Source organism: Pan troglodytes, chromosome 14 (assembly GCF_028858775.2).
Source record: "Pan troglodytes isolate AG18354 chromosome 14, NHGRI_mPanTro3-v2.0_pri, whole genome shotgun sequence".
Classification (NCBI taxonomy): Eukaryota; Metazoa; Chordata; class Mammalia; order Primates; family Hominidae; genus Pan; species Pan troglodytes.
Window position 1 is genome coordinate 36,748,520 of NC_072412.2, and position 244,721 is coordinate 36,993,240.

The following is a 244,721-nucleotide window of genomic DNA, read 5'->3' on the forward strand; positions in this document are numbered from 1 at the left end:
ATTTAAGAAAATTTGATATACAAATATTCAATTCATGAAACAGATACATTTTGAGGATGTTTAGCACTTTGAAAAATTACTCATGATTTTATAAAATAATTCACCCCATTTTAAAAAATATAGCCAGTTTCCTTACTGAAGTTAATATAGATTTATTTGCACAGAAATTTTAAGGAAAACCTTTATTACGCATAATGAGGTACATCTTTATAGCATACTTTCTTATAAATGGGACTTCCAAAATATAATTGTGATAAAGTGTTTTAAACTTACCTGCTAGTCTATTAAACTGAATTTTCAACACACTCCTTCACCTAACTCAGACACAAAATTTAAGAAAAACAGATTTTTTAAGATTAAGAGAGTACGAAAAATGAGAAACATTATTTATGTAAATGAAGGTAATTTCAAAGTTCTCTGTAGCATTTAGAAATTTCTGTGGATGGAAATATGAATAGAAACGAACACCCTGAAGTACGCACTTACAAACCTCAAAGAAACAATATTTCTTTGCTTGCTATCCTGCTGTTGTTTGACTTTTCTTATTTTATCCCTACTCCTCATCTTCATTAATGCTACATAATGTCACTACGTATTTAGAATAGCATTCAATTCTAGTGATATTAGTAACATCGGGTACTAATAATATCCAGCATTTTGTTCATACTCATAAACACATCTGTCAGCAACATCTGGGGGTTGTTAGAATCATCCTTTCTAGGACACTGAAAAGGAGGGTCTTACTTGCTCCGAATACATTCCTCTATTACCATCATGTCCCCCTATAAAATGTCAGCACCTTAACCCCTGATGTAAATAAGCTACTGGGGGAAAAAAGGTTTTGTTGCTTGTACTGTTATTGGTGTTGCTTGACGGAACAGAGAGAATTTGAAATTAAATTCTGGTAAAGTATGTAAAATGGTTATGTATAGTGTCCTTACTTTGGGAAAAAACAAAACAAAACAACAACGCACAGGAGAGGCAAAACGAAATTAATAGAAAATATCCCAAATATTAACAATAGGCCTACAATTTCTCTACTACTGTAGGTATGATTTAGAAAAAAATGAGTATTTCAGTAGCCCCAGGATTTGCTCTGAGTCCTAATATCCTTGAGATAAAGGTGTTCTTGAAACAGTAAATACATTCATTTAGGCTTGTGTTTCTCCAAATCTATCTGGCCCATTCCTAAATTCCCAAAAACCAGATTTAGGAGTGAACAGGGGCTTAGTGCTCCTGGCTTTTCTGAAAATTAAAATCTAGTATTTCAAATTGAGTTCTGAGATCACATACTAAATATGTTTTTAAAATCTACTAACTTTAATGTAATTTAGTCTAAAGAATCCAATACAGCACATTTTATATTTTGCACATTTCTCTTGCTTTAGAAGAAGGGACTCTTATGAAGCATACCAAACTCATTCTCTCTCAAGGTATAGGACCTCAGAAGTGGCAATGGTAACCCCTGTATATGCATGTTTTATAACTTGCTCTTTTTATGTTCTGAAAGGCAGTACAATGCAGTGGTGAAGGGAATGGCTCTGATGGACACATCGCAGCTCCATCACGAGCTGTATTACCTTAGCCAGTTAGTGCTGGTCTCAGTTTCATCATCTGTGAAATGGGGATAAAAACAGGAGCTACTTCAGAGGGCTGTTAAGAGCAGTACATAAATGTTAACAGGTGTATAGGAATAGAACAGAGGCTGGCATTGTTATTGCTGTTATTCCTTATTTTTGATGTTTGGTAATGAGAAACTGAGTGCCATAACATTATTCAGTTTGGGGCCAATGATAAACACATGCAATTTCTGTGGTTTGCAGAGTAATTTTTGAAATAAAATGAACTTAGCATTTTTCTATTGATTTGAAATAAATGCTAATTTTATGTGGTGAAGAAACTTCCCGTAGTGGCTTAAATAGACACAAGCAATGTAAAATTTAAGCTTTAAGTTTCTAGTATCAATTTTATGTAAGTTGCGAACACTTTCCTTGTAATAGTACAGTGAATTGTTATAAGCTAAATTACCTTGCAAACAATAGAAAGAAAAACAAGAACTAAGAATGTTTTTCCTATAGGCAAAACTATATATCTATATCTGCTGGTAAAATTAATGATGATTTTTGAGTGATTTAATTTTAAAGAAATATATAAAGATTACTGGTGAAAAGAGGAGACTGCTAGTTTTTTTTGTATTTCTTTTGAATTGATTACAATATTGCGTTGATTGAAAATACTGGAATTCAACTTTACTTAGATTTAGATTGTTAGAATAAATTCATTTTCATTTGGATATTATTAGTATGTAATCATCTTGCTTGTTTAAGATACTTACAATATTATGGTTTATTATTTTTTTATAACTGAGAAATATTGCCATATTTTTGAAATTCTGTTATTCATAAAGACTCATATTTATACTGATAAGCAGTTGAATCTGAAATAGGTAATTAAAAAAACTGGAGGGGCGAGTTTTTTTCCTGACAAAATGTCGTTAAAAATCATCAGTCATCAAAATGTATTAAGACAAACACTTCTTTTACTTACTGAAAGGAAACCCTGGAACAACCTGAAACACTACAAAGTTTTTCTGAATTTGAGGGAGTTTAGATATGACTCCATGAGAAGACTTGTTTGCTTTGTGTACAATAATTATTTACATGTCGTTAAGAAATAATTTGGTAATATTTGTGTTTTAAAGCCAAACTGTAGGACTAGGTGAAAAGTCCTTGGTGAGTAACCCTCTCTAAAGACCCTAAAAAATTATGAAAAGCTATAATATTTCAGCCACATTGGTTTTTGCATATAAAAATATCTATTTTAGGAGTCAACTACCACATGAAATAAATTGCATTTGTTTTAATTGAAAAAGATAGCTAAAATGTTTCTGTGGGTTATTGCAACAGTACAAGAATACAAGGTGCATTTATTTATTAACAAAAACAATTGTAAGACAAATTGTGAAAGCAAAAGCAGGCTACAAAACAAAAAGGTTTTTGATTGCCTTTGCCTTATTTAAACATATTACAGGTTAATATGCCACAGCTGATAAAAGCTATAAAGTGTAAGTTAGCATTTGCTAATACAATTTAAACATTTTCCCCCACCCAGAGCACTACGGAAAATACGTATGTGTATGGTAAACGCTTCCTCCTTCAAGTATCACAATCTGGTGGTCACGTAATCTTCGTGGGTGACTGTGTCTGGGAGGTTTAGATCATAGTCTATACTAGAGTCCTCTTCTTTTGCATGTTTCTCCTTTGGTATTATAGGAACCGTGTCCTCCACCACCACCTTCTCTGACTTGAATGGACACACTCTCTTTCCTACCTGTAACCCCAGTGTGTCCGTATTCCTTTCTCTATGGTCTACTAACACACATTGTTCACTGAGACCGGGAATGCTCAGGTCACCCCGTGAAGCTAATCCTCGAGATTCCAGTTGAATATTTCTCTCAAGTGGTCCTGCAGCCTGTTGACGAGCAACTTCTTCTGAAACAGAGAAGATTTGGTTTGCATTTTGCTCAGCAGCATTTTGTTTTGATCGTCTATGAAATAACCCAAAGTTTTTGATATCGGTCACAAAATTCACTTTTCTCTGCTTCTCCCTGGGCGGCTCCTGAACCACCAGGGCAGAGCCATTGCTTATGTTATGTCTTTCAGAGGCAATTGCTGCTGATCTCGGATGAATCAGGGTGGTTAAATCAAAAAGGCTGAAATTCTTTTTCTTGTCCTTGCTATTACCTTCGCTATCACTCTTTTCATCTGAGTCTGCCGAATTTGAAGACTCCTTCGAGGCATTCGCAGATTGTATTGTGGAAAGTTTGCTTCCTCTTAGTAATCCCAGGACTTCAAAGCGGAAACTAGAAATGTCTTGCTTTAGTTCCTACGTAGAATTTAAAATGAAAAATTCAGTTATGACTTAAACATTTGGAAACATCATTTTCTCGTCTCATATATGGGTCAGAAATGTTTTCACTCCTTTTTAAAAACAAGGATTCTACTCTACTGTGGTTCTATTTAGAATTCCCAGTTCTCTCACGGATACTTGATGTCATTTTGATGTCGACTAATTTCCTTATTGGAATTGGGAAGGACACTTCCTAAGGCTGTTGCAAGAAGAAACGTGAGTTATCTTTGCCACCAACGTGCAGCTGAGTATATTGGGTTTCCCTGGGACTACAGTTTCTCTCCAAATTATTCATCTGCTGCCAAGTTACCTCACTGTCTCTGGGGTGTGTTTTATAAGATTTTTAATATTGGCACATTTTTCTGTCCAAAGGGATGTCTGAAAATTAAGTGGAGACTAATTTAAGAGTTGGTAGTTACTTGCAGTTGTTTACTGTCTTAAAGAGGACCTTCCCCCTACATCTGGGTCAGCCTCTACATCCTGGGAATTTCTTCGGATCTAACAGCATTTCTTAGACTCATCCTTTTCCCTTGTCTTTTGGGACAACTGAATTCTCACTCTTATCCTGATGGCAACCTTCTTGGTGGCTTCCTGCCCCAACCTATCTCCTAAAGCAACATGAATCATTTAATATTACAATTTGAACTTTATGGCTGTGAAGAAAATCTGGGCTTCTAGCTAGTTTTCAACCTGCACTTTAAGTTTTGTAATTTCTCTATCTTCTTACCTAATTCACTACTTCATTCTCATGTTCAAACCTGCTATTTTCTATGTTAAATACCTCCTATAGATTTTTTAAAATTTGTTTGTTTGTTTTGGCCTGTAAGATCTTATTGACCTTAATCATTCTTCCAAAATCTCTAAACACTCACTCAATAATTTTAAACTAAATTATTTTAAACATGTGATTCAAGCATATAATATTTCACACATTTTACTTATTTCCTCTTACACAATTTAAAAACTATCAAGGAGAAAGTTTATAAGTGTATTAGTTACAATTAAACTCAAACCTTATATTCACTGCTATCAAAGTTTTTCAGAACACACAAAGTTTTTGTTGTGAGTGTGTTAGTAAATGTTTCAGATTTAAAAATCAGGCTGAAATTTCAGAAACAGAAGCTCACTCTGGGATCAGGTAAGTCAGAATGCCATTAAGCACTAGGCTTTTCTCTGTATGTTTGAAAACAATTTATTTTGAGAAGAAATTTCACCCTTGCTTTCCTTTTCTTTTTACAGTTCTGTAGGGTTTCAGCTGAAAAATCAGAAGGCACACAGGCTTGCAGGAACACACAGCTGCATTTCCAGCTCTGATTTTAAACGTGCTTTATCTGGATCCATATTCTGCACAATCTGCCTCTTGTGATGAAGATGAAAATGGTTACCTTAAAGTTCTCTTCGGTCAGGCCTTCTTCAGTTTTAGCATCTCTAATCATTGCAGCAACGTATCGCTTCACCAGGTTCCTCATAACTTCCTGAGGCATTTTAGAACAAGAGTATTGATACTCAATGAGTAAATAAATTTCCTCCTGAGTCAGTTCTGAAGGGGGGACTGCATTTTATTTTAATGAAAATTTCAAGACATAGTACAAGGACAACTTACTTGGTATTGGTGATGTCTTCTCAAATTATCAGCAGCTCGCCTCTGAAAAGGAAAAGGACATTCCTTTCTGGTTATACTGTTATATTACTATTCTAAAAAATAATTTATTTTTTTAATCGATAATGTTTTTATTCTCATTTCTTCAAAGTGGGAGTTTTACTAGTCAATGGACAATGGCTAAAGAGTGCTGCACATGAATCAAAAGAATGAGTGAACAAGAGTGTATAATCTATATGACATTTGAAACACAGAATAAGTTAACAATGACAGAACTGTTGTTCTCATACAGGACACAGGATGATGGAAAATTAGTTAATTAGAGTTAATATGCACTCAACATCGATGGAATGATGCTAAGAGAAAGAGATAGGACATATCAAATAAAAATTTAAAAGTTTTCATAAATATTAACATGGCAAGATTAAGAAGTCAGTTATGTTATGTACCAGGTAATCAGAAGCCTCATTAGTCACTGAACTCTCCAATCATATATATATATATATATATATATATAATTTCAATCATATGTACAGTAAGAGGAGATTCCTGTTTAAATAGATGGCAGGATTTAACGGAATAAATAAATAAAGGATTCTGTTGAAACACAGCATTTATTAACTCATTTAAAAAATTAAATGTGAGTCCCAGCTCATATTTTGAAGGCATCAGAATGGTTTGAGAGCAGAGGTGGGGTAAGCACAGGGCAGTGATTTGGGATTGTAGAATAGAGAGATGGGTTGTTTAATGATTGAAAAAAAGCCCATTATGAGTTGAGTGAAATAATAAATGACATTAAAGTTATATATTTGCAGATTCTCAAGTATTCTAAAGATATTAGAAAAAAACCCTACATAATCCCAATTTTATGTATGTTGAATAAACATCAGCACTGATTCTTCAGGAAGAATATTGGCCAAAATAATATAAAATAAAAATATCTCTATAATAAAAGAATTAATTTGGTAAATTGTGAGAAAGCAAAAGGGATGATATACCTTGGTTTTAAAATGAGGCTTTTGCTCTTGTTCCTTAATAAATAATCATAGGCTGATAAAACAGAATATTGAAAAGAGCTGTGCCTACATCACTGTGAAATGATAATTTAAATATTAAACAGTTTAAAAGAAACTCTTTTCTTCTCTTCAGAGAAAGAGAAGAAAATGCTATTTTCACTGGCCATAAGGATGCATCTGTCTTTCATGATTAGTAGTGACTTGTAGGAACAGATGAGACAATGTTTAGGTTCCTAAAGGTCACTAATTATTTTGACTATCATTCACTTTTGCATGAGAAATACATTTTGAGAAAAACATTTAAAATAGGATTAAGTTATTAATTTAAAAACTCAGAAATTTGAAACAACACAAATGTAGAGAGCAGCTTGAAAAAGTATGGCATGGGAATTTTATGGCTGGGCCACCAGATGGAGGTGTCTGACTAATATTGAGACATAGCTCAGCTGAAACCTAAGACAAACAGCACTTCTAAAAGGAAACACACAGTCTTCTAGATCTCCTTAAATTTACTTAAACTAAAATACTAAAGTGAGTCATACATCAATTTATTTAACATTCTCACCATAAATATTATAACAGAGATCTGGTTTTCATTATTTAAGTAGCTAGAAACTCTTAATTTAATATAGAAAGAATTTAGTCTACTTAATTTTTATTGTTTTGGGATTCTATAACATTTCACTACTGTGTTTTAGAATCCTATCCTTCTAAAATCCAATAAGGAAATTTTCAACAGAGAGCAATTAGAAGTCAGGATTTAACTTTAAATTTCTTTAACATCAAACTACAATTGAGGATGACAGAATCAGAAAATTAGGAGTAATAAGTGAAAATTATCATGATACATTTTAGTATTAAAATGAGTACAAACTGTCTTTCCTTCAGTAGAATCTTACTCATCCAACGTCAAAAAATTTTAATACAAATATAAAAAGGTCAAAGACTACATTTTAAATGATAATTCTAGGTTAATTTTCTTGGGAAAAAACTTAAAAAATCAAAATGGATTGTCAAAAAGAGAGAGGAACACTAAAAATGTTCACTATGGTACCTTTCAGGCGTTATTCAGTTTATATAGTCCAGGTTTAAGACTAAGTTAATGCGATTCATTGTTTTTGCTAACCAATTATATTCCACAATTATGTGGTAATACCACAAAACTATTTTTTAGTTTTATGAAATTTTATTAGGCAATGAACTTCAACATTCTAGCTAGAAAAATAGGAATAGATGAGGTTAACTGTCTTCTGAACCTAAAACTCAAAATGAATGCAGTGCGCTCACCAAATAATTAATGCTAAATTATGCGGCTGATAGAGCTCTCATCTGTTTAATCTCTGTTTCCCTGATTAGCATGACAGAATAGGCTGTTTAGTGATCATTACCATTATGCCCTTCCAGTTCCTACTTTCTAGGAGAAAGTGTGGTGTGATATTAAGAATATGGTCCCAGGGGTTACACCTGGGTTTGAAGCTGACTGCGCCTAGTCAGGGAGTTTAACTCTGACACCCTCCCTCTTCCCTGATTTTTTATTTGCAGGGTGAAGATAAACTCCATGGGTAATTCTGAAGATTAAATGAGCTAAGAGATTTATGGCATCTGTTGCTAACTAATGTTAGTTCTTGTCCTCTTTGCATTTTTTTCCTTTTTGATTAATAATGTGATTTAATAGCCTTTTAAAAATCTGATTCTCAAAGCTTGTGCATAGTAGGACACATATTACGATTACCTCTGAGAAAGTAAAATAATATACTTACATTTAACTGTGTCCCTTTGCATGATTTTGATGGTAATTCATGCTTGTGGAGCATTTCCTTCAGCTAAATCGTTAGATGCCTTCAGCTTTGGCAGTAGAGAGGTTTAGAGGTAGGAAAACGTGCATGTAAGTGATAGAGTAAGAGAATAGTTCTGGTAAATTTGGATAGATGTGACCCAGACTCTGTAGGCAGTCATCTTTGGAGGAGCCCAGAAGTTTTATGAACTTTTCGGCATGACATTGAATTTTTGCTATGACCCTAATGAGACAGCCATATGTGAGCATTGATATAGAAACTCCGAGGAAAATTCAGAGGTCATAGCAAAAGAGAAAGCTGGCTAGGGGTTCCTGCCCAGCAGAGCTGTGGAATGTACCTCCTACAACATGTCGCTACTGAGGAGCCACTCTGATTTGGCATCTCATTTGGTCGAGTTACAGAGCAGAGTCTCCAGGCCTGGGGATGGGAGTTCCATCTTTGCCTTTGTCTCTGGCTGAGCTCAGGGATATGTCTCTTCAGGGACTCAGGATGATTTTCATGGGTTGAGGCAAGGAGAAGCCTACTTCTAGGGAATGCAAGATATTGGGGAAGCTGGTTGTCTACCTCAGATCTCAGTTTTTTCAGTGTAGGAACCTTGAGTTGGGAGAAATTGTTTACACTCTTGGTGCCAGGCAGATTGAAGAGAAGGGCATCCTGTATATGGAAATACGATTCTTTCTTTTTTTTTTTTTTTTTGAGATAGAATCTCACTCTGTCACCAGTCTGGAGTGCAATGATCTCGGCACACTGCAACCTCTGTCTCCCAGATTCAAGCCATTCCCCTGCCTCAGCCTCCTGAGTAGCTAGGATTACAGGTGCATGGCACCACACCTGGCTAACTTTTGTATTTTTAATAGAGACGGGGGTTTCACCATGTTGGTCAGGCTGGTCTCGAACTCCTGACCTTGAGATCCGCCTGCCTCGATCTCCCAAAGTGCTGAGATTACAGGCGTGAGCCACAGTGCCTGGCCAGAAATACGATTCTTTTACCATGTGCTAGGAGTTTTTCATTTCTCTGTGACCCCTAGATGGGCTTTGCCTCCTATCTGAGTCCTGGGATATTTCTGGTGATAATCCTGGCACTGTATATTTGGGTTTGGTTTTCCATGGCAGGGAGTAAAGCCAGCTTGTCTCAAGGCTCCATTTTGGAATTAGAACTCTCTTAACTTGTAGGGCTAATTTAAGGTATATTTATTAAATGACTACATGTGTATGGCAGTGGAGTGCAAGAAACCAGAGATGAATAAAGCACACTTTTGCCCTTAAATGGCTTATAGTCCAAAAGGTGGATTGCCAAGATCATGAAAGACTACACATGAAGGCAAATACAAAAGAAAACACGGGAAGTGCTGTAAGTGTGTTATTTGAGTACAGGGGAGAAGGAGGTAATACTGTGTGAAGGAAAGAAGCCGTAACAGCCCTCTTATAGAGAATGCGGTATTAGATGGGTCATGAAGGAATCACAGGATTAGGACAAGGGGAGGTGCACAGGTGTTCTAGATGATTGGAGTAGGATGAGCAAATATGCTAGGGTTAGAAAGTGAGAGGCACATTATGGAGACTTCTGGCAGGATAGTTGCAAAGTCTTTGCTACTGGGAATATACAGATTAGATTGTAGTGGGAAGTTAGCGTGGACTCTTAATGTAGAATTTCAGATGGCACATGAATCCAGTGGTTACTAGGCACCTGGGGATTTTGACTAGTTGAGTGACATGTGATGAAAGTGTAATTTCATTGATAGTCATCTAGCAGCAGCACCAAGTGGGAATGAGACTTCCTAGCTTCTGGTGGTGGCTGTTAATTCTTGGAGTTCTTTGGCTTGCAGGTGCCCATCTGCAATCTCACATGGTGTTTTTCTTGGGTCTCGGTCTTCACATGGCCATGTTCTTACAAGGACCCTATTCTAGTATAATCTCGCCTTAACTAAGTATGTCTGCAATGATCCTATTTCCAAATAAGGTCACAATCTATGTATAGGGGATTAGGACTTCAACATATCTTTTTTGAAGGGGCATACAATTCAACTCATAATATATGTACTCTTTGCAATAAACATCACAATAATTTTTGGCAATTAGTGACACCATTGAATATTACACAATAGAACTACCATCAATTATATTGAGGACATTCATATCCTTTTTTGTTGGGTAAAGATCAGCTGAACTTCAAAGGGATTTGTTACCTTAAGAGAAGATTTTTTTTCTTATAATTATCACTGGAAATGACCGAGAACAGGAGAAATGAACAATTTGTGATTAAAAGTAATATAATGAAAGCCATTTCATTTAAAAATACCTAAGTGGGCATTTAGCTTTAATACCTAAGAAAATGGGTATTTAATTTTCTTTCAAGCCATTTGCATGTTAAACGTTGACAGAGTAATCTGCATTAACTGTGTTCTCTAATTTTACTAAAAATAATAACTTAGGTAGAATTATAGCATGGTAGACCTGTGTTAGGAGTAAAGGATTTCTCAGTGAATGAGCTCAAGTGTACAATATCACATAGAAATTTCTGGAACTTGTGGCCGGGCGCGGTGGTTCACGCCTGTAATTCCAGCACTTTGGGAGGCCGAAGAGGGTGGATCACGAGGTCAGGAGCTCAAGACCATCCTGGCTAACACGGTGAAACCCCGTCTCTACTAAAAATACACAAAAAAATTTGCCAGGCGTGGTGGCAAGCGCCTGTAGTCCCAGCTACTCAGGAGGCTAAGGTGGGAGAATGGTGTGAACCCGGGAGGTGGAGCCTGCGGTGAGTGCAGATCGCGCCACTGCACTCCAGCCTGGGCAACAGAGCGAGACTCCATCTCAAAAAAAAAAGAAAAAAAAAAAAAGAAAGAAATTTCTGGAACTTGCATTTTGCAGCTTTTTTTTGTTAAACTAGATTGGTTGTGAGTTGTGTTTAAGACAGAAAAAATGGATTTTATGACAAATCAAGGACTTTTCTTCCTTAACTGAGTGTCTAGGAAAAATATTTTAGAAGAAGTTCTCCTTAAGTTGGCACTTTTCTTCACAAACTACATCAGAAGTCACTAGACTGTGTGTGGAATATTCCTTGGCAAAGTAGCTTTCAAGGAGAAGATGAGGGCATACCTGTTGCCACATTAGCATAATTCACAGTTTGCAGGTTCCTCCTAATTTGTTAGGGCAAGACAATGGCAGTGTTTGGATCAGAGAACTCATGTTAAAGAGAAAGACCATCTAGTGAGAAACTGCTGCTGCTGCAAGGAAACTCTGGAATTTCAATAGAAGTTTCAGGTTTCTTTAGAGCAGGGAAGATTTTGCAGCTAGAAAAGAGAGGTCTCTGGAGAGTGAGCTGTGACATTTTGTCACTCTTATCTCCGGTTCTCTCCAGGTCCACTATGTGGAATGTCACACTCACTTCATGTAGCTAGTCCCTGCTGTCAATTTTCAATGCCATTTTCTCTCATTTCCACTCTGGTTTTGGTCTAGCAGTGAATTTTAAGCCCATGAATTATGCCTTTTAGTCTTTGCTTTGCTCCTTGAATTCCTTAAGCCATGCAGCTTGCTGTGTTCTTCTCCTTTCACGAAAACTAAAAAGGCAAGAGGGCATTCCGGGATGTGATCCCTTTACAAAAAAATTGCAGTTTGGCTTCTTTGCAGATGGATCTACATATTGTTCTCTATAAACAGTCTTTCTGCACCCTTATAGCATACATCTGCTTACTGCTTTTCATGAACACATTTTCTAAGCATATCAAAATAATTCACGTGAAATGCCTGAATGTTGTATTGTCAAACCAAATATTCAGGAACTCACTCTTGAAATACCAAGAATATCAAGCAATTAATTTCTATATATCCCCGCTGGGGAAATAAAGTTTCATCAAAAGGCCCTGCCAACAAATCTTGCAGCAGTAATTTAGGAATCCGGAGACACTCACGGATGAAAACTGTCATATCTGTAAGATTTGTCATTAGGCCTACTAAGTGTCCTAAAGATTAGGGAGCAATACATTTTGACAAATTGCCACTATAAATGAAGTCTGAGAGGCATGTACTATAAGCATTTTTTCTTTAGTGATGATAGCTGTTGCTAATCTATTCACAGTTTCTAATTTCATTTGTAGTGACTTAACTGGGCATATTTCTGGGGCAGCTAGTCAGGCTTGAATATTCCACCTGTATCTCAGGGCTGTGTGATGCTCAGAGTGATCTTCCAGAGACCATCCTGCCTCCTGTTCTTCTCACCATGTGCTTGAGAGAAAACCAAAAAGTGGAAAACATAAAACTAAGGAAGTTAAAAACATTTTTTATGATTTTATCAAAAGAACTAGTATTTTTTTTTGGTTCGGTATGGTAACATATAAATGTAAACATTTCGTTTAGAAACCTAGTCTGTGACATTAAATATGTCTCACATTAATTAAATGCTTTGGGGAAGTATTGTATTATAATAGCATCTTCGTACTTGAATTAAATGGATCGGGACTTTTTGAGCAACAGCATGAAGCCTGGCTTCGTTTTAGCTTAAAAAGCTCAGATCTACTAGGTACTCACACGAATTAAAGATTAAAAAACTTCAAAAAAATTGTGGTAGATACCAATGCTGTCTTGAATAGAAATGTCTAGTTAAAGTTGTAAACTGGAAATGCTTGTTAAAATGGAGACTCCTGACAATTCTTGTATGCTAAAATATTTGAGAACAAATGCTGTAATGATAAGAAGGGTATTTGCTGATAAAATGAGGTTAAACAAAACATTTGACAGGAAGCAATGTCAAAAACACAAGTTAAGAGTGTGTTTCTTATTTGGATAGGCTGCCTTTTTCGTGAGATTTTTATAATAGCCCAGAGAGGAAGTATCTCTCAATAATGGGTTTGCTTTCTATCACAAATGTTGTGCTCAATAATACAGCAGTTCTGCTTCATTTATGCTTTCTCCCATAAAGCAGTCAAGTGAAAGATTAATTTACCTGGAACTCCCAATCAACCATTAAATGAAGTCCAGAGTTACAAAGAAATACGAATTAATGAGTTTTCAGAGCTAGTTGTATCAGTATTACTGGGAAGCCATAAATAGCACGATAAGATCATCAATAATGGGCTCCTAGAGAGTGGCCAATGTAGCAACCCTGAAGAGTACTGGTTTCCCAGGCATTTCCTGGGAACGTGAATGGAATGAGCAGCAGAGTGACATTTACTCAAAGGCTGGGTGACGAGTGTCAGTAAGTGAACTACAAATGGGAAGGTTACAGAAAAATACTTCAAAGAATGAAGTCACTTCCAGTGTAGCTTGAATTTTCTGCTTCAAAAATGCAGCATAAAGATAAGCAAGTTGAGGATAAGGGCAGAAGGTAAACCAGCCTGGTAAACAAGGGATTCGGGACACAGGAGTCTAAGAGGCAGCTGAAAACAATGATAGGATCTGCAAAGGCTGCTGAGAACAATCAAAAGACACAACAGTGAAGGTATTGCTGCATGTTCACCAGACTTCTCAGGGAAATAAGAGAGGGTGATGGAAAGCAGTTTGAACTGGGAAACAATGGAAGACCCAGCAATTTTCCCCTGCTCTGTCTCTAAGAAAGCATGAGACAATGGGCAAAGTAAACAGGTTATCTTTTAAAAGAAATGGTTGAGCTAAATGATATCTAAGATCCCTTTGGGGTATAATGGTATATTCTAAGCCATGTGCTAGTTTCACAAAGTGACTGTCACTGTTCCTTAAATGTCACCTTTTAATTAATAGTTGTTTGTGTATCTCATTGTCTTTGTATGTCCACATAATAAACTATCAGGAGGATTAACCAAGTTGAAATAAATTCACAGAAAAATTAATTACTTTTGATATTACTTTCTCAGTTAACCCCTCTTTTAATAATACAACCATCTTAATTTATATCTCATTTATCTTATACATTTATTTATTTATTTATTGAGACGGAGTCTCACTCTGTCACCAGGCTGGAGTGCAGTGGTGCGATCTCGGCTCACTGCAACCTCTGCCTCCCGGGTTCAAGCGATTCTTCTTCCTCAGCCTCCTGAGTAGCTGGGACTACAGGCACGTGCCACCACGTGCAGCTAATTTTTGTATTTTTGGTAGAGACAGGGTTTCACCGTGTTGGCCAGGATGGTCTCTATCTCTTGACCTTGTGATCCACCCACCTAGGCCTCCCAAAGTGCTGGGATTACAGGTGTGAGCCGCCACGCCCAGCGTTTCTTATACTTTTATAAGCAAGAACTTCCTTATAAATTATACCTATCATTTATTTTCATATAAACAAAAAATGTATAAAGCTCAACTAAGAGTAGGCATCTGAAAACAATATGTCCTTTTCATTTTGGAAATGCAGTATGGAGAAAGAGTAAATTTAGACAGCATTGATATTGATTGGGCTGGTGCTTGCCCAGGGCTCTAGATTGGTGGAAAAGACAGACAAAACTCAGAATATTTTTTAGTTTGGCATAAATTCCCAAAGCATCCAAATAGCCATTGTTGAATGTTAGTAAAATATTAATGGTTAAAAAAAAAAAAAGGAATGGTTTGAGATTCTGATTAGTTTCAAATTACCTTGCTGTGCATCAGCTTGGAGCAAAAAATTCAAATATAAACACATAAAAGAAATGTGTGGGTTCCTTTTGAGACCAGTAATATATAGCAAATAAAACTGTTTAACTCTGAGAATGAATCACTACTTTAATAGAAAAGCCAATTGACTGAGAGCTCCTCTTTGCTTCTAAAAAATGATGGCAACATAATCCTACCCATGAGTCAACAGTGAGAGGATAGGAGGGAGGGTTGGAAGTCAAGTTTTTGGTCTGGTTCTCCATTCTTTTTGTTGGCAGTACAGATGGATCTCTTAAAACATCAGAGCAGGACCCTGTGTTTTGTTACAAGTTTCCTGTTATCTTAAAAACCAAGATTCTCTCTGCCATTGCCTAAAATTAAAATATGAAATACATATTTCTTTGGTGAGTAGGTATTTTTTTTTTTGGCCCAGAAGCTCTTTTTAAATCAAAATACTCTTATGAAAGGTAGTATATTATGACAGCATTAATCATCACTATCTTATCAGAGATCAATTAAAAAATGCTTATAAATTTAAGAATGAGATGGTATAAAGGATAAGTATATTTGATCTGGAAAGGAGTAAGCTGAAGTCTGGCTTCCTTGAAATCTTGTCCTGTTTACCTCAAGGGAAGCATTAATTATTTCTTTCATTTTTCCCATAACCTCTTTCATGTGACTGTATTATAATGTTAAATATACTACATAACATATCTGTTTTTATTTCTGTATCTCTCATTAAAATTGGTGCCCTCAAAGATGGAACCCATGCCTTCGTACCTCTTCCCACTCCTCAAATTCCAGTTCAGTTACGGCAAGGGGGACACATGCAGTAATTGCTTATTAAATCTAAGCTATTGGCCGGGCGCGGTGGCTCACGCCTGTAATCCCAGCACTTTGGGAGGCTGAGGTGGGCGGATTACGAGGTCAGGAGATCAAGACCATCCTGGCTAACATGATGAAACCCCGTCTCTACTAAAAATACAAAAAATTAGCCGAGAGTGGTGGCAGGCACCTGTAGTCCCAGCTACTCGGGAGGCTGAGGCAGGAGAATGGCGTGAACCCGGAAGGCGGAGCTTGCAGAGTCGAGATCGTGCCACTGCACTTCAGCCTGGGCAACTGAGCAAGACTCTGTCTCAAACAACAACAACAACAACAACAACAACAACAACAACAAAGAACTAAGCTATTACATTTATTCTAAAACTTTTAACACAAAAGTCAAATATCTGGAGTAAAATAATTTCACTCCCTTCTAAGGTCAGTGATAAAGTTCATAAATTAGTATGAGGATGGCAGGATAAGGCTTTGTTGTAATCTGACTTTGGTTTCTAAGGTCAGATACATTCTCAAACTGTAGTCCCCCAAATCTGTGGGTAATAGTTTATGGGAAAGAATAGAACTGCATCTCCTAATCACCTCTTTGTAACATTCACTTGCCAGTCAATTTCTCTTTGGAATTAGAGTTGTTACTGAGATGAGAGGAATATCAATGCCACTGCCAGTAGGAGAAAGCTCCATTTGGTGCTGATGACAATGCCTTGTGGGCAATGAAGTTAAAGAGTGGTAAGGATCTCTTAGGGCATCGCAGTCACAAACCATGTAAAATAAAATTGAAAACAAATTAATATTTTTTTATTTTTAATTAATCTCTAATACTACTTGGTAATCCTAATATGATAACATTTAAAAATACTTCCAAAGCAATTTTACTGAGAAGATCCCAGTGACTAACGAATATCAGTGTTAATTTCCAAAACATTACTATGAGAACTTTCAAAATTAGAACACAAAGTGAGGAAGGCGTGAAGAATGATTTGTCTTATGTCAATGGTATGGCTGGACCAAAAGCTTCACGTGGTGTATCTTCTGCTGGAATTGCTTGAAACCCTGATTTCCAAAATGATGAAAGGGAAATACCATCTTCCAGTTTACCAGGAGCATGGCTCTGAGCAGTCCCCGCCCCCTCACCTTTCTCTCTCTCTCTTCTGTCTCTCTCTCTCTCTCTCTATATATATATATACACACACACACACACACACATATATATATATTTAGATGCCTAAATTCTTGGCATCTAATATGATAGGGAGTAGATGCAACATGTTGAGTAATTACACATATTCTGGAATCACACTTAACAGTTGGCACAGCATATTTAAGTTATAATATTCAGTCAATCATTTAATTGAGAATTCTTATCAAGCATAAAATGCTTTGTGCAGGGACCTATGTTAGGCATGAAGAATTTGAGGTCACCAAAGCACATGCCCTGCCCTCATGGAGCATACAATCCAGAGGGGGAAACAGACAATGAGGAAGAAATGCCACAAATAACGTGCTGTCACATTCTGAAAAGACCTAGAAGTCAAGGTATTAAGACAGAGTATGCTAGTTCCCCAACCTTGACTAGCAGAACTCAAGGAGGGCTGTGTGAAGAGCGGGACTTCTATTAAAATAGTAGTGACTGCCCTCGATGCAGGAAATTCACTTGTGAAGAAATCCTAGTTAATCAGACACTGCCTTAGTCATGGGAGATGTGTTATAAATGTTCATGACATGCAATCAGTAAGAACAAAAAGGCTAAAGACCTGAACATGTACAATAAAGAATACAAATATATTCAAATACACAATTAAAAAAAAGAGTAATACTAACATGCTGTGTTCTTACCCCTATTGTTCCAAAACTTTCTGGCTTTCTTCTCATCTTTTTCTTGCACAAGTGTGTCCAGATCCATTTGATCAGGTACCAGAGAGACTTGGGGCTCGGGATGACATTGAAGGGAGTAGGCAGAGTACCTCCTTCTTCAAAATAACTCATCCAAAGCTTTGTTCGTGCAAATTTCCATTCTATATCTGCATGGTCCTGAACAGGAGAACATGACAACTGATGATAGGTTCCTTAATTAACAAGGTACCATAAATCTCACAGAGATCCTGTAACCTGACTTCAAGCGGCTCTTGGAACATTAATTAAATTGCTTCTAAAACCACCACTGACTCCCAGAGACAGTCATCTAAACATTTCAGAGGGTGGCTTAACCTAGGGTAGTCACAGCTCTCGTGTCACTTCTCATCCTTCCTTCTTCAGTGAAACAGACATCTAAAATAATTCCATGTTAAAAAGACTGCAGTAATTAGTTATGACTTGAAGATTAGCCTGCATCTTCTGCACTGTAGGCTCACGTTACTGCAGTTTCATTTGATTCAGGCCAGAAATAGACTTTCTGTCTTAACCAAAGCCTTGTACTCCTGCTTAGATTAATGCTACCTCCACAGATGCTCATGGCTTAGCCTTCAATGTTGCCAGGAAAAGTCTTATTGGATATGTTTTCATGTGAATATTATTGCCCACCTTCGGCCAATAGAGATAAACTCAGAAAGAAGTTCCATTAACAAATGTAGAATTGGGCCTCTCTGACACACCATTGAATCTTGACCTAACTTTGTACAGATTTCACCAAAGAGGAGTATGGCCAGTGGTTGCCCACAATCCTGAGGCTATCCCCTTCATCATGTATTACTCACTCCACTTTATTAACCTCCTGAGGAAACTTTGGTACATTTGTGGCAATTAGATTTGGGACAGCCAGTCTCTTCTTAATTTAGTCATAAATCTGATTTAAGCAGAAAATCTGAGAAGTAGGAGGTGGTAGAGACTGGGCATACATTCATTTTAAGAATTCAGAATAGTTCATTGTAACCAGTTAATATCATAAACACGAACTCATATTTTAGAGTAGGAGAATAATCTTCAACTAGGCTTCATTTTGATATTCCTAAATTGCTGTGTGCAGATGAATAAGTTATGCATACTTTTTTATTCTGCGCAACATGGGTTTAATCCAGATATTGGACAGACTGTGCTTTGAACAAGAATCGCCATACCTAGAGAATGCATGGCCTTATTGCTGCTAAGCAAATGTTTGGTAATATGGATTGATCCACATAAATGGGAACACAGAAGCCGCAGTTTCCCTCCCTTTTTCCCTCCTCTTCCTTTCCTTTCTTATTTCTCCCTCCTTTCCTTTCTCTTTCTTTCTAGACAAGTTTATAGGTTCTGGCTGATTATGCTGCATTGGTGAAGAGAATTGTACATATTGTTTCCTGCAGGCATGGAGAATGGGACTCAGCAGATTTGGCTCAAGGAAATAAAAAGGCAATCACTTAGATAAAGCATTGGCCTGTGAATAGCTCCTTCTGATTCTCTGACTCTCGGTGAGTCAGAAATTATGTTATCTTATTGCAATCACTAAGCAAGTGCTTTCTTTGTTCATGATTTAGGATTTTAAGAGGGTCTATAACATAGTCTATGGTGCTTAGAAAATCTGGAGATAAAAAGTTCTAAGCTGTTGATGACTAGATCCACCTTCCACTACTCACCTTCTAACTCCTAGTCAACATTTGAAACTTGGCTTAAGAATCCTCTCTCCTTAGAAGCCTGTTCTGCCTCCCATCAGTCCTGAGCTGCCTCCTATCTCCAACCCAAGTCAAGGTCCCCTCTTCCATACTTTCATGACATCCTCAAATTTCTTTTCTCAATATTGAAATTATTTATTGCTTTTTTATCTCTACTATATCATTTTTTTTTGTTGAAAACGGGGACTTTTTAATTCTTTGTATCCCGAAAATTAAGCATGTTTATGGCATATAGTAGGTGCACAATAAATATTCAATCAATTAACAAATGAGTGAATGGAAAGCAGTCTTTAGTTGGGGCCTACATAAGTGCTTCTGCCTTTCAACAGTTAAATTTTCCTCTTTTTCATGGTTTACCGATGGCTCTGAGTTACAGTTAACAAGAAAAAGAAAGAGGAAGAAAGAAAGAAAGAAAGAAAAAAGAAGAAAGAAAGAAAAAGAAAGGAAGGAAGGAAGAAAGAAAGAAAGCTAAAGAGAAAATTCTGCTATTCTGGGACAGGTGTAAGCAAATGCTTGACATGTTTGTGCCCCCAAGGAGACTTCATGCATGGAGTCCTGGGAATCACACCTGTCTCAGGTTCTCAGTGCCTCTTTGGTTCTCCATAGTCTTAGGGTTTGGGCTAAGTCTAAATAGAGAGTTGAAGATGATTCTTATCTCTGTAATGAAGTTACCTAGAAAAGCACACCTCACAAAGAAGCAATAAGAAAATGTCATAATATTCTTAAATAGTGTTTTCTCCTTGATGAAATTGGGACATTTAATGTTTTAAAAGATCCAAATTGCTGGCAGCTTCCTTGTATCTAGCTTGATAATTAAAGGCCTTCTAATTTGTTGTTGTTGCTGACGTTCTGGAAAACAGAACCCACATTTTGGAAATATGTTGATTAGGAGAATATAGAACTTCTGACACAAAAATTTAGAGTCTATTTATAAAAATTTCAGATTGTAAGATGCTTAAATGAAATTCAAAGTATCCACAAATTCGGGTATTAACCTCCAAATCCTAGGACCTACCTATTTCCAGAGGAATTTTTTATGCATTTGGAATACTTTAGTCTGTGAATCAATAAATAAAAACCATCTATTCTCATGTTCTATGCAGTTTTTCATCAGTGATGAGTGTCTTATGAGAAAAATTGCCTCCCTAAAGATGGCTGAAGTAAAATTCAGAGTTTTGCTTGATAAAAAAACAGTAATAACACTTCAGAGATTTAACCATAGATTCAAAGGTGTAATGGAATGTAATTATTTATGAAGAAAATGGGAAAACTATAATTACGTTTATAAAATGCTACTTGTCTAAGGTATAAATATGAAAGACTTAACTATATTCCATTCCACTAAGAGTTCTGTTTTGCTGCTAGTGGTCCTAGACGTATATCACTAGTATATAAGTTCAAGCAGATAAGTTCAACTTTGTCTTTCTTGTGCATTGCTGTATTTCTGGTGCCCAGAACAGTACTGGGAAACACAGTATGTACCCAGTAATTATGTATTGAATGAATAAATAAATAACTTGTTCTACGTTGTTTAGATTCCAGAGTTTCAAAAAAACATGTATTGTATCGTGTATTATCCTACAGAAGTTAATATTACTTCTCTTAATACATTGCTTTCCCTGAGCTTTAAGAAATTGAAAATCCTGTGGCTTCTCCCCTTCCCAGACTCCTCTCTGGGTTATCTTTTGTATCTTCCCCTGTAGGGATGACTTCACTTATATGAGAGTGGTGGGTTAAATGGACCGACAGGAGGCAAGACCTATTGTACACGGCACAGAGATGAGCTGCTTGTTTATCAGTCAGACCTCAGCTACTACTTCCCATAGCCAATGGCTGCCTGGCAAAATGGATTTGGTTTATCTTTGTAATCATGTGTAACATGACAAAATCAGATTAATTTATAGCTACATATAGTGTGCTACTGCTCAGAAATTTCAAATTAACCATTTATAATTCTTATCTGTCTAATCAGTAGCTAATTATAGATTTTATTTACGATGATAAGAATATGGAGTATAGCTAAGAACAACACATTCTAGAGGAAACATTGAATTAAAATAAAGCTGGTCAACTTACAGCAATCAGTTGGTAAGAATTATTCATCATAGCTATTAACATGTTGAGTAGAACAACCAGAGAGATGACATTGTATGTCCCAAACATGGTGGCACCAACAAACTCAGTAAATTCATGCTGTGCTTTGACATTGGTCACATATAAATTGATGAGCCCAAATATTGACCAAAACAGGGACTGCAGTGTCTCAAATAACCTGTAATAAAGATAAAATGATACTAATAGCTATATTAATGGAATCATTATACATAGGATAAAACAATAAAGCTTGGCATGATTATATATATATATAATTAACTTAAACATTAATATCAACAGTAAAATAACCTTTTAGGACAATTATAAAATTAAACCATAAAAAGAGTGAAATAAAACTATTTTCCTCAAACTAGTAGAAATGGTGTACTTAAATTTCCCAAGAGCTTTGAAAGCTAAATTTAGTTTCCTAGGGCAGAGAGAGGCAAATGTGGCATGGGTACTGAGTTAAGAATGGTTTTCACTTTCTAAAATGGTTGGGAAAAAAATCAAAAGAGTGATATTTTATGACATGAAAATTATGTAAAATTCACATCTCTATATCCATAAATAAAATTTTATTGAAACACATCCATTCTCATTCATTTATGCATTTTCTATAGCTTCTTTTGTGCTACAATGGCAGAAGAAAGTAGTTATAGCAGAGAACATATGGCTCAGAAAACCTAAAATATTTACTATCTGCTCCTTTTCATAGAACATTTGTCAATCTCTGTCCTAGGGCACTAAGTCATCACTAATAAATGATAGATCCCAAATTTTAGGCTTTAAAAAGTCTGCTCTTTTACTGATTTTGCTTTGGTTGTAGGAGAATTGAGAACATTATAATTACTACAGATTTCTATGTTTACAACTAAAATTGGACATAATGCATCTTGTAAGATGGTAAAGAGTCTCAGAATGCTTACGTAATAAAATTTGATGGGTTTTTGGTTTTTTTGATATTTCAAGGAACATTTTATTTATTCTAGCCAATGAATGAACTCTGGCTATTTTATTGAAAGTAATGTCCCTTTAACTTACTCCAAAAAATGAAATAAGCTGAGGAGTATCTGAACTCAAATGGAGAATTGTTTGTTTCAAAGGGACCATAATAATACATTAATATAGCGTAATAAAACGATGATAGAGCTTTCATACTTCTTGATAAATCGTTAAAATGAGACTATATTTAAATTACAAAAATAAAACGAAAATCTCTCATACCGGGCATGATGACTAAGGAGGTAGGATTTCTGTCTATGGGGAGATTAGCATTAGATTGGAATGGTGTTGCAGAACCAAGTCAATTATGGCTTCTGGCAACTCCCAGCCCCAGTGGCATTGTCCCCTGTATGCCCTTTTATGGAAAGGTAGTCCTTGTGTAAGACTCTGGAGCTTCTCACCCAATACCTCCATGGATTAAGTCAATCATGGTCAAGTGACCCAAGGAGAGAAAATTCATATAAGGCTAGTGGCCTGTGGCATGCACTAAGGCAAAAATGATCAGAATTCACCTCTAGAGAAGTTTGCCTTAAAAATATCAAGTTAATTGCCCAAAGGGGTTGAGATGACAGGGGTTATGATGTGGAGTCAGAGTCACTGGAATGACGGGATGCCAAAGGTTTGAGACAGCACAAACTAAGAAGCAGAGAATTGAGGATGAATAAGCCAGGCAATAAGTAAACTCGGAATAAGGATGAAGTAGCTGACTCATTTTAATGCTGACACACAGAGTAACAATCCCGTGGCCCAGCACTCTGTCAACTCCCGCTCTTCCCAAAGCTGAGGCTTGCTCTAGGTTCTGCCCTTGCAAAGATAAACCCTTACTCAGAAGACTGAAGGGCTATAATTCTTTGCATGTTTTTTTTATAACAAAATGCCTGTTACTTGAAATAAGCCATGAATTCTAGTGCATATAACCAGGAGATTCCAACTAAATATGCCTAATTGGCATTCAGGATGGAAATTGCTTTTTTAAAAAGGTAAAAAATTTCATATTTTTAATTGAGCAACTAATTTTAAGATAGAAAATTTAACTATTTATTTTCTAGACCTGTAAAATGATGGAACAACAGATTATTGTGAAGCAGAAAGGGCACTGATCTGATCAACTTTAGCCAGACTGTGATTCTTAAATGGAATGCTGCGCATTCTACGAGGAGGTGATCACATATTCTTAGAGGAAAACCCAGATGCCAGATTCCAACAATAATAGAGAGAATTCAATCTGACTCATTGGCCCTAGACAAAGGCCACTAAAGCTACTCTTTGAAAATTTCTCAGGAAAAAGTAAATTTGGCCCATGGCCATGAATTCTTTATTTTTAGTAACTTTAAAGACAACTTCTAAAATTAATCATAGTGTCCTTTGGATTTAATGTGAAATAATTGTATTCTTTCTTTCCAAATAGTTTATGTTCTCACTGTGAGATACACATAAAAATCGGCTGGTTTTCCTGACATGAGTAGCAATTTAAGGAAAGTTGTAAGTTAAATATTATAAGTTATACAATATATAGTGTAAAATGTTACCACATAAACCCCATTACAGGTTCTTTTTCAAATAAAAACAATGATGCAGAATAAACAGCTTATTATTTTGAATAGTACACATTTGCTCCTGTCTAAATAGTAACTACTAATTTTAGGAAACATTAATAAATACTTTTGCAAAATATTTATTGATGTTTAAAAAAATTTAAAGGGGAAAATTCTAAATAAAGTAACATTTCATGATTACTTATAGATTATTTCTTTCTTTTATTTTCCCTCTTTCAGTGGAATAAGTCAGTGGTGAGATTTAAAGACTAGTTCCACTTAACTAAAATATATTTATTTCTCAGAGGAATTAAGACCCTGGCCTTAAAGTGTTTCTCAATGAATTGTTCAGATAATAGGTGGATTTTTAAAAAATCAGTCTAAGTTAACATTTCAAAGCCATTGCTTTCAGAAATGTTTTTGTCATTAGTAATTCCCAAATCTATTGAGACCAACATTGCCCATACATTGAAGGATCATTACTTAAAGCATCACATCTCAGAATGCCTTTACGTGACTAATATTTTTCTTGTTCTGTGGTAAGATATGAACTGAAAACTCTCCAAGATAATGCTACAATTTAATTAAGTGACATTTAGTACAAAACTTGGGTTGAAGACTAAATCCTAACAGTCTGTATGGGTGGACTTAGGTCCTGCCTTCCTAATGATAGCATTTTATCTCTTGCTTTGAATATATTGCTCAACATATGCTTTATACAATTAGCTTGTTTCCCTGATTATGTATTTACAGCCAGAAAAATTGAACGTGTAAAAAAGTAATGTATTCCACTGTTGAAGTTTTCCTCTATCCCATGGGACTAAAACAATGAGCAAACATAAATTAATAAAAAATTCATCTGAATATTTTATCTTTAGTTTATAAGCAAAAATGAAATATTAAAATAATGTATGACTCCAACTGGCCAGTTACAACCATTAGGAATACAGCTCCAACAAATATAAAAGGGCTTTGCTTAATGAGACAATACCTGTCACAAAGCCTGTGCCCCTCTCTTCATAAGAAAGTAACTTACCAGGGGCTAATAGCTTAAAATTGCACATAGAATAGTTTCAACAACTAAATATTTTGTGTTTTTTGGTAACATGTAGTTCTTCTCAGGGTAATGAGAAAATAACCTGGAAAGGAGCAGGAGGAAGTATGTATTCACTGGTGGGAAACGGCATGAAGATGCATAGAAGACATGGATCACAGCCTGACACTGGGCATTCAGTCAGGGAGAAGACCAGAAAAGGCCTCCTGCAAAAGGTATATCTGAGGTAGGATTTGGAAAAAAAAAATTGCCACATGGAAGGGCAGAATAAGGCCATTCTTGAATAAGAGAAGAAAATAACGTATTTGGGGATTTATATTTATAATGCATCAGGAAATATTGAAGAGTAAAGTGTTAATGGGGGATTGAAAGATGAGACAAGAAAAGGAAGTGATACAGAGGATGTTTGTCTCTTTCAAATAGCATGTTGAAATGTAATCCCTGATGTTGAAAGTGGGGCTTAGAGGGATGTGTTTGAGTGATGAGGGTGGATTGTGGGTTGCTCACAAAAGGCTTAGTGTCATCCTAGGAGCAATTAGTGAGTTTTCACACTATCAGTTCTCACAAGAGCTGATTGTTGAAAGGACGCCTGCACCTCCCTCCCTCGCTTCCTTCCTCTTTCCCCCTGTGATGCCTGTTTCCCTTCACCCTTTTGCCATTAATGGAAGCTTCCTGAGGCCCTCACCAGAAGCAGATGTTGATGCTGTGCTTCTTATAGAGTGTGCAGAACCATGAACCAAATAAACCTCTTTTCTTTATAAATTACCTAGTCTCAGATATTTCTTCATTGCAACAAAAATGGACTAAGACAGGAGGCAGGGGACAGGCAGATCAATGAATGATCTAAAATGTCAAGCTAAAGAATGTGGCAGTATCCTGTAAGAAATGGGAAACCATTTTGGCACTTTAAACAGGGTAGCCTCAGATATTAGTTTAGAAATATAATGCAGGAAGCAAGATGGAAGACATATGAAACAAGGCAGAGACCAGGGGCAGGGGTACTTAGGTTTGGGCATTCCCATGGAGAGCAAGGGGAAGACAGTGCCAAGATAATAAGAGCAGGAACAGACATTTATTGACCGACTACACATGGAATGGATGAGAAGAAGGTAGGATCTAGAATAAGATAAATGTTTTTGATGTAAGTTTCTGGGTGGATTGTGGTGATGTTGACTAAGAAAAGGAATTAAGCAGGAGGAAGAATATGTTTTAGAGAGACTCTGATAAATTCTCTTTGATTGAATTTAAGTCTTCAGGAGGCATGTAGAGACAGGTGTCCACTAGACAGCTGAATATATTGTGCAACCCGAGGATGGAAATTAGTGCTAGTAATATAAATATGGAAGTCATGACTTAGACATATAGAGCCAATTCCAAAAGCATAGATGAGTTTTCATAGGGGTACTGTTAAAAGGGTCTCAGGTTAGCATGCTAAGACATACCACTATTTAAAAGCAGTAATGAAAATAAAAAATTATCAGAGTATACTTAAGGTTAGGGTTAGAGTAAAGTGAGAAAGGCTAAAGAAGTAAGATTTGTAGTGAAAAAGGTAATAATATAGAAGTTAAAAGGGGCAAGATTTCCAAAAATGGAAGTGTTAAACAGGGTCAAATGAAGCCGACACATTAAGTAAAATGTCAGCAGATAAATGTCCATAGTTAATGGTGATAAGAAGGCTCTAAATGATAATTTTTAGAGCAGTTTTAGTGGAATGATGGAAGCAGAAGCCAAATTATAATTGGATGAAGGCTGAGTGAGAGGTGAGAAAATAAGATATCTTGTATAGGCTTCTTTTAGGGTTACTTGGATGAAAGGAATGAAACAGGAGTGGTAGCTAATGGGAAACATTGGGTTCAAAATTTCAACAAAGTTTGAACCTGAGTGGAAGGAATAATAGAGATGAAACCTTATGAGAGATATGTGAGAGATAATCCTCTACCGTTGCCAATCATGACGATAATAAGAGTAGCTACCATTTTTGATGACATTCTATGACATGCACTGCGTTAGGTACTTTATATGAATTAGTATACTTTTAACGCTCACATAGAATAAGGTCTCAGAAATAGTGGGTAGTGAAAAAGAGCCTGAATTTATGAAATGTACAGAATTCAAAAAAAAAAAAAATTAAAGACCAAAGAAAGCACAGAAGTAAGATGTAGAGCAGGGGCCCCAAGGGTATCACTATATACCCTGTGACAATGACTGATGTCCGTTTTGCTTAAACAGAGTCATCAAGGGACAGGTGACTTATGCCTAGGACCTCCTGCTTCCTAATGCTAAGGGCTAGTGATATACATGTACTTTAGTTTTTCAATATCCTGAAGCAAAAAATAATTTGTGGCTTGCAGATTTATATTATATTATTTAGAAAAAATAATTCAAGTGCAATAACTGATTCATTTGGGTTGAATGATATAGGCCTATAGTATTTAAGATATGTAATTATATGTTGCTTTTCATGACAATAGAGGAAATCATTGGTAGAGACAAATGAAAGAAATGCATAATCCCAATAATCCAGTATATTTGATTTTGGAATAAAATTTATATTAAGCATTTTACATCATGCTTGTCTGGCCATAATCTCCTTTGATTTATGTTATAATTAGTTTGTAATATGTTATTACTTACAAAGAAACCAATATAGGGACAAAGAAATTCCTAGGAATTTTAGGGGATCATAAATCATGACAGTGTTACGTATAACCTATTGATTGCAGAGGAATCAGATAGGTGAGAAGGGTTGGGTCTGGGAACCAGAGCTTTTCCCTGAAATAAAGAGGACCTGGGAGTTAACACAGTTTTAAATGCTACGTGGAAGTTCTTTCTGGAAGGCAAAGGAGGAAGTCAGAAGGATATGGCAACAGGAACAGATGGGGTGGTCTTGGCAAGCAGTTTGCACCAGGTTATGCAGCATAAAGTAAGAAGAAAGTTGCGAAAGAGCATTCACAAGGGTTCTCCATCAGAAATCCAGGAGACCAGCTGGCAGACAGACAAAGATTGTTAGAGCAGAACTCTCATTTATGAAGGAAGAGGTTGGTGGGGTCTGACCATTGTAAATCTCTAATCCAAGTTTCCCTGGCCAAGTTGCAAGTCAAGAACCACAAATAAGACGGGAGCCAGAGGGTAGGGGGTGGGCGGGGGAGGAAGAGAAGTTCAGATATCAAAATTGAGATGCCATCCTAGGCCATGCTAGTTATGAGGATGTTTTTGCAAGGGATTTCATTGAATTCCTCCTGCCCAGGGTCAGAAGAGAGCAGTGGGAAGATGTCAAGACTGAGTGAACCGGTCAGGCCAAGAAACTGCTGCTTAGGAATACAGGATCAAGAAGGAGCTGGAAGACCGGTGAAGTGGCTCATGCCTGTAATCCCAGCACTTTGGGAGGCTGTGGTGGGTAGATCCCTTGAGGTTAGGAGTTCAAGACTCTGCCTGGCCGACATGGTGAAACCCTATCTCTACTAAAAATACAAAAATTAGCCGGGCATGGTGGTGGGTGCCTGTAGCCCCAGCTACTCGGGAGGCTGAAGCAGGAGAATCACTTGAACCCTGGAGGCAGAGGTTGCAGTGAGCCGAGATCACACCACTGCACTCCAGCCTGGGCGACTGAGCAAAACTCTGCCTTAAAAAAAAAAAAATTATGTTTTCTTTAAGATCCATGGATGTATCAAATCTATTTCTGAAAAAAATGAGGTATCAATGGCTGACATTTAAAAATTATGTGCAAATAAAAAGATGATGAATAATTAAAATGAAGTTTTAAATATTGGGGCTAAGATAAAACAGATGTAGAATTAGACCAACAAGAGCATTTTAGCTGTAAGTGATTTTGTTCACGTGATATTATTGACTTTTTTGTTACTTGAGAAATTACCATCCTCTCTTATGGTATACAAGACTCTATGATGGCTCATGAATAAGGTGTGACTTTTAAAGTCACCTACAAAATGACTGTGTATTCAAACGTGGTTACTGTATGGAGGAAAATCACTTCACTTATTAATTCAGCTACTGGTTAACCGTCTGTTTGTCACAGTGGGAAGGAAATGGGACAGATATATAGAGGAATAGCCTATGAGAGCTGTGTGACCATCAGACACAGTGCCCATGAAGCTGTGTGCTGTTAGCAAAGCCCGTTATGAGAATAACTGAGAGAGCTGACAATAGACACTGTCTATTGCTCATCCAGCCATAAGGGCACAGAGAGTTTTGTGTGCATGACAGTAATGGCTAGATTAGTCTTAGATTTCCATTTGCACTATTTTTAGATGGTTAAGTTTTTGTGTAGGAAACTAGAGAATGAAAGAGATACATAAACGGACTTTAGTACCTGGAAAACACATGAGGAAATATTAAAATCTACTTGAATTTTCCAACATGAGTGGTTTTACACATGTTCTATCTTTTAATGTACGTGTAAGCTTTTGTAGTATATAGGCTACCTTTTTAAATTCTACATCAAAAAAATAGTATCTATTGCTTTCTTTTTCATGAAGTCATTTAGAAGAAAAGATGATTTTACTAAAATTTAAAATAAATGTGTCAGGTATTCTTTTTCCTGCCGGAAGTTTTCATTTCTATTCAAAGCCATGTACAACATTACCAGTAGAAATGTCTATTAGACTTACGTTGAAAATGCATTATTCTGCTTTTCACATCTTATGCCTTTGCAGGTTAACCCTTTCGTTTCTTCATAATAGAAGTACAATTGATTTAGGCCATTTGCAAATGCTAGCAACACAAGGCAGTATATGAATAGAAACTTCAAAATGTCCAGGAGCATTCTTCCCAGAGATATTTGCAGAGGTCCCAGGTGAGAATTCGCAGTAAACAGTGAGATCAGACGCAGAGAACTGAAGATGTTTGCAATAGCAAATAACGCCTCTGCCACCAGAGTGGGATGCCACATGTCCCATGATTCTCGTGGATTAAGGGCACTGTACTGGAGAAAACAGAGAAACAAAGGGAAAGTAAAACAAACGCACGCATATAAATAGATCAAGGTCAGACCCAGAAGGAAAACTATTAAATTTTGAACAAAATAATTGATGACTTTGTTTTCGATTTTTGAACACACTTGCCAATTCTAGAGGAACACATGTAGGATACAAATTACATATAAATGAGTACAAGTAGTGGTTTGTTGCTATGGAAACAGAAATGACCAATATGGGCAAAAACCATCAGTGCTTCCTCTCTGCTATGTCCTAAATGTAAATACAACCTAACTTACAAATCGTCCCGGCAGTCGCTGAATTGCTAACTTTTTACATTTAATATGCAGGAAATATAACATTTATCTGAATGTTCCTTAAGTAGGTAAAATATATGATTTGAGAAAAAAATTGCTACTGTAAACTTTGACCAGCAATTATTTAAAAAGTAAGCAGGTTAATTAAAATGTCAGATTTGAATTATCCTGCTATTAAAACATATAAAAAGCAAAATAAAATTTAACTGTGTACTATTGAGGTAAATTTGTATCCCTTTTAAAAGAGGGTCAAGGCCTGGCGCGGTGGCTGATGCCTGTAATCCCAGCACTTTGGGAGGCTGAAGCTGGCGAATTACCTGAGGTTGGGAGTTCGCGACCAGCCTGACCAACATGGAGAAACCCCGTCTCTACTAAAAATACAAAAAATAGCCAGGTGTGGTGGCGGGCACCTGTAATCCCAGCTATTAGGGAGGCTGAGGCAGGAGAATCACTTGAACTTGGGAGACTGAGGTTGTGGTGAGCTGAGATCACGCCATTGCACTCCATCCTGGGCAATAAGAGTGAAACTCCATCTCAAAAGAAAAACAAAGGGTCAAATATGCTCTTTTAGATATTGCAGTATGAAAATCTGTAATTAAATCTGTATTAGAACTGAATAATAAATTGAATTATTTGCTTCATACACATCACTGAAAAATATATCTAGACAACCAAGATGTTTTTCCAATGAAAAGAAAGTTAGTGCTACTCTGTCTGAGTCCCACAGAATGTTTTTTATTCTTTTTATAGCACATTTTACATCAAAGAGCTTTACAAATGTGAATCAATTAATTCTCCTTGAAACTAATAGATAGTATTTTTTAATCTCTCTGGGGAGACAATGTATTATAGGCTCCTGATCTTATTCAACACTCAGACTCTTGCTTGACTGGCAGTGTAAAACAATCAAGTTTGAACTAGAAGAAAATTATTTTCTATTTTTAAATCTTGATAAATGTTCTTGAACATTCCCACACATAGCTTCCGCATAAAATAGCTAATTACTGAAGATATAAAAAAAAAAAAAGTTAAGATGTTTTTCTCTTTCATTATGACAAGTGTCGGAGTGAAATTGGTTACTAAACATTACCTAATTCTCTGCTCTTAGTCTCGCTATGTATGATGCCACCTTTTCTTTCAAAGACCAAGATCACATTGTCCTTCCTTCCCTCACTTCTCTCTTAAAAGACACACATATTTAAGTCCGTAACTATTGATAGCTGTCCCCCTAAAATTGATAGCTAATTCTATCAGTGATACAATTAGCTCATAAATATTTATACTTGAGAAATATCCCCCTATGTTGGTAGCTAATTAAATTTCTCTTCATTTAACCTAATATAGCTCAGGACTATATTTTAAAATACACAAAAAATGAAACAAGAAGTATTCTTAATAATGCAATCATTTTCTTGAACTTCTTAGAACATTTAGCACAATGCCCTGAATATCGTGGGTGCTCAAGAAATATTTTCTCCTGTCAAGTATTCATAGCCCGGTGAGGCAGACAGGCACAACTAATTACAATAAAAATGCTCTAAGAGATTAACACAAAGTGGGGTGGGAATAGGGAAGAGGAAGTGATTAATTCTGTCTGGGGCTTCTGAGGCTAGGAATGGTGAGAGATGATGTGTTGTCAAAGCTTTAAAAATCCTTCAAATCTAGGAAAGATGCTATGCATTGCTTTAGGTTTAACATCCAGGTCAGCTGGATGTGGATCCATCATCACATTATGACTAGATCAAGTTCTATTATGGACCTACTCTGAAAAGAGCCCGTCTTGGTAAATTATCTCAGCTGAGACTAAAAAAAAAAAAAAAAAAAGATACGTAAGAGGAAGGTTTTCCATATTTACAGATTCTGCCCCAGTGTGATTATTTAAGTTGATTTCAGAGTCTACCACTTCTAGTCATGGCCAGGAAAAAATGCTGCATGAATATATTCACTTTATGCAAGGTCAAGGCTTTAGGCAAAACATTGCTGGCATCTGGGTTAAAGGATGCTTGAATGGGAAACAACCATTGGAAGTTAAAGATGGAGACCTCCTGAGAAACTTAGGATCATCTTCCCAGAAGCTATGTGCTTACACTCTCAGAATAATAAACCTAGGGACCTTTGCCTCCCCAGAGACAATTTATTTACTTTAGAAAGTTGAAGTCTTTCTCTTTTCTTCTCCACGGGGAAGACAGCAGCTGGCTCAGCTGCACGGTATGAGTTCTGAGACACATATTTTCCAAGCTCCTCTCCTGTGGTACAAACTCCTGTATACACAGGGTACATCTGGCTATTAGGTCCCCCACTGGGGACTGGGGCATGGGGAACCAGTGCTAAGTTTGCTATGTAAGTAAATAATTTGTCTGTTCTCTGATCCAAAAAACCTCATTTCCTGTCACGGATTAAGAGATATAAATATGAAGTAATTATCTCTGGATTTTATTCTTCTTAAATTTTGCTTTTTGAAATTTTTATCCCATCCTTCACATAGATATTTTCTTAAGTTTTTAGCTATAGTCATCATTTAACAAAGTGATTTTTATAATTACAAATTGTAATATTCTTTGAATTTGTAGCGAATAATTGTAATTCTTCAATCAGTCGATGAATTTTCCACACCTATTCTTAGGAATTAAAATATTAATTTGAATTTTAAAAAATTTCTTTGCCTCTGCTATTTAAGAGCAATTTACAAAACCTACTTTCCCTTTTCATCTTTGCATGTTTGTCTTTGAGTGGCCTCTTCTCAGTCTCCTTGGGAAGTTCCTCAATCTCACCTGCCCCTTAAAAGTTGAGTTCATTTTTCAAGCTTCCTCTCTTCTCATTCTACCAATTCTCCCTGGGTGTTTTCCAGGATTTCAACTCTCAATGACTATTCTCAACTATACATCTCCAGCTGAGACTTCTCACCTAACAGCCCTATTCTGCATTGTACTGTCTGGTTGACTTTTCCACTGGGATATCTCACAGGCATCCCAAACTCACAGATCGAAAGTGTAACTCACCACCTTTGCATCCTGAAACTCTTTCTCCATTTACCCCTTCTGATCTTATGAATGGCAACAGGTCACCAAGTCAGAATTTGAGGTTCCTCCTAGAATCTTTTTGTCTAAAATCCCAGCATCTAAACCCAAATCTTATGTAGGTTGCTTCCTTCTCTTCATCAGTACCCTCACTGTTTTAAAATAGTACCTCTTATTTCTCAGATATAACTGCAGCACCTTCCTCACTGCTCTCCCTGCCTTAAGTCTTATGTCCTCCATCATCTATGTATCTCCTCAGGAATCTTGTTTTTTGAGACGTAGTCTTGCTCTGTCGCCCAGGCTGGAGTACAGTGCCGCAATCTCGGCTCACTGCAACCTCCATCTCTTGGGTTCAAGCACTTCTCCTACCTCAGCCTCCTGAGTAGCTGGGATTACAGGCACCCACCACCATGCCCAGCTAATTTTTACATTTTTAGTAGAGACGGGCTTTCACCACAATTGGCCAGGCTGGTCTTGAACTCCTGACCTCAGGTGGTCTGCCCGCCTGGGCCTCACAAAGTGCTGGGATTACAGGCATTAGCCACGGCACCCAGTCCTCGTCCAGAATCTTTTAAAGAACCCAACCAGCCCATGTCACATATTATTTAATGTTCTTCAATCACAACATTGTCCTTGAGACGACCTTCTGATTTTTCAACTTGCTACATAAAGCCTCTATGTTCTGACTTCTTTTAAAGATTTAACTGCCATTTGGCTCTAATTAGGCACCTAATGTTTTGGCTCAAACTTTCACTACTGGTAATTCCTCAAATTGGTCACAATTCTTACCAAAATGCTTTTCAATGAACATTGTACCATTTTTCTAGAATGAATTTAAATTCCAATTATTTTGTTATTCATTCATCAAGTATACATGAGTGTGCCTGCTCTGTGTCAGGCACTATCTTCGGGGTTCATGGTAGTGATCAAGGAAGATGCCATACGGGTTTACAACATGGTGAAGTCATACATTAATCAAGCCATGCTAATCCTTTACCCCGACGGCAGATGCATGGACACTAGGATCCTGCTGATCAGAGCTGACAGCTCCGTGTTGTAAAGTAATCCTTTAGGAAGAAATCGAGAACTACTTTAAACACACATAGGTTTTCTAGGATCATTAATTCCTGTATTCCTCCTTCTCTCATTTATTTGTTTTCAGTCTGTATGTACCCTAGTTTGGTTTTGCCCCAAGCCTTTATTTCTATTCAGATTCCTTTGAAAGAGAATTGCTTATTTTGCAGACCTATATAACAGAGAGATACTTTTGGATCACCTGTCAGATTCTTATGCAGGGAGCTTTGTCTAAGGCATTTTTAGGTGCTGGACATCTAGTAGAGTGTTTTATACATGATAGGAACTCAAAAAGCACTCTGGGGAGAAGAATTATAGACATATTCAAAAACAAAGTGGTTAGAGAATATGGATCATTTTTATAAATGTATCTTGACACAGATGTAACACAGAAGATTTGGGAACAGTGAGATGAGTATGAGAGGATGAGATGAGTTGGAACCAAGTCATGAAGAGTTTAGCAGGAGTGTTAAGAGAGAAAGATGAACTGAATCATAATATTGGATCAGAAGTTTATTGAATGTAGGAAAATATGTTAGGCTATCTTTATATCTTCTGTAGTCTCTGATGCATACTTGTGAATGTCAAGTAATAAATAGAAATGAGTAAAAATTAAATTAATATGAAATAAAAATATTGGTCAGTGAGATTAAATAAGAAACATATATTGGTTTTAATGTGTGCTTTACATGGTGAAATCTTTTCCCTTTCTAGAAATTTATCAGATAATTAAGTAGTGAAAGACCAAAAAGACCAGTGTTTATACTGGCATATTATTTTCTCTTCAAGTACATAATTCTGATTAAACAACTAAGATTCAAATCTTTATAGCTTTCTGCCATAAAACTAAAGAATACCTTAGACAATCCCACACTTTGGGGAGTAGACTAAAGTTACATCATTTATAAAATAGGAAAAACACTTGGCCCTTTTCTAGTTAATAAGAGATGGGATCTATGAGACATGCAGTTAGAACAATTTAGAAGAACGGTGCTATAAAGAAAAGCCACAATGATGGTTAAAACAAATCTTCTTATTAATAAAAATTTTGATTTTTGAAAATATTATTTAAATTACACAGCGAAAAAGGTATTAAAATCTAATCATTTCTGCCAAACTGTTGAAGATAAATATGAGAAGTGTTACATACAGAAAAGGGGCTGGATAATATTTAGAAATAAACCAGCCCTAATGAAACTGAAGTAACATTTTATAACTGTGGTCCCCAGGCATCAACAAGCTCCAGATTAACTAATACTTCATACACAGTGAAAAGAGAAAATGATTGACAAACTTTCCTCTAGAGGGTTAGGAGCAATTTTTTAAAAGTTTATAACCCATGAGCTTTAAATGCTAATAAATCAAGATACTCAAGAAAACACCACAAAACTCTGCATGTAAAATGGATAATCTTGAAGTCATACATATTTTTATGCTCTGTCTTTGCACATTATAATACTGTTGCATTGTATATAAAAATTGAGAGCAAATACTGCGTTTTTATATTAGGTTCTATTTTATGGAATTAAATGTTTATTGATTTAATCTTCAGAAACATTCTATTATGTTTGATTGTTATTATTGTTTTACAGCAGAGAAATTTGAGGCACAGGTTCAGTAACTTGCTCCAAATCACATAGGTAGGAAGTGATATAAGTCGTAGTCACAGCAATTCCATGGCCTTGGTTAGAAGGGCTGTTTTGTGTGCATTTTAAAGAAAGATCTTTCTTGCAAGTAGATGGATTGCAAAAGTATGAATGTCATGAACTGAATTGCATCTCCCCAGATTGAGCCCCCCAGTGTGATGGTATTTGGAGATGGTATTTTTGGGAGGTAATTAGGTTTATATGAGGTCATGAGGGTGGGCTTTCATGATGAGATTAGTGTCCTTATAAGGAGACACACCAAAGTTTGCATTCTGTCCCAACCCCTTATGCCCTACCCCCACCAGGTGAATGTGACCAACCTTCTACAAGTCAGTGAGAGAGACCTCACCAGAAACCAACCATGCTGGAACCTTGATCTCAGGCTTCCAGCCTCTGTAACTGCAAGAAATAAATTTCTGTTGTTTAAGCCACCCAATCTATGGTATTCTATTGTGACAAGCCGAGGTGACTAATACAATGGAGAAATTAAACAAGGCTGGCCCCCATGACAGATGTTTCTAAAAGGTTCTTTTTCTGAAAAGAACAATTATAACAAGATTTTCTTTTTTTGTAGGATGATACAGTTTTTTTTGGTCCAGTTCCATGACTTAACCAAAAGGACCTATGAATGGACTTTGTTCCTGTTCAGGAATCCTCAGATAGGAGGTAGAACCTATACAATCCTAGCAGAGGTCCTAGTCATAACACCGGTAATCCCGTCTGAAGCAAAAGAGGTGAATCTATTATTTACTGCGGAGAATTATTAGCATGATTTAATCTACCTCATATTTCATAATTACTGAATCACATATCTTCCAGATGTTACTACCTAAATTTGTTCAAGTCTAATCTTCTATCATCTTCTCCTATGTTCACTGCTCTATTTCAGGCAATCATCATCATTTGAACCATTCCCTGCATAAATGACCTAAATGGATCCTTATAATTTATAGGGTAAAATAAAAGCCCGATAGCAAGATGTGGAAAGTCCTTCTCACCTTCTCCCTGCCCACATTTTTAGGATCATCCAAAATAGATAGTGAACTCTGCTTGTTAAACACTCTGACTTTTGCATATTGTGCCTTTTCTGTCTTGAATGCTCATGCATGTTCATGATCATGATAGATATCCACTTGTACTGTCCTCTGTATAATTCCATGTCATTACAGAAAAGTTCAGTTCCTTCTCTCATGTTACAGTAGCCCCTCTTATAGACCTTATTACATTGTAAGATCCTTGTTTACATGCATTTCTCTTTCATCTACCTGACCGTGACCCACTTGAAGGCAAGAGCTACCTCTTGGGCAGATTTGCATTTTCAGCAACCAGATCAAAAGCTGTTTCTTAGTGTGCTCCAATAAATGCTTATTGATTTGATTAGCTTCTTGATTCACATAATAGCTGTTTGCTTTATCTACATCAGACTTTATTTTTTTCATGCAAATTACCTACCTGTTCTTAAAATAATAATTTATAAGTTATTACAAATTCGCCTGAAAAAAATTGAATGATAGAACAAACATAAGGTAAGGAAGGACAAATCAGAAAATCAGAGTGACATCACAGGCCCCCACAGTGAGTACTCTTTTGATTATTATCATCAACTTGCAGATAATAAAATTGAGACCTACATTCAATAACTTGCCCCATACCATACAGATTGAACATGGTGAAGGCAAGTGTGGACCTAGAGCTCAAACTCTTTTAAAACTAAAATAAAGCAAATGAGGAGACACATTAAAGATCTTACAAAAGGCAAGTCTAGTAGACTCATAGTACATGAGGAAGAAAGCAAAGACAATAGTAAAAAAAAAAAAGAAAAAACTAATTTAGTGTGCTTATTCTGTAATAGGCACTTTACATACATCAACTCATTTACTTCTCATGCCAACAGCATAAGGTAGAAATTATTATTTTTCTTATTTTATGGATGAGACAAATAGAGGTGAAGAAACAGGCTCAAGGTCACCCAACTAGTAAGTGATGGAGGAAAGGAGCACCAAAAATGTGACTCCACAGTGCATGCCAATGAATACATGAACCCAACTCAAAAACATACATTGTGCTAAATGCAAATCCTTCAGAAAGGACATGTTGTAGTTTATATTTCCAATTGTAGCTGAACTCCTATGACCATATATTAACAAACTATGTATTTTTTGAAGACTTCACATTCCTTAGGTCGTCTTCATCTGCAGTAATTACTGTGTACTGCTCCACATACCGTTTCTCCCTCTGCCCCCTCCTTTTCATCACTGGGGTGAGTGAGTTTAATTCTAAACATAAAGAACAATGTTTAGATTTTAATGGTAAAATAGATTTTGCCAGTGTAGAATTTACAACTTTTTAACTAAATTAAAATCCCACATCTAAAAGTCTTGAGGCAAAACATCCACAAATATCCATTAATCTATGTAAGCATACTCACTACATACCAGGGTTCTTATATATGAAAAAATACATGTACTATACATAAACATCACACAAATGTAACAAATACAAACATGATATAGCTTAGTTTAAATATTGTCTAAATAAATGTATAACAGCAGTTTCTTTGGGATCCAATCTCATAGTTCTCTGAGCTGTAGAACAGGTCTATACAATGCAATGTTCTTCACAGTGTCTTCCTTAGATCAACTGTATCAGTATCAACTGGGAGTTTGTTAGAAATGCAAATTTGGACTTTGTCTTAGTACATGTAACTTAAATCTGGTGATGGAGAAAATGAACCTGAGTTTTAGCAAGCCCTCCTTATGATTCCTATCCACCTAGAAATTTGAGAAGAACTGGTATTGTGATATAATCCCAGAATTTCATGACAGCACAAAACCACAAAAAACTACATATATTACTTTTAGAAGTAGGTCTAAACAATTTTATGTATACATCTAAGAATCATGACAGAAGAAGGGGACTGGAGAGCTAGGCGCTTAATCACAGACTCCCTACCTCTTACAGAAATGCATAATCTCCTTTGGTTAAAAGAGTACCTTCTGCTGTCTTAAACTTTTCAAGGTCATTAACCTCAATGCATTAATAAAATTACCAAATTATGTTTTCATTTTGAAATATACTTGCTTTCCATAAAATTGATAGAAATTGCTTTCCCCTAGTATTTCAGTGAGCACTGGTAGCATTTTAACAGAAAACTATGGCCTTTCCAACTTCAGACAATTTTTTTTATTATTATACTTTAAGTTCTAGGGTACATGTGCACAACGTGCAGGTTTGTTACATAGGTATACATGTGCTGTGTTGGTGTGCTGCACCCGTTAACTCGTCATTTACATTAGGTATATCTCCTAATGCTATCCCTCCCCCCTCCCCCAACCCCGCGACAGGCCCCAGTGTGTGATGTTCCCCACCCTGTGTCCACGTGTTCTCATTGTTCAATTCCCACCTATGAGTGAGAACATGCGGTGTTTGGTTTTCTGTCCTTGCAATAGTTTGCTCAGAATGATGGTTTCCAGCTTCATCCATGTCCCTACAAAGGACATGAACTCATCCTTTTCTATGGCTGCATCCAACTTCAGACAGTTTTGCTTCTGTCATACCTGAAGGTTGCCCACAGAAGCAGAAGGCATTATTTTAAGAACTAGGCTAAATGAATAAAAGTTTATCTACATGTTAGAATTTTCTAGTTCAGATTATTAAATTGAATGCATTATTTATGTCACACCCAATTAGATATTCTTTATTTTTTTTACCAATTAACTAGTTATTTTGAAACTTTTATTTTTTAAAGAGAAAAGGAAAGGGGGAAAAGGAAAATCAGTGAAGGAGAGAAGATAATCCTCTGGGTTGAAAGAAACCCAACAAAGTACAAAATAATCCCAATTTTCATGACAGAACAAAAATGTTTTATGCAAATTATGAGGTTGGGATAAGATTGATGGTGTAGAAAATCTGGGGGAGTAATGAGTGTGCGAGATTTCAGGCACTGTCATGTTGAATGGGATGAGGAGAAAGAAATTATATTCTGCTCTAATTATATCAAATTGTATTAGTTTATACTGAAATAATAATTTCAATGCTTTGAAAGAGTAATATTTTGATCTGTCTATGAAATTTTATCTATTAGTTATAACTGAAGAAAATAGATTTGGGTTGCCAAAATTTAAACAGTGTTTGAAGCAGAATTTCATTAGAAATAGAAAGGATTAGAAACTAGAGCAGTTACTGTGAATAATTTTGAGACATCATTCTACTTAGTAGATGCAAGGGAATTGGGTGATAACTTCTAATTATAAAAACTTGTTTTGTGATTACAGGTTATGCATTTATTTATGTATTTTTATCCCTATATATCTATCAATAAAACCATGAGCTGATGAATACGACATCCAGAAAAAGCTCTAGGTAACTTTATTAATAAAATTAATATCAGTTGAAAGTATATCATTAATAATCAGAACATATGCTTTACCAACAACATAAATAATAGTTACCTTTACAAATGCAACAATTTTCAAGGAGATTGTTGCTAAATATAAGGAGTTCATTACAAAGTCCATTAGATTCCACCAATCATGGATGTAGTCCTGAAGTCCGCCATCCCACATCTGTTTAATTTCTCCCCATATGAAGCCTGCAATTATAGAAAGATTCATTGTAAGTATGATTTCAATAGAATCACTAAAAAAGTAATATACAATTTAACAATTATAAATCTCGAAGCTACAAGAGACCACATTGTTACACTAGATGCAACATCTATGTTTTACAGGTAATAACACTGAGTCCCAGCCATACTTTAAGACTTTCAGATACTAAGCTAATTCTGGAAGATGTTGTTAGGACAGCCTCACTTTCTTTTATCCATTTGATAAATTCATAAGGATAAGTAGTTTTTGAATTATACTGTAGCTCCTTTATAACTATATATTTCCCTTGGAAAATAACATTTTCTTAAAAGCAAATGTCTTGACATATATTTTTCTCCCAAGTCAAAATTACTCAAAGATCATGAAAATCAGTGTATCTAGCAACCATAACTGGTTTCAGACAATTAGTGGAGTATCTTGTGTTTCTTTAAGCAGTTAGTGCCTTCAGAGACTGGACTTCAATCTTGAGAAATGATGGTTATAGCATTCATGATAATTCATTAAAATACTTTATATCCAGAAAAAATGTATTTTTAATTTTTAATAGGAAATGCTTTATTTTCAAGTTCTATGAAGTACTTACAAAATATTAGTGTAGGTTATTATTTTATTTCCATTATCTTATTAAAATTTTATAATTTCGTATTTAGAGCCTAATGATGAGAGAGATATCAAAATATCTAGATTCAGTAAATATTAAAAGGGTAAATATGATGTCATAACTACATTAACACAAGCAAACAGTGAGAATTTTTTAGGATAATATTCTGAAACATGAAATTTAGAGTTGAAGATCTTCCTAGGATGTAGAAAGTTGGACAAGTATTATCCCTACACTGACTCAAGAAAAAGTGAAATTAACTATAAAAATCATAATTTTCCAAGCATGCATCAGAGAGACGAGAAATCAAGGAATCTAAACTTTAAAATATGTGCACGTTCCTCTAAAGCAACCATGTTGTGAGACTTAGCTCACCTGCGGCAGAGTATGCAAGGAAGAGACACTGGCACCATCCAAGAGACTAGGCTGACTGTGAGGTAGCAGGAGAGACTAGAATCCCTGGGAGCCACAGTTACAAGGAAAATTTCTACCCTCTTGCATGCTCTTCTTCATGGACCCTATCCACAGCTCAAGAGAAATATTATAGTTCAAGCCTGGGGAGAAAAGAGGCTGCTTCTGTGGGAGAGGCACAGCGTCCTCTCCAGGCTCCTCTCACCTAAGGAGCAAAACACTTTAGCCTTGTGGAAGAGACAGAAAGCACTCCTGAGCCTCAGGTTTACAGCGATACCATTAGAGCAGGGACAGGAAAAACTTTCCTGTACATAAGCTGCCATGTTTGCCATGAAAAGGAGGGCATCGATCATGGAGAAAGTTCCATCCCTAGCAGTCAGATATAGGCCTGCCTAAGTCTGACCCTGGATGAGGACATCAGAGAGTTTTCCTGCCCTCCATCACGAGGCCAACAAACACCAGGGAACAATCAGCAATTGACAACCACTGGAGGAAGGGCCTCTGAGGCATAGATGTACAGGGAAGATCAAAAGCTGTAGGTGGAGAAGGAACACTGAGAATAATCTTCTTTTCCACCCTAAGCTGTGGCATATGATGCACTGAAACTGACGGTAGCAACAACAAAACCCAAACCCAACTCAGCTCCTGACTTATTGCCTCAAACCTCTACACTAACATAGAAGAGAAGAGGCATGTACACTTTCAGGCATAAAGGCTGTGTACGTCTGTGGCTAGTCTTCTGCATAGGTGGAATGAATAACTTTCCAAAACACACGTTCACATACGTACCCACACACACCAAACCGTGATGCATCATATTCAAACCGTCAAAAACAAAAGATAAAGAAAAAATACCGAAAGCAGCCAAGAAAAAAAAAAAAAAGGAAAAAAGAGAGACATTTTGCATACAAAGGAAGAAAAGTAAGACTGACAGCAAACTTCTGGGTGTAAAAAATATATACAAGGCAATGGAGTAACATCTTTTTTTTTTTTTTAGTTGGAGTCTCACTTTGTTGCCAGGCTGGAGTGCAGTAGCGCGATCTCCGCCCACTACAATCTCCGCCTCCTGGGTTAAAGCGATTTCCCTGCCTCAGCCTCCCTAGTAGCTGGGACTACAGGCACGCACTACCCCATCCGGCTAATTTTTTGTATTTTAGTAGAGACGGGGTGTCATCATGTTGGCCAGGATGGTCTCGATCTCCTAACCTCGTGATCCGCCCGCCTCGGCCTCCCAAAGTGCTGGGATTACAGGCAGGAGCCACCGCGCCCGGCCTGGAGTAACATCTTTAAAGTGCTGAAAGAAAAAGAATAAGAGTTAACCCAGGATTCTATATACAACACAAATAGCTCTAAGAAATACTTACTAAAGACTTTTTCTTCAATCAAAATCTGAGACAATTTATTCCTGTCAGATCTACACTAAAAGACATACTAAAAGGATATTTTTAAGGCAGAAGGTGTATAATATTGGACAGAAAGTTAGATTTATTTTTAAAAATGAAGATTTATGTCCAGAAATGTGTGTGTGTATATATATATATATGTTATACATATAAAATACATATATTTATTTTTATTTAAAAGTTTTCTAACATATAATTGACTGCCTAAGTAAAAACTGTAGCAATATATTGTAATTGTCAACATAGGTAAAAGTAAAAGGTATAATGACATTAGCACAGAAGATGAGAATGACAAGCCTCCCGTCATAAGGTTCTTATACTACACGTAAAGCAGAATAATATTTTTGAAGTTAGAATGTAATAAATTAATATTTTATATTGTAAATACTATGGCATCCTTTTAAATATTTTAAAATATATGAGTACAGAGCTATACATGTAAATAATTAGGGTTATACAAATATTTAATCCAATAACAGGCATAAAAGGAAAAACGCAACGAAGAACAGATAGCAATGGGGGTAGGTTTCCAGTTTACCCATATCATAATTATACTCAATGAAATGTATGATCTAAACACACTAATGAAAATAAAGAGATGATCATATACAAAAAAAGTACAGGCACAACTCTATCACAATTCATCCATAGAAGTAAAGGAAAAATAAAAATATAACATAAAACAATAATTAAAAGAAAGCTCCCGTGGCTACATTAATATAAAAGTAGATGTATTTCAGAAGAAGCAATGTTACTAGGTATATAGAGGGATATAACATAAAGATAAAGAGGCGAATTTGCTGAGAAGATATAAAAATTCTATGTGTGCTTGCAGTTAACAAAAGAACCCTATAATACAAGATGCCATAACTATTAAAACTGAAACAAGAAACAAAGAAAAGTAGAATTATAATTGGAGGTTTCAGCATTCCTCTCTCTGTAACCAACAGAACCAGTAGACAGAAATTTAGTAATGATATGGAAGACCTGAACAACACTATCAACAACGTGAGAACAGCAGAATACACATTTCTTTCTTGTGCACATGGAACATTCACCAAGATAGACCATAGTGTGGACCATGAAACAAACCTCAGCACATTTATTTAGGTTGAAATCATACTAAGTAAGTTCTATGACTACAACACAAATAAACAACCAATCAATAATTAAATGTACCTAGAAAATCCCCAAATATTTTTCAACTAAACAATACAGTTCTATTATCTTTCGGCTCAAATAGGAATACATGAGAAGAGTTAAAAATATTTTGAAATGATTGAAAATGAAGATACAACCAAAAACTCTTTGTGAGGCATCTAGAATAGTGCTTAGAGGAAATATATAGCTCTGAATGCTTTATCAAAAAAGAATGAGGGGTTCAACTCAGTGATTTCACCTTCAATTAAGACAGTATAAAAAGAAGAGCAAGTTTAAACCAAAACAAGCAGAAAGAAGAAAATAACAAAGGTAACAAAAATCAATAAAATCTGAAACATAAAATGAAAGATAAATCAATGAAAACAAAATCTAGTTTTCTTAAGTGGTCAATAAAATTGATAAAACGCTAGCCAGAATGATTAACAAAAAAAGATGATATAAATAATCAATATCAGAAATTAAAGAAGGAACATCAATATAGATCTTATAGATATTATAAGAATAATAAGCAACTAGAATGAATAACTGGATGCTCATACATTTCACAACTTAAATGAGCTTTTTTCCCTGAGACATAAACTTTAAAACTCACTCAAGAGGACATAAAGCAACCTGAATAGTCCTATAGTTATTAAAGGAAATGAACTGGTAGTTAATATCCTTCCAACAACAAAAAAACTCAGGTCCAGTTGATTTCATGGTGCATTCACCCAAACATTTCAAGAAAAAATAATACTAGTGCTAATCAAACTCTTGCAAAGATAACAACAGTAAGAAACATTTAAGAGGCAAGTATTACACTGATAAACAATCAGACAAAACTCTTTAAAACTACACACCAATAGCCCTTATAAATATGCACAAAAATCCTCAATAAATAGTAGTGAATAAAAGTTAGCAATATATAAAAATAATAATAAATCATGACCAAGTAATGTTTTTCCAGGTAATGAAAGGTTGTTTCAATATTTAAAAATCAATCAGCATAATTTATCCCATCAACAGCTTTTTGAAAAAATGTGATCATTTCAATAGATGCAGTATAAGCATTTGACAAAATTTAACATGCATTCATGATAAAAACTTTCAGTAAAGTATGAATAAAAGGGAAATTTATTAATTTGATCAAGGGCATTTATAAAAATTTATAACTACTTTTCTGTAAAGGGCCAGGGAACAAATAATTTAGGCTTTGCAATAAATGGGCATGAATGTGTTCCAATGAAACTATTAAAAAAACTGGCAAACAATCTGATATCAGGGCCATAGTTTGCTGCCTCCTGTGGTGGTTATTACATGACTGTATGCGTTTTAACATTTTATATCTCTGCACTCAACTCCAAAAAGTTAGTGTTATAACTTAATTTGAATGTAGCCAAAATTACAAAATTGATATTGAGGAATGAATACAGTGATAGAAAAAATAATTAAAAATATTATGGTAATACATTGATTACAGGTAATATATGAGTAACTATACATTTTTTACATTTTCTGTATGTTTGAAATTTTTCATAATAAAATGTTGAATGAAATAAAAGCATGGTAGACATGATGTCCTATCATTAATTAGTGAAAATAAACAATGACTATTTAAAATTATTGATAAAGTTTTGTTTTTATATTTTGTTATATTCAAATTTATAACTCACATGAGAGCTGATTTCAGATAAATTAATTATAGTGTATTTTTAAAGTTGGCTGTAGACAACTGCTTTATTCTAAATTCGGCATTTACATCCTAGTTTCCCCTTTTAGTCATCTTTCATAAATAAATCTCTCATGAGAGGTCAGATAGAATTGGGACATAATTGGGAAAATGATAATAATATTTACTACCTCCATATTGGAGAAAGGAGTATATCAGAACTAAGTAAGATATGATGCCTGCACTGCATTTTAGAGCTGGTGGGAAACTTAGAATTTAAAATATCCAGTGCGAAAAAATGCTTGGCACACATTTTTTTCCACACCTATGGTGCTTTCTCCTACTAACCTGGCTACAGACTCAGAATTCAATAGACAACCACAGCCTGCATGAGAAAACTAAGGCCCAAAGAGGCAGCGTAAACAAGAGTGTGATGCCACCAGTTATTGAAGAAAGCACGACTGGATCAGAATCTCCTAAATGCAGTGCACTTGGACAACATTTTCTTATTCTTGAGAGTTTACAAGGCACAGAGTTATGTGCTTCAGAGGACAGAATGAGGACTTTGGGAAGGAGGTATAAAGAAGAAGTTATGAGCTCAGTACAATGTTGCTTATTTGTTTTGTCTTGCTTGACACTGCCAATTCCCAGATATTAGATATGTGCATGCAATCATTGATTTAACAAATGCATTTCAAGTTAATTTTTCACCAGAAGGCATAGTGATAAGAGCTAGTCTACGTTAGGTGATCAAGCGGCCAGGCTCAACTCAACGAGCAATCAGCTTTAGAATCTTAGCTTAGCCTCTCTAGGTTTCCGTTCACTTCAAAAAACAGAGGTTTGGATTACATGGCTTTTACAAAGTATGATTTTATCCTAACTGCATAAATTGCCAACGATTGCTTCTTCCTATTAGGATTGTGACAATTTTACCAAAAGCAGTCATCACAATCGCTGCCATGAGAGATGAAAAACTGCCCTGTACAAGAGGGCACAGACTTGCTCTGGTCTGCCCCACAAAGCAGAAATTGGATCTTTGATAAGAAAAGCATAGAAAGGCAGCTTCTTGCCAAATGTAAGGAAGAATATTCTGGCAATTAGAGTTGCTCTAAAACTGGAATGGATTACCCTGTGACATAGAGATTCCAATCCAGAGGCTGTCTTTAAGCCAGAGAAATTCTAGCAGTGAGTGGAGACTGATGTACGTAATCTCTAAAGTTCATTCCAACTTAATGAATTTGTAATTCGGTTGCTTTCAGATTTGTATGTATCATGAAATAAGATATAGTTTAAAGTACTTGCTAACCAGAGCATTTATATTTCATTATGTCTGACAGATAAACTTTATTATCTTTATACCTGCTGCTACTAAACTAGAAAGTCAAATGTGATTATTAACAGTCATCGAAATAGCGAAATTCAAATATTTTGTGAGGATTTACATAGAGGAAGAAAGGCTTTGGGAAGGAGGTATAAAGAAGAAGTTATGAGCTCAGTACAAGTCAACATTTTATTTCGACTTCCTTCATAGCTGAGCAGACTCTGTTCTCGTCCGATGGGTTAAAGGAGATGAAACTTCAACTGTAAGTTTAGACTAGATGACCTCTAAGCAAAACTCACAATGCTGATATATTACAATTCCTCTGGAGATCAAGGAGGAGACATTAAATCTGATTTTCTTGACCACCCAAAATCTTACTTCACTTCTGACCTTTGAAAGGCACAAATGTGTGGGAAAAACAGAGATCCTGATAAAACTGGAAACTCATGCCATCATTTTGTTTAAACTTGAGCTATAGATAAGATTGCCAATCAATGTCTGTTGGGTAATGTGGTAATGTGTTGGTATCTTTTTTTTTTGTTATTGTTCCAGACTGAATATCACTTTTTATAGTTCTAGTCACCACATACCTGTCAGATGACTGTGGATTTATGTTTGTTATAAGCATGGTAGCGAAATGGCCAGTTTCATTTATTCTGGCAACATTTACTGAATTTTTGAAGAAACAAGCCTTTAGAAAAACCAGAGGGTGCTATTAACTAAATAAAAAACGAATTCAGCTAGTAAATTATCCATGGTAACTAAAAAGCCTGAAGAGAACAAAGATTAAGACAGCTTCTGTCACAAAATGTTTATCCTGTTCCCACAATGGGAACATTTCAAAATTGCTCTTCGCTGTTTATAAACAGAAGACATGATTTCTCAGAGTCGTGATGGAGGCCTAATTACAAGCATTGAAGTCAAGACTGTGGGGACCAACAAAGGAAAGATCACAGTGCAAATGAGTCAGAGAACTTCCTTTTAAAAATATTTGTAGATGTCTGGAAGTTTTTACTATTTTTTTTCTACCTTTCCCATAACAGTTTTCACTCAGGGCTATTTGAATGTTCTATTATGTCCTGCGAAGCTGGCTGTGAGGATGTGATGGGGTAGGCAATGCTCAGATGCCACATTTAACAGCACCAATTACATGTGACAAATGTGTAACTCTGCAAACAGATCTCCTGTCGTTCCCTTTCTTACTGTCAGTACTTACACCAATAGTAAACAACCCCAAACAAAAAGCAAGTCACCTTTTCACCTATGGCAACCTCCAGGGGTCTCTTATTTAAGCCGCAAAGCTGTCGGGGGCCTGACCTTGGAAGTCTCTTCACAGAACACTGAGCTTTATGTTGTGGTATCAAATCAATGAAGATAAAAGAACACAAAAATTTCCTCCCTGCTGGAGTTTTGTATTGTTTTGTTTTTTGATTTTCAAATCAGGGAATATAAAAGTAGTCTCTCATCAAAAATCTGCTTCTGTTCAAAGATAAATTTAAAGGAAGTCTTTTATTCAGTAGAAACTCACTTGTTCTGGACCTCTAAGAGACACTCAGTTAAGGGGCAGCTCCTGTTCTCAGCAGTATACTTAAAACTCAAACAAAGATGAGGACAAGGACCCCAAGCATCCATGTTCTGAAAAGAGTTTACAGAAAATTGTAGCCAAACTTTTCCTTCCAGGGCCTACTAGGAGGCATCAGGACCCTACCTGTTCCCAACCACCTAGCCCTCTACTTCCGTAATCTGTAACAGAGGTAGACCTGGGGAGACAGATAGCGAGAGAGCCATGAGGTCAGGGAGTGCAAGGTTTCTGTTTTGTTTTTGTCATTGTTGTTATTTTTTAGAGACAGAGTCTCACCCTGTTTCCCAGGCTGCAGTGTAGTGGTGCATTATATCTCACTGCATCCTCAAACTCCTGAGCTCATGCAATGCTCCCACCTCAGCCTCCTGGGTAGAGGAGCAAGGACTAGAGGTGCATGTTACCATGCCCAGCTATCTTTTTTTTTTTTTTTTTTGGTAGAAAAGAAATCTCTCTATGTTGGCCAGGCTGGTCTTGAACTCCTGGCATCAAGCAATCTCCCCACCTTGGCCTTCTAAGGAGGGAGCTTGGATTACAGGCGTCGGCAGCCCAGCCAGGACAGTGCAGTTTTTGTGCTAAAAGGGAATACCAGAAGGACAGGTAAGGGTGTTTCCTCACCAATACTACTGCCTCCCTAAGTCAAGTCTAAGGGAGACTCCAAGAAAATCCCTCATAAAGTCTGGGAGTTTCTACAAGGAGGAACTACTACCTCACCCCTGCTGGGGCGTCTGTTTGGGTAGGTGGCTTGCTCATCTCCCCCTGGGTTCAGCTCATCACAGAAAATGGAAAACAGTGAGGTTTGGCCATAGGGTAGCCCATGGCAGTCTGGCCTTCTGTCTTTTAATGTGGTAAGGTTCTGTGATGCTGTTGTGAGGTAAGTGCATATTAGAAGAAAAGGCTGGGTTTGAGCCTTCTTGCCAGGACTCAAGAGGGATTTGTTAGGGTTCCAGGACCTCGTTAGGGATTGACTGCTGGTTACAGGAGTGGAGGGACTGGAAGACTCCTGGAAGAGTTGAATCTCTGACTCAGAGAACTATGCAGTGTGGAGGCACAACAAGGCTCTCAAAGAACAGCCGTGCACCCCTCAGGAGAGTCAGCATCACACAGGTGGCTCAGTAATAGCCAGAGAGGCAGGACAACCAACCAAGAAAGAGCTCTGACCGGGGTGCCAGGTAAGTCAGGACATTTAGCTTCTCCCATCCCCATCGTCCCTAAAGCAACAGGAATGAGGAAGCATGAAGAGCCTATGTCCCACCTTGAATTCCAGTGTTGGAGTTCAAGGATGTGTAAGAGATGGACAATTCCAGATCCTTCAAGCCATGGGTCAGGCCTTTATTGGGAAGAGAAGATCTTTAAGCTTATAAAATTTGAGTTTTAAACTGAACATAGCCTACTTTTAAATAACTTGAAATTTCAGAAAATTTATGATAACCCATAGTGATATCATTCGGGAACAAGGAAAGGATATTTGATATAAGGTGGCCAAGGAGAGTGATAGAAAGAAGTAAAACCATTTCATGTCTAGATTCAAATATGTTGAAGATCCTTAATAAAACCATTATATGATTATGAAATTTGACTTCCAGAATTGTTTCTCAGTCTTTAATGTTTAAAATACTTTTGGAATTTCTAAATCAGCCAACCATAATCTGAATTTGTCATAAGAATCTACAGTAACCATAATTTTAGTCAGCAGACCATACTTCAAAAAACACTGACATAAAGAGACAGTGAATGTTAAATATTCTTAGTTGGAAGGCATCTAAAAATGCTTAAACCACTATGGGTTTTGACACCATTATTTTAACATTTTGAGAAAAAAAACTAGGAATATATAATTAAGGAAGTACACATTTTTAAGTTTACCAAGAAAGGATGCCATGTTAGTTTCAGAGTAAGAGTGAAGTGTAGAACTTTAGAATTCCAGATCATCTGATAGCTTATCACCTAAAAATAGTTACTTAAAAATCAAGTGAGACATTTTATCAGTGTAGGAGCATTCTTTTTATAGGATTCTAATTTAATTTAAAATTTTCCATGAAAACTAAGAAGTAGAATGCTTATGTAGATAGGAAGACAAGGAATAAATATTTCTCCAATTCCTTGTTCATTACCTTTTCAATAAGCAGCAGAAGTTGCCTAATATATAGTTTCGAATAAGTGAATATTAATATTTTCACTATGAAAATTACCACCTTCCACTTAATACAAACTTCTGAACATTTTAAAAATAAATATGCACAAAGAAATATATTTATTTCTTTCGATTTTCCTGAGTACCCCTTACACACACACACACACACACGCACACACAAATTTAAAAAATAATGATGTCCTTGAAGAAAATAAATTTAACTTTAGAACATAGCAACTAATACATGGAAAGCAAAAAAGGAAACATCTCTAGGTCATATCAAAGGACTTATTCTTTCTTTCTTGGAGTGGATTGCTTCTTTTAGGGCTAGAAAGTCACACATAATATGTTTTAGATTAGAAAAAAGGCAGTGATGATACTGGTGGTGATGTGAGGGTGGTGGTAGTGGTAAGTTTGGTATGTTGGTAAACATAATATTCAATAGTAAATCACATCAAATGTGCATCTTAAAGAGCATTACACCTTTAATGAAGCAGAAACATGGTCCATTCAAATTTCACCTGTGTAAAAATCTAAGCCGGCAAATAGAAGCGAAGAAGTCTTAAGTACGGACACATGTTCTGAGCTGTTTTTGCCTTTTCAAATTCTACCTCTCACACTTTTGGGTGAGTGTCTCAGAAAGGATAAAGAATCTAGATCTAGACTTACATTGACTGGAATTTGAATCTAGTATCACTTGTTAGCTCCTTGATCCCTTGATCCCTGCAAGGAATGTAAATTCTCTAATCCTGTTTCCTCTCTGTGAAATGAGACATTAACATCATTTATTATGATTAAGTGGAACAGAGTTACTGTGAAGTTCGAACAAAAGAATGCATTTAAATTACTCAGCACAGTGCCTAATTTTTTCAGTTTCTACTATTATTACTATGATTACTACTACTACTATTGTTACTCTGTGCTAATGAAGACTAATTCAAGAATCTCATTTTTTTTTTTTAACTTTGACTCTTTCTTTTTTGGTATCTACTCCTCTTTTCCTGTCTTTTCCCCTCTTCCCTTGAACCATCTAAACCATGTTTTCAAACATTCTCTGAAGGCCTGTAAATTTCAATTTTTGTGTATCAAATTTATATTGCACTGTCATGGCCTAAAAAGAGTTCATTTCCCTCCAATAAAGAAATCATGTGTTCAGCATTAATAGGAGCACACACAATAACTGAAATCTTCATTAATATCTCATTGTTTGAGATATTACTGCATTAGTCTTTATAATTCCATGAAGATGATGTTAAAATATTTTTTTCCCCACTGATAAATAGTAAAATGAGGGTCATATGTCACACTGTACTGACTATCTGATTTCCTCAAAAATTAAAATATCCATTTTAAATTAATAAATGGGTAGTCTGCAGCTTGTGTTTGAGGGTCTGTGTGTGTCTGAAGCTAGTTTGCTAAGATTATTTGAGCACCACGCCAAGGGAGGAGCTGGGGAAAGTAATAGGAATATTTCTTATAATTGTAAGAATATTGTTTGGAGCTGCTTGAGGGGATGGGAAATTCAGCGGTGAGGCTGAAAATAGGAAGCCATATGATCTTAATGACTTTAGGCAAAAGATGAAAAAATGGTCACAAGACAGGAAGAATTATATATATATGCACACACACACGTATATATACACACGTGTGTATATGTGTCTATATGTATACATACATATATATTTATGTGTATATATGTGTCTGTGTGTACCTATATACACATAACTGATTATACATATATGTGTAAAAACCATAACTGGTTATACATATACGTGTGTGTGTGTGTATATACACACACATATATATACATATATATACATCCATATAGTATTATTTGACTCTATGAATATTTATCTAGATGAAAATGTTATCACCAACTTATCATTCTATATCTTCAATTTGGTAGGCCTTGTTGAAATGTTCAGATTTGTTAATATCCACCTTTTAAAACATAAAAATGTAAAATAAATTATGGAAATGAGAAACCAATCTTGTTTAAAAATTTGCTAAATAAAGTGTTATAGGCAAGTTGTATAATCTGGCTATTATGAGCAATTCTTACTTTATGCCTAGGAATTCAATAGAAGCTATTTTTAACAGAGCTTAGACCTCCTCCTATGTTACATCTTTTCCTCAGTTCACCTTTCTCCTCATGCTCAGTGTGCATAGATTTGCATACTGTTTAATTGTGGCATAATCCGGGGCATGCTCACAATGTCACGTTGCTTCAGCAGCCATTTTGTTTTCTCATAGGAGCAAAGTATTTCCTGCTGTATTCATATGATAGCCTTCATTAAAGTTCTTTGTTTCTTTTCTTTTCTTTTTTTTTTTTTTTGAGATGGAGTCTTGCTCTGTCACCTACACTGGAGTGCAGTGGCACAATCTCGGCTCACTGCAACCTCTGCCTCCCAGGTTCAAGCGATTCTCCTGTCTCAGCCTCCCGAGTAGCTGGGACTACATGTGCCTGCCACCATGCCTGGCTGATTTTTGTATTTTTAGTAGAGACAGGGTTTCACTATGTTGGCCAGTATGGTCTCGAACCCCTGACCTCGTGATCCACCCACCTCAGCCTCCCAAAGTGCTGGGATTACAGGTGTGAGCCACCACACCCAGCCCAAAGTTCTATTTCTTTCATGAAAAGTGTTATCCATTTTATAATTTATTTTGCTAAGCTAATTACATAAGTCTACATCTGGAAATTTTACAGATATCCATACTTTTTTGTGCAAAGGGATAAGTTATAGCAAAATTTGTTTGTTACAATCGGAGTTAGAATGAATTCTGAGGGAAAATTCAAACTGGGTTTCAGGAAGGCCTGACAACTAGCATTCAAAAGTTTGTTTTTCCCATATCTTACTACGTATTATCTTCAGAAACAAATGCCTCTCTTTGAGATAAAACTCTTGCCATAATTTTGATGAATTCTCATAATGCACATTACACATATAACATGCTCTAGTTTTCATGTAATTTTTTAATAAAAATAAATTTATCATATTCTATTCATTGCATATTCCGAGTATAATATATTAAAAATCAAACCCTAAATAAGTTAAGAGCCTCAGAGTCATGGAGAACGTAAAAGTACCCAAGTCTCTGATCTTCTAGCCTCGAGCTCTTTCTAATCCATCATTCAGTCTTTCCAAGCTGAAACTTTTTCTCCAGACACCCAAAAAGTATAGCTCTGTTATCAGGCCCATAGGAATGCTTGATCAAACAACTGTTTTACTTTTTACTCTAGTTTAAGTGGGTAATTTGACAGCCTGAGAAGGATATTGGTGTCCATCTGTCTGGAATTTACTCATCTATTGAGAGTTCTAACAGAATTATCCATGATTAGTTTTCTGCATTAGTTAGAACTGTATCACAATGACAAGCATCATAAGTTTGGTCCCTGTAAAGATTTTTGGCTTTCTTTCTTATATAATAAAGTTCATCCTGACAGCAAATATGTGCAAGAAGATCTCTTGAGGCTGTTTGATGGCAGAAAGGAAAGGTCGATAACCTTCAAATACAAGCAAGTCTGAAGTAAAAATAATTCTGAAAGCTTTGTTGGGCGGTGAGTTCCAACTTATTGCTGACACCGTGGCAGAGGGATAGAAGAGCCATTATGAACTGCTTTCTAAAGATATAAAACACAATAGATTTAAATAGTCAACAATGTTGAACTTCAACAAGAAAGATACTGAAATAACAGAAACCTTATTCTGCCATTGTGCTGAAACACAAGATAACTGGTTCTATGAGGCTGAATACAGTTCTTATTGCTGAAACACTGCAAGATATATAAAATAACGGAAATTCCCAAGCAAAACCATAATTCTTAAGAAGAAAAAGAAATTGGTTTGAAAGGTTAGGCTTTAAAGTTAGAGAACTTTCCTACCTAGATAAACATGGACATTTATGATATAAATATATAAAACAAATAAGTCAAAAGTGTTTTGCTAGGATAAACAAATGAGAGGCATAAAGTGATCATTTCTCATACATCAAGAAATTATGAATGTGAGGAAGATCTTTTGAAAACGGAAGAAAAGTGAATTTAGTACAACTAAAAAAGTATTACTTTATACAACAAGTAGCTCACAGAGGTGATCTGGTTTGAAAATCTAAGTCAGTTCAAGAAGACTTGAGAAAAAACCATAAACAGAGTTCCAGTCTACCACTGAGACAATTAACATGATGAGGGGACACACTTATAAGCCACATCATTTCCGTAAGTCATTCATTCTTGATGTTATAAATCTAGAACCTTGCAAACAATGAACTATGAAATGTTCTGCTAAGGGACTCATGGCCACTTACTTTATCAGACAGCAGGACAGGACAAGAGAATAGAGGATTCATTAATATAGTCATCAAATCAGACTGTGCTTTTTTATATATATCACGCTTCTGGTTAAAGATTAACGCATTCCTACTCTGATGTCTTTAGCCTGGCTCTCCCCCTCAACACTATACCTCCCCCGAAAGGATCAGTTTTCTCTGCCTTAATAATGGTAGCTTAGCAGACAGGATGATAGGATACAGGGGGACTTTAGATGTCATTCACTCTAAATCTTTCATTTTGTAGATGAAGACACTGAAAATCCTGAGAGCTTGTGACTACCCATAATTTAATAGTCTCCTAGTGGTAGAACCTGGGCATGGATTTAAGTCCAGTGCCTTTTGCAGAACAGCCCAACAACATAGCACACACCCCTTATAATCATGGATCTGGCAAGGCACTGAGAACTCAGTCTCGGATATGAGGCACTCACAATTCACCAGACTTGGTGAACAATATAACGGTTTGACAGATCTCTTTGATATATAAACATTTTTCCTCATGCCCCATTATTTCAGCAAGATGATCATTTGCACACATTTTTTAATTCTAGGAAATCTCTTTTCATCCTAAAATTCTCAGAAAAATTAACTCCCTACAGTCAGGAAATCTTGAGACAATGTTGCCTATAGCAGATATTTTTCTAAGCTGGAATTATAATACTCACAAATAAATCTATACCTCATGTAATCATTTAGCTGTGGTTGGGTCTAGTTTCTTCCAGCCAACTTCCATGAAATATTCTGTTAGACGCTTGGTGTGTAGCAGGCAGCCACTGACTGTTTTCATTGGACAAGTAATTAGAAGGTTGGACCTCCTATTTTTTAAATATTATTTACCATTTTATGACAATATATCACAAATCTATTTGTTTATTACCCATTTATCCCAGTAAAATTTAAGCTTCATTAGCAGAAGGGCTCTTTGTTGCCTTACTTTTGTATCACTATCATCCTTCACTGTGCATTCTGCCTGGAAAGTATTTGACACATTTTCATTGATGGTATCAAGGAAAGATTAGGACTACTCTATCTGCTTACATTTTATTGTATCTATATTATTTTTCAAAATGAAATGTTCTGCATTTGGGAAACTAGAATTTTTAGACATTCAATATGAGTTAGCCATTATGGAAAATGTAACATCCTAAACTCTTCTGTAAGAATTGTTCCAAAGACATTTTCTAAGAAGAAAATTCCTTTAAAAACATTCTTAATGAGATATATTTAATTTAAATGAAACAGGCGGGGTTATTTTACCTTTAATACCAACTGCAATGTGAAAATTATTTTATTCCAAAGGACACTTCGGACACTTATAGATTATGTGAGCCTTTTTAATTTTTCTTCTTTTCTTTCACTTTTTGAGACAGAGTCTCACTTTGTCACCCAGGCTGGAGTGCAGTGGTGTAATATTGGTTCACCGCAACCTCTGCCTCCCAGGCTCAAACAATTCTCCTGCCTCAGCATCCCAGGTAGCTGGGATTACAGGCTGTGGCCACCATGCCCAGCTAATTTTCACATTTTTAGTAGAGATGGGTGATACTCCAACTCCTGATCTCAAGCGATCCGCCCGCTTTGGCTTCCCAAAGTGCTGGGATTACAGGCATGAGCCACTGTGTCCTGCCCGGCCTGACCCTTTTTTCTAATTTAAACAAGATCACATTTTACGCACTTTAGATTAATGAGAACCTACTCTATTTTAAAGTTCACCTGAGGATTTTGTTTAGTTATATAAGTAAAACATCAAATCCTGTCCCTATTAACTTTTCTTATTGACAATACTTAAAGTATGGTTTTTATAATTTTTAAAACTGAAAAACATATTTATCTCAAATAGGCTGTCTTTTTTTTTTTTCTGCCTTGATGTCATTTTAGTCTCTTCAGCAGTTTTGAGAGTTAACCCAAACTGATATTCTGAGATTTTGAATCATGAAATTTGTCACATATTTTCTAATAGCCAAATGATGAGATAGATATTATAGCAGAGAGGTTTAAAATGATGAGCTAAATTGAGAAAATGTGATTTCTCAGCAAACCATAGTATGATAGAGAAAAGGATAATTAAAATGCAAATTTTAACCATGGCTATAATAACAAGGAGAAAGGAAAACAAGGTTTTCACTAGCTACTTTTTTTTCCTTTCTTTTTTTTTGAGACAGAGTCTCGCTCTGTTGCCCAGGCTGGACTGCAGTGGCGTGATCTGGGATCACTGTAAGCTCCGCCTCCCGGGTTCACGCCATTCTTCTGCCTCACCCTCCCGAGTAGCTGGGACTACAGGCGCCCGCCACCACGCCCGGCTAATTTCTTTTTGAATTTTTAGTAGAGACGGGGTTTCACCGTGTTAGCTAGGATGGCTACGATCTCCTGACCTCGTGATCCGCCCGCCTCGGCCTCCCAAAGTGCTGGGATTACAGGCATGAGCCACTGCGCCCGGCGGGAAAACAAGATTTTCACTAGCTACTTTAAGGTTTTCTACTTCACAGTGATTTGCTTCAGACCCAATACAACTTTCTATGACAAGAACAAAAAGAGAGTGGCGGATATCCTGTTGTTTAATTTCCTGTTATTTAAAATTAATATAGATTTCAAAGATAAATTTGAATGGATTGATTTTTTCAAAAGGTTTCACTTACTTTATGTATAGAATCACTAATTCTTCAGAGTAATCTTCATGTACTTTTAGAAGACATATCTATTAGGAATATTAGAATGAGTATTTACATATAGTCAATGAGATATGTTGAAAAGTTTTAATAAAAAACTCAGAGGGTCAGTCGTGGAATATGAAGTCATTAAAATCTGTAATTCTAAAACTTAAGGTTACGTTTCTTAAGCTGATTTTGTAAGCGGGTCCACCGCAGCTTGTAAAATAGTTGTTTGGCTTTGGGGGTTAGGTTCTTGGAGCTACAATAGTCAGAACCTATTCTAAACATTCCTAGGTCCCAAACATTAATGAATATTTTCTGAGCAACAAAATTCCGTGGCAGTAACATGTTTTTATTATATTTTCTATAGTAACACATTTACCCAGGACCCACGGTAATATCATCCACTCGACGATGGTTGGTGGTGGACCTTGCCTGTTCAAGTCTGACCTGTCGATGTGCTGAGAGGCAAGCAGCAGCAGGAACAAAAAAGTCAAATAGGAGGCTGTGTGGCAGATAAACTTGATAAATGGCTTCCTGATGAACAGTCCAAGTGGGCTTTTGGGAGCTATCAGGTAGCACACAGAGAAGACAGGAAAAAGAAGTCCTATTATGAAACATGTCACCATCTTCACTGCCCAGTGTCTTCTCCTCCAGCCTGGAAACTCATCGTACCAGCGAGATGCCAGCAGCTGTTGACAATTGGGCTGGGCAACAAACTAAACAGAAGGGAAAGGAAAAGGAAAAATAAGTCACAGTTACATGGAGTGGCCTCAATTCGTCAATAAGAACACAATTGTGATCCTTAAAGACAGAAATTCTGTTTCACATAATTTTACATTTAAACAATCAAAAGGCTTTAAGTCATTCTGTGAATAAAGCCAATGTATTGAATATTTATTCTACCCAAGGCACAGTATGACATGCTTAGTGAGACATAACTGAAGTCAAAATACTGTGGCTGCACTTGAGGAAGCAAAAATAGAACTGGGGAATACGAATATGCAAAAGATACGCTGATAAGTGAACAAAGCAGTTTACAAAGATACACACCTATATACACATATATAAGAATATATAAGTGTGGCTCTTTTTTGATATAGTTGTTATCTCTTGGTTACAACATTACACTTAATTTTTATTTTTATATTTGCGTGTATTTTAACAATTTTCTATAATAGATATTTATTACTTTCATCATCAGGAAAAGCAAACGAACTTTTCTTTATGAGGTACAAGCTAAATATACTTTTAATTGGGTTGAGGCAATATGAAAAACAGATGAAAGAAAGTAGTATTCACCAGAATGTTAATCATCATAGCTTAATTCGGTATAAACAATGCAAACACCTTACCTAAGTATACCTAATTGCCTTATACAAAACATTTCACAGACATGGCATCATTCTATCCTGACAACATTTTTGAGATGTAGCATGGACACTACTTACTGTATGTTAAGGAGGTTACATATCTATCAAATTATGAGATGTTTGAATATCTGGTCCAGGATTTTTTTTCTCAATATTTCTTTTTTTCTCAGTATTTCTCAGATTTTTTTCTCAACCTTTCTCATTGGGATTGTCAGTTAAGCAATATATGAATTAAGAGAAAATTGTATCTTTCAGATGGAACAGTTCAAGAATGCTTCCACCGGGACATATTTGTATAAGTAGAAAAAGAAGATGAGGGTAATCCACGGCAAGATACCATGGGAGAACAAGAGCATAACCTGGTGAGAAAGTGTACAGTGGGATTAAACGATGCCCAATGGACAGTTCTGATTGAAGGAGAAGTGTAAGTTCCTTGTAAGAGACTTGGAGAAGTTCTGTTGGCATCATAAAATAGGCTTACTCTATAAGCAAACTTAGTGCTTGTTCCTTTTACAGGACTCTCCACCCAACTCCACATTTCCCATCTTTCTTCTTTAGTTCTAAGCCATATGGCTGTCCTTGAAGCAAGACTTTTTCCTTTCTTTTTTCTGATGGTAAGCAAGCAAGCAGTCTCTGGATATGCAGAAAGGATGCTGTGTTTGGGGATGAAGAAAGAGATGAGGTGACATTCAAAGAGTAATCCAATAGTTGAGGTGTTCAACCATTTGGATTAGATGAACAATGGTTTTTCATGCAACTGTTTCTCTTCATCTTGTCTTGCATATCTACTCATCAATGTATATAGTGGGCAAATAAATATGCAAACAATTGAATTAAGTTTATAATAATGGGTTCAGTAAATACAGATAAAACCAGATAAAATAGTATGGTTTTAAGGCTAGGGTAGGGAAGACTATCCTCATTATCTTGTACGGCACTTACTTAAGGAAATTTCGAGCTCCATGAACAGTCAAGCTAAATTTTATTCCAGACAAAGCCAGGTATTTGAAAGTCAAAATAGAGTTTTTGCTTATATAACTGTAGAGTATTGATAAACAGTGGTTTAGATCATTAACAAGCACTGTTCTCTTTAAGAGTTTTATTTTTTCCCCGTATAATCCTTCCCATCAGAGTTTGATAAAGAAATCATAGTCTACTATTTTCCTTTTTTTAATTCCCCATGGAATAAAATATTTTTAATAGTATTAAACTTTAGGACAGCTGAAAAGTCTTGATAAAAGAGAGTTAAGAAAACCTATGGGAAATGCAAGATGTAACAAGCAGTTGCCATCATCTTATCAGTAGTCACACATTGACAAAACACTGTAAGGGACTAAGTACTAAGTAACTCATTCCGTGCATGCAGAACGAGTAAAAGAAAGTTATGTACTTTGTTCACTACAGTCTAAGTGAGGTCTTGGATTCAAACTCTGTCCTTCCTGGTCAAAATCTCACTACAGCATGGGGCACCTGAGGACAATCAAACAAAGAACTTTCTTAGGAGAATTTAAGGTTTGTTTGAATTAATATTTTTGTTGCTGAATACACACATATATACTCTGTAAAATTACCTAAAAAAAAGCAAGGAATTTAATCCTCATAGAAAACTTGCCATTGCAAAGTGCTAGGTTAGCCATGATTTTTTATTTATTTTTTTTCTTAAAAGTACTTTTTCTTTCTTTAGTTATTGAAAGTATATACCTGTGCTTAGTAAATGAACAGTATACGTAATTTTACGTTAAACACAGACACAGGGAGGTTTTTGCAGAAGTAAAAATTATGGAGAGGACTAAGAAGAGCAGGAGTGAGTGTGTGTAATACACAAAGTTCCCCAAATGTGGATGTTATTTGGCTATGTATTTGATCCAATCATAGGATTGAAATAACCCAAAAAGTATTCTGAGAATCATTGTAAATCCACATATTCTCGTGGTAATTTCATGTCTCCTTTCGACCAAACATGCTCTTTACTTGTCTACACCAGCATTCCCTAAATTGCATCCCAGTAATTAATAGATTTTCCATGCAAAAATGGGTTTGGTGGTTAAATCAGTTATCAAATTAAGGATTGAAATAATTAAAATTTTATATTACGGGATTTTTCAGTCTTTAATTGGTAACATAGATTAAATCACTTCAATTATCTCTTGCCTCTCTTTCCCTCCCTGCCTGACTACCTCCCTCTCTTCCTTCTTCCCTTCTTTCCTTCCTTCCTTCCTCCCACCCTCACTCCCTTCCTCTCCCTGTGTCTTTTTCTCTCTGTTGCCTCCCTCACTGTTTACCTAGATTACTTGGAGTAATGCTCAGCTTTACTCCAACTCCCTCTGAAGGACACCCTCAGTGAGGGGTCACCTGATTCTTTGACAGTGGCCACCAGTCCATTCCAGCAATGCCCTCTCCAGGTGGACCATCACATTGCCTGCAGTGTGCTGGGAGCCTACAGCCCCCGCCTCCTACTCCATCTTTCTACTGCACCATGAGTCATAGGAGGAACTACCATCTTCCGCACCATTCCAGGACTGGGAGAAGCGAGGTTTGTTTTTAGACACAATTCATTACAGCCGTTCTTTCTCTAGAGTTGTTGGCCAATTCTAGCACAACTCCTGCCATCCCATTAAAATTCATATTAAAACACTAAAACTTTCAAATTCACATTTGTGCTGTGCACTTATAAAAGACGCTGTGAAAACAATTTTAAAGACGTCCTATCTCTTTCAATAACCTTTAAAAAGTTTGAAAAGTCTGATCTCATTATTATTTATAGAATCACTGAGTCATGGGATTCCAAATATTGAAGACACTATGAAAACTATTGAATCTAATCTCATTTTTACAAATATAATAAGAGAGATCCAGTATCAATGATTTAAAATTAACTACTCAAAACATGAAAACTCCAAGCCATAATGGCAACAAAGAAAAGAATTACAAAAAGGAGGCTAAATCTGGAAAGTATATAAAAACAAAACAAAACCAAATAAACAAGAAACTTCACTACATTGTATTAGTCAGTTTTTATACCGCTGATAAAACATACCCGAAACTTGGCAATTTACAGAAGAGGTTTAATGGACTCACAGTCCCATGTGGCTGGGGAGGTCTCACAGTTGTGGTGGTAGGTAAGAGGCACATCTCACATGATGGCAGACAAAAGAAGAGCACTTGTGCAGGGAAACTCCCCTTTTTAAAACCATCAGATCTCATGAGACTTATTCACCATCATGAAAACAGCATGGGAAAGACCTGCCCCCATGATTCAATTATCTCCCACTGGGTCTCTCCCACAACATGTGGGAATTATGGGAGCTACCATTCAAGATGAGATTTGGGTGGGGACACAGCCAAACCATATCAACTATCTAGAAAAGTGAACTAAAACATTAATTGTACATGGACAAAGTAAGCAGAAAATAATTTAAAATATATAAAACAAATAAATCAAAAATAACTATGAATCAGATTTACTGTCTTCATCTTTTCAGTTTTTTAACTTATTTTTCTAGTTTGAAAAATTGTACCCAAAGTTCAGACTGTAGTCATTCTCTATAGGAAGAAAATCCAAATTCTAGGAACAACCGTCCTGGCTACTTTATCTATCTTGACTGTGTCAGAGAGTCACAAGGAAGTCTCAACTGACTGCCGGGTGATTATAAAGAGAGTTGAAACTTTGGATTGGCTGTATCATAGTGATTTACATAAGGGCAATCTGATTCCTTTGCTCTAAAAGGACCACAAATTCATATACATACCAGTGTGCTCTGGGTATTACTGTGTATTCTTCAGCAATTCAAAAATAATCTGTATGGGGGAGGAGTTATTTCCTCTGTCCAGAATGCTTTTCAAAAACTCATTTTATTATGTCGATAGCAGGGTCTAAGGATTATTTACAGGCAGAAGAACTTCAGGGAATTAATTTTTTCCATAGCTGAAAAATCTTTTTTTTTAAAAAAAATATTTTATTTCATCTCCTACATCCCTCATGGCCACTAATGGCTTTTAAATGTCTCTGTCTCTCTCTGCTTCCTGGTGATACCTCTGGTCGTGCTCTTCATTAAACAATTCTTCTGGCCCCTCTGAGCATAGTCATATCACATGATTAATCAGACCCACCTACTTCATTAATCAAAACATTATTTTCACCTGCCTTTCCAGGGCAGGTGAAACACTAATTAAGCCAATAGCATTCAGCATCATATGTGAGTCAGACAGTGGCTAGATAAGTGAGGGGAGTGCCATGATCTGTAAGAACCACATAAATCTGTCTTCTGGGAACTCAAAATACATTGGGACTAATTATGTAACTGGATAACTTCATACAGAGCATTATATAACTTGTTAAAAAGAGGTATAGGGTATATAAGAGTATGTCCGACATGAAATAAACTGAAAATTTAAGGAAGTGGAATTTGTTAGTTAAGCCTGAAATAACAGATAGATTTCAACAGTGACAGCTTCGTAAGTGAATGTGTTTTATGTTAGATTAAAAGAATTTCATGTTAAAAACACAGGGATAGAGACAAGTGTGCTCAGATGAGAAATCTCTTGTGCTAGAAGGTTGTAACCAATTGTAGTTATACTAGAGATGAAATGTAAAGGAAAACTGTGGCCATATTTTGGGATATGTATGAAAATGTTTGTTGAGGACATGCTTGAGTCTAAATTGTTGCAACTCAAATTGTGGGCTGAGTCCAGTAACATTGAAATCAACAGGAAGGCTGTTAGAGATGGAGAATGTCAGGCCCCACTTCAAATCTGCTGAATAAAAATCTGCATAGCATGATTCCTATGAATGTTAAAACTTGGTAAACGCTGGTTTAAAGGATTTGATGTCTAATGAAATTACCTATAGCTCCATTGTATCTGATAAATATTCAAAGAGTAGTTTTAATTCAGTGTAAATATATATTCCAATGTCTATAAAGTAAGAAATATACAGCTGACCTTGAAACTCTGGGAATGTCTGTGTGGGTATATGTGTATGTGTGTGAGCGTGCATGAGTTCTTGAGTGATAGGGACAAGCCATACAGTGGTGGTTCTCAAAATTGAGCAAGCAGCAGGATCACCTGGAGGCTGTTAAAACACATGAGCCCCACCCCAGTGTCTGATTCAGTAGGTACAAGGTGAGGCCCTAAACTCTGCATTTTTGCCCAGTTCTCAAGGTTACTCCAAGGACTAACCTTTTTTTTTTTTTTTTTTTTTTGAGTGGGAATCTCGCTCTGTTGCCCAGGCTGGAGTGCAGCAGTGCAATCTCAGCTCATTGCAAGCTCTGCCTCCCGGGTTCATGCCATTCTCCTGTCTCAGCCTCCCAAGGTAGCTGGGACTACAGGTGCCCGCCACCACACCCAACTAATTTTTTGTATTTTTAGTAGAGTCAGGGTTTCACTGTGTGAGCCAGGATGGTCTCGATCTCCTGACCTCGTGATCCGCCTGCCTCAGCCTCACAAAGTGCTGGGAGGTCTAACTTTTAATAACCACTGCCTTACAGAAATACCTTTGAATAATGTGGGACAGTCTTCTAGTTTTTCTAATGTTTTCTATTTTCCTATTTTTTGCTTTCCTCATTTAAAGTCAACCTTCTTGTTAAGGTTATCAACAAGCAAATTTAGCTCAGTAAAGATTCCTTTAAAAGGAATTGCATAGAAGTCACACATCAAGCAGATATTCTATGGTGTAGTTTTAGTGTAATATCTAATTACAGGAATAAACACAAAAATCTCAACAATAATCTCCACCAAATCACTGAACTCTTGTGCAAGTGGAAAAGCCGAACACAGTGTAATCGCAGGCAAAGGATGCTAGCTGGCTAATTCACCATTAAGCACGATGCCAATAGGGGACTTAAACCAGTGTTAAACAGACTGGGATTCAGTGGGCATGAGAAACATGAGTGGGTGATAAAGATCCTGGATAAAAAAGGAAGAAAATACCTATACCTAGTTTCTCACAGATATTTACCCTATGCACCACCATATGCCTTCATCATGACTCCAAAGTGATATGGCAAATTTACTGTACTTTGTATTATATATTTGGATATTGTAGGGATTAAGATCACATAAGCCTTAGAGAAACCCCATTGGGATTTGAATCTTGGATCTGCTGCTTCCTGATTGTATGAGTATTAATAAATTATTAAATTCTTATTGTGTCTTTTTCCCAATTTGTCAAATGGGGATAGTAGAAATACTTATCTCATAGGGTTATTGAAAAATTAAATGAATTAATATATGAAAAGTATGAGTTCCTAGGTCATAGTATATGTTCAATAAATATTAGGTATCACCATTATTGCATATAAACACATGTTTACACACACAAGGATATATGTATATACACGTATGTGCATATACATATACAATCACTTATAGACATATATACACAAGTATGTAATATGTGTTCACTTTCAGCATAATAATAATAATAATTAAAAGATTTATGCAAGGAAATTACATTCAGAAGATAATAATAACTGAAGCATAAGGGAATACCAATAAGATAACTAGTTGCCCAATTAAGTTTTTCAGCCTGGTTAAGAGGCAAAAAATCAATAGAGATTTAATCAAATCTGAGAAACATTGGCTAAAATGCTTGAGAATAATGAAGAAGACTCATTGATAAACTACAGATTCTATTCTCTGCAGACTCTCCTGCCCAACAAGTGTCAAGTTCAAAAATTTCGTACCCAGTCATAAAATCACCTAAGCGTTTTCTTAAATATACATGTTAAATTCAGATTTGCAGATCAGGATTCAAGGAAGAGCTAAATGCATATTACAGGGGCACGACATTTGATGTCACATAACCAGAAGGGAAGACAATAACTAAATTTCATATGATGATAGTGTTGGTGAGGCAGAGGCTGATTAAACTTCTGAAACCATTCCTGAGTCTACGTTTAAAATTGGTTTGGCAACTGATCTGAGACAATGAGTGAGCAGTAATGGAAAGTTGAAAATGAGAAAGGCAAAGGAAATAAAGCATGTGTGTGTGGGTGATGAACCCAACGTTGAACTTAGCAAACAAAACAGCAAGAAAACAAAACCCAATTTAGGTGGTAGGAAGGTCGAGTCAATAAATAATGTTCGTTCTTTGAAAATCACAAAGGGTAGCAGTTGGTACAAAGTCTACCTCTATTCACCAATACCCTTCTCGGAGCACATATACATTGTTCCAAACTATTATGGAAAATAGATTTAAAAATGCTAGTTATTTCTAGGTAGCTACCTAGATGTTTTCTTAAAACTTGAATAGAGGTGTGGAGGCAGAAAATTATACAGTATTGAAGAAAGCACCATTTGACTTTTGAATCATGTAGGTGAGTAATAGATGAAAATGGTGGATGGAAAGCAGTGAGGAAGGCTCAGATCCTGGCCTTCTATGAATGGGCTGGTTCTCCAGTCTCCAGTGAGCCACTGACATTTTCCACACAGAGGAGTGGCATGTTCAGAATGGGTGTTTCACTTTTAATCAAAGTCTCCTGGAGAGACTCCTACTGAAGAATGAACACTGCTCTACTATCTTCCAGTAGGTCAAGAATTCAGAAAGGAAAAAAGAGACAGAATGGGAATGAATATTAGTTGTTCTTATGAAGTAAAATGATATAAGCACACTTTGCTTTTCCCTTCTCTATTCCTTTTAACATAATATCAAGACCTATAGTTTTAGAAAAAATTAAATTGTTCCAGACCTTAGAAAATAGGAAACTCATTTCATACCTTCTTTCCAGAATCAAAAGTTGATATCACAGAATGGAGTTGTTTCTCTACCCATCTAATTTATACATATAAATAATATATGTGAAGGGTTATATTTGTTTCAAATGTGTTAGGTCCTATAAGCAGAATTTTTAAACTGTAGCCTTAGGGTCGAGAATAAAATTACTTCACAAGACAGAAAAGATCTCTAATCTCTTTTCTGTCTCCCTGACAAAAGCTCTGCAGACTATCTTGGCTGACAAATTTTCTGGGCTTAAAAAAGATAATAATAATAATACTCTGTTTTTTAATGATCTGTTAATTGAGGTTGGAATTAAATTAGTCTATAATATACAGAGAAAAAGTTATGTGTTTTGGAAACAGCAGAGGCAACACAGTCACCGACCTCTCAGGTTGTGCTATTTGCTCCAACTTGTATGGCAACAGAGCGGGCAACTGCACAAAAACAACACATAAAAGAGCCAAAAAAGAGAAAAAGGGACAAAAAGAGTTATAGTTCCCTATAATTCTGTCAGTCTTTGATATCATTTTCACAAAGCAGACAGGAATAAAGAGTAAAGTATCTGTTGAATGGAAATTATTCTTTGGCGTAATTTTATTTTTTATTCTTTATTGGCTCATCTAATTGTCAATGATTCCTGCTGATCAAACATCTGGGATGTTCCTCCCCGGCTGCACCATCTCTCCAGCTCCTCTGCCATCTCTCTCATCTAGGTCTTTTATTTTTTACAAGGATTATTGAGTAATCAGCTTCCCTCTCTCATTCTTTTTTTAAACAGCCTAAGTTATGTTCCTAAAAATGAGGCATGTATCATTTCCTCTCCGTCATCATTGTCATTTCCAGCATTTCCACTTGCCACACGTGCAAGTGTTGCTTGTTCCCATCCTGGTCTCTGTGGCCCTTCATGCTAGCTTCCTGAGAAAATGCACATCCCAATAAGTAAGGACAAATCATGAGGCAGGATGAAGGATGACCTGAAAATAAGGAACAAACTACTGTACATGAGCATATTAGTCACTGAAAACAGACCTATAACCATCAATAGTTCAAAGAAACTCAACCTGCAACCCAAAGAATCTGCATATGAATAAGGACTTCACTGATTATTTTCTGACCCAAGGTACTGCTATTATTGTGGATATTGAAATGTTTTATACATAAACTATATCTCCATATGGTATTGAGATTTTGTTAAAATTTATTTGCTCATTGTGTTAGTTCCTAAGGGCTGCCATAACCAAGTACCATAAATTAGGTGGCTTAAAAAAACCTATTTTTTTTCTCATAGTTCTGAAAATGTGAATTCTAAAACCAGAGTGTTGGCAGCGCCATGCTTTCTCTGAGACTCTGGGTAGAATCTTTCCTTGACTTTAGCAACCTTCTGGTAAGCGACTGTGAATTCAAGGCATTCCTTGGCCTGACAGCTGTGTCATTCCAATCTCTGCCTCTGCCATCACGTGGCATTCTCCCTGTATGCCTCATTTCACATCATCTTCTCTCTTTTTATAAGATAACCAGTCATATTGGAGTAAGAGTCTGTCCCACTCCAGAATGACCTCATCTTCAGTAATTTCTTGTGCAATGATCTGTTTCCAAATAAAGTCACGTTCTGAGGCAGGCACTTGGGGTTTGGACATTAGCATATCTTTTTGCCAGATACAATTTAAACCATAACATCCATAGTTACTCATTTTCTAGTAGTTGTCTAGTATATAGTTTTTGACTCTATAGTTTACATAAAAATTGATATTTCAAATATTCCAAATATATTTCAAGATCATAAATAATTTTAAAAACCAGATAACTTTGTTTATAACACTGTTTTATTAAATATTATTGTTAGCCCAAATTAATGTTCTGGAAAAATTGAAGAAATATCACAGTGGTGAATTGTGGCATTAGATCCCTGTCTTCCAACTATACAGTTTTCCTCTACCTCTTATATCATATTTTAAAATTTTCTTATTTTGTCACAAGGATTGATAATAAATGGCAATAAATAAAAGAAACAAGGAAGAGAAAAATATCAATAACCTTATGAAATGAGGGGACCCTACACATAGGCAGTCAGCTATATACATAATGCGATTTTCGAAGGTCTGAAAAAGGTCATATATCTAAAACCATCTCCCATATCAGTCTTCTGTTACAATTAAATCTTCCTAAGAGCTTTCTGAAGACTTGCATATTTTAGCTGGAATAAAACATTACATTGCTTAGACAAAAGAGGAATTAAGCAACTAGTACATAGTTGTCATCTAGTGAAGATAGGGCTTTTTATGCAATGGGATGAAAAAAAATTGAAGGTTGGAAAAAAGAAGGGTCATAAAGCTTTAATGTAGTTCAGCACTGTACCCTTAGTAAAGAATTCCAGGGATGCAGGAGAAAATATATGTATAAGGATTATCTGAGAGAAAGCATCTGAAAAGTGGTAGTTGTATGTGCTAGGACTCTCCAATATAAGAAAAAGTTTGACTAGTATAGTTGCGCTTGGTTTCATCATGTTCCTAAGGTTGAATTATCCACATAGCTCTTCTTTTGGAAAATTGCCACTTGAAAGCCACACAGATACATAAAATTCAATAAGTTCACAATTTAATTAACATTTTGGACCGTAACACTGTTTACCCATCTATGTTTATTGTGTTGATAAGTGGTACAACGTCTACCTAGATGAAACATGAACTCTTCTCCATCCACTCATAGCGTAATTTAAGATTTAGAGAGTTCCTACCACCAAAAAAACCCAGTGTTTTGTAACTCATCTTCTCCCTGACCAAGTATAATTAACCAAATATAATAATGAGGAAACAAAAAACTCAAATAAAAAATGGGAACTAAAATTTGAAGAGACAGCATCAAAAGATACATAGATGGCAAATAAACACATGAAAAGATGCTCAACATCTGTTGCACATTAGGGAAATGCAAATCAAAGTCACAATGAAGTATCACTGCATACCTATTAGAATGACTAAAATTTTAAAAAAATCAAATTAAAACATATGTTGATACATGTTTGCAGACACTTAAACTTTCATACATTGAACAACAAAATATAAATAGCTTTTTAAAAAGAGTTTGCAGTTTGGTTTGGTTTGTTTTTAAATTAAATATACATCTACCAATGATACATCCATTCTTAGTCTAGGCATTTATCCAAAATAAAATAGAAAATAAAAAAGAAAACAGAAAATAAAAGTTTATATACATAAAAACACTTGACTACAAATATCATAGTAGCTTTTTTGTAATAGCCTCAAACTGGAACAAGCCAAATGTCCACCAACCCAGGACTGGATAAGCAAAATATGGTATATTCATATAATGGAAGATTAGTCAGCAATGAAAAGGAATGAACTGTTGTATTGATATACATACATGGTTGAATATTTTTTAAATTATGCAGAATGAAAGAAGCCAAAGGAAAAAAAGAACACATACTGTATAATCCCATTTATATAAACTCTAGAAAATGAAAACTAATCTAGTGACAGGCAGCAGATCAACAGTCGCCTATGGGGGAATGGGGAGGGTGCAAGGAAGAATTATAAAAGAGCAGAAGGTAACCTGTGATGGTGATGGATGTGTTCTCTATCTTAATTTGTTTATGTTTTCACAGGTGTATACATTTTACAAAAACTTACCAAAGTACTCACTTTAAATATGTGCAGTTAATTTTATGTCAATTTTCCTTCAATAAAGTTGCTATAAAATAAGTCTGGCTGAGCATGGTGGCTCATGCCTGTAATCCCAGCACTTTGGGAAGCCAAGGCAGGCAGATCACTTAAGGTCAGGAGTTTGAGACCAGCCTGGCCAATATGGTGAGACCCCATCTCTACTAAAAATACAAAAAGTAGCCAGAAATTGCTTGAACCCAGGAGGCAGAGGTTGCAGTGAGGTGAGATCGTGCCACTGCCCTCCAGCCTGGGCAACAGAGCAAGACTCTGTCTCTAAATATAAATAAATAAATAAATAAATAAATAAAACAAGTCTGTTCCTATTTTGCTGGTATGAAAAGCACATTGAGGATTATCAACCTCCAATTTGTTGCCAATATTATCAAGTCAGCCTCTTTACTTTCTCTTGTATTCATCTCCTTATTTTGTCTCAATATTCCCCCTTAGTTATCATGGAATATCATCATAATAAAACATCAGATGCATGGGAATTTAAATGAGTACATTCATTATGGAAAATAGTATGGAGGGTCTTAAAAAAGTAAAAATAGAACTACCATATGGTCCAGCAATCCCACTACTGGGCATATATCTATAAGAAATGAAATCATTATGTCCAAGAGATATCTGCACTTCTGTGTTTTTTGCAGCAGTATTCACAATAATCAAGATATGGAATCAACCTAAGTGTCTATCAATGTATCAAAGGATAAAGAAGCTGTGGTATAGATATACACTAGAATATTATTAAGCCTTATGAAAAGATGGAATTTCTGTCATTGGAGAAAACATGGATGAAACTGAAGGGCATTATGTTAAGTGAAATAAGCCAGACATAGCAATGCAATTACAGCATGATCTCACTGATATGTGGAATCTTAAAAGTTTGAATTCACAGATGCAGAGAGTAGAATGATGATTACCAGGGGCCGGATGGTGGGGGTGGAGTTGAGGAAGATATTGGTCAAAGGGTGCATCATTTCAGTTAGATAAGTTTAAGACATTTTTTGTATAATGTGGTGACTATAGCTAATAACAACGTATTATATTCTTGAAGATCACTGAGAGTATATTTTAAGTGTTATCATCACAAAAAAGATAAGGAAATGAGGTAATGCATATGTTAATTAGCTCAATTTAGCCATTGCATAATGTATGCACATTTCAAAATATTATATTGTAATCAATAAATATATGCAGTTTTTATTTAATTAAAAAAAGAAATGAACCTCTTTTACAAAAAGAAAATCGTATGCATGACTCTAGGCCTAACTCAAATCAGTCTTTGAGTTCCTCTCCTTCTAACCCATGGACCATTCTGCTGAGATGGTAGGCCTTCCAGCATGCATATTTACCTGCATCTTTCTCATTTAAAACTCTGAACTATTTCATAGTCCTCAGGAAAGAGCCCCAGATAGCTCCTGTACGACACTTTCTCTGCCTTCCCTTAGCCCTACACGGTTACACTTCAGGCATACAAACCACTCAAAGTGCTTTAACCATGCCTGGGCCTTCCTCACCGTTACAGGTTTGTGTATAGTATACTGATACATTTGCCTGGAATTAACCATCTCCTGATTTTTCATGATGAGTTCCTATTGGTCTTTCAACTCCGCTTCAGATTCCCCTCATTACTTCCAGAGTTAATTGTTCTAAGTACTGTTTTTGTACTTTAAACATACATTTACAATTGCACCTATCCCCTATATCTCCAGCATTATAATTAGGAATTATAATGAGATATTTGAAGAAGGTCTGTCACTTTTCATCACTTAATCCCTAGCACTAGTGCCTGGCACTGAGATGTCAATGGCTATTTACTCAATTGGATTAACCGCTGAACATAGCAGAAGGCTTATGGGTCTATTTAGTCAGGCATTAACTGCTCATGTAAGTTCCACAGAAAACCCTGGTTGAAGTCAGTAACCTCAACAACAAGGACGCTTTATATTCTTGTGCCTATTTCTAGAAGTTACACATATAATTAGCTTCTTCTCCCTCTTCTTAACATAATGTGAAATAGTCTAGGCAGCTTCCCAGGAGATCACTGGGTTGCTTGAGGGTAGGGTAAGAAGGCTGCCTCAGTCCAGGTTAGAAGTCAGTGCTTAGAAGCTATTTTTTTTTATTATTATACTTTTAAGTTTTAGGGTACATGTGCACAATGTGCAGGTTTGTTACATATGTATACATGTGCCATGTTGTTGTGCTGCACCCATTAACTCATCATTTAGCATTAGGTATATCTCCTAATGCTACCCCTCCCCCCTCCCCCCACCCCACAACAGGCCCCGGTGTGTGATGTTCCCCTTCCTGTGTCCATGTGTTCTCATTGTTCAATTCCCACCTATGAGTGAGAACATGCGGTGTTTGGTTTTTTGTTCCTGCGATAGTTTGCTGAGATCAAGTTTTTCTTGGAAAGTACATCTTTACAAGGAGCAGAAAGTCAGAGTATTTTAAATAGTCATCAAGGAAATACATTTCAGAGTAACGTGTTTTTATTCTACAGGAACTGATGAAAGAAGGGCGAGACCCAGAAGTGGCAAATCTGGTATTCAATATTCTTCAATTCTCTTGATACTATTTAAAATATAATAATGATATTTTTCCTCACCTTGCTTTTCTTGTGTAAACAGACATATGCATGTCTAATGAAAAAATGAAGTTTCTAAAAAAAGGACAAGCCAATATTAAAGAATCTGTGTCCTTGAATAATTCTATTAGTGATGTCTAAACATTGGAAAGAAATATCAACATTCGACTTGTGCAGGAAAATATTGATGTTAAAAATACACATATAAGAACTATTATTTTTATAAGCCTTAGTCTCTATCGAGTATTATTCACTACTCGTATAAAATTTGAAACGTTGCAAAAGTAGATTCAAAGTTTTATTCTCTTGTGCTGTCATGAACATATACCATAGAACATATATGAATAGACTAAAGCAACTTGTATGTTTTGAGTAGGAAATTTCAATATTCAGTATCACTCTGTTCCAAGATGTAAATATACCCTCAAACTCCATTTCACTAAGTTATAAGCTTCTGTAATACAATCTGTTTGTAATTTAGGGACTGTCTCTAAAAGGCTTTCAATAATTATCTTTAAATGTCACAGTCACAAGACATGAACAGAGTGTTTAGTAGTTAGTTACGTATATACAATCTGATTACAAAGTCCAAGGCAAATTCTAAAAATAAGCCTCTTATATAGAAAAAGTTCAGTTTTACAGTTTCCTATGTCAGTACTAATATCCATTCCAACTCCTTCCTACCACCACCATAACTACCGCAATATGATTCAGGCAGTCCTATAGACAGTAATCCAGTGACTCTTAATCCTCTTGCAATTCTGGGATACCCAAAATTTCATATCTACTTTCTTTGCAGTGGAACCAAGACTATGCTTCTAGAACTCCTTATATTAGCTAGGAATGGTGTGATTAGGAGATGAAAGAATTCGTACAAAATTACAGCTAACTGATTCATCTTACTCTTTCATTTTCACTTAAGAAATGATAAAAGACAGTGAAAGCCAGAGATGTAGGTCCCAAAACTGAAGGAACTGTGCCTTTTCACTTTGGACATCTTCTTGGATCTCTTTGATCTGAGTCTCCTGACCTTTACTGACTGGGGTAGGAGGAAAAGTTAACAGTCCTCATGTCTTCCAGCTTCAACGCCAGCACTCTTTCTCTCCTAAAATAGAGATTGTATTTCTTGGTTCAAACAGAAAATAGGCCTCCATACTTGATAGTAAATAGAATTAAAATCTTAGCAATAATAAACATAATCCTAATTAAACAAAGTGCCTCTTTTCTTTTTGTAGCTAGATTTTCTGTGGAAATAAGTAAAAGCTATAAGGAGATTTAAAAATGCTCAAGAATTTCTTGCTAAGCTCTTCTCTAGTGCTGGAAAGTCCATTTGATAGCAAGCAGAACCTATCTGCTTCATTTCATCTAGACGTATTATTGCCAAATGTGAGTAACTATTTAACCACCTCCAAACTTTACAATGCAATTTTTGGTGCATCATACATATGCTAAATGTAGTCACAATATTTACTTATATTTCTGTCAGGATAAATTTACTTTACCCAAAACATTGTTGAAAGTTGAAGACAATGTGAACATTTTTTCCTTCCCTAATTTCAGGAAGACAATGATATATATTCTTGGACATTTCTGTAGGCACCTAGTTCCCTGATCGCAAAGGAATTCAAAAGTCACAATAGGGAATGTTTTCATATCTACCCTTAGAATTTAAGAACAGTGGGCAATGGCCTAAAATTATGTATATATATATATATATACACACACACACACACACATTCTTAAATTATATATATAGTTTATATATACATATATAACTATATATGTATATATATAATTTAAGTTAAAAATCTTAATTTCTAGAAGTCATGTATTCCACTAGTTGAAAGTAAAAAGTAAAGGTTCCAGAAAGTGTCAGATACTTCCTTTTTCTTTCTCCGTATACATAAACAACATCTAACTAATCTCTACCTTCTCGGCACGTTGAAGATGGGTTTCTCATTTAGAAAGGACTAGAGGATCATTTATGACATACTTGCCTGAGATTTACATACTCTCTTTATTTTATTTTTACCACAATAATCTTCTGTCATATCTGTACAATTTATAGGTCTTCCCAGAGAAGGAAATATCCACCTCTAACTGAAGCTAAGTAGAAGACAAATTTTCCACCCTAGGAGAGTGTGGAGGCAGAAAAACACTGGGGATGAACTTGAGGAGTCACATTTAAGGCAGTTCTTCACTATATCACTGCAGTATCAGCCTTAAAAATAGTCTGGTATTTAGATTGAGAATATGTTTTGAGTTGAGGAATGGGAACTCATTATCTAAGAGGTAATGATAACTTCTGGTACTAAATGTTGTCAGCATTCAGATTTCTGTTCAATACCCGGATTTTAAGAAAATCCAAAACATCATGAGGAAGTGTAATTCACATTGGAAGGATATTAGCCAAGCATAAAATATTTTGCTGTAATAGTGAAGAGTACAGAATTAATATTTAACAATAACAGTACTGATAATCAACAATAATTGTAGAATGACTAATTTAATGGGAAGGGCACAATTTTATATTTGAAACAAATAGGGAATGATAAATCACATCCTCTTCCATTACTCACCTTTCCTCCTTCATGCACACATTCAAAACTCCAGTAGTCCCTTTTCCCCAACACTTTCTCTTCCTCATTTAACCAGTCCAATCACCACTCTACTTTATTCTCTGTCCAGTGGCTCTCATTCTGGAAAAGCCTTCCTGAAACACCCTTCACAGTGATGGGTTTTCTTTATATGTGCATGTATCATGGGATCAACTATAATATAAAACATTATAGCTATTTACATATTTATCTCTGCAAACTCACATACCAATTTCATATTATTTATCTCTGCATCTAAAATTCCATTCAGAATTTCTGGTAAAAGGAATATTTTTGAAAAATTTTTTAGAATAAATGAATAAACATATGAATAGTAACAGCAGAGAAACAAATTTTACCTACTGTTATCAAAATTGTGCCTGTGTTATTTTATGGCTTTAAGATTGCTGCATATCATGGAAGGAGAGGCTGTGCCTATACATAGGACAGATGACAAAAGAAAGACAAATAAGCAATAAGATATTCTTTGTCAAAGAAGTCAAAGATATACAGCACATTATAGTACTGGCTTAAATAGTCTATCTGAAGCATTAGGAAGAATACTATTTTCTCAGCAAATAAACATGTTCATGAAATATAGAAAAAGAACTGTTTGCTTTAATTCTGCTGCAAATTAATTACTAATTTCTAACCCTTAATGGATTGTCAGACTTCTACTCTCTTGGTTTAGGTAAACATTAAGAGATTAATCAATGATCCCCGGCTTAAGCATAAGACTTGAAGTATAAACAAAATAAATGTTGGCTGTGGCTCTGTTTTAATACGCAGAGTTTGAAGGATAAAGTAAATAGAGGAATGCACAAAACTTTGTTTATTTATTTATTTTTGGTTGCTACTCCTTACTTTTCAAAAGAGTTGTTTATTTAAATTTTTCAGATTTTAAGAGGGTGTTATTACCTACCCCACACAGAAAAAGTACTTCATGAGATTATCTCATTCCTATTTTTCAGCTATGGTTGAATGCATTTTGTAAGTTTGGTATGGAAATTATTGGTTTTCACATCAAAGAGAAAGACACAGCTTAGGAATATTAATATAAAGTAACACATGACTGTTTCCTGGCAAAATACATTACTAAATACATACTTTCTACTTCCAAACACATTATTTGTCCCTTATTCTGTTCAAAAAAATGTTAGCTGATGATCTTCTTTATGGGTCTTGAATCTGTCATGTCTCTAAGGTATAAAATCTGTATGACTAGAGATATCTGGCCATGGATTTTATCAGTTACAGATTTTCAATTAGGAAAGGGAAAAAAGTGAATGAAAGCAATTATTTTTTGAATGGAAAGATAGACTATTGCTTTTATATCAAGGTAATTGAGAAATAAGCTTCTGGGGCCTATATGATGCTGTATAATTTGTAATTAGTTATTCTCTCTTATACCAGGCAAAGGCTGATTTTGTACTTTAAAATGAAACTTCATTAAAAAATCTTCTTCACAAAGTAACCACAGAACAAAGTCTACTGTTGTGAATATATTAATTCTTAAGTCAATGATCTAAAAGGTCACGCAGAATGTGTTTAGATAAAATAGTACTACATATCTTTTGCTTAAAATATTTGTGTTTTTATACTAGAGGTCTATTATTGCTGCCCATTTTGAAGCTTCCTTTTGTTTGCATTGTACAAATTCACAAATAACTTTTTGGAACAGAGTTTAAAGATAATATATTCCATGAATTATTTTAACATCATATTAAATAGATGATCATAGAAATGGTTATTTCAAACAGAACTTCTCTGCAACATTTTCTAAGGGTTTATGGTATAAGCAATGATAGTACTTTGAAAATTGTTAAGTATGATACAAATATTGTGACAATTAGATCTTAACTGTATTCAATGTGAAGTAAATTATTAATTAATAATGGAATAAACAAATCCATGATTCCAGTTTAAAGATTCCTGAATTCTGTTACATTTAAAGTTTTATTCCCTGTGCTCCCAGAATAAATGAATCACCAAAATGTGAATAAATTTGAAGTTCACTTTAATTATTTTCACTACCATTCAAGATATAAGTCTCTGTAAGATATAGCAAAGGTATCTAAGAAAAAAATACGGTAATCTGTAAAGAGATTTAAAGTGAATATCTTTCTATATTCCTTTACATAATTTTTTATTTTAATACTTGGCTTGTTTGCCTTGACCAGTAAACTATAGACATTTAACGTATAAGTCTGGTACAGTGCTGTCCCCCAAAATAAAACGTGAGCCATATTTGCAATTTTAAATGTTCTAATAGACATATTTCAGAAAAGAAAATAGAAATAGGTAAAATTAATTTTAATAATTAATTTTAATAATGGCATTTAACATATCTAAAATTATTTCATAGTAGGATATAAGCAATATAAACATTTATTAATGAGATATTTTGCATTCTTTTCCTTTCTTTTTTGTACCAAGCCTTTGAAATCTCGTGTGCATTTTATGCTTTCAGCATATTTCCATTTCGACAAACTATATTTTGAGTGCTTAAATGCCTCATGTGGCTAGTGGCTACGATATTGGAAAAGGCAGTCCAAGTGTTGTTAAAGTCATAGATGATGGATATCTTTAGAAATTTCAAAAGAACCCTCAACAGGTCTATTCCAGAAGATAGGGATTGTGGTTATGTCCTTGATTGCCTTTCTCTCCAAAGATTGACAAGCGGGCAGTCAACTGATGATCCCCACACTGCTTTTCACTATTACCCAATGCTACATAGTACAGGGGATTTGCATTCCTCTCTCCCACTTATAGAGCCCCTTTTATAGTGCTAAAAGAAGATTCAATAACGGAGATCTCCAAGACTTTAGAAATGGGATGTCCAGTCACCGATTTCTGTTCCTAGGATGGACTTTGGAAGCAGATAGCCCTGCCTAGGCAATGATACCTAGTCCCATGCATTTTTTCATTGTCACGCTATCAGTGAGCGATCACTGGTGTTAATAGTTCCTATCTTGAAAAGTAGATAGGACTGAAGTAGTTCAGCTTATCAGTCAGTAACATTTCTGTATAGCATATTTTTGAATAGGAAATCAGATTACTTTGCCCCTTGCTAATATTATCCTCAAGAGCATGGGAGAATTGGTCAGTTTTTATGCGGGAGCATTTCACTAATGGATTGGCTTGAGAGAGGTTCTGCCAAAGGAGCTTTGTAAAACTTAATGACCTGGAAAAAGCATGTCTAGAGAAGGGTGAGAGGCTGAAATAGATGTCAGGGGGGCCAAAGATACAGCCTGCATATTAGCAAATATCTCATGTGCCTGAGATCTTAACACTGCAAATGAGTTGCTTATTGTGCATTTGTATTTGTTCCTCAAAAGAGAAAGAAATGCATGAGGTTTACTTCCAACATTGAAGATGCACATGACTGAAAAAAGTTGAACAGACAAAACACATGCGTGCTCACACAAGCACCCTCTATGTCAGGCTAACCAAGATTTGTTGTTCTTAGAAAGTTAGAGGTATAAGGCACTTCAAAAATCATCAAGCATTTCATTTTTCAACCTTTTGTTTTTTCAACCAGGAATCTGAGGACCATGGAAGCCAGGTGAATTTCCAGGGACACAAAACTAGCAGCAGAAGCAGAGTTTGCTCCTTATAGATGTGGTATTGATTGGGCCTTCCTGGGTGAGGGAGAAGAGTTTTGGGATTAAGTCAACCCCAAAATGATTTAAAGATTATATAACTACAATTCCAAGTCAGTAGTTACAGAATTTGCAAAGGAACTGTATTACTTACATGACCACGTACCATTTTACATTCTTTTATCTAGATAATAAAAGGCATTAAACAAGTAATCCTGGTTTAATCAACCTCTAAAGATTGCCTGAAATAAAAGCTAAACTTTCAGTTATAAAGTACTGACTCTTTAACAACTTTTCTTTTCTTTCTTTTAATCTTATGGAGTCCCTGGGATTGTTGTAGACAGTTTCTCATTATCTGAATAACCAACATTGTCCCTTCAAAGAAAGATAGCTGTTTCCACTGTCTGTCTTCCATGTCTTACTTGGTGTTTTATAAAGGGATTAAAAGAATGTCTCAGTCTTAAAAAACTGAGGAAGAAGAGTAATTTTACATAGGATCAGGTATAGTGATCTGAACATACATAATGGAAAAGAAAAGGAGAAGGTGGACTCCCACCTCCCTCAAAAAACCCATGGATGTTTTGTTTTGCAGTTTAGTTTTTATTCTAGAGGGTCAAGTAGAGGAATCACTTACTGATCCTAAGGATTAATAAATCAATGTTCTCTGCTGTAAGAGAGGTGAGTCCAGGAAGAAGAGGTCATACACATAGTGACCAAGAAGTGGCTATATTTTTAGGAGGAATCTGTGCATTCTTTGTTTCTATTTCAACTTTTATATAGGAATTGCCTAGGTTTATCCCTATGCATTCCCTTCCTTTACTCCACAGCTTTTCCTGAATCCTCCATTTCTCTCTCTGCTTTTATTACTGCACCCAAGCTTGCTTCCTTCCTTTCTTCCCTCCTTCCTTCCTTCCCTCCCTCCCTGTCTCCCTTTCTTTTCTTTTTTTTTCTTTCTTTCTCTCTCTCTCTCTTTCCTTTCTTTTCTCTCTTTCTTTTTTTTTGTCTTACTCTGTCGCCCAGGCTGGAGTGCAGTGGTGTGATCTTGGCTCACTGCAACCTCTGCCTCCTGGGTTCAAATGATTCTCCTGCCTCAGCCTCCTGAGTGGCTGGGACTACAGGCATGTGCCACCATGCCCGGCTAATTTTTGTATTTTCAGTAGAGACAGAGTTTCACCACGTTCGCCAGACTGGTCTCGAACTCCTGACCTCAGGTGATCCATCCACCTTGGCCTCCCAAAGCGCTGGGATTACAGGCGTAAGCCACTGTGCTGGGCCTATTTCTTATCTGACATATTTCAGTTACTTGCCCCACTCTATTCTAAACACAACACCTAAACTGATCTTTTCAAAATCACACATTTAATCATGACACATAGCTGCATAAAATCTTTTAAAAGCTGCCTTTAGCATTTAGGATAAAAACTAAAATTCTTAAAGAGGACACGCCCAATCTCACCTCTGCCTACTACTCTTTAGGGTTAGCTCACCCACTAGCCTTGCTCTCTGTGCTCCAGCCACACTGATTTCTGCCATCAAAGTATCACCCCACATGATGCTCCCTTTGTCTATAATACAATTTGTAATCCCTCACCATTCCTTTACTTCTTTTTTCCTCCTATTCAGTCAGTCTTCCTAGTTCAGATTCCCTCTGGCATTGTTACATTGCTCCATATATCCTTCTTCATAATGCTTTTCAAAGACCGCACTAGTACTTTAATTTGAGCCATTATTTTTTATAATCTCTCCCACTAGACTGCTAGTTACACAAGGGCAAGAACTCTACTTATTCACCTCAGCATTACCAAAGCCTAACAATTCCTAATACGTATAGGTACACAAACAATATTTGTTTAATGAAGAATAAATAAAGGCATGTATGCATATGTGTGTGCATAAATAAATTGATGAAAGCAATGAGATACTTATTGCACCTCTCCTAGAATAGTTCAGAGTGATCCCAAGAATTTGCAGGAGTTTCATGGTCTAAAGAGAGCTGAAAGCACTTGTCTAGGACCACCTTCCAGACTTGTCCACCTTTCTTATTCCTTGTATCTTAGGCTGGATATGGCTGGAAGGTATAGTATGAGCCACCTGATATTGCCAAATCCAAGAGCACAATGCCATTTGCAGACCAGACATGCATATCTCTATGTCAACATATAGACCTGTAGGAAATCAAAGAAATCAACAAAGTAATGCATCTTTGCATAGGTTGAATGGTAGTAAATGAATAAGAGAATTTTCTGTTTTACAGAAAAAGCATGTATTATATGAAGTGTCCAGACTCCAGAGCCAGAAAGATCTGCTTTAAAATGCAGATTATAAAAATAGTTGCCTTATGGGGAAGAATCAAATGAGATAAAGGATGTGAAGAGCTTATTACAGTACCAGGTGCAAAAATATTATTAGTTCTTTCCTTCTTCCTGCCGTCCCATCCCAATGCACATATTTGCATTGAGGACATTACACAACTTAAAACAATTTGAAATATTGCTGTATCTACTTGCAACTACAGTGAGATAAGTGGGTTCACAAACTTTAATCATATGTTGCTTTTTCTGGACACCGCATCCGACCTCATAAGGAATTATTATTCACTAGATCATAACATCATAGGCTGTTTTGTCAGATAAGACACTTGCGAAATCTACCAGTTGAAATGTGATCTTGGTCATTATCCAGAATTGGCATATATTAAAAACTGTCTATCTCTCTCCTCTTGTAACTGTATATGGAGGTTTGAATTGCTTGCTAGGAATTATCCCTGCCAACCTATGACAGATACAGCAAAGTGACTCAGAGGAACCGTGGGAATGTGCCTCAGTGCCCCACTCCATTTTAGGAGCCAAGGCGTACACATAGGCATTTTGCATGTCCTTTTTAAGAGCCTCAAGACCTGATAAAACTTTGTTAGAATGTAATATGTTGTTTTTGAGTGTTTGTATTTTTACAGACTAAGAGAAACATGAAAACTTTTTTTTTCTCCTTGCTGCAAATCAAAAGCCGAGAGAAAATATTGTTTAAAACATATCTTAATTTGTTATGTGTTGTTGGTGTGACTTCCTGCATAGTTTCTTAGATGGAATAATGCTTTGGCAATCACCTTACCCTTCAAGGTACAAAAAAATTCTGAGTACTAAAATATATGGGAATTACAAGTAAGGAGACGAACAAATTCATTAAAGATGAGGTACCTTCTGTTAGAGGAGAATTTTGAATCCTAAAATTATAAGTACATTAATTTTAAAACTACTCACTTGAATTTGCACTTCTATTTCATACCAACTGTTCATTAGCAAAGGTTTCTTTACCATACATTTGCCAATATGGGGTAGCTCATGAAGAGAGCACTGGCTTTGAGTTTCTAGTCAAGTTTTGTATAAGAAAACTGCTAGGCTGAGTTATTCTTTTTCAAAATAAAGTTGAACTCTGAACCTACATAGTATCTTGAGGAAGTGGTTAGTACTTTGTGTATGTGGTGGGAGGGGAGGTCATTCTGAGGACATAAAAGACATTACTGCTAAAATATGAATGTTGATTCTTAAATATTTTTAACATAAAATTTCAGATAAACAGATCTTAAAAAAAACCACGCACTCTCTCTACTCAAGGGCTATTTTTAATCGTTACAAGTCTCAACGAGCATGGTATTTTTAAACTAGGAAGCTGGAAAAAAACATTTTTATTTTTAAATTGTCCTTTGTGAGTTTATTTTCCTCATAGCTGCTTCTCTTGGGTACATCTGAGTTCTTAAAGTGTTTTTTTTATCATGTTTGATATAGGAGACTAAGAGAGAAGTCTGGTGGGGACGGTGGTAAAATATCATAGACTGAATACATGTTTATATAACCAAACGCACACTCTTTGATCTGGAGACCTACAGTAAGAGTGTAATAACACAAGTAGGTGGAAAACAAAAAACATTAGAAGTGAGGCTGCCCAGAAGATAGTAACTTATTTCCATGACAATACTTCATATTCACAACATTTTACAGGGAGTTATAAGGGAGAAAATCAGTTTCAAGAACAATTTTCAAAAATTTAATGATATAATTCTCAGTGAATTATATTGATTTAGAGATTTATACTGAAGCTTTTCACAGAGTGAACAGCTAATAGATGACGATATCAGAAAATAGTTTTAGAATAGAGGACTATTTCTACATTAGAAACATATAGATTTTAAGTCTACATTTTAAATGCTATTGGCTACTTAATAGTAGGAAGAGGAATGGACATAGGTTGTATTTTACACACCAACATGAGTTTATTAGCAACGTGGGTCTAGAATGTATACTGAAAGGGAGTAGCCTGTCTGAATCTCTGTCAGCTGTGGTGTGGCTGAAACATTTCTTTATGAGCTGCTATGGTCTCAATTGTGTCCTCTACCCAAGATTAGTATGTTGAAGTCCTAACCCCAGAACCTTAGAGTGTGACAGTATTTAGAGATAAAATCTTTAAAGAGGTAATTAAGTTAAAATGAAATATAGAGGGAAGACTAGGTGTAAACGCAGAAAGAAGAGAGTTATATTCAAGCCAAGGAGAGAGGTCTCAGAAAAATCCAACCCTCTCTATGTGTTGCTCTCAGTCTTCTAGCCTCTAGAGTTGTGAGAAAATAAATTTCTGTTGCTTAAGCTACCCAGTAAGGGGTACCTTCTTATGGAAGCCCTAGGGAACTAACATATAGACCAACCCCCCTGAAAAGAACAGCTATAACTTTGAAGAAAACACAATGAAAAACTAACCTTTAATTATAAAAATGAATAAAAACAGGCAGATTCTGGAAAACAGTAAAAACTTGGAAGAAAGGACCAGGCCAATGAGTTTCTTATTTACTTATTTGTTTGCTTGTATATAGCTAGTAGCCTGAGGGAAGGCTACCACTGTGGTACATTGTGGAGTGGCAAGAAGTCTGAAAATATGAATAATAATGGCCTACAAAAATATATGACAGTATTCAGGGCAACCACAACTGCTAGAAAATGAAGAGAGAATTCCATAAAAGAGCGAGTCAGAAAAAAGATTCCCAAATTCTCTGCAGAATCCTGAGCCATGCATACGTAGGGCAGACTGCAGACAGTCTAGGTAAAGGGGATTTAGAGAAGTACTGAACTGAGATTTTAAGTATACTGACTTTAAACTACAAAACGCACACACGCACATACACACAAACAGACAAAACTTGAAATGATTATAACAGAATCTAGAGTCTCCACAACAACTTACAGCATCCAAGATACAATGCAAAATTTCTCCTTCTAGAAAGAAGCAGGAAAATGTGATCCATTCTCAAGAGAAAAGACAATCAATGAAGACTGACCCTGAGATGACCCAGATAATGGATTTAGCAGACATAGACTTTAGTTATTATAACTAAGCTCAAGATGGCAAATGAAAAAATATGGTAATAATAAATGAAAACATAAGAAATCTCAGCAGAGAAATAGAAATTATAAAACAGCAAAGTGGAAAGTTCAGAACTGAAAATAAAATACCTAAAATATAAAAATATTACTGAATGAGCTTAACAGCAGAATGGATATGACAGAGGAAAGAGTAAGACAAGCCAAACACAAATCAAGAGAAATTATCCAACCTAAGGAAAAAAGAGAAGGAAATATTAAAATAAGCTAATAGAACCTTAAGTATCCGTGGGATAATATCAAAAGGTGTATTTGTAGTCTCAGAAGAATAACAGAAAGAGAATGAGTCAGGAAAAGAATATTTGAGGAGATAATGGCATAAAGTTTCCTCCAAATTGTTGAAATACATAAATTTACAGAATCAAGAAGCTCAGGAAAACCTCAAACAGAATAACAATGAAGAAAACTATGCCACAACACATTATAGTCAAACTTCTAAAACAACAAAAAAGAAAAAAAAATCTTAAAAGCAGTCTGAGAAAAATGGCATATTATATGCAGGAGAACACCAATTAAAATTATTGCTGACATTTCATCAGAAATTATAGAGCCCAGAAGGGAATGGGGCAGTATCTTTAAAATGCTGACTACGAAAGACAAAAAACTGTCAATCCAGAATTTTATACTGAATGAAAACATTCTTCAAGAATGGAGGTAAGTGGTACATGCCAATAGTCTCAGCTACGTTGGAGGGTGAGGTGGGAGAATCACCTGAGTCTGGGAGGTTGAGGCTGCAGTGAGCTGGGATCATGCCACTGCACTCCAGCCTGGGTGACAGAGTGAGACCATGCCTTATAAAAAGAAAAAAATGAAGGTAAAACAAAGACATTATGGGATAAAAGAACACTAAAAATATTTGTTGCCAACAGGCATGTACTACAAGACATGCTAAAGAGGACTCTTCTGGTTTAAAGGAAATGATACTGGAAAAAAAACTCAGATCAGGAAGGAATGAAGAACATTAGAAAAGGCAAATAGGTAATATAAAAGATCATTTTTTCTATTATTTGAAAAATAAGCATACCAATGTGTAAAGCAAAAATTAAGACACTGTCTTGTGATGTTTATAATGTATGGAATGTATATGTCAACTACAACATAAAGAACAGCAATGTGGGGTAAATGGGCCTTTTCTGTGGCAAAGCTTCTACATATTGCATGAGGTATACAATATAAACTCCAAGTAGATTGTGAAAAATTGAGGGTATTGTGGCAGACAGAATAATGCCCTCCCTCCAAAGATGTCCATGTGGATATGTTATGTTACATGGCAAGCAGGAATGAAGGTTGCAGATGGAATTAAGGTTGCTAATCAGCTAACATTAAAATATGTTTTAATGTTAAAACATTATTCTGTTTTAGAAATGTTAAAACATTTCTAACAGAAAAATTATTCTGGATTATCTAAGTGGGCTCAGTGTAGTCAGAAGTGTTCTTAAAAGATGGAAGAAGGAGGCAGCAGGAGGCTAAGGTGATGCTTGCTGAGAAGGACTCAACCTGCTACTATTGCTGGCTTTAAAGATGGAGGAAGAGGAGAAGATGGGAAGGTCAAGGAAAATGATTCTCCTCTGAGCTTCTAGAAGGAATGCAACCACGCCAAGATCTCAATTTTAGCTCAGTGAGACTTGCATCATATTTTTGACACACTGCCCTATAAAATAATAAAGTTGTGTTGCTTTGAGCCACTATGCGAAAATCTGTTACAGCAGCAAGAGAAAACTAATTAATGTATACATTGAAATTCTGAAAGCAACCACTAAAATATAAGGTGAAAAGGTATAGCTATCTAGTGCAGATCCTAGAACAAAAGAGAATGCCAGATACTTGCCATTCCTAGTAATGGGACGCCTAAGTCTGTCCGTTGTTTTGGACATGAGAAACTCAGCAATGAGGTTATTATTAGTAGTAGTAGTATTATTTTGCTTTTTCCTAGAATCATTTTTTCTGCGTTCTGAATTTTTCTGTGTTTCTGGTGTTCTGAATTATCTAATGAGGATGGATTTAAATAGTCATTTTATTTTATACTAAAATAATCAGTATTTAAGTGTTTTACAAATAAATATTTATTTCTCAATACCTCAGATAATGACAGATACACCTAAATATTGGCAAAACTAATCTTTTGCACTTGTACTGTTATACAAGTTTTACTCAGGAGTATATTTATTTTTCATTTTTCATTTGAACACATATTTCGTATTTTGTTAACAGGAGTTTCACTTGGGTACATTCTGAATATACTTCATTTTCAATTCTTTAGGGATACACTTATTTAATAATATACAGAGACACAGCTCAGGATATTTATGCAACTTAACAATTGGTGCAGTCTAATCTCTAAACACATGGTGTGTCAGTGATTTACACAACAGACTCATAGGCTGGTGTAAAAATGTTTGCCACTGCCTGGCAAAATATTTATTATGAGTACTTGGAAGAATTTGAAGAAAAGAACTATTAGGAGACACATTCCAAACAAATAGCTGCTTCTTCATAACCTCACAGACTATACACAAAGCCTCCCAAAAGTCAGCCTATGAATAGTTAGAAAAGAAAGGAGAAGGACCTTGTTCATTTACAGCCTGCATCTTTCCATTTTTCATAAGTGCTTATTTAGAAAATAGTTGTCCACTGCTAAAGAACATTGAAAAAAGAAACCCTCTAGTTTCTTTATTTCCTTCAATAATGTCTTGAAAAAGTTAGCAAATATAGTAGTAAGCTCAATTTATTTTATTATTTATTATATTTTTAATTTCAAAACACTTGTCCAGTAAGTCATTTATTGAAATGCAAAAGATTGTTAATAAAATTATTCCCAAGGGATGTTGTGAAGTGGCATTCAAAATATATTTCAGCATTAATGTTAAAATTTAGGGCTTTCCAAGAGGCTATCTTAGGGTTTATACTATGCCATTTTTAGTAGAATATTGCAAAGGTGTTTCTGCCCATTGCTCCTGGCCCTACTATGTATCCATGAACATTATAAAGCAGTTTAGAATGAGGAGCCAATCAGATAGGCAGATTTGGCTGAACATTGCAAACCTTGTAATTTTGCCTTTGAAAAATGAAACTAAATGTTCGAAGATTGTTTAACTTTATCTTTAAATTGATTCATTTATAAATAACTTAGAATACAGACTTTTCCAGTGAATTTTATTTAAATAAATTTTATTTTCTCATTTTATATTTCAATCTCCTACTGTAAGAGTAAGGTGAATTATAGGCGATTTTATTTATTTATTTTTTTACTTTAAAAATATTTTTATGGGTATACACATGGAGTTTCACTATGCTACCCAGGCTGGTCTTGAAATCCTGGGCTCATGTGATCCTCCCACCTTGGCCTCCCAAAATGCTGAGATGACAGGTGTGAGCCACCACACCTGTGGCCTATTTTAATTCATCCCGCCTCAGGCACAAACAATCTTATTCAAGAATTACCATTATTAGCATCTATTCAGATATTGTAGAAGATTATGGATTAACTTCTTTGATATAACAATTTCAGAAGGAGTATGTGGAGATATGTAAAAGGTAAGAATAAAATGTCTATTTCACAGGTAAGGAACTAGAGACTGAGGAAGGTTAAATACTTTGTTTAAAGTTACACAGTAGTAACTCTCAGATAAGTGATTTAGACCCAGGTGAGTTTTGCTGTTGGGATTCTCTCTATTATATTTTACTCTTCCCTGACTATCTAGCCACATCAGCCCAATCAGCCTGGGTGTTCAATGCTTGGACACACTGGAGTAAAATCAATCACATAGGAAAAGTTTTTAAAATAACCTTCTTCCACCACTGGCTCGATTAATTACATAATTCGGCAGGGCAAAAAAGGCTTGATTAGGTTAAATTGGATGTAATCAGAGCATTCAAATTTCTTGTGCTCACTGACTCCGTACTGGTAAACATCCCTTATGAGGTATTTGAAAGGTCCACTTAATCCAAACAGTTGTTGAATGGTCAGTCTTTTTAACATCACACTAGAAGAACAAACACTTGGATTATTTTTAAGTTTTAACTCTCAGGGCCATCAAATACCTTGTTTTCTATAACGTTCTCATACACAGGATGTTTCTATTTGTTTCAGAAAATAACCAAGGAAATAGGGAAGTAGCATTTAGGTTTCAAAATATGTAGTTTATTTCTACACATAAGCGATAAATACATTAATTAAGATCAAGTAACAACTATTTTTTCAATTTTATTTTTATCAGTTCTAATGTTAATTAGTAAATAAACACTTACTATTATTGCAATTATTGCATGAAAAAAAGATGAACATGACTAAGATAGAATCCGTATACTCAAGAATCTCACACTGAGGGAGTAAAAATCCAAATCAGTACATGTGAAATATTTGGATGGGGAATCACAAGGATAAGCACAAGGTAATATAGGTGTACACAGAAGGGATAGCTCACACAGGGGGTGTGGAGGAAATGTTGACTAGTACTTAATGGGAGCTATGACACTGAGTTAGTACCAAATGAGTCCCATAAAGATACACAGTGGCAAGATTCTCTCTCTCTTCAAACATATAAACACGCAAATGCACACATGCACACACACGGGGAAATATAGGAGAACATCTTTATAATCTTGTCCTTAGGGAGGCCCTTTATAAAAAAGGGAGATATTTTAAAATAACAAAAGCATATGATTAACACAGAAAAGTGTAAAATGTTGTACGCCCAGACAAAAAGCATACAAAAAATCTACAATATGTAAACAAAGCATTGATACTCATACTCTATAAGGGTTGTCTACAAAACAATGAGAATAAACACCTAATCCAATAGAAAAATAGACAAGATATAATCATACAAAAAACTCAAAACTCCAAATAGCTAATGAAAAAAAAATATATGTTATTCATTAAGCTAATATTTTGTTCCCCTTATTAGATTGGTAAAATTTAAAAAGAATAGTACTATGCTGACAGATGTGAAGAAAAATTGATACTATTGATACCCACTGTTGGTGGAGATGTAAATTATTGTTTTGTTTTGTTTTGTTTTGTTTTTTTGACAGAGTCACTCTGTTGCCCAGGTGGAGTACAGTGGTGCTATCACAGCTCACTGCAGCTTTGACTTCTTGAGCTTAAGCAATCCTCTGCCTCAGCCTTCTGAGTAGCTGGAACTACAGGCACACACTACGATGCCCAGCTAATTTTTAAAAATTCTTTTGTAGAGAAGATGAGGTCTTGCTGTGTTGCCCAGGCTGGTCTTGAACTCCTAAACTCAAGTGATCCTCCTGTCTCGGGCTCCCAAAGCACTGGGATTACAGGTGTGAGCCACCACGCCTGGCTGTTATCTTTTTAATATGGAAAAAATTAGAACTATAAAATTTTATAAAACATACCTATATTGATGGAACTATTCCTTTCTAAAAATCTATCCTGCAGACAAACTGGCTTATAAATGCAAAGATTCTTTTACAAGAAAGTTAACTGAAGCCTCATTTATGATAGGAAAAATTGGGAAAACTTAAATGTCTGCAAATTAGGGATTAATTTTATAAATAATGATTCATTCATTATTTATGAATTCCATATATCACTTCAAAATAATAAAGTAAATATGCAATTATTGATATTTTAAAAATCTCTAAGACATATTTTTCAGAGGAAAAAATAAATAACACAGCCATACACATAACATAATCCCATTTATATATACAATTTAAAACTGTGGGTGTGTCAGTGAATGTGTAGGCCCATAAGTGTGTAGGTATGTTTTGTGTGCATGTGGATGCAGATATCGGGTTTTGGAGATGTACACAGGAAAACATCTGGGACTATTTCCCCTAATACATTCAACAATATTTCCCAACTTTGAGGAATGAATTAGAAATGGTAAAAAGGGTCTATCATTTTTATTATTTCATGCCTTTAAATCATTTTAATTGTGTATATTGAGCTTGTAGTTAGGTATTCTGTAATTCTAAATTATTTACACTATCATATTATGATGAATTGTTATTATAATTATGAAGTTCTAGGGAAGAAGGATTAGCAAATATTCCCTGAAATCAGAAAGACACTATATAAGCGGTTTTTTTGTTTGCTTTAATCTTCCACATCCATAATAAGGATATTAGGCAAAACAATCTAAGTAGTTGGTAACATTATTGTGAATAAAAAGTGTTGGTCTATTTGTTCCAAGAGATCCTTTCACAACTTTTTGGCAAGGCCCAAAATTCCAACTGTGGCTTCACTTTTTCAAACAAGTTAATTTGAGAATCTCTGGAATATAGGAAGCAGTCAATAATTTCTTGTTAAATAATTTGTTATTTAATGAGTACTTGAAAGGCTGAATTGGTGAATGCCTGAATGAATGAATTATAGATGGAGAAAACGTTAACTGTAAACCAATAGAAGTTGTTTCTGAGAAATACTTGATGGCAGAGATAACAAAGACTTTAAAACATCTGTCTTGAAGGTGCTTAAAGAACTAAAGGAGAAATCACAAAAACTATGTATGAACAGAAAGGAAGTATCAATAAAGAATTTTTTAAAAAAAGAAACAAAAAATAAATTCTAGAGCTGAAGTAAAAAAACAGTCGATTCGAAAGCAGATTTGGGCGGACTGAAGAAAAAATTAGTGAACTTGCAGATAAGACAATTGAAATTGTCTAGTTTGAGGAACAGAGAAAAAAAATGAAAGAAGATGAACAGAGTCTAAAGAACCTGTGAGACATCATCAAGTGGACCAATATATACATTGTGGAGCCTCAGAAGAAGAGAGAAAGAGGCAGAGAGAATATTTGAGGAAATAATGGCCAACATTTCCCCAAATTTGATGAAAAGCATGACTATAAACATCTAAGAAGCTCAATGAGCTCCAAGTATTATAATCTCAAAGAGATCCACACCAAGACACATTATAATACAATTATCAAAAGACAAAGGCAGAGAGAGAATCTTGAAGGCAGTATGAAAGAAGAGACTCATTACATACAAGGAATCCTGAATAAGATTATCAACAGATTTCTCATCAGAAACTTTAGATACCAGAAGGCAGTAAGCTGATATAGTTAATGTACTACAAAATTAAAAAAGAAACAAAAAAGAAATTCTGGAGCTGAAATAAAAAACTCAACCAACAATCATTGAGTTATATACATTAAGTATATATAGCTTTGTCCATGTCAATCATACCTCAAGAAAGCAGTTTGGATAAAAAAGATTCCTATATCTGGCAAAACTGTACTTCCAAAGTAAGGGAGAAATACATTCTAGACCAGCTCTGCAAGAAATGCTAAATTGAGTTCTGCAGTTTGAAATGAAAGGACATTAGACAGTAGCACAAAGCTGTATGAGAAAATAAAGATCACAGTAAAAGTGAGTATGTAGATAACTAAAAAGTTAGTATTGGCAGCTCACACCTGTAATTCCAGCACTTTGGGCGGCTGAGGCAGGTGGATCACAAGGTCAGGAGTTAGAGACCAGGCTGGCCAATATGGTGAAACCCCTTCTCTACTAAAAATACAAAAATTCACCAGGCATGGTGGTGGGCACCTGTAGTCCCAGCTACTCGGGAGGCTGAGGTAGGAGAATCATTTGAACCCAGGAGGCAGAGGTTGCAGTGAGCCGAGATCGTACCACTGCACTCCAGCCTGGGCGACAGAGTGAGACTCCGTCCCAAAAAAAAAAAAAAGTTAGTATTATTATTACTTTGTTTTACAATTCCACATTTTGTTTTCTACATAATTTAAGAGACAAATGTATTTTAAAAATCATTAGATTATATTTCATATATAATGTATAAAGATAATTTTGTGATATCAACCACTGAAAAGCATGGAGATGGAGCTAAAAAGAAACTGTATTTTTGTGTGTTATTGAAGTTAAGATGGTATGAATTTAAATTAGAAAGTTATAACATTAGAACATTAAATGTAATCCCCATGGTAACCACAAAGAAAATAGCTATGGAATATACACAAAAGAAAATGAGAAGGTAATTACAAAAAACAGCTATACATGAAAGAAGATGGTAATGCAGGAAATAAACAAAAACAAATGGCAAAATGACAGAAGTAAGTATCCTTTATTAGCAATAACTTTAAATGTAAATGAATTAAACTCTCCAACTCAACGGACAGGAATTGATGGAATGAATAAGACATGACTCAAATATATGCTTTCTACAAGAGACTCACCTTAAATTCAAACACGTAAATAGTTTGAAAGTGAAAGAATAAAAAAGGCAATTACATGAAAATAGTAACAAAAGGGAGATAGAGTGGCAATACTAATATCAGACAAAATAGATTTTAAATTAAAAAGGTGAAAAAAGAACATTATATATTAATAAAAGGTTTATTACAAGAAGATATAATTATTATAAACATTGACACACCTGATGGTAGTTCATGAAAATATATCAATTTTGACAGAATTCCAGGTAGAAGTAAAAAATTCTACAAAAATATTTAGAGACTTCAGTACCCACTCTCAAGAGCAGACAGAATAATCTTCCTTTAAGTAATGAAATAGAGGACCTGGGCAACACAATAAGCCAATTAGATCTAACAGACATGTACAGAGCACTCTACCCAACAATAACAGAATACACATTTTTCTCAAGTGAACATGGGACATTTTCAGGGTAGACCACATGTTAGGTCACAAATTAATTCTTAATAAATTTAAAAATATTGATATCATACAAAGTATCTTTTCTGAACACAAGAGGATGAAGTTGGAAGTCAATATGAAAAGCAAAATGGAAAAATCACAAATTTGTGAAAATTAAACAACGTACTTTTAACCAACGGATCAAAGAAGACAAGAAAAATTAGAAAATAAATATTAATGAAAATAAAAATACAACATACCAAAATTTATGAGACACAGGGATAGCAGAGCTAAGGGGGAAATTTATGGCTATAAATACTTACATTAAAGAACAGAAAGATCTCAAGTTGAAAGTTTATTTTTACAACTTAATAAATTGGAAAAGACAAGCACAAAGCTAACAGAAGAAAGGAAATAATAAAGATGAAAGCAGAGATAAACAAAATAGAGAATAGAAAACAGAGACAATCAATGAGACCAAAAAGCTGGTTCTTCAAAATGATCAATAAAATTGACAAACTTTCAGTGAGACTGACTAAAATAAATACAGAAGACTCAATTTACTAAAATCAGAAATGAAAACACTACTACTAATTCTAAAGAAAGAAAAAGGATTATAGGAGAGGAATATGAACAGTCACATGCCAACAGATTGGATAACTTAAATAAAATGAGCAAATTTTTGGAAACACAAAACCTACCAAGACTATCATTATCAAATGGCATTTATTTTTGGAATGGGCTGATTTTTCAACATATAAAATCAATCAATGTAATATACTATATTAACTGAATGAATTCAAAAAATCATATTATTTTCTCAATTGATTCAGGAAAATTATTTGACAGAATTCAATACCCTTTCATGATAAAAACACTCAGCAAATTAGGCATGGAAGGAAATTCTTGCAACACAGTAAATCCACATATGAAAAATCAACAATGGACATCATACTCAATGGTGGAAGACTAAAAGCTTTTTCTCTAAGATTAGGAACAAAGCGAGGTGCCTGCTGTCACTGCTTCTATTCAACATAGTACTGGAAGTTCTAGACAGAGCAATTATGTGAAAAAGAAAATAAAAGTCAACACCGAGAAGAAAAAAGTAAAATTATCTGTTTACATATGTTGTAGTCTTATATGCAGAAAACCCTGAAGATTCCACAAAAGAATAGTTAGAATTAATAAACAAAATCAGCAAGGTAGCAGAGTACAAAGTCAACTCACAAAAATAAGTTACATTTCTATACATAATCAAAGAGTAATTTTAAAAGGAAATTAAGAAAATTCAATTTATAAAAAAAATCAAAAAGTATAAAATATGTAGGAATTACCTTAACCATGGATGTAAAAACGTATAAATGAAAACTATGAAACACTGGTGGAGGAAATTAAAGAAGACATGCATAAATTGAAAGATGTCCCACATTCATGGATTGGAAGACTTAATAGTATTAAGAGGTCAATACTACCCAAAGCAATTTACAGACTCAACACAATCCCTATACAAAGCCCAGTGATATTTTTGTAGAAATAGAAAGTCTATCCTAAAATCCATATGGAATCTCAAGGGACCCTGAGAGCCAAAATAATCTTGATAAAGAAGAACAAAGCTTGAGGTCTCATACTTCCTGATTTCAAAACTTATTGCTAAGTTACTGTAATGAAAACATTAGCACTGGCAAAAAAACCCAGACATAATCACCAGTGAAATAGTCGAGAGCCTAGAAATGAGCCCTCACATATATGATCAAACTGTTTCTGATAATGGTGCCAAGACCATTCAATAGGGGAAAAGAAAGTTTTTTCAACAAATGGTGCTGGGAAAACTGAATATACACATAAATAAGAATGAAGTTGGGCCCTTGCCATACCAAAAATTAACTCAAAATGAATCAAAGACCTAAACATAGACCTAAAACTCTCCAACTCTTAGAAAAATAAGTAGAACAAAAACTTCACGACATTGGACTTGGCAATAATTTTTAGATATAACACCAAACACACAGGTGAAAAAAGAAAATGGGCAACCTGTGTAGACGTTTTTCCAAAGAAGATATACCAACAGCCAATAAGCACTTGCAAAGAGGCTTGACATCATTGCTCATGAGGGAAATGCATATCAAAACTACAAACAGATGCACCCTCACACTCGATGGCCACTATTTACAAAAACAGATGATAACAATTGTAGGTGAGGAGGTGGAGAAATGGGAACCCTCATGCAGTGTTGGTGGGAATGTAAAATGGTAAAGCCACTGTGAAAAACACTTGCGGAGGTTTCTCAAAAATTAAAAAAATACAATTACTATATGATTCAGAAGTTCCATTTCTGGGGGTATGCCCAAAGAATTGAAAGTAGGGTGTTGAAGAATATTTGTATTCTCATTTCTATAGCAGTATGATCACCATAGCTGAAACATGGAAGTAACCAACCCAAGTGTCCTTCAGTGGATGACTGGATAGGCAAATGTGGTAAATACATACAATGGAATATTGTTTAGCCTTAAAAAGGAAGGAAAAATCTGGCATTTGTTACAACACAGATGAACTTTGAGGACATTAGGCTAAGTGAAATAAGCCAATCAGACAAAGGCAAATATATAATTCCATTTTTATGAGGTAATTAGTCAAAATTATAAAGGCAGAAACTAGAATGGTGGATGCCAGAAACTGAATATCTATATTCATTAAACACTAACTCCTCATTTCCCCTTCCCTCCAGTTTTGGAAGATGAAAGCAGTTCTAGAGTGGATCGTAGTGATGGTTGCACGGTATGAATGCAATTAATGCCACTCAACTACACACACACAATGGTTAAGATAGTAAATTTTGTATTTGTATATTTCACCAGAATAGAAAAATTAAAAACAGAACAAAACAAAGCACAGTAGTCAGAGGCTGGCCACTCAGAAAGACTACGACAGAGAAAGACAGCTGACTAATCCCCTGTGACTATTCAGGTTTCCAGTGAAAACATTAAAGTGAGAAAGTTCTTGTATTTTGAAAATGCAATGGATCTCTAAAAATGTAGCAGATTAGGCCTATTTTTAAAAACACATTAGTATATTTTTACCTCAGGAGGTAGGTTCAGGGATGGGGAGGTTGTTTATTATTATGCTTTATTACTTACATATATATATATATATATCACATATTTTCTTTTATATATGACAAGTATCACATAATAATACTTTTTCAAGAGCTTGAAAAAGCCTGCTGTTATGTTTTGTTTATAATTAAATTATTCAGTAAATGTTAGCAGCACTTCCCTCATGAAGTCCTATGTTGATAATTTCCAAAAAAATTAAATGTTTGGTTAAATTAACTGTCTTTTCTGTAAATTTCCTATAAACTCCAGAGAAGTAGTTCTTCATTGTTTATATTAATTATACTTTAATTTTCAAGAGTCTAAACATTTCCATTTATATTATCAAAGCTCTTTGTACACACATACACACAAACACACACACACAGATTCATTTTAAATACTCACATATAAGTTGGTAGGCAACCTTGATCTCTCTGAAGCTTAAGAAAGTAAAACAAGGTCTCCAAGATATTAAAATAAATGCCACAGTATTCAGGCATTAAATATGCATTGTATTTCTAAACGAATTCCCACATTCTTACTTAGAGAATTTTTACTTTGACTTTCCCACACTTCAGCCTGGAGTAGTTTTCAGGTTGCCCAGTCCAAAATTGATCAGAATAAGTAAATATAAAATGGCAGCTTCTTTGACATTAGCAAGTAGAGGCAAATAGTGAGGGACAAGACTTCAAAACTATAAAAAGATTTCTGCCATAATTTTCATACAGGCCAAAAAAGCTATTAATATGAGTGTTTAAAAATCCTAAACTTACAACCAGATGTCAAAGTATAATAACTGGGGTCTATTCTGAAGCTCTGAGTTATTAAGAAAAAAAAATTCTATATATTATATTTTGTATAAAAATGAGATAATACACAACATGTTAGATTTTTAGCCAAATTATTTTCATCAGAATTTATTACATTATAAGCAAGAAAATGTTGGCACTTACAATTTAGCTGTTCGAAATAATCTATTATTAGCACTAATTTTATCCCCAATCTCCTTGGATGACAGACTTTCTTACATATTCATTCATTGTCTTTTCTGAAAATGGATGGCCAAGATTCTAAAACACTCAATTCACACAGTCAGCACACAGAAGCATCAAAGACTGATGCTGTTTTTATTTCCTGAGATATTAATAATTTTTTCTTAACACAAGAAGCTGTGAAAATTAAAACTCTTCCTCTAGAGTTTAAAGTGCTAGACAGAGACATATTGGCAACAATAGTCAATGAAGAAATGATAAAACATAAGTAAAACCAAAATGATAAAAGATGAAAAAATACAGTAAAAAAATTAAAATGCTTCAATACAACAATATCTGTTATATTTTAATAGCTAGTACAGCTTCCTAGGCATTTGAACTTTAATCACACAATCAATGCTATGTGAATAATATTTTTGGAAATATTTGTTGGGCAAGATGAATGTCAAACTGTATAAGAGATAAAAATGAAATGCAATCAATCAATATTATTTAAATTGTTTTGTCAAGTTTTATGTCAAATATTCCTTTCATTAAAATAGTTAAAATCAAACAAAATGATTTTATTTTGTATATGTTTGCCTAAATATTATCGAAGTGGTACGTCCCTTTCCCCACCTCCAAAGGAGCTAGCTACTATTTCTTTTTTCTTTCCCCATATAGCATTTACCTTCATTGTATGCATAGAAGGCAGTCAACAAAAATCATATGGGAAGCTTTGTTATTTTTTCCTCACCAAGGGTCAAGTTATTCCTCAACATAAAATCTCTTAGAAGAACTGCCATCAAGGTATTATACCAATGGGTTGTTTGACTTGAAGAAAAAACAATGTAGCATTAATTCCACAAACATGTATTGAGCTCATAGCTAATGTACCAGTGCCATTGTAGTTGCTGAAGATAGCAAAATAAATAAAGATTTCAGTTCTTGGATTCAAGGAGCTCAGAGTCTCATGAAGGGGAGAGACCTAAAACAATTAATTATAACATAATGTGGTAAATGTACATGCTCTATATATAGAAGAGGGAGAACCAGTCTAACCTGATAAATGAGGGGAAATTTATTAAGACCCAGTTTTAACATCATGAAGAAAGGGTAGGATCTAGTCAGAGGTAATTGTTTTATTTCAAACCAATGAAACAATGAGATAATAAGTTGGGAAAAGTTGACAGCATTCCTGTTAAGAACTAAAACAAGACAAGGGTGCCACTTTTACCCCTCCTATTCAACACAGTACTGGAAGTACTAGTAAGAGCAATTAGGCAAAAGAAAAAAATAAAAAGTATCCAAACTGGAAAAGAAGAAGTAAAATTAACCCTGTTCAACGACGACATGTCTTACAGCTAGAAAACCATAAAGGCTTCACAAAAAACTCTTAGATTTGAATAAATGAATTCAACAAAGTTTCAGTATATACAAAGCCAATGTACAAAAATCAGTAGCGCTTCTACATGCTGATAACAATCTAGCTGAGAACAAAATCAAGAAGGCAATTTCATTTACAAAAGGTACAAGAAAAAATACCTAAGAATATATTTAAACATGGAGGTGAAAGATCTTTACAAGGAAAACTACCAAGCACTGATGAAAGAAATAGTAGATGACATAAACAAATGGAGAAACGTGCCATGCTCACAGATCAAAATTAATATAATTAAAAATGATCTTACTGCCTGAAGCAACTACGGATTCAACTACCAATGTCATTTTTCACAAAATTAGAAAAAGCAATTGTAAAATTCATAGGAAACGAAAAACAAAACAAAACAAAACAAAATGCCCAAATAATCAAAGCAATCCTGTAATCCCAACATTTTGGGATGCCAAGGTGGGTGGATTGCTTGAGCTCAGGAGTTTCAGGCCAGCCTGGGCAACATGGCAAAAGCTTGTCTTTACAAAAGATTCAAAAATCAGCCCCGTGTGGTTGCATGTACCTGTGGTTCCAGCTACCTGGGAGGCTGAGGTGGGAAGATCACTTGAGCCCAGGAGACAGAGGTTGTAATGAACCGAGACTGCACCAATGCACTCCAGCTTGCATGACAGAGTGAGACCCAGTCCCAGAAAACAGCGAGCCTAAGAATAAAGTCACTTCTGTTGCATTCTATGGGTCATGCAGGTAGCCAAGGCAGGCTCTGATTCAAGAGAAGGGAAATTAGCCAGCACCTCTCAATTTGCATTTATCTCTAATCTATCCCATCAAGCTTTTGGGGATGATGGATATAAAATAATCAAGGATGACTCAGATTTCTAACATGAATAACCGGGAGTGCCTCCTACTTTAACAGAGATGATAGAAGGACCAGACTTAAAGAGAAAGACAATGAGTTCTTCTTTGAAGAATAGGAGTTTCAAAAAATAATAAAGATAATATTGATCTACATATTTAATCATGATTAAATATCACAGCATTTTATAACAACTAGGTTCCTTGGTATTGACGATCCTAGGTCTTTATGACCTAGTCTTTGTGTTTTTTCCTAATTTCAGCTTCTGCCCACCCGGATTTATGATCATTTATTTTGCACTTACTATATTCTAAGCACTGTTTCAGGGATTGAAACTGCACTAATAATCAAATCAGATAAGGTGACACTTAGATACGGGTGGAGGAGGATAGACAATAGATAAACACACAAATAAAATTATTTTGGATTTTTATAAAGGTTGCAAAGATAATAAAATCGTGATATAAAAGGGAATAATGGGTAGGAGAAAAGGATACCAATGAGATCAAGTGTTCTGGAAGTCTTCACTGAGAAGGTGATAATATGAGCTGAGACCCAACAGAGGAGCCATTCACACTTGCCCAGCAGAGATAAAATGAGGGTAGAGGCCACGGGTTTGGAATGAGGACAGAAAGGTCACTGAATGTGCCTCCATGTTCCATGCTCTTCTTTGCCTCCATGAATCTGCACAGAGTATTTCTTCCGCATATACCTTTCCTAACTTCTTTGTCTGAATAAATCCTATTTTTCCACTGAAACTCAATTAAGGTGTTTTATTTTTAGGAAAGTCTCCCATAAAATCTCAAAGTTAGAAATATTTTCCTGGGCTTCAATAAGGTGGCTCTTGGAAATCTCATTTTATTATCTAAGCAAGAGCAAAATTCCAGGTTTTAGGAAACTTCTGAAAGAAATTTGAACTTGGCCTAGGGCTTGCTGTGTTCTCATTTTGCCATTCTTAGTCTTTGGCACCAAAAATTCACCTTTTATGGAATTGCGTTTAGAGACAGAGAGAAGATCTCTGTGGTGGGAGCTCCAATCCCCTCTGCTAGCCTCCTCATGTGCTCTCTGTCTTAGCTGCCAGCAAGATTTCCAGCTTCACCCCAGTGGTCAAAGAGAAGGACCACGTGTTTGAGATGATGGATATGCTAATTAGCCTGAGCTGATCACTATACATTCTATGTATCAAAGCATCACTATGTGCCCCAGGAATAAGTACAGTTATTAATTGGCAATTAATAAGATAAAAAGAGGAGAATCAAGAAAAGGGTAAAAAGAGGTTTCAGGGCTACATGTCCCGAAGCTGCCTGGGAAAATCACTGTTCATAGATAAGGGCATGGAGAAAAATAACAACAACGTCCATCATTTAACACTGTATCAGTGTTGTGTAGAATTTTTTTTTTCAGCAAGCATTTACAAACAAGAAGGGAGCTAGCAAGGACCCATGGAGGATAGGCTTAGTTTGCTCCTTCTGTGCATGCAGAGGGCATGCCACTCCGTGTTCCCTAACACTCCGAAGGAGAAAGGGAATAGGGTGTGAAACAAAAACCATAGAGCTATGTGATTGCTTTCCCTGTTCTATACCACCTAGAAGCCATTTGTAAACACACAGCTTCAGAATTCAGCTTCAGAATCATGAACCACCAAATTATAGCACAGACATGATCAATCCTAGAGAGTTTTACTGTGTGTCTTTGTTTCTAAAAATTCAAACATAAAATAATTAACCTCTATTTAGAAAAATTATGACTATGTCTAACAGGGTCAAAGATTAATGAGGGTGAGGAATAAGTAAAAACGTTCCCTCTCATATGCATAATTTATGAGAACTCAAGCAGAAGTTTATATCTCAAAATCAACAAAAGTTTCTTGAGAACTACGTTTCAGTTTCATAAACTTCCAAAGGACAATCTATTGGCTTTCTGTATTTTTCCAGGAAATATGTTGAATGGAATAAGCTGTTAAGGCTGCAGCTCTAAAAGCTGGCAATTCTTGTGTTTTGTGATGAATGACAGAGAAAATATCGGTCACTAAATAATGGCCTAAGAGAAAATAACCTTGAAGTATAAATGTGAACATTTGTACAACAGAAATAAGAGAAAGCCTTCTCCATCATTGACAAACTACATGATTGTATCTGAATAATGGAAACCTGATGATCTTATTGCTAGCACTTTCTTGTCAATCATCAGAGTCAGAAGTACCCGTTTTATGCTGAAAAGCAATTCATTTGAGGACCAAGGGAAGATATCCAATACACAATGTAGTTTATCAAAGATATTATCATTAGCCTAATGTTTTTGATTCTTGTTTTTGCCAAATGAAAGCTGCATCATAAAGAGCTGCTTATGTACATTTTCTCAGGTGAATTAGAAGAGTATACTTCCTTGAAAATAAATTTTAAAATATTTATTTAAAGCAGTATCAAATACAAGTTTTTATATCTAATATGAAACTACAATTTGCTGTTTTATGTTTTATAAGACACACTTGTTACTTCTTAAACAGTGCTGTTTAAAAGGACAAATTTATACGATGTTTTGGACACACACAATTTCAAATTTAACTGTGGGGGAAAAAAACACTTTCAGATAGGAATTAGAAGACAGTGGTTACATGTAACTTAATTAGCTGTAAAGAAACTCATGGGGATTGAATTCAAGGGTCTAAAAGCCTAGTGTTAAATTAAATGCCTAATGACTTGTCATAGGTTCCTGAGCCAGTCTGAAAAGTACTGAATAGGCATTTGCTTCTGCCATTACAGAGTGGCAGGCACTGAAAGGTTTGGTCCCTAGGAGGGGGCTGGGGTAAAGCATTAGGGATTCTGTGATCCATATTGCCTCTGCCTAGCAACAGCAGGTGTGTGCACAACCATGGAGAAAAGAGAGGCAGAGGCTCAGCAATCGGTCATTGAGCATGCTCTACAGAACAGCAGGAGAGAAAACTTAGCTACAGGAATTCTGCCTTATATCTTTTTTCTACAGATTTCACAATTCACATCGCTCAGTGTAGTCTCACGTATGAAAATCCTTTCTATGAGTATAGCTAAGATTCTGAGGTGTAGCAGTCATGTTCAAAGGGCATACATAACCAATGCCTAAAATATATTTTAAAATGCAATTCAGATGGGCAAGTTAATACCAAGTATGTACTATACAATGTAAGTTGTTTTGAAAGCCTATAATGGGAAGAGTTATTAGGGGCTGGGATGAATGTATATATTATACTTTTTTGGTGACAATATATATCTTAATATAAATAGTTTGGAGTACTGATTATACCAATAGACTTAAGAAAAACAAACTTTTTCTTTTTATTTTTGAGACAGGGTCTCACTCTGTCACCCAGGCTGAAGTGTACTGGCGCAATCATGGCTCACTGCAGCCTCAACCTCCTGGGCTCAATTGATCCTCCCATCTCAGGCTCCCAAGTAGCTGGGAGTACAGACACACACCACTATGCCTGGCTAATTTTTTTTTTTTTTTTTTTTTTTTGTAGAGACAAGGTTGCATCGTGTTGCCCAGGCTGGTCTCAAACTCCTGAACTCAAGCGATCTACCTGCCTTGGCCTCCCAAAGTGCTGGGATTACAGATGTAAGCCAGCACGTCCAGCCAACTTCTTTTTGATATTCAAAACAGTAATGTAACCCACAAGAAACAGATGAGTGTTTATAACAAGTATTAAAATGTTAAATGATGAAGCTAACACTTCCTACACTTTCTGCTGCATAGTATATAGTGGAATCTTGTATTTTTCTGCATATGCTTATCCTTTTATATTGGGGGCCCAGGAACAGACAAAAAATAGTAATAATAATAATAATAATAATAGCTGATAATAATAGATAGCCACTCTTTCAACTATGCCAGGAAATATGCTAAGTTCTGTACTTGCATTATTACATTTCATCTTCACAAGGCAACATATTTTAGAGAAGTGAAAATAGAAATGCAAAGGATAAGTTGTCCAACACTACATCCTTGGTTAGGGGCAGAAAAGAGCACTATATCCAATTCATAGACCTTATTTACTTATTTATTTATTCTATTTTATTTTATTAATTTGACAGGGTCTCATTCTGTTCCGCAGGCTGGAATGCACTAGTACAATCTTGGCTCACTGCAGCCTCAACCTGCCTGGCTTCAGGTGATCCTCCCACCTCAGCTTCACAAGTAGCTGGGACTACAGGCACATGCCACCATGCCCAGCTAAATTTTTTTTTCTTTGTAGAGACAGAATTTTGCTATGTTGCCCAAGCTGGTCTCCAACTCCAAGGCTCAAGTGATCTGCCTTTCCTCGGCCTCCCAAAGTGTTGTGATTTCAAGAAGGAGCCACCACAACCAACCTGTTCTTTTAATTTTAATATAATATTTTATTTCAATGGTAGACAGATGAGTTACTTGATACCAATAAAACATTTTCCCCACAGTTCTTATACCCTTAGATGATCAGAAATTTACACGGAAGAAGATATGTCTATGGTATATGTATTAGGAATGGAAAGGTTTTCTTTCTCTATGCCCTAAGCTACTTATTCCAGGGCAGGGAAAATGTTAATGTATGATCCCTTTCCTTCTATGTGCTGATCAACAGCCATCGATAATTCCTTGCCTGGTTGTCTTTCCATTCCCCAGGTCTACTCCTCCGTTTTAAATAGGATATTGATTTCCTACCAGACTCTTTTGTTTTGAAGATAGGGGAGATAAAGAAATAAAAGCTCTGAGAGTCCTGAGAAATGAGCAGGATGTACAGTAGGTAGAGAGGACGGCTTCTGGTTCCGGGAAGCCATAATAGAATAAGGAAATGGCAGGGTGGATAGTGAGGCGTGGAGAAAGATGGGAAAAATTTGAAATAAGTTTCATGGGATGTCATGAATGCAAGGACTTATTGAAGCCAAATTTCTTCATGCAAAGTGCTATGTTTAAAAGCTGTCCGGGCGAGTTTGATAATCAGATACATTTGGGACCCATTGTCTTCTCTCCCTGAGAGAGTCAAGGAAATCTACAGACGCTAGAAGTCACAGGTGAAACCCTAACCGATAATTTTAAGTAGTGCTCAGCCTTGATTGCACATTAGAATTTTCTGGAGAGTTTGAAACTTAAAAAGTTTCAAAGATGTGGTGAACATCCCAGATGTTCTGATTTAACTAGTTTGAAAGTGGGATATATGCAGCAATGTAGTGTTTACAAACTTCCCAGGTGATTCTAATATGATCCAGATAAAACCCATTGCAATAGATGAACAAAGGAATAGGGCCGACGTCAAGAGATGCCTGATATAAAGGCCTAGAAGGGGAAATATTGCAACAATGTTATGAATGTTCCCACCTGGCTGAAATACAGACTCTAAGCAGTGACGGTGGGCATTAAGAAAGGTAAAACTGAAAATTTAGGCAGAATCCACATAAGACTGTTGTGGCAGTTGGACTTTATGTGATAGACATTACAATGCTTAACAGTTGTGCTCAGATTTATGATGACCCAAACTGAGGGTTTCCCCGGGCTTGGGATTTTCAATTGTATAACTGGGAAAGTTTTTCCTAGATCTGCCTTTCCAAAAAATAAAACAAAACAAAAAACCTTTAGTAGTGTTGTGAGTAATGTTTTGGAGGAGGTTAATTTTAGAGGCAAGGTGTTCAACTGGAGAAGCAAAATGTGAAAACAAATAATGAAAAGAAAAACCAACATTTGCAATAAAGGAATGTTTCTACCATACAAAAGAGAAAACAATAACTAATTTTAACCTGGGTATAATATAAGGGAAGGTTTTTCAGAGAAAGTGGTATTTGAGGGGACATTGGAGGACATGAATCTTTTCAAAGCAGTTTAAACATAGAAGAAGCATAAGGGAAAAGGACATGGTAATTGAATCTCATTCAGATAACCCAGTGTGTTAAATAAGAAAACCAAGCTAAGGAAAAGGCATTACCAACTTTACTTACATAAATGACTCAGTTATGACGGGGAACACCATAAGGACTATGGTGTTTTCTCTCATGTTTCTCTCAGTAATCTCTTTGCTCTCCTTCTCTAAGAGTTATTTGATGTCCATGAGGAAAATGTCTCCATAGCATGAGATTTTTTTTTTTTTTTTTTTTGAGATGGAGTCTCTTTCTGTTGCCCAGGCTGGAGTACAGTGGTATGATCTCGGCTCACTGCAACCTCCGCTTCCTGGGTTCAAGCAATTCTCCTGCCTCAGCCTCCTGAGTAACTGGGATTACAGGCACCCACCACCACGCCCAGCTAATTTTTGTATTTTTAGTAGAGACGGGGTTTCGCTTTGTTGGCCAGGCTGCTCTCAAACTCCTGACCTTGTGACCTACCTGCCTCGGCCTCCCAAAGTGCTGGGATTACAGGTGTGAGCCACTGCAGCTGGCCAGCATGAGATTTTCAAACTTATTTTTTAAAAATTTTCATAGCATGAGATATTTTTCCCCAAATTATATACTCCGGTATGTCATTTACAGGCATAATAAAATAGGAAAGGTATATTTTAGACATCCCAGATTAAAGAAGAGTAATGGAGAAAAACAAAAGATTCTAAGACAGTCAGTGGTTAATAATGGTCAGCTATGCCGTCAAATTTGTAGCAAGTGCAAAGGTCTAGCATGGCTGCTGACCAGACACCAAAATCCACTGGATCTAAGAGGAGAAAGTCATTGTTTCCCAACACCAACCCAAGGTCCTTATGAGACAGCAAGGATGCAACATTATCATTAACTTACCTGTGTGATTTTTTTAAAAGATGGGTAGGGTACAACCTTGAGGGTTAGTAATTTCAAAATAAAAAATATGTAGAGAGAGATGTTACTCTCCCTCAACTACTAACAGAAGCACAAAATGGCATCTTGCTATAGATCTCAGATATGTAGAGATCAGGTAAATCAAGAACATGAGTGGTGTTTTTAATTTGCTTGTTGATTGATTTTTAACATGAAGTTCATATTGTAGTAAGATTGGATTTAAATGATTATTTATTGCCTTTTTCAAATAACATTTGAATTAAAAACCTATTGGAGTGATAAACTTATCAAAAAAGAGTTTATGAAATAAAGGCCATGATATACAGACAAGTAGGGTTCTAGGCAGTTTTAAGAAGACACAATCCACAGTGTCTGCTCTATTTGTTATTTAACTGCTTTAGCACTCTTGCTATGCACTCTAACTCTCACCCGAGGTGTCCCTTGGTTGTACTAAGGCTACACCCTATGTGTTTCTCTGTCCCTACATTCTCCCCCACCTCCCCTGTCTTCTTGCTCACAGCAGTCTTGTTTCTTGCTTCCATATCAAGGGGTTTGAAATAAATCAAGAAACAGAACCAACAATCTTGAGATTAAGAGAGCTTTAAAGAGCTGTAATTGTGGAACATTTTGAATGAATTTAGTTTACCATGCCATGGATAGTGTCTGATTGACATGAATCTCTTCACATTTTCTCCATTCCCCCAAGACTGGATAAACAGAAGGTTAGGAGGTCATGAGCAGCGGGCTGTTCAAATGTTGATTTTTCTCCTTTAACAATCCCATTAATGTGTAGGACGAAACCCAAATTAGTTCCAAAATTTAAGCTAATGTTGCAAAGCTGCTGAAATACCTTCATGAAAGGGAAAGGCAAATTAAATATATTGAAAAGCTATAGAGAGTTTGAATTGTAATGTTTTTAGACAAATAATCTATTTCCTTGCTTTTTATTTTTATTCGACATCTAGGCTACTCTACCTTTTAATTACTTACTTCACAATATTGTCAATCATGTAACAAAAACTACGGAAGGTCTTTGCTGTAAAAAATAGTTAAGAAATGCATTAAGCTTTCAATTCACATTTAGTAATCTTACAAATATTAGGCAAGAGGAATGACTACATGGAAGTAATTTTAACTGCCACAGACTCTGCATCTGCAAAAATCATGCCAGAAACCAAGGGACAAGTTTTTTGTCTAAGACATGTCCTCAGTCGTCCTCGCCTTTATGTTACACACAGGGCAAGAATCAGTTTTAAGGGTATGACTACATGCTTTTTGTTTCCAATTTCCTTTGTTATTATTCATTTAGATGATTGGCATCGGGATGGGAGTGCTTGGTCAAGGGAGCAACCTTAAACCTTAAACCTGTCCCATCGCAGAATGGTACTTGAAAGATTATTGTTTGACACAGAAACGTAAAAGTGGAGTAAGAAAGAAAGGGAAAGTAGGCGTCACACTCTTTGGAGAAATCAAGTGCTTCATCACAACATGAAAGCAAATGAAACTTCATGTCGAAATGCAAGGCTTTCATTACGGGCGAGCTGAGTCATGAAATAAATTCATGTGCTCAACAAAACTAGGCTAGCAGCGTCAGTTTACTCAGGTTTACCCAGTGTTCAGCAGGATGATGTCTGGATGGAGGCAATATGGTGTGATGGTTAGAGCCAAGTTTTTGTAGTTAAGATCTGGATTTGCAATCTGGCCCCAATATTTAACAGAGTAACACTGCACATTATATAACCCTCTGTGACTCCGATTTTTTCATGAAAAAAAAAAACAGCAACAAATAGTTCATACTTCAGAAGTGTATTTGGAGGTTTAATATAATAAACCATGTAAACAACTTAACCCAGTTGCTAAAATACATTCATTTGAATTGATAGAAGATGTTTGTTCTGCTAATATATGATCAGTACAATTATAGCATCGTTAGCCTAGAATTAATAGAAGTAATACAATTCTTCTTTCTATGATGCTGCTGCTTAGAAAGAATATATAAAATGAAAATGTAAAAATATCTATGGCATGAAATTAACACAGAGCTTTCTCTTTGGATGAGATTAGAGAAGTACCAGAACAAGTCTGCAACCAAATCCTGCCAACATTAATTCTTTTAATATGTTGATTCATAAGGAAGCTGTTATTAGGAGATTAACCCAAATAGTGCAATTTATTCAGGCAAAGAAACATGCAGGGAACCATCCAGATCTAAGAGCATCTGTGACTTCATTCAGGTGCATTCATTACTGAGCACCTTCTGTATGTCAGGGGCTACAGTATGACTGGTGAGTAAGATGGATGTGTTCCTGACACTGCCTAGAGGAGGAGATGGAAAAGTAATAACACAATGCAATATAGGGTGTGTATAATGAGGACATTTATCCAAGAGAGTCTATGGAGGGGTTTGCTTCATAGAATGCTCCTGCGGTGAGACAAGACGTGAGATGACCTTTAAAGAGTGTGCAGGACTTAGCTATGTGAATGAAGGTTAATGAGAAAGCATTCCAAATCCTGAGAGATGGACTAAAGATAAATCTCAGACTTATTTAGACCAAACCAAGGAAAACTTTTGGTAAGAAAGATATGAAGCAAGACATGCTAAAGCAGAATTTTCTTTAAGGCACATGATCTTACTAGAAAACCTTTAACATTTGAATTTAATAATTTCTGAATAACCTAAGAATACATGCTATAAAACACAACTTATGATTTTAAAAGGTATATATGAAAGTAAAATGTTATTCCTGAATTTTTTAAATAATGCTATCAGTTATCCAATGTTATTTTGCTTTGGGAAAATCTTCAATCAGAGAAAAATATGCTCTTTGATAGTAAATGCAAGATACTCCAGAACAACTGTGTAAGAATTTCATTTTCATTTTTTTCTCCATTGAAATCTCAAAACATTTTGAAAGGAAAAAAATCCCAATACAATGTCTTTTAAAATTGTATCTTTTGGGGAGGATTGCTTGAACCCAGGAGTTTGAGATCAGCCTGGGCAACATAGCAAGACCCCATATCTACAAGAAAAGTGTCTTTTAAAAAATAACACTAATTCTTATTTTTTTGTTACATGCTATATGTTTTTTGTTATCTTTTATCTTGTATTATTAGGCTTTATCACCCTTCCATAACTTCATATTAGCAAGAATACAAACATCTTGAGAGAAGTGTTGGAAATTATTAAATGCCTTCCATTGCTTTGCTTCTTACATACTGAAGATGGGATTAGAGTTATGGCTTTTTCATAGGTTTTGACATTGAACCCACTTTTTATATTTATAACATATACAGAAGAACATAAGCAAAGAAAACATGTTCAGTAAGGAAGAACATTTTTAGTGGTTCAGGAACAAAATGGAGAATATATATTCAATGTTTCATTGTCTCTCCTAATAGGCTATAAGCTCTATGAGAGCAGAGACCTGACACCTGGGAATCCCAAGTGCCCCGTGCATTGCCTGGAATGTGTTCCGTGAAATATATGTTGAAACAGCTATTAAGGAAATTAATGCATGACCAAAGTGTATTAATTGCTTTGCAGGTAAAAATATAAATATAAATATGCAAGAAATTCAAGTTACAATTTCTATCTCGAACAACTCTTTGACAGGAATTTGGCAGCTTCGGTTAATGCAATATCATTGACAGCATTCTGTTATGAGGATATGGTAAAGGAGTTTATGAGTACTTTGTTCCCAAGCTTTCACAAAAGTTATTGTGGCCAAAGATGACGTTAAATCAGCTTCAATGCCATGACCAAAATGAGTGCAGGCAAAAAATAAATCTGAGTTCATTCACTGGCTGCAGAGAGACCTAAAGACCAACAGGCGAGCAGAGCAGGCTGTGTCTGCATTCTCTGTTTCATTTCATGAATTGTACATCTTGGGAACTTTATTCCATTCAACATTTGTAGGATAATATTAACAGTGAACAGCTATGGCATAAGAGAAAATCTTTGCAATCATCGCGTCGATTCTTTAAACCCCCTTCTCCAAAGAAAAACTAAAGAAAGCAAAGCATACTACTGTGCTAATATGGATCTTTAAGAAGATTTAGGCCATATCAATATTTGAATATCTTTCAAGTCTAAAGCCTGCAATGACTTCTTATCTTCCCATTTACCACTTTGAACATCTTTCATCAATGTATCTTATCATTGTGTAGTAAAATTACTCTAGTTTCTTTAAAATATTAGATCTCTGAGTCCAAAACATAAAAACCTAAGAAAATGAGTTAATACTGCTGACAAGGACTCAAAATAGCAAATGTGATTTTAGAGTTAGAGGGAATGGACACAAAAGAAGCTGTTCACTTCAGTATTAAGGGAAAAGTTCATTTCACCTTGTTTCAGGCTTCCATGATAACCAGATTAGCTTAACTAATCACATAACTAGAGGAAAAAATTGAGAAAGCAAGTTCAGGTATCTTGAACCTTGAGTATTTAGTGAGTAGCAACAGACAAAGCAGCCAGGGCTTATATGGGATCATTAAGGCCAAATTCAAAAGAAACTGAGTACATTTTACAATTCAGAAGTCTTTCACTTTTTCTCTTTCTCTTTTCATCTTACATAGCATTTCCAAGTATTGTTCTGGAATAGATAATTATTATCATTTAAGAGTGAACAGAGAACCAATATTTTCTTCAGATAGATGTAAACAGTCTTCTGAGAACTCACTCAAACACAAAGCAATTATGCTGGCTGATTAAGGGTAAGAAGTATGAGATTCTGTTATTTAATACAGCATTTTTAATATATGGAAATTTTACAAGAAATTTATTACTCCCTTGCGATGAACTTACTTGGTTTCTTATTCCTGACAAATCAAAAAAATGAGCAAGATATGAGAAAAGTTTTAGTACTTACATCTGCTATTGTACTAAAGTCTTTTATTTTATTAATACTTTATAATAAGTATTTATTGATATAAATAAAACAATACCATATAATTTACTAAGAGTCTTCACACATCCACATATTTTACACTTCCTAAAAACCTGTGAGGAAAATGTTGTCTATATATACAGTTGTCCCCAAGCATCTGTGGGGGATTGGTTCCAGGACCTCATGTGGATACCAAAATCCATGGCTGCTCTAGCCCTGCAGCAGTTGGCCCTACAGGACCCATAGATAGGAAAAAATCAGCCTTCCATATCTGAATGTTCCACATCCTATGAATGCTGCATTTTCCATCCACATTTGGTTGAATCCAAGGATGCGGAACCTGCAGATACAGAGGGCTGATTATTTATATATATATATACACATATATATATATATACACACACACACACACACTCGTATATATACATATATACGTACGTTTATATGTATATATACGTATATATGTATATATACGTATATATGTATATATGTATATATACGTATATATATATAATTTCAAATATTAAATCCATTCAGCAGGTGAGAATACTGAAGCTTAAGGAAATCTATCTGTGACCCCCTAAAGTTACAAGACTTATAAATAGCAGAGCCAGAAATCTCAGTCTGGACATACTAAAATTCATTAGTTTTTCCATTATACCACAGTCAATGTGTACATTTTAAGACAGAGGCCAAAAACATCAATTATTAAACCATTTATTACCACTCTTCAATGTGATTCATAATTATTAATCCGGCAGGCAATAAATGTCATCCACTTACAGCCGAATAGAAAATGCTCTAAAACCCAAAACTAATTTTGTGAGTAGCAGTTTGCTTCACTGTGATTAAATTCTATGGCATTTTGATGGATCAAGTCTGGCAACACTCACCTCTTTTTGACGGTACTTAATGGCCAATTTTAGTCTTGCAAGATCATTTCCACTTTGTTCTTCTATGAGACTATTGTCATCTCGGTAATTAAGAATGATTTCCAGTTCTCTGGAACTTCTCGTCTGATCCAGTAGGTCCTTAGCAAATTGTTTGCACTGCCGTGACAGCTCTTCATACTCCGACTTGAATTCATTTTCCACCTTGCTCAGTTCCTGAAGTTCCCAACTTAACTGAAAGGCTGTGAGAAAAGGATCTTCGCTTGACAGTGCAATGAGAGAGGGACTGGCCAAGGCCTTGTAGATGTTGAGTCTGGAGCGTGAGTGACGGAGGCTGTCCACATCTGAACTGGACACGCATTCCACACAGTTACAGCGGACCTCGTGGGGTCGAGGCACTGAGACTCCTTTCTGAACCAAGAGTTTTATTATCTCATAATTATTTGTATGGGCTGCCAAAATGATTGGTGTAATGTCTGGAGTGAATTCAGAGAACTGCTTATCAAGGAGTATAGGAGGCACCTAAAAAAAAAAAAAGGCAGAGGTGATGAATATTTATTCTTTCGTTCAAGCCTGTGAATTTCATACACCATGCTATAGCAATATGGAACAGGGTTTATATGTCCTTGGCCAGTTTTTTTTTTTTTTTTTTTTTGTAAGAGAGATATGGCCTTTTCCCCTACAAAAAGACCAGACAAAATTGGAAAAAAAAAAACTTTCCAATATGATGCATTATTCTTTTTTTAATCTGAATTATGACATTTTACAGCATCTTAAAATAGGTGGTTATGGAAACTCTTTACTTGATGAATGTCTTTATTTCTTTTAAACAAGCCCAACTTATTTTCCAGCTGACACTCTTTTCTTTGCTTTCTCAGAGATGTTGAGGTCCAAAATAATCAATAAATACACTCAAAAACAGCTAATGATTTGTTTTAAACCCAAGCTCTTTCTCTGCAGTAGAAGTCCTTTAATTCCTCAATTAGGTTTTGTCTTTTGTTTGTTTTTACTGTGTTTTAGCTTCTGCTTTCCTATCATTCAGCCTAGTGACTAAATGTGGCAGCAAAAATAAGTGGGCTGGCCTCATGCTTCCTCTTTTCATCTGTGCTTTTCTGGTATATTTTCCAGATGACAAGAGGTGCTCCATAACTAGCATTACTGTTTTATTAGAAATAAGCAAGCATTGAGTTGAGTCAGCAGTGTGAATTCCACTGAATCAGGTCACCAATGTGTTTATGCACGATTTCCTTTGGGTTATACTCTAGGGATGGTAATGATGAAAATAATAATAGCCGCTATTTAGTAAGCATCTGCTAGGTACATTAACCCTCACCCTTTATTATTCACATTTTATGGATGTAGTTCCTCAGTGAGTAAGTGGAAGGTCTACAATTTGATCTGCAATTTCCACATACTTTAAAGACCTTATATAATAAACACAGGTTCACCTGTCTGACACCCAACCCTGAGTGAATTGCACTGCACTATGTTGCTTTAGCACTTTTAGTTTAATATTTATTTTTGCTGGCACAAAGCCATAGAGGCATTTATGAAAAGTTAATGCTACATAAGGGCAGTTAAACAGGCATGGCAGAAAAAAATGATGACTCACGTCACATTGAAATATGCTGCTGGAAAAATGAAGGAAACCACAAAAGGATCAGAGGAAAACCATATGGAGAAAAACGACATTCATGATGACACTTCATTAATGCTACTTTTAAATATAGGTACATTTTTATATGTGGACAATTATACACATTTTAAAGTCATCTGGCCATATAGGATATCCATTGGTTTCATGAGAAACACTAAAGATAATAGGAATGAAATTATCTATTTAAAATGTCCTTTACAGAGGTATGCAATTATTTAATAGTGAAGATGGTAATAAACACTTTTTGAAATGTGCTTATGAGTACTAGGGTGACCACACTGCCTGTTAAGATAGTGTTTTACTTTTGTGCACTTTGAGGCCGCTGTGAAGGTAAATAAAGTTTCCTTGGTCACAAGCACTGCAATCTCGTGTCAGTAAATCTGATAACCAAGATGGCTCTTAAGTGATTAAGGTTTGGGAAATGGTTTCAGTGTGCATTTGCCTGACAAAGTGAGAATTTACGTTCCAGGTGAGATGGAGTGGGACAACGTGAGATTTCATCGTGCTGTTCAGAATGGTGCAGAATTTACAACTTATGTATTATTTCTGGAATTTTCAATTTAATATTTTTGGACCACAGTTGAGCGTTGGTAACTGAAACTGATGAAAGCAAAACCTTGGATATGAGGAGACTACTGTACTTTTAGTGTTTTCTGTGGCAGACAATGAGGAAAGACAAAACAATGTAACTAAGTAATTTCCTCTATTAGATGTACGTTTAAGTGACATGTAATTTGAAGGCAATTTCTGGATTCAGTACAATTTCATCTTGGATTTCTATGCTTTTTAAGCTGTTAAGAATTTCAAATTTATTAACCATAAAATATATCTTTGTAGAATATTGCAGAAAATTTTATTTTAAAAATAAGTATAATATATCCATACAGAATAGCATACATTTTTTTTCAAAAAAATAACAGTGTGAAAGTATTAAAGAGAGATATAGTAAGTTTATTAAAATATATGAGAATATACCAAGAATAAATCTGCTGTTTGAGTTTTAATACTCAATAAACCATTGCATTGGTTTGTTGAATGGTCAATTGATTGGTCAGTAATGATATGGCTTGGCTTTGTGTCCCCACCCAAATCTCATTAAGAATTTCAAATTCATTAACCATAAAATATATATTTGTAGAATATTGCAGAAAATTTTATTTTAAAAATAAGTATAGTATATCCATACTGAATAGCATATATTTTTTCAAAAAATAACAGTGTAAAAGTATTAAAGAGAGATATAGTAAGTTTATTAAAATATGTGAGAATATACCAAGAATAAATCTGCTGTTTGAGTTTTAATACTCAATAAACCATTGCACTGGTTTGATGAATGGTCAATTGGTTGGTCAGTAATGATATGGTTTGGCTTTGTGTCCTCACCCAAATCTCATCTTGAATTGTACTCCTCATGTATACAGGGATATAGTTGGTGAGCAGCGATTGGATCATGGGGATGGTTTCTCCCATGCTGTTCTTGTAATAGAGAGTTCTCACAATATCTGGCTGTTTGATAAGTGTCTGGCACTTCCCCTTTCTTGCTCTCTCTCTCTCCTGCTGCCATGTAAGATGTGCCTTGCTTCCATTTTGCCTTCTGCCACGATTATAAGTTTCTTGAGGGCTCCCCAGCTATATGGAACTGTGAGTCAGTTAAGCCTCTTTCCTTTATAAATTACCCAGTCTCAGGTAGTGTCTTTATAGAACAGTGAAAACGGACTAATACAGTAAATAACTATTTTTAAATTACATAATTATAATTATTTTAGAGCTTGCTCTTACTCTAAAATGTATTCTAAATTTAACATTATATGTTGTCTTTACCATTAATTGCCTGGCACCCAGCTGGTCATAGATTGTTAGACATCGGGAACTGATTGTCTTAGCTGGACTCCATGGGGGACTCTGCTGGGACACTGACTCAGCCAGGCAGGCAAAATATTAGTGTTTATCTAGGTCTCAGGGGACAGGTTTGGGTCCTCTCCAATTGCATGAAGACAATAAAAACAGAACAAAAGTGTTTTAAGAAAATAATTGCCTGTTACGGAGTACTAACTATATGCCTACATCAATTATTACATGGTTTTTGAAAGTCTGAGGTTTTCTTATTCTCTCATCACTTCTACATTTATTATATTGCATTCTTCTGTGTATGAAAGTTCTCCATCTTCTCCTTTTTGTTGTTGGATATTGCTATGACCCCATGAATTCTTTCTTTTATTTAATATATTGTGATTCATTGCTATCACTATTCATTTTATACTTGTTATTAAAGTATAACATACATATAGTAAAATGCATAAATATTAATATACAGCTTGATGACTTTTAAAAATCTGAACATGCTTAGGTAACACAACCCAGATTAAAACCTAGGAGAGTGTCTGCACCTCACAAGCCTCCCACTTGTTACTCTTCTCAGTTATTACTTTTCTCAGATATACTCACAGATTTAATGATTATCAGTATAAGTAACTTTCACACACTTTAAAAATTTTATATAAATAGAATCACAAAATATGTACTCTTTATGTCTAGCTTTCTTTGTTCAACTTTAGCTCTTTGAAATATATTCCTCTTGTTAGTAGCAAAAACTGTTGCTTCAATTCTGCGAAATATTTCAATTTCTATTTTATTTCATTTCATTGTTAAAGACATTTTTATGGTTTGCAGTCTGGGGCCATTAAGAATATTGCTCGTATGAAGATTTTATTTCTGTTTTGAACATGAAGGAATAACGTACATGTATGTTGATTTTGTTTCTAGGTACAGAGTTTTTGTGTCACACAGTTTTCTTAAGCACTGATACCAACTTGTCTGCCCACTGCAATTACATTGGTTTTATTTATTATATTTATGCCATTTGCAAATAACTTTTTTATTTATTATCAAAAATGAGTGTTGAATTTTGTCTAATGCCTTTTCTGTTTCAATGGATATAATCATATAATTATCCTCCTTAGTCCTAAAAGTATGGCAAATTATATTAATAAGTTTCTGAATATTGAAACATTCTGACTTTCCTGAAATGAATTCCATGTGGTCAAATGCATAATGTTTTTACTTTGGCAATTTTTAAAAAAATTATTATTGTACTTTAAGTTCTGGAGTACATGTGCAGAATGTGCAGGTTTGTTACATAGGTATACACGTGCCATGGTGGTTTGCTGCACCCATCAACCCGTCATCTACATTAGGTATTTTTCCTAATGCTATCCCTCACCTAGCCCCCAACCCTCCGACAGGCCCCGGTGTGTGATGTACCCCTCCCTGTGTCCACGTGATCTCATTGTTCAACTCCCACTTATGAGAAATATTTTGGAATCGATTTTCCTACGAGAGATGGATTTCTAATCTTCACTGTGCTGTCTTTATCAGATTCTGGTATCAATGTGAAGTTTTCTTCGTTAAAAGAATAAGAATGCTTTCTTCCTATAGAAAATGGAGACGTGGCATTCATAACCCCTTCAAGAATGGACTTGCTGTCCGGCTACCAAGAGTGTAGTCTACCAGCAGCCTCCACCTGCTAACCGGTTCAGGTTCTTCCTCAGTTTTAAAATGCAGGACAATGGAAGAGCAAGCAGAGAGGATGGACAGGGCCCAGCTATTTCTACTCAGCATAGGACATGGCTTGCTAGGCAGCCGTATCCTCCGGAGCTCCTGTTTACAGTGGCAGGAACATTCATCAGCTCTGCATCAGGGTCTAATGGCTTCCGCTTCCCAATCCTGCTTCTTTTGCTTTTACTTTCGAAGATGCTATTCAAAATATACACAAATGTAGGAAAATGTACATTTTATTTTTGTTTTGAAATGAGAAAAGAATGAGAGAGAGAGAGAAAGAAAGAGAGAGAAGGGTCTGACAAAAGACTTTATGGTTAAAGGAAAAGGGGACCCTATGGTTACTATAAAATTGTTAATATAAAATGTAAGCCATTCTAAAGAAAAGGACGGGTCTTCGGGATCTTCAGTTCTTTCCCTCCACTACTGCAAATGTGATTTTTCTAATATAGCAACAGCTTCAGGCAATTCCCTTTCTTAAAACGGCTTATAATTACTTTGATTGATTCAATAATTTATTCATATATTGAATCAACAAATATTTACTGAGTCTATTGTCTGGCACTGCATTAGATGTAGAGAATTAAGAAAAATGAAGATAAAGCAATTCATATCCTCACAGAGATGACTGTGTATTTGACAGAAAACTGGAGCACAGATTTCCTGTACCTCCCAAGCAAAGTGAATCAAATGTTTATTTACTTCAAATCCAACATCATGTTAGGTATCATGAGAAATACACAGAAAAATAAGAAATGAGTATTTGCAGTGTCACATCAGATGATAATAATTTGAAACTTTCAGTTCTAAAAATTTGCCAAGTACTTTCCAAAATCTCAGGGTAGTTTTTCTGCTATATATAGCAGAAAGCTTCACATTGATACCAAAACCTGATAAAGCAGAAATATATATATATATATATATATATATATATATATATATATATATATATATATATATGACTGATGGAGTTAGAATACAATAACTGTAAAATCTGCTATGAGCCCTAGAACATAAAAATTATTTGCTAACTATAATTTTTTTGTTCAGTATTAACAAGAATACGGTACTGTGCAACATTTTACTTTCCTTAGCAAGAAGTGAATAATTGACATACTTGGAGCAGAAAACTGCAGATGCAAACTGTTCTTTTGGAAGCGTTAGAACATTAGGCTGCCATTCTTTTTCTACTTGGCAAAGTGCCTAGCAGATAGTTGGTGTTCCACACATGACACATCGATTTATTCTGCACACAGGTGACTGCCATTTCTGTAGGGCGAAGCCATTAAATCAGACTTCCAAGCCTTCCAACTAGAAACTGAGTCAATCTCAGACGACAAGGAAGAGCCAGTCACAGATACCGAAACAATGCAAGCTAAAGTGACCCCCTCAAGATTTTGCTCTCAGGAACTAATCTCTCTCTAGAAAGACCAAAATACCACCTCTGCCCCCCTCCCCCTCCCACACCCTTTTTCTTTGCTAAGTTTTCCCAGCTCTTCTTTCAGAATGTCCTAGTGTTACAGCCTTTCATTTGTACACAAATGGTCTTTGGGGTATACAGAGACCTAAACTCCCCAGTCCTTTTCCCTAGATGGCTGGTACATTTAGCTTATTTCAGATGTTATGTCCTAGGATTACAGATTTGCAGGTGCTCAAACAAACAAAAAAAAATAAAGAAAATAACTTCACTAAATCTTATAACAATAAATCAAGTCACTTTAATGGCTTTCATTTAATCAACAAATAATTACTATATATGAGCAATGTGCAAGGCAATGTGCTGGGTGGAAAAAGGTGTTTTGTCCTCTAGAAGCATAACAGAAAATTCCTCTCTTTCTCCCTACACACACACACACACACACACACACACACACACACACAGAGTATAATACTATAGAAATGATTTTAATGTAAGAACTCAGCAAATGCTCTAAGAAGAGTATGAATAAAACAAAGGGGAAATTAATTTAGAGATTTTTTTAATCAGAAAAGGATTTGAGGAGGTGTTTATATTTACACTGGTTGGAACTAGCAATGTAAAACAGATATAAGAAAATGACAGCATCAAAGAGAAGACATGAGAGATACATTTATAAAAATACTTTCTTTAGAGTATAGTATAAGTCAAGAAAGCTAAATAATTTTAAAATGCTTCAATGTAGATTAGGGCAAGATTAGAGATGCTTTTGAATAGCATTATTTTATAAATATTGGTGACATTATAGAAGAATTTAGCCAGGAGAATAAGGGAATAATTTCTAAGTAGTAACATTATTCTAGTATATTTTGAAGAATACATTAAAATTGGAATGGTTGGAGGCAGGTAAAGAAGGCTGATAGCTATTACATTTTGAATTAGATTTGTAGCCATGGAAAAGGAAAGGATATGATTGCACCCTGCCAGACAGGAAAGATGAGAGACAGAGAAAGAAAGAGAGAGAGAGAAAGAGAAAGAGTGAGAGAGAGAGAGAGAGAGAGAGAGCACAGAAACATGAGGTAGAATTAATTTAAAGCAAACATGTCAGAGAAGAAGAGATCTCATCCAGATGATGCCCTGAGAGTCCTCTGAGTTCAGATTTCTGTTTCCCTAATGTTCACGTGTCTGGGATGGAAAGGTGAACACAAGTGCATTGCAGAAGCTGCTAATGCAAATTTGCACGTTCTAGCACTGGAAAGGCACTTTCAGAGAACCCTTGCATCCAATTAGGGCCAATGGCCTTTCCCTCTCTCTTCTGTCTTTCAGCTGACTATGAGTAAGGGTTGATAAAGAGGCTCTTCTTACTGGTTTTCCAGGGAAGCCGAGCCTGCCACCTCAAAGCACCCCCGCTATGGAGAATGGGCGATACTGAAGCTATGGAGAGGGCAGCGAAAAGCTATGACTCAGGGACTCTGGTTGACTGCAGCTGAGGCAATTATCAGTTAATTATCAACTTTACTACCTATTTCAATAATTTAAGGAAGTCTAAAATATAAGTCATTTGACCTCACAAACATTTAGAAAACCCAGAAAATGGGCTTGCTGCCCCTTTTCACGCTTCGTTCTCAACGCAGTCTATTTTATATCTCAATCCCTCTCCTTTGCTTTATTCAATGTCTCCCATACACAACTCTTCCTCCTTCCTTTTGTGGTTCCATTGTTACAAGTGAAGAGGACATTTTCCTAACACATGAAATAAATAGGTCATTGTAGGCACTCAATAACTACTACTTTTCCACTATTCTTCTCAAATTTATAAAGTTTTCCATCTAGCATATTTAAGGACATAACCCTGCAGATGAAAATCACACTGTGTTTTATTTATTTTGCTCAAGTAAAATCTATAGACGTAAAGGCATTACACCCAGGAAAACATATTGGCATTAAATTATATACTGACATTCCTAAGAAGCAAACCATATACTCCAAACAAACTACTTTTTAAAAATAAATTCCAAGTTATTGAATCACAAATTTCACTCAGCAATCCATAACAAAAGTAGAAGAGGCAATTAAAAGAAGACCCTGAAATTAAACCAAATAAATCCCCCTGTTTTTTGTATTGTGTAACTAACCATAAGGTTGCTTTGGCTTTTATTCTGTCCAAACTTTATAAATGTATCTCTTCAATATTTTTTCTCAATTTTACTGCAAGATTAGTTACATTAATAACTGAATTATTTTGATAACACACAGCATTAAATGTTATTGACATATACAAGCAACCATTAACTTATAACTGATTGCTATTCTTAAAATGTATCTACATATTTCACCTTGAAGTGACTCAGCACCAATGTGAAGCACCTATTTTAAAATCCAGAGCCTGATGTTTTACCCAAATGTATTAAGTTAGTGCAAAAGTAATTGTGTTTTTTGCCGTTAAAAGTAATGGCAAAAACCTCATAGAAATTTATCTCTGTCACTAAAATATACATGTTTGAACCATTATTAATACTGAAGTCAAATTTTTTGGAGAGAAATTCATTCTGAAGTGACATTCATACAATTTAAGGGTATTCATTCTATTAAATTCAGTTTTTATAAAATAGTTATATTGAGTAAAAACAATTTACTGACATAATACTGTTTGGCGTACACTAGATTTTAAGAATAAATGGATACATGTCCTAACCTGGCTTTTTTTTTTTTTTTTTTTTTTTTTTTTTTTTTTTTTTTTTTTTTGAGACGGAGTCTCGCTCTGTCGCCCAGGCTGGAGGGCAGTGGCGCGATCTCGGCTCACTGCAAGCTCCGCCTCCCGGATTCACGCCATTCTCCTGCCTCAGCCTCCCGAGTAGCTGGGACTACAGGCGCCCGCCACCACACCCAGCTAATTTTTTGTATTTTTAGTAGAGACGGGGTTTCACCGTGTTAGCCAGGATGGTCTCGATCTCCTGACCTCGTGATCCTCCCGCCTCGGCCTCCCAAAGTGCTGGGATTACAGGCGTGAGCCACCGCGCCCGGCCACCTGGCTCTTTAAAAAAAAAAAAAAAAAAGAAATAGGGTCTCACTCTGTGGCCCAGGCTGAACTAAAGTGGCATGAACACCAATCACCTCCTTCCTGGGCTCAAACAATCCTCTCCCTCAGCCTCCCAAATAACTGGGACTACAGGCATAGCACCACCATACCTGGATAATTTTTTAATTTTTTTATTTTTAGTAGAGACAGGGTTTCACTATATTGTCCAGGCTGGTCTCAAACTCCTAGGCTCAAGTGATCCCGCCTCCCCTCAGCCTCCCAAGTAGCTGGACTACAAGCATAGCACCACCACGCCTAGATCATATTTTTGTAGGGACAGCATCTCACTATATTGGCCAGGCTGGTCTTAAACTCCTAGGCTCAAGTGATCCTCCTACCTCAGCCTACCAATGTGCTGGGATTACAGGCATGAGTCACTGCACCCACCTGGCTCTATTTTTAATTAGCTATATAATCTTGTGAAAGTCTCTTAAAGATATTAAGGGGCATTAGTTATATACAAAGGAATATCCCTTGTAACATGAAACTTCTGTGACTCAAATGCCTTTTTAAAGTTCTGGTTGATAGTAAAATAATAGAAACTTTATGAAAAAGGTGTTTCTTTTTTCAAGGGCTTCAATAAAAATGTGCTAAGTTCTTTAGCTTCCCCTTGTGTTTAGCATCATTGTTTTACTCTAACATAGTCAAAAGCAACACTTAAAAAAACCCCTCAGGATTATAAGTATAAAATTTATCTCTTTCATACACAGAGACTGTTTGATTTCTAATTCAAATCAACACAAGAAATTTCAGCTTAGTTATATTTAAAATTTTATATAGAGTTATATTTAAAAATTTATTTGACAACAGTAATTTAGAACCTAAATTTATATACATATGTGTGTATATGTATGTACATGTGTGCACACACACATACATACACACACATGAACACAAACTACTTATACAAAAGCAAGTGGTTGTCATATGAATGAAGAAATCTATAGATGAATGGATGAATGGATGGATGGATGAATAAGTTAGGTTACAGTCTTATCTAAACAAACTCGAAAGTATTATTTTAGGCTCAAACTTCTGCTTTAAAAGACTAAACAGAATTCAAATTTGCACTTATACAGACAAAAAATTCTTTGTTAGTCTAAGCCTAGGGCTAATAATTTACCAGAATGTTTATGAAGACTGGTGGATAAGAGAAAAGACTGTTGTGCTTTTTACTTCTTCAGAGTGGTTGCAACTTTAAATACACTAATAGCTTTTTTTTTTTTTTTTCTGAGGTAGAGTCTTGCCCTGTCACCCAGGTTGGAGTGTAATGGCATGATCTTGGCTCACTGCAATCTCCGCCTCCCAGGTTCAATCGATTCTCCTGCCTCAGCCTCCCGAGTAGCTGGGATTACAGGCAGGCACCACCACAACTAGCTTAATTTTTTGGATTCTTAGCAGATATGGGGTTTCACCATGTTGGCCAGGCTGGTCTTGAACTCCTGAACTCAGGAGACCTACCCGCCTCAGCCTCCCAAAGTGCTGGGATTACAGGCGTGAGCCACCGTGACTGGCCTAAATACACTAATAGTTTGATTTGATGTCTGATGAAACATTGATCCAGAAAATAATTATAATAAACAGCTTAAAAGAAATTCGGCACGATTACATACATATGGCTCTAAATCAGGAGATTTTAAATTTTTGTGTGCCATGGATTTCTTTGGAGATCTGAAGCATCCTGTGTACCCTAATTCAGAAAGAATACTATTTCTAAACAAAATCCATAGTATTATACATAAAAATATATTTAAATATATTTAAAATATGTTAAAAAACAAATATGCAATGTGGTAACATGTATGCCTATTAGTACCTTAAATAAAAAGTTACACTGGAAGATAATTAGACTACTTTTGAAATAATAAACATATAAGTATATCAGATATATAGTGTAATAGTGATATGATAGGAAAATATCTATGATTTCTACTATTGACAAAGACACAGTCACTGCTAGGGAAACTGACTTTTGGCCTACATTCATAATTGAAGGAAATTACATATTCCATTTAGAAGTCAGTAAAACTAAAGATATAATTTTTCCCATCTTAGTTCACAGACATCTTTGAATTCTATCTAGCACATCCCTAAGTTAAGAAGCTCTTAAGTCTAAGTAAATTAGACTTGGAAGACAAATACAATTTTTAACTGGAAAGCACAAAGCAGATAGTTGTTTTTTAGGAGAAGTAATTGGAAAATTCGGAGGACTTTCTGGAAAGGAATGTATGATATTTGAAATTTTTAAAAAATTACATTTATATTTATTAAAAAACCAGAATGTTCTATTATCATAGATGTCCTAGAGTATCAAGTTGAAGAAATAAATCACAACACACACACACACACACACACAAATATTTACTTCATGCAGAAAAATTCTGGAGACCTGGGGAAAGATCCAGAAGATCTAAAATGTAAATAAAAGTTACTGAAAGATAAAGAACACCTGGAGAAAAGTCAAAAGTGAGGCATAAACAACCAGAGAAATTTCTTATTCTAAGCAAATGATGAGTCTGTGCACTGATAGTATTCACCAGGTATTTGGTTAAAGTAATGAAAACAATTATGTACGATTAAATATATTCTGGGGAAATCCCAAATTGGTGGATAGGGTTCAAGGTTGGAAATTTTCTTAAAAATAGCGCTTTATTTTACTGAGTCTCTTAGGTACAACATAGATCTTCCTTAATTTACTTGACATGTGGGCCTGTATATTTCAGTTAGGGGTAATTGGCGTATTCACGTAAGTTACTGACTTTTGGCTTCCATATTATTTTAAAATCATTGTATATATAACAACTTTTATTTGTTGCAGTTCTCTGCTTTAGTTTTGTATTTTAAATGAGCAATAAACAAAAGTCTTGTTTGCTAACAAAGTAAGAAATCCTATTCTACGTAAACAAAGATCAAACAAGAAAGAAAATAAAATGTAAAATTTTCTGGTAAGGACACCACTAAAATAATTGTTAGTATGTTGAATCCAACAGTATATCAAAGGAATTATGATATTTTTAGCTATCATTCATTATGGTAAATAATATTTTTCAATGTGATGATATTGTATGTGAAACAGAGTTTGAAGAATTTCATCACTATTCCTAGAAATGATAAGGATTATTTACCAAAACCAGTAGCAAAACTCATAATAAAGAGTGAAAACTTTTTTCATTAAAATTAGAAATAAGATGGAAATGTTTATTCTTATTATCTTACTCATCATTATTTTGGAGTTTCTATATAATGCAATAAGATTAGAAAATAAAATATTAAGAAACAAGACAAACTGTTCCTGTTTGGCAAATTACATGGTCATATATTTTGAAAAACTAAGAGACTTCAAGTTTAGAAGTATTAATAAAGCTTAATTTGACATGTGTATGCAGTACAAAAATCTATACTTTTCTTAACATTAGTAATACAAGTTATTAACAGAACTGATTACATACAGAAAGAAAAAAGTTGGACATTATTAAGTGACAATGGATATAATAAGTGTGAATAGATTATAGAAAAAATAAAACCTTATAGGGCATAAAATAAAATCAGAAATATAGAAAAATTATTCCGTTAGTGGAAAAGAAGACTTCATATCAGAATTATGTTGATTTTTCTTACAATAAATATATGCATTTAGTACCATTTCATTAGAATAGTTTTGTTTATATTGTTTTATTTATAACTTAATAACATTGTTATATTAATTGATATGAAGGAATATATATCCAAGAATGGCTAAAAAATTATAAAATTGAGACTATAATTCAAGAATATAGTGAGAGATATGAATCACTTGAACAGAATTTTGACCAGAGTTACTTTTGATTATGTATTTATAGTTTATATGTGAAAAGTTAAATTTTTATTTATTTGAAAAAGCAGTTCATTTACTAACTGGCACTAAAACAATCTTCTACCCAAGCAAAGTTAGGCTATTCATCTCCTGTCATAACAACAAATTTGAGATGGGGTAAATATTTAAATGTAAACAACAAAAGGCAACAAAATTTTTTTTGTCTGCCCTGAGATTGTCTGCCCTGAGATTGAGAGCTCTTAAAGCAAGATTGTAAACACAGAATGAAAAACCACATATTTTGTTATACAATTCTTGAGTGGAATGGCCAAGGATACCATACATACATAAAGTAAAAAAAAATAAGCTACTAAACTACGATAAAATGCATTTGCAACATATGAGACATACTTAACATCACACACAGAAAAAATGTAAATAAAAAATCTTATAAGCAATCCAACGGATCAACAGTTATAAGCAGATATTTTACAGAAGAAGAAAATCAAAGGGCCAGAAATATAAGAAATGATGATTTTTCTCAATAGTCAAGGAAAAACAAATAAAAACAATAATGAAATACAAATATTTGTCCATCATATGGTCAAGTTTGAAAAGCTATGGAGACAGGCTCCCCCATTCATTGAAAGCTAGAGGGATAAAATTATTACAGCTTTATGGGAGAGTATGCGGTATTTATACAAATCTCGAGAAGTCTTACCTCAGGAAATGCTTCCTACAGAAAAGCAGGGACAATGAGAATATTTCTTACATTTATTTCATCAATTTGTGTCCTGATGGAAATTTGGACTTCACCTCAATGTTTTTCAAAAGAGAAAAGTTTGAACAAATTGTAGAAACATATTCTTGTGTGAAATATTGTGATGCCATTGAATATTTGAATTAGCAGTAATGTTGTATGTATCATTCCAGAGAGATGCTCCTGAAGTTTCATTTTGTCATGCTAGAGAGTTGTAGAATAATTATTTATATAAAGATTCCTTATTTTAGGCTCTTTAAACATTAGTTGAGATTCTACTTTCTATCAGACATTGTCCTTAGTATTATCTCTATCTGAACTACTTTATTTGATGTGCAAAATCCTCTATAATTAGGTCAATCTCTATATTAAAATCTACTGTGCACTACACTTCAGTATGCTTCCCATGGTCTCAGCATTTCACCATTAAACTTTGCATACAGCTTTTTAAATTGGAGTTTGCCTTTTCCCTCTCACTTATCCAGTTCTGCCACTGAGAACCCATCTTAAGTATTATAATTTTTATAATGTCCTTTTGTAAAATTGAACTGTCATTGGGCTGCTTTTTTGCCTTTAACGGAGGAAGGGGGAAGGGAAGGTATTATAACTTTCCTACAAGTCAAGAGGAACCCATTTTCAGAAAAGGAGTTTCTAAGAATAGTAAGGAGGATGAGTGCATACTCCACAACTGCAGATTCCCTTATTTCCCATCAAAGGCTCTTATTACAAGATACATCTAACTTTACCCAAGCTTTAGTACAAGTCCATGGCCCACAGGCTGTATGTGGCCCAGGACAGCTTTGAATGCAGCCCAACACAAATTCGCAAACTTTCCTAAAACATTATGAGATTTTTTTGCAATTAAAAATAATCTCATCAGCTATTGTGAGTGTTAGTGTATTTTATATGTGGCCCAAGACATTCTTCTTCCAATGTGGCCAAAGGAAGCCAAGAAATTAGACATCCTGCTTTAGTTAGTGATGCATCCAGTATAAATAATGATAACTTAATATCAATAACTACTTTTACTTCTTGTACAGCAAATATTCACTTGAAATTGCACAGACTATTCTTTATTGGAAGCCTATTTTCTGTCTACTTTGAATTAAAAATACCAGCAAAGACTTACAGAGTTGACTTGAAAAGGTATATAGGGCACATAGTAAATACAATCCTATGATTGAATGACAGATTTATCTTAGAAAAAGGACACGTGTTGATACAAATGAACAAGGATCTGGCTAAAACTACTTCAATTAATTGATGTTGTAAGTGCAAATATACTTGGAGTCTGATGATGATAACATAAGCAATAGCTAACCTGTATGAAACACTTGCCATGTGCCATGCCCTGTGTGGGGAGCTTGTTATACCTCATCTCAGTCAATCCTCAAAATAATGTTTACATGTACTATTATTATTATCCTCTTTATACAAAAGAGAATGACAGGCCTCAGAGAAGTTCAGTAACTTCCTCACGGTCATACAAAAATCCATGCAGCCTGACTCCAGAGTCTAAATTCTTCACCAATAGATGTTATGTCTTCTAGGTAAGGCAGTTGCGGCATCGTGGGAACAGCTCAGGTAGCAAGAGTAGGAACATGTCCGTTAAATCCTGCCTCAACCATTTCTAGCTGTGACAAAGCCAGTTAACTTCCCCACTTTTCTATTTTCTCATTTCCAAATGTAGTCATTTATTCAAGATATTTCTCATTAAGGAACAAGAACTGAAGAAACATATATCAAAGCCTTCTCAAAGTTAGTTCCCATAGGGCTGTGGTGAAGATTAAATGTGAAAGCATGTTGTAATCTATAAATCACTAAATAACGTGGAGGTACTAGTGTTATGTGACAGTACTAGGATTGTTAGGAGCAAGACCAGAAAACTGTCTTGTTCAGTTTGACCAGATTCATTTGTTTCTCCTCACATAAACACAGTCCCAATTATAGTGCTTGATTCATCTGAAAGGTAGAACAATAATTTCCTGGCGGGCCGATTTTGTAAGTGTAGATGTCAAGGTTTAGAATGCATGCTTTTTGTTGCTGAAAATTTAAGCTGTGTATCTCCTGAAATGGCATCTGCTTCTTTATTGTGTACTGCTATATATACATCAGGAATAACAATTAAATATTATTTGTATTTTAGGTAAATACTGGAGAAATATATTACAACTCTTAAGGAGACATCAAACAAATAGCAACTTTAAATCACCAGCAGGTTGGACTAGGATGAATCACTAAGGGAACTTGAGGGTTATTATCACTAACTCTTAGATTGTTTAGTTGACAGACTTCACTTTTCTTTTTAAAAACTATATAATACTGACTTCTACAATGGTTGAACTAGTTTACAGTCCCACCAACAGTGTAAAAGTGTTCATATTTCTCCACATCCTCTCCAGCACCTGTTGTTTCCTGACTTTTTGTTCAACTATTGTGGAAGTCAGTGTGGCGATTCCTCAGGGATCTAGAACTAGAAATACCATTTGACCCAGCCATCCCATTACTGGGTATATACCCAAAGGACTATAAATCATGCTGCTATAAAGACACATGCACACGTACGTTTATTGTGGCACTATTCACAATAGCAAAGACTTGGAACCAACCCAAATGTCCAACAATGATAGACTGGATGAAGAAAATGTGGCACATATACACCATGGAATACTATGCAGCCATAAAAATGATGAGTTCATGTCCTTTGTAGGCACATGGATGAAATTGGAAATCATCATTCTCAGTAAACTATCGCAAGAACAAAAAACCAAACACCACATATTCTCACTCATAGGTGGGAATTGAACAATGAGAACACATGGACACAGGAAGGGGAACATCACACTCTGGGGACTGTTGTGGGGTGGGGGGAGCGGGGAGAGATAGCATTAGGAGATATACCTAATGCTAAATGATGAGTTAATGGGTGCAGCACACCAGCATGGCACATGTATACATATGTAACAAACCTGCACATTGTGCACATATACCCTAAAACTTAAAGTATAATAATAATAAAATAAAATAAAAAAAAGACACTAATCTGCCCTTTAGCAAAAGGGGTTATAAAGGATTTGTAAAGATTTCACCTTATGGTCAAATTGGTTAAGATTAGATGGAATCTTTTATAAGGTTTCATTTAAATAAATTTGGATTAACATTAATAAAGTAATGCAAGGGTAAAATTTGGCCTTGAACAGGATTTTTGTGCAATAGTAAAGGCTAATGAATGGTTAAAAAAGCTATATAATATATACGTATATATATTACACTGAAGGGGAATCTACTAAATGACATTTAAATAAAATGTTAAGTTTGTTGAAAATTTGAACTGTTTGACATTTCAAAATTTGAGATGGAGAAGATGAGGAAGGACCAGTAAAAGATATTGAGAAAATAGATGGTAAAGTAGGCGAAAAAGGAGAGTGTGAAATCCTGAAGTACTAAGGCACATATTGAGGCCGGTTGGTAGCTATGGTGGTGGAAGCATATGGAAGTTTTCCCACGATTGGTTTTACTTTCTCAGTAAAATAGAAAACAAGGCATCACCTGAGGAAGAGGAGAAAAGAATTGCGGAGCTTGTTGAAGAAAAGATAGATAGAAAAAAAATGAATGAATCCCCTAGGCAAGTGGGAGGGTACCCAGGAAATGTAGTAAGATTGCTAGGTGCCACTGAGCACCCACTTGAAATTAGTGGTCATGCCTTTAGAGTAAAACTAGCTGAAATGGTTATATGCTTTCCTCAGCCCTCTCTGGCCACCTGAGTACAAGCATACAATAGGCAGAGATTGGACTAAACCAAAAATGTAATTTTACCAGATAATATTACAAAATGAGTGAGGCAAACTTGTCTTCAGGTGGGAAACCACAAGGATGAACCATTGAATTTTAAATCAGGGAAGTAATATCACAAAGGATGAGGGTCAGAACATATTGGAGTATGCGTGGGTGCTAGATAGAGTGAGCAGGGAAGAAATTTTGACGTTGGAGGTAGAACAGTTAATGATAACACTGAATCCAAGTATGGCCATAGTAGGAGGTGACTAACGCATGATGAAGTTAAAGATAAATGTCTGGGAAGAAGGAAAGTAGGTTAAGGAGGCCAGTGTAATTCTAGCATTGTCCAGGTGTACAGCCAGAGAATCTGGATAACACCATTGTTGAGGAGCATGACAGTAAATCTGATGCTAAAATCCCCAAGCAATGAGATTCCATAGAATATTACTACTGGGGTGGAGACATTAAAAAGAAGCAACAGCTGAGTATGAACAAGGCCCAGTGGTGTGACGGATGCCTGCAAGGGAGACTCAGATTTCAGCTAGAAATGAAGGGGCTTTCAATAAAGTTTTCTATTTTTCCTCTTGAAACTCCCACACAATGTTCAGTTAGACAACTCAAATGTTTGTTACTGTTGAAATACTCTCTTTTTATAAGTATATATTATATACATTTTTCTATAATTATACATTTGTATATAATTTTAAATTATAATTTCCTGATGCTAGTGTTTATAATGTATAGACCAACTTTGATTAGTGTCTAAAATTCATTTGAATTTTATATATTAATATTTTATGCTATGACTCATAAACTTTCATATTGGTTACAATAATTTATCTGTAGATGATGTTTTGTTTTTATGTAGACAAATTATCTGAACATACTTTTAAGCTTTTTCAGTCTTCATATCTTTTTTGTTTGTTTGGTTTTGTTCAAACCAGGGCCTCCGGTAGAGTTGCATAAAAAGCAATAATGAGAAAGCTCATTTTACGGATATTAACATGAATGTTTGTAATATTTCACTTTTCAGAATGATATAAACTGTAGATTTTTTGTTACATTCTTTTAATCAAGTTAAGGAATATCTTTTGTCTATTCCATTCTTGGTTTGCTAAAGTTTTTTTTGTTTTGTTTTGTTTTCCCCTATCATTGATTGATAGATATAAATTTTATCAAATGCTTTTTTTTTTTGCATCTAGTGAGAATCATGTGTTTCTTTCACCTTTATCTGTTAAGGCAGTGAAATAAATTACTATATTTTTCTAATTTTTGCTTAAGATTTTTACACTTATATTTTTGAGTGAGATGAGCATATTTTTTTTCTTTCTCATGTTGTCCTCTTCAGGCTTTGATGGTAAGGCATATTTATAACATTATAAACATTTGTGAAAGATTGAAATAGTATGTTCCTTGAATGGTAGGGCTTATCTATTTTTTATTATGTCTTAAATATGTTAAAATTTTTGATCTATCATATTCATTTCAAATATTTTAGCCAGGTTCTAATTTCTGTGTGGAGTTTTACTATAAAGATTGTTAATATTACTTTCATCTTGATTATCAAATCTATCAGTGTCTTTTCCCCCAATATTGTTCAGTGTAGACCAGGTATTAATTCATTAAAATAGGGCACCAACCTATGAGAGTGAACACTAGGCTTGAAAGCATGTCCACAGGATTTTTTAATAGGCTAAATATCTGCTTACTTTAAGCTTTATAGTCTTGTTCATGTGCAACCAAACCAGTAACACTGGCAAAAGATTTAATGTTCATCAATATGTTAAATTGATTACAGTGTGATCTCTTTTAATCCATGTGGAATTCAGCTGTTATTTGACATGCATTTCTCCCCTGATAGATTTTAAAGTCTTTTGAACATCATTATAATAGTTACACAATATTTTAATTAAAATACACAGTAATTTAGCTAGTTACCACCTAGAATTTTAGAGTGTATATTAAAATCTCCTGTATTTTGACTGTATGAGAGAATGAGTGTATGAATATGAATAAATTTTTTCTTTGGTTTTGCTTTCACTAAACATTGCTAAATTGCTTTCCAAAAGGATTCAGTTCCAATATAAATGAAGGGCGTTTGTTGATCTGTATTAAATATAGAAGATTGCATAAGTGCTTTATTGTCTTTTGCTGATTTATTGTTCAGTGTTAAATATAATTATTTTGATTAATTTTATCATATGCTTTGTAAATTTCTCTTTTCTAGATATATTTGATGTTTTTTTAATGCACAAACGAACATGTACTCAAATAATTCCATAGTTTACTTTGAAATAAAAACAAGTCCTTTAGAGATTAAAACCACACCAAGATGAATCATTTTTTTTCCACTTTCCATTTTTCTTCATTAGGTTTGTTTAAAGCATGAAGCACATGAATTAATGTAGATTTACATTAATGAATGAAAGTTGATATAATTAAGTCCTATGATTGAAGGTTCTAATGAAGCCTACATGCAGTGAAATACATCTTAGTATATGTTAATTTTAAACAAATACTATCAAGCTTTCCTGTAATTTTCAAATGGCCTGAGACTCCTAGAATTGTTGACAATACATTACAAGAGAATTCTCTAAATTGGATGCAGCAGGAAAGTAGGAAAGATTTACATGGATCCTCACATCTTAACCCACTTTGAATGTAGAACACGCAGAATATGGAGCATGTGGATGTATAGAGAATGAGGCCTCAGCAATTCTTTATGGTAATAGACTGTTGCAACGAAATTAACGCAAACTTTTAAAAACAAATCTATGCTAAACCGGGAAAATTGGCTCTCAGGGATTTTCCCAAATTTGATTATTTTAGAAAATAATCAAAAACTTCCTATGGATCCTTTTTGGGAGTAAGAAATGCAGAGGAAATACATGCATAATATATCCTGGTGAAAAAATGTGCTGGTCCAAAATGCTAGGATGGGAACTAGAATGATTCATGAATGAGGAACAGCAAAGTCAAAGATACATGTGTAGGGTAGGAAGTCTGAATGCCTGGCTATTATGATTGGCTAACAGTAGACATATGGCTGGGTCTTTTATTTCAAAAGGAATTGAGATAAAACTGAGGAATTAGATGATCTTGGTTCATCCACGAACTAGCCACATGGCCTTGACCACATCATTTGCTAGCTTCACTTTTAGAGAAAACATCACTGACTGTCTACTCACAGGACTAAGTGACCTTAATATGATGAAAGTGCTTAGGCAGTGGCAGAGTGATTTATAAATGTAAGGAGGAGAAAGTAATTTTACTCTAATGATATTAAAAATAAAGATACAGAAAATGATTGTGATTGTTTTTATTTTTCTATTAATGAGAAAGTAAATTTCAGAATATTAGATAAAATTTTAGATTATGAATACTGAAAGAACTAGTCTGTTGAGTGGGTGTAAGATTTCTACATTTTATGACTCTTTAGTTGAATACTGCATAATTAATGATTTTCTGAGAAACAAATCTATATTTATGTTTAACCTGCCAGTATATTTAATAATTTCCTTCTCATTCATTGCCTTTTGTTTTTGTGGTATGTCCAAGCAGTATAGTCCTTGAGACAGCACTGACTTTATCCTGCTAAAAAAGCTGTATATTCTATTGCTTAAAGATTTTTAAAATGTCAAAAGAAAAAAGGAGAAAATAAAATTCACTCTAAAACACACTCCCCAGAGATATACATTCAGCATATATATATCTATATATATCTATATATACACAGATATCTGTATTTTGTAGAGAAAATTGGGAGCAAGTCTTTATATACATATATTTTTAGCAAATACAGACTTGTATAGAATATTGTAATCTCTGCAAAGAAGACTGCATGCTATACATGGGACTAACTTTTTAAGGTGTGGAAGGCTCCTCAGAACCCCGTACTCCACTTAAAATATTAGGCAGCATTGTCTTGTAGTAGAGGTCAAATTGAAGAAAAAAATATATATTCCCACATAATTTCTTAACAAAGGTGTTAATAATCTTGGTTTCATTCTGGAAGTGATCCAAATCAGAATTGTTACCTTAACTAAAGCCTGTAAGACCTTTGATGTTTGACTTAATCTTGCCAGATTGTACTTTGCCAGATTTTACTTTCATGAATAATTATAAGGTTTTTAAAATCTACCATATTCATCCATCTACCTTTCCATTCCCAAAACTATTACTTAGTACCTAGGATGTACATAGAATTATGTAGCTACTGGAAGAAAACAGAAAAGACTAAGATTTTGTTTACAGTGTAATTTATGCCTAATGAATAGACTGGTATTCTTAAGTTTGCAAATAAATAGTATCTAAAAAGACCATCACAGTTCAATGGACTGAAAAATAGTTTTATTTCAAAAGACCCAAATGCAACATCAAGAGCTAATAAGAGTTTTATTATTTTAGATATAAGTAATCATAGGAGGGAACAAATTAAAGTGAGAAAAACTCCATAAAGAAGAATTAACAAATTAAGGTAAATGAGGATAATAATGTGAACTACCAATATCACATGATGTATTGATCGGTAAGCATCTCAGGGAAGGTGCAGCCACAAAAACTTAGTCTTCAGGTTTAAAAATATGGCTATAAAACTAAGGAATGCTACCAAAATAAATTGTCTTAAGAAGTTCTTCTCTTCTGAGATTGCACAAAAATAACAGAAATAACACTTGGAAAAATTCTAGGAATTGACAGTGTGAAGGGAATTAAAAAAGACATGCGGAGAGCCATGTTACCATGTAGCAGGGCTTTCCAGGCAAAAGAAAACTGTTGGAGGGACATTCTTACTCTTCCTGATGGAATGATGGCTTTCCTTTTTCACAACTAAAGAAAATATCATACAGATTTTTGAACTGATGTTGATAAATTCATGGGAGGAGAAAGAAAAGGACTTTTTTCTCTATTGAACTCAAGTGTTTAGAGTCAAGAATGAAATATTTTAGCAATTTACAAGTTCTGTAGCAACCAGCTAAGACATTAAGAGACTTCTTAACTTCTATTTTAATGTGCAAATACACACATACGAACACACACACACACACACACACATCAGGATAGGTGGTTGGGGGCAACATTTTACTAGAAGAAAAAAAATTAGGGACTGATTTCTCACCTCTCATGCCCCACAGAAAATATACTGAAGGAGCTAAATCCTAGGAAGAAGCAAAGACTCCCAGTAGAGTGCCAGTATATTGAAAAACAACCTTTGCCTACTTTCTGCTTTTTGGATCAGGTATACAATGAGTGGAATTGATTAGTATTATTTTCATCCTACAATGTAATTTTAAAATTCATTTTGCTAGACAATTAAGCAAAAAGAAACCCAAAGAAATATAGATCATGGTGGTTCACATTTTTTGGGTAACTTTTAATATGAATTAAGTGACCTATAAAAGATGCAGTTAATAAAATGGTGCAAAAATTCATGGAAACTTGTAATTTTATTGATAGCATTTTAACGAAACCTCTGCTAGTGTTGCATAGTGAAAAAACTATAATCCACTGAAAAGTAAAGAAAAATGATTTAAAATATTTTTTATTACTTTTAAGTTTTTGCCAGCCAGATGTTTGAAACTATACATATATTTTTGAAAGCCTCAAATATTCACCAGGTGGCAGTCTTTTCCTTAACTGTGGTCAAAGGAAGCTATCTGCTTTACCTCATTTATTAAAAAAAGATAGGACAACAGGTGAACATCGATCCCACACTTACATTGACAATACTGAATTTCAATGCTCTGTCTTTTGTGAAAACATCCTTCCTAAAATATCCCTAAGGGAACCTGTATATTATTCTATGGGATTTACTCTGATTATTTCCCTTTATCATGATTTTTTCCTTCTCTTTCTCTATTCAGAGAAAGGCTACATTTTGTTTGGTGATTTATAATATGTTTAGATTATGCTTATTCAAACTTTTCTGTCTTATAATCCTGGTGCATTTCCTTTTTCCTGACTTTTAGACAACTTTTAGCTCAGGGTCATGCTTCCTGGCTCCAGGGAATCATTCACAGATTTACACCCTCCTAACCACTATGCAGGTATCTAGAAGCCTATCCTCAGAGATTTCATCACCAGAATGCAACAGATTTGTCTCTTATATTCTGCATCAGCATATTTGAAGTCTGATCCTAACAACCTGAAAGCATGACACAAATGTGAATCTTTAGACATAGATCAAACTGGTGTACTTCGTTCTGAAATTAATAATCATGACGATAATAACATTAAACCAGATCAAAATGTACTAGGCACTTTACATGAATTTTTTCTAATTTCTAATACTCACAATAATTGTGGAATATAGCCATTTTCTGTTTCAGGTTAAATAGGTTACACAAATAGTAAGTCGTGGAGCTAGGATTTGAATCCATATTTTTCTAGATTCCAAACCTGATCCTTTTCAACCCTGAAATATTTCCTTTTATATAAAACAAACCTCAAAATATTTAGTTTTATTTATATTTTTTCCTGTTTCATAAAGTCTTTATGATTGAGGCTAAAGTGATAAATATGACAAATATGACTGAAAATTTATATGATAAATATGACTGAATTTCAGGCCTGACTCAAGGACTAATAATCTCAGTAGTCCTTGGTAAATTTCCTCAACTTCTCTAAGCTTCACTTTCCACATATCTGTAAAAGGTGATGACTCCAGGAGTTACTTTGTATTAGGAGAATGGGGTGACATCACATTAAAGGTGATGTCAAAATGCACTTTAATTATCTCTGATTTTAAGGTTAGACATTGATTCTGGTTTTTGATTGAGAGAATCAGGCAGACTAAGTTGGGATTAAATAGAACATGATACAGTAAAGAGAAAAGTCATCCAAAACAGGTGCTTCTGAAACCCTTGATTTAATGCATATTACCACCAAGCCAAGCATTAAATTTAGCATAAAAGCACCAAATGGAATAAGCTAGATCTATACTTTCTTAAGGCTGGTAATTTAAGTTGAGGTCAGAAGAATCAAAAGCTCTTCAGGTGATAAAGGATTAATAAGTTCAGATGTTCTAGGATAAAATATGCAAGAGAAATATGAATTAGCAACATTTAACATTAATTTATCGAATACACATTTTTAAAGTTTAAGCATTTTATTGATAGAATTAATAGTTATATATGTGCATAATAAAATATTTCCTATTGATTCCATTCAGTGTGAAGCATGTATCATATTCTGCAATGGACTATCCGCCTAATATGACAATCTACTACACTTTTCCCCAAACCACGAAATAGTTTATTTTTAATATAGTTTTACCATCTTCACAGAAACACAATGGTACTTGTCTATATCTTCTTTTATTGATGTTGAATTACTTCAATTTCTGTGTCTTACAAAATTTGATATGGCAATTTATTAGGTATTAGGTGCTATTAGCCTACTCTCACAAAAAGTAGATGTGAATACAATTGGGAAACCAATATTGTATAGAAAACAGAAAAAAGTGAAGGTGCATGTTAAGTATAATTACTTATATTTACCCTAAAACTGCAGTTGATTGCTAATTAGATTCCTTGAGGTCAGGAGCTCATTTGTAAGTATGTTTTAACAAGATTTTGATCACAGTAGGCAACCAAGGAAATTTTAAATTTATAAGAAGAAATGAGAAAATACATGATCCTTTATTGAAACTTTGCTAACCAAAACCCTTGTCCTCACTTTCCTACTTCTCTCATCTTAGGTTGTTCCCTTGCTGCTCTGCTATAGCAAAATTGAAGAGGGAGCAGAAGAGAGTGATTCTATTAATATATCAAAAATGCTGAGCAAGAATAATAGACACTGTATGTGTGATTGTTCCAGATAACCTTTAGAATCTCCTCCAAACCTAAGAAACTATCTATGATTTTAAGAAAAGCAGTTCATTCTTTCATTATTTTTATGAAGATATAGTGTGCATGAGTGTGTGTGTGCGTGTGTGTGTGTGTGTGTGAGATACAGAAAGAAAGCAGATATAAAGAACAAGTTTTGATTGGTAAGATTCATTTTATAACCTAAGAAATAGAAAAATTAATAATAGGCCATCAGCAAGTCTTTGTGGAGTCTCGAGTCCTTGTTATTAAATTTAGCCAACATTTACTGAGCACATACCATGTATTAGGAAATCTGTTGGGTATATGTAGAAGAAAAAAAGGAATCCAACATTTGTTAAAAAGGTGAGAGCTCCTTATATAGATAACAGAGTATGAAAGTTGAAATTTTTACAGGTACCAGATACAATTGATGACAGATTCCAGAGTTCACAATGCTTCAAGAGTATATAGCATGGAGACAATAGAGGTAAGGGTGGACTTGTGAGGAGGATTTCTTTGTAGACAACTGAAGTTGGACTAGGGGGCACCTGTGTTCCCAAGGAGGAGAGAGAAATTACTGCCTGCCCAGGCACCTCAAATCAAGCCTGGGAGGTTTACCAGGACCATGGACTTCCTGAAAGCTACAACAGCAATTGGAAACTCCATGCTTGACGGATTCTCATTTCCCCTAAACTTCTCACTGGATTCTCTTCACTTCCCAAATCTTTCTCTCTCACACACACAGTTAGTGTATGGAAAGGAAAAGATAAAACTTTGAATTGGGGCTACTACATCTATTACCTAAGAGTGGGAGGGAAAATATGTCCAAACAAAGCCTAAGAGGACCACCCCAATAAACAAATGTCAAAAAGAGTTGGGGGAAAGCATGTCCAAGCAAAGCCTAAGAGGACTACCCCAATGAACAAACGTTAAAGAGAGGAGAGGGAGGGGAAATGAAGAATTGCAATTTTACTATAAATCAAGTCTATGTCATTGCAGATGGATAAATCAGTAAGATACATACATATTCATGTGTGTCTGCATGTGTATATATATATAAATATATTTGTGTATGTATATGCATATATACACATACCCTCTGGTATTGTGAAGCTCACAAAGTGGAGGAAAGTAAAACATATTTTCAACATAATATTCTAAGAGTATGAGGAGGCGTATAGGATATGATTATAATGGTAGTAAAGAAGAGGGACGTTTAACTTCATCATTTATATCATATCACATCATATTTTATAATTTATATCAAAAAAGGGTTCACGTTATCTGCCAAATAACTGCCTCCAACATGGATGGCGGGATCTATTTCTGCAGAGTCTCAGCTGTCAGGTTTCAGTTTAGAAATGGGCCCCTCCCAGAGTCTGTCAACTTGCTGCATCAGGCCGCCCAACAGGGTAATATTGAAATGTGCATTGCTTGACATTAAATCTCCTACACTCTCGTGAATGTGCGGTTCTCGCCTCCCCCTTCCCAGAAATTTCTCAATGTGCCAGCAGTGTCTCCCTCATTACTGCCAGTCTCTTCCTACAACAATCTAAGAGGAATTGAGAAAATCAGATAACCAGTTTTGTTAAATCAGTAACTTAATGCACTCAAGCTTCAGTCAGGGGCCAAGATTCAGTCAGGGGCCCCTGGCTGAAGGAATTTCAGGACACTTGCTCCATCAAAAGCATGGAAAGAACTCTCTATGCTGCTTGGTGGCGAAATTTTATTTCTAGACCTGTTCAAAAGAGCTTAGGTTTCTAGACATGTCAGGGTCAAAATATCCAGGCAATTTGGCAAAATAAGAATAAAAGCCAGGAAAACAGAGAAACCTACACTCAAATCTCACTTGAGCAAGTTAATCTCTCTGAGCCACAATTTCTTTATCCATAACAGTTCAATATACGTGGAAGGAATCTACCAAATAAATGTGAAAATACATACCAAACAGTCAAAGAAAACATTTTCTGTATTCCCTACTCATGCACATGCATTTATTCCTCACTTATTGAACCCCTGTTACTTAGTAGTGACTGCTTAAACAAGTGTTCAACAAAGATTCGAAGGCTGCTACTAGGGTCAACAAGAATGAACTCTGCAACTCCTTAGCAGTACCCACATGGTGCTGGAGGGAGAAAAATGGCAGTTGAAGTACTTAGTTACTTATAGTGGCATTGGGGAAGTCCACCTCTCTTTTTAAAATGACAATAATGAAAGAACTTACCACAAGGGTTGTTACGAGGTTTAAATAAGATAACAATCTAGAATGATCTTAAGAGAATGCTTGATAAATTGTAATACTGAATTTTTGGTAGCAATTTTTATTATTGTGACCTAAGGTGACTAGGGTAAAATAATGAAATATATTTACAATTCACTTCGGCCTGTTTGCTTTTTGAAATTATGTATTATGTTTTGAAGAAAATTATTCAATATATTGCTAATTGAGAATTCTCTGATATTTTGGAGAGTGGGAAATACATAACATATAAAGTCCAAATAAATGTGTAATTATTTCTAATTTTTACTTTACTCATCCAAATATTAATGTGTCAAAAATTCACATTTATATATAATGGTACTAGTGTTGCTTAGTGATTAAACTTATATCTCCAAGTCAAATGAATGTATATAATTTCCCTCAGGGACTCCAGAAATCAAAAAGGGATGTTGCAATTAAGGAGATGAGTATTAGGCAAAGTTAAGCCCACTCCACGTATGTATTATCACCTTTTTTAAGGGAAGAGAGATTATACATCCAGTTGATAAATTTACAACTATAAATTTCTCTTACCCACTCCTTCTGGGTGGGTTTTAGCATTCCTTCAGAAAGCTGTATTCTGTAAGTCAGTTCTCACATAGTCAAAGCTTACAGTACAAAATTATTGTCAAAGGTTTCTAATAAATGACTCAAACAATAGAGACTTGGAACTTTGACATATTTAGAAATTGATTAAAAAACGAGTGTATAAAACATAAATTGTGATAATGAAAATAAGAACACTCTTTTTAGGTGCTTGAAGAACTCATTCTTGAAAAGAACATTTATTTATTTATTTTTTAAACTTTTATGTTCTGGGGTACAAGTGGAGATAACTACATAGGTAAACTTGTGTCATGGGAGTTTATTGTGCAGATTATTTTATTACCCATGTATTAAGCCAAGTACCTATTGGTTATTTTCCCTGATCCTGTCCCTCCTCTCACCCTCTACCTTTCGATATTTCCCAGTGTGTGTCATTCTACTCCATGAGAAAATGAACATTTAAAATTCTGCATTACCTGTATCCTTGTTTGCTTGTGTTTTCATAACAAAATGATACTCATTTTGCCTGTAATCAGAGAATAAGTGAATATAGCAGGCAGAAAGAAAGGGTATGTTGAAAACAGTTACTGAGCCTTCTAATCATAATATGTATTTTCATAATTCCCAATTATATTAACATGTTATGTATTCAAGTAATTACAGTGTTTATATGACTTACTATTATTCCTAAATGATTAATATTTCAGTATTATGGTTAATGAAGAAATTCAATTAATATACTGCTCACTGAAACATAATGCTATTAACTTTAGATTTAATCATGTTAATAATGGATTAGAGGGCTCTAATAAAATGACCCCACAAAAGCTTTTCGACAAAACCCACATATGAAAGATTCATTTGTCTCTTTCTTATTTTAATGTAAACTCATTCTTTATACTAGCACTAAAACTTCACAGGTTATTTGCTTTGAGGAATATTTAGCCTCTTCAATGCACACATGCATTATTAATTTAATCAAATATAATAATATAAAGTGCTTTAGGGTAAGAATATAATCACTTTCAAATGATATCAGAGTTTTCTATTTACCATGCTCTTTCAATGCTAGGCATAGAACCTGGTGACTGGCAGCTGTAATCCCCTTCTTTTTCTTTTGTTTAGATTTTTTTGTAATTTATTTTATTTATTTGTTTTTTTTAAATTTCCAACTTTTAAGTTAAAGGGTACATGTGCAGGTTTGTTACATAGGTAAACGTGTGTCACGGTGGTTTGCTACACAGATCATCCCATCCCCTAGGTATTAGCCCAGCATCCATGATGATAAAGTCAAAGCTCAAAGGACTAAATAATTTTTCTGAAATTATAAGACAAGATTAATATCTAAACATTCTGTAAACTCTCTCTAAACTCTCTCTCTAAACATTTTCTCTCTCTCTCACTCCTGCCAACCTAAAGAGACTACATGACTCAGTTTCTCTACCTAAACATAGAGAAGAAGAGCCCCATCCTGTATTTTCATATTGTGGAATAAAAATCCCTAAACACTTAGAGGTTTGTTTTATTACTTGTGGCTTTTTTGTTTTGTGTTATCTGATTTTTTTTTTTTATTGGGAGTGGTAAATGCCTTTCACTCCTGTGTGTTCCAAATATATCTAATATTTTTGCTTTTATAGTATGTTGTGCTGAGAGGAAAAAGCAACAGAACATGTTTCAAAGTGATTATTTACCTATAATTTGCTGGTCTTCAAGACAAAAACCATGTCAATGAAACTAAGGAGGTTAAATGATGTATTAATATATGAGTCAGAATAGCCAAGTAGCTTAAACCACTTTATCATACTAATAGTGCAACATGATCCATCTTTTAAGAATTCTTTCTTTCAGGAGAGAATTTTTCAGGTCTCTTATGACTGCCATTTGCCAGCTGACTAAACACAATCTATGCTCTATTCTGTAACAGCCTTTAAACTCCCTGCTGTGGAATAATAAGATTCAATTTAATTTTTAGACATTCAAAGTATTTGTTTATATTGACTACATTGAAAATATCAAATTTGGGGATCCTTTTCAGCTTTTTAATCTTAACGGCAGAATAAGAAGATAGTCTAAGAAACTTTCCTATTGATAAATCGATATATAAAGAAACATAATTGATAACTCATCTAGCTATGTCTCAATATGGGATAAGTATTTTATGGGGAGAAATGAGCTTCTTTAATAGTATACTATAACTCTTATTCTTTTGCTCTCTTTAGCTCTCTCTCTCTCTGAATTTTGATGTTACCTAAGTTATGGTTACACATACATTGAGGCTCACTTGAGGCTCAATTACTGTCAATATCCAGGATTTGACCTCAAACAGGGTATAATAAAAACAAATAGAAAGGAGTAATTTCAATTGGGTTAACCACAAAGAAGTTAAAATGTTTTCATTCTTTAGAGGGTGGCTCTATGAGTTAGTTTATAGACTTTCTTGGTATACAATGTCATTTAATAATTACCATATAAAGTTCATGCGATTGCAGACTTGTTCCAAAGCCCAATGTGGAAAACCCAATGAATACAAGAGTTAAAAGTGAAGTTTTTCAGGGTAACTGAATCTTGAAACAGCCAGTAAGTGGATTCATTCCAAAAAATTTAGATTTGTCTAAAGAACATATTTCTATGTCCAGTAGACAGTAATATATTTATTGGAATCCATATCGACTAAGAATCTTCTATATTTTTATTCAGCAGTGTATATTTTGGGTTATATATTTGCATTAACATGCTAGTACCAATATCTTACTTCAGACTGTTTGATTTTCTGATCACATAACAGGCAATGTTTCTAAAGACACAATTGTATTAACAAATCTACTGAAACTACGTATGTCAAAAAAAATCTCCTATATGCACTGAGGTGGAAAGAAAATAAGTAAACTGAAATATACTTTCTTTTGCTCTCCCTGAATTGGGTTTCTGTTTCCAATTGTATTAGTCCGTTCTCACATTGATATAAAGAACTACCTGAGACTGGGTAATTTATAAGGAAGAGAGGTTTAATTGACTCACAGTTCCACAGGCTATACAGGAGGCATGGCTGGGAGGGCTCAGAAAACTTACAATCATGGCAGAAGAGTGAAGGGGAAGCAAGCATGTCTTCACATGGCAGCGGGAGAGAGAAAGAGAGTGAAGGGGGAGGTGCTACACACTTTCAAACAACCAGATCTTGTGAGAAGTCTATCACAGGACAGCACTAGGGAGATGGTACTAAACCATTAGAAATCACCCCATGATTCAATCACCTTTCACCAGCTCCCACCTCTAATATTGGGGATTAAATTCAACATGAGATTTGGGTGGAGACACAGAGCCACACCATATCAACATTGGTGGCATTTTTCAAATGAAAAAAGAGGTCTTGAACTATAGAAGGTAAATTGCTGATGCTTAATCTTTTCACATATTTGTGTTATTTGTATATTTGTTTGTCAATAGGAAGACAGAGATAATGGCATAACACAGTAATAATGCCAACACTATTATTACATGATACCTTATAAAAACACTTTCACAGAATTTGAACATCACTAGACTTTGAGAAGTAGGTAAGATTCAGACCACAGGCCTGATTAACAGCCAAGAAAAAACCAAGGCTCAGAGAGATTCAGACACTTGTCCAATTAGTAAGTGGTGAACTGGACTGGAAGCCAGCATTGCTGTCACTTCACTTCACTCTGTGCTCTTTCCCAGCACTTCACAGCTTCTAATGACTTTGTTATTTCTTAGTGCAACACCATGGTAAGGAGTGTCTGGGGTCACAATTAATATTTATTGGGCAACAAAATTATAAATGGCATTATAATATTCAGGATAGAGACAGTCTGAATGTGTACATCCAGAGACTTCTTAAAATTTGTCTAATTCGTATCCTGAATTCAAATAAGTAATTAATGATTTAAATGACACCCATTCAAATTGATGCAGTGGCTAAAGCCAGACCAGCATATGTCTTCAGAGACTCTTGAGTTCCAGCACTGGTATTTCCTTGCTTTGTGATCTGGGACATATTATTATGTCACTTAAGCCTTTTAATACTTTCATTTCCCCATTTGTAAGTGGAGATAGCAATAGGACCTACTTTCATAGGATAATATAAAGATTAAGTGAGATAAAGCAAGTAAAATTCTAATCACAGTTACTGGTATGGTGACAAACTCAGTGAATATCATCTAGTATTAATACTGTTGGTATTTTTTGTCATACAATTTTTATTATTATCCAGACTATATCAAGGTTGGTTGCTAGCTATTAATTTATAGGTCTTTTCAGTCTGGCCAACCCACTGCGCCATTGAGTCCCTTTTCCTGTCCCTCCTTTGTAAAATGAGGTGATTGATTATGTGGATCTCCCAGAATCCTCCCAATTATAAAATACCCTGCATTATTTCTAGTAGAACTTTAAAACCAAAATTTCTTCAGCTAATCACTCTGGAATCTTCACTGTTTATAATGTATAGCAAAGTCTTTTTTTCCAAAGTGGGAAAACATAATAAGGATGTTACTGAAATTGGGAAACTCTCATATATTAAATACCACTTAACAGCTAGTACTTAAGGGAATGAGTCAAAATTTCCTGAAAACCAGGTTAGCATAGTATAGTATAAGACATCTAACATAAAATATACAGCTGTAGGTTTTCTACAACCTGCAACATCCTCTGAATCAGTGGTTCTCAAAGTACTGTTGCTAGACTGGCAGCATTAGCATTACCTGGGGTACTCACTAGAAATACAAATCCCAAGGCCTCACTTCAGACCTGCTGTGTCAGAACCTCTGCAGGTAGGTCCTAGTAGTCTGTGTTGTAACAAGCCTTTCCAGTGATGATGCTAAAGATTGACAACCACTGATCTAACAAAAAAATTGAAAAGCAAGGTCTGCTTCTGATAAACATTTACTGAAGCAGCTGAAACTGAAATTAAATCTGGACTTAGAAGACATCTAAGCTCTGCTAAAAATAATGAAAAGTCAAGTTACCAATCAATGGACTGAAATGAGGGTTAAGAAGTCATTCTCAGTTATTCCCTCCAGAGAAATAAGGTATTAAGAAGGTTAAAGCCAAGTTCAGTAAAGTCGTCAGAGACTATGAGTGCAATGATTCCTGCTTAGTGTAAAGAATCAGAGGCTCTCTGTGCTGTCTCCTATGGGAAAGAAATAAGCTATTACTCTTCTCATTAAAAAAAAAAACCCAACTAAATTCAATACCCTGATTTATGAAGGACTACCTTAAATATGAAAGAAAATATTTAATGATCTATACTCATCTATTTATCTGGAAAGACCTGCATCTTTTCATTACATGCTGCATTGAGAAAATCATTTAATATACTAAAAATCACAAATCTGTAAAACATGTATAAGGTCAAAAAGAAAAAAACCAATGTCAGAACTGCAGGAAGATAAGGTGATTTTATTTGCTTCAATGTCCTCCTTATCATCTACATAACAATCCCAGACCCCATTCTTAAATCCAACATTTCTAATTAACTCCTAGGTATTAATACTAACAAATCAAAAAACTACGCATGTCCAATTTGGTCTCATAAGTGTTTTCTTATAGGCTTTATCTCAGTTAATGGTGTTAATTTTTTCAAGGTATAAACCTATCAACATTCTTCCCCTTTTTCCTTCAAGCCCTTCTCCAGCCCTCTACCCGCTAACATTTTGTATTTGCCAAATCCAGCTGATTTAACTTCATCATTTTCTGAGGATTCATTTTCATCTCTTCAGGTCTGACAGCCTTTATTCATATTCCCATGATACTTTTCTTTTCTGTATTCACAATCGGACCTTAGGACTCTCGAGAAAAGGAACAGTGTCTCCTCCTCAGGGCCCAGGACGAGGCCTGGCAGAGCAGGCATCTGGAAATTGTTGCCCAGTGAAAGCCTTTAAGTGTAGACAAATTCATCTGAAATCTCACAGCTCCCATGACCTGAGGATGACTATGAAATCTTTCTTTTTCCAGAGAAATAAGTTAATATGTGACAAATTTCTAAGAGAGTATATTTTGAATATGCATTTCTCACATTTAAAAACTACTAAGTGTTCTAAAAATCAGATTTGGATTTTTTTCTTTTTATTAGAACCTCTTTCTTTACTCATTTTAGGATGTTACATTTATTTTGTTCAGTTGGATATTGTTGTTTTCAGGTTTTATCATTCGGCCTCAATGACCTCAACAAAATGAATGACGACGTGTCCCAGAATCTTTGGGCATACCATGAGTATGAAAATTAGGTGAATTAAAATAAAACACAAATGGCTTTCAATGATCACAAGAATAAGGAATTACACCTTATGAGAGAAAAAAGTCCTATCAAGGACATATTTGCTACTTACAACACAGTGATTTATGAAAACTGTCATTCCAAAAGATGTTGACCTTCCTTAGGAAATGAATTACCGAAGAAAATCACAAATAAACAGCCAGGCTCTAATGGGATTTGATACGGCCCAAGCACTGAGGCCATCTTTGTGTGCTATGCACGTTTCATGTTGCTGAAACTTCAGTTTTCATTGTGCAAGATACCAAGAATTCTGAGGGAGATTGAAATTACTCTTTCAAAATTATAAAGTTCAAACAAAATAATACAATTTTTGTTTATTCTCAGTGCCTTCACTGAAGAGGAATTCTAGAATGTACAAATAGAAAAGGAATTCTTGGCCAGCAGACTGATATAAGAGAAATCTTCCAGAAATACATGGCCTGGGAAATTTCAGACTCCTGGCAGATCGCAAACCTTGACTGCCTTTTATTAATAATCAGGATCCAGATCAAATGCCTGTAAGGAGCCAGGACCTACTTGTGAGGCTAGAGTTTAGTTCAGAAGTTGAACATCTTCCAACAAACACTCTCATAATAGCAGACATCTTCTCCAGACACAAAATTATTCTGGTCAGTACAAATGTCATTGACTAAAGAGACACTGAAATTTATGGCCAGTGTTCTCTAGAAGATAGAACTAAGAAGGTTCTTTAGTAATAAACATCAAAAACATGTTCCATGGCAGTTTTATTCTATAGACTTGCTGCAATCTAAAATGATTTACGTCACAGCCAAAACATCTGTCTTATGGTTGCCTATATAGACATAAAATAAGAGAGTGTACAATATAATATCATTGCTATTAGAAAATGCAAATACTTGAGAGGTACAGCTGTGGAAAGAATTTCAGTACCACAAGGAGACTTAAGTAGTAGCACCTAAACTTACACAGATTAAAAACAGACTCTTACTCATTCCTGTCTGTGTTCTGTACCTCCTTAGTGGTGAAAGACTGGTATATAACATGAAATGTGTCTTTGGATATTACTATTAGCTGTCTACCCCAATCAAGGCTTGTTCACGTTTGAAAGGATACAAGAAACAAGCAAATTTTTGTAGCAGTAAACTTTTACCAGTATAATGAGAGTAATCCACAAACAACTGTTTATGAAAGAAACAACAAAATGCCAGCAAAGCAACAAGCAGAAAAGTATTGTTGCTGTGGAGTGCTGTTTTATCAAAGTCTTAGTTCAAGTAGGGGGAGGGGTTGAATGGGGATGAAACATAAAAAAGGGACCATAAAAACACAGGCTTTTCCCAGCAGACAGGGACACTCAGCTATAAAGTTCTTTTCCTAATAATGGCAAAGATTCTGATAAAAGTCCTCTAGGAAAGCAAAGAGAGCTTGCTTGTAAAAAAAAAATCACACCTCCTAAGTCTAGCATTTGCAGAGACCGAGATGTGTATATTATCAAATAGGCTAGAATTTGCTAGAGCTAAAATAACAACCATTTTATAAGATTTTACCTTAAAAGACAGATTTTTGAACCACTGCAGAATCTGCAGTGTCTTTGCAGTTAGTCAATTAGCCTTGATGCGAGGAAGTGACGAGTACAGTGTGAAAGGAAAAAGGATCAAATAGATAATTCAGACACAAGGCAGTTACAAAGGGAAGAGTCCAGACAGACAAAAACAGACTCCTTATTCATTCCTGTCTATGATGTCTCCACTTCCTTAGTGGAAAAAGACAGAGAGAAAGAAAAAAACACACATTGTATTTATAATTGTGTGCCATTTTAGTTTGTTTTCTGTTGATAACTATAAGGTATAGTTACATTTGCACCATCAGTAAAGTTGATGTAGTTAAGCCCACAGTCAGAGTTCGGCTGTCTCATAGTAATCCTTTTTGTTTCTTTCTTTAAGTCTCAATTTAAAAGAATCTACTAGAGTTTGTTAAAGGATAATATCAAAATTAGATGGTGCAACTCACTTTTGCAGTAAGCTGCAGAAGCCCAGAACAGGCAAGCAGGTTAAATAGGAAAATAACAAAATAATTCACCCTCTGATAAGGTAGAATGTAAGAAAATGAAAGGCAAGAGGAAAAACACCCACACATACACATAAAGTTACGAGCAACCTATGTTGAGCATTACATAGAAATGTTTCCAATTTATGAGCAGTCTACTTAAATTACTTTATTTTGCTTTAGCTCTCACAATTACTTATGATTTTCCAGGGCAGGAAATGCAAGTGGACGTAACTATCATAGGACATGAAGGGTGTACCTAATAGTAGTTTTCTGTTATAATATAGTTCAGATTTTGAAGCTTATATTTCTTAAATTTTCAGGGCATTTGAAAATCTAAAAAAAAAAAAGAAAGAAAAGAAAAAACAAAAAACCTTCTGCAGGTAAAATAAATTAAAAACTGTATTTTTGCAGGTACCTGTTTTTCTCCACTAGGTTTTTTGTGGTTCAATAACAGCTCAACAGCTCCGACGACTTCTTTTCTGATAGCATGTAATAGAGCATCTCCAACATAGACATTAAAGCTTAAGAGTAGTTCGATGAGCTCCAAGTTCTCATTTTCAATTGCAATGAGGAGAGCAGTTCTTCCGAGAGGATCAATGCAATTAATATTGATTTTAAAATAAATTTCAGCTTCCTCTAGGGATTTCTTGACACTGGCATAATCTCCCTTTTCCACAGCATTCAAGTAGGCTTTTTCTGATGGCGAGAGTTCTGATTCTGCTCTTACTATCCTTAGAGGGATGCGGTCTCTATAGGGAGCATTAACATTTCTTTTGTAATAGAACTGAGCCATGTTTCATGCCATGCTATTTCTTTGTCTCTGAAAGTAGAAACAAAAAACACAAAGATTAGCGTTAATATGCTTTTAAAATTGTTAAGCATCATACTTCTCCAACTCACAGTGATATCAATAACAACAATACCATTATTAGTAACTATTAAGAGTTAAGGGTTTTTTTTTTCTTCAACAATATAAATACTAAATAGTTGTTCAATTATGTGGAAACAAAGTTTTCTTTTAAAATAAATAAAAAGAGATTAACATTTGGTAAACTATTTAAAAAGTTACTCTTAAAGTGAATTTTATCAGAGAATGCATTTATAGTTTTGGAAATTATTTACAAAGTTTATCATAATTATATATAGTTTTCAATCACTTTGAGTATCAGAGGCCATATTTTTGAGATCTCAAAACTAGACCAAGGATATTCAAATATATAATTCATTGTCAATTTTTCTAATTGTGGAAACGCTATTGAGATTATGTAATACCATTATGTTTGCAAAATATTGTTAATTTGTCATATATTTGATTTTTGTTTTTTTGTTTTTTTTTTTTTGTAGAGACAGGGTTTTGCCATGTTGCCCAGGCTGGTCTCGAACTCCTGGGCTCAAGAGATCCACCTGCCTTGGCCTCCCAAAGTGCCGGAATTACAGGCATGAGCCACTGTGCCCTGCCCTCTATACTTAATGCTAGTAAGTAGTGACATCAAAGTTAATGTAAATTAACAACATTAATGTCAATAAAATATACTGAGCCCAATGAACATAATTATATTTTTTTCTCTCTGTGAGTTCATTGAGGGGGAAAGACATGTACTGAGAATATTAATCATCAAGATGAGTCTAAGCAATTCAATTTCCAAAAGAAGATTTGGAAAGGATTAAATGGAGAGAGAATTTATTATAAAAATGTTATTTTCTTCATTCTACTGCCTTTAAAAAATAACAATAAACCACAAGGCAGGAATGTATTCATTATAATTTTTTTATTTAGAAGTTAAAGTAAGGATATAGTTGAATATGAGAAAATTAATTCAAGTAAATGAAAGCTCATCTTACAATAAATTCACAAAGGTACTGGAAGCTGTATTGATCTGGTATCGTCCTAGTGATAGAGATTCATAGAAAAAAAGTATTATGTCTTGAGTATGATTTCTTTGTTGCTGTTAGTTCCTCTTGCATACTTATTATCTAACCTATTTTATTTTTCTGTGTTATTGAAATTGAACTCACATATTTATTTGGATATGTTTGCTCTGCAAAATTAAAATGAATAGGGTGTTCTAAGTACTTAAACATGCATATTCTTTTTAAATGATCTTTTCAACCCTAATCATTTTATGAGTAAATTAATTTGATTTGTATAATGTTTTAACCATAGGTTAAACATGAATTACATTAACAAATATGATTATATTTAATAATATTTTTATTTCGGGAAATTTTACATTGTTTGCATATTACCTCAATTTATTATTTTAATTATCAAGGAATTAATTTTTACCCTTTGACATCCAGATAATTCATCATGATTTCTAAAGTATCTAGGTGTAAGAGCTAATATGAAAAACTATTATTTCACAACTGGTATCTCTCTGGCATATTAAACATAGTATTTTGTAAAGCTACCTTCACAGACTAAGCAAAAGGTGAGTGTTCAATATGTATTAATTTTAGACTTGCAAATTACTTGCTTGAGGGCTGATTATAACTTTAGTATTGTGGGGATGCTTTAAATCACTCTAGAATAACAGGAATAGCATTTATATTATAGAATATCAAGGAGAATTTAATATTCCCCCAATATCACTAAAACTTGAGTTAAATCAAGATGATTATGATTCTATCTGTGTCATTGTAGTTATCTGATCCTGATTGCCCCCATTTTTTGCATCAGTGATGCCAATTCAATGTTGGCCTTGGAAAGGTGGTTGACACTCCCTTCCTTGGCACCTTTTTTCTCAGTCCCAGGTCAGAGTCTGTAACAGTGTGTGGGATCAATACCATGACCTTCACATCGTAATTTTATCAGGACTAACATCCAAATGTTTCATAATAAAATGACTGGTATTTATATTCAATATCAGCATTATGCATACCTTTTATTATCTTAGTTCTTTCTTATCCATGATTCTTGGAAAAATATATGAATTTTTATTTTGGAGTTGAATTTAAGTTTTCCTACCAATAATATTTTTAGCTTGAGACCGGTGTTTGAATGTAGCTCACCCAAAATCCAGGCTAAAATGAAAATACACATGCACTTACACACATGCATGCACACATCAGTTCTGCAGGTGAATTATGATTCAATCAAGATTAAGAATAATGATAGAGAAGAAAAAACTAATTTATTTTATTTTTTAAATTTAGTTAATTTTATTAATAATACTATCTAATAAAGAATTAGGTAGAGAACAGCATTTTATTTCCCATTGTCGAAGTACAGAATGTCAGTGACAATAGGGATTAGTGGACAAAACAGAAGCTACTGGAGAATTTTGAGGAAGAGGGAAGATAAAAATAAATTAAGCTTATTAATATCTATTTCATTTAATCCAGATAACTTCCACAAATGTAAACCACAGAAGTTCATTTTAAAAAGAGTTACACTACACAAAAAAAGAGACATATTTTAGTCAGCACTGTAATTAAGAGATGGAGGAGGTAAGGGATATTTGCATTAGGTCATCTATTTCTCTATCCACAAAGTGATGAAATCAACACTTACCAAGGAATGGCTGAGAAGTTAAGAATGAAAGCATTGGTGCTAAGATCTTTTGTTAACTTTTATGACCTCTTTCAATCTCTTGGATTTGAAATAAGTATATAAGAATTTACGTTAGGAAGTCTAGACAGATTTTAAATACGTTTAAAATGTAAATAGATTTAATAAATAAAATTTAAATATTTACAATTGAATCTTAAAACACTCACAGGGAGAAAGACACACACATACACACACACACACACACACACACACGTAGAGAAGAAAGAGAGAGAGAGAACAACTTTGATGGCTAAAACCTTAACATAAGGGAGTAAGGAAGATCATATAATTTTTCAGCACATAGGCTTGTCCTTGATTACTTGAGATGCAGGGATACTAACTGGAGGACAAAAACAATCAAGTTTAACATTTTAAAACTGTGCTACATAAATGCAATAGCAAGTAGCAGGTACTGATAAGGCTGATGAAATCTCTGAGCTCTCACACTTATCATCTATGGAATTGCTGCTGGATAGAAAGGCTATTAAAGAACAGGAAACCCAGTATTGCAAATATGTTGACCTATAATGTCAAAATAAAACATTGCTCCTGATCCTCCACTTTTAGAATAAACTTTGGAGGGGAAATGATTTCTTCCCCCATGAGATTGCAGAATTTTAAGAATGCTTTCATTTCAATGTCTCCTGTATAACGCCAGAAGTGGAATGACTGATTGGTCAAATTATATTTAGAAAATTTGGAAGAGATGAGGAGTGATGGGGAAATAACTCAACTTCTGAGATGTGACTTTTTACATAAAATAAAAATTATTTCCCCTAAATGTGTTGAGGATTAAAAAGAAACAAGAAGGTAGAGAGAGCTACAACTTGACATTGATCCAAAGAGAAATTAAAATTGTCACTAAATATGAAAACTACAGTTTTCTAAGCAACATAAAGATATACAACCAAAAATTTTAGATATTTATATGTATCTGAAGGCATATTGCCTAAAGGATAAGTTTAGCTATATAGTGGAAAGAACAGTGAATTTGAGTTCCAAGGAACACAAAGGAAAGGAATATTTAATATAGAGAGATCTCCATTCTTTAGTATGTATTACTAAAGAGGAAATGAATTTCCCTGAACAGCATTTTATTTTCTTCCCTAGTTGACTGTGAAAAGATACATGTTTACGGGTGTAATCTCATGACACAGTAAGAAACAACTCCTATTTGTTATTAAGATACTATCACACATATGTAAGTTGCATTTGTACTTTGTCTGGAATCTAATATGAAATAACTTTTCCCCAAATAGTGCATTCACACGCAATCCGATTAGAATTTTTTCTTGATATTTTCTAACATATTATCTCAATAATCTTTCACATAACATATACTCCACATAAAAGCATAATGGTCTGATTTTTGCTACCACTCTGAATTCCAGATCTTTTTCTAATTTCCTTAGGCAAGAAACAATACATACGTTTCAGTAGCTGCAAGTGTTACATAAAAAATATTGCATATGACTGAACTGTTTTGTGACTTAGTCCAGTCAAAAATTAACATGAATTTTCTCTTGTTTTCATGATGTCAAAGTGCAATGAACTACTAAATTTCTTTGAGAAGTTGTAGGGACATTTCTGTAAACCATGAAGATAAGATTACATTACTCAACAACAACAACAAAAACTACTTTACTAAAATATTTTGACATTTTATCCTAGGATTTTAAAGATGAAAATTAAGATTATACTTATTTTCAAAATTCAAGTCCCTTAGATTGAACAAGTACCACATAAAAAACTAAGCGCTATCTATCTCCATTTTAATTTCCTTTTAATTTTATTTTCTCATCTTCTTTGCAATGGTATATTCCCATTTTTAAAACATACATATCGAGGGGAATGGTATAGGCAGGGCAAACAATGTTATTGCGCTGGATTTTTACCTCATGGGATTGAGAAAACATATCTTTTAGAAAATAATGTGTAATAGTCGAAGTTTGAAACTCCACCCTGAGAGTTAGAAAATACGCATCAATCTATTACTCTTTCCCTCTGATTTCAAAAGAAAAGATGTTCTTTCCTCATTCCAGCTGCTAATCTTGCTGTCTGAGCTTTCATCCATTCCCATTTTTCTAATATTTCACACCAACCTTCACCCTCTTTCATACCTAAGGCCTCTTTCTACAAACCTTCTTCCCTTCATGTCACAAATCTACTTAATTCTCATTAAGTTATTTTTAAATTGTAATTATCTTTGGTAATTCTCCCTGTCCTAGCTCAGATTTTCTGTATTTTATAAACTTTAAGCTCATCTTCCATTTACTCATTTATTCTCTCTAACATGGTGTTTATCCTCATCATGGATAAATTTTATTTTTCTTAATCATGTCCTCCTAGTTGCCAAATACATTTGGCTCTTTTCAAGTCTTATGAGTTTTCAGTAGGTTCTGGTGACAAGCCTGCTGAAATGAAACTGGTCCTGCCTTGGGCTCCCTGCCGCTCTTCCCTAATGCTCCACCTCCTACCTCAACATGACCCTTCTCTCAGTGGTTTCCATAGACTCCTTTTCTTCAGTCTAAAGCTGAAATATTGATATGACCAGGGTCCTGCTTGTGGCTCTTTCCTTTATCTATCACTCTCCCTATTCTTATCATCACTTGCTGTTTAAAATGTTCCCTGAAAAACATACATATGTTTTAAAATATCCTATAAAATCTACGTTGCCAGACCACACATCTCCCTTAAGATCTGGACTTCTGATCTTAAGATGGTAGCCATTAGTCACGTGTGCCTATTTAAATGTAAATTAACTATAGTTAAATAATATTAACAATCATTTCTATGTCTTACTGGGCAGATTTCAACCGCTCAGTAGCATTCCCTCACTAAAATGTTGGTGTTCATCATCTTTTACACGAGCTACAGCAATATCTTTCCAAACGATCTTACTGATTTTAGTCGTGCATACTTCCTGTTTATCCTCCCCAATGCCACATACCTCATCTTTCTAAGATGCAAATCTCATCAAATCACTTTCTTACTGATAGTCTCTAAAAGGCTGATAACCATTCACAGGTAAAACACAAACTTATTATGGAATACTGATTACTCCATGATCTGGCTTCCAAGACTGTCCCAGGCAAGTTTATTTTACACTGCCCAAAATACCAAACTACTTGGCTACTGTAACTCTAAGCCTCTTATACTGCTCTTTACAGTCTGAGTGCCTTTCCTTCCCTTGGGCACTTAGCAACTCCTGCCGCGTTTTAAAATCTTTCTGAAGCATCATAGCCTCTGATGATGTTTCTTTTCTTCCTCTCAACACACAGTTATATAGCCTTTTTTATGCATCTTTATAAACCCTGTGGATCTCTTAGATTTAGAACATTTCTTACTGGTGTGTATATAAGAGATTGGGAAGTAAACAGTTCTGCATCAGCATTCAAAATTTGTAGGTGAATCAAGGAATTAATGATTATACTCTTAGAGTTTTACTCTGCCATTTTAGATTAAATAAATAGGGTCAGATTGTCTTAACCACTTGCCTAAAATTGTTTTAGCAATTCCAGTCAATAGCTGTTAAGCTATCAAATCACCTGTGCAAAATACTTTCTTTTTTTTTTTTTTTTTTTGCCTGTTTTTCTTTTCTGCACATCTTTACTACTAAGCTTTTGGCAGCTGTATGAGGAAATATAACTGTAATGTATAAATCAACACATGGCTAGCTCATGGCTCAGAAACATGTTTCTCACCTTTACTGCCTAAAATCTTCAGAATGGCACAAGACTTTAGTAATTTGCTGACGTTTACAGGGGAATATAAACACAGAGGGAAAAAATTAAGACATCTTAGAACGCAATTTGAGTATCTTATAGCAGAAGAAGTAGAATTAGTGTACCAGATAACAGGAGAATAAAACATGCATATTAATCTCTACAAAATTATAAAAAGGGATAGGAGAAAAACTTAGGAATAAGAAAACATTAATTAAGAAAGAATAATCACAGATGCTGGTAGAACAACACTAGAATTAACCAATGAACTGGTCATGAAACTCTCTCAGTTTGTAAAATATAAAAGTTAATAGAAATAGAGAATAGAAACACAAGGGCCAATATCTATAAAATAGTAGTTGCAGAAAGTAAAAATGAAATAATAGAGTATAAGGACTATTTTTATTAGTAATGACCAACAACTTTAATAGTTATAAAAAGATGCATAAGACATCAGAAAGAATTCACAGTGTCACACTGGACATGTAAGAACAACTCCCTTAGGGACAGAAAATATTCTAAAGGAGGAGGGAAAATAGCACATCCCCCATGAGACTGCAACCGCACAACTTATTAATAGCTATGTCAACATTAATTAGTTGTTTATTCCCTAAAAATTTTGCTCAGAAAAGATTGTAAACCAATAACCACTATTTGCATATAAATAATCACTATTTACATCAATAAATTTCTGCATGTCTGTTTAGCTGAGATAATATTTGCCTACCTGGGCAAGCAGCTCCCTTATTAAATAAGGTTACTTATCAGGACTCTCTTCAGAAGTCTCTTTTTGCTAAATCCACCAATCATAAACTATTAGGTCACAAAAATTGCCTCATCCTAATCATTTTCCCACCTTGAAAGATCAACCTGAAACCAACTGAGCACAGGCCAGAAAACTCAGTATATTATCCTGCCCCCTTTGGTGACATGGTAAAATTCAGTCCAGGTGACACTCTTCTTTACTGTTGCAAGTTCTATTGAACTTAGCTTTGCTTTAGTAGGAGTTTGTATGGTGACATATTTGGTGAGTTCAATATATAAAGAATCAGGTTAACATCATACCTCATAACAGTAAATTTGGAGGCAATAATATAAAGAGGTATTGCTTTAAAAATAGGGAAGAAAAAACAGAAGCTGTAATTTTATATCTTATTAAAATTATTTAAATGCAGGAAGGAATAACATTAGTCTAGTGCATATGACCTCAGTTTTTTACTTATAGACTATGTTTAGACATAGAAGTACACTATAAGGAAAGTATGAAGATGAAACAGGCCTGTCATGGTGGCTCATACCTGTAATCCCAGCACTTTGGGAGGCCTAGGTGGGCAGATCACGAGGTCAGGAGTTCAAGACCAGCCTGGCCAAAATAGTGAAACCCTGTCTCTACTAAAAATACGAAAAAAAATTAGCTGGGCATAGTGGCGTGCACCTGTAGTCCCAGCTACTTGGGAGGCTGAGGCAGGAGAATTGCTTGAACCTGGGAGGTGGAGGTTGCAGTGAGCCGATATCATGCCACTACACTCCAGCCTGGGCAACACAGCAAGACTCTGTCTCAATTAAAAAAAAAAAAAAAGGATAAAACGAAAAAGTTTTCTCTTATTTAAATAGTCAAGAGATTTTTTTGTCTGTTTTGCTCACTGAAATATACATGGTGCTCAGGAAAGGGTAATAGAGTAAAATGTTTAATGAACATATCTGTATGTCAAGATTTGTGTTTCAAACATTGGCAATACCATGGTGAATGAGTACCAATGTCCTGCACTCACAGAGTTTATGATCCAGTGGAAGGAACCCATGAAAATTAGCAAACACAATAATTATAAATTTCTATAAATCCTATGAGGGAAACAAGTTTTAAGATGAGACAGAGAAATTTGCAGGAGGAGAAGAGATGAAGACCTGCATGAGGTCAGATGAACAGGGATAGTCTCCCTGAAACATGAGAAATGATAAAATGCTAGCTATGTGAAAAGGTGCAGAAAAAATCATGATGTTAAAGGAACCAGAAAAACTTTGAGGCAGGAGGAACAGGATGCATTCTAGGGAATGACAGAGGGCCAGTTGGCAGGAGTGCGATGACTAAGGGAAAAAGCGGAAGAGATGAGTCTGCAGAACTAGACTGTAGCCAAAGGATTCAGGACAAGGACTTTGAAATTCATTCTAGGCATAATAGGAAGTTACAGAAGGGCTTTGTGTGAGATAATAACATAATCTGATCTCTGATTTTAAAGATCACTCTCACTGCTGATTAATTAGCAATTATACAAGCATGGAAACTAAGAGACCATCTGCCAATAAACCAGTGAGTTTCATCAAGGGTTTACAAGGAAAGTGGACACATTAACATATTAACCCCTAAGATTAAGATGCCATCATGACAGACTCTGATGCTAGCACAATATTCATGGGAATTTAAATGTCACATTTTTTAGTTTATTAATGTTTTTACTAGTGCTCTGATTTAACATATTTTGAGTAATCTTGCTCTAATCCTTATTTCCCCTAGCCCCTATTATTTGGCATAATTTGTAGAATTAGAAGTTTTTTAGGAATATATTTAGATGTATATAAGATGTAAAAACAAGAACATGTGCATAAATGTTATTACTACATCAGAAACACTTGTACTTCTTTCACTGTGTTAAAGACTCACTACTTGTCTTGTTTACAATGAAAGCATAACTTGTCATAAGAAAAACAATATTAAGAAGAAATGTGGGTGAGGGTGGCAATACATTTTACAAATAAGCATTAACAAGATTAGACAAAGAAAGGAAAATCATCTGTTTCACAAATGACTTATTTAACAGCAAAATATGTTCAGTGTTTCCCACCACAATCAGATCCTGTGGCCCGTAACTGACCTCTGGCTTCTAAATTTGTGTGTGTGTGTGTGTGTGTGTGTGTGTGTGTACGTGGATGTGCAAACAAAAAAAAAAGACAAAATGCTTAAATTTGGATGCATATATAGAATTTTTGATAAATATGTGATCCTTCTATTTTAATAAAATCACTGATACCAATTAGGAGATTCTAGAAACTATGTGGCTTAGGCATTGCTGTTGTTTTTGCTGTTGTTGCAGTGGTGGCGGTAGTGTTGTGTGTCTGTGTGAGGGAAAAAGCCAGAGACGAGAGAAGTAATTAGACACAAACTGCAGACTAGTGTATTAACAGGGAAGCATGACAAATTAGAGTCAGGAATGGAAAAATAATAAGTGACGTTGAGACGTCTGGTTAGAAGTTTTGAAAATAATATTTTGTAGCACCATAAGAATGTTTTCTAAATAGATTTTAAAGTTAAATATTAAAGCACGTAAAATGATAGGAAAATATAAATAAATATTAGTCTATCCTTTTGATGGAGAAGAGTAAAAACTGGAGAAATGACTGTGGAAGGCACCCTGTGCAGACATAGCATTTAAAAATTCTTTTTTTAAATTATACTTTAAGTTTTAGGGTACATGTGCACAACGTGCAGGTTTGTTACATATATATACATGTGCCATGTTGGTGTGCTGCACCTATTAACTCGTCATTTAACACTAGGTATATCTCCTAATGCTATCCATCCCCCCTCCCCCTACCCCACAACAGGGCTTAGTACTACAACCTAACATACAAAATTAAAATACAAAATAACTAGGGAAATTATTCAAAATACATATGACAAAGAAGAGTTTATTAAGTAGAAAAGAAAAACCACTAAGATTCCAAGAGTATAATGAACAGTCCCTTCGGAGAAAAGGAAATGTAAGTAGAAAATGTTTGACAAAGCATTCAACTTTGCTGACCTCTAAAAGCTTAGAAATCTACCAATAAGATAAAAGTTATTGTGTGCCATGTGATCAGATTACAGACAAAAGAAAACCCAATACTAGAAATGATGCAGTTAAGGAATTTCTTCATAAATTGCTGGTGGTGGCTTAAACTGAAGGGAAATTGGAAATATGTGTATCACTCTTTTGAAAGGTTCAAGTTGTTTACCCTAGAAATACCTCCTTCCAGGAACTTACTCTAGAGTTGTGTGGTAAAAGGCAGGTAATATATGCATAAAAGTAAACACAATTCTGCTATTAATTGTTGGGAAAAAATAGAGAGACTCAAAAGCTAATAATGGTCAAGTAATTCAATGAAGTTCTGAATATTTATTTTAAAAAAATGTTCAGGTATTAAAATAATGCATATTGCATTTTACTGTCACAGGAAAATAATCATACTATGATAAGTGGTAGTCACGGTTAAAATTTTAAATGTAAGAATGCATCTGTAACAATAAAAAAACTTACACTAAAAAGGAGGTAACTACAGTTGTAATTAAGAAAGGTTACATATGGGTAATTGATGATTTTTTTTGTTGTTTAATAATGAGAACATAATACATCTTGATAAAAAATAAACATTCATCACAAAATAAAAGTTTATTTTGTTAAAAGGAACAATCATCTGTCCTTAATAACTAGCAAAGTCTCTCCGATTTAAAAGATATTTGACTTGTTTTTGATGACTTCGAAAGCTAACATCAAGACTAGTAGGTAGAAATTACAAAGAAAAGCTTGCTTCTCAACAAAAGGTGAACTTTTAATAGTTTAATACTTGTCCAAAGATTAAATACTTTATCTCAGAGGCTAGACGACTCCCTGTTGCCGGCAGTATTCAAACATAGAAGCAACAACTTGAAAGGAATGTGGGAGAGAGGATTCAATAACCAGATGGGTAGCTAAACTGGATAATCTTCAGTGAATATTAACACTGTGATTCTATTCGTCTCTGCTTTTAACATTGTCGCTGCCAACAAACCATGTGACCTTGAACACTTTACTAACTTTGTCACTCTTTTACTTTTCCATTAGTTATATTAAATGATCTCCATGCTTCAATCAAGCTATAACTTTTTACTTAATTAAAAAAGTACTATTGTTCTGCTTTGATACATGATTTTTCTGCTCTTCCTCATAGACTGGGTGTCCCATCAGTATATACCATGAGGTTTCCAAAGAAACTATCTCCAGAATTCTGTAACTGTTCAGATAAACAAAATTAAGAGACATAGTTTCAAATGTATTTATTTTATGATAACTAAAAAAAGAAGTTTTTGAACATCATACAGTTAGAATTTTCTAAGGTAGCCTTCAGTCTAAACATGTTTTATACAATGCAATTAATTTGGCTATTTTTTACTTCTAAAAATAACTACTGTTACATAAAATATGATCTTTCTTTAGATAATATGTATTTTTTAAAATAATTAAACACATATGTTCAATTAAGCTGGATTTAGAATTTCTTACTAGGAATACAGTTTTACAAATTCACACATGTATTTTTTTTTTAATAAAATAAATTCATCAAAAATGGTTTGTTCTGGCATATTCTGTGTTGGATCAGGATGATTTTGCAGGCTGAGGATGTAAAGTCACATAAAATACAATCCCAACAGGTAAATTTTGTGTATATGTAAATTATACCTCAAATAAAGCTGTTAAGACAACCACCATCACCAAACCCTGACCAAAGAGAGGACATTATGAGGTGGAGGAGGAGCCTTGTTGACAGTCAGTGGTAGACACTTTGTGGCAAGGTCTTCAGTTTAGACATGAGCAATGTTTTTGGAGGATTCAGAGGAGAAAGCAGCAAGCTCTATCATGGGGGTAAGAAATGCTTGCTGGAGGAGGTGGAGCTTCACCTAAGTATTTAACTATAAGCAGATATTTTCCCAATGACTATACGGAAGCAAGGAATTCTAGGAGGAGGAAGCAGGATTCTTAAAGTAATGGAGATGCAAAAGAGATTCCCATTTTATGCTAGTTTCTGCTCCTAAAATAACTGCCTTTGTTTTTCATAACCAGTCCTACCATTACACAACAACTTTGCTGCTGTACCTTTTCAAAATTTTTGTTACTTCATTTAATCCTCTTCTAATTTACTTAGTGACTCTTATTATTTTCTACCAAATGGTGAACTTTCTACTGATTATAGACATTTGGGAATATGAAAGCACTATTCAAAGTCACAGGAGAAGGCAATACATTTCTGTGGCTCAGATAAGTTTAATAACTCCCTCAAGGTCATACAGTTACTAAATGTTGCATCCAGAAGATGCAGCAAAATATTAGCAATGAAAATGCTGATGGTTTCAGTGAGAAATCAGAGTCAGATGTGGTAAAAACCTTCAGGCTAAATTCGACCCCACATTTCCTGACGATTTTTGGTCATGGCAGGCAGGAGCTAGAGTTCTAGCAGAGATGCTCCTGAGTGAGGCTGGTCTCAGAATTTTGTTCTTGCCTTTATTGCTTAAACAACCAGAGTTTAAGACTCAACTTTAACTTCAGGCACCTGTAACAAGAACAACAAACTAACAATAGCAACAACGATAACAAAAATTCCCGAAAACTTACAAGCACTGTTCTAAGTTTCACCTGTATGAACTCAATGAATCTTCAGGAAAACCTTCTTGGGTAAGTACTATCATTAGTGTCCCATGCAATGAATACAGAGGTTAATTTATTTGATGAAGGTCATGTGGGCTTTGTAAATATGTTCGCTACCTGATGCTCAGTTTTCCTTACTACCCTGTATTACACATTTAGACTTTTATTCTGTTACTGAATGGCCATTCAGTTTCCCAGTGGCTAGGTTTTTATTATGTTCTGCAATTCTCTAGTGATGGGATCACCCATGCAGTGGGTCTTCTGCTTCTGAACCTGTTTTCTCATCACCAGCTCTCAGGGAGTTCTTTTGAGTCCTCACCAATACTCCTGGAGCTCCCCTAAATATTAGTACCTCAGATCTGAAGCTTGTTTGAAAATTGAATCCTGGCTGCAGTGCTGATCTGTAATACTCAAGGTAATGGACTTAGCCCTATTTGTCACTGTCCCATTGGCTCTCCTCCTCATTAAGGAATATTTCCAGGCTCATAATTTTCTGCTCACTTGTGTCTAAAAAAGACTTAAGGGCTGGGTCAGTGGCTCATGCCTGTAATCCCAGTACTTTGAGAGGCCAAGGCAATAGGATTCCTTGAGCCCAGGAGTTCGAGACCAGTCTGGACAACATAGCAAAACTCCTCTCTACAAAAATAAAATAAAATAAAATAAAATAAAATAAAATAAAATAAAATAAAATAAAATAAAATAAAGTAAAATAAAGTAAAGTAAAGTAAAATAAAGTAAAATAAAGTAAAATAAAATAAAATAAAATAAAATAAAAAACAAGTAAGAATTAGCTGGGCATGGTGGCCCATGCTTGTAATCCCAGCACTTCGAGGGACTGACACAGGAGGATTGCTTTAGCCCAGGAGGTCCAGACTACAGTAAGCTGTGATCGTACCACTGCACTCCAGCCTGGGTGACACAGCAAGCCCTGTCTTAAAAAATAAATTAATTAAAAATAAAAATAAAATAAAATAGACTCATGGCATGTTAGAGGTATCTAATCTGTTCTCACCCCAACTCCCCAGTTACAGTGAATGAATGTAGTTCAACTGACTATGGATGCAACTAAGAAATGGTAGCACAATTTATTCCTCTGCTCATATGACATGTCGCAATGATAAATAATTAAATATGGTTTCATTCACAATGATAAATTAAAACCAGGAGGTTTAAACTCAGTGAGATTGTTCTACATGACGATTCTCACTCCCTTTGCTGTTCTCTGAATAGCAATTCAGACTAAGTATTTAACATCCTGAAAACAGTAGCGAAAAAAGTAGAAGATATAAATATTATAAAAGGCAATTCTTTCCTTTTGTCTTGAACTTTTAATTTTTTCCTCAGTCTTCTCATGTCCTTTGAATTTACCAGTCAAGTTTATTTCTACACTGAACTCAAACATCAGTTATGCAAATCAAAGGCAACTTAAAAAAATTAGAATGCTTAGAATACTCTTTATAAAGGTTCATTATGCACAAGGAATTTGTCATCTCCTAAATACCTCCAACAAATGTAGTAATTACCATAGCAACTTAAAAGATTAGACTTTTTGGGCAAAGGAATTTTGACAAGTTACTCGGTTATTTTCCAAGTTTATGATGGATTGCTGTCCAGAGAATTTTGTTATTCTGCGCAGTCATCAACCCTATGACATTGTGATCATTTTTTAATGACATAAAGCTGCATTATGACTCTTAAATACTCATCCCAGAGGTTTATTTCTTTAGCATATTGGCACTTAGATAGTTAAGACTACACTTAAAGCAGTTTTTGTCAGCAGACATGTTAGCATTTTTCTAAAATTCAATTACCTCTAGGCCTTGGGGTGTTTAGCAGATATGATAAGATTATTCACATAAATAGCATAGTGTATTTTCCATCAAATCTTCATTTAAGCTTTAACTAAATGAAAGTAGTGTTCTTTAATTCAAGTTTTCTCTCATTCTAGGAGGTGGCATAAAGTAATTTAAAGTATTGATTTAAGATATAAGAAAGAGCTATGAACTACATAGTAGAATCATCCTTTCTCACTCTGGCTCCTAGAGCTCGGCTATTTCTCTGCTTCTTGAGGATCCAGCTGCCTTCAGAAAAATTGAGGAATTAAATTACCCAAATCTACTCTAACAGTTATTATCCTACACCACCTCAGAAAAAAAATAGTTTATTAACTTCATAAACAATTACTGCTTCATTAAAATTATCATAAAATTATTTATTCCTCAGGGGAAGCTGACGGTTGGTATTTTACAAGTGAGTTTTCCAGTTTCCATTCAAAATTAGAATCTCAAAGTGTCATGATACTAAAAACCTCATAGGCTCATGGTATGCAATGATGGAACATTTAGATGAAAAGTGAAAAAAATACTTCCAAATATCAATCAAATATTTTGTCTACATAGTATCAGACACTGAGATGTCTATAAATATTTTATTTTCTTACTTTAAACCAGATCTCATTACATATTCTCATTACAACCTGCTGAAACCAACTATATAAGTGTTTGGAAGTAAAATCATCATTGTTATGCAAATTCCACATTTTCTATATCTATTTTCTATGTCCTTAAGGTAACAAATATTATACTAGAAATATATTTTAGTGAAACATTATTTTTAATAGCTGTCTTCTTTAGTATCGTGTAATGAGTGATTATAGTGAGAGACCATCTCAATAAAGGGAGGTAATCTTTTTTTTTTTTTTTTTTGAGACAGAGTCTGGCTCTGTTGCCCAGGCTGGAATACAGTGGCGTGATCTCCGCTCACTGCAACCTCTGCCTCCTGGGTTCACGCCATTCTCCTGCCTCAGCCTCCCAAGTAGCTGGGACTAAAAGTGCCCACCGCCATGCCCGGCTAATTTTTTTTTGTATTTTTAGTAGAGACAGGGTTTCACTGTGTTAGCCAGGTTGGTCTTGATCTCCTGACCTCATGATCCGCCCACCTCGGCCTCCCAAAGTGCTGGGATTACAGGCGTGAGCCACCGCGCCCGGCCTAAAGGGAAGTAATCTTTAACATCAACACCTGGTCAATGCTGTGCCCTTAGCCTCTAGCAATGCATGTAGAGCCCAACTTGCCCGTTACTAATTTCCTCAAGAATGATCTGATTTTTCTAGTAGATAATTCTTTTTTTGTTTTCTGTTCCTTCTACTGCCTCTTCTTTTGTCAAATTCTAGAAACCCTCTTGACTGTCTACATTTTTTATTTTTAAGGAACACAAGACTTGTAGTCAGCAAAAACTTATTTGAACCCCAACTTTGATACCTTTGTGGTTTGGGCAGAATTACTTAACTCAGAGCTGATTTCTCATATGTAAAAAAGGGATAACACTGACTATCTCAGAATCTTGTGTGAAAGAATTAAGATGCAATTTGTTAAATGGACCATGGTGCTTGTGTCCTAGAAGACATAAAGCTAATACTATTTTATTTTAAAAGCCCTGACCTTTTGACTCCTGTAATTTTGGAAGTTCAGGGGTTGAATTAACCCTAAGTTTACTGCAATCACATTGTAATCCAAAAACTAAATGCACAACCCAAGAAGGTTCGATCTGAAGACTTCAGGTGATTTTATACTATGTAAGGATACAATACTAAATGTTTACTGTTCCTAGCATCAAAACTGACAATGAAAAAATGTGTTGGTTTTGGAGCCAAAATTATTGTGTTTTTGAAATCTTCTGCTACTTAGCCTAGGCTGGTCATTTCCTCTAAGTCTCTCTCTGTGTGTCAAAGTAGATAATTATGTCCATAGGCGGGGTTGTTGCAGTGCAAATGCGATATAATATCTACAAAGTGGCTAATATATAGGTATTCAATCAATGGTGATGCTTTGATTACCTCTCAGTGCATTTCCAGATATAAGCGCATATGAATAATTTGTTAAAATGTTGTTTAAGTCAAGTGATTTAGATGAATGTAAACTGGCACATATTCTGTGGCAGATATAATTAAAATGTAATGATTATTGACAGTATTATTTATTTATTTAGAGATAGGTCTTGCTATGTTGTCCAGGCTAGAGTGCAGTGGCTATTCACATGATTAATCATGGTCCTCCACAGTCTTGAACTTCTGGGCTCAAGTGATCCTCCTGCCTCAGCCTCCTGAGTAGCTAGAAATAAAGGTGCACACCACTGCACCTGACTGACAGTTTTATTGTTAATGCAAGAAATATCTACATTTATTTTATAAAATTAGTTTCCAAACTATTGGAGAGGTAGTGATCAGCTAGGTTCATAGTTTACAAGAGGACTAATTTCTAATAATCTACTCCCATAGTATGCATTTAGTATTTAGTTGTTTCAGCTTTAGTTTTATAAAATTGAAAAAGTATGATTTTTTATAAAATTGATGAAAATATGAATGTATTACTGATACTAGAAATATTCTCCAAATGTAATATATAGGTATATGTAGATAGCTGTATGAGCTACTAAAGATAAAATATATATGTGTGTATAGAAATGCATTTTTACCAATCACCAATCATATGAATAGAATAGGACTAACAGGACACTAAATAAAAATAATAGCTAAAATATAAACTGATATAAACCATAAAATTATGAATACAATATTGATGCTATAGACTTTATGATACAAATTAGTATGAATTTTATTATAGTAAATATTTCAAGTAAAAAGTCCCACAAGAGTATTTCCCTTATATTTAATGGTTTTGGTTTTTAAGCTGAAAATCAGTAAAATATTTTAAAGAAAATAAACATTTTCGATATTTCAAATTTATGAAGAGTAATAAATACTAACAAATCACCTAGACAATTGTAAGGCATTAATTTTAAAATAATCAAGCATTTTGTTGTGCTTCTTTTGACAGGAAATATTTGAATGAATATTTATCAAAGCATGAAGTCAGTCTACATCTTATTTTTGCCATAAATAAAAAAGTATGTCCAAAATGTGAACATATTTTATTGTTACTGTGGAATGTAACATAAAAATTTTCTAAAATTGTTTTTCCTAAATAAGGAAGATAATTTCATTATGGCAAATATTTTTAAAAGTCAGCATCCCTCTCCTCTGGCAGAGAATCTATGTAAGTGATCTTGAAAGACAGTGTAACATTACTCACAAAACAGCCAGAATGAATGAAATAAACAATGTTCTCCTGAATCATCCTTCACTCCACTTCTTCACTCTACTCTAGGTACAGCTGGGAATCATAACTGTGCAGCATTAAACAACCTGTTTAAATTGGGTGTGAGGGCAGTCGCTTGCATATATGAAATAAACCTTTGTCATGGGTTTGGGAGAGTTAAGAAATAAAAAAAAGGTTATAAATCTTTTATTCTAATATCATGTAACTGAATATGATGACCAAGCCAAATACTTAAAACAGAATAATTAGTAATTCATTCTGTCATTTATTAATCTATGAACACTTTATTGAATGTCTACTGTCTTTGGGCACTAAGTGGGTATTACGAATTGTAGAGATACTGCTCTTCCTTCTAAAATGTTCCTATTTTCAGGTTGCAAGGAAGGCATAGAAGACATCGAGCATAATATCATCAATACTAAAGTAAGGATATTTAGAAAGATTTATAGACACTCAAAAAGACTCACAGATAGGTAACATTTGAGCTGGATTTTGAAGGATGAAAAATATGTAGCTAGGGAACAAAAATAGAAGGTCATTTTTGGAAGAGAGAATCAACAAAAGAATAGAACCTTGAAAACTGCATGCACACTTAATGGAGATGGTTTGACTAGAGGGAAGTTCTAGACTTACATATAAATCAATGAAGATAATTCTATATAAAAAATATACTATCAAACATGCTAATTAATTTTAAAAAGCTTTGCTGAATGCTTAATCTGTACTAGAAACTGGGTTTAAAATACTTTCACTGTTTTCTTTAACTTTTTATATTAAAATGATTTCAAACTTACTGAACTGTTGCAAAAACCATACAGAGAGTTTCCTTATGCCCTTTAGCTTCTGCTAATGCTAATATCTTACATAAACATGCTTCTTTAAAAAAAATTAGGAAATTAGTTTTGGTAAATACTGCTAACTGAACTACAGACTTGATTAGGATTTCACCTGATTTTTGTCTAATATTTTTATTCTCTTTCAGGATCCATCTCAGGATACCACATTGCATTTAGTCATCATGTCTCCTTAATATTCTCCAATTTTGTGACAATGTCGGAGTTGTTCCTCATCTTTGATGACCTTGGTACTTTTGAGGATTACTGGTCAGATATTCTATAGAATGTCCCTCAACTTAGGTCTGCCTCACTTTTCTCATGATTAAACTGAGGTTATGGATTTGGAGACAGTCCCACAGAAGTGATGTGGCCATTTCAGTGTATTGCTGCATGATACCAACATGACTTAATACTGGTGATATTAACCTTGATCACTTGGTTAAGGTCATGTCTGCCAGCTTTGTTCATGGTCTTCTATCTAATAGAAGCAAGTCAGTAAGTCCAGCTCTTACACAAGATGAGAGGAATTAACTAACTTACTAGTGAGAAATTTATTAAAAAGTTTTTAGACATATGTCAGAACCACCAAAATAATTAATAAATGTTTTGGGAAGATATAAATAGTCCTTTTTCTCCTTACAGTTTTGCCCACTGATTTCGGTATACATCAGGGGATCTTGCCTGCAGCATTTCTTACTGTTGTATTCTAAGGGTGATTTTCTATTTCCCTCATTCCTTCTACAATTATTACTTTGATTTCTTAAGGGAAAATTGTCCTCTTCTATGTCCATTTATTTATTTATCCATATCATTTATTTATGTCATTATGGACTTATATATATTTATTTTATTTTTGAGTTATAACCTGATACTATTATTGTTTCTTTTATTGCCCAAACTGTCTCATCTTTGTCCATTGGGAGCTTTTTCAGGTTGTCACGAGTGTTCTTTTGACATGCTTTCATCCTTTTTATTTTTCATTTTATTGAGAACTTATTCACTTTCTGTCACCACAAGAGGCTTCTTGCATTTTCCCTGCTCCAGTCTTGGAAGCAATCTTTTTTCAAGGGAGCCCAATTTCCTTTTAATGAAGCATGGTGTTTAGGAATCAATATCTGGATACTAAGTGTGCTTGCTACTACTGGAATGTCACTGACTAGGCAGACAGTGGCTGAGCTAAGAAAAACATACATGTAAACTCACCCACATATAGAGACACATTATTTTTTTCCCATCTATTTGTGCACACACACATCCTTACACACACAAAATCATTCTGATATTTAAAACTCCAATCTACCACTACAGGGTGAAGAGTAAACATATAAACAATTCATGTTTTCATTTCTCCATTCAATAAATATGTATTGAATAGTTAGTAGATATCAGACCCTGTAGTATACTGAGAATGCTGTAGTTAGGGACTAAGTCAGATATGGCCACTGCTTTTATTAAACTTATATTAATAGCTCATGATGGGACATAGAAACAGAAGAAATTTAAATAGATAACTATGAAGATCCATTAATGTGTTGGAGGTAGGGGGCTGGTTAACAGGGATCTGAATGCTGAAATGAGTGAGCCATGAAAAGATGTGAAGGAACGGCAATGCAGGCAAAGGAAAGAGGTAGAGCCAAGGCTCCAAGGCTGGAAGGAACTTGGCTTGATCCATTCTAGGTTCAGAATAAAGATCAGTGTTGCTGGAGCACTGGGAGAAATACCTGAGTATGTATATTGTGAGGCATTAAAAAGTCCCTCAATATATACACCCTGTTAATGTTAGATTTAAGATTTTCTACCTAATTGAATTGTGGCTCTGGAGGACGACAGCCTAGAAGCCACAAAATCAAAACTGTCTGGAAGGTTAAATACAGATAATAAGTCTTTTGATGGTCCAGATCTTTAAGTAACACTTTATATGTTAGACAGTAGGCACAATATTGGAGATGGGAATTGGTTCAAAACTTCCAGAGAAGGATCAGCGTAATGAAAGCTGACATTCCCTGGGTAGGTGGTATGTCCTAGGCACACTGCCACGTTCTTCGTCTATGTTATCTCATTTTATTCTTACAGCTCCAGGAGGACATAACATTATTGTAAGTACTTTATAGATGAGGAAACTGAAGCACTGACAGAGTAAGATATTTTCCTGAAGTCAGACAACTAGTAAGTGATATGAACCAAGGCAATCTGGCGCCAGACTCCACATGCTTCCTTCCTGCCCTGTTTTGATTTTTAATCTGAAATGAGAAGAACTATGGAAAGGGGATATCAGCTCTTATAAAAAGAAGAAAAACAGAAATTATGACTGATTTATAAAGAGGTGTTACTTTTATAGAGAAATAGTTTCAACTACAAAGGTTTTTATTGTATTTTATAGGTTGGAAAGTATTATTTTCATATCTCACTTTGTGAATCTATAACAACAACAAAGTGCTTTAAGTACCTAGAAGTAAATAAGATTATATTTGGTAATTTTAAGAAGCTAATTACAGACAAGGTCAATAACAAATGCATACATAATTCTAACATGTACATAATGCGTTACTGTTTTAAAGAGTTTTCAAATGTGTGACTGTTTCTTATAACACCAGGAGGAAGTATAGGATATCCATTTTGGAGGTGAGGAAAGATTGGGGAGTAATATGTCCAAGTAATCTCACGCCTAAAGACACATAAAAGATAATTAAAATATTTCCATAAGGATGTGTCTTAACAACTAATAATTGTATTCACAAACTGTGAATGAGAAGTTAATTATATCTAATCCTTAATTAACAAAATTGCCATGATATTCTCAAATGGTTGATATTTTATTTTTATATGGCATAGATTATTATAAATATGTCATAAATCGGTGATAAAATTTCAGATGTGGAAGGTAACACATTGACCTTTTTCTTTAACCTCCTTGGAATTCTCTTTGTGTGAAAGAATTCAGATTCCCAACATATGTCCTGCTGAAAATGTTTTATACTATTTTTTTATATAAGGTAATGAATATTAGAGAGGAATACTTTCTGTTTTACAGGCAGTATCTATTATTTTGGGATGGTGTATAATTTAATGATATGAATTTTTGCAATGCAAATACACCACAGACAACTTATTTCTATCAATGACAAATTACATGACTGCTTATACAGTAAAGAAAGTATATCTTTACTGCTGTTTCCACATTGTATATATACCCTGTCTCCTTTCTGTGATGCCTTCACTGGGGAAGTCTTGAATTAGTAACCTACTCTTTTAAATATAAGTTCATAATTTTCTTTTCCATGATATAAGTCCACATTTTCTTTTCCATTTACAGTAAGAATGCTAACATATAGAATGACTTCAGAAGGCCCAATGTCTTAGTGCCTGATTGGACAGGGACTTTTCTCTTGATGTTATCTGACTCTGAGGTTTTCTTCTTTTGTAGGGTATGTTTCACACTGTTTGGAAGAATATGCTTTTTTGTCTTGGATGTAAACTACTCTGGACATTGCTAAATACACCCATAATTATAAAACCTATGACTTAAAATTTATTGTCAAGGGCCTTGTACTTTAGATTTTACAATGAACATCATGATAGCAAGTCAGTAATATTAACTGATCTAATATCAACTAAAATTCCCTTAGGATAAAATATTTCAATTAGTTCCTATGTAAAGAGTTTTTCTTGATGTCTTTACTTGTGAAAAATTCCACTGTTTATACAATGTCTTACTGAGAAAAAAAAGAAACACATTTTTCTTGAGATTAAGGTCATGTGTTTCTAAACAGAATTGGGAAGAATCAGAGATGTCATTAAAATCAGGATAAAGTAAGAACAAAATAAACCCAGAGAAAGAGGAGTAAGTTCATAGCATAACATTGGGGAAAAGGAATTTCAATAGAAAGAAGCATGCCTTTATTGAGTTTGATGAGTTCAGCTACAAACCCAAGGGACATGTTTTCTGGACAAAAGACCTTCTCAAAACAAAATACAGAAATATTCGGGAGAAAGTACCAGAGGTGTCAGTCATACAAAGTTGCTAGTATATAAGAATATCAAACAATTAACAATATCACCTCTCAGAGTTCATCAGTGCTCTTTTTTTCTTTACCTTCATCTTTGATACATCGAACTATTGTCAATAGAATTATTTTACACAGTGCGAGTTCCATCTGTTAATATCTATTTTGGAACAAATAAAAAGGTAGCCTCTTGATAGTACTGTACAGAACAAGGTAATTACTGAGTCTAAGTAAAGACAAAAGAAAAACTTAGCTAAAATACGTTTGCTGTTGTTGATGTTACTATTTCCCAAGGACCTTTTAGCATCTCACCAAACCCTTATCGATACCACAGAAGCCCAGAAATACAGTTGCAACCATATATGCTGGGCATGTAGAACTCAAATAATCACTAACTCCATGGACAACTGCAATGACATTAGTGCACCTGAAAAAATATTCCTCTTGTCCCTATTAAGACCTCAAGTTGGGGCATGAAAGATTTTGTGCTTGGAAGTAAACATAATTAAGTTAGGTTGAGTAGTCTTCAAAGCAAAACTGAGAGGTCAACAGGATAATTACAATTATTGCTCTTCCAGTTTTACCTGAATAATTGGAGGAGGGGAAGAAAGATCACATTCTACTAGTGTCACGTCCAAACATAAACTGTAGTGCCTCTTCACACACTGCTCCACAGTGGGCGCTGTCCCCTGGCCTCTGTATTGCACTGTTAGCCTCCTGTGACTCAGATTTACTACTTTATTCTTCAAGAGGGCTGGACTTTAATCTCTATTCCCAGAGAACTGTCTAATGAAAACTCCAACTATTATACTGTCCATGAAGAAATCTTTAGAAAATTGCTTGAATCAATACATAGAAAAATGATTTCTGGGGCATCTTAAAAAATTGAACTTACTATATGGCCAACTTCTTTCCCTGCCCTCTCTCCATATTTGATAAGGACTTCAAATTGAGCCAGATGCACACATTTCTTTTTCTCTCTCTTCTCTCTCATATATGTTTATGATATGATATAATAGTTCTTACCAGGCCTCAAAACCCTTGCTTGCAATCAATGCTCATAACTAGATCTTCATATCCATAAAGAGCTGCTGATTCTTATTCAAACATTCCACTGGAGCATTTGGATTAGAAATAGATCATAATTAAACAGTATCCTAAAATATGGATATTTACAAGTGTCAGAATTCACTTTTAGCCTCTGTCCCTGTCAGCAAAGTAATAATAATAAACAATGATATTAATAGTATTGTTGCTTAATTTAGTTGAAAATCAAGAGCCCCAGCATATTACATCTGGGTCATAATCATAATCATGAATTTTAGTATCTTTTTAACAGAAATAAATCAGCAGTATGAAACACTACAAACTTGTTGAGGGCAAGGCATTCAATTCCTGTTCCTCTGTCACCTCCACCTCGCTATAGAAAAGGCTGTGCTCTGGACCCACTCTAACGCATAAAGGGAATAAATTAACCTATGGAAGTCCACTGCATTGACATGTTTCTCCAAAGAGAAACTAACACAGACTTAAAAATCTTTCCATCCTTCCAGAATTTGTGTCAATTCTGATGAAATAAATGACAAATTGTTTTACAGTAGACAAAAGCACCGAGCCAAAGGTGATTAATGACAATCCTCTGTAGTCATATTTTGAGATCTTCCATTAAAGATATAAATTTAGGTTTGCAAATTGTTAATTTTAAGTGTGATTTTACTTATTTTCAAAAGCAGGTTCTGACACCCTTGTGGTCATAGGAGATGTCAGACATTCCTAGTTATGGACCTCTTTCAGTCTGACAGGTGCTAAAAGGCCTTGTTCCTCTCACATTTATTTCCTTTGTTTTCCTATATCTTATTTAGCAGAACTTTTCTAAGATCCTCCTCTCTTTCTTCAGAATTTAAAGAAAGAAATGAACATAACTATGAAGGAAATAATGGCCTGTGCATTCAAAGGTATGCTTCCAATTATTATCCTGTGATATGTTCAAATGGTTCACTGAAGCAAAAAAAAGCCATGGTTCTTTAGAAGGTCTTTAGTGAAGTTGAAAAGGAATGAAATTGAAAAGAAAATGATAGTCTTGGCAGGTCTGTTTCAGAAAAGTACATTAGTATATGTTTATTTTTAAATTCGGGGGAGTAGATGATGTGGTACCTACTGCAATGGCTAATGTAGAAAAAAGAGGGGTATCCCACATTAATGATTAAGTAATTCTGGAGACCTCCTTAGAATTGTAGCTAAAAGTTTGGGAAATACATTTTGATGGAACTGTGATGTACCACCCAGCTCCCCCTTCCATAAACACTTGATTGCTTCAACTATTAGGAGTGCAGACAAGAGACATCCTTCAGATGCCAGTCCTTCAGGTATTGTCTTGTAGAACTACAGGAACTCCATCCAAAGCTACACCAGTTGGGGTAGGGCACATCCGATGACTAGTTGATGCAGGAATATAAAGTCCAGTCATTGTGCTCCAAATAAGGGAAATACAAAGGGCTCTGCTAGCACCTAAGCATAGTATGAGATCAGCCAAGGTTACTCTATTCTGGGATCATGATCACCAATAATTCAATCTCTTGCTCTTACCAGTCCTGTTACCTTTCTCTCCCTTCCACAGATGTAGATTCCAAAGGCATTCCTTAATAAATACCCAGCATGCTAACTTCCATCTCACCGTATGTACAATAGAGAAACCGCCTGAAAACCCCCTGAAACCGCCATCTAAGTGGCATGAAATTCCTACATCATAGTGGTAAGACTCACAAAAGGATATCATTCAGTTTTTCTTTGAAAAGGGGATTGACTTCTGTGTTACAATTTATATAATTTGTTTCTGTTACCAGCAAACAGGTTTATCCAAATGCAACTAAATAAATATAATAGGAATCTTTGGCAAAAGTTTTAATATTTTAATGACAACTTTCCTCAAACTCTAAGTGGTAAACTAATAGAATCACACCAGCAGTGTGTAGGGTTGGAAATTAGGTCAATGTAGGATGCTCTTCCAATCCTTGGAAGGTTGAGAGTGTACCCTTACTGACCTCAGTGAATATCAAAATTAGAATAAGCAAAATAAAGAGTTTAGAGTCCTTAACACAGCTAATAGAAATAGAAACTTTCTTTCCCAAAGTTGTTACTTTTCTAATTTTATATCCTTATCCTGTAGTTGTTGTTGTTGTTTTACTTTTTTGCAGTGACTCTTTTGGATATCTTATTTTGATGGAAATCATTACCAAAAGGCTTCCTTCATAACAAAGTCCCCCAGTTTTGTGTTTTTTTTTTAAATAACTGACTTATAAGCTATTAAAAAAATATACTACCAGAGTAATTCCACCTATCTCAAACTGCAGGCATAAGATGACAGGAAAAATAACATGTCTCAAGAGAGTGTAGACACAGAATGTTCAAGACAGGGGTTATATGCTGATCCAATTCATAATTTGAACAGAACCTCATTAAAAGATTAAGGTAACAAAAGGTAAGTACAACTCTAAATAAAAGCAATTACAAAGATGTAGGCAGGATCCTGTGGCTCCAAACTCATGAATAAAAATTCAGAACTGTGGGTCCACTATGAATCTGGAATGAAAATGAGAACCTAGAGCACTGATGTTATTATATAGCCTGAATGAAGTTAGACTCTGAAGGTGCACCCTGGTATATCAGATTCAGGCCTTTTGTTCTAAACCTTCCAGCCCTTATATTCAGGGCTATATCAATTTCTGAGCAAGGGCTTCTAGATTTACAACTAAAAAATGACTATGATTGGGCATTAATTAACAACTTTTGGAATTCATATGAATTCAAGAATTTTCTTATCAGTCTCTTGACATGACTTGCAAAGGAAACATGGCACATTAGAAACAAATCCAATTAATTACTTGAGGTTAATAGTATGTTCATTCTGGATTTTACAATGATGGTTTGTAAAATTTAAATCATGCTAGAAGTATTTCTGCTTTGATAAGTTAAAAATACAGAATTCCATATTATTACACCTGAGTCTATTTTGATAAAACCAAATGCTTTAAAAACATTTCATAAATTAAGATATAATGTTATTTGATTATTATTATTCCCATTACATAGCCAAAATTATATTGAAATTGTGTATTTTAATAATCCTTTTCTATAATGTTTTTAAAGATATTTTAGAATTGGTAGATTTTCCATATTGCTAATAGGCATATATCATTATGACATAAAAGATAAATCTCTCACTGTCTTGATACTATACTAAATATTATATTATAACCTATTTAAAAACTGATAACAGCTATAGATCAAAACAATTAGACACCCATCGTTCAAAGGTTTAATCAAAATTCTAATGTGTGGCAGGATGGAAGAGTTCACCCTTGCTAAACACAAATATATATGTTGCTCCATAAGACAACTTTCTGCTCTAAATCTTGAACTGTGAAGTTAGTTAACAAATGATTTTAAAGAATAAGTGACAATAATTGAAAATTAAAATCCTCATACAAATGAATTAAACTTTATACTTTTGATTTGTGGGATGCTCTTTGGTAATATTTCCATATCTTTTCAAATTTTTTACATTCATACATATTTAATTAATTCCTATTTCTTATACCCATCTTACTTGCCTATGAATATATACCTTGGTTGTTTTTATAAAAAGCATAAACATATTACTCTAGTTTATCTCTCCAACAAACTGATCTCGAAATTTTTTGTACTCTATGTATTTTAGTTATAGCACATGTTCTATTGAAAATATTCTACATATTATCTCATTCCTCTTTTTTCACATTATTATAATCGCATGCTTTCTTAGGCACAATAGATTTAATATTCCCAGATCTTCTTTCAAATACATTGTTAATGTCATCTAAAATTCCTATATCTATTCTACTTACATTACTGTGACAAAGTTTTTTAGTTGCACTGAATTATTAATAGATATTTAACTATTTGGTTCAATAAGATATCTTACAAGCTAATAATGAAATCAAAAATCTATTTTATAACAACAAAAATCTCAATAACAAAATTGGCAATATATGCCAAAATACAAATCAATACATGTTTGTAGAAGAACTATGATTCCAGCCAAGAGAATACACTCCCACTTAAAATAACAAAAACAACAACAAATAGGAAAATAAATGAAACAACAGATTTAAAGTCACTGGACATTATCAGCCCAGGACAGTGATCCTGAGCAACAGAGGGAAAAAGACAGACATGATTATCCCAAATACTGCCTTGAGAGAGTTTGCAGGTTGTGATACAGGGAGGGAAAATTCAGGTGGAGCCTTTCAAACTCCCTCACTTGGGGACACAGAACTAAGAATCTGGGGAGAGGCAACACAGCTAGACTTCACAGGACAAAGTACCAGAGAGAAGAGAAGTGTGCAAAGGTTCAGACATTCTTAGAATGTTCTCCTCTAGTATTCAGCAGAGTACTCATTACCACATACATATAAGGAATTACCAGAGGCCAGGGGATAATCATCTGTGAAGATAACAGGGAAGAATGCTTAGCACATACACAGGGCCAGGGACAGTCTATTCCCACTTTCCAAAACGGAAAAACTAAATAATTTATGAAGCTTTTATGTAGACTACACAGAGGGTCCTGCTTTGGTGGTAAGAAATACTTAGCTGTGGAAAAACTGCTGCTCTAGTTCTGAAAATAAATATTTAAATCAAGACCCTGGCCAGGTGTGGTGGCTCACGCCTGTAATCCCAACACTTTGGGAGGCCAAGGCAGGAAATCAGTTGAGGTGAGGAGGTCAAGACCAGCCAGGCCAACATGGCAAAACACCGTCTCTACTAAAAATACAAAAAATATCCAGGTGTGATGGTGCTTGGGAGTTGTAGTTGGGACCTGTAGTCCCAACTACTTGGGAGGCTGAGGCAGGAGCATTGCTTGAACCCAGGAGGCAGAGGTTGCAGTGAGCTGACACAGCACCACTGTACTCCAGCCTAGGCAACAGACTGAGACTCTATCAAAAAAAAAAAAAACCAAGGAGATCTAATAGCTTCAAGTAAATTAACAGAGTGATAGAACATAACTCAAGATTATTTATAAAAATGCAAACATTTCTAGCACTCACAAAGTAAAATTTATAGTATCTATCATCTAATCAAAGACTATCAAGCATATAAGTATGAAAAAAATACAAACCATGATGAGGAGAAAATTTAATGATTCTAACTCAGCTAGAACTCACAAAGATATTAAAATTGGCAAGAAAAGGTACATTATGACAGTTCTTAAAAGTTTATTAATGATAACTACAATATGTGAGAAGTAAAATATATTGGATCACTGGATATGCTCAATGGCAGATTAGATATTGCCAAAAAGATTACTGAGCCTAAAGACATAGCAATAGAAAGTATCCAAATGGAACACATGAAGAGAAAAAATTAAAAGAGCATTAGTAAGCTATGGAACACAGTCAGTCACCCTAATATATATTTAATTAGTGCCTCTTGGGAGAGAGAAGGTTAAAAATATTTGAAAAACAATGAAAAAGATGTTTTCCAAATTTGATAATAATTGTTAACTAACAAATACAAGAAGTTTAATAAATCCCAAGCATGAGAAACATAAAGAAAACTACAGCAAGGCATGTGATAATCAAATTTCTTAAAATCATAGACAAATAAACAAATCTTAAACCAGCCAACAATTGCTCCTTCCCTTGGAAAACAAAAAAAGACATGCCACGTAAAGAGAAACAAAGATAAGCAACAACAACCAACTTCTCATTGGAAAAACGCTAGTGAAAAAAGCAGTGGAACAGCATCTCTAAAATATTGAAAAAAAAGTCAATCTAGAATTTTATACCCACCCAAAATATCTTTTCAAACAAAGGCTAACCAACCACAAAGGCATAAAATTATAAATCAATAACAAGAAGAAATCTGGGAAAGTCACAAATAGTTAGAAATTAAATGATATTCTCTAAAATAATCAATAAATCAAAGAAGAAATCATAAGAGAAATTAGTTAATTTTCTGAGATAAATACAAGTGAAAATATAGCATACCAAAATTCATGGGATGTAAAAGCAGTGCTTACAAGGAAATTTATATTTGTGAATGCCTGTTTGATATATATCTTAAATTAATATCATAAACTTCTATCTTAAGAAATTATAAATGTAAAAATATTAAATCAAAGCAAGCAGAAGAAATAATATATATTACAGTGGATATAAGTAAAATAGAGAACAGAGAAACAATAGGAAGAATCAACAAAACCAATTATTTTAAGCAATCCATATAACTGATGAAACTTTAGCTAAACAGTCCAAGGGGAAAAAAAAGAGAAGATGCAAATTATGAAAATTAATACTTAAACAGGGAACACTACTACTGATGTTACAGAATTAAAAAACATTAAAAGTGTAGAACTGTATGCCAACAAATTAGATGAACTAGATGAGTAGACACATTTTTAGGAATAAACAAGCTACCAAACAGACTAAAGAAGAAATAGAAATTCTTCATAGACTTGTAACAAAGAGATCAAATTAGTAAATTATTTTTTAAAATAACTTCACCAAGAAAAGTCTTCATAGATAAATTCTACCAAATGTTTCAAGAATTAACACCAATCATTCACAAACTCTAGCAAAAAACAGAAGGAACACTTTACAACTCATTCTATGAGGGCAGAATTATCCTGACACCAAATACAAAGACATTACAAGAAAAATCTACAAGCCAGTATATCTATGAATAGAAATAAAAAAAGTCCTAAGGATAATAAAAAGACACCAAATCCAGCAGTATTAAAAAATGACTGTATATTATGACCTAGTGGAGTTACTCTAGATATGCAAATTTAGTTCAACAGATGAAAAACCAATATAATACAACAAATCAATACACTAAAAAAAACCACATCATCACAACAATAGACACAGAAACAACATTTCTCAAAGAAATTCAACATCATTTCACTATAGAAATCCTCAAAATCTAGGAATGAAATGGGATTTCCTCAATCTTGTAAAGGACATCTAGGAAAATGCACAGCTAAAATCATACTTACTGGAAAATACTGAGCATTTCATCCCTGAGATGGGGAACAAGACAAAGATGCCCACTCTCACCATTTCTTGTCAACAATATACTAGAAATTTTGACCAGGGCAATTAGGTAAGGGAAAAAAAAAGGTATCAAAGTAGAAAAGAAATGAATATAACTATATCTATTTCAAGATGACATGATCTTCAAAAATAAGTAATCCATAAAAATTCTATTAAAGACTAATGAATGGATTCAGTAAATTCATAGGATATAACATGAACATAAAATTAATTATATGTTTATAAAATAAGGAATAATTCCAAAGCAAAACTATAGAAACAGTTTCATGTAAAACAACATCAAAAAGATTAAAATGTTTAGGTATATGTTTAAGTGAAAGACTTGTAGTCTTGCATTCTTTCACTTGTAGTGAATGACTTGTACACAAAAACTGCAGAATGTCATTGAAGGAAATTATAGGAGATCAAATAAATTGAATGGCATTTTGTATTCATGTATTGGAAATCTTAATGTAAAAATGACACTAATCATCAAATTGATCTATAAATTTAATGCCATCCTTATCAAAATTCCAACTTACTTTTTAAAAGAAATTGACAAGCTGATTCTCAAATGTATAGTGTAATCCAAGGGAACCAGACAAGCAAAAACAATCTGATAAAACAGAAAAAAATTTGGAGGACTTGAGTTATCTGATTTCTAAACTTACTAAGAAACTACAGTAATCAAGAATGTGTAGTGCTGGAATATTAGACATAAAGGTCAATAAAATTGATTTGAGGGTCAGAAAATAAACGCTTATGCTTATGATCAGTTGATTTTTTTTACAAAAGTGTCAAGAAAAATTTAATGGAAAAAAGATCTTTCAATAAACAGTGCTGAGATGACTATATATCAACATGAAAAAGAAAGAAGTTGGACCTAAACTTCATACAATATGGAAAATTCAATTCAAAAAGGATAAAAGATCTAAACGTTAAGAGCTCAAACTATACATAATAACTAGCTAATGACACACTGATACAATCAAACCTGCACATATCAATATTAACCTTGAAACTAAATAGGCTAAATGTCTCACTCAAAAGGCAAAGAGGGGTAAGTTAGATAAAGAAGCAAGACCCAGCTGTATGCTGTCTACAAGATACCCATCTCACATGCAATGACACCCATAGGCTCTAAGTAAAGAGATGGAGAAAAATCTACCAAACAAACAGAAAACTGAAAAAAGCAAGGATTGATAGTTCAATTTCAGACAAGACAGACTTTAAACAACAGTGATCAAAAAAGACAAAGAAGGGCATTACATGATAGTAAAGGTTGTATTCAATGAGAAGACCTAACTATTCTAAATATATATGCACCTAACAAGAGGCACCCAGATTATAAAACGAGTTCTTAGAAACCTACAAAGAGACTTAGATAACCATGCAATAAAAGTGGAAGACTTCAAGACCCCACTGGAAGTATTAGACAGATCATTGAGGCACAAAACTAACAAAAATATTCAGAACCTGAACTTGACAGTTGATCAAACAGGCCTGACAAACATCTACAGAACTTTCTACCCTAAAACAAAAGAATATACATTCTTCTCATATGCACGTGATACATACTCTAAAACTGACAATCCAATTGTACCTGAAACAATCTCAGTAAATTAAAAAAAAATCAAATCATACCAAGCACACTCTCAGAACACAGCACAATAAAAATATAAAACAATAGTAATAAAATCATACAATTACATACAAGTTAAACAACCTACTCAAGAATGACTTTTGGATAAACAATAAAATTAAGGCAGAAATCAAGAAATTCTTTGAAATTAATGAGAACAAAATACAACATATCAGAATTTCTGGGACACAGATAAAACACTGTTAAGAGAGACATTTACAGCACTAAAGGCACACATCAAAACGTTAGAAATATGTCAAATTCATGGAAGGGCATTATATAATAGTAAAGGATTCAAGTCAACAAAAAGAGCTAACTATCCTAAATATATAGTCACACAACACAGGAGCACCCAGACTCATAAAGCAAGTTCTTGGAGACCTTCAAAGAGACTTAGATACACACACTGACAATATTAGACAGATCACTGAGGCAGAAAATTAACAAAGATATTCAGGACCCAAATTCAGCACTGATTCAAGTGGACCTGATAGATATTTCCAGAACTCTCCAGCTAAAACAACAGGATATACATTCTTCTCATCGTGACATGCCACATATACTGCCATTTCTGCTGAAACTATTCCAAATATTTGAGGAGAAAAGACTCCTTCCTAACTCATTCAATGAGGCCAGCATCATCCTGATACCAAAATCTGGCAGAAATACAGCAACAACAATTTCAGGCCAATATCCTTGAAGAACATTGATGCAAAAATCCTCAAGAAAATAGTCACAAACAGAATAAAGTAGCACATAAAAAAAGCTAATCCACCATGATCAAGTAGGATTTATCCCTAGGATGCAAGATTGGTACATATGCAAATCAATAAATATGATCCATCACATAAACAGAACTAAAGACAAAAACCACATAATTATCTCAATAGACACAGAAAAGGCTTTCAATACAATTAAACACTCATTCATATTAAATATGCTCAATAAACTAGATATTGAAGGAAAATACCTCAAAATTAAAGAGCCATCTCTGACAAACCCATAACCCACATATTACTAAATGGCACAAGCTGGAAACATTCCCCTTGAAAACCAGCACAAGACAAGGATGCCTTCTCTCACCACTCTTATTCAACACAGTATTGGAAGTCCTGGACAGAGCAATCAGGCAAGAGAAAGAAATAAAAGGCATCCAAATAGGAAGAGAGGAAGTCAAACTATCCCTGTTTGCAGACAACATAAGCCTCTAACTAGAAAACTCCATAGTCTCAGCACAAAAGCTTCTTAAGCTGATACACAACTTCAGCAAAGTCTCAGGATACAAAATCAATGGGCAAAATTTGCTAACATTCCCATAAACAAACAACAGTCAAGCTGAGAGCAAAATCAGGAATGTAATCCCATTCACAATTGCCACAAAAAGAATAAAATATCTAGGAATATAGCTAACCATGGAGGTGAAAGACCTCTACAAGGAGAGCTACAAAGCACAAAGCTCAAAGGAATCACAGATGACACAAACAAATGGAAAAACATTCCATGTTCATGGATAGGAAGAATCAATATCCTAAAAATGGTGATATTGCCCAAAGCAAGTTATAGATTCAATGCTATTCCTATTATACTACCATTGAGATTCTTCAGGGTAGTAGAGAGAACTATTTTAAAATTCACATGGGACCAAAAAAGAGCATGAATAACCAAGGCGATACTAAGGAAAACAAACAAACAAACAAACAAACAAAGCAGGAGGCATCATGCTACCTAACTTCAAACTATACTACAGGGTTACAGTAATCAAAACAGCATAGTACTGCTACAAAAGCAGACACATAGAACAATGGAACAGAATAAAGAACCAAAAAAATAAGGCTGCACACCTACAACTATTCAATCTTTGACAAATCAGACAAAAACATGCAATTGGGAACGATGTCCTATTTGATAAATGGCACTAGGATAATAGGCTAGCCATATGCAGAAGATTGATGCTGGACCCCTTCCTTACACCATATAGAAAAATCAACTCACGATGAATTAAAGGCTTAAATGTAATAATCAAAACTGTAAAAACCCTGGAAGACAACCTAGGTAATACTATTTAGGACATAGGAACGTACAAAGATTTTATGATGAAGATGCCAAAAGCAACTGCAACAAAAGCAAAAATGGACAAATGGGACCTAATTAAACTAAAGTGCTTTTGCATAGCAAAGAAAATGATTAATAGTGTGAACAGACAACCTACAGAATGGGAGAATACTAGACAAAGTCTAGTATCCAGCATCTGTAAGAAACTTAAATAAATTTCAAGAAAAAAAATAAAAACCCCAAAAAGTGTGCAAAGGATGTGAACAGGCATTTTAAAAAAATGCAAATCAAAATCACAGTAAGATACCATCTCACACCAGTTAGAATGGCGATCATTAAAAAGTCAGGAAACAACAGATGCTGAAGAGGATGTGGAGAAATAGGAATGCTTTTACACTGTCGGTGGGAGTGTAAATTAGTTCAACCATTGGGGAAGACAGTGTGATGATTCCTCAAAGATCTAGAACCAGAAATACCATTTGACCCAGCAATCCCATTACTGGGTATACACCGAAAGGATAAATCATTCTACTATAAAGATACATGCACATGTGTGTTTATTGCAGCACTATTCACAATAGCAAATACTTGGAACCAACCCAAATTCCCATCAATGATAGACTGGATAAAGAAAATGTGGCACATATACACCATGGAATACTATGCAGCCATAAAAAGGGATGAGTTCATGTTCTTTGCAGGGACATGGATGAAGCTGGAAACCATCATTCTCAGTAAATTAATGCAGGAACAGAAAACCAAACACTGTTTGTTCTCACTCATAAGTGGGAGTTGAACAATGAGAACACATGGACACAGGGAGGGGAACATCACACGCCAGGGCCTGTCAGGGGATTGGGGGCCATTGAAGAGATAGCATTAGGAGAAATACCTAATGTAGATGATGGGTTGATGGGTGCAGCAAACCACCATGGCACGTGTATACCTATGTAACAAACCTGCACGTTCTGCACATATATCCCAAAACTTAAAGTAAAATTAAAAAAAAAACATGTGGCCAACAAGCATATGAAAAAAAAATTTTTAAAACCATTAATAATAGGAAAAGGATATGAACAGACACTTTTCAAAAAAGACATAATTGTGGCCAGGAGGCATATGAAAAAAAGCTTAATATCACTGATCATTAGAGACATGCAAATCAAAACTACAATGAGATACCATCTTACACCATCAGAATGGCTATTATTAAAAAGTCAAAAAATTACAGATGCTGGTGAGGTTGCAGAGAAAAAGAAATGCTTATATACTGTTGGTTGGTGTGCAAATTAGTTCATGCATTGTGGAAAGCAGTGTGGCTATTCCTCAAAGATCTAAAGACAGAAACACCATTCGACCCAGCAATCCCATTACTGGGTATATGCTCAAAGGAATACGTACTATTCTAATAAAAGACACATGAATGTGTATGTTTATTGCAGCACTACATATAGTAGGAAAGACATGGCATCAACATAAATGCCCATCAATGATAGACCGAATAAAGAAAATGTGATACACCATGGAATACTATGTAGCCATGAAAAGAACAAGATCATGTTCCTTGCAGGGACATAGATGGGGCTGGAGGCCATTATCTTTAGCAAACTAATGCAGGAACAGGAAACCAAATTTTGCATGTTCTCATTTATAAGTGGGAGCCAAATGATAAGAACACATGGACACATAGAGGTGAACAACACATACTAAGACCTATCAAATTGGGGAAGGTTGGAAGAGGGAGAAGATCAGGAAAACAATGAATGGGTACTAGGCTGAATACTTGGGTGACGAAATAATCTGTACAACGAACCCTCTTACACAAATTTACCTATATAGTAAACCTGCACATGTACCTCTGAACTTAAAATGAAAGTTAAAAAAACAACAAAAAAAGGTGTCAAATTAACAACCTAACATCACACCTGAAGGAACTAAAAAAACAAGAGCCAGCCGACCCCAAATCTAGTAGAAGGCAATAAACAACCAAAATCAGAGATGAACCAAAGGAAATTGAGATGTAAAAAACCACACAAAAGATCAACAAATCCAGGAGTTTGTTTTTTAAAAGAAAAAATAAGATTGATAGACTACTAGCTAGACAAAGATAAAAAAGAGAGAAGATCCAAATAAACTCAATCAGAAATGACAAAGGATATATTAACACCAACCTCACAGAAATACAAAAAATTCCTTAGAGTCTATTTTAAACAGCTTTATGCATACAAACTAGAAAACCTAGAAGAAATGGATACATTCCTGGAAACATGCAACCTCCGAAGATTGAACCAGGAGGATATGGAATTCCTGAACAGACCAATAACAAGTTTGGAAATTGAATCAGTAATAAAAATCCTACCAACCAGAACATGTCTAGGATATGATGAATTCACAGTGAAATTCTACCAGAGATATAAATAAATGGTACCATTCCTACTAAAACTATTCCCAATAATTGAAGAGGAGACTCCCCCTTACTCATTCTATGAGGCCAAAATCCTCCTGATACCCAAACCTTACAGAGACACAACCAAAAAATAAAACTTCAGGCCAATATCCTTGTCAAATATAGATGCAAAAATTGTCAACAAATACTAGCCAACTGAATCCAGCAGCACGTAAAAAAGTAAATCCAAAATGATCAAGTAGGCTTTATCCCTGCAATGCAAGATTGGTTCAACATGCTCAAATCAACAAATGTGTTTCACCACATAAATGGAACTAAAAATAAAAATCACACGATTATCTCCATAGATGAAGAAAAGGCTTTCAAAGAAATTCAACATCTTTCATGATCAGAACCCTCAACAAACTAGGCATTGAAGGAACATACTTCAAAATAATAGCCATCTAAAAAGACTCACAGCAAACATTATACTGAATGGGCAAAAGCTAGAAGCATTCCCCTTAAAAACTGCAACAAAACAAGGATGTCCTCTCTCACCACTCCTACTGAAGATAGTACTGGAAGACCTAGCCCAAGCAATCAGGCAAGAGAAAGAAATAAAATGAATCCAAATAGGAAAAGATAAAGTCAAACTATTTCTGTTTGCAGATTATGTGATTCTATATGTAGAAAGCCCCATAGTCTCTGCACAAAAGCTCCTTGATCTGATAAACAACTTCAGCAAAGTTTTGGGATATTAAATTAATGTACAAAAACCAATAGCATTCCTATACACAAGCAACATCCAAACTGAAAGCCAAATCATGAATGAAATCACATTCACAATAGCCACACACACACACACACACACACACACACACACACAAATACCTAGGAATACAGCTAACCAGGGAGGTGAAAGATCTCTACAATAAGAATTACAAAACACTGCTCAAAGAAATCAGAGATGACACAAATGCATGGAAAAACAGTCCAAGTTTATGAATAGGAATAATCAATATTGTTAAAATAGCCATACTGCCCAAAGCAATTTATAGATTCAATGCTATTCCTATCAAATTACCAATGACATTCTTCAAAGAATTAGGAAAACTATTTTAAAATTCATATAGAACCAAAGAAGAGTCCAAATAGCCAAGGAAATCCTAAGCAAAAAGAACAAAACTGAAGGCATCACATTGCTTGACTTCAAACTATACTACAAGGCTACAGTAACTGAAACAGCATTGAACTGGTAGAAAAAGAGACACATAGAGCAATGGAACAGAATAGAGAGCCTAGAAATAAAGCCACATGCCTACGTTCATCTGATCTTTGATAAAGTTAACAATAGCAAGCAATGGGGAAAGGTCTGTCTATTCAATAAATGATGCTGGGATAACTGGCTAGTCATATGCGGAAGATTGAAACTGGGTCTTTCCTTACACAATATACAAAAATCAGCTCAAGATAGATTAAAGATTTAGATGTAAAACCTAAAACTGTAAAAATCCTGGAAGATAACCTAGGAAATACCATTCCAGACACAGGCCCTAGCAAAGATTTCATGATGAAGATGCCAAAAGCAATTACAATAAAAACAAAATTGACAAATGAAACCTAATTAAACCAAAGAACTTCACAAAGGAAAAGAAACTATTAACAGATTAAACAGACAACCTACAGAATGGGGAAAATATCTGAAAAAAATGCATTTGACAAAGTTCTAATATCCAGAATATATAAGTAACTTAAATTTACAAGAAATAAACAAACAACCCCATTAAAAAGTGGACATGAACAGACACTTTTCCAAAGAAGACATACACAAAGCCAACAGGCATGTGAAAGAAGGCTCAACATCACAGATTATTAGAGAAATGCAAATCAAAACCACAATGAGATACCATCTCAAATTAATCAGAATGGTTATTTTTAAAAAGCCAAAAAATAACAGATGCTGGCGAGGTTGTGGAGAAAAGGGAATGCTTATACAGTGTTGTTTGGAATGATAATTAGTTCCGCCATTGTGGAAGGCAGTTTGGGGATTTTTCAAAGAACTTAAAATCAAAATACCATTTAACACACCCATTCCATTATTGGGCATACACCCAAAGGAATATAAATTATTCTACCATAAAGACATGCATGTATATGTTCATCACACCACTATTCATAATAGCAAAGACATGAAATCAACACAAATGCCCAATAATGATAGATTGGATAAAGACAATGTGGTACATATATCTATGAAAAAGAATGAGATTATGTTCTTTGCAGCAACATGGATAGGCCTGGAGGCCATTATCCTAAGCAAACTAACACAGGAACAGAAAACCAAATACCACATCTTCTCCCTTGTAAGTGGGAGCTAAGCATGGAGTACATACAGAAACAAAGAAGGGAACAACAGACACTGGGGCCTACTTGATGGTGTTTGGTGGGACTAGGGTGAGGATTGAAAAACTGCCTATCAGGTGCTGTGCTTATTACTTGTACATCAGACTCACACAACACACAATTACCTATATAAACAATCTGCACATGTACCCCTGAAACTAAAATAAAAGTTAAGAAAAAGTTTAAAAAGAGCTAAAAACTATACAATTCTTATTGAAAACATACGTATAAATCCGAACACCTTGGATTTTGCCATGATTTCTTACATATGACAATAAATCACAAGCAACCAAAGAAAAAATAGATAAGCTGGATGTTATCAAAATTAAAACGCTTTTCCTTAAAAGGACACTATCAAGAAAGTAAAAGACAACACACAGAATGAAAAATAATTTGCAAATCATATCTAACAATGGTCTTGTGTCCAGAATATAAAAAGAACAACTAAGCCTCAAATATAAAAAGGCAAATATTCAGATTTTTAAAAAAATGTGCAAAGAATATAAACAGACATTTCTCTAAAGATTACAAATGGCTATTAATCACATGCAAACATGCTCCATATCATAAGTCATTAGTGAAATATAAATCAAAACCACAATGAGATACCACTTTGCACCCACTGGGATAGCTTCAATTAAAACAAAAACAAAAAGAAAACAACCCAGAAAATAGCAAGTGTTGGTAAGGACGAGGTGAAATGGGAATCTTTGTGCATTGCTGGTTGGATTGGGAACCAATAAAACCAGTTAGATCAGCCGTTTTGGGAAACACTTCAGTGGTTCCTCAAAAAAATTAAACATAGAATTACCACATGACCCAGCAATTCTACTTCTGGATATACATTCAAATTAAATGAAAATATATGTCACACAGAAATTTGTATGTGAATGTTTATAGTAGCACTGTTCATAATAGCCAAAAGTTGGAACCAACTTAAAGTCCATCAACAGATGAATGGTAAAATCAGAGATATATATATATATATATATATATATATATATATAATAGACTGTCATTCAGCAATAAAAAATTGAAGCACTAGTTCATACTACAACACAGATGAACCTTGAAGACATTATTCTAAGTTAGGGAAGTCAGACACAAAAGACCACACGTTATGTTATTCCATTTATATGAAATACACAAAATAGGTAAATCCATGGGAAAAGAAAGTAGATCAGTGATTGCCAGGGGTTGGATGGGGCTGAGTGCAGAGGGTAAGAATTGGGAGTGACTGCTAATGACTATGGGGTTTCTTCTTGTGGTGACAAAAATGCTCTGAAATTAGAGGTCTGTGCAACATCATGACTATATTAAAAACTACTAAATTGTGTACTTTAAAAGGGTGAGTCTTATGGTATGTGAAATATATTTTGATCATTTAAAAATGGTATGTTAATTTTTTTAAAAGTTGAGATAAGCATGCTTCAGCACATAAATGTGGTAAAATTTCCCTCCAGCTGGCTGCACCATTAAAAATATTAAAGGAAGTTTTTTACACAGAAAAAGACAACACACAGAAATATGTATCTATAGGAAAAAATAAGTAAAACATTAAAATGGTTAAGTACATGAATGAATATAAACATGTTGTTATTATTTATTATTTAATATTATTTAAATTCTTTTTAAAGAGAATTGCTTGCTGGGCATGATGGCTGACGCCTGTAATCCCAGCATTTTGGGAGGCTGAGGCAGGCGGATAACCTAATGTCAGGAATTCAATCAAGACCAGCCTGACCAACATGGTGAAACCCCGTCTCTACTAAAAATACAAAATTAGCCTGGCGTGGTGGTGCATGCCTGTAATCCCAGATACTCAGGAGGCTGAGGCACAAGAATCGCTTGAACCTGGGAGGCGGAGGTGGCAGTGAGCCGAGATCATGCCATTGCATTCCAACCAGGACAACAAGAGCGAAATTCCGTTTCCAAAAAAAAAAAAAGTCTGCTTAAGCAAAAATAATTTTAAATATCTATGGTGGTATAAATAACATTTATATAATATATAGTATATTTTTTGTATATATATATATATATATAACATAATAGTATAAAGTGTAGAAGGGGAGAAAAGGAAGCGTAATGTTTTAACTTTCTTTTACTATATAGGAAGTAGTATCATATCATATGAAGGCAGACTGTGAAAAGTTAAAGTATATAAACTAAAGTAACAATTTAAAAATGAAATCATAGTTTGAGTTTCGTACCTATTTTAGATGTTCTTCTCTTATTAGATATAAGATTTGCAAATATTTTCTCCCAATTTTGCCTTGTCTCTTCGCTCTGTTAGTTGTTTCTTTTGCTGTACAGAAGGATTTTTTTTTCACATTTGATGCATCTATTTTTGCTTTTGTTGCCTGTGCTTTTGGGGTCATATTCAAGAAATCATTGCCCAGACATTCAATAATAGGAAAACAAACAACCCTAATAAAAATTGGGCAAAAGGCTTGAATAGACATTTCTCAAAAGAAGACATACAAATAAACAGTAGATGTATGAAAAATGCTCAATATCACTAATATCAGGGAAATGCAAATTAAAATTACAATGAGGTATCACCTCGCATCTGTTAGAATATCGATTATCAAAATGATGAAAGATAACTAGTATTGGCAAGGATGTAGAGAAAAGGAAATCCTCATACGCTGTTGTTGGGAATATAAATAAGTACAGTCATTTTGGAATATAGTATGGAGGTTCGAAAAACAAAATGGAATCACCATAAGATCCAGCAGTACTGCTCCTGGGTATACACTCAAAGGAACTGAAATCAGTATATCAAGGAGACACCTGCCTTCTCATGTTCATTGCAGAATTATTCACAATAGTCAAGGTATGGAATCAACCTAAGTGCATATAAATGGATGAATGGATAAAGAAAAAAATGCTGTATACATACACAATAGAATACCATTCAGCCTTATAAAAAGGTAAATCCTGTCATTTGTGACAACATAGATGTATATGAAGGACATTATGCTAAGTGAAATAATCCGAGCACAGAGAGACAAATACTTGCATGATCTGACTTATAGCTGGAACCTGAAAAAGTCAAACTCAGAGAAGTAGAGAGTAGAATGGTGGTTACCAGAGTCTGGCAGGAGGGTGGAGTGGGGAAAGGGGAGATGTTACCCAAAGGATTCAAAGTTTCAGTTAAGGCAGGAGGAATAGATTATAGTGATCTAATGGTGACTATATTTTACAACGTATTGTATATTTCAAAATCAATAAAAGAATATATTTTAAATGGTCTTACCAAAAAGAAATGATAAGTAGGTGAGGTAAGAAATATATTGATTAGCCTGCTCAAACATTCCGCAAGGTATATTTGTAACACAACATTACATTGTACCCCACAAATATATGCAATCATTATTTGTCAATTACAGTAAAATAATTTTTAAATGACACGATATTGTTGTTTTTAAGCCAACAAATGAGAGAAAATTAGATCACTAAAAAATACTCAATTTGGCCGGGCGCAGTGGCCTGTAATCCCAGCACTTTGGGAGGCTGAGGCGGGCAAATCATTTGAGGTCAGGAGTTTAAGACCAGCCTGACCAACATGGTGAAACTCTGACTCTACTAAAAATACAAAAGAAAATTAGCTGGGCATGGTGGGGCTCACCTGTAGTCCCAGCTACTCGGGAGGCTGAGGCAGTAGAATCTCTTGAACCCGGGAGTCAGAGGTTGCAGTGAGCTGAGATCATGCCACTGCACTCCAGCCTAGGTGACAGAGCAAGACTCCGTCAAAAACAACAACAACAACAACAACAACAAAAACTCAATTTATGTGAAAGAAGACAAAAAAAAAAACTAAATAAAGAACACATGAAACAAATAGGAATCAAATAGTTAGATGATTCAATTAAATCTAACGAACAGGACATATTAAAGTCAATAATTACAAAAATTTAAAATTGTAAACACCCAAGGAAAAGATAGAGATGTTTATATTGAATAAAAAATAAGATCAAACTATATACTGCTTACAAAAATATATGCTTTAAATGTAAAGGTAACAGTTAAAAGTAAAAAGGTGGAAAGGGCACACCATGCTAACTCTAGTCAATAGAAAACTACAGTATGTATCTATTGATTTACATCTAAACCCTTTAAAAACTTTATGCTAAACTATTTTCATGTTAGATGTGTTTTTATTTATCCTACTATGTCTATTACTTTGTTTTCAGCAGTATCTAGTCCTGCTTCTTATAATTTCTTTCTTTTCCTGGATTCATTTTATTTATTTCATTTCCTTGCTGCACTCTGACAGCTCATAGTTCTTTTTTCTTGTTTATCTCTTCCTAAGCTCCTTCATTATTGATTTGGTGCTTTTGCTTCACAAAGATTTTTAAAAATTCATAGTAAAATGCCATTTTCTTCTGCTTCTCATTCTATGTTTCTGGCATGCATTCTTCATCTCCTATTTTATTTTCTGCCAATTTTTTCTGATTATTTTCCTGCATTATATTTCTAAAGCTTCTGTACATTTTCTTTCTTAACTCATCATTGAACTCATGATTTATGAGCTCAGTTATAGAAAAAAAATTATTTAAAAGAAGTTTTGCTTAGACAAGCTATTTGATACGGCATTCACCTGATTGAAAAGTACCACAACGACTTTCACAACCATCTGGGCATATTCTTAGGATACAGGGTTTTGCCCATTAATTCACTTAGCTGTTAACGTCTTTCCTACTAGTGAAGATGGGCAGCTGACGATCTTAAAAATGAAAAGATACTCTCCTCCTCCTCTGTCAAAGAGACAGACTGTGCTTCCTGTGAGTGGTTCTTTACTTAGCCTTGCCTTTGGGTCTAGAACATCAGCTGCCACTTGCAGATGCACCTGCAAACCTAATTTTATGGTAAGAAGTAAGATATTTCTGGCATCTCGGGGTTTTGTGCCTCAACTGTCAGAAGAATAATTTAGCTGGACTTTTAGGAGATCTGTGGTTGTGGGGCCTTTTCTCAATGCATCCTACTCAGTCTTCATTCAGCCTTCACAAAACCATCCACCCATTTGGCCTTCCAGGATCTTAGCTGTTTTCTAATTTTAACAAAAAAATGGAAGATATAGTTTTTAAATTTTTTATTGCCTTTGTATTTTAGCTAAGAAGAGTAGTCTGACAGTACAGTTTTATCTTCAAACAAGAAACTGCTATCAAGTGTAGCGGCTATACTTACATTTTCTATAACTGAGCTAATAAATCATGATACCTTAATATTTTTTATTCATTGGAATACTATTTATCTTCATGCTATATTTGCATTTCTCACATAAATTTAGTTCATTAGGTGACATATTCAGAAACTGCAATATGAGTTCATGCCAATAGCCTATCTGTCTCAGATATTACATAAATTTCAGCACATATTTCACTTAAAACATAAACACAGTTTATAAATGTTCTACATAGCTACCTTCTTTTCAAGACTCTGAGTACAATATTGACAAAACATTTAATTTTTTCACTCTTATGCATCCTTCCAAATTCTAATTGTTTCCTAACCTAAATTATGTGTTGTTTTTGAATACAATATTGACAAAACATTTAATTTTTTCACTCTTATGCATCCTTCCAAATTCTAATTGTTTCCTAACCTAAATTATGTGTTGTTTTTTGAATACTTTAAGTCAGATGTACTTTCAATTGATTTTGACTATTTTATGTTTTTAGTTAAGGAAAGTTCCTACTTAATACATTAAAGAATCAAAACTTTGCCCACTGGGTTTTTGTTTACGTGTGAATTATATTACTGAAAGTGGGTCAAAAATGATCAAGCTATTTCAAAATTATTTTCTATGAACTCTAAACCACAAACACTTGTCACATTGAAAAAGATTACTATCCTCATAAATTCCCAACTAAATTCTGACATGCAAGAATATGTTCTTGCCATACTTATTGTATTAAGTTTTCTAAGTCCTCTCATTGACATAGTTTCCATGACAGAACCTTTAGATGAGTACAGTAAATGAGATGCACTCTGGTTTCTCCAACATACTTGGATCAATCTTGAGTTTATCTCACTCTCCATTTATTTATTTATTTATTACATTTTTTGAGACAGAGTCTCGCTCTGTCACCCCAGGCTGGAGTGCAGCGGCACAATCTCGGCTCCCTGTAATCTCTGCCTCCTGGGTTCAAGTGATTCTTGAGTCTCCTGCCTCAGCCTCCCAAGTAACTGGGGATACAGGCATGTGCCACCATGCCTGGCTAACTTTTGTATTTTGAGTAGAGATGGGTTTTCACCAAGTTGGCCAGGCTGGTCTCGAACTCCTGGCCTCAAGTGATCTGCCTGTATTGGCCTCCCAAAGTGCTGGGATTATAGGCATGAACCACCAGCAGGCCCAGCCTGCTTTTTTTTTTTAATTTTTTTTTTAAATCCTGCATATTGTCGATGGAAGAAAAACAAAACAAAACAAAATAAAAACACATTGGAATGTTTGCCAATATGAAACCTGTTTTCTAGAAACAATTATCCTTTCAAAGTTGGTGGTCAGTTTTACTTGCTTCAGTCGGCTGACTGTTTCATTCTCTTCGGTGGCTCTTAATAACTTTTCATTTTAACTTCATGCCTTCAAAAAATTACTACTTCCTCCTTCTGAGGGCGTTCATTGTAAAATATGACCTGTGACTGTCCAGTGTCCTCCATTCACAGCCATTTCTCTCTCTAGTATTAATGGTTCATGTATGCTTGTTTCTGCTAAAGGCAACACGCTTTACCTGCACTCTTGTCCAACATCTTGTTACTTGCATCTTTCTTGCTCTTGCATCTTTATGATGCTGTACAAACACCATGGGTTTCTTTATTCTTGCATATCCTGTCACATGTCTTTCCTCCTTCTCTGTCTTTCTAGCTACTGAGAACACCCAAGATACTGACAGGAGTAGTAGAGAAAGGAAGACGTGTGCAGACAGTGACGTAGCAGAAGTCACTGGAAACTTTGACATGACAGTGACAAAGAAAGATAAAAGGTATAAGTGAGTAGCCAAAAAAGAGGAAGATAACAAATGTTTTGTATCCTAGCTATTCTCAAGCTTATTTTTAGATTCAACACATAAGGTGCATGACATTAGTATGTACAGCATACTCCTATGCACAATTCCCAATATATTGGTTAATACATCAGGAACAATATAACAAGGGTAAATACAAATATGCTCTAACATTTAATTACTTCTTTTCTCAAAATTTCTAGTTTATATTTAATAATGAATTATTTGTACTGAAATGGTTTGGCTCCGCCCCCACTCAAATCTCATCTTAAATCCCTGCATATTGTGGGAGGGACCCAGTGGGAGGTAATTGAATCATGGGGACAAGTCTTTCCCATGCTGTTCTCATGATAGTGAATAAGTCTCAAGAGATCTGATGGTTTCATAAAGAGGAGTTCTCCAGCACGAGTTCTCTCTCTTTGCCTGCTGCCATCCATGTAAGATGTGACTTCCTCCTCCTTGACTTCTGCCTGATTGTGAGGCTTCCCCAGCCATGTGGAACTGTAAGTCCATTAAACCTCTTTCTTTTGTAAATTGCACAGTCTCGGGTATATTTTTATCAGCAGCATGAAAACAAAATAATGCAGTAAGTTGGTACCAAGAGTGAGACACTGCTGAAAACATACTTGAAAATGTGGAAGCAACTTTGGAACTGGGTAACAGGAAGAGGTTGGGACAGTTTGGGGGGCTCAGAATACAGGAAAATATGGGAAAGTTTGGAACTTCCTAGAGACTCGTTGAATGGCTTTGCCCAAAATGCTGATAGTGATATGGACAATGAAATCCAGGTTGAGGTGGTTTCAGATGGAGATGAGAAAATTTTGGGGAACTAGAGTAAAGGTGACCGTTGTTATGTTTTAGCAAAGAGACTGGTGGCATTTAGCCCCTGCCCTAGAGATTTATGAAACTTTGAACTTGAGAGAGATGATTTAGGGTATCTGCTGGAAGAAATTTCTAAGCAGCAAAGCACTGGGTGCTGTTAAAGGCATTCAGTTTTAAAAGGAAAATGGAGCCTAAAAGTTTGGAAAATGTGTAGCCTGACAATGTGGTAGAAAAGAAAATCCCATTGTTTGGGGAGGAATTCAAGCTGGCTACAGAAATTTGCATAAGTAACAAGGAGCCAAATGTTAATCCCCAAGACAATGTGGAAAATGTCTCCAGCACATGTGAGAGGTCTTCATGGCAGCCCCTCCCATCACAGGCCCAGAGACCTAGGAGGAAAAAGTGGTTTAGTGGGCCAGGCCCAGAGTCGCTGTCCTGTGTGCAGCCTAGGGACTTGGTGACTTTAGTTCCAGCCACTCCAGCCATGACTGAATGGGGCCAACATAGAGCTCAGGCCATGGCTTCACAGGGTGCAAGCCTCAAGCCTTGGCAGCTCCCACATGGTGTTGAGCCTTCCAGTGCACAGAAGTCAAGAATTGGGGTTTGGAAATCTCCACCTAGATTTCAGAAGATGAATAGAAACACCCAGATGCCCAGGCAGAAGTTTGTTACAGTTGCAGGGTCCTCATAGAGAACCTCTGCTAGGGCAGTGCAGAAGGAAAATGTAGGGTGAGATCCTGCACACAGAGTCCCTACCGGGGCACCACCTAGTGGAGCTGTGAGAAGAGGGCCACCTTCCTCCAGAACCTAGAATGGTGTATCCACCAACAGCTTGCACCATGCGCCTGGAAAAGCTGTGGATACTCAATGCCAGCCCATGAAAGCAGCCAGGAGGGAAGCTGTGCCCTGCAAAGGCTTGGCTGCCCAAGACCATGGGAACCCACCTCTTACCTCAGCATGACCTGGATGTGAGACTTGGAGTCAAAGGAGGTCATTTTGGAGCTTTAAGATTTGACTGCTCCACTGGATTTCAGACTTCCATGGGGCCTGTAGCCTCTTTTTGGCCAACTTCTCCCATTTGGAATGGCTGTATTTACCCAGTACTCCCACTGTATTTAGGAAATAACTAACCTGCTTTTGATTTTATAGGCTCATAGGTGGAAGGGACTTGTCTTATCTTGGATGAGACTTTTCACTGTGGACTTTTGAGTTAATGCTGAAATGAGTTAAGATTTTGGGGGACTGTTGGGAAGGCATGATCGGTTTTGAAATGTGAGGACATCAGATGTGGGATGAGCCAGGGGTGGCAAGATATGGTTTGGCTGTGTCCCCACTCAAATTTCATCTTGAATTCCCACATGTTGTGGGAGGGACCCAGTGGGAGATAATTGAATCATGGGGGCAAGTTTTTCCCATGCTATTCTTGTGACAGTGGATAAGTCTCACGAGGGCTGATGGTTTCAGAAGGAGGAGTTTCCCTGAATGAATTCTCTCTCTTTGCCTGCTGCCATCCATGTAAGATGTGACTTGTTCCTCCTTGCCTTCCACCATGATTGTGAGGCTTCCCCAGCCACATGGAACTGTAAGTCCATTAAACCTACTTCTTTTGTAAATTGCCCAGTCTCAGATATGTCTTTACCAGCAGTGTGAAAATGGACTAACACATGTTCCAAACTTCTTATCCAACCACGTGGAAATACTGCAACATTAAAATAGAGAACTATTGATCTGAGCCAGCTGTTCTTAGTGTGTGGTCTCCAGATCAGCAGTATCTGTGTCACCTGGGAACTTATTAGGAATGCAAATTCACATGCTCTACCTCTCACCCACTAATCCAACACTTTGGGGCATAGCCTAGCAATCTGATGAACTCTAGTTTGACAGTAACAGATTTTGATTCTAGACCTTTTTATAAAAATAGACACACTGAAGTACAAGTCACAAAGGCAGAGTTAAAGTCGACCACAGGATATTTTTTTTTCGTAAGTGATCTTGTTCACACAGTCCATATAAATACTGTCTTGCACTTAATAATTACTAAAATATGTCATTTGAATGAAATAACTCAGATGATTTCTTTTTTAGTAAGTAAAAATTTAGAACTTTTACCTATTTTAAAATAGAAAGTATCAAAATGATTCCATTGTACTAAATTTACCTTTTACTTGCCCTGACTCTAATCAATATATACACAATATTCACTTCTCTATGTACCATATTTTAGGTATATTCTTACTCTTGTATAGAGAGAAGCATTAAAGGAAAGTTAAGAATATATATACACCTAAAACCATATTCTACATTTGCATATACTTGCTTTGCTGGGAGGTCTTGAGTCTTTCTTAAGCTTCAGTACCTCTGTCCATGATTATAATTATCAAGAATACTTCCCCATTTACAGAAGAAGAAACAGAGTCCTCAAGGAGTTACATAATCTATCCAAGGTGACACAGCTACTAAGACATAGAGCTGAGATGGACTCTGGTACATCTGATATCATGCTCTTATATATGTCTTATAAAGTTAGTCTGAGAATTAAATAATATTCAGAAAGATTTGAATGTAGTGACTACATAGTATATGTCAATATTGACAAGTAGTAGTATTGATATTTTATTACTACTAGGGCAGTACCAAGAGGAATTCCCAGGGATTTCTACCAACAGGATGCCTTGATACCTTGTAGCTATTCGCATTCCCTCCTAGAGCCATCATATGCCTGCTTTTCCTCTGTTCTCCGCCTTTGTGGAGTCCTTGCTCTACCGAAAACCAGGCAGTAAGGACTATAGTAAAGGTGATGAGTTCCTGGCCTCCAAATTTGTACTCTAATTACATCTCTTTCTTTAAAGCTTAGATACTATGGTCAGAATCAAGGACATTACTTGTTTTATAATACAGGCACATCCAGGGTTAATCTATGTCTCTAGTCATTAAAGAGAACATGATATCAATGAAAAAGTTACAGTCAATCAATTTGGAAACCACCTGAGAGCTTTAACTCAATTTTAATAATTCGGTTTCAATAATAAATCATTAGATATTATCCTGTCATTTAATGAGGGATCATTATGTACCAAGCATTGTGATTTATTTTCTATATCTTACCAACTGCACTGTCAGATAGAATTCTTAGTTTCAGTTTATAGATGAGAAACCTGGGGATTAGAGATATTAGGTAACTTATACTAGGTTACTCAGCCCCCGAATATGAGGATCAAGATTCAAACTGGAATCTATGTGGCATCAAATCTGAGGCTTTTAATCAACTCCCCTCGAAAAATTGGGGTGGCTTCAAACAAGTCAAATGAAAGACATTGTGAAAGTGTCTGTCACAGAAAAATTATCATGCTATTTTTTTTCAAATGCTGTTAACCCTAATATTCCATCAACCAAGTATTCTATCCTCCTGCCATAATTTACTGTAAAAACAATCACATTTGGGTCTGAAACATGATCCTTTTATTGGATCATCAATAATTAATTTTCAGACACAAATTTTACTCTAAACAGAATTTTTGCAAGCAGAAAATAATATGCATTTTTTGTGTTTTCCTCTGAAAATTTGTTTACTGGTTATGTCAGTGGAAACTCCAGGAAGATATATCAAATCGAATATAATAGAGGTTGATTACAGAAGAAATCACATCAATTATTTAATTCTCTTTCTTTAGTGTTTCTCTTGTTAGGTATCTGGCACAACTTTCTAGGTTTTTCAGCCAATGGGCTGTAGAAAGGCAATGCTGCAAATGAGGAGGGTAATAAAAAAATAAAAAATCTTTAGTACAATTATTATTCAAAGATGTGTTTGAGTTTGTTTAAAAGTATTTAGACAGTTACAAACTGAATTTAATTGGTATAATAAATGTAATAACTATAAAGGATAATCTTTGTAGGAAAACTCTCTTAATATGATTCCTTAGACCCTTTTATATCAATGTCCTGCCAGAATTATGAAGACCTCATTCACTTATACCATCCCTTCTCATCATTCTCTATCTCCTCCCTCTAATGTTGATAATTATTTTAGTATTACCTTGAATCATATGAAGTCAACATTTTTATAGGCAAAATTATCAAATATAGGCAGTTTTATATGTTCCAAACTGTTATAGATAATATTATTATTTAAAAAGATTAATAAATTCCTGTTTAATGTTCTAGTCTCATTTTAACAGCTACTTTCTAACATTAGTGAACTATAAATTTATTTTTACATTCTCAAGTTTATAACATTCCCAGCATGTTCAGCCACCAAAAATTGGCCTTCCATCTTTTGTTGATTTGATTCTATCGTCGGAAAACAAAAAATTTTATTACACTAAAATAACCATATTAATATTGTTCATTGCAGAGCCAAGTTCTGCTCTAGGAATCAATTTCCTTCTCTACAAATTCAGTGTCATTCCTAATGGTATTATTTTTGCTATTCAAGTAATTAATTCACTTTGAATCTAGAATTCAACACAAACCCACCTAATTCTAATCAGCACAAAGCCAAAAATTTTATATCATTAGTTAAAACTGATGCATTCTCAATACTTTTGTAATAATATAAAATAAAATTTAAAAGTAGTTGAAATTGTGCTTGTTTATAATAATAACAGGTGATTTACAGAGGATCGCAATGAGCAAGTAAGGATTTAATCAAGATTATACAAGAAAATATTTTATGCTAAATCTGTATATCAACAGAAATAAGAATAGTCTAGGGATAAGCTAATAGGGAAAAGATGATTGGCATACCCATCTATCGAACACTTCACTATAAGCAATTAATGAAGCAAAAACCTGATTTTCTTTCCTGCAAAAATTTGGGTAAATCCTTGTTTTCTCGGTTCCTTACCTTTTCCTTTTTAAAAATAAAAGTGGTGTAAAAGAACAAATATCAATGTTAGATTTCATTAAAATTTAAACATTTCTAGTTAAGAGGATGAAATGACAAGCTACAGACTTGAAAACATGTACAAATCCCATATCTAATAAATAGCTAATACTAGGATGCATAAAGAAATATAAAACTTTAACACTAAATAAAAGCAATTAGAAAATATTCAAAAAACAGAAAGAGAAGCTTTACTGAAAGGTGATCTATAGATGACAAATAAGCACATGAAAAGATGTTTAACATCATTAGCCATTGTAGAAATACAAAATAATGCCACAATGAGATATCACTACTATAAAAATGGCTAAAATAAGATATAGTAATGACACTAAATGCTGGTGAGGAGGTGAACAGACTAAATCATTCATGCATTGTTAGCAGGTATGCAAAATGGTACAACTAACTGCTCTAAAAAACAGTTTCTTTAAAAATGAAGCATGCAACTATCATATGACTCAACAATTAAATTATACTCTGGACAGGTATCCCAGATAAATGAAGACTTACATTCAAACAGACATCTTAAAAATCATAAAATTTTATTTATATTACAGTCTCAAAAAGAAAAAGAAAACTTACGGCCAGGCACAGTGGCTCATGCCTGTAACCCCAGCACTTTGGGAGGCCAAGGTGGGTGGATCACTTGAGGTCAGGGGTTTGAGACCAGCCTGGCCAACACGGTGAAACCCCATCACCACTAAAAATACAAAAATTAGCTGGGTGTGGTGGCATACACCTGTAATCCCAGATACTTGGGAGGCTGATGCAGGAGAAATGCATGAACCCAGGAGGCAGAGGTTGCAGTTAGTGGAGATCTCGCCACTGCACTCCAGCCTAGGCAACAGAGCAAGACTCAATCTCAAAAAATAAAAAATAAAAAAACCGTATACAGATGGAAAATACATTAGTGGTTTCTAGCAAAATTAATGATAGTGTCTAGCCAAAAAAAAAAAAAAAAAAAGGAAAAGGAAAAGTATAAATCGGGGGCAGATCTTAGAATAATCATGATTCAAATATTCTTAAAAAGAAAAAGAAAGAGTTGGTGATTCTTCCTATCTTTGTTTCTGTAGCTGTTGTATTGAAATATGTACTATAGACTGAGTGGCTTATAAAGCACAAAATTTTTATCTCATAGTTATGAAAGCTGGGAAGTTCAAGATTAAGGTAGCGGCAAATCTGGTGAGGGCCAACTTTCTAGTTCATAGATGGCACCTTCTTGCTGTGTTCCCACATGGTGAAAGGAGCAGGTAGCTCTCTAGGGAACTTTTGTAATGGCACTAATCACATGAGGGCAGACCCCTCATGACCCAATAACTTCCCAAAGGCCTCACTTCCTAATACCATCACTTTCAGGGTTAAGATTTCAGTGTATAAATTTTTAGAGGGAAATATTCAGGTCATAGAGCTTCTTGAAACCAGACATTGATAAATAAGGATGAGAAATGGAACGAAAAGAGTAAGGATGCTATATTTTCCTAGACATTGTACAGCTGTAATTAAATCTAGTTCTTCAAAAATTAACACTTTAGCAAATGCTATAAAGCTTTTAAAAGCTTGGAAACAAGATATCATACCTGCTAAGACTGATAAGAAAAACAAAGGCTGCTCAGTGATTAATATGAGTACATGAAGATGTTCCAGACTTCAAACTTGCATTATAGCACAATGGTTAATAAACTTGGCTTTGGAATTTGTGAAGTTTGGGTTGAATTTATGGTTGTACTACATACTAATTGTGTGACCTTAGAAAGTTATTTAACCATTCTAGAACTAGTTTTATCATCTGTATAGTAGGAATGATGATGTTTTATGAGGGTAATAATATAAAATAATGCAAGTAAATCATTCAGCATAGGGCCAAGCACAGACTAGTCACTCATCAAATGTTAACTTTGTTACTTTGCTACCATTTTCAGAAGAAAGTTGGAAAACCTAGTTATAGCCATTATTGGAGCTCCTTAAACTTCACATGCTTTTAGCTGTTTGGAATTACAGAATCATTAAAAGTCAGTTAGCAACTTAGCATGACAATTATGTATTTTGGGGATTGTAATGTGACTTTAAGTTTCAATGCAATAACACAAAACTAGAGACTAGAAGAAGGTTTGCAGAAAAGATATTACATTTAGTACGTGATTCTTTACAAAATACTCAAGAAAATTGAACCCAATAGTGTTAATATATCAGCTGCTTAATGGCACAAAAATGATTTCAGTCCTGAGGGTGTCCAGGTATAGTGTTACAGAACTATGTCTTCAACTGATTTTTGGTGACACACACACACACACATGCACACCTACACACACGCACACACAGAGTAGTGTGTCAGCAAGACAGCAGAATAGGAGTTCTCCAGCTTCACTCTCTCCTACCTACCACAGAAATCTAACCAGCAACTATCCGCAGGGAAGAAGATAATTCTGAATATCCCACACCTTGGAAGTGAGTCAAGGACACTCCTTTCTTTGGACAAAAGCACTGAGAAAATTTTGATCCCAATGGTAAGATGAATGATTCTCCTTGATTGTGCTACCCCTCTCCCAAGCTGGCACAGGAACACACACTAAGATTTTTCCTGAACCCACAGTTTCTACAGTAGGAAAAATAAGTTGGAAGCAAACATTAAGTTTCCCTACAATTTTGGAACCCTTTCAGGAGACTGATATCTGTCTCATCCCATGGGAAACATTGGAAATGCCAGCATGGCTAGATTACCTGAGTTTAGTTAGAAACAAAGAACAGAGATAGAGCTAATAGTGACCAGCTTGCAGACCTTGGTAGTTACTCTATATTTGGGCTGATAATGGTGTCAAACCAGAGAGACTAGCTGACAGCATCACACTACAGGAAACATGGTTCACAGGTCTTTCTTTTTTTTTTTTTTTTTCTTTTTTGAGTTTTTGAGACAGAGTTTCACTCTTGTTGCCCAGGCTGGAGTGCAATGGCACAATCTCAGCTCACTGCAACCTCCATCTCCCAGGTTCAAGCAATTATCCTGCCTCAGCCTCCCAAGTAGCTGGGATTACAGGCATGCACCACCATGCCCAGCTAATTTTTGTATGTTTAGTAGAGACAGGGTTTTGCCATGTTGGTCAGGCTGGTCTCGAACTCCTGACCTCAGGCGATTCACCTGTGTCAGCCTCCCAAAGTGCTGGGATTACAGGTGTGAGCCACTGCGCCACGTCAGTTCATGGATCTTTCAGGCTTGAATCCCTAGCCAGCTTTTCCACCAAGCCCAGATGCTCTCGTTAAGCTTTTTCTAGGTGAGAGGCAAATGCAGGTCAGTGAGTACCCGTGAATAGATCATCTAGTACTGCCAAAAACCAGCAACTGCATGTAAACCAGTAACTCCACAAAACCATGATACTCTTCTTCAGCTCACATTAAGCCAGCAGGCAAGTCTAAGTCCATGCACATCTGTAAAGCATACCCTCTGGCTCTGCCTACTTCTGTGACCAAGCAGCAATCCTAGGTACTTCACCAGCCTTGGATCCCAGCAAATGGCCCTTCCCAACTGCAGATTTCAAATAGCAGTGCCACCCAGCCGTGGAAGACAACCTGCAAACCTGTCTGATCAGAGATGACTGCAGAGCCCAGCCAGCAGCTCTACTTGATGGCAGAGTCCAGATAGTAGCCTCACTGAACCATGGAGAACAGTTAGAAATACCATTCAAATTCAGAGCACAAGAATCCACCCAGTCTAATTAGAGAACCCAACCTTAAGGTCTGTTTGGGGTCGCTACAAGCTGTCTCATCTAGAATTTTTAAGCTAGACTAGGCTAGAAGAAGTAGCCATCTCCTCAAATGTGGAGGCATTAATGTAAGTACATGAGGATGATGAAAAATTAGGGAAATATGGCACCACCAAAAGAAGTTAATAAAGCTCTACTAATGGACCCAGAAGAAATGGAGATCTATAAAATGACTAACAAAATATTCAGAACACTACTCAAAGAAGTTCAGGAAATTCCAAGAAAATATAGACAGAAAATCAAATAAAATTTGGGAAAAAGTTATAAACAAAATGAGAAGCTTGCAAAGAAACAGAAATAATAAAAAATTATGAAGCCATAAATTCTGGAGCTAAAGAATACAAAAAGTGAACTAAAAAATTAAATAGAAAGTTTCAATAGCAGACTTGATCAAGTAGATCAGTGAGCTCAGAGGACATTTGAAATTATCCAATTGATCAGAGGAGCAAAAATAAATAAATAAATAAATAAGAATGAAAAAGAATGAAGAGGGTCTATAGGAATTATGGAACACCATAAAGCAAACTAACTTTTGCATAGTAGGAATTCATGAAGAAAAAGAAAGAGAAAAAGGCCTAGAAAGCATATTTAAGAAAATAATAGCTAAAAATATCCCAAATCTGGGGAAAGACAACAACATCCAGGTACAGGCATCTCAGTCACAGGTTGCCAATCAAATTCAACCCATAGAGGACATCACCAAGATACATTATAATCAAATTATCAAAAATCAAATACAAAGAAATAATACTGAAAGCAGCAAAAGATAAGAAACATCACATTCAGTGGAGGCACGATATGGCTTTTGGCAGACTTGTCAGCAGAAACACTTCAGGCCAGAAGAGAGGCAAATTCTATATTAATAGTGCTGAAGGAATAAAAAGAAATGGCCAACCAAGAATACTTTACCAAATAAAGCTATGTTTCAGAAATGAGAAAGAAATAAAAACTTTCCCAGACAAACAAAAGCTAAGAGCATACATCACCACTAGGCGTGCTTTATAGGAATTGCTAAAAGTAGTTCTTTAAGGTGAGATGAAAGGCTACTAATGAATAATTAAAATAACATTTTAAAATTAAAAATAAATCCCAATGGTAGAAGTAATATGTGGTCATACTCAGAATTCTCTAATATTGTAAGGGTGGTGTGTAAAGCAACTTTATCTCTACTAGGAGAATTAAAAGACAAAATTATTAAAAATAATTGCAGCAACAATAAATTGCTAAGAAATACCAATTACAAAAATAAATGTAAATTTTGGCATTAAATTAATAAAAAGTATGTGTGGGGTTGTGAAAGTGTAGAGTGTTTGTATGGAATTAAAAGCAAGTTGTTACCAGCTTAAAGTAGTCTGTTACAGGATATTTTCTGGTAACCCACTTAGCAAAAACCCCCAGTAGTTGCATAAAATATGCAAAGAAAGGGTTCAAAGCATACCGCCACAGAAAACCATCAAACCACAAATGAAGACAGAAAGAGAGGAAGAAAAAAAAAACATATAAAATAATCAAAAAACAAATTAAAAATGCCAGCAACAAGTTTTTATGTACCAGTAATTACCTCAAGTGTAAATGGATTAAATTCTTCAATAAAAAGACATAGATTGGCTGAATGGATTAAAAAACAAGATCCAACCATATTTTCTTATAAGAGACTCACTTTACTAGTACAGATACACATAGATTAAAAGTGAAATGATTGGAAAAAAGTATTTCCCACAAATGGAAATTAAGAGAATAAGAGTAGTTACACTTAGACAAAATAGACTTTAAGTCAAATGTTATTTTTAAAAGACAAAAAGGTTATTACATAATAATGAAGGAATTAATTCACCAAGAAGAGATAACAATTGTAAATATATATGCACCCAACATCTGAGAACATAAATACATAAAGCAATTATTAAATTATCTAAAGAAAGATACTATAATAATAGGGGGCCTCGATACTCCACTTTTAAAAATAGAGCATCTAGACAGAAAATAAATAAGGGAACGTGGACTTGAATTATACTTTAGATCACATGTACCTGACAGAAATATCTACAATATTCTACTCAACAGCAACAGGATTCACATTCTTCTCAAGTGCATATGGAACATTCTCCAGGATAGATCACATATTATGCCACAAAACAAATCTTAACAAATTTAAGAGAACTGAAATCATATCAAGCGGTTTTTCAGAGCACAATGATATAAAATTAGAAATCAATAATAGGAAAAAATCTAGGAAAATACACAAGCATGTGGAAATTGGACAACATGCTCCTAAATAACCAACAGGTCATAGTGTAAATCAAAAAGGAAATTTAAAAATACCTTGAGACAAATTAAAATGGAAACACAACATGCTAAACCTATGGAATGGAGCAAAGGCAGTCCTAAGTTGATGAATATCCTAATTTCCCTAATTTGAACAATATAAAATTTATAGATGTATCAAAACATCACAATGCACCCCATGAATATGTACAATTCTGCCTCAATGATTAATTAAAATAAAATAAATATTTAAAAAGGGGAAGTGGAGATTTGCAACAACATGGAGAACATTATGCTAAGTGAAATAAGCCAAGCAAAGAAAGACAAATACTGTACGATCTCATTTATAGATGGATAAAGTGGACCTTATGAAGTCCACAAATATATACAGTGGACTCATAAAGTTGAACTCACAGAAATAGAGTAGAATGATGGTTACCAGAGGATAAGCAGGGAAGCTGAAGGAAATGGGAAGGTGGTGACCAAACAGTACAAAGTTTCAGATAGATAGGAGATAAGGTTTTGGGATCTATTGCACATAAGAGTGATTATACTTAATAATAATGTATGCTACATTTCAAAGTACAGATGGCCTCCAACTTACAATGGTTCAAGTTATGATTTTTCAACTTTACATGAGTTTGCCTTTTAGATTTACAATATTTTCAACTTAAATGAGTTTGTCAGGACATAAGCCCATCATAAGCTGAGGAGCATCTGTAATAGAGTACATTTCAAATGTTTCACCATAAAGAAAATAGATAAATAAGGTGATTAATACATTAATGAGTTTAACATAGACATTATACATTGTATACATATATCAAGACATCACATTAAATACCTTAAATGCATAAAATTATGATTTATCAATCAAAAATAATATTAATAGTAAAAATGTACAGTGTATCTTTTTGTTCATCAAAAAACTTTAATATAAAAACCATTGTATACCAACTGCTATCACAGCACCATCCATAGAACATTATGACAAAAAGAGATAGCAGGCAGTGAAGGAAAACTGGAGGGGAAGTAATTCAGATTCCTGACTTATTTCTTCATTCATAATCATTTTTGATGCTTGTAAGAGCACATAGATAGAGGGAAAATCAAGTTGCAGACAGAAGTGAGCTTGAAGTTTCCACTGAGAAGACCAGAATCGGAGCAAAGTAGGTCTCTCCAACATGACACACACACACCCTCATCCCATCATCTGGAGAAATGCAAGCCTAGTTAGGAGATGATCGAAAGGTTACTAAAATTATTATCAAGAACAACTTCAAGCAGACCAGGGAAATCTGTGAGAAGGTGGTCTTGGTCATCAGTACTCATAAAGGAAAAGTGGCATAATGCCTTTCTGTCAAATATAAAAAGTATGTGGGGAGTAAAGAAAGCACTGAAGTTTGAAAGAATTAATTAAGAACTAACATGCTTTTGTAGGTCTATGAAGTAGAAATGAGGTGATCTTTTGGGGCTGAGTTTAAGAGATTCTCAACATCTTCTCTTCCTTCAAAACTATCTTGGGTATAGATAATATGCCTAAAGTCCTGCAGATGGTACCCTACAGCTGTTAAGCAGGCTTGATTATCTTTTTCTCCAGATGTGACAAGAGACTTGCTGAGGTCCCACTACAGCCCATTGCCAGGACCTAGATTCCCACAGTCAGATGAAATCTATGAGCTTCCTGGGAAGGAGGCTGGGTATGCATCCATGGAGGCTCAGGCCCTTCATAGAAGGGTAGCTCAGAGGTGAAATGTGATTCTGGATTACTATGCCATCTAGCTTATTATGTCATTGTCCCAACTGACGTGGAAACTGTGATTCGTCTATACCATCAAATACTACTGAGCAATAAACAATAATATGATATTGATATAAAAAACAACTTGGATGAATCTGGTTGCTTGTGACTAAGTTATTCCAATGGAAAGGATGACTGGCTGTGAGGTGTGTTCTCCTGAAGCTTGTTTTTGACCATGCAGTAAACTCCTTCCCATGGTGGTAGATGTAGTGCTGAGGAACAAAGTCAAAACCAAGTCATCAGACTTTGGGTTGAGGGACAGATTAAGGATGTCAGCCCAAAATACAAATGGAAACCTCCCTTCTTGGCCATGACCAAGCAGCCACTGAGTCTAGAATTTCATCTAAATCCACACCAACTTCTGAACAAACCTAAATGAATTTTCACTCAGACCATCCAACAGGATCTCATTGTGCCTAAAACAGATCTTAAACTGGAAGGGATTGTGGAAAACAAAAACAAAAACACAAAACACAAACTTGGATTCTCCAGCCTCAGAATGTTCAGCACTGACAACCTAACTTTTACTTGATCAGGCTGGAGCTGAGACCATGCTGTGTTGGGAGCCAATCATGGTCATCGGTGTTGGGAAGATGGCATTTCTCTCATTCACTCCTGCATCATCTGGCACAGATTAAAATTACAGTGCACATTAGAAACAACACAGAAGACAAATAATCCACATCTCACAGAGTAAATAGCGTCTAATTTGGATTATATGAAAACTACCCGATATATTAACCATAAGCTGCAACAATACTGATGGTTAAATCAGAAACAATGTCTCATGGGCAGTTTTGAATGATATCTTAAAATCATGTGATCTGGTCTAATACAGTGTTTCCCACATCTGCAGAGCATGTTTAATAAAATATATTCTATCAAGATTTATAGGCAAATTTAGCAAAAACAGTGAAAACTGTAACACATGCAGTAGTGAGCTGTAGCACCTTCCAATCCTTTTATAATGGACATGAAATAATAGAAATGGGGATTACTCAGAAAACCATAGGCCTGAAAAATGTCACCTCAATGAAGAAGAGGTCAAATTGTTACTGCCTCTACTTGTTCAGTTAATAATGTTTTTGCTGCTAAATAAGAAAGAGCTCTTAGTTGGAACCCAGTTACAAGTAATTTGTGCCAGATTAATAGTTTTATCTACAATTTGTTATTTTATACAAAATAGATTTAAATGGTTGTTTAATTCCTGATGTGAAAGATGGTAATTTGGCAAGAATAATATTACTTCTGTGACAATAAAAAAGCACTGGCTAAAGATTCTAAAACATTTTTGTTTTGCTATATTCATCTCTCTATAGGTACAATTATATATCTCTACTGTGCCATATGAATATAATTTTTTTCTTTTAAACATTTTGACTAAATGTTTCAACATAAAAATTAAGATATAAAAGAAGAGCTTATGCTTTTGACTATGATTAAATTATATGTAGTGAATTAACACTCCTTCCGAAAACAATTAGACAAGCTGAGTAAATATAAATAAATATGAAAATAAATTAACTTTTCTTAAAGAAGAGTTGCAGAGCTAGCTAGGACTTGTGGAGCCAACATCCCAGATAGAGGGAAACCACACAGAAATGAATTGACCTTGTACAAGCCATATTTGCTCTCAAGGCATTTGTCAAGGCAACCAGAACACGTAATTCCCACGTCCTGGTGAAAAGGGATACAGATAAAAGTATGTGCCACACCAAGGCATTTGTTAAAATCTTATTGTTTGCAGAGAGAGAAGTAAAACACTTATCAGAAAGCTGCTGAAAATTAGGGCAGAATATTCAGCAATCTCACACGCACAAATGAGAAGATAAAAGTTATTATTCTGGACTCTGCAGGAAGAAAAGACCTTATTAAAGAGTCAAGGCCCACAGGCCCCACAGGTCCTACAACATAGGAACAGGGTCATACAAGGAATACACAGAGTCTTGTAAAATCTTAAAATTAGTCTCCAGTCATTCCAGCCTGTGATTGGATTAGATGATTTACTCTTACCCTATTTGCTTTCCAGTAGATAGCATGTATCCTCTCTAAAGGAGGATAACAAAACTTCTACAATTCTTGATACACATTGTTCACTTTTAAATAAAAAAGTATGAGACATTTTAATTTAAAAATTCTTAACAAACAGACCAGCACATAACCCTGTTATTGGAGTTATCAGCCTCAGACTTTCTACTAAATATGATATTCAAGAATATTGAGAAATTAGATGAGAAATTTTAAAAATTTTATAAGAGACCTAAAATATAAGAAAATAAATCAAATGGAAATACTAGAAGTGGAAATTTCAATAACTGAAATTATTAATTCAATAAATTGGTTTAAGAGGGTGGAGTAAGGTGATGGAATAGAAGCCTACACCATTCATATTCCTAACACCAAATTATAACAATCATCTGTACTCAGAAAAGTACCATCACAAGACACAAAAATCAGGTGAGCAATCACAGTACCTGGTTTTAATGTTATATCATTGAAAGAGGCATTGAGGAGGGTCTGAGAGACAGTCTTAATTGCTGATACCACCCCTCTCCTATCCTATGGCAGTGGCTAAACATGAGGAAAGTCTGTGCACTTGGAGGAGGGAGAGAGCAGCAACAGGTGGACATTACTTTGAACTCAGTGCTGCCCTGCAATAGTGGAGAGTAAGCCTTGCTGGACTCAGCCAGTGCCTGTGCACAGAGAGAGCATTTGAACTAGACCTAGCCAGGTGGGAATTGCCTATCCCAGTGGACAGAACTCAAGTCTCTGGACAAGTCTTGCCATCATGGGCCAAAGTGCTCTGGGGTCCTAGGTAAATGTGAAAGGCAGTCTAGAATGCAAGGACTATAATTCCTAGTGCTAGGCTGGACTCAGAACCAGAGGACTAAGATGACATGTGTCCTGGGGAGACATCAGCTGGGGCAGCTAAAGAAGAGCTTATGCCATCCTCCCCCAACCCAAGGCAGTGCAACTCACAGGAATAAAAGTGTCCCCTTCCTTCTGCTTAGGGGGTGGAGAGTAAAGAGTAAAGACGACTCTGTCTTGTATTGTGGATACCTACTCAGCCACAGTAGGAGAGGGTACTGGGCAGAGGCATTCAAGGCCCTAGCTCCAGATAACATTTCTAGACACACTCTGGGCCAAAAGGAAATCCATTGCTTTTATGAAACAATCCAGTTCCGGCAAGATTCATCACCTGCTGTCTAAAGAGCTCTTGGGCACTGAATAACCTGCAACGATCCCCAGAGAGTACACAGTGGGCCTTGGGCCCTGAGACATGCTGGCTTCAGATGTGACCCAGAAGATTCCCAGCAATGGTGGCTATTATAAAAGACTTCCATTTGAGAAAAGCAGAGGGAAAAGTAAAGGGGAAATTTTCTTGCACCTTAGGTACCAGCTTGCACACAGTGGGGCAGAGCAATAAGCAGGCACTTGGGGTCCCTGAGTCCAGGCCTGGGCTCCTAGCATTTCTAGGCCTGTCCTGGGCCAGAAGGGAGCCCGCTACCTTGAAGGGTGAGTCCCAGGCTGTGCAGCGTTTACCACAAGCTGTCTGAAGAACTCTTGGGTATTAAGTGAACACTAGCAGTGGCCTGGCAGAACTCCACCATGGGCCAGTGGTGGTGATGCCCACCAGATGAAGCTCCTTTGCCTGTGAAAATGAGAAGGAAGAGTGGGAAGGACTTTCTATTGTGGTCTTTCACCTTAGCTGCAGTAGAATGGAACATCAGGCAAATTCCTAAGACTTTTGACTCTAATCCCTGACTTTCAGAAACCATCTCTGGAGTCACCGAGAGCCTGGGGAATCTCACTGCCCTGGGGAAAAGAATAAAAACCTGGCCTGCTGATTGCAGAGGCCTAGGACTTTGAGTGAACATAGTTGGTAGCCAGGTGGCAATTACAGCAGGCCTTGGGCAAGACCCAGTGCTGTGCTGGCTTCAGGTCAGTCCCAACAAAGTCCAGTGCCGCTGGCCACAGAAGTGCCTGCATAACCATACCCTCAGTTCTAGCTGGGTCAGCCCAGAAAGAGAGAGACTCTTATTTGTTTAGCTGAAAGTGAGGTAAAAGAATAACAGTCTCTTCCTGGTAATCCAGAGAATTACTCCAGATCTTATTAAAGACCACCAAGGCAGGACCTCTACAAGTCTGCAAAAATTTCAGTGATATTGGGCTTGCGGCCCAAGTCCCTGTGAATAGCTGGAAAGCGTTCTCAAGAAGGACAGGCAAAAACAAGTCTGGATTGTGAAGACTACAATAAACACCTAACTGTTCAATGGTCAGACAGCAAAGAACACCTATAAGCATCAAGAATATGCAGGAAAATATATGACTTCAACAAATGAAATAAATAAGTCACTGGGGACCAATCTTGGAGAAACAGAGACATGTGATCTTTCATACAGAGAACTCAAAATAGCTGTTTTAAGGAAACTCAAAGAAATTGCAGATAACACAGGGAAGGAATTCAGAATCCAATCATATAAATTTAACAAAGAGATTAAAATAATTGAAAAGAATCAAGCAGAAATTCTAGAGTTGAAAAATGTAATTCACATGTTGAAGAATGCATCAGAGTAACTTAATAGCAGAATTGCTCAAGCAGAAGAATTGGTGAGGTCAAAGACAGGCTATTTGAAAATACACAGTCAGAGGAGACAAAAGAAAAAATAATAAAAAAATGAAGTATGCTTATAAGATGTAAAAAATAGCCTCAAAAGGGTAAATCTAATGGATATTGGCCTTAAAGAGGAAGTAGAGAAAGAGATAGGGATAGAAAGTATATTCAAAGGGGTAATATCCAAGAATTTCCCAATCCTAGAGAAAGATATCAACATTCAAGTAAAAGGTTATAGAACACCTAGCAGATTTAAACCAAAGACAACTACCTTGAAACATTTAATATTGAATTCCCAAAGGTCAAGGATAAAGAAATTATCCTAAAAGCAGCAAGAGAAAAGAAACAAATAACATACATGTGAGTCCCAGTATGTCTGGCAGCAGACTTTTCAGTGAAAACCTTACAGGCTGAGAGAGTGGCATGACATATTTACAGTGCCGAACGAAAAATAAAATTATCCTAGAATAGTATATCCAGCAAAACTATCCTTCAAACATGAAGGATAAGTAAAGACTTTCCCAGACAAACAAAAGCTGAGGGATTTCATCAATACCAGACCTGTTCTACAAGAAATATTAAAGAAAGTTCTTCAATCTAAAAGAAAACGGTGTTGATGAGCAAGAAAATAATCATCTAAAGATAAAAACTCACTGGTAATAGTAAGCACACAGTAAAACACAGAATACCATAACACTGCAATTGTTATGTAGACAGTATAATATGACATAAAGAGAAACAATAGAAAGTTAAAAAGCAGAGGACTAAAGCTAAGTGTGGAGTTTTTATTAATTTTCCTTTTGTGTGTTTGTTTATGCAATCAGTATTGTCATCAATTTAAAATACCAGATTATAAGATAATATTTGCAAGCCTCATGGTAACTTCAAATTGAAAATCACACAACAGATACCCTGAAAATACAAACCAAAAACTTAAATCATAACACCATAGAAAACTACCTTCATGGAAAGAAGACAGTAAAAAAGGAAGAGAAGGCCACAAAACAATCAGAAAACAACAAAATGGTAGGAGTAAGTCTCCCATCCAAGTATTAACCAAGCCTGACCCTGTTTAGCTTCCAAGATCAGATGAGATTGGGTGAATTCAGGGTCACATGGCTGTAGAGTAAGTGTCTATTTATCAATAACAACCTTGAATGTAAATAGAATAAGCTTTTCAATCAAAAGACACAGTATGGCTGAATGGATAAAAAAATAAAGCCCCATGATCTATTTGCCTACAAGAAACACACTACTATAAAGATACACATAGACTGAAAATAAAGGGATGGAAAAAGATATTACATGCCAATGGAAATTTTAAAAAAGCAAGCAGGAGTAGCTACACATATATCTAACAAAATAGATTTCAAGACAAAAACTGTAGGAAGAGATAAAGAAGGTCATTATATAATATCAAAGGAGTCAATCCAGCAACAGGATACAATGTAGATATATATATATATATATATATATACACATGTAGATATAGATATATATATACATGTAGATATATACAATGTAGATATATATATATATATGCACCTAATTCTAAAGCACCCAGATAGAAAAACATATGTTATTAGAGTTAAAGAGATAGATAGACCTCAATATAATCACAGCTAGAGATTTCAACATCCCAATTTTGGCACTGGACAGACCTCCCAGACAGAATATCAACAAAGAAACATCAGACTTAACTTGTGCTATAGGACAAATAGGCTTAATAGATATTTATAGAACATTTTATCCAAAATCTGCAGAATATACATTCCTTGCTTCAGCCCGTGGATCATTCTCAGGAACAGGCCGTAAGTTAAGTCACAAAACAAGTCTTAAAACATTCAAAAAATTGAGGTAATAGCAAGCATCTTCTTTCATCACAATGGAATAAAATTGCAAATCAATAACAGGAGGAATTTTGGAAACTATTCAAACACACGGAAATTAAATAATATGCTCCTGAATGACCAGTGCATCAATAAAGTAATTAAGAAGGAAATTGAAAGATATCTTGAGACAAATTACAATGGAAACACAATATACCAAAACATATGGGGTACAGCTAAAGCAGTACTAAGAGGAAAGTTTATAGCTGTAAGTGCCTACATCAGAAAGAGGAAAAACTTCAAATAAATGATTTAAGGATGCTTCTTACAGAACTAGAAAAGCAATAGCAAGCTAAACCCAAAATTAGTAGAAAAAAAGAAATAATAAAGATCAGACAAGATAAATGAAATTGAAATTAAGAGAAAAATACAAAAGATCAATGAAACAAAAAGTTTGTTTTTTGAAAAGATATGCAAAACTGACAAACCTCTGGCCTGACTAAGAGAGAAGATCCAAATAAATATATTTAGAAATGGAAAAGAAGACATTACAATTGATATTGCAGAAATCCCAAGGATCATCAGTGGCTGTTATGAGCAACTACATGCCAATAAATTCTAAAATCTAGAAGAAATGGACAAATTCCTGGACACATATAACCTACCAAAATTGAACCATGAACAAATCCAAAACCTGACTATACCAATAATAAGTAATGAGATCAAAGCTGTAATAATAAAGTCTCCTAGTAAAAAAAAAAAAAGCCCAGGATCTGATGCCTTCGATGTTGAATTCTACCAAACATTTAAAGAAGAACTGATACCTATACTACTCAGACTATTCCAAAAAACTGAGGAGGAGGGAATAACTCCAAACTCATTCTACAAGGCTAGTATTACCCTGATACCAAGACCAGACAAAGACACATTAAAAAAAAAAAGAAAACTGCAGGCCAATATCCCTGATGAATATTGAGACAAAAATCCCCAACAAAATATGAGCGAACTGAATTAAATGATACATTAGAAAGGTCATTCATCATGACCATGTTGGATTTATCCCTGCAATGCAAGGATGGTTCAACATACACAAATCAATCAGTGTGATACATCATATCAACTAAAGGGTTAAACCATGCTAAAGGGCAAAAACCATATGATCACTTCAATTGATTCTGAAAAAGTATTTGATAAAATTCAACATCCTTCATGATAAAAACTCCCAAAAAACTGCATATAGAAACAATATACCTCCACATAATAAAAGCAATATATGACAAACCCACATCTAGTATCACAGAAATGGGGAAGAATTGAAAGTGTTTCTACTAAGATCTGGAACATGACAAGGATGCCCGCTTTCATAACTCGTATTCAACATAGTACCTAAAGATTCCACCATAAAACTATTAGAATTGATAAACAAATTCAATAAACTTGCAAGATACAAAATTAATGTACAAAAATTGGTAGCATTTCTATATGTCAACAGTAACAATCTGATAAAGAAATAAAAAGTAATCCCATTTACAATAGCCACACATAAAAATAAATACCTATGAAATAACCAAGGAAATGAAAGATCTCTACAATTTAGACTATAAAACACTGATGAAAAAAATTAAAAAGGACACCAAAAATGGACAGATATTTCATTTTCATGGAGTGGAAGAATCAATACTGGTAAAATGTTCATACTACCCAAAGAAATCTACAAATTCAATGCAATCTCTTTCAAAGTACCAATGACATTCTTCACAGAAACTGAAAAAATATTCTAAAATGTATATGCAACCACAAAGACCCAGAATCGCCAAAGCTATTCTAAGCAAAAAGAACAGAACTGGAGGAATCACGTTACTGACTTTGAATTATACTATAATGCTATAGTAACCAAAACAACATGATTTTGGCATAAAAACAGACACTTAAACAAATGGAATAGAATAGACATCCCAGTAACAAATCTACACACCCACAGTGAACTAATTTCTAACAGAGATGCCAAAAACACACACTGGAGAAAGGACAGCCTTTTCAATAATGATACCGGGAAACTGGATATCCATATGCAGAACAATGAAACTAGATCTTTAAATCTCATCATATACAAAAATCAAATCATAGTGGCTTAAAAATTTAAATCTGAGACCTCAAACTATAAAACCACTGCAAGAAAACTTTGGAGAAACTCTTCAGAACACTGGTCTGGGAAAAAAGGTTTTGAGTAATACCCCGCAAGCACAGACAACCAAAGCAGAAATGGACAAATGGGATCACATCAAGTTAAAAAGTTTCTGCACAGCAAAAGAAACAATCAACAAAGTAAAAAGGCAACACATAGAATTGGAGACAATATCTTCAAACTACCCATCTGACAAGGGTTCAATAATTAGTATATATAAGAAGTTCAAACAACTCTATAGGTAAAAATCTAATAATCTGATCAAAAACAGGCAAAAGATTTGAATAGATATTTCTCAGAAGAAGACATACAAATGGAAAATAGGCACACAAAAAGGTGCCCAACATTATTGACCATGAGAGAAATGCAAATCAAAACTGCAATGAGATATCACCTCACCCCAGTTAAAATGGCTTCTATTCAAAAGGCAGACAATAACAAATTCTAGAGAAGATATGGAGAAAGGGGAACCCTCATACATTGTGGGTGGGAATGTACATTAATACAACCACAATGAAAAACAGTTTGGAGATGCCTCAAACAACTAAAAATGGAGCTGCTATATGATCCAGCAATTCCAGCAATCCCACTGCAGGGTATATATCCAAAATAAAACGTATCAGTATATCGAAGGGATATCTACACTCCCATGTTTGTCTTAGTACTTTTCACAATAGTCAAAATTTGTAAGCAACCTAAGTATCCGTCAACAGATGAATGGATAAAGAAAATGTGGTACATATAAACGATGAAGTACTATTCAGCTATAAAAAAGAATGAGATCCTGTTACTTACAACAACATGGATGGAACTGGAGGTATTATGTTAAGTGAACACACAGAGAGACAGCACAGAAAGACAAGTATTATATGTTCTTACTTATTTGTGGGATATAAAAATCAAAACAATTGAACACATGGAGATAAAGAGTAGAAGGATGATTACCAGAGGCTGGTATGGGTAATGGGGGTTGAGAGGGAGTGGGGACAGTTGATGAGCACAAAAAATAGTTTGAAAGAATGAATAATATGTAGTATTTGATATCACAACAGTGACTAAAGTCAAACTAATTTAATTTTACATTTAAAAATAACTAAAAGGGCATAAATGGATGGTTTGTAACATAAAAGATAAATGGTCAAGTGAACAGATACCCCATTTTCCATGATGTGATTATTACTGACTGCATGCCTGCATCAAAATATCTCTTGTACCTCATAAATACATACAGCTACTATGTACACAAAAAATTAAAAATAAAAAAATATACAAAATGAATAAATAAATCAGTTTACAGATAGGACATGGTGAAAAAAGAGGATTCATAAATGGGAAGGGAGAGCTGTAAATAAAATATACAGATTACAACACAGAGAACAAAAATAAATGGAAAAAGCATTAAAAGAAAAGTACAGTTTACTAGAACATGACATAGTGTGAAAAGCTACATACATCTTTATTTGGAGGTCTTAAGAAGGAAAAAAATGAAGGTCAAAGCTATATCTAAAGAGACAGTGACCAAAATTTTTCTGAAAGTAATGAAAGACAGGAAGCCATGCTTTAAAAATGGTCCAAATGTCAAACAGTAGAAATAAAAGGACACCATCTAGACACATAATTGGATGACTGCTGATAATAAAAGAGTAAGAGAAAACATAAAAACAGCAAAAAGAAAACACACGTTAACCTCAAAGAGCATCATCAGACTCACAGCTGACTTTTCAACAGAAATGGTAGAAGTTGAAAGTCAATTTAACAGCATTTTGAAAGTACTGAAATGAAATGAATTTCCAACCTAGAATACTCTAGCTAATGAAAGTAACTTTAAAAGTGAGCTTAAAACAAAAACATTTCAATCACACAAAAATAAAAAATTCGTTGTCCATCATTCTCAGTAAACTATCGCAAGAACAAAAAACCAAACACCGCATATTCTCACTCATAGGTGGGAATTGAACAATGAGATCACATGGACACAGGAAGGGGAATATCACACTCTGGGGACTGTGGTGGGGAGGGGGGAGGGGGGAGGGATAGCATTGGGAGATATACCTAATGCTAGATGACGAGTTAGTGGGTGCAGCGCACCAGCATGGCACATGTATACATATGTAACTAACCTGCACAATGTGCACATGTACCCTAAAACTTAAAGTATAATAAAAAATTAAAAAAAATAAATTAAAAAAAAATTCGTTGTCAACATACAATGAAATTTGTACTAAAGAGAACTTTTAATCTGTCAAGATACATGTTGGTACTAGAAGGAATAGATGTCATCTAGAAAAACATCTGTGATATCTGTGATTATAAAAATTAAAAATAAAACTAAAATAGAAAATAAAACATACTAATCATTACTTCTGAAAAAATAAAAAATCATCTATCCAGCTCAGGCTCCCCACCCCCACCTCCATGCACATGTGTTGGTGCATAGAAATTATATATCTTAAAAGATAAACATACCATCCTCCAATGTATTTCAACTTACTTTAGGGTAAGAAGTAAAGACAAAAATAGCTCATCAAACATATGGATAAATATTTTGCATTGTTTTGTGTTACACTCATATTTCTGGCAACCTAGCAAACACTTTCAAAATACCATACTGGTAAGAGTTTAGAAAAATGAACTGAAAGTACTTATTGCATGAATTAAAATTAAAATGTTAAACTGTTTTTAAAATAAACTATTAACAATGATTAACAACATCAGTAATATATCAAGTATTTTGTTATTTTAGACAGGACATTTGAAAATATTCATATGGTGAATATTTTTAATATTTTTCTTTAGGATTATATTGAGCACTCATTTTAGTGTAAAACACTCAACCCCACCACCAATCATGTAATGATATTATCTTCATAATGCCATAGAGAGAACAATAGATCATTTTCTGAAGCACAATAGACTAAATTCAATGTGCCTTTTCTGTACACAAAGGAACAATGTAATAACCTGAAATCTCCTTTCTTAAAATCTTTTTGTTTAAGCCTTTCTTCATATAAAATTTTCTTAAATAGACTAGGAAGAAATGTCTATGTCCAACCTATGGAGAACAAATAAATCAGTAATTGGATTTCATCAGAAGGCATAATTCAATCAAGGTTATAATTCCATCTCACTATGAAAATATGATCTTACCACAATTTTATAAATGTGCATAAATATGGATGTTCACCATATGCACCACCTACATATGGAAGTACCCTACTATGGTTGAGGCAGCAGGGAATGTGAATTGATATACGGCAGCTCCTCTGTCATAAGCCTCCAATCCTAGGTCCAATTAGACAATTGAAAATTCCCATTTGTAGGACTGATGGAGTGCTAGCAGCATATAATATTGAAGAAACAAAGGGTATGTGAAACCCTTTGAGCAGTCGCTGTCTTCAGTTTACTTATGTATCTATTTCATTATATTTAAAGTAATCCAGATGAATTTCAGGCAGAACCTGAAACACTTCTAAAATAAATTGAATTCCAGTGTATTTTATGAGTAGAGTCTTATTAATCACATTAAATATTTGACAATAATCCTTTTATATATCAAAGATGAAAATATCTCATTTTGACTCTCAAAACCAGAAGCATTATAAGAAAGTAGATTATCTTTTAAAAAACTTCATTTAGATAAACTGAAATGATTTAGGTTATATGCTTCAGATATACTAAGTTATTCAAAAATTGATCATTGCAAGTGTCCAATTTGTTTACTTTTTCTCAATTGGGTTGTATATTTACTTTGTAGATATTTACATTTTTAAAAAAATCAGAGGCTAAAATGTTTAATTTAAAAACAGATCTTCTGCATTTGATGTTGCCAATAATTATTGCCATTAACTATTAATCTAAAAATGGGCAATTTTCATTTTTAAATTATATACAATATTTCAATTACAGCAAGGTAGTAACTGATAAGAAAGTACCTAAGTATACCAGCAAGTTCTGCTTTAAGTTCTGGTTTTAATGGTTCATTGCTAAATACAATAGAATGCAAAGCAGTTCTTATTCTTCAGGTTAAAATTGTTGACATTTTTATATGATGGAAAAATATTTATCATAAATACTGTTATAATGAAATGTTATTTATTAAAGCTTCTTTTATTCATGAAAGGGCAAAATCATTTGCTGGTTCACTTTGTTCCAAGAACGTGCTGGAGTGCTAAATGAAAATGTGCAGTTCAGCTCCAAGTAGCTTGCACATTACAAATCAAAATGTTAAGCTGTGAGGTTAAAATGAACCAGATAAGCAAATAATGCTTTCCCCAGTGCCAACATCTCTTTTTATACAGCACATGCAGAGGGACATATCTTTAAATGTTCTTTATCCTTTATTTTAGAGGCTCTCAGATGCTTAGAGGTAGGCACTCTAATTATTTTGCATGATAACCCTCAGAAAGCAAAACATTCTGGTACCATTGGTAGACCTAGGAATGCAGGTTCCAATAATGGTTTTTTTTTTTTTAAAAAGATGAATGTATCTAGTCCAGTCCCTTCTTCGTTTTCAAGATTAAAGGCCATGAGAAAGGTAGTCTACTTCTAGGCTTTCAATAGACGTAGCTGTAGACAGAGGAGCCCACAAGAAAACACTAACAATGGGCCCTGAGTACTCCTAGATTTCTCTAAATTTGATCTGACCTTCTAAGAATCTCTTAAGCCAAGGTCTCTACTGTCTCTAGAGAAAGGGGTAGGGTGGTGAGAATCCAGGTCATTATATCCCTAACTATAAAAGTGCCTTCTTAGGTTTGCTTCATTGGTTCCATGTGGGGTAGGGTAACATATGACTGTAACACCAAAAATCCAACCAGACTTTGGAAAACAACTTACCTCTTAAAATACATAGCCTGTGAATGGTAATTTGGTAATATCTATGCATAAAAGGAAAACACTGTTTTTTATAGTGTCAATAATGCTATTTAAATTTAACACGGATTTACAGTAAAAAAACTTAAGTCCTACTCTTACGGAAAACAGTAATTAGTGGCAAAAAGGATATATTTAGATTTATTCCACCATGGCCCAAAGTTTTTGTTTTGTTTTGTTTTGTCTTTTAAATGTTCAGTATAGACTCTACTCATTGTAATATAATTTATGTTATTTATTTAATGAGTTCAGAGTTGTCATGGGAAAGGATCAGGAGAAAATAAGGTTGCCAAATATGTTTTAGATAATACAGGACACTGGAGTATGATAAGAGGCTTATGAACAAACTTTGCTTAAAATATTAAAGAAAAAGGAAAATATGTCTTGTTCATCTCTGTATCCTCAGAATCTAGCAGAGTGACTGTTACGTATTAAGACCTCAGTAAAATGTGTGCTTGTGTGTGTGTGTATGTGTGCGTATGTGTAGACAGAGAAATACACAGTCACGCATCACATAACAACATTTTGGGCAACAATGAACTATATACATGATGGTGGCCCCATAAGATTATAATACTGTATTTTTACTGTACTTTTTCTATGTTTAAATACACAAATACCTACCATTGTATATTTACAGTTGCCCACAGTATTCACTACAGTAGCATGCTACACAGGTTTGTAGCCTAGGAGCAATAAGCTATTCCATATAGCCTAGGTATGTAGTAAGCTCTACCATCTAGGTTTGTGTAAGTACACTCCATGATGTTCGTGCAATGATGAAATTGCCTAATGATGCCTTTCTCAGGACGTATTTGATGTATGACTGCATGATCATATAGAAAGATTTAGGGGGCCTACTTAGAAACATACTTTTAAATAAGATGATCTTCCAAGTCATTCATTGCAAATCTAACCATTTTATAGGGATACTGACATATTCAAAAACAAATACTGTGGTCCTTTATGGGTTATTCTATACTATTTGATAATAATTTGTGTCTCACACTCAAGCAGTCTCCCACTCTTTATTACTTGTTATTTACTGTTATTACATATATGTTTGTGTGTTTACACATATATACATATATGTATGTTGTATACACATATATATTATATTCGTGTACATATTGGGCTCTAGATAAAATTAAAGAAGACCCAACTCTGCTTGTCAAACTGCAACTACCACAAAAGAGCATTCATTTAAAGTGTGACCTCAGTGTGATTCAGGACATGCGGCTTCACTTTACCTTAGAATGAAAGGGATCTTTACATAAAAAGAAACTCATGCTGTCATAAATGATGGAGATGATTGTACATAGATCATGGTAGATTCTCTGTTCTTCACTCCATGTACACTATGCCTGTCCTCTCATCCCTCCATTGTATTTTTGGAGATTCATATTGGTGTATGATCAGCTACTTGAATGAACAGTGTGTTAAAGAGGTTGAGCATAGCAGCTGACGACAGACCAATTCAATCATCTATGCATTCATTTATTTCACTCATCTATTCAAAAAGCACATAGTCAGCACTATTATACTAATTCTGTGAAAATAAAAATTACAATGTGTTATGAACTATGATCCTGGTATGCAAATTGTGTTATTTCTCCACTATCATTTAGAGATGAAATGCATTAAAAATGTGGCAGAGTATCTGAACACTTTTCATAATCTGATTTGTAAAAACTCTATTGTCAATGAAGTAGAATGAAAATAATTTTAAAAAAATCCCTCATGCCACCCACAATGGGACATCATGTATTGTCAAGTCTTTGAAATGCACTCTCAACTTACTTTCCAAATATCACTCCAAAGAAGTCTCTGGCTTTCTTTAGTTCAGTAAGCATTCCTGAGAAACACTTGTATCTGTCCTCTTTCAACTCTAACTACTCCTCTCATAGTGTAATGGAACAAAAGCCCTCCTTTAAGAATTCTGGCACAGTACCACTTAAACTGAAATACATTAATAACTGGTTATATAAATCCTATAAAAATGAGTATTATAGAGTAAGTAGCTGACTGAAAGTTAAGTTTATTGAATAAGGTGGGTAAATTATTTTTGTAACATAAGAAATAATATGGTACTCAATATATTGTATAAGTGCAACATTATCACAATTGGCATCATTATATAAAAATATGCTAAAAGTTTAGCCAAGTACAATATTATGAAAGTAAAAAATACATTAATTATGTCAATTATGAAGCATAGTATTTATGGCACTCTAATTCAGTTACAAACTCACACAGTTTTGAAAATCCTCCGGTTTTCTTTAAAAAGTTTACTGTCTAGATGTGGAGACAGATCTTTGCCAGCCTGCAAGACAGAATATAACAAGCTCTTTGCTTGTATTTATACTTGGGACATCTGGAGAAATGAAGGAAACTTTCAAGGATACGGTCATATTGGATTTAATAGGCACAAACTAGGCACTAACTAGGCACTAACTAGGCTTTAGTGCCTGCAGAATATTTTTACAGAAACAAAAAGGTGGAAGTTATTCTAGACAGAGGGAGCTTTGCCAGGAAATGCAACAAAAATGAAAAGCTTACGCATGTGCCATTCATCTATTGATTCAATTATTCATTTACTAATATTCAACAAATATCTACTGAATGGATAAGATTTTAGTGATAATTTTTGTAATGGTATTACATATATTCAAAGAAAGTATTCCTTCAACCTCAATGTCAATAGGTTTTGGACACAATCCTGTCAGCGCAAATGCATATATATGTTTAGTAAATATCATGACAAATTCAGCTAATCGATGCCTTTTGGGATGCATGAATGAGAGCTCCTCTCAAATACCAAGGGGCATTAAAATAATTGGAAAATTAAAATTTCAGGTAAAATTAAAACAAATACACTTGTCTAGAAATTTTACATAACATTGATAAGATGTAGTATAAACCTAACATGGCCTAGCATGACCTTTTTTTTAATAAAGACATTTTATTACCAGCTTACAGATGGTCAAAAGGTTAGCATGATAACTTTTTATTTATAAATTATAAGCTCATGAGTATTTCTAAAAAATTATAATCTTGAACTTTGTTCATAAAAACAATCTTTTTTTTCTTTTTACATGTATTAGATTTATATTTAAGAATAAGAAAGGAAGTCATTTTGAGATCATCCTGCTCAAGATAAGTAGCTTATCTCTTGCTCTGCTTCAAAACTGATGGAACTTTAACAGACTATTGTTTCAAATTCTATCCCCATGATGGGGACAGTTGTTTATATTCCAATGTTATAATATTTTTAAAATTCAAGAAACAAATAGCTGAAAAAATGAATTTATGAAACTTGTTAAAAGATTATTGATTGTATTTTAGAAACCACAGGAATTAAGTAAAAAGAGTGTAGTCTTTACCATCAGGTAGACGTAGTACCTGATAGTAAAATTTGATATACTTCAAATCCTGCCTTCCCACAAAGCAATTTTGTGATTTTCATAAATTTCATCTTTCTCAGGTTGTTAAAATGTGATAATACTTCAGTTTCAAGGTAGATGTTAAGATAACAATGAAAAATACCTTTCGTTTTCAAAGTTTCTCACATAGTGCCAAGTGTACATTAAATTCTCATAAATATTGGCCCATTTTCCCTCTTTTCTTTTTTCACAATAGGTCCTGTTTCAGGTAAATTTCAACTCTTGATAGTATTTGCTTGAAGTAATTTTTCAACATATTTCAAAATCTAACAGCAAACCACAGACAGAATATAATTAATGAATATCTGATTCATTTAATTTCACTGTCATTTCTCAAAAAGAATGCAGTGTGCTAGATAAAGCTATCAAGGCATATTTTTAAATTAATGTTTTAATTAACATTTCTAATTTTATATGTAACACTGTGTCCATGTGTCACTTAGTGTCTCTCAAGAAGTCATTATTCTATGACACTGCTATATTTTTAAAAAGGGAGATAAAACATACACTAATATTAATAGGATATTACATACAGTTTAGTTACAATAGTAGATCAAGTTCTGAAACTATTTCTTTCTTATTCTATTAAAATTAAACAACTTTCAGGAGGGTCACTTAGATTTTTTAAACATTTAAATACAGCACTTAATTTGCTAAATAGTTCATGAAACCACATGGTTTTGAATTAATACATTTTCAATGTGCATGCCTTCAATTTTCAGTTTCCCAAATAAATGGTGTCTTTCCCTAAATGTATTTTTTGCATCATAAAGTTATTTTGGTAATACTAATGTTCTCAAAAATTAGGTCTATATTTGTGCTGATTAAAAAGACACAGCCATGATATTATATCCCTGATCAAAATATTCTCAAATCTCTTAAAATATTGCGGGGTCAATGCCTCTGGAAGGATGAGAAATAGAAAACATGAGTAGTGAGATAGTTCTAAATCAACTCTTCATTATAACTATATAGAAACAAATTCCCAATTAAATTTGGGTTGAGTCGAACCAGTTTTAATGTTTATTTTGGGGGGGGGTATAGGGTATAAATTAGGTGAAAAGGCAAAGTTTTTATTTTGAGCTGTCTCCTCAACCTCATTTTTAATGAGAACCAAATAATCATGGTGGGGTTTCCATAGGCATTAAAGAGGTCAATAACACTGGTTCCAATTGAGTCTAGGCAATTCAATTTCTAAAGTCAAAGTGCACATTAGAATTTGATTTCATAAGCTATATGGCAATGATGGTTTTGGAAAAAGGAAAATTTAATAGTTTATTGTATTTTCCCTTTACCTGACATTATTTTCAAAAATACAACAATCATATTTTCATAAAATATTCAGTCCCTAATTTTATAGTTCTAGCTACTGCTTAGTATTTCTCATATATCTATCTTTACTTATATATCTATACTAACTTTAAGCACTGATAGTTACAATACTTACTATTGAACAAATGTGTGCATATTTTTATTTTTGTTCCAATATATGCATCGATCAGAAAAGAGAAATTATTTCAGTTTTCAGCTGCTAACTATAATGCTGATCATCTGAACTGTTATAAATAATCCTGGCAATTAAACATGCAGGTATAAAAATATAACAGACTATTTCCAAAAATATACACTTAAAATTAGTTTTAATTCAGTGGGGTTAAAATCAGTGCATCTTAAAGGGGGTTATTATATTTCAATACAAATGTAATTGTCTTTATCACAGGGTATGCTGATAGCATTTGACTAGATGATCAGATGTTTATTACTTTGAAATCATAAAAGAAAAATTAAAAATAATGATTGTCATTGTTTCTATCTTTCATCTACAGTTCAGAAACAGCAATTTTTCTAAGCTTAGTTATTACAGTGAAGTTTATAACAACATCTAGTTCACAAAAATATTGATAGACACAGCCATCCAAATATTGAAAAATAGCCAATCTAACTTCCAGATTCCTTACCAATTAAAATGATGTAATAGTTTATAAACATAAGTTGTTGTTTTTTAATATTTATTTAGCTTTGGATTCCTAAATGAGGATGTTGAAACAGGTAACTTTTCAGTCCTATAGATGGCTGTAGTTCTCCATGGAGCATAAGTTAGAAAGTTAGTTTGAAATGTGTGTATAGAATAAGACATTAAAATTTCCGCTAATGAGAAAGAATATAAGGATTGCTTCTGTTATTTCCTATTAATACACAGTATGAATCGATTAAGGTTATTTTATATGAAAAGTTATTTGGTCTCTTACCGGTCTAATAATTAAAATAGCTATAAAATTCAAAGAGAACTTTAACTCTGTCATAGACTTTTTAATGCAGTTTTATCTTGACCTTTTGGAAATAAGTGCAACAGAAAAATAAATAATATAACCATTACAAAATTTTAAAGGTTATAAGTAATGAAAATCTATTCCGACTCATATATCTTTCAGAATGACCAGTGAGCAAGTAAATTGAAATTGATCTTATTGCTTTTTTTTTTCCCCCTTAAACATTTAAGAAGGATGTTTTCTGGACAATAGTGTCCAGGTGAATAAAAAAGTAGGCGCTACAAATGTAACTTTAAATAGCAAACCCAACACAATGATGAAGATTTCAACATTTTAACATCTCCACCCACTCTTACTCTCAATGTCTAATTTAGAGTTTTACCAAAAACACCCCAAACCAAAAAACCCTCCAGTAAACCTTTTGCTTAAAGAATTTGTAATATTCTTTGTGCTGTGATTATGTACTGTGAAAGGAAAGGCAGAAATTATATGAGCTCTGAGAGGCGGTGTTTTATTAAAACTGAAAAAGTTTTACAAGTCTGTCTTTTTTTTTTTTTTTTAATAAAACAACTAAAGCTTCCTTCTGTCTCCTCCTACTCCTTTGGCTTGGTGCTTACTCCTTAAGCAACTTGCTGCATTTTCTAGCTATGGAATTTCACTGGGAAGGGCCTCCCTAAGAAGCCATGTGAACAGGGATACACCATAGTGGATACACCATAGTGAATGCAGGCAGACAAGATAAGAGATCCCTTTCCTCAGCTCTCCTAAATCCTCGATGCCTTTCCAGTATTCTCTTGTCTCTAGTCGCAAAAGACAGCTGACTTCACAGCTGGAACAACAAGTTGTGCAGTGAATCCCAGTGATTTAACCAAGTAGCAAACCGGGTCATTGGCTTCATTGGCTTCATTGGAATCTCGGTTGCCAGGCGAACTAGGAATCACTAGCCTGGGTCGGGCAACACGGATAAAAGTGTTTCTGTTTCTTGACAGAGAATGAAAACGACGCAGAATGTAATCGATCGGTAGAATATTGATCACTCTCCTTCCTTCGTTACCCTACTTTAAGTGCCGGAGAGCTAAGGCCTCACTTATATGCACCCAGATGCCCCCGAGATCTCCATTTTCCCCAAATGCATAAAAGGCTAAAAACGGCCACATTCCCCAGCACCACGGCGTGGCTGCAGCTCCTTTGTTTACCATATAAGTCACACCGGGGGTTCACTCCTCGCCCTCTCCCCTGCTTTAAAGCCGAGTGCGGCGGAAGACTGAGGAGCACCCCCAAACTCCTGCTCAGCCCGAGTCAAGCACCGAAAGCTTCACAGGTTTTTTTCCTGAGCCTTGAAGAGAAACCACATAGCCAGAACCTTTTGAACTCCTAACCCCGCGGGGATGTCCGCCTCCCAGAAGAGAGCCGGCTTCCCAGGCAGCTTAGGAAACTTAACCGAGATCCCAGAAAGAAGGCGAGGTGTAGCTCCGGTCGAACGGAGCCCCGAGGCGACATCCTCTTTACCTGCAAAGTTGCAATCTTCGGGCTGAAGTGACGGGATCCGAGGACGGACGGCGCGGGTGCCGTGCGGGGTGAGAGCACGCCCGGCAAATTCCAATGGAATTCCCTTAGTCGCTGCTGAGTTTTGGAGCATTCCAAGGAAAACGAACGAAGCTGGAGCCCACGCAGCTGGCACCGAACTGGGCGGAGTGAGGATGCTCTGAAAGCGAAGCCATGGGAGGCGGGGGAGGGGCGGCCCGGGAGGGGGAGGTAACCGCCAGGGGAGGAGAACCTCTCCCACCCCCGCCTGCACCGATCCCTCTGGATAAAGTTAAGAGTTCCCACGGCTGACAGCGGATGAGCCCAGAGAAAGGCACCCCGCCCTCCGTCCCTGGTGGCTGCCGGGCTCGGGGTCCGCACAGACCGCGCTGGAAAGGGATAGTCCGGGAAGATGCGCGTCCCACGCACCACACTGCTTGGAGGTGGAGGAGACCCGCGCGCTGGCAGGAGCTGACGCTGCGTCCCCAGCTTGTCCCCCTCGAATAGCCTCCACCTACCGGGGCCAACTGCTTGAGGTCAGCCAGTGGGCAGGGGAGCTCACCACCAGCCAGCCGTCATCCAACCAAGTCGGTGGCGAGAATCCACCCTGTGGTCCTGGATGCAAGCCAGACACACCTCCAGGCTTAGGGCGGTCTCTGCAGGCGTGTTGGACTTCAGTGCGCTCCGACACCCAGCTTTTGAATGCCCTGCTCCCAGCCCGGTAAACAAGCACCCATGAGGCCCGCCGCCCGACCGGAAAAAAGTAGTCCCCTGCAACTCTCAAAGCTTCTCCCACTCCCGCTTCTCTGGGCGACTGGCACCCCCTCTCCTGTCCTCAAGGTGTCAGACTTCCCTTGCAAGAGCTGGAGGATGCGGCTTGCCACTAGTGTCAACAATCAAAACAGTCGCAATGAATAAATGATGAGCCACAGCGTTCCAACCACCCTCATCCAGCTTGGTCTTTCCAAAAGGCATAGGAAATCAGCAAGTTTCCACCAAATATACCAAAACCCTAAGACGCGAGCCAGCCCAAGGGTGCAAGGTTCTGCGGCTGCAGGTGATGTGCGTGTGTGCGAGTGTGTGCGAGTGTGTGTGTGCGCGATACTGGTACCATCTTACTGAGAGTGAGATTTCAAGATAAACGTTATCTCTTGTCCAATCTCTTTAGTGTTCACATATGAAAATAAGATTAAAGTACAGAGAGGAATACACACACACACAAACCACACACACACTATTGGCAAAGTTGGCAATAACACTTGCTGTAACTGCAACACGGTGATTCCCAGCTTGTCACTCGGAAAGTCTTAATTGGTTGTGACCCCATGACCCAGAGAAAGATAGAGTTCACGTGTAAGATAGAGAGTGGAGCCCTTGAGGAATCCTAGCTGGCAATTACCCTCCTCGAGACTCTGTTTCTACCTGATTGCCGTTATTTTCTGAAAGCCCTGAGGTTAGCTGCTGGTCTCTGATTGTGTCCCAGCAGACGCCTGATTCAGCTTCCAGTCTGCGCAAAATCTTAGGAGAAACCGTTTTCTCCTGTCCCAACCACGTTGTTACACCTGGGAAGCTGTGCTGTGCCGACTGCAAGGAGGACCAGTTTCTTCCCATGGAATATTCCCAAGGAATATAAAGTGACAAACTGGCATCCATATTCAGACTCTAAAGCACAAAATTAAAGAATTTCCTTTTTTATCTTCCCCTACCCACTTCAGAGTTCACATGAGTTGAGGTTTTTGTAAATAGTTTTCACATGAGTAAAGAGGATATTACCAGAGATCACACTGGGGTAACTGTGCATGCTGCTTTTTTTTTTTAAGTCACTTTTCTTATTTGTTAATTTATCTTTCTCCCTGCCTAACTGCTCCTCTGTGGGTTTGTTCCCAGCTCAGCTAGACCCCTATTCTAAATTTCTGAGAGCACTACCTCTAGTCCTTCCCAAAATACTAAGATACATTGAGATAAACCTGGTTTCTACAATGCTTCTGCAGTAAACAAAGGAGAGAACGACAGAAGGCTTTTTTCCTTCCTTGAATCTCTTTTTACTCTTTACTACAAGAAGAATATATTGACAGGTTTAAACAGTTCTTTACTTTTCTTAACATTAAATGATGGCTTTTAAAAATATGCAAAATGTATCTATCAGTAGACAAGGTAATAACTTTATAATAAATTCAAGTCCACTTTCTAACAAGGGAGGGGAGACTGTAAACATATATATGGAAATCTATTTTATTTAATGGAACTATAAGTATTTTTGTGACATTTATTGACAATGTTTCTTCTCAGCCTGAAAAACAAAATTCTACATATTGTGTTTGAGTTTATATCTTTGAGATCAACCCGTGGTAGATAGAATTCCACATACTGAAATGAGTATAGGTCTTTATAATGCATATTAAAATACATGCAAGAGAAAAGCTGATCAGTGACAAACTTGTCCATTGTTTAGAAGTGATGAACTTTACTTTGCAACCTTAGCATCTGTACCAAGTTAGATGCTCCTGCCCTCTAAGGATTTGTTCTTTATAGCAAATGTTATCTCTGTCATGATGTCAGCAAAGAGATATTATACCAATTTTTTCTAATTTGTTATTTCTTTCCATAAAAAGGTGCCTATGAAACTGCAATAAATATGTAACAGAAAAGAACACCAAGGAGAGCACTATATATGTCAGCCATCTGAGCAGGCTGTATTCCCATGGAAAGAAGAATTTGTGTTGATCACTGAGCCTCCTTTTCAACAGTTTCATGTGATTATTGATTGCTGGTCTCAGGTCTCCTACAAAATGATTAGCAATTACAGGAAAATTATTTGAAATCTGTTTAAACAATCTGGTGAATTGCATATACTACAGTCATTAGCAATCCAAAGAGTTTATTTTTAACAATTTAAACATACGAGTTTGGCAGCATTCTACGAACCTGCACTCCACATAAAATGCAATTCATTGAAGTCAAAGAAATTTACAATAAAATGTTATATGCTATCTAGAATTTATTTTTAGTACCTTATTAAACAGAACAAGAAAGCACTCATGTTTCCAAATTAGCAAGAGACAAGTGACCCAAGAAATGATAGCAGTAAAACAATTCTCTGTAATGTCTATTTATAGTTAAAGTATACTGTAGAATTGGGATCACAATTGTTTTAGGAATACAATTTTCAATTTACTCCTAAAGGTTATTGTTCTGTTTAGGAACTGACATGTAACATGTATGAAACACTATTTCAAAGCTGTTATACCTCAGACATAGAGACAAAGTCACAGAGACAAGTATTTGGAGAATTTATTCATGCATATGTGTCACCATCAGCATTTTTATATGCCAGTAATGCATCTGTGTATGATGCCATCATGAAGTATATGATATTGGCCTTTCTGATGCTAAGATAAATTAAGAAATAGGTTATCATTGTCTTTGATGCCCATGTGACCTGTCTTCCACCTTTGTGACCAGGCCTTTACCTCCTACTGCACAAGGGCTCACCCAAACTCACTGAAGGGGCTCCACCTCAGCTTAACTTTTGGATTTGGCTCCTGCTCCAGGTTTTAGAATCCTCTGTTCTGTCATCAATGTAATGAGGCTTCAATCTAACCTACATGGCCATGCTATACACACAGCTTTTACCTGCCTATTTTTTTAAAAAATTAACATTTTCTAAGTTATCAAAATGTTATTCAAAAATGTTAATTTTAATGAATCACTACTTATTTCTATGAAATACTTAAGTATTTTTCAGGTCTTGAAAATGTAATTGTTTTTATACTATTATTCCCTACTGGTATACTTTTGTTGAAAGCCATTACACAAGCATTTTTTTCTGTATCTCTGATTATGTCCTCAGAATAGATTCCTAGTAATACAGCCCTGTGTCATGATGCAGAAATATTTTAAAGTACATGCTGTATGTTATAAGGGAGCTTGTTGCATTGAACCCTCATCAATACGGGGCATCTTTAAGGTCCTTTTTCTTCTTTTCTTTTTTTATTTTGACTGATTTCCTACTTGAAAGAAAATGGTATCTCAATAAGTTGTGTTACTAGAAACGGTGACTTTTATATTTTGTATACTTTGCTACTTGTTTCTTTTTGTGAGTTTACATACTTTTTCAATACTTACGGGGTTTTGTTGCTATTCCCCCATTTGGTTAATAATAACTCTTAATATTTGAACATTAGTACATTCCCATATTTATGGAAGATATTTCTGAGGTTTAATTCTCTGTTAAATTTGGAGGTAATGTTATTTATTTTAAAGATGTTTCATTCTTACAAACGTTAAACTATCAAATTTTCCCTGATAATTTATTTTAGTACTTCAATGCTCCTAATATCTTTTTCCTCTCATATTCACTTATTTTTTTCAAGCTTTTAAAAAATGATTTCATGTTTAAGGCAATTGCTTAGTCATTAACTTCATAGACCCTGGAATCATGTTATCTAATTTTAAAATCCCAGTCTCAACATTCATTCAACAAATACTTACAGAGTCTATGTTTAAATATTTTATGGAGTGCAAAGCATTGTACTAGGTGCTTCCCATACATCTGTGAGCAAAACAGATAAGATACTGCCCTTGCCGAACTGATATTTTGAAGAGGACAGACAAAAATAATAAATATATTAAATAAGTTAATTACATACTATATTAGAAGGCAATTAAAAGAACAGGGTATGGGGGCTGGGCACGGTGGCTCAAGCCTGTAATCCAGCACTTTGGGAGGCCTAGGCGGGTGGATCACGAGGTCAGGAATCGAGAACATCCTGGCTAACATGGTGAAACCCTGTCTCTACTAAAAATACAGAAAAATTAGCCGGGAGTGGTGGCGGACGCCTGTAATCCCAGCTACTTTGGAGGCTGAGGCAGGAGAATGGCATGAACCCGGGAGGTGAAGCTTGCACTGAGCCGAGATCGCGCTGCTATACTACAGCCTGGGCGACATAGCGAGACTTTGTCTCAAAAAAAAAAAAAAAAAAAAAAAAAAAGAACAGGATATGGGGACTAAAAATGCTGATGGTGACAGATATTGGTGGTGGGTTGCAATTTTAACCAGTTGTCAGGGGAGTCTTCCTTAATCTGGAGACATTTAAGTAACAATCTGGAGGTTAGAGGACTGGCTGTAGGGATTCCCTGGTGAACAGTGTTCCAGGTTGAGGAGTAGGCTGAGCTGATTTATGTTGTAAAGTATTTTTCTTGCCGCTATAGTGAGGATAGACTTGGGGAAGCAAAGGTGGAAGCAGGGAGAACAGTTAAGAACCTACTGAAACAAACCAGGAAATATGGTGTTGACCAATTTGTGCAAAGTAGAGGTGGATTGAAGATCTAGTCTGAAGATAGATTCAACGGAATTTTCCAAAATGTTTGTATGCAGGCTATAAGAAGAGTTAAGCATAGCTATGAGATTTTTGGCTTGAGCACGTAGATGATTCTGAGTAAAGGATATTGTAAGATGGAGAAGATAGGAGTTAGGACTGGTTTTAGGGAGAAGATTAGGAATTCACGTGTGGACATATTAAGTCTGAGATGGCTATAAGAACACTTAAAAGCTGTGTGACCTTGGATAATATCACTGAACTTCCGCATGACTTGGTTTTCTCATCTGTAAAAGAGTGAAGTAATTGTTCCTACCTCATAGGCTTGTTATGAGGACCAAAGCATTTTTGTAGGTAAAGCACTTACAAAAGTGATTAAAACAAAATACGCAATGTGTAAGTTTTGCCTCATTATTATTATTAGATATACTTCCAACATATTTGGAACTAACTTAAGCATGCATTATTTAGTGATGATCTGTTTCTCTTTTACAAAATAGGAAACCAGTACGGTTTATTACAACTGGAAAATAATGAATTAATTCTTCATTTTCATACTGATTGATGATATCATGTCTTCATTATAAACCACATTCTTCTGCCAATGCCTCTTTGCAAGCTATCTATTCTTTACCTCTGATACCTTCCTTTATTTTTATGAATTGGCCCCAAATTGCATTTGTTTCCTTCTCTGTCCTTTTAGGTGTTGGCCAGTTACTAATCACTACAGCTGGAAGGCTGGGGTTGGGCAGCACCTTTGTCAATTCCCAGTGTCTAACTGGATACAGCTAGTGAGAGCCATTATTGCAAAGATGAAATGAGCTAATGCATGTAAAGTGCTTGCAACAAGGATGAACACATATTTATGCTCAATAAATGTTACCTGCTGTCAGCATTATATGTACTTAACATTGAATGAGGGTCTGCTGGCCCCAGGATAGAAAAATTGTTTACCCACTCACCCCATTCTCATGATCCATGCTATAGAAATGTAATGGCCAACCTTGTTTTTACTAACCCTGTCCTCAGACTCTCCCTTTCTTTTAATCACCTAGCCTTGTTTTCACCTGAATTGACCCTCCCTTCGCTAAGAGAGCCAGACAGACTCCATCTTGGCTCTTTCACTGGCAGCCCCTTCCTCAAGGACTTAACTTATGCAAGCTGACTCCCAGCACATCCAAGAATGTAATTAACTTATAAAATACTGTGGTGAGCAATATCCGCAGTTCCCAGGAATTCATCTGATTGATAACGCCCAAAGCCCTGCATCTATCACCTTGTAATAGTCTTAAAGCCCCTGCACCTGGAACTGTTTACTTTCCTGTAACCATTTATCCGTTTAACTTTTTTGCCTACTTTACATCTGTAAAATTGTTTTAACTAGACCCCCCCTCCCCATTCTAAACCAAAGTATAAAAGAAAATCTAGCCCCTTCTTCGGGGCCAAGAGAACTTTGAGCGTTAGCCATCTCTTGGCCGCCGGCTAAATAAACGGACTCTTAATTCGTCTCAAAGTGTGGCGTTTTCTCTAACTCGGTCAGGTACAACAGGAAGACTTCTATGCCAAATACAGACTACTTATCTTAACATATCTCTTCTCCATTCCAACCTGGAGACATTTCATAGCATACAATTTACTTTCTTTTAAATACTCTCTTCCACAAGTTGTGATATCTTCCTAGATCTAAAGTGGAAGTAAGTACCATTCAGAAGACCAAAGAAAGATATTCAGTTGCCTCTAAAAGTAGAATTAGTATACGTGCAGAAGACCACTTTCCCAGTGGATTTGAATATATACTAATGTAGATAATGCATACTAATTTTGAAAAAGGAAGTAGATAATGAAGATGGTCACCAGACCTTCCTATTGATTATAGGAGGACAGGTTTGCGTGATTCCTAAAGCAATCCACTAGTGTAACATCAATTTTATTTTACAATCCATGTTGCATTATATTTGAACTTAGTGGAAATCCTTCTATATTCTGGTGATACAGCAACAGTTACATCTACAAAATAGCAACATTTTTTATGAAATCTCTTTTTTTCTGACATGAATTTTGTGGAAATTTAAGAGGACTTGAAAAACTGCTGCTAGTCAGATGCCATTTTAGGCTGGAACATGTTACCTAATTTTTAAAATCAGGCCATTCTCGAAAAAGAAAAAAGCATAATGTTATTATTTAGAGAAAGTCCTTCTTCTTACCAGTTGTAGGTCTTGATTTATCTGGGTCTGCATTTTTAAAAAAATGATTATATAAGTTTCTAAGGAAATAAATAAATGTTAAATGAAATGATTCTCATCTACATACAGTATCAAATAAAATGATATTTCAGGAAATGAAATCTGACTGATCAAATGACTTTCAAAGTAGCTGATATGGGGCACTATAGTAGAGTGATAAGGACAAAAATTCTACAGCCAGACTTCCTAGGTTTGAATTCAACTTTTGCCAGTTATTGGGGGTGTATGGTTTTGGTCACAACGCTTTATCCCTATACCTCAATTTATTCATTTCTAAAATGGAAAATATAATAATAGTGCCTTCTTCATAGGATTGGTATAGAAATCTGTGTAAATAAATGTAAGACTATATGTTGCTTTTTTACTTATACATCAAAATATGTTCATACTCTGATTTTTCACAGAGGGTAAGGATGTTTCCCAAAATATTAATAAAAATGTGGTCTATTCAAGAAGGTTACAGCTTATTTTGGTTGAATCTTTGCAATGTATCAGTGCAAAACAAAGTAGAATAGAGATCTGCAATTTATCCATGAATTTAAGCAGAGAAAAGAGCAAATTTAAAGAGCTCAGAGCTGCAAGAGCAATTCAGCCCTGGATTGTCTGGATTGTCTATTCTTCCAAACTATCCTGGAAAGCCTTCTCCTACTGTGTAGGCAGCAGCACACAACCAGGGAAAATCATGTCATAGAATGAGCTTTGAATTTTTAATTAATTCAAGAAATAATTTTGAGGTTTTAACACACAGATATACATTTGTCCTCAGAAGTAACACACTTCCATATCTTTTACTACTTATTTCTCATGTAGTGTTTTAAATTAATTCATTTGTTCCCCAGGTACTTGACATTATATGGTGTCCACATTCATGGTCTCTATAATTGGAATAGCTGGGTTCAAATCCTGTCTTTACCCCTTTCTATGAAAATGGCCTTGGGCAAGAGTAACTTAACCATTCTGTGACTCAGATTCTTAGTTTAGCAAATTGACATATTTATAGTATTTTATTTCTTTCATTGTTATGAGCATTGCACTTGGTAGTATTTATAAAACACAATATAAGAGTTCAATAAAGATAAATTTTATTCCTTCTCAGTGCAGGAAACTTGCTTTAAGAGCTTCTGAAAGGACAATATCCAGAGCACAATGTATAAGCCCAACTGGTATAGTTTTCCTGTGAACATAAATGTTTTTTTAAAAATAAAGAAAACCAATCAAAGCAAAATAAAAGCTCTATTTATAAAAGGGACATTTAAGTATTTCTCTGTAACATATGATAACGCTATGGAGGTTAACTGCTCACAGTGTTTCTAAAGCAATCATCAAATATTTGTCATTAAAGCCAACCCTGGTATCTGGCCCGATAATGTGTGTTATTTATGTGTGTGTATCAACCCTGCTTCCCATGGTGAAATCTAAGTGTCCTCAGTTGTTTTATTCTTTCTGACCCAAAAGCAATGAAATTCCTCCTGACAATTACACACACCATCAAAGAATGAAATCCTCTTCTCAGTATCCCAATTACGACACAGACTTCTCTGCTCTTTCCCTTAAAAAGATGTTCAAATTCTTGTTGACTTAATCATCACCCTGCTGTATGATGATTATTATGAAGATTCCACCTCTTTGTAGAGTCAACATCTCATCCCAGTTTTCCCAACAGATTCCTGGTGTTAGGGCTGAAATTTCTGCATGGGGGAAACTTCTGGGTCCTGGGTAAATCAGGACAGTTGGGCCTCTTACATCTTTGTTGACAGCCTTGAAAACTGATTATACAAAATGGAGTCATTTTTTTTCTCCTACTCAACTAAAATAGAGTTGTGGGGGCATAGGGAAAAGCACTGAAGTACAAATACCTACTCCAGCAGCTGTCATGCAAGCCCAATCGGAAATCACAATGGCCTGCTATGACTTTCAGATTGCAAGTTTTACCTAGTAACTGCTGCCACTCACCAATTAGAACTCTCTACCTCCTGCCAGACACTACTGGCACCAATAAACTTTCTGTCAAAACAACTTAGCTTACACAACCATCCGCTCCTCTCCTATAAAAAGCCAGCATTTACCTTTGTTCTTCAGACACATCAGCAGCCACTCTGGTCTCTGTGTGTGTATGTCCAGAATTGCAATTTTTATATATTATTCCCAAATAAACCCTTTGCTTGGAGATTTGTCTCTCCATGTATTTAGTTCATGTTGGCAGATCCCAAACTAAAATAGCTTCTTTTGCTTCTGAATTTCCATGTAATAGGCTTAGCTTTTTCCATCCATTTGATATTTACTGAGTTCATATTTTGTCATTGTTTTACCATCTCAATAGATGTTAATTTTTCAAGAAGTCAAGAAAACATGTATTAATTATTTTACATGAACACTAAAGCCAGTAGTGCTAAATTCAAATCTTGCTAATTACATCAGCTTAAGAATTTTAATTAATTGTTCTTTAAATTTAGTCTTTCATTTATAAAAGAATATCTACTATAGCAAGTATTATTCTGTCTACCAACTCAATTTAGCAAAAAAAGTTATTCAAAAACATATGACCAAAATATTATAGAGATCCAAATACATGACAATTATATATATATATATTTTTTTTTTATTATACTTTAAGTTCTAGGGTACATGTGCACAATCTTAAATACAATCTGAAACTCGATTTTTCTGTTAGAAAATAATTGTTTTGGTCAACTAGAATGTAAACCACATAGATAAAATTGAAAAGTATTCACTTATGATATTCAATTTATAAATTTACCTGTCAATAAATTTACAAATCATATAATATAAAATATTTAGAAATGCCACTTTCTTCTGGTCTCATATTTTGTGAAATAACTTGTTTCAAACTCTTCACTTGCAATTTCAAAATAAGTTTCTTGGTTGTCATTGGAACTTTTATTTGAATCATCAAATAGCTTACAGAAAACCTTATTTTTATTTTTATTCATACTCTTGGAGATATATTTTTGAACACATGATGCATTCTATGTATAATGCCATCATTAATAGGTCTATCTTATGCCTCAAGAATCCATCACATAGCATTGGAAGATTTTTTCTTTTATTCTTTTTATCCCATACTCTTAATCTCCACAAAACAAACAAAAATATATTAGGCTTTTTAATTATGCAAGGCTAACACTTACAATGTTATCAAGCACTTAAATTATGAGCCATATTCCTAGAAATAAGTACCACATCTGTATTGTATTTCTTGTCTTTTTGTTTCGCTGATAACTCCTTTTCTTCTGGTTTTCTATTTGTTTGTTTATTTCTTTGTTTCTTGAGACAGGGACTTATTCTGTCACCCAGCCTTCAGTGCAGGGGCATGATCATGTCTCACTGCAGCCTCAAACTCCGAGAATCAAGTGATCCTCCTGCCTCAGCCTCCCAAGTAGCTAGGACCACAGGTACACACCACCACACCTGGCTAATTCTTTCTTAAATTTTTGTAGAGATGGGGTGTACTTTGTCACCCAGGCTCATCTCAAACTCTTGGGCTTAAGCAATCCTCCCACCTTGGCCTTACAAAGTATTGGGATTGCAAGCATGAGCCACCATGCCTGGTCTCACTGATGACTCTTTAACCTGGCGAGTTCTACAGCATTCATGAGCTGCATTGATTGAGATTATTTAAGATGAATTTTCATCTGCTAAATGTTACTTTTCACTATTTTTCATCAAAATGAGGTTATTAAGAAAATCTCCAATCTCACTCGTCTTTGTTTTGTGCTGCCATAACAGAATACCTGATACTGAGTGACATATAAATAATGAAAACATATTTCTCACAACTCTGGAGGCTGGGAAATCCAAAATTTAGATGCTAGAAGGTTACAACCCGGAGTTTCTGCTTCCAAGATGGTGACTTGAACCCTGCAACATTAATCCATTCAGGGCACAGCTTTCATCAGCTAAACACCTCCCATGAGGTCCCATTTTCCAACACTGTGGCATTGGGGATTACATTTTCAACACATGAATTCTGGAGGACATATTCAGAGCATAGTACCTCCATTGCATGATATAAAAAGCTACTTAAGAACTCTGACTGACAGATTTATATCTTTTCTGAGTTGTAATTTAGGGATACTAATGGGAACAAAACAAAGATTTAGTTGGGTTACATGGAGTATGTAGTTGTGCTGAAAGTGGTTAAATGCCAAGGTTGTGCTTTTTAGTGGTAGTTTGAGTTATTCTGATTGCACCAGGTTTCATATTCATTTTGGAGAAAATATAGAAAATACAGCAACAAATAGTCCTGGTTCTTATGAAAAAGGAAAAGGAGAGAGAGAGAGAGGACGGGGAGAACAGGATGAAGGAAAATGCCTGCTCTGTATGTATCCTAGAATTAGTTACTCCTGCCTAGTAAGTCCAGCTCTCTGAAACTCTTTAAGAATATAACAGATAAAATCTATTCTCATTTCTCAATGAATTAATGCATTTTTTTTTATTCTTTGGCCCTGTAACAGTGGTTCCAGATCAATGGTGTCACTTTTCAACAAGAGGTCCCTTGAGTTAAGTTCAAGTTGGCTATAATAAACATTACCTCTGCCATGTCTTGTCACAGCCTCGTGCCATCAGGCAAGTACTTGTTGCCAAGATGTAAATTTTTGACATAGCACAATGTAATAAAGCACCTCAGCTTCTCTAGAAAGAAAAATGTTATATTTTTGTATGTGTTTCTTTTGAAGCATCTTTTCCTTTTATGAGAAAATATAAATTTGGTTATATACATTAAAAGGCAGAATTTGCTGGTCCTGTTTGGAAGGAGGTGGAGTACATGTTTGAATAGCCAAAAGAGTTGATCTCCAAAAGGAGAAATTGTGTCTTTCTGGAGATGGATTTAATGTCATTATGCATAAGGATGTTACGATTACTTTACCTGATGAAATGTTTTGACTTTCAGGAAAACAGTTGATTTTCAAAAGGGTGCCAATGTCTGTTAAATAACCGAAAAAAATATGATCATCAAGACACCAAGGGTTTATTTCCATAAAGTCAATTGGCATGGACAAAGTCTGGTTTATGGCATGTATAGTAAACCTGTATGGTAGTGTTCTGTTTGCTAAATTTACTCCCCCTTGGGTTTCTCATCTACAACTTGGGAGTAATAGCATCTAACAAAATTTTGATTATTTAAGTGAAACATTCTTATAAGATATACATTAATGTATTATGTCATAGCTATATTACATTAAAATGTTTACATCTCATGTAAACACATGACTTTTTTTACTGTATCAAATTTTATTTCAAGGTTTTCAAATTATTTGTAGTAAAACCAACTTAAAAGGCTTTTATACTAAAATCCCTACTTGTGGATAAAAGCTTGTTTTTTTCAGATGAGATATCTACTATGGTAGTACTAATTAATTCTTATTAATGACAACAAGAAAAGGAGGCATAAGATTTATATTTAAGGATTTACAGTAGGCAAATATTTATAAACATCTTTTAAATCAATTATATGAGGGAAGAGAGTGGGTGATTAAACCTAGCAATGGTTTATATAGAGATCAAGGCTATAAAGGCTGTGAAATGAAGGGAAGTTATATGTACCTACTTCATGGAGCCCTCCAATTTCTCAGGTGGAAAGCATATGTGCTTCATTAGGTTACAGACTGAAGTAAGAAAAGATTAAGCGAAATTGCTAGCCCTGAGGACTAAAAGCAACAAACCTCAACAGCTCCAAATAGAACAATCCATGTAAATGTGACATTAGTATCTAGCATACCAGCTGTGTGGTGCAATCACTCAGCTATTAATGACTTCGTATGGGGCATGTAACTTGCACTCTGTACCAAATTCCAGAACCCCTTTCTTCTGTTTCAATAATTTTCAGTGCCTCTTTCCAGTGTGACCTAAAACTTCTTTCTTTCTCAGCTCTGAGCTGTCTTTTCATAGATAACATGAAAATATGGAAACTAATGCTGTTAAAATGCTTTTAATATTGAGAATTTGCTGACGTGTCAGATATAATGCTTTCAATTGTCTTCACTGAAATTGCAATATTTGAGGAGTTATTTGGAAATACACACACACACACACACATACACATTAGTCAAGCAAAGTAATTTCTAATGGAAAGTTACTGAATTGGATTACAAAATACAGATATAAAAATCTGTTTATTTTTACACTAAATGTTAAGATGTTCTTGAAAGTGGAAACTGTTAAAAAAATTGTAAATTATAATTGATATCAAGAAAAGAGAGATTACTATTTAATCACTTAGCACAAATTAAACCCCAAAAGGCAGAAAAAAAGAGAATGATCAAGAGTAAATCAATTTAGTTTTAAGAACTAACATTATTTTGATTTTATAACTAAGTAATTTTATTTTAAAATCTTTAGCACTGTTTATAAAGAGACAGTATTTGGGGATACTATTTTGCATTGTTTATAAAAAACCACATTTTTGTATACCTGGCTCTCTTTTAAGAAAGTTCTAGAGTAATAGGTCACAATTTTCTAATTTCAGAAGTTCAATCCATGCCATTATTATTGAGGTCAATTGCTTATTAATTTTCAGAGTTAA

General features: G+C 35.0%; 1 protein-coding gene across 7 annotated transcripts; it reads right to left on the reverse strand.

Annotated features, from left to right (window-relative positions):
* Positions 1–2,916: 2,916 nt before the first annotated feature.
* Positions 2,917–231,302, reverse strand: TRPC4 (transient receptor potential cation channel subfamily C member 4). 7 transcript variants are annotated; one of them, XM_009426911.4, is made up of 12 exons: positions 230,602–231,206; positions 149,540–149,944; positions 112,180–112,698; positions 58,168–58,504; positions 40,398–40,537; positions 29,587–29,900; positions 21,350–21,545; positions 17,526–17,720; positions 5,513–5,554; positions 5,295–5,384; positions 3,744–3,885; positions 2,917–3,491 (listed from the first exon to the last, which is right to left on the reverse strand). In XM_009426911.4, the coding sequence occupies exons 2-12, from the start codon at positions 149,915–149,917 to the stop codon at positions 3,163–3,165; spliced, it is 2,682 nt and encodes an 893-aa protein (XP_009425186.1). In that variant the 5' UTR covers positions 149,918–149,944; positions 230,602–231,206; the 3' UTR covers positions 2,917–3,162. The 7 variants fall into 7 exon arrangements, with proteins under 7 accessions (XP_009425186.1, XP_054521195.1, XP_054521193.1 ...); XM_054665220.2 differs by adding an exon at positions 192,981–193,078 and having other exon boundaries at positions 2,917–3,885; positions 230,602–230,831; XM_054665218.2 differs by adding an exon at positions 192,981–193,078 and having other exon boundaries at positions 2,917–3,885; positions 17,511–17,720; positions 230,602–230,831.
* Between the last annotated feature and the right edge of the window lie 13,419 nt (positions 231,303–244,721).

Bases quoted from the DNA above. Each gene is read 5' to 3' on its own strand.
- TRPC4 (XM_009426907.5), bottom strand. From the start codon at position 149,917: ATGGCTCAGTTCTATTACAAAAGAAATGTTAATGCTCCCTATAGAGAC. The intron at 17,721-21,349 runs GTAAGTTGACCA...TCTCCTGTTCAG, and splicing joins ATTCTTACCAACTGATTGCT to GACCATGCAGATATAGAATG. The intron at 5,555-17,510 runs GTTAGTATTACT...TTTCCTTTTCAG, and splicing joins TAGGGGTAAGAACACAGCAT to AGGCGAGCTGCTGATAATTT.